General features: G+C 41.5%; 7 protein-coding genes across 16 annotated transcripts; 4 read left to right on the forward strand and 3 right to left on the reverse strand.

Annotated features, from left to right (window-relative positions):
- The first annotated feature begins 74,579 nt into the window (after positions 1-74,579).
- On the forward strand, positions 74,580-101,067 carry nr4a3 (nuclear receptor subfamily 4, group A, member 3). 3 transcript variants are annotated; one of them, XM_054782918.1, is made up of 9 exons: positions 75,818-76,120; positions 76,458-76,619; positions 76,988-77,069; positions 81,208-82,049; positions 85,882-86,011; positions 88,778-88,941; positions 89,032-89,231; positions 94,810-94,988; positions 99,412-101,066. In XM_054782918.1, exons 3-9 carry the CDS (start codon positions 77,006-77,008, stop codon positions 99,678-99,680), a joined length of 1,848 nt encoding a protein of 615 aa, XP_054638893.1. In that variant the 5' UTR covers positions 75,818-76,120; positions 76,458-76,619; positions 76,988-77,005; the 3' UTR covers positions 99,681-101,066. The 3 variants fall into 3 exon arrangements, with proteins under 3 accessions (XP_054638894.1, XP_054638892.1, XP_054638893.1); XM_054782919.1 differs by lacking the exons at positions 75,818-76,120; positions 76,988-77,069 and adding an exon at positions 74,580-74,722 and having other exon boundaries at positions 99,412-101,064; XM_054782917.1 differs by lacking the exon at positions 76,988-77,069 and having other exon boundaries at positions 75,816-76,120; positions 99,412-101,067.
- Positions 101,068-108,832: 7,765 nt separating this feature from the next.
- Positions 108,833-131,888, forward strand: stx17 (syntaxin 17). Its single transcript, XM_054781908.1, has 7 exons — positions 108,833-108,997; positions 110,921-111,089; positions 111,183-111,248; positions 117,187-117,519; positions 122,336-122,386; positions 124,898-124,984; positions 129,094-131,888. Exons 2-7 carry the CDS (start codon positions 110,967-110,969, stop codon positions 129,343-129,345), a joined length of 912 nt encoding a protein of 303 aa, XP_054637883.1. The 5' UTR covers positions 108,833-108,997; positions 110,921-110,966; the 3' UTR covers positions 129,346-131,888.
- A 1,405-nt stretch (positions 131,889-133,293) lies between these two features.
- erp44 (endoplasmic reticulum protein 44) lies at positions 133,294-150,200 on the reverse strand. The gene is made up of 11 exons (XM_054781903.1): positions 150,035-150,200; positions 148,012-148,084; positions 147,895-147,934; positions 144,542-144,657; positions 141,830-142,014; positions 140,390-140,505; positions 140,129-140,303; positions 139,934-140,045; positions 138,852-138,993; positions 135,029-135,131; positions 133,294-133,746 (listed from the first exon to the last, which is right to left on the reverse strand). Exons 1-11 carry the CDS (start codon positions 150,092-150,094, stop codon positions 133,642-133,644), a joined length of 1,227 nt encoding a protein of 408 aa, XP_054637878.1. The 5' UTR covers positions 150,095-150,200; the 3' UTR covers positions 133,294-133,641.
- On the forward strand, positions 134,147-205,801 carry invs (inversin). 4 transcript variants are annotated; one of them, XM_054781896.1, is made up of 19 exons: positions 150,073-150,410; positions 151,204-151,283; positions 167,755-167,854; positions 168,369-168,535; positions 171,096-171,269; positions 179,739-179,906; positions 180,369-180,549; positions 183,216-183,325; positions 183,538-183,709; positions 187,211-187,366; positions 187,491-187,612; positions 187,694-187,801; positions 189,804-189,910; positions 189,990-190,199; positions 193,695-193,903; positions 195,736-196,171; positions 196,363-196,520; positions 199,965-200,045; positions 200,116-205,801. In XM_054781896.1, exons 2-19 carry the CDS (start codon positions 151,281-151,283, stop codon positions 200,232-200,234), a joined length of 2,781 nt encoding a protein of 926 aa, XP_054637871.1. In that variant the 5' UTR covers positions 150,073-150,410; positions 151,204-151,280; the 3' UTR covers positions 200,235-205,801. The 4 variants fall into 4 exon arrangements, with proteins under 4 accessions (XP_054637874.1, XP_054637871.1, XP_054637872.1 ...); XM_054781897.1 differs by having other exon boundaries at positions 150,338-150,410; positions 151,207-151,283; XM_054781898.1 differs by lacking the exon at positions 151,204-151,283 and having other exon boundaries at positions 150,368-150,410.
- On the reverse strand, positions 200,746-223,136 carry tex10 (testis expressed 10). Of its 2 annotated transcripts, none has more exons than XM_054781895.1 (16): positions 223,102-223,136; positions 222,330-222,533; positions 222,066-222,253; positions 216,749-217,075; positions 216,466-216,678; positions 215,631-215,883; positions 215,446-215,558; positions 213,133-213,380; positions 212,855-212,990; positions 212,546-212,715; positions 211,726-211,903; positions 208,285-208,504; positions 205,491-205,571; positions 205,233-205,420; positions 204,939-205,146; positions 200,746-201,104 (listed from the first exon to the last, which is right to left on the reverse strand). In XM_054781895.1, exons 2-16 carry the CDS (start codon positions 222,510-222,512, stop codon positions 200,988-200,990), a joined length of 2,823 nt encoding a protein of 940 aa, XP_054637870.1. In that variant the 5' UTR covers positions 222,513-222,533; positions 223,102-223,136; the 3' UTR covers positions 200,746-200,987. The 2 variants fall into 2 exon arrangements, with proteins under 2 accessions (XP_054637870.1, XP_054637869.1); XM_054781894.1 differs by lacking the exon at positions 223,102-223,136 and adding an exon at positions 222,755-223,072.
- A 228-nt stretch (positions 223,137-223,364) lies between these two features.
- Positions 223,365-234,934, forward strand: si:ch211-197h24.6 (uncharacterized). Of its 4 annotated transcripts, none has more exons than XM_054781904.1 (12): positions 223,365-223,481; positions 223,750-223,857; positions 225,777-225,810; positions 227,537-227,614; positions 227,688-227,827; positions 230,888-231,013; positions 231,135-231,180; positions 231,262-231,327; positions 231,403-231,755; positions 231,840-231,947; positions 234,370-234,469; positions 234,667-234,927. In XM_054781904.1, exons 2-12 carry the CDS (start codon positions 223,765-223,767, stop codon positions 234,702-234,704), a joined length of 1,182 nt encoding a protein of 393 aa, XP_054637879.1. In that variant the 5' UTR covers positions 223,365-223,481; positions 223,750-223,764; the 3' UTR covers positions 234,705-234,927. The 4 variants fall into 4 exon arrangements, with proteins under 4 accessions (XP_054637879.1, XP_054637881.1, XP_054637880.1 ...); XM_054781905.1 differs by having other exon boundaries at positions 223,378-223,481; positions 223,747-223,857; positions 234,667-234,930; XM_054781906.1 differs by lacking the exon at positions 230,888-231,013 and having other exon boundaries at positions 234,667-234,934.
- rbm12ba (RNA binding motif protein 12Ba) lies at positions 224,357-237,208 on the reverse strand. Its single transcript, XM_054781901.1, has one exon. The coding sequence runs from the start codon at positions 237,076-237,078 to the stop codon at positions 235,342-235,344; it is 1,737 nt and encodes a 578-aa protein (XP_054637876.1). The 5' UTR covers positions 237,079-237,208; the 3' UTR covers positions 224,357-235,341.
- Positions 237,209-243,793: the final 6,585 nt, after the last annotated feature.

Here is a 243,793-nt window from a genome sequence, read left to right on the forward strand (position 1 = left end):
ATGGAATCAGAGCGTTAGTTTTGAACTGGGTAAAAATCTACTTAGCAAGCAGGAAGCCATATGTGAAGCTAGCAGAATCTGCAAGTTTAAATATATCATGCAGCATACCCCAGGGGTCAATACTGGGACCAAAACTGTTCGACCTATATATAAATGACATTCGTAAAGTCACGAAAGACCCAAAGCTAGTATAATTTGCAGGCGATACTACTGCATTTTGTTCTGGAGAAAGCACACAAGAGGAATTAAAAAAATTCACAGATGAACTGACAATACTAAAAAGATGGTTTGATAAAAACAGACTATCCCTCAACCTAAGTAAAACTAAAATAACGCTATTTGGTAATAGAAGAAAGGATACTTATGTGCAAATACAAATTGATGGTGTGGACATCAATTGTGATGGTGTGAAAGAAAAGACATTTCTGGGGGTCGTAATAGATGAAAATATGAGCTGGAAATCTAACATAAAAAATATACAACATAAAGTGGCAAGAAATACCTCAACACCGAATAAAGCAAAATTTGTTCTGAACCAAAGATCACTCAATACTCTTGATTGCTCTCTGATTTTACCATATCTAACGTATTGTGTGGAGATATGAGGAAATAGCTATAAAAGTACAGTTCACTCGCTAACTGTGCTGCAAAAACGGTCAGTTAGGATAATCCATAATGCTGCTTATAGAGAACATACCACCCCTTTATTCCTAAAATCACAACAATTACATTTGTAGACCTGGTAAACCTTCAAACAGCTACAATTATGCATAAAGCAAACAATAACCTGCTACCCAAAAACGGAATACAGTTCTTCTCAACAAGAGAGGAGAAATATGACCTGAGGGAAAAATTTAACTTAAAACCTTCATATGCGAGAACAACGCTAAAGACCTTCAGCATATCAGTATGTGGAATCAAGTTACGGAACGAATTGAGTAAAGAACTCAAACAATGTACTAAAATGAGACATTTCAGGAAAGGGTACAAGCAGGTGATGTTTCCAAAGTAAAAGGAAGAAGAGTCCTGAACGACTGTGTACATGCAATGCTACAGTATGTCTCACCACTCTTGCGCTGACTACTAACACTTCATTTCGTTGTGAGTACGTTGTCTGTACTCACTCACCATCCAACTATGTTTCTGTTTTATTACGGTTTTATTCTGGCCTTCTAGCATTCCCGTTTTCCACCTCCCATGGTGAGTTTTATGTTTGCCTTAGCTGCACCTCCTTATTTTGACTTTTTGTGTGGCATGGCGCTCGGTGTGAGCTTATCTTTTGTTAATTAAAAAGCCACCATGCTCTTGCCCCATAGTGTAATGCTACACAAAATCATAGCGAAGCATGACTGATCATATACAACATGACCATAAGCGATGGCGTAACAGTCATTCTATGACTGTGCACGTGCGTGTGCATGAACTATTGTGCTGGGCCCTTGCCAATCTCGACCAAGTGTGCCAGAGTAGACAAACAAGCCTCTTCTTCAACATAAACTCATGAAGCAGCTGGCAAGCTTCAATATGTTACATGCATTGGCGTGGATGCTGCCATCAAAGCAGTTGAATTGGACTTAATCAGGATTACTCATCATATCTGCAGTAGTAGTAGACCAGTAGTTTTTTTTAATGTATCGTTTTCTCTGTCTTTTGACTTTATTTGCTCTCACACAAAGTCAGTTTTGGAAAATTCTCAGACTTTCCAAGACTGAGTGTTCATTGTTTGTATGTAAACGTAGTGGCCTGCGTTTTGTTATGTGTGCACATGGCTTGAAAATAAAAAGAAGAGAAGAATGGGATGCTTTTACTCTTCATCTGCCTGGCTTTAATAAGAGACACTGGATGCTCTTTTAATTGTTGAGCTCATCAACTTATAGTCATGTGAAAACCCCCATGGGGTGTCCTACTTACTTTCGTGGCATCCCGTATGGGTTGTGTTCAAAATGCTACATGTCATACAGAAATCCTCAAAGTTTTATTATCGTGAGACAAATGGTCAGTGACTTATGGACAACTATGTGATACGTCCCGGCGTTTTGCTTGATGGCAGCCATGTTTTTCAACCAATCTTATTCATTTAGTGGCATGTGATTGTCCGTCCCCTAAAGGTGTGTACCAAATTTCATGATTCCATGCGTGTTTTGTACAGCACATTGAGCTGTGTGAGAAATGTCTAGTCAGGCCAACTTATGGGGGTCAAAGTTTGGGGTTTAATAACAGCACACCCATGTGGTGTATTTGTCAGAAAAATAATAGCACAGGCAACACAGTGGGGGTGCATGTTTTGACACAATTTCACCCTCTTATGTGCAGCAGTCCAGGAGTAGACGAGTTATGATAATACAATACACACTTGTTAACCGCATTTGAAGTGTAAAATGTATAGGTACTCACCACTAATGAATGGAATCAGAGTCATGGCGGACCCTTCAGCCTGGTCGTCAGGCTAGCGCTAGAGGCTTGCAGGCTATAGAAGGTGCTTCTCCAAGCCGCGTCTACATTATCCGTACTTCTTGCCGGTTGTAATTCCAAAAACGATTTACAATAATACAGACATGGAAAATATGATTTGACCACACTTGTATTTCCAGTTTCTTGTTCATTTTAATGCTTTGCTTGCTACAACTAAAGGTACGTTTGTTTGGACAAATATAACGATGACAACAAAAATAGGTCATAAGAGTTAAATTTTTTGGCAATACAATTTTGGTTATTATCAAGAAAACCATAGAAATGGCTAGATATCACCTTTTTTATTAAACTCTTGTGAGCTATTTATGTTGTCATCATTAGATTTGTCCGAATAAATGTACCTTTAGTCATGCGAAAGTGCGAAATCGCCACGTGAAAAAACATTATCAGTGAAGTATAAAAATGAAGGCAGTCAAAAACAGAGCGTTAACAGCTCTATCCCATTTATTTAATTAATAACGTAAATTTTTTTAGCCTAATTAACGCATGCGCATCGTGGCAAGTCACAGCTCGCTGTAATGACGACAGACGGCGGCACAGTGTAGCTCCGCACAGAGTCACACAGAGTCTGACGCTCTTTTATAACTTTGTTGTGACCTGAACACATCAACAGCAATGCAATTTCAACACCATATATGTAACTCACAAACAAAGTCGTCTCAAACAAACGACCCTTCCAAATTGTCACCAGACCAGGGGCGCTCACACTTTTTCAGCCTGCGAGATACTTTTAAAATGACCAAGTCCTCCTACTATAAATATAGAAATTATATATATTTATAAAACAACATATGAGTACATATTTATGTCCGTTATACATGTTTATCAGGGGTGCACACACTTTTTCAGCATGCAAGTTACAAGTCAAAATGATCTACCTCTTTCTATAAAACGTATAACACATATAAAATCTTATAAATATTAATGATTAGCATTTCACATTGACATTTTCAAAGTTTACAGGTAATCAAAGTAGTTGATATCATAATTATATTCAATATGGAAATAAAGATAATTACATATTATTCCACAATAGTCGTGTACATAACCTGAGCATCGCTAATATGTCAGTCAAAATAGCTACGTAGCGTTCGTTAGACACACAGTTCATGTATTACGTCCAGTTAGCATTTGCTATCAAACATTACCCATATACAAGAAATGAAAATGATTATGCAGAAGACAATGCAGCCGAAGTCAAGGCAACATATTGAAAAGGTTTCACCAATGGGTACATTTTCCAATTCACCATGAAATAATAGTTTAAAGAAACAAAGTGTAGAAAACACACATTTCTACAGTAGAGTTCATGACGGAAGCAAAGCCATCAAACAGTACACTTTTTTCCACATAACTAGCCGCTACAAGTGGAAGGATAACTTTTGTTATCGATATAGACATCTTACTGCTGAGTCAGTTTAGCCGTAATCAGAATAATAAAGATGAAAGTTGCATCTCCGTGTGTAGCTTGAAACGCCACGGGGGAGCAAGAGCTAATTAGGAGGGGAGCTTAATGTCAGCTGACTGATGTCATGTGACAACCACAAAGTGATCGACCCAAACTACCTTGGCGATCTAGCTCGCGATCGACGTCACCGGCACCCCTGCACAAGACAGACTGCGAGATGCATTCACGGACACTCCGAACATCACAACAACGTCTTTATTATGAGTGTATGGGTGGTCGAAATAAACAGAAATGCAAAGAAAAACTGTAACTCTTGTAACTCTTAATGCAGAAGTACAATTTTCTGCATTCAAGAGCGCTTGGAAATCCCAGAAAATTCACTCAAAACATGCGAATTCAACTTAAATGACGTGGTGTCTTTGAACGCAACTCCTCATCGCTCATAATAACACAGTTAAAGTCTGAGTCAAATATTCTGCTATTAAAGAAACCAGTGTTAGGTAAATAGATTTTCAGACATGTGTGCCATCTCTTAACTTCATTTAAATTTTCAGTTAATTTGGCGTTGTTAATACATACAAATGTATATAATCCTGCCCTGTCATTGATCTTTCTTTCAATGAAATACAGTAAAAATGGGCATATTTCAGACATAGTGTGACATGGTGATTAATCACGATTAATTTGAAAACCGTGAATAATCTAATTTAAAAACTGTCATCATTTGACAACCCTAATAAAGACATAAAAACATGTAACGGTGTTACATGTATGCTGTACATGTTACAATTTTCCAGATGGATTTTTGAACCCAAAAAGTCGGTAAATCCAAAAGTCAGGTTAATCATATATAATCATATAATGAATCATATCATTAATACTCCTCATGAGCATATGTTGGGTCCGTGCGTGTGTGTCCCCAGGCCACATAACAAGTCAATCCTAGATAGCACAGAACATCCACAGGGGTGTTTGGGGGCACCTGCTGAATCAGGCGCTTCCACCCCACACAGTGTGTGACAGAACCTGATCCACTAATATCAGCCATGTTGCTATTAGTGGTCAGCGCAAACACAGTGCTGTCCAATAATACTGTAGTCTGTCACACACATGCATCGCTCTATAAATGGACGCTCACGCGGTGGCTGTCACACACATCTGATCTGGTTTCAGCCACACAAACCTTCCCAGCAACACATTAAACAAGCCGGTACACTGGACCACACAAACACACAAACACGCACACACACTAGTTGACCATGGCTGCCAGTAGTGTCCTGTTCATCAGACACTTGAAAGGACACCCCCGAGAGGGGTCCTTTTCACAGTAATAGCGCCCGGCAGCACTTTGTGCTGACCTGGTGGCTCTCTCTCGCCGCGGTGAAGGGGATGAGGGTTCTCACTTCCACGGCTGCGCCACTCTTTCCTCGGTGCCAAGTAGAGGAAGAAGAGTCTTTCAGGGACACGCCACTCCACCGGCTGCACACTCACGCGCACTCCAAAGCACTCGCTTAGCCCTTGTCCTCCGTGGAGTGCCAGAGCTCTAATTGGAGTGAACGAGCAAGTGGTAAATGGCGACGAGTGTGAAATATTTCTGATTATGTTCAGGTGGCTTGTTCGAGAGCGGCATGAGCACACTGAATGTGTTCAACATACGTGCACGGACGAATGGCAGCTCCGATCTGTTCATATTTCAAAACAATTTGCCCTGTGCAGCAATGGAAGTATAAATCATTTGTTCCTGGGTCAAACTGTCACCATCATTTAACCTATATTAACTATACAGTCAATGTTTTAAAGTAACAATTTAACATTCTTAAGTGTAAAAAATGCAGTATAATAAAATGACCTGATGACAAATGTGCAGAGGGAGACATTGCATGTCCCTGGGAAGAGAGACTCGTTCCATTACTGATTAAATATTGCTGATATCAACTTATTGATCTACATTATGTTTGAGATACAACAGCAAGAAGGAACTTTCCCACTGTTAACATGTGAGTTATTGCTTTTCATGTCTACTATATCAGGTAATGCAAGAGTAAAGGTGACTATAGGGGTGTTATCTCATGTCCAGAGGGCTCTAATAATGGTAAAAAAATATATATATTTAGGAGGTCATAGACAGGTTTTCTGTGCTCTGACTATGAAAATCCATCAATCCATTTTCTGTGCCGCTTATCCTAATTAGGATCACAGGGGTATGCTATCCCAGCTGACTTTGGGCCAGTACACCCTGGACTGGTCGCCAGCCAATGGCAGGGCACATATAGACAAACAATCATTCACACTCACGTTCATACCTATGGACAATTTAGAGTCACCACATGCATGTTTTTGGAATGGAGGAAACCTGAGAAAAAACACACACGCACGGGGAGAACATGCAAACTCCACACAACGGAGATTCGAACCCAGGTCTTCCCGATCTCCTGACTGTGTGGCCAGCATCCTAACCGATCAGCCACCGTGCGGCCGACTATGAAAATATTCAATTTATTAATGTTGAGTTCTACTTCACAGAAATTCACTTATCACAGTCGGGTCTGGAATGAACCACCTTAACCGAGGGATGATTGTACAAGCAAACACACAAAGTCCTTTCCAAAATCCATCTTGCGTGTCTTTTTCTGCAACATTTGATGCCGATTTTTTCCCAAAAGGTTTACTGGTTTACAAATCGATCTTTGTGCAACCCTAAAAAAAAATACAAAAAACTTGTAAGGACATTGAAAAGTGACTTTCAAGTGTAATCAGAGATTACAGAGATTCCCTTAGGATGGAAAATATTTTCCTCATTACTGGAAAAATGAAAATGCCCCAGATTTAGTAAAGTGGAAGTCATTACTGAAGTGCGATATGAGTATTGAGAAATCTATCTCATCTTTGATGCCTTACAGTCAATTTAACAAACAAAACTATTTGATGCCTTAAAAGTCAATCTGCCCAGTCAAAAAGCAATCCCTCGCTATCTGGAGTTAAAGTTAGCTGACGAGTTACAGTGGAACCTCAGTGAGTGTGTTTTTTGGTCGAAACGTTGAAAATTGACACAATTGACACACAACACAATTTTGCCTCAGTTTGCGAGCATTCTCCAGTGAGTGTATAATATGGCGCGCATCTTGTTGTGTTATTAATACACTGTGTCAGACCATCTGTATTCTTAATATATTTTATTATCAGAAAAAGTCCTTTGTTAGCATCCTATTAGCTAGCGAACAAAATGGCAACCGGAATCGGTCGGAATCGGTCGCCCGTCTATGATGTCATCAGTGGTTGACTCTCAAAAATGTTGTTTTATAATTATAGTTTTACATGTATAAAACAATTCTAAATGCATTTACATTACAAATTAAAGGGATAAATGAACATTTAAGGTTACATTTCTTTTCAGTGAAGACGACTGTTCCTAAAGACACGATGTGGCAGCAAGACACCACACAGACACCATCTTCCTGTTTTGTCATGAGTTATATCTTGAACTCAATAGTGTTTCTCACCTTCTTTATCAAAGTGCTGGCACTTGCAGCTTTCTTTGGCTCCATTTGGGGTTACAGTATTGAATTGAGAAACAACTCATGTCAAAACAGGAAGGTGGTGGTGGTTGATCTGAGTGCCACATCGTGTCTTTGAGAGAGTCACATCAAGAATCACATCTTCAATGAAGGTACAAGAAACCTCAAATGTTCATTTATCCCTTTCATTCATCATTTACAGTATACTGTATGCACTTATATGCATTTCCATTTTTTTTCTGCATGTGAAACTATAATTGCTAACTATAAAAACATGTTTTGTGTTTACATTTTTGGCTTTCTCTAATTGATTAATTGGATTTACATAGTTTCTTATGGGAACATTTGGTTAGCGTCCATTTCAGTGAAAGCCAGACCCTCTGGAATGGATACATTTCACTAACCAAGGTTCCATTGTCTGTGCTCTGTGATTGACTGGTGAGCAGTCCAGGATGTACCCTTTTCTCACCTATAAAGTCAGGGAGGATAGGCTCTGTAACCCTAATGACAACAAGCGGTATCAAAAGCAAATCAATTAATGAACCAGTGTTTGGTGCAGACTCTGCCAGTGGTGTCCATTGAGCTGCGGTATTTAAACACTCAGCAAACATTATTTTCATACTCATAAGTAGATATTGCCCTCACTGGCTCCGCTGATAAAGCCAAACCACATGGAAGCCCTCTCGACAGCATCCAATAATTAGACAGCTGACCTTTCTTAATGAAGCAATATTATGATTGATAATAATCTATGCCATAATGCCTGCGTAGTGCTGTTTGCATGCTACAGAGCCCAGTCTACAGGGACATGCCCCCTGTTTGCCTCCTAAAACAACAATAATGTATTTTGGTATTAAAGATACCACATGATGTCTGACTAAGCCAACACTCTAGTCAAGGTAAGACAGAAAAGGCTGTTTCAATGCTGAGCCTTGTTTTTAAACATTATTAGGTATCATAGTATGGTCCATAGTAAATAGCCAGCTCAAATGTCCATTCTGTTGCAATCATACGCTGGAACTCGTTTAAATCAATAATAAAAACAATAAAGACAGCAGCAGACAGAAAAACAGGCTGGATAGGTGTCCGGCATGTGAACGTAACCCATTAACAGCTACACATTAGCATAAAAAACATACCTGGAATCCTGAATAGGCTAAATTAACATAGCAAGCCAGCGAGTCCAACAAGCAAGTAATGGTACTGGTAATCAAGTTCATCAAACTCCCAATCTCATTCCTATAATCGCTGTTGAATTCTTCATCCTCAGTCGCTAGCCTGGACTGAAAAGGACCAGCCAAACAATGAGAAAAGTGTGACTTACATTCCAGAAAATGCAGTAATAACAACACGGTGGAAGTCTTGATGAATTTGTCAACTTAAGCGGGTTGTTGGGATACACAGGATTGACTTGAACAGGTTCTTCCAGATAATACAGTGGTGCGAATAAGTGTTTGCCCGGTTCATGTTTTTTATTTTTTGCACTTTTTTCACACCACTGTATGTTTACGTCCACTTACTTTTTGACCAAGTACCGCACACGAACCCAACACTTTATTAAATACTCCTGCATATAAAAAAAAAATACAGTAAGACTTACTGTATTTAAGGCCTAGCCTGCCAGCACTTGTTAGTTCGCTGACAAAGCTCTTCGGATGAGGAGCGAAACGTCCGACACCTTCTTCACAGAAGTACAGATGACGTCTCAAGAAGCCTTTCCCTTTTTCTTATTCTAAACAAAAATTCTGCCAATAGTGTTCTGCCATATTTTCTGAGCTAGACTTCTTACAACGAGAATATTTTTCTTGTGACGTTTTGGAATACAGTCATCCCTCGTCACTTTGCGGTTCAAATATCACGCCCTCGCCCTATCTTTTTTTTTTTTCAAAATTAATTACTTAAAGGGATAGTTTGGATTTTTTGACATGAAGTTGTATGACAGTACTACATCGACAGTTCCGCTTAGTTGCTGGGGCCATTTAAGTAAAGAGTTTGGCTTCTCAAAGCAATATGCGTTCAAAAGAGTAATACATTTGCATCACAAATATGCTTCCTCAAAAAAATTTGACCTCACAAATCGCTCTGCATTATATTTGTCTCTCGCCGTATCCCTGCGCACCGTCGCCTGTCCATTCTTGTGTATGTGACGAAGTCACTCGCATCTTCTTCCCTGACGGAGCGCCGCGGCCATCTTGTTCACGTGGGTGTTCCATCCATAGAATTTGCTTTATACTTGTTGAAGAGAAGTAACCAACATATCTAACATGAAGACAAGAAAAGATGTCAGCTGCATGGTGGCCGAGTGGTTAGTATGTTAACCCCACAATCAGGCAATTTGCGTTCAAGTTCCTGTCGGAACACATCTGTGGGGAAGTCACATGCTCCCCTCCTGTGTCCTGGTTTCCTTCCATTGGCATGAAAGATTAATTGGAGACTCCAGAAATTGTAAGAAAATAGAATAATTCTCCTACATCGAGAATATGTAAAAACGTTTTGCTTAAATAAAAAGAAAATTTGAAATCAATTTAAGAATCTTATAAGAGCCTTTGGCTTACTTCTTACCTTGTAATTTTACATTAAGTTTGATTCATTTTACTTAAGTCTAGCTATGTGATTAAGAACAACTTATTTTAGGACTCATTATATTCTTAAAAGTCACAAGAAAAATATTCTAGTTATAAGAATTCTAGCAAGCAAGCTTTGCTTACGCCGTTGGCAGAATTTTTTGCTTGAAATAAGAAAAGTTGTCTCATTTTAATTTTATTTGGGCTTCTTTCAAGTGTGGCTGCTTTTGCAGTGTCGTGTCAACTGAAAGCAAACGTGGGCATATATTGTTTCTTTACCATCTCGTTGCTTGTTGTCTAAACACAGTCGAGTGAGGACCCGCCCTGAGAATGGAAAATGAAGCCGTGAGCATATGGGTCTGCTAAGAACGATCAAGCAAGGGTGCTGAAAGCCCAACGTGTCATGTACAAAGCAGTTATTCAAATTTAGCAAGACACCAGCTATCAGCAGCTTATCCATCTTCCCTGCTCACGACTTGTCTTATTTATCCCCCCTCGGAACATATTGTGCATATTCTGTTGCCTCTGTGGTATTTCTGAGTGTGTGGTCGCCAGCTCAGCATCACCACTGGACTTTATCACTCGTGATTCGGTGTGGTCAGGATTACAGCAGCATTCCGCCGCCGCAATGTCATGATGTAAAATCAGCCCAGGCCAAGTGTCTCTCTCTCGCACTCTCTCTGGGTTGGTTGGTTTGTGAGACGTGTTTCTTGGCGGAAGATCCAGACTGGATGAGCATATTACTAAAACCTTTAGGAATCAGGAAGATATCGTCAGGGATACTTAGAATTCCTTGTGGAGTTGTTTCAGTCTGACAGAGAAGGTGAAGTGCAGTCCAGCCAAGCGAGCGTTTGAAGCGGTGAGAGAGGGAGAAGGTGCAGCGGTTGTCTACCCCGCTCTGCCTTCCTTTTGAGGCCAGAGCCAGCTGGATCTCCTCACAGCTTTAGAATTATGGGACAGTTAGTCGGGGAAGCCTATTATGGTATGAGGACACAACACGTTGCACTCCTCACACACATGCATAAACACACACATCAACAAGGGGGGACGATTACACCACCCCCGTTGATAGGAATCAGGCTTTTCCAACGTTATCGGGCCAGGAAGTGATGATGCAGCGCATTCCTCAAATAGCTAAGTGGTCAGGTTTGCTCCTCACTTTGGACACGTGCTGCAAATATTTACCTAAACGCAGACTGGGCGGCAATAAAACTAAATCTTAGGCTTGCCATTACACTTATGAAGTCATGCCGGGGGAATAAGAAACTTGTGGAGAGATGAAAGGAATGCAGAGGAAAATTATGCAAGAGAGTGACGGAGGCACAATTTGTCAGAGCGGTGACACACACGGCAGCTATTAGTTAAAAGTCATTTGCAGGCCACGCAGCACATTAGCACTTTTGCATGTGAGGTCATTTTTACATCACTTCTTCCCAACAGTTATTCCTGAATTTCTGGGTCACTTAAAAAAAAAAAGCCTAAAGACGGTCACTAATGCAATACAGTGGAACCTTGGTTAGCCTCTTTCATTTGTTCCAGAAGCTCTGACTCTAACTGAAAGGGACACTAATCTGAATACACTTTTTCCATAAGAAATAATGTAAATCCAATTAGTCCGTTTCAGAAAGCCAAAAAGGTTAACAGAAAAAATGTTTTTATAGCTGTACAATTATAGTTAAGTATAGTATAAAATTCCACATGCATATACAGCGTATACATCGCAATTCGAACATCGCTCCCTCACTCTATCGCCTTTTTTTTTTCAAAAATGAATTCATGAATACATTATTTTCGTGGTTGACTCTGGCCCATTATTTGTGAAAAAATATTAAAAGACAAGTTATATGCGGTATTCTGTTCACTAGGCATCATGAATGACATAAAATATCGATGAGACATTTCCTTACATTACATTACTTTATCACTGCATGTAGTCAGCCATGGCATGTCTGACATGATAGAGTGAAAAAAAGTTCTCCTCCCAATCCGTGTGAAAGTGGTACGTTTTTGGCTCCTTACTCTGTCCTTCTTCCATACTCTGTTTGAAACCCTTTCTTAAGTTTAGAATAAATAAAATGGAGGCTAACTAGTTAGCTCACTAGCATCCAATGCTTAAAGCCGTGGCTATCTCTTGGGTAGCTGCAGTGATCCCATAGCTGTAAACAAAGAATAATAGGAGCGTAATGGTGCTTATAGGGGTGTTTTTTCATGTCTACATGGCTCTTATAATGGTAAAAAAAAAATGTATTTAGAAAGTAATAAACAGGTTTTCCATGGTCTAACTACAAAAATAGTTTTATTTATTAAATATTTAATTTGTTAATATTGAATCGTACTTAGCGGAAATTCACTTATCGTGGTCAGGTCTGGCACCAATTAACCGCGATAAAAAGTGGCGACTGTAAATACATATAATGATGAATGAAAGGGATAAATGAACATTTAAGGTTAGTTTTACCTTCAATGAACACGTGCTTGTTGACATGACTGTTCCCAAAGACATGATGTGGCAGCGAGATCAACCACCACCACTTTCCTGTTTTGACATGAGTTGTTTCTTGAATTCAATAGTGCTTCTCAACTCATACTATAACCCAAAATGGAGCCAAGGAAAAGTTGCAAGGGCCAGCATTTTGATAAAGAAGATGAGAAACACTTGAATTCAAGAAATAACTCATGGCAAAATAGGAAGATGATGTCCGTGTGGGGTCTGACTGCCGCATCGTGTCTTTGGGAACAGTAGTCTTCAATGAAGGTAAAAATAACCTTAAATGTTAATTTAACCCTTTCATTCATCATTAATATGCATGTACAATTGTTTTATGCATGTAAAACTATTAGGGCTGTCAAAGTTACCATGTTAATAATGTGTTAATGTAAATTTCCTTTAACTGCACTATTTTTTTTCTACACGCAATTGATGCGCGCACATCCTGTTTGACCCTTGGCCCACACTGTAGTAATGCAGGAAATGCAGCAGCGAGGCAGTTGATGTGGAGCCACAAGCGGGAACAAATATTGAGCAGAAATGGACAAAGAAAAAGGTATTTTGATTGGTAAATTTAGCTTCAAAGCCCTGGCAGATGGCTCTCTCGACAAAACCAAAGTTACTTGTACCTACTGTCGCTGTGAGATGAGTTGTCACGGAGTACATCGCCTCTCAAATGCCAGGGAGACGAAAGAAGTTACTGGTGCACTGCAGGTATTTGTGCATTAGCAGCGTGCTGGCTGGTCACCAGGAAAGATTTTCAACATGTCAGTAAAATGCACATACATTATAGCCATGTAATTGCTCTTATTTGTTATGTATTGTGTTAAAACATGACAGCAACAACATCAAATTAAAAGCACTAACTGAATACAGACCCATCATCCACCAGTACAAGCCTGGAGTTTGTTTTTCAGAATATGCACATTAGGAATCAAACCCTACCTTTAAGCATTCCCACATAGTATCAGCATTTGGGACCAAATAGGAAGAAAATAAGAAAAAGGGGAAAAATATAGTATAGTAGTCTATCTGTGCAGCGTGGGAGAATGTTAGATGGTGCATTCAAGGACCGTCGAACAAAGTGGGACAAGTCGCCACTCGCATTAAACATGCAAAAACTGTGGGATTTGTAACTGTATATTATTTTTTGAATAAAATAATGGTCCATATTTCAAAAATTCTTGTGCATTTACATAACATTTGATTTACTTATTTCCAAATTATTTTATTTTATTTTATTTATATTTTTAAGTGTTTTTGTTTTTTATCATCATGCCTGAACATTTCCCGCGGGCGCTAGTTGGGGACCCCTGCCTTACAGCATGCTTGGGGATATGATGTGCTCTTTTACACATACTGTAAAAATGACTGTAATTGCTTTCTTTATAATGTAAGATTAATGTCTACAAAAACAAATGTTACTGTTGAATCGTATCAAACACACACTCTATCAAATCGTTTTGGTTTAAAATATATCCTTTTTGAATCGTATCTTAACCCGCGTATCTAGATGCCTATTGTATTAATTACATTAATCGCGGTTAAACATTTTCATCGATTGACAGCCCTAAAAACTAGAATTATAAAACTACAGTATAAAAACATGTATTGTGTTAACATTTTTGAGAGTCAACCTCTGATGACATCATACATGAGCGACAAAACTTCCGGTTATGGTTGCCATTTTGTTCGCTAGCTAATAGGATGCTAACAAGGAAAGCCATTTTGCGATTAAAAAAAATATATTAAGACTACAGATGGACTCACTCAGTGTTTTAATAACACGACAAGACATATTTGACGCTAACTGGAGAATGCATGCAATCAGAGGCAAAATTGTGGCACACATTTTCAACGTTAAAAAACACGCTAGCCGGGATGGACACTAAGCAAGGTTCCACTGTATTTGAATAGTTTGGCCATTTTATTAAGTACACCCGCTCAAGCTACTGTAATGAGATCCAACACAAGATGTCTTTACAAACACTTCATTCATATCATAATATAATATCAGCAGAACCTGCTTAAGTCAGTCCCGTTTACGTCGACAACCTGTCTATTTGGACCAACTCACTGGTACTGGTCAACTGTGTTCTTTAGGGACCAACCGATTAATCGGCATGCCAATCCAATCGGCCGATTACGGCCATTAGAGAATAATCGGTAATCGGCCGAAGGTTGGCAGATTGACGCCAGTGTTAACTCTTATTTTTTACTCATAAAATGCAGGTAATTTGATGGGTTTATTTAAAAATGTATGATAGGGCTCGACCAATTAATTAGCCGCCCGATTTAATTGGCCAGTTACAGCCGATTATTAGAGAATAGCTGTTTACTAAAAAAGTTGTACTTTTTGCACTATTGCGTTTGTCTGTTAGCTTGGCAATAATGAGAACTGCATGTGAAAGTAAATTAATTACTTAATTCATATCAACTTTGCATGATTATTTTATTTCCAAGCAGTTTAGTGCCCTTTTGCACGTCATATCTTCATATCAAAATCGAGACCCTCTTATTTTCACTGGGAACCTGCTGTATTTCGCCCTTCTTTCCCGGCGCCTTCACATTTTCACATTTCCTGTATTTGAACTTTCACAAAAAATAATAAACATATATAAAAAACACAAAAATCATAAAAAATTCTTGTACAGTTCTGCAGGAGCAGCACAGCTCCTGCTCCACTTGGCAACACTTGAGCAACATAGGCGTAATGCATCCAGTAGCTGATAAAGTCAAGCCTTGAAAATAAAAGAAGCACAATAGTACACTAACAACACAGTAAGTCGGGTCGAGTCTTTAGACCAGCACACAAAATCTGGTGAAAGACTGGTTGAAATTTCTCTTATTTTCCCTCATTTCCCAGAAAATGTCCCTCATTTTTAAATGCAAATTTTAACCTACGTGTTATGTCCATGTGTTGTCGTATTGTTAACTTCATCCTTACCACCAAGCAGTGTGAAACAACAACAGCAGCGCAACTACTGTCTAGTATCAAAACTTTTTCCGCCAAGGTCCGCATACTGACAAATCAATGGATGTGGGGGTGCAGTTTGATATTTTTCAAAAACGATAGCCTCCTCTTTTCTGATTTTGGTCATTAACATCACGCATTATTCCCTGAGAAATTAAAAATGCTGCCAAAAATTGCCCTAATAAGTACCTGCCTGAGGAGAAACAGGATTTTCTCTCACAGACATACGCACGTACAGAGGATGATATGCATCGGTGAGCATTTTATCATCACTTTGAGGACAACCTTACTTACTGTTAGTAAATAAGCACTGCGTTAGTCCCCTTATGATCTGTTTCAAACCATAACACGTGTTTGTTTCCCACTCATGGAAACCAAGAACAGAAAGACAAGCAAGCACTTAAGCTTCATTGTTTTAATACAGTATATGCAATTTCCTGTAGATTCCGGACTTTTTTTTTTCGCAGGGAACAAATACATTTTCCACATCCAGAAAGCAGCGGAAAGAATCCCTCGGCCGCCACATCACCACATCACCTCACCTACAGTGACCCTTGAGGGACAATAGGCACATTGATGGATGAATAGCTGAACCACTTCCCGGACTTCTACCGAGTGACAGCATACTGGATTATTGCAATAAATGTGGTCACACCTCAAGCTATTTAGCCCATTTTGACATGCATGGCTTCTTACCTACTGTATTTTCACAGTCCGATGCCATCTTCTTTATTGACCCATCTTATGCAGGACTCACTTGAACAAGAAGACACTTTTAACAAGCACATGACACAACTGCACGGTCATTTTTTGCAAACATGGAAGTGGAAACATTCTGCTTCAGGGCTGTTTCTCTGCTCAGGGTACAAACAGACGCATTGAGTGGCCGATGAAAGGGCGCCATGTACCGCAGAAAGTTGGATGAGAATCTCCTGGCCTCCGCCAGAACACTGAGGATGCCTTGTGAATGGGTTGTCCAGTTTTACAAGGACCCAAAACATGCAGTAAAGACAATAAAGGAGTGGCTCTAGAACAAGCACATTAAGTTGCTGGAGTGGCACCACACTGTCATCTCATCAAAAATCTGTGGCGGGAGCAGGAACTTCGAATTGCCAAGTGACTGACGCAAACTTTGGAGAGTATCTGTAAAGATGTATGGACTAAAACCAAAATTTTGCATGCCAAGAAAGCAGTGGAGAGAATCTGCCTTCCGCCACCAGTTCCACATGTCCTCACCTACAGTTACCCACGTACCCACGCCATTGTGTCCCGTTTTGACATCACTCACCTTCTTACCTACAGCACTTTACACAAGTATTAACACACACATGACACAACTGAGGCCGCACGGTGGTCTAGTGGCTAGCATGTTGGCCACACAGTCACAGTACGGAGATGGGGAAGACCTGGGTTCGAATCTCTGTTGGGCATTTCTGTGTGGACTTTGCATGTTCTCCCCGTGCGTGCGTGGGTTTTCTCCAGGTACTCCAGTTTCCTCCCACATTCCAAAAACATGCATGTTAGGTCAATTGGCGACTCTAAATTGTCCATAGGGTGTACCCCGCCTGTTGCCCGAAGTCAGCTGGGATAGGCTCCATACCCCCGCAATCCTAATGAGGAGAAGCGGCATAGAAAATGGTTGGATGACACAACTGCACGTTTTTTTGCAAACATGGAAATGGAAACATTCAGTTTCCCTGCTCAAGGCACAAACAGATGCATTGAGGAGCCGATGAAAAGGGCGCCAAGTACCATAGAATCTTGAATGAGAACTTTCTGGTCTCCGCCAGAACACTGAAGATGGCTTGTGGGTGGGTTTTCCAGTTGTACAAAGACCCAAAACATACAGCCAAGACAACAAAGGAGTGGCTCGCTGGTGTGGCACCACACCGTAACCCTACAGAAAATCTGTGGAGAAACTTGCAATTGCCAAGTGACTGCCTCAAAACTTACAGTATTTGGAGAGCATCTGTAAAGAGGCATGGATTAAAATAAAAATTTTGCGTGACCAAAAAGCAGTGGACTTCTTACCTACTTTACACAAGTCTGCAAGACTCGACACAAGTCTGCATCAATTGCAATACATATTAACAAGCACGTGACACAACTGCACAGTCATTTCTGCTTTCTCTGCTCAGGGTACAAACAGATGCATTGAGGGGTTGATGAAAGGGCGCTATGTACCATAGAATCTTGGATGAGAACCTCCTGGCCTCTGCCAGAACACTGAGAGTTGCCAAGTGACTGCCTCAAAACGTACAGTATTTGGAGAGTATCTGTACAGAGGAGTGGACTAAAATTAACATTTTTCATGACCAGAAAGCAGTGGACAGAATCCGCCTTCCGCACATGTGCTCACCTAAATTTGCCCACCTGCCCGAGCTATTTACTGTAGGGTGACCAAACATCCTGTTCTTCCTGGACACTTCCTGGGCCATTAAATTGACCAGCATTAGGGCACTCTGCTGCATGTGACACATCATTACAATTTGAGAACTATTTTTGTTCAAGCTGCATTTGCTAATAAAATGAGTATTATTTCACATTTTGTAGGTATTTATTTGTCCAGTATGACTGGAAAATTAAAATCAAGTCACCCTAATTTAGTACCTTTTTGACATCCCTCACCTTCGTAGCTACTTTAGAGAAGTCTGCATCAATGGGAGCACACATTAACAGGCACATGACGCAACTGCACAGCCATTTTCTGCTTCTAATAAGCAAGCATTCAATTGTGATTAATGGTTTGATCTCAGCATGACCCACTGCTAATTCATTGTGTTTGCCTGTGTGTGATATCTGTCACTTTGACGCTCCCAGCTCTATTATAACGAGCATACGGTTGACGTCACACACTGCTCATATTAACCCGATGGCACTTTTGTGTGCCCCGATGCATCTCTGCACCCTGCTGCGACCGTGCAGGCAAATGTGTATTCGCTTTGTGCGTGTCCGCAGCAACACAATCGAACGATGGCTAAAGTTAAGTGTTTCGCCTGCATTTTTAATGTCCGATTACGAGCAGTTAGTCAGGGAGGGAATGAGGCAAAGTCTTGACTCGGGGGCAACAAACTCAAGGGCTTTGGCCTCATCATCCATCTTTATTGTGTCCACACCCTCAAGTGGCTGTGCTAAACTTCTGCCGCCCTGAGAGGAGGCAGCCGTGCACCCAGAAAGCTCGCTCCCACGGCTGCTCAATAAGCGTCATTCATGACTCACATTCACTACACTATAGGCAACAACACAACTGGACATTGTGCTTTCATACATTTATGCCACTGTCACACTGGAAAATGATGTGAGAAAGCAACCCGGCTACATCCCATTTCTTTTTCATAGAAAAAAAAATCACTGAGGGAAAAAGACACAATCAGAGGTTTCAATGCGGCTCTGCTCTCTGAAGAATTGAAGTCAAACATTGAAATGATGTGATGCTTCTCTTCAAATCCCTTCTGGAACAAGATCCACAAGTAGGCAGATATCTAACCTGGCAAGCACGTGCTTGTGTGTGTGTGTGTGTGCGTGTGTGTGGGTATGTGTGTGTTTGTGTGCGTGCCCTGGGCTGTCCCCTAAGGGATACTTGTGTCTCGTCTGTGAGTCACAGGCAGAGTCTGTGTCTCTGTTTGAATCCATCAGAACAAATCAGCTTCAACATCCACTGCTTTACCTCAGGCGTGCATACACACACACACACACGCACACGCAGAACACACTTGCATTGTCCATGGTTAGACATCCCAAGAGCTATGTGCTATCCCCCACTGTCCCCTTCAGCTGAAATCTCTTCTCTCTTCCCTTCGCTTTTCTTGTCAGTCCTTCCACACTGGACCACTGCAAGCATATGCTGTTCACCCACACAGCCGAGACATTTTACACATACACTCTCAATACACTGGACACACAATACTTGTATGCATCATAATACTCGCTATTGTTATTTATTATTATGTTATTATGTTGTGGATCAAAGAGGGCTCACTGAATTTGCTGCCAAGAGCAAAGATTGCTACACTTAACAGTCAACAATGTTGTAAAGGCAAATAAGCATCTGAGGTTATCTGTGACGTGCGGTCGGGGGCGGGAGGTGAGGCAGAGCCAATTAATCCATTCCAGAAAGCCAAAAATGTGAACACAAAACGCTTTTTTATAGTTTTACAACTCTAGTTTTAGATCCAGAAAGTAATTCAAAATGCATATAACTGAACAATGAAAGGGATACATGAACACTTAAAGTCACTTTTACCTTGACTGAAGACTTGATTGTTAACAAAGACGGCTATGAGGCAGAAGGAATGAGCAGAGATGCACTCGTATACACCACCTTCGTGTTTTTTCTATGAGTTATTTCTTGAATTTAATAGTGTTTCTCACCGTCTTTATCAAAGTGCTGGCACTTGCAACTTTATTTAGCTCCATTGCGGGTTATTTTGCAGCTGTGATCAATAAGAAAAGCGGAGACCAGTGGCGTAACTGGGTTAGTAGTTAGCAAAGAAATAAAAAGTCAACCGCTGATTATGTTATAGACGGGTAACGGAACTGGGGGAAAATTACTTTACATGCTAACACGGTGCTAACAGGGACATTTTGTGAACTCACGCAGTGTACAGTATTAATAACATCAAGATCAAGATCAAGATCAAGAGAGTTTCATTGTCATGTGCATAGTAAAACAGCAGTTATACCATGCAATGAAAATCTTATTCTGTTCATTCTCCCAAGAAAAGAAAGAAAACAAATGAAAGAATAAGAACATAAGAAACATATATACCAATAAATTAAGCAACAACAACAGAAGAGACATTAATACAACATGACGTACACTACCGGGGAAATGTATGCAAAGTCAAGCAAAATTTTTGCTGAAATTTCTGACGGTAAAAAGACGCTAACCGAGACGTACGCTAACTGAGGGTTCACTGTGTTCCAGAAGGTCCAACTCTAACCACATCAATTTTTCCCATAAGAAATAATGTAAATCCAATTAAACACACAAAACACAATTTTAGTTTTACATACAGAAAAAAATTCATATAAACACATATAAATGATGACTGAAAGGGATAAATGAACATTTAAGGTTACTTTTATCTTCATTGAAGGTATGATTCTTAACATGACTGAAAACAGGAAGGTAGTGGTGTTTGAGTTTTTCCTGATAATATTATGTATAATATTATATACATTAACCCTCATTTATCGCGGTAATTGGTTCCAGACCCAACCGCTATAAGTCAATTTACACAAAGTATGATTCAATATTAATGAATTGCATATTTTCAAGCAGTTATAGCATAGAAAACCTGTTTATGACCTTCTAAATACTGTTTTTTTTACCATGACCAGAGCCCTGTAGACATGAAATAACATCCTATAGTCACTTTTATACTATTATTCTTTATTTACATCACATTGTGCAGGCTACGGGATCACTGCAGGAACAAAAGGCGGCCGCCGCTAGCATAGCAAGCTAACGAGATAACTAGTTAGCCTCTCCAATTTACTTATTCTAAACTTAAGAAAGTGTTTCAAATGGGGTGGGGAAGAAGGACAAAGAAGCCAAAAACTTACCACTTCCACACGGAATGGGAGGAGAACCTTTTTTCACTCAATCTCAGCCATGGCATGTTGGCTCGGCTCTGCTGGCTCAGTAGCTAGTCTCCATGCAGTGTGAAAGGTGATGTAATCTAACGTCATGTCTCATAACATTACTGATTCCTGGTGATCACAATACTACATACTGTATAACTTGTCTTTCAATATTTTTGACTAATAATAGGCCATAGCCAAACACAAAACAGTGAGTGTTTATTAGTTAATTATTTTTGGAAAAAACGTGATATAGTCCAGGAGCAAAATTCAACGAGGGATTTTATTCTTATAAAAAATTACAACTTTTTCTTGAGGGATTTCATCTTTTTTCTCTTAATGTTATTTATTGTTTATTTAATGTTCTTTATTGTTGTAAAATTACTGCTGATTTTTACTTTTTTTTATTAGATTTTTTGAATTTGCTGCGGGCCAATAAAAAAACAGCCATGGGACGGAAATGGCCCTCGGGCCGCACTTTGTACACCCTGGCTGATACATTTGTCACCTGTAAAATCAGTGAGTGAATGGCTTTGGCCTAGTAAAGGGGTGTCCAAACGTTTTCCACCGAGGGCTGTATGCAGAAAGGATGCTGGGGGCCACTTAGATATTTAGATTTTATTCTATTTTATTCATGAAAATTACAAATATTTAAAGCCAAAGCCTACTTACTATTAGCATCAACATTTCAACGTTTGTCTTTACATTGTGCCTTTGTGCTGTATTTTGCCCATTTTTGCAGTTTTTTAGAGATTACAACATGATGCGGCCAATAATTAACGAGTCCCGGGCTACACTTTGGACACCTCTGGTATAATATCTTAATAACTTAAGGAGGTGAAATTATTCATCTTCTGTATCCAAGAGAACAAAATGTACTTACGGTACATCTTACATAAAAAAATGATCATTTCAGAGATATAATAGTAATACTGTAATAATAATTGATTGGCTTCATTTTCTGCCTTCCTAGACACCCATCGCGCTTTACACCAAGAACCCACAATTAATTCACTCCACAGTCACACACTGTAATGGTAATCTATATTTGTAGTCACAGCAACTGCAAGTGTCTGAGCATGTCAAATGGTGATTTCAGTGTAGAATTTAGGTTTATGCAAAATGAATGAATGAATTAAATCAGAGATTAGCTCTGGAACAAATATGATTTGAAATTTCAGCGTGTGACCTTGCAAACAGTACATACAGTACATTTGATTTCATTCAGATTACATTTGAGACAGACGTGTTCTTTGTCCTTATAGAAGTTTTCTCATCACACCATTGTTGTCTCGTCATTTCTGCACCTCAGTTGACACTACGGTTAATTCAGTCCATTTTCTGTACCACTTATCCAGGGTCACAGGGTCACAGGAGGCTGGAACGTTCCCCAGCTGACTTGAATGACGGACAACACCTTGGACTGGTTGCCAGTCCATCACAGGGCAATGAGGTTTTTGCCCTAAAAATCTTAGGTTAAACTGGCGTCATGCAGTCAAACTCTGATAAGTGGCATAGAAAATTGATGGATGGATGGATGATCATATGCACTATGCTGGCTACGTTCACGAGATCAGTGGTGGTTTTGTTGATTTTGACCTAAAATGCGTGACAGCCTATGGAAAAATAGTGGCACTATACAAAATAACCACTAAATACCCGTTCTCTTCTTGGCAATTTTGAGCTGAAACGGTGGCGTTGTTGCGACCCTAGTGAGGACAAGCAGCATAGAAAATTGATGGATGGATGGCCAGTGGCGTTGCTGGGCTTATTTTAGTAGGGCTTCCGGAACAATTTTTTTTCAGTGCTACGGTTTGCATTGCAATATACTTTAGCGGTGTGTTATGCTATGACGCAAGCCCCCTGAAAATATTCTTCAACCCCCCTAAATAATTTGGTGATATACAATCCAACTTCTGCCAGATGAATATAATAAACTGTTGTGAAGGCTCTTTGGGTTACTGATATCAATCTTGGACAACTGTCATAATTACTTTGCAGGGTGAGCCCAATGAAAAAAACTACCTGAAAATGATGTTCCACATTATTAAGCATGCCACAGATTTCAAGCATTATGGGAAAGAAAAAGGATCTTCCTGCTGACAAAAAACGTCAAATATTGCAATGCCTTGGACAAGGCATAAAAACATTCAATAATTCACAAAACCTTTTGTAAGGTGAAGAAATTTGTGCCTGATTCAGATGACAACTGGGATTGTGCTGATAAAGGCATAATGACAAAGCTTTGCGGCAGTAAAATTTATCGACTCAAGAAAGCACCTGCTAAAAAGTAATTACAAAGCAGCAAACAGGTATTTGAAGCTGCTGGTGCCTCTGAAGTCCCATGAACCTCAAGGTGTAGGATCCTCCAGAGGCTTGCAGTTATGCATAAACCTACTATTTGGCACCCTTAACCAATACTCACAAGCAGAAACGGTTGCAGTGGGCCAACAAATACATAAAGATTCATTTTCAAACAATCCTGTTTACTGATGAGGAACGTCCAACCTTGTGTGGTCCGGATGGATGAAGTAGAGTCTGGCCAGCATATCTCAACAAGGCTGTGATGTCAGCAAGGATTTGGCTGAGTCATGTTTTGGATCAGAATCATTGGGAGAGAGCTGGTAGGCCCTTTTTGGTCATTGAAGGTGTGAAAATGACCTCAGCAAAGTATGTAGAGTTTCTGACTGAACACTTTCTTCCATGGTACAAGAACCGAACATGATGAAGAACTGTACCTTCTGTAGCAAAATGACCTTCATGTATGACAATGCACCATCTCATGATGCAAAGAATACCTACCTGTCTGTCATTGGCTCTAATGGGCATTAAAGGAGAGAAACACAGGGTTTGGCCCCTTTTTTTCCCCTGACCTCAACCCAATTGGGAACCTATGGAGCATTGTCAAGCAAAAAATCTATGAGGGTGGGGGGCAGCTCACAACAAATCAGCAGCTGTGGGAGGCTATTCTGACATCTTGCTAAGAAATTCAAGCAGAAACGCTCCAAAAACTCACAGGTTCACTGTAAGAATTGAGAAGGTTATATCAAAGGGATCTTATGTTAACATGTAACTTGGCCTGTTTAAAATGTTAGTGATTGAAGTAGCTTTTGCTTTTAGTAAATATGACCTCCTTACGATGCAAATTCAACAAATGGCCATTTTTGGTTCTTAACAACCAGTGAAATGCTTTGAACTTTTTTTGTGCAAAATAATGTGGAACAGTGCATTTTAAGTTAAAATTGTTTTTAATTTAAAAATACTGTTACCATTGGGGGGTTTGTTCAATAACATTCAAATTGTACTCTAAAGGTTGATGACTTGAAAATTATAATGACTTTAATTTATATTGACTATTTAGCAAAATTAGAGAAAAATATCATTTTCATAATAACTTGGAACACAGTGTAATCAACTAATATAACATGTTCTAAATTCACAATTAAGAATCCAATAAATAATGCTGGCAGCTATATAGCAATTTGGAAAACCTGCACATTTCCATGTGGCACAAATATCCCTACAAGAACAAAGTAAAGTACAATGTATGAAACTCTGGACTAATACAATCAGCGAAATTATAAACTCAGCTAATTCAACACGTCTCCTGTCGGTCATTATTTTGCTGCTGGTACGCTAGCTACGTGTGACTCCAAGGGATTCTTCCTGAGGTAGTGATGTGCGGATCGATACTGAAATATCGATCCCTCTGATAGAAGATGTTTATGCTCTGAAATCTATTCTCAATTCAAAATACCAAAACTTTGATTCTTCAGTCGTTTGAAGTAATGTATTCAGTGGAACGTAAATAAATGATTGATATCTTGTCTAAATGATACACGACTGGTGGGAACTACTTTTTCTTACGCCTGGGTAAGTGCATTATACGTAAGCGCAGCGGCACACTGCTCAGTCTGTCAGTTTCAGTCTGTTGAAATGATGGCTGATCGTAAACTCAACCATGTGTGAATTGTGAGTTAATTTTCATACTTATAGTAGTTTTTAATAATTAATAATTTGTTTTGATGGAATTATTATTTTACTTCCATCCATTTTCTATGCTGCTTGTTCTCATTAGCATCGCGGAGGCATGCTGGAGCCTATCCCAGCTGACTTCGGGCGAGAGACGGGGTACACCCTGGACTGGTCACCAGCCAATGGCAGGGCACATATAGACAAACAACCATTCACACTCACATTCATACCTATGGACAATTTAGAGTCGCCAATTCACCGAATATGCATATTTCTGGAATGTGAGAGGAAACTGGAGTACCCGGAGAAAACCCATGCACACACGGGGAGAACAAGCAAACTCCACAGAGAGATGCCCAAACAGAGAATAGAACCCAGTTATTCTCGATCTGCTGACTGTGTGGCCAACATGCTAAACATTAGGGCACCGTGCAGCCCATGTATTTCACTTTTCTTTTTTTTATTGTTTAAACCACTATTTTCACATATTTTATATGATTTCGTTCTCATTTTTGTTTTTTTCTATTAGCTTGGCTATATTGTAAATCACAGCACTACTCGAATTTAAAATAAATAAATAAATTTCTCTGATGTCTTGTATTCTTTACACCAGTGGTCCCCAACCTTTTTTGACCCACGGACCGGCTTGTGTTCCCACAAATCTCCCGCGGACCGGGGGGGTGGCGGGTTCGTACATTATAGTGATCTACTTTATCTTATTTATTATGTATTGTGTAAAACTAAGACATGAATAACATCAAATTAAAAGCACAAAATGAATGCCGACCCACCATCCATCAGTTCAAGTTCCAGCCAAGTTTTTCCAGAGACATTATTACATCGCTGTTTGATGTGTGTGGTAAAAGGCAGTGCACTAGCATGAATTCACTTGAGACAAATGTGCATAATAGCACTCAATAAGTCATCAAAACTTACCTTTATGCATTCCCACATACTTGTAGTATCAACTTTTGACACCAAATATGAGGTGAAAGAAAAATGCTAAAAATACAGTAGTAGTCTATCTGTACGGCATGAGATAAAGTTAGCACACGCACAATGGACATGCGTCAAGTGAGACGGATGTAACAGAGAGAATCCGGCCACTTGTCAAAATAAAACATATAAAAAAATAAAATAATAGAAATTATTTTTTCTTTTTGTCCGGTACCAAATGACCAGGGGGTTGGGGACCACTGCGTTACACTACCAGCTCTGCTATGATTTGAAATACACTGCTTTTTAAAATTTACCAGAAATACTCGGTGTATTTTCACAAAGTATCAGTATCAGATCAGTTTTGCCAATACCAGACTGAATTTTACTCACTGTGGAACTCCAAAAAAAAAATCAGTGGTATCGCACATCACTATCCTGGGGTGTGATATTAGAGTAGAAGTATTAAAGAAAGACGCTTTACTCAACCCTCACAGCGCTTTACAATTATTACTTACTTACTATAGCATAGTCTTTGCAAACTGCATGTTTACAATCCGAAGGCGAAACTTGGATATAATTCCAGACCACAAAGATACTGAGCTAGCAAACTTGTTCCTAAGTGGAGCATGACATCATCATTTGCGCCAATACAATTATCGTCAGAAAACCAGATACCGATATGAACGGATATCTCATTTTTATGCCAATATCAGCCGATATTATCGGTCAAACCTGACAACGAGGGGTGTCACGGGACACTCAGTTCACGAGACGAGACGCTACACAAGATTGGGTCGACGAGAACGAGACTAGAGAAGATTTTAACTTTACTTTTATCAAATGTAAAATAAAAAAATTTTTGTGTATGCTAGCGGCCCCGCCTCCACCCACCGAGACAAAGAGACTGTATGACTGACTAAAGGCCTCACTCCGTTCATGCCGTTGTTCTGTGGAACAAATGCGGCAAAGTACTGAAACCAACGCACAGAGTGAACTCTCTTCCTGGCTGTTTGGAGGCGAGAGACGAGGAAAACAGCCACGCATGCACATGGCAATGTATTGAGGCCGGCAAAATTACTGAGTTCATTTTCATTTATTGTGTGATTAATTTAATGAATTGTATTAATTAAATTTAATTAATTGTATTAATTAAATTACTTAATTAATAGATTTATTTATTATCTTATAACGTCTTAATCGTGGGAAATCTTGTGAAACCCCTACTGTCAACCCTACCATACTTTGGCCTTCTTTCCCACCGCCCTCCGTTGAAATAGTTACCTGTAAATAACCCGTATTTTAATTTTAACTTCCCAAAAAACAAAATCTTCTCCGGTACTGCAGGAGATATCCACGCTTGAGACACAGCAGTGTGCGAGGACAATGGTTATTTTCAAATGCAAATGTTGACAGGTATGGTTAATGTGAAAAAAAGACTCTGACATCACACCTGACAACAGACTCATTTGCATTGGATGTCTTTCCTGTCTCGTGTGCTCATGTGTGCATAATGTTAACAAGCACAGCACATCTCATCAAGAGCGAAAAGGCCAAGGCACTCGATCTCACTTCCCGAGACGACCATCGACACAATGTGTATGTTTGTGAAGAGAATAAAAGAGAATAGAACAGCCCTACAGATCCTCACTACACAGTGAGTGAGTTAGATAAGGGCCTCTGTATGGACTTCTGTCCTTGTTTGGAGAGGGCCTGGTTGAAGTGAATTGTGCAATAAAGAGCCTCTCCATGCGCACATACACACGCTCTACAAATTGGTGTCAATGTTTTGTTAGTGGAAGGAAAATGAGCGCACGTTTGGTGGGTGGAAGTGCCCCGCCCCCCAAGATATTTCCGTTTGTTGATTGTTTGGCACGGCTGATGATAATGTCTAGTGTGTACAAATCTGTGACTATTCCTGGCACATGCCTAGGAGTTTTATATGCATTGAGTTCTACGTAGGGGAAAATCTCCTACCCCGGCGTAAGCTCAGAGTTTCCGGTTTTCCTCTCTGCGACTTTGCTGACTGTGTGAAAGTCACTCTTGGCTTCTTCCACGCCTCGGTTGACTCACCGGGCAGACAGGGTGTTTGTCCACAAAAATAGCAGAGGGGGTGGGATCCTTTGTGCGTATGAGGTGTCCTGCTGGTGTGGTGGCACAGTGCCGCTTAAGCACATTAGAGCGGGGAAACACTGGGATTGCCTGGCCTACCCATCCACTAATAATTGGATTAGCATGTGTCCAATGAGGCCCAGTACACAAACTAATGTCCTAATTGGATTACAGAGTGTGACTGTGCTTGTGTGTGTGTGTGTGTGTGAGGGTTTCCCTGGCTTACCGTGTGTCAAGTAAAGTTGCTGGAGTAAGACTGACGTCACTCTCTAAGACTCGTGTCTAGTGGCCCTTGTGACCCCGTGACAGGTATTTTCCTGCTGCCAACTGCAACACCAAGCAGGAGATTCCGTCAGCAATACGAGTGGCGTCACTCAAGGAGAGCTGAAAGACAGCAGGAAACAATCAACCAGACACAAACAAGTTGTTGGTGAGTTTGTAAGACAAAAAAGCCTGCTCATTGTCAGGATTACATAACTCACAAAGAGGCAAACAACCTACCCCATTGCCACCAGTCTCATCAACATAGGATGGTGTTGTGTTATTTTTTATTGTTATTTGTTATTGTCTAAAGGTGGTCATGGGTGTGGTAGCTTCCTGGTCAGTGTCTGCATGAGTGCTCCTGGCACAGGGGAGCTGTTGTTCATTGAGGGAAAAAGGAAGGCCAACATATACTGTGACATAGTTAAGCAGAGCTTGATCCTCTTCCATGGGAAACTGGGCCACAAGGCAGTTTTCCAACATGATAAAGAGCCCAGACACACCCCCGAGATAACAAATGTATTGCTGAGGAAGGTGAAGGAGTCAAAGTATGTCTCCTCCTGACTTGACCCCAACTGAGCACCTGTGGGGCATCCTCAAGCAGAAGGAAGGAAGGCGTACGAGCACAAGGTGTCTAACATCCACTAGTTCCACTAGTGACGTCATCATGGAGGAGTGGAAGAGTATTCTGGTGAATTGCATGCCCAAGAGGATTAAGGCTAGATAGCCATATACTGTAACAATGGGAAATATTCACACCAAAGACACTGTTTTGACTTATTTTAGGTTGGTAAATCTACACCGTACTACGTCTGCTATACAAGCTGTACACTGACACTGAAGTTATATCCAAGTTTAATTTCTATTGGGAGGTGATTGAATAAAATGGTTGCTGATACTGTATGTATGAAGTGTACTCATGCTGAACATGAATTATGGACTCCACTCCCATGAGCAACAGACTTTGGCTGGCAGTTATATACAGTATTATATATTATATCACTATACGTACTTTAAAATTTGTTATTTCATAGCACACTATAACTGACGTTTGTTAATGCCTTTAAAACGTCTGAAACAAGTCATTATTATGACTCCCACATGATATGAATGCAGCAGTAGTAACTAGCCATTGCCTCTCACCGGGCAGGGGGCAAGTCCCTGCGCACTAAAGAAGATAAATCACACTTATGTATCTTTTTTGCACAGACGCTGTTGCTACTCGGACAGTGGTGAGAGGAGAAAATGGTGCGCCAATGCACAACTTGCCATACACACTGGAAACCTCTGAGGTCATACAATTCGGAATTTGACCTAATTACACCTCTAAAGTCAAACAAAACCTTGAAGATTAAACTGCCGTCATGTATGATGTCAGGTAATCCTCAGAATACCCCATTTTTATGCTTATTGACTGCTAATCGTGTGAAACAGTTTTTACCGTTTTTGTAAAATTGGTTTGATGATGGCTAATGGAGTTGCAGCAGTACAAGTAATCCACGGTACGGTCTGTACCTCGGTATTTCGGCTGCAGTTTCGTTTTTATGCGTAGAGAGAACAACTTTTTTTTCTGTCTTTATTACTATTAAAATATTTTTTTAAATAAAGCATGAAAATGCAACCTACCGGTAATTCTCCAAAAATAAAATTCTCAAATAAAAAATAAAAATATTCATATAGCATACAGAAAAATTGAAGGATGTGGGGCCCACTTTGATTTGTATAAAACCAATCCATAAGCTTTGTGTTACAAGTGTCAAAGCAAATGCAAATGCAAGTGCATTATCTAATAATATATGTAATTAATAACAACTTTTATTTTCAAGCCGCGAGCCAATAAAGAACAAGCTGCCGTCCGTAAATGGCCCCTGGGCCACACTTTGGACACCCCTGTTTTTTCCAGTGTTTCGTTTTACAAAGGTGCAAGTGCGACAGTAAGAGTTTGAACAGGGTGATGATTATTTTATTTTTAGTAAAGTTCCTTACCTGAAACGGTAACTGTAGCTGAGGAGATCCGACGGGTTCTCTGCAGGCTGCATTAGTACGAGGCACACGTGATCAGTTTATGTGATCGGGATTGAAAGGCATTGATCGGCACATGCAGATCACATGCTTTTTCACTGAAATCGGCCGAGACTTAGCAGTGGCCGATGGATCGCAGCATCCCTATTAAATATACTGTATATATTCTGTATATATTCTCTGTGTTTATAGTGGGGGGTAGATCTTTGGGACTTGGTCATTTTTAAAGTAGCTCGCAGGCTGAAAAAGTGTGGGCAACCCTGCTCTAACCGAATCAATTTTGCTCATAAGAAATAATGCAAATCTGATTAATCTGTTCCAGACATACAAAAATGTTAAAACAAAACACTTTTTTTAATAGTTACAAATATAGTTTCACAAGCAGAAAACAATTCAAAATATATGCACTCCTGATCAACATCTTAAGACCAGTTGAAAAATTGCTAGAATTTGCATTTTGCACATTTGGATCTTAATGAGGTTTTAAGTAGAGCTACAATATGCAAAAGCAAGAAGGGGGAGTGAGACAAAAAGCATTTTGAAAAAGTAATTTATTGAAAACAACAATTAAACTGAAATAGGATGTTTAACAGCTGATCAAAAGTTTAAGACCATCACTCAAAAAAACAACAAAAAAACTAGAAAAAAAAATGTTCTCAGTAGGACTCAGTAATGAGTAGCTCCACCGTTCTTGTTAATCACTTCAAAAATTGCTTTGGGCATGCTTGATGCGAGTGTTCCCAGGAGGCTAGTGGGAACATTGCTCCAAGTGTTGAAGATGGCTTCACCAAGGGCATCAACTGTCTGGAGCTGATGGCCATTTTTATAAACTTCCCTTGCCATCCTTCCCCAAATGTTCTCTATGTTCTCTACTTTTTTCCACCTTTCAATGTCCCATGTTTGATGCTCCCTGGCAAAGTCTAAACGGGCAGTTTTGTGGCGTTGAAGTAGACGAGGTCTTTGAATTTGTTTTTTGTTTTTTAAACCATTTTCCCGCAGATGCCGTCTGATGGTTATTGCGCTGCAGTCGGCACCACTAAGAGCCTTAATGTGGGTGGAAGACGGCCCTGTGTTTTGATGGACAGCCATTTGGATCCTCCGGCTCAGCGCAGGTGTGATTTTTTTGGGGCTACCACTTGACTTTTTTTGTTCCATAATGCTCAGGATCTTTCAAAAAATGTAGACTGACTGTCTTACTGTGCCCAACCACAGCAGCAATGGCACGCTGCCAGAGGCCTTGCTTACGCAGCTCGACAATCCGACCATGTTCAAAAAGAGAAAGCTTCTTAGCTTTAGCCATCAGGAGGGCATGACAGTGTGAATGCCTGACAGAAAATGAACATTTTGAGCAGATTTTGGCTTTTATAGCCTGTGGTCTTAAACTTTTGATCAGCTGATAAACAGCCTGTTTCAGTTTAATTGTTTTCAATAAATTACTTTTTCAAAATGCTTTTTGTCTCACTCCCCCTTCTTGCTTTTGCATAATGTAGCTCTACTTAAAACCTCATTAAGATCCAAATGTGCAAAATGCAAATTCTAGCAATTTTTCAACAGGTCTTAAGATTTTGATCAGGAGTGTATAAATGCTTATACAGTAAATATGAATGTAAGGGACAAATGAACATTTAACATCACTTTTACCTTGACTGATTATGCGACTGTTGACAAAGACGGCTATGAGGCACTGATATCTACACGGACACCACCTTAGTGTTATGCTATGAGTTATTTCTGGAATTCAACAGTGTTTCTCACCTTTTTTTCTTTATCAAACCCATAGGGTAGGGGATGCTCATGCTCAAAAAATGTGGAGACGATCCGTGTCGGACCCACAACTCCTAAAGCCAAATACTGTACCCTTTGCAGACAAGCTGCTATCCCCAACATTCAAGATCCTGGTTTCATGAGCTTTGGCATTGTGGCTTCCTGTCAATAATTACATTTCTTTGTCCAAAGTGAGCAGTCATTACACTGATAAATGACTGTATGGATTGTATGCATCGTTTGCAAAGGGATTTGACAGTTTAAATGCATGGGTGCACATTTTCGGCGACCCCAAACGTAGTGGTCAAGGTATGAATAAGCAACAAAGTAAAAAGGTGTACTGTAGTTCAAGGCTTAACTGCATTCTGAAAGTACAATGACACGGTGACTCCACTTATGTCTTATCCCCTTAGCTACGGCTCTTATGGACGTTCCTCTCACCTATAACTACCGTACATTTCTCTGAAAGAACCCTGAGGCAAAGAAAGCTTCTGTCAGGTCTTAACAGTCGTATCATTAAAAAAACCCTCAAAACCCAAGCAAAATCTGACATTGACTAGCATTTTGTGAAAGGCCCTATTTATGTCTATCCTGTTAAGTTCTCTCAAATGGTAACCCACAATCAACAACTAACTAACTACTGTACGTTATGATACCACTAAGCATGAAGAAGGAAAAACACAATCTTCATTACCTTTCACTAGACTAATACAAAACAAGTGGGAATCTAGCCCGGTCCAGTGTTTGCATGTGTGGGTGTGTGACTGGGGGCCGGGATGCTGAATGTGCCAATCCATAAGCCCCATCGACAGAAAAACTACTGTTCCTCAACCGGAAAGAGCACTGGAGGAGAAACACTCAAACTTGATGTCCTCAGAGCAGTTCACACACACAAATACGCTCACACACACGCTCACAGTGGGAAGGCACAGATCTCAATATGGAATTTGGGCGAAAGAAAAGCTACTAGTGAGTGGGAGTCGGGGCGAACATTAATAAATAAACAAAAAAAATTCAAAAACTTCAATTGTGCTGCTTTTTAACAAGTTTTACAACTATATATTTTTCACAATAATAATCGTGTCAAGAGTTTGCACTGCTACTGTAGTGGTACACACTTGTGCTGGCTGAATTCCTGGCCAGTGTGCCAACCACTGGCCGTCTCCAGTGCCGGTCACTAGCCAGAAGAAATGGGAGGGTTACGCCAGAAAGGGCATCCGGTGCAAAACTAAGCAGAACATCTCATGCAAGTGATGATGCAAATGGGAAATACCCAAACAACTAAAAAATGTTGTTGTTGAAGTGGACAAAAAGGTCCAATAAAATGAAATGCATGAAGACCGAAGCAATGTTTTCCCATAAAAAGTGATCTTGGCTCCAAACACCCCAAAAAATGTACACAAAACACATTTCATACAAAAAAGAAGACAAAATACATCTGAATGATGAATAAAATGGATAAATAAACATTTAACATTAATGAACATTCAAGCTAAAAAACTCCATTTCCAATGCGATTCTTAAGGCGTTAGGGAGTGACGTTAACCAACATACTCTCACACAACTGCACCAACTGGCATCCGTTGGAATATATTGGCCACAAAAGAATTAATGTTTTTTTAACTTGATTGTCTATCACAATGACATTTCTAGGAAGTATATACCCAATCTTAGATGCATATTATATACAGTATGTTTGAATAAACCACGGAACAGTTTCATATTAAAGCATACCATTTGCAAATATTGACAGCATCACCGTGCAGGCGTGCATGTGAGCAAATGTACGCAGATTGTGGGTGCAACTATTGCATGTGGCTGATTACCTCAAAAATCTGTCATGGCATGCTGAAACATGCACTCCAAGCAATGTGACACAGCCCACTGTGGAGGATTTAAAGTCAAGGTGTGGACTTAAGATCACAGTTAAGGCTCCAGGTTCAGGTCCTGGTTGCCCAGACTAGTAACACATACTACACACACAAACACACTACATGCATTTGTGTTTCAATTCTATTCAATTGTGTAATTAGTATTGAAATATTTTTATTTCAGGATTTGAGGCGTGCCCTGCGATTGGCTGGTGACCAGACCAGTCCAGGGTGTACCTCGCTTCTCGCCCGAAGTCAGCTGGGATAGGCTCCAGCATACCCCCCGCATCCCTAATTAGGATAAGTGATATAAAAAATGGATGGATGGATGGATTTGAGGCGGCCCTCCACCTGGTAGACGCCTTCAGGGGAAGCACAGCAGCTTGAGAAAAATAAAGAAAACATATTTTTCAATGAATGGCAATCTGAATTGATTTTTAGTTCTTACAGTGACTAAACACAGTCTGGGGTAAGGAGAAAACCCCTCAACATACTGTATGCTCCAGAAAATCATTTGGGTGGTAGCGTATTCTCAGAGGGGAGACTTACGATATCATACTTTAAACTGCACTTTTTGTTTGGCTATTTGCCCATCATCCACAATCCTTATGTGAGACATGAACACACGTCTCTCCCTTTTCTGTGCGTTCGAAATATTGAAAAACTGCTAGAACAAGGCAGCTAATAATGCAATGTAATGGGATCCACCTATTCCATTTATGAAGCCCTCTATTAAACTCTCCAACAACATTTTTATCATTTTATACACATGCTGTGACCATGTAGTAAAAGGCACATTCATGATAACATATTATATTTACAGTATTTTGCCGTATTTTGGTCATTTTAAGCATTTCCGGAACTTCCTTCCTGAGCACATTGATTTGAGTCCACAGCAACAAACTCTGCTTTCGTAAACAGCAGCAAAGTGAGACCGTGGGCAGATCCAGCTGTAGTTAAAAACTAAGGCAGTCTCGTAGGGTTATAATGTAGCACTAGTGCTAAATGTTTCATTGACAAAGAGCGTAATAAAACAGTCACTTTCAATGTCCGCTCTCAATGGGATGCCCACTGATGGGATCGCTGGATCTTTCAGCACAAGACTTGTGCCCCCCGTTGAGCTGATGAATTCAACATCGTGCTGGGCGCTAACGAGCATCTAGGCGAGTCTTCTTAGTGATGTCGTCGGGTCAAGTTGATACCCAGTATCCACTGCTTGTCTGACAGGTCTAATTGTATGCTTGCACGATGTTTGTACCAGCAACTCATACACTGGTTTGTACAGATAAAATAAAATTATAAATAATATAAATATTATAAGGTTCTCAATAGTATTTCAAATCGGGCAGGTGTGAAAAAAACTCTGTCTTTGTCTTTGCAACGATCACACATAAAAATGTTTTTATTTAGCAGTATGCTAACACCCACACCAATATATATATTATATACGCACTCACACATTTACAAGTTACACACAGCCAATGCTGTCAAGCGGCGACTCTCAACCGATCAGAAGAAGAAGTGCGATAAAAGAGGAAGTTGGTGTGGTAACACGGTGTGTGCTCATCATCATCAGTGACAGAAATAGCTCTCACAGTAAGTAAACAACACGTCCCATTCATAAAAAAAAAAAAAAAAAAACAGTGTCCGCCTCATCCCTTACAGGGCAGCACGAGGGGGAGAGATAAAGACAGAGCATGACGATAGATGCAAAAAGAAGTGGAAATAAAGACTCAGACTAAACTACCAAGGAGTGGTGAGGGAGGTGAGGTTTGTGCACGAGAAAGAAAGCCTGATGACGCGGATGACATCTCATCCTCATCACTCTTGCTTCCAGTTTGGTTTGGAAAACACCCTGAAATTGACGTTGCGTGGTGAGAACCGCTTTCCGTCGCACGCACGCGGCAAACGCACACTTCTGTGTTTGTGTGTGCACTGCCGCAGATGTACATACATAGTAACAACAAAGTAACACAGCACGGCGCACATCCACGCGCGCTGACGGGAGTCACCAGCTGTTTCCCTGCCCACACACTGTGCCATTACACAAAACCGCTTTCCACACGCGCACAATAAAACAAACACACACAACACGGCAACCACGCAGAGCCAGATAAGGAAATTGTAAGTCAGGTTATAACAAACGCATGTGTAAGAGGAAGTGATGCAAGCTGCAGTGGAAGGTCTAATTTTAGTAAAAGAGCAGAAGTGTCCATCTCACTTCTCTTTCCAGGATTAACATACACAATATACAGATATGCACGCATATATGTCAGAGCAGCCAGTGAAAGTGCACACTTCCTTGCCACAGACACCTACACAGTCTTCCACTGGTGGGCCTAAGTGTGGTATGTGTACACCGTTTGAATAACCAAACGTTCCCAACACTTGTTATCATTATACAAAGTACAGGCGTGTAGGCAACAAACTTCCTCTTTTTTGAAATTTCAAATAAGGTTCTTGACTGCATACCCAAAAAACAAGTAGTCCCAACTTTTGTTACCCTGTCCACTTGGTGATGATAAAGCTGTGTCATTGCAGTACTTGTCATATGATTGTCACAGCAATGAGGACAGAGTGGGCGTTCTCTCACTTCCATTTACATCATGAGACGACAGCAAGTGAGACGAGTGTGGGTGGTGTTTATCGCTACCTTGATCGAACCGGACCACCACTTGACTGCAGTGTGACCAAAGGATTTGTGGATCAGAAATGGTAGATAGTCCAAATGAACAGTCTTGCAGTTCAGAGTTAAAGTCGCCATGGTACTGACCCTGTTCTGATGCGGCGTGACTATGGAAGTCTAGGCTTTTGCTCACTAAAAGGCAAGACTAGGTGTAACCCAGGGTGCACCATGGTTACCATAGAGCAGGGGTCACCAACGTTTTTCCTTGTGAGAGCTACTTTTACAAAATGAAAATGGCCAAGAGCTACTCATTTTTGTAACATTTATTTTCAGAGCTTATTCTAAACCCAAACAAAGCAAATATGCTTGTTTTACCAGAACATTAACAAAATGCTGGTGTCCACAACTCACATATTGTATTTCAGAATGCATTTCTTTCTACTGTTCTTTCATTATTAACTGAAAACCTGAATGAAGAGCAGGCTTGCGGGCACCTCATGTGGTCGTGGGGGGCCCGCGGGCACAACGTTGGTGACCCCTGCCATAGACCATAACAGTAGGAAATCTGTAGATGTTTAAAGGGATAGTTTGGATTTTTTGGCATGAAGTTGTATCACATATCCATCAGCATTGTAGTCCAATAACAGCGACTTATCCCTCACTTGTTCTTCTAAGTCCAGTTCTGGTCAGATTTCGGTGATGAAGAATGTAGTTCTGCTTAGTTGCTGGGGACAATTAAGTTAAGAGTTTGGCTTCTAAAAACAATATGTGTTCAAAAGATGAAAACATTTGTATTACAAAAAAATGCCTCCTCAAAAACTCAAACCTCACAAAACACTCGGCATTATATTTGTCAGACAAATATATAACGCCAAGCGTTTTGCGAGGTCTGATTTTTTTGAGAAGGCATTTTTGTGACGCAAATGTATTCATCTTTTGAACACATATTGTTTTGAGAAGCCAAAGTCTTTACTTAATTGTCCCCAGCAACTAAGTGGAACTACGTTCTTCATCACGGAAATCTGACCAGAACTGCACTTAGGAGACCAAGTGAGGGGGGTAAGTCGCTGTTATTGGACTACAATGCTGATGGTGATGTCATACAACTTCATGTCAAAAAATCCAAACTATCCCTTTAAGGTAGCCACTTTGAAAAAAAACAAAAAACATTTTATGATAATATGCTGTGTTTTCGTTTCGGCAAATCAGAGCGCTGTATATTGCCAAGGCACTAGCCAATCAGAGGTCACCTTTTGGCAGTACCTGCATGTGCTGGCAAATTTGTTGATTTTTTTTTTTCAAAGCGGCTACCTTAAACATCTACACATTTCCTATTTTAATGAACTATGGTAACCATGGGTGTAGCCTTGGTTACATAAGCGAAATCTAATATGCTTTTGTTTGTACAGTAGAGGAAGCATCTTCAATACTCTATTTCCTCATCAGCAGCGAGATTCAGACGAAACACACAAAGAGTCATATTGTAACAGAAAAGTGAATGTGGTTGGGTGTTATCCAGAAATTAAGGGTAAAGGGTACTCTTGGAGCTTGAACACAAAAAGGTATTTTGGCCTTTGTATTGCTTGGATTTTGAACTAATGTCCCACATGAGAAATAGAGTCGAACCTCGGTTTTCGTCATTAATCTGTTCCAAAAGGTCAGACAAGAACCGAAACGTAAGAAAACCGAAGCAATTTTCCCAGAAGAAATAATGCTAATCAGGTCTAAACCTGAACAAAAATCTAGAACAAAAACAAAAATAATGTTAAATGTTTATTTATCCATTTTATTCATCATTTATATGTATTTTGATTTGCTTCTTGTACTAACAAATTATTCTTTATAAAATGTGTTTTGTGTTAATAGCCAAAAGTTTTAGAACACTCCCTTTTTTCTTGCCATTTTTGTAGCAACAAATTACCTTCTCCAGTACAATGCTGTTCAACTGATGTTCATGAGGGTTTAGTACCACAGTGTGTTGCAAACACTGTTTTTAAGCAGACAGAGGAGGTATTAAGCACTCCAGAACTTGGAACACCTGTAGGAATTAGTTGCACCAACTGCCAAGGCTTGATCAACCTTTTCTCTAACAAGCGTAAAAGGAACGGCTCTGTGATCAAAGTTTCAGACAACTCCAAACTGCTACAGTACACGTGGGCCTAACTTGGCTTGTCAAACAGTTTTGCTCTCATCAACCCGAGGACAGAGACCTACTGTACTGAGGTTGTTGTAGGCCAGCTGGCCTTGTGAGGCGAATCTAAAATCTGACTATGGTTAAAGAAACAACCGCATAGATAGACATGACAACACGCAGAAGCTGAAGTCTGGTTGGACAAAAACAATCCAAACATACAGTACACATACACTACTGGAAGCAGTGCAGCCAAGAGAAATGAAGGTAATGTTGGGAATAAATTAATACAATTTCAACAAATACTAGAACTTAAGTTGTAAATTTAGGTCAATGCTGATAGGCTAAAAGAAAAGGCCACGCTGGTCCTGACTGCACGTCACTGTGTGAAGCAAACACTTGTTCTTACCACTACAGCGTCATTACTATAACCATGACCACAAGGGATGCCTGACATTAAGGAAGTTACACCCTTACAACCCAACAATGACGTTCTTCTAGATGCTCCTTAGGCCTGACAACAGGATGCCTAAGAACATTTTCAAAGGATTGTACTTGGGCAAAGACCATTCCTTGTGTTCTCTTCACCAAGATGTGTTTTCTGTGTTCTTTTTGTCTTGCAATGAGAGATCAAACTCAAAAGCCTTGTTCAGTGCAGTGCAGGCACAGGGACAGAGTAGAAGGGAGGGAATGTTATTCCATTTCTAGAACACCTTCATCCTTCCAATAACTCTCTTACACACACTTAACACAAGGGCCAATCCCTCAGCACCCCCTGAGGTGCACCCCTGGGGGGCTTAATGGACAGACTCACTCATCCTGATTCTTTCTTGCCGCCTTTCAGCTCATCTTCCACAGAGACCCCCACATTTTTTCCCACTCTACTAGTGTTTTCCACCCCAGTGGAAACGTAGAGGGGTGGGCGGCTGCAGTGCACGCAGGAAAATGGGTCAGATATAGGAACAGATCACGTAGGGGGTGACCATCGAGGAGTAAAATGTGCTCAGGGCTGGTGTGTGTTTGTGTGTGTATAGATGTGAGTGAGTGGGGTGGGCCAGTGGTGAGAGCCCCTGAGGGTGGCATCACCTTAAGGCACATGCCACTAGCGCCTCTCGCTTAAACACGTTTCCCCCCCCCCACACACAAGCCTGTCAAAACTCAACAACTCATGAGGACTGTGTGAAATAAAAATAAGCTAACGGGGACTCTCATTTCGGTCATCCTTCTCAGCAATGTATCAATTTGACAGTCGTAAACACTTTTTTTGATATTACGCATCTATTTTGACACCAGTTCTTAAACCCGCCACAGACGTCGATGCACGTGCTGTTGTCTTTGTTGTGCGCGATAGTGACTCCATGAGCGCTTGTGTGAACAGTGGTGATGCATAGGAGACAGTTGTGTGTTTTGGCTCGCAACATGGTTGTGGATGGAGTTGTCATGGCGACTCCACCATGGTGACTATGAATGGGGACACACACAGACATGCACATGCACAACTGTGTAAAAAAAAATCTCATTTGGAGTCCTTCTGTCAAAGTACAACAAAGACAGTTTGGTAGTCCTATGACCCAGTTTTGTTGAAACATGAATACATTTATTTCAAAAAGCACGCTACATCTAAGTAGCTACTGATAAACCACATAAAAAGGATGTTGGGCAAGAGGTAACCTGACCTAAATTATTTAGCGCAGGACTTTCCAAAGTGTGGCTTAGGGGGCAAATAATACGGTCTAATGAAAAATTGTTCCACGGACAAACTGCGGCCATCACGAAACCATTATTAACAGTACAGTACAGGCAATGTTGTAAGTAACATTTTAATATTCTCAACTGTTGAAATAAATATTTCTGTCTGTCATTATCACTGTTATGTCAGTGTTTCCCATACATTCATTTATTTGTGGCACTAATAAAACTCCACAGTGCGGACCGGGAGCCATTTGCAGACCACGGCTAGCTTTGTCATGGCGCATTGGAGAAGAACAAAAAACAGCAAAAAGGCATAACATAAACATAAAAACACTGAATATTACTTCATATTACAGTCATAGATTACAGTTACCGTGCTTTTCGGTGTATAAGCCGCTACTTTTTTCTCACACTTAGCTTATACAGCGATGCCGCTAATTTATGGTTACGTTCTAATCTTGCAACATTTTGTATGCTTCAGAACAGTCATTTTGCACTTCATGCACACACCCTCAAGTCTGCCAGTGGATCTTAACAGTATGGAGCAGTGTCGAAAAATCCACTATCACCAACGGGTTTCGAAAGGCTGGAATCATAATGGCTGGAATAATGCGTGATGAGAGCGACAACGAAAGAGAGGGAGACTGACAAAGTGAGTGACAAACGAATTATGAGGCTGTTCAATTCCGACACTGAAGAAGACGCAGAAGGAAGATGAAGACAGCAATTAATGACTTTTCTGGTAGGTTACTGTTTTAACTAGCCGTATTACACGCACTGCTCGGCACTGTTTGGAGAAAAGCATTTATTTTGTAAGATCTTCCTGTGTACTAAATATTCAATGTTACGACATGGACACCTGCGCCTTATAGACAGGTGCAGCCTGTATATGTACAAATCTTTTTTCTCTCTTTAAATTTAGTGGGTATGGAAATTACGGTAATAATACACAGAAATCTAAACATTCAGTATATGTTCATCCCTATAATGTTACACTAACATGAAGTTGTACTTAAAGGAAACTGCACTTTTTTTTTTTTATTTTGCCCATCATCCACAATCCTTATGTGAGACATGAACACATACAGGTATGTCTTTCCCTTTTCTGCGCTTTCTGAAGATATAAAAACAGCTCAAAAGAGGCAGGCAATTAATGCATGTAATGGGACATACCTATTCCAGCTAGAAAGCCCACTATTAAAACACCTGCAAAAACCTCCAACAAGGTTTTATGGTTTTATATCCATGCTGTAACCATGTAGTAACAGGTACATTCATGATAACATGTAATATGTAAAATACTTACAGTATTTCGCTGTATGTTGGTCATTTTAAGCATTACCTGAACTTCCTTCCAGGGGCGCATTGATTTCACATAGCAACATAGAAACAAATGCTACACCTAGCGTTAACTTTTCCAAACTCAAAAACAAAAACACAGCAGCAGTGACCACAGCTCCAATATGTAGCGTTACCTTTCGGTAGTGGCCTGAGGCATTGTGAGTGCAGCCCTAACGCGCTGCGGGCGAGTATGTGGTGAAGCTAGTCAGTAGCTGGCTAGCAGCTAGCCGGTGTGGTGTGGTGAGGTGCCACTACGTCATTAACGTAGTTCTTCGGGTAACAATGGTAATAATACAGTAATAACAATGTCGCTGTAGCTTGGTTAATATGAAGGTGACATTATGTAAAGGGAGTGTTGTTGGCATTTTTTTAATGGGCGGAATAAGTGCATTAATTACTTGCATTCTTAGTTGCCTCTTTTAGCTGTTATTAAATCTTTACAATGCACAGAAAGAGAAACACAAACACAAAATTATTCAACCCCCGTTGTACATTATATTTATTTTCAAAATGTCCCATCCATCCATTTTTTATGCCGCTTATCCTCATTAGGGTCGGGGGTATGCTGGAGCCAACCCAAGCTGACTTTGGGCGAGAGGCAGGGTACACCCTGGACTGGTCGCCAGCCAATGGCAGGGCACATATAGACAAACAAGCATTCACACGCACATTCATACCTATGGACAATTTAGAGTCACCAATTAACCTAACATGCATGTTTTCGGAATGTGGGAGGAAACCGGAGTACCCGAAGAAACGCACGGGGAGAACTTGCAAACTCCCCACAGAGATGTCCAACGGAGATTCGAACCCATGTCATCCCTATCTCCTGACTGTGTGGCCAACATGCTAACCACTAGGCCACCGCAAGGCCAAAATGTACAAATTTTCCATAAATGGCCAATTAAAATAGTGACTGTTTGCAATATTGGATGTGTTAAGCAAGTCATACTTTTTGTTGTTGTTGGTTTACTGCAAACTACAAAATAGATTTACACTGACGGTTGAATCAAAATAAAAATGTAATAATACAAACTAAATATTCAATAGTACAGTAAATTTAAATTCTGAACAATGATCAATTACCGTTTATCATTATGTCAAAATAACTTATTTGTTTGACTGCAAAACTACTTTTCTCAGTGGTCAACAACAAGATTGAGGAACTTTTGACCGCTTCATCCTTGTTGTCACATCAAGCATGACACACTCTCACTCCCACACACACACAAAAAAGCTGTGACATCACAGCCGAGAGGACAGTTGAGCAAGAACAGCTGCTGGTTACCACAAAGAGTGTGTGACGCAATCACGGTGGGTCAGCGCGAGTGTGTGTCCGTCTCTGTGTGAGTTGCATTCGAGACTTGGTCCGCACAACGGCGTTGTGGTCAGTGTGGGAGAGATGAATCACAAGGTCGACCTGAAGTTGCATTCCAGTGTTGGCGGCAGAAGAGGAAGACAGATACACACGAGAAAATGTAAACCAATAAGAAGTCAGTGAGGCTTAAAAAGAAAATGACCTAACAGGCAGACAGATGCACATTTTCTTCCTACCATCCTTAAAATAACAGCTTCCAAATCCATGTGATGGTACAGTAGCTTGGAATATGAAGGATAGTGTCTCTGTTGTTACCATGGTGACCCCAGATCCCGTACTTTAGTCATCTATAACAGTGTTGTCTAAATGTTTTCAACTCAAGAGCCAAAATAAAAATTGTGTTCCTCCCAGGGACCCAAACTTACTAAATAGGCCTACATTATGTATAGACATAACACTAACATACACCGTACATAAACTAATAATAAAGAACACAGCAGACGTGGATTTATTACAACAAACACGCATAAAAAAGCCATTTGTCAAGAAAATATGTGCCTACTTGATGATCAGTAAAACAGCTTCCATCGTTTCACTTGTCTCACCCAATAAAAACTGATAACCCAATTTGGAAAACTCTGGTTTATTATATTGGTGGACCAAGAGAAGTTTTTCATTTCAAGACATGCTGTAAGAACACAAATGTTTCTTTAACATTGGCTGAAGAGCACTTCACAATTGTAGACTTTTTTTTTTCCATTCCATTTTCCTCCGCTTATCCGGGTCCGGGTCGCGGGGGCAGCAGTCTTAGTAGGGAAGCCCAGACTTCCCGGTCCCCAACTACCTCCTCCAGCTCCACCGGGAGGACACCAAGGCGTTCCCAGGCCAGCTGTGAGACATAATCCCTCCAGCGTGTCCTAGGTCTTCCCCGGGGCCTTCTCCCGGTTGGGCATGCCCGAAACACCTCACCAGGGAGGCGTCCGGGAGGCATCCGGACTAGATGCCCGAGCCACCTCAGCTGGCAATTGTAGACTTACATTTTATACCAGGGGTCACCAACGTTTTTCCTTGTGAGAGCTACTTTTACAAAATGAAAATGGCCAAGAGCTACTCATTTTTGTAACATTTCTTTTCAGAGCTTATTTTAAACCCAAACAAAGCGAATATGCTTGTTTTACCAGAACATTAACAAAATGCTGGTGTCCACAACTCACATTTTGTATTTCAGAATGCATTTCTTTCTACAGTTCTTTCATTATTAACTGAAAACCTGAATGAAAAGCAGGCTTGCGGGCACCTCATGTGGTCGTGGGGGGCTACCTGGTGCCCGCGGGCACCACGTTCGTGACCCCTGCTTTATACTGTTGTGTTAAGCGTAGTCTTCTGTGCTTCATTTTCATGTTGCACACTGATAGTCCTATGTGAAGAGTCAGCTCCACTGGGGAAAAGTGGGACTCTTGCCCAGACATTCCATGGAACCCATTCCCAAGGAATTTCCACTATTGCGCTGCCTTCATCGAATGCAAAACAGACGACAAACACATTTTAAGTGTGATGCTAAGATGACTGTGACACTCGGTATGTTTACATTAGGGGTGTGACGAAATATCGTGATATTTAACCTTACGATGGATTATCAATACACGCTCGCCGTGTTTTGTTTTTCTCATTATTATTAAAATACAGCGGTTACTAACGTCTTCCACTTCAGCGAGTCATCATTTTACATGTCAGCCTCACGAGAGCTGCAAAAAATTGGGTGAACGTCACAGAAGAAGAAGAAAAAAACACACGCCGGCGGACTCAGGCGGTGAAGTTAAACGGAAAGATGCGCCAGCATGGTTGAAATCAAAAGTGTGGACTCACTTTTGCATCTCTAGCATGGATGAGACAACGCTGGACTTTGCACGATGTAACAAGTGTTCCATGAATATACGACACACGGGTGGCACGACAAAGCCACCTTGTTCGTCACCACGCTTACAGAGAAAACTGTGCTTAGAAAGAGAGATGTGGGTTTTTCTATGACATCGCTCAATGTTGTGTTATTCAATCAAGAGACATGTGTTTAGTTGAAGTCATTTATTGTCAGCATAGTCGTGCTGCTCAACCTTATCCAGGTCATTGTCTGTCTCTTTCCAGTGATTAAATTAATACCACCATACTACACTAAATATTTATTGTTGTTATGCTTCTACTTTATCGATTTGATCTACTTGTACTTGCACAACATGAGATGTTGTGTTGTCTGAATGAGCGGGCGATTGTGGTATATTTCAGCTTGTTTAGTTTTGTGGGAAAAGGAAGATTAAACTACGTGCCTGTTGCTGGGCTGCATGTGACGCCACATCCGGTTGCAGTCGTCACTGGCTTGAACAACTGGGTGTCAAACAAGCGTATCCGTAGCCAGACGTCAAGTGAAGTCACAGCAAAAATGCTGCATACACCTGCTATTCTCGCATGTAGAAGTCGTTCAAATGGGGATTTTGGGAAAAGTTACTTGTAAAATAGTCCATCATAAGGGGAAACAAGCTCAAGAAACAACCAAAAAACACAGAGAAAGGTGAATCTGACTCTCTTGCCAAGTGCAGCCGAGTGTGAACACGCTCCGGTTTGCAGTGACCAGCGACAAGAAAAATTTACACTAAAACCAAAGTTAAAATACGGCTGTAACTCGAAAATGTTTGTGAAAATGGGAAATGCAGAAAAAAATGCCTCCTAACAGAAAACGACACATCTGTCATTTCCCCCTACGGCTTCATCTAAATGCTCCAACTGTATGGGTTCCCAATTATTCAATGAGCACCATAAATATACCGCCAAGATTAAAAAAGCCATCTGTTACAAGAAAATAAGATGGAAAAGTAACATATAGAAGAGGAGAAAGCCATAGATCAAACCTGTGATGCAAAGTAATAAAGTTACACTCACAATGCTCTAGTCATTAACACTCAACAACAAGAAAACACCCTTTGCCTTTCTACAAATATTTGTAGAAATAAATAAGTGTTCTGGCAGAGCAATACAATCTACAGTGGTAGCAAATATGGACCAACTGCAAGCTGCTGGGATGAAATGTAACAGGTTTATGATTGCATTGTTTACATGAAATCAATGTTCATGCAACACCCCCCTGGGATAACAGCACAGCAAAACAATGAAGGACACACACAAGAATGTATCAATGCACACTGTCTTGGTGTAAGAGCGCAGTTAGACGTGTTCGAAGCACTACTTTCATCTGCTACATTCATTATGGCTGATGCAGAGGATAAGCTTTCACTGCTGTTTGATCGCCTTGTTTTCAACTACATTAATGTCTTTATGCTACACACCGTGCACATTCACACAATTGGAGCAAATCATTTCAACCATTATTAGCACTAACCTGCCAACCACTGTACAAAGATACTGTGCGTGTATGTGGCCATACTGAAATGTTTGCCCACCAACCGATCACAAGAAATGACGCAAACTGCCTCTAGGTCAGCGAATACCAAATGGTGGACATAGGTACGAAGCTAGACCGAGAGATGGCCCTTTACGGACCTGTGACCAATTAAAGTGAATGGGAAATATAATAACATAATCATGCTTGGGTAATTACTTCTGTTATTATGGTTACATGACAGCAAATGTGGTGACGTCACTCAAAATCAGCCAATGAAATCGTTTCTTTACTTGTCAAGCGAATGAGAACCACGGCTTGCTCAAAAGTAAGAACATTTGATTGAGAAAAGCAAACATTTAAAAGTGAATGGACGGACCAACATATGTTCATTCTTCCAGAATCCAAAATCAAAACGGTGTGTCTCATTTGCTCTGAAACTGTTGAGCCCAGTATGAAAAATCCATGAGAGTCATAGCATAGCACATAAATTTATAGCACAGCAACGTACAAATGAGTGTTTAGGATTATATGGATATTGGAGCAAAACAAAACATCTTTCACTGACGGGAGAGTTGTGGAGTCCTGCTGCAGAGATCTTACTCAAAGGTAAACAAGAGGAATTGTGTGACAAATTCAGGCAAATTCCAATGTCAGCTACAACAATAATAAGAAAATGTGAATCTTGAAACTGAACAGAATGTACTGTTGCAGCTTTTCTGTTCAAAAGACACTCATTAAATTGTCATTCTTTAATATTACTTTTTCAGAGAAACCGTTGCAGTTTTATTTAACTTAAAATACGCCTCTTGTGTTCATTCATAGTTTGAAATATTTGCCCTTTCCCCATTTGAAATACTATTGAGAAACTAATCTGTAGTGTGCAGACTTAACTGGAAACTGAAATGCAGGGTTTCTTTACATTTGATTTTCATATTAGTTAGTCTGTTGGACACAATTTAAGGCAAAATAAGGTTTGGACCTTCGCTGTGAAAAAAATTGCATAAACTTTGCCCGGCCACAGCAGCAGCTTCTCCCGCGGCGGGTGACTCCTCCAGCTGTACACTCTGGTTCTCCCGACCTCTATGGACGCACGGTGGCTGCTCACACATAGCGTGTCCGACATTAATGCACCTTATCCAGCCACGGCGGATGGCTCTTCCGAGACTTGCCGTACTGTAGGTGCCATAGGAAGCTAGTACCCCCATCTTGCAATCAAAGTGAGTGGGCTTCATGAGCCTTGTACGATGCCCATACACGGTAAGTCCCCAGTGGGTGAAACATACGACAGCCTTACATAAAGCACACGTAACACACACAAGTCGCACGCCGCACTCACAATCTAAAAGCTACAAATGGAGGGCGAGCGGCAAGCACGTGGGTGTCAGGAATCACTTGCTCCATAATTACCAAACACTTGCAACCCCTCTAATACCGTTCCTCCTCTACGTGCTGGCCACAGCCAACAAATTTCCCCAAAATCGCGGAGCCTGTGCGTGTCCCGCTTTAATTCCCTCTGGATTCCTTGTGAATTTATTGTTGGTAACAGCAGCACCATGATCCTCCACGGAGAGTCATTCAATGACACGTGGAAGAGGGATCGGGGCTCCAAGCACATGGTTCACATGTGTTAGTCCGATCCTTAAACAGTCAAACACAATGTAATTAAGGTGTTTACATGCGCTTACATACAAGTTGGTTTCAACCGAATTCATGCAATAATTCTGATTTTAAACATAGTGACTTACTCACCTTGTTCATAGTAAACCAATATATAAATATTAGCATCAACAATGATGGCAATTAGTGATCAAACAATGTCACAAAAAGCTTCTAAAAGTATACTGAAGAGCGTTAGTGCCGCCCGCAAGTGATTTCTGCATGCTTTTTGCTGTGAGCCCTGCCTTGGGTCCATGTAGCCTTCATATTTGAGCTCAATAGACCCGAACCACACGTGAGCTCATTTTGAAACGGACAAAAAGAGAGAGATGTGTGGTGCAGATAATTGTGTTCACCAGAAGAGCCACACCAGCAGAGCAAATGAAACTTTGCTCATTTTAAAGTCTGAACACACCCTTTATGTCGTCTTTCTGAGAATAGAGGTTACATTTTAAGAATTAAAAACTTCCAGCTTTTCCTTGTCAGTGACAGCTTTTACAGCAAGTGCCCTTCCTAGAAATCAAACCCATCCCTCTGCCATGAAAGGCAGAAGCTTGTACCGTTACACAACCAGGGCTACAGTGTATTACTCAATTACATTTCGTACTTTCCTTTACTAAGTACTTCACTTTGATGCTACAAGTCTTGAGACCAACTGTATGAAACATGAAAAATGATCTGCGGTCGTGATAGCGCATCATCACATTAATTTCAAGCCTGTGGCCAACCACATACAAAGGCAGCTCACTTCACATTAAAAGTTAATATGCCAGCTTTTCCTATAAATCATTTCTTTAGAACACACTGATTGTACTATCATCGAGAACCTGAAAGGAAAACTGCACTTTTAGGGGGATTTCCCATCCTCCACAATCCCTAACAAATGATAAATGATATCAAATCGAATCATATCATTTGTCCACTGTATCGAATTGTTCTGTTTTTAAAATATATAGTTTTTTCATCATATCTTAACTTATCTAGATGCGTATGAAAGCGTTTACCACAAAGAGATTTACATCCCTACTTATTATAGATAAAAACTTCTTTCTAGCTGTGATGAATTATGAGTTAACTATGGCCAAAATGAAATTATTCACGATTGAATATTTTAATCGATTGACAGCCTTATTTTATTTCTTCTGGGTTACATACGAGCGTAGGTAACGACTTTTTTCGATGGTGGACTTTTTATCAGCTGAGATGTAACAAATAGCATATAAACTAAAGACGTCAGTTCCTTTATTTTACACATCCACAGAGATGAGCAGCAAGGAGACTTACAGTAGCTTAAATGTTGGACTGTGCAAAACATCGCCTGGTTTCGCTCCTACTTGGTGACATCATATCCGGTGTTTTGGTGCGTTGGTGTGGTCGGCATTCACACTTGCCTCATCCACAGGCGGACCATGAAAGATCTCTCGGGCCATCTCCACCCACCAAGTTGGTTCACTCCTGGGTTGGGTGGACTGCGTTCACACTTGACCAACTGAATGCTAGCAGAGCAAAAGGACTAGAGTTCCTTTTCACTGGACCAAAAATGTGTGTAAACACACTCTTAATGTAATTCTTCATCTTACCAAGGTATTTTAGACCATTCTATGTGTCCAACTTTTTTGTGTGGAGGCATATTTGTGCGTATTGTGTCTTTGTATGAGCGTGCTCCACAAAAAGCACCTATTAACTCTATGTGTGTTTATTGTGCATCAATACATTGTATTTTTTTGTTGTTTTTTTTATAACAGCATCAAAAATAGCCCTGCCCAATGACCACTGCTCTGCACACTACAGTCTGTGTGGGTGCACACTGGGAAAGGGACGTTTGAAAATCAAAGAGGGCCTATTTTTTTCTCCCTAAAATTGTATAGATAATCACAAAACTGGAAAAATGATGGCAGGAGTGCGTATGGGTGTTTTCCCCCTCCCATGCTTGGAAAAAACACTTGAGCGGTATTATGTGGCTGTTTCCACAGTGGAAGCCTGTTCCTGGATGTGGGGCTGCAGTGGAAGTTCCCCCTCATGGAGGGAAGGAACAGTAGGAGGGAAATAAAAGACAGGGAAAGAGGAAAGAGAGCACAGAGGAAGAAGTGAGTGGAAGGTTTAAAGAGAGGTCAACAGTGCGTATCCAGCGATAACAGGAAAGGGGTAAAGAGCCAGAAAGTGAAGCAGTGATGTGGTGGTGAGTTTGGAGTAGGAGGGGGCTGCTGAGAGGGTCAGTGTGAGCGTAGTGGAACTGGTCTGCAAGACTGGAAGAGCAGATGCACAGAAATGGAAAGTGAAGTACTGGTACCTTGCAGGTTGTTTGAGGACAATTGAAAACATTTTGTTGACCGAATAAATGTCTCTGTTGAACTACTAAGAACATGACTGGGCCGTGACCACTAGAACAAGTTTTGAAGTAAGTTGGATCTCTACCTAAATTATCTTAAATTAACTCCTAAGTCACTCAAACTCTACACAGAACTCATGAAGGACATAAAATTTACATCCTCCCCATGGCTGAGATAAAGTTCCCATGCCACTCTCAACAGCTAAGCCTCATGATTACCATCTATTGGCACAAAGGACATTTCCATCAAGTCCTGTGTATTTACAAACAGTAGTAACACTAAACACAGCAGAAGAATGAAACAAAACAGTAATAAAAAGACAACAACTTACTCTTGCCCCTGTGGTTTATTGGGAGGAGGAAGTATAAGAGGCAGGATAAGCTGCAGAAGAAGGTAAGGAGTAGAAGGTACAGGATCACTTCCTGAATCAATAGGCTCAGTGGTAAACAGTGTTGAGTGGTGAAGGATACAATCGCTATCCTTCATGACAGATATTATTGGTGGGCATTTCTCCACTCTCAGAATTTCTGATTATATCTATTTTCACTTCCATGCTGATGGCTTTTCTTTTTCTCAGCGCGCTTCCACTGGACAAGCCTGCCTTACACTTGGAAGCCATAACAAAGTGCAAAAAGTTTAATCAATAAGCGATGTCATTCATTCCTTGTAGCTGTGAATGATGAATAATATCCATCCCGCGGCGGGCAAAAGGCCTCGCCTCAACATCTCGGCGCCGCTGCGAGCCGCTGCATGCTGCAGTCCAATCAGATCAACGTAACCTAAGGAACACCTGTAATTTGTGCTATTTGACAGTAGTAAGAGTTTTAACTCTTCCTCATATTTGTTTTATCTTTTTTATACTAATGTGGCTCTAAAAATGTTTTGTTTTGCTTTGGCTGTCTTGCTGGAGACTTTGAGGGATCTAATGAATATTAGATATTGTTTCCTTACAGTGGTGTGAAAAAGTGTTCACCCCCTTCCTGATTTCTTTTTTTTTTTTTTTTTTGGCATGTTTGTCACACTTGTTTCATGTTTCAATGTGTCAGATCATCAGACAAATTTACATATTAGTCAATGACAACACAACTGAACACAAAATGTCGTTTCCAAATGAAAATTTGTATTATTAAGGGAGAAGAAAATCCAAATCTACATGTCCCTGTGTGAAAAACTGATTGGCCCCAAACCTAATAACTGGTTGGGCCACTCTTAGCAGCAACAACTGCAAACAAGTCTTTGAGACAATTTGCAACGGGTCTTTTAAAAAGGCTGTGGGAAATTTTTACCCACTCATCTTTGCAGTATTGTTGTCATTTAGCCACAATGGAGGGTTTTCCAGCATGGGCCGCCTTTTTAAGGTCATGCCACAGCATCTCAATAGGATTCAGGTCTTCAAAGTCTTAATTTTGTTTTTCTTCAGCTATTCCGAGGTGGAATTGCTTGTGTGTTTTGGATCATTGTCCTGCTGCATAAACCAAGTTCATTTCAGCTTGAGATCACCAACCGATGGCTGGACATTCTCCTTCAGAATTTTTTGGTAGACATGATTCCATTTATCACAGCTAGTATTCCAGGTACTGAAGCAGCAAAACAGCCCCAGACCATCACACTACCACCACCATATTTTACTGTTGATATAATGTTCTTTTTCTGAAATGCGGCGTTACTTTTACACCAGATGTAATGGGACGCAAACTTTCCCAGAAGTTCAACTTTTGTCTCGTCTTGGGGGTCATCAAGATGTTTTCTGGCAAAATTGAGACAAGCCTTACTGTTCTCTTTGTTCAGCAGTGGTTTTCGCCTTGGAACTCTGCCATGCAGGCCGTTTTTGCCCAGTGTCTTTCTTATGGTCATGGAGTCATGACCTACCTTAATAATAAAAAGTTTCATTTAAAAACTGCATTTTGTGTTCAGTTGTGTTGTCATTGAGTAATATTTAAATTTGTTTGATGATCTACAACATTTAAGTGTGACAGGAAAAAGTGTAATATCCTCTTCCACTGTTATATAGATTTTATTTGACTTTATTTGTTTATTGTTATGCAAATTAGGGGCGGCCAGATTGGAGCAGGTGGGGATAGAAAAGAAGAGAAAAGAAAACAGAGGGGGGAGTGTAGAGGGGGACAATACAGAGAGAGAAAAGAACAACAACAATTGCAACAACAATAACAAAACAACAGAAACAAACAGGACTACATCAGCAAATGCCTATAATGGCTATAAAGACCATAATGGAAAATAATAACAAAATATCAACAGCCACAGTGATAATACTGGATTAAAACGGCCATAGTTATTAGTGGTAATAGTAGTAATCAAATTATTAACCATAATAGTGAACAGAATGACAATGACTGTAATGCACACAATTGTAATTGTAAGCAAATCAAATGATATTTCTCTACTACTAAAAATCTATGACGAAAACTAAAATGCTAAAACTAAAATCTACTTTTATAAAGACTATAAAGCAATGTTCCGTTTTTAAGGCGGTATTGACTTTAGCATCACAGAATCACTACAGCCGCATATCTCGAGGTTAAACCAGGCTAACTGCGGGACTTGAGGCTGAACAAGTTGGCACTGGTCTGTCATATTTCGTAATACCGCAACTGTGAGTCACCATGGCATCAATAAGCCCAGGCAGTGAGATCAAGTATGTAATTGATTCTCAAACAATGGTGAAAATGGACAGATACAAACACATGGAACACCCAATGGTCCACAGAGGAACAAAGTGTTGACTAGTAAGTCGAGGTTTCCATTTGCTGAAGTTAAACTCTTGATTTGAAGAAGGACTGGCCACAGATTGCACGTTTTAATAGTTAAAAGGATATCTGGCAGCTCTATTTAACATCATGTGAACATGTTTGAAGGCAACAAGTGATGTTCCACTTGAAAATGATCACCCCCCGCTAGGTTGCTGTCTCACCGATGCTGGAAAAAAACAATAAGACTCCATTTAAATTTTACTGTATCCATTGATGCAGATTACAGATGACACTGGTTGCAAACATCGTACGTCAGCAACAAATTACGACTGCTTTTATGGTCACTGCATTCCCCCGAAACGAGTGAGCTGTTATAGATGTAGGGAGTGGCAAGCTAAGTACTTGATCTGCAGGTATGCAGCTGGCTAAGCATCAGTAGAAAAGCCTGGCACTCCTTCCCCCTGGAATATCTCTCTGGTGGAAAAATATTTTGACTTTCTAACTTGTGTTGAGGATTTCCAAAAAGATCACAATGACAATGACAGGCCAGCTGAGATTATTGGTCACAGATTAGTGTCAGTTCTGTTTAGGTTTCCGAATCCAATTCGTAGATGCCTAAAGGTTTCTATCAAGACAGAATGATGACAGGAACCATAAGTTTACCAACCTTATTGACATTTTATTTTATATTATTTTATTGTATATACAGTGGAACCTTGGTTTTTGTATATACCAGTTTTCGTCGCATTCGGTTTTTGACAAAAACGTAAATGTAAAACTATAATCATTCTCTGTCTTAAAATGTGATTTGTGGTAATATATTTGGGCGTCCAGAACGAATTCTTGGATTTACATTGTTTCTTATGACAAAAACTGATTCGTTTTTTTATACCTCTCACCTCACCTCTTGTTACCTCTCACCCACTACATGACACTGTGGGTTCCCTTAGCAGCTCCTTCAGCAGCAGACTGTTACACCCACGGTGTAAGAAGGTGAGGTTCCGCAGGTCCTTCATACCGACCGCTGTCAGGCTCTACAACACCTGCACCACCTGAACCATGTTGTAGTCACTATGTATTCTTTACACTGTATTCTTTACTTGCGTATCTTGCTTGCTGCTGTAACAAGTGAATTTCCCCGCTGTGGGATAAATAAAGTGCAAATACAAATACAAATACAGATTAATACCGAAAGCCGAGGTTCCACTATACCTGCTTTGTCCCTGTTCACAGTAATCTACGAATCGTAAAAGTGGCATTTAATGCACATGCCAGCAAACTTAGCGAATACATGAATGTGAAGGGACCTTCCGTATAGATAGAACCTCCAACTACAGTGCCACCAAAGTCATACAATTCAACCAAAATCTTTAGGAAAATGAGGCATATAAAGTTCTAACTGCCACCATCAAGACGTCAAGGCTACATCGGGAGGCCTCAATTCAGCAAGAATCAAATGTTTTGCTTTGTTTTCGTTTTTTGGGAACACTTGTCTAAAAAGATAAGATGCCTATTGTATATAAAGTCACATGAGCCATCACCTTAGCTACAGCACAAGGGCTGATTTCAAATACCATTGAAGGATTTACTCTGCTATTTCTATGGCTTTTTGTGGATTGTTTGTGGGTTGTGGAGAAAAGAGATCAGTTTCAATAAGGAGTGAAAAGAATGAGACCAACTACAAAGCCCATAATTAGGTGAAGCAGACTCAGATTCAAAGCAGCCAGACTTCAATGTCAACACTGTTGTTGTCACGTGTTATTTAATTGCTTTGATTATATTCATCTTTAATGATCTGAGACATTTAAGAGTAACAAACATGCAAAAAAAAAAAGAACTCAGGAAGGAGGCGAACACTTTTTCACACCACTGTTGGCCAAATAGCAGTACTTCACTGAGAAATGCTGGCAATCCTAGGATAAAGGGCAGTAATCCTGATATAAAGCCTGAGTAACCCTCATCTGCATGATGCATGTGTATACAAGCACAAAGGCACACATACTGTATACAGCCCTCAAGGAATTTTGAGTTCCTCCCATTCTTGAAGCCAAGCTGCACATACCTGTATTCAAGCATGCATGAAGGTATTGTCTCATTACATCCACGGAAGCATTTCATTCATTCACTTTGAAGATTAAATGGAAGGCTGTGTTATCAATGGTGAACAAATTACAAACTACTACAACGCATTCTGTCTCTAGTCAACAAAAGAAGCATGCTCTACCTATTAATATGTTCATTCTTATTTTCATATACTAGTTTTAGTAAGATAGAGAATCACTCTCTGAAAGTTCTGAACTCCTGTTAAAAGCCAGTGTTGTATTTAGCAGAATAATTCTACCCAGGGGAGTGAAAAAAATATATAAAAATGTATTCCACACAATCTGCCAAATTCTTAATGATCAATGCATCAACTAATTGATTTTTATGCCCATGGTGAAAGAAGAGAATAATTCACATTTGCTAAAAACTTTGTTTTCAAATACTTCTTTAGTGCCATTTAGTTATTTTTTTCATAAAATGAAAAACATTTGTGGTCTTACATATGAAGTACATGCGCCCTATTCTTCTCCAGCAAAAGCTCTGTTACTTTGTTGTAAAAATATGATCACCTTCTGGTGATCTACCTGTAGTATATACTGTATAATCCTCAATCTTGACAGTCAAATTCATTTATTCATCAGAGCAAAAGTAAAAGTATTCGTCTTCCATATCTTATTTCAGCCAGGTGTTAGGATCCTTCCGTTTTAATGGGTTGAACTTCAGCTTCACTTTTGTCCACTCACAATTGCTATGATTTAAGTCTGCATATTAATTTGATACCAAACTGAAAGTTAACATGGTAAAGCAGTATCCCAAGTACAAAAATACGTAAAAACAAAGGTTAAAGCCTAATTTTCAGGGGAATCCCCACTCTCTCATCCTGACAAGCGCATACAGTCCTTTGATACATTTTCATACTGTAGTGCGGGAATTGGAACACCAATAAAATAAAATCTTCAAGGTCAAACACTTTCAGTACACAACAAAATGATCAAACTTACTTATTTGTTCCTATAACGCACACAAAGCAATGAACATCTTCATGCTATGTCTCCTTCCTTCTTTCTGCTGTGTGCTCTACCCTGTGAGGCGTTTTGGCGCACTCGTAATTGTGAGAGTTAGCCGCTAATTGTTTTGAATTTTTATTACCGCACCCCCATGACAATTGGCGTACCCCTGGGGGTATGCATACCCCACTTTGGGAACCTGGGCTTTAGATGGTGCTGCTGTCAAAAAAGGGCCTTGCCCCTAGTGAGGTGGACAACTGCTGCACATCAGTATGACATTTCTCTGCATTTTATTGTGTGATTAGCAAGAATAATGACGTGACACTTACATGAAAGACATTACACAGGCTCTAGCAAGTCATGGCGTATTATAAATGTTTTTGCAAACATATTTGTGACATTAGTGATTGGAATTCTACTTAATATCCATTCATAACAAAGTTCAATGGACAAATATGAATACCGTAAATCACGGTGTATAAACCGCACCCGTGTATTAACCGCACCCCCATTTTCAGGCTCACGGCGGGGGAAAAAAAAATTTTAGTTCATTAAATGCTTGCCAACTCTTTCATCTCAAATCAACATGCGTAAAGGTACTAAGCAATTTCAAAAAGAAGAAGAAAGGAGAAATCTGCCGTCCATCAATTCATCTGCAATGGAATTTATGTAAGAAAAGTTTGCCGTCAACTTGCTGATGATGTCCGCTCTCCAACGCCGGATGACTCGTCCACACCGTGCTGCTGTCCTGCTGCCCGGTTACCAAAACTCTTCTGCATACCGGCAGATGGAGAGTTTGAACACTGCGGTGAAAGATCGTCATGGCATTTTGAGAGGATACAGGCCCGGTCACACCGCCCAAACTTTGCTGTAGCGTCCCTTGAACGGTAGGAAGAGGGGGCTGAATTTCGACAACGCTCGTCACCGCGCACAAAATGTGGAAAAAAATAGAAAACACGGGCGTTGTCCTAGCGGTGCACCGCTGAAGCTGGCGTTGCTTTAGCCCTGATTTAACGGTAGCGAATGTTGGTTTAGCGGTGACGAGAGCGGTGATAGAGCGGCGTTCTGCGCATGCAGATCAGTTATCCATGTATTGTACACACATAATGCTGCATTGCTTCAGTGTGAATTTGAATAAACTCCAACGTTGTATTGTATTTTACATCATCTGCAATGTTTTAATGGAAGCTTAGGTTAGCTTCAGTGTATATAGAGATCGTTTCACTGTGTGAAAATAAAGACACACAGCAGTCAGATAAGTTAGCAAGAAATACACTAGCATTTTCAGCAACTGTACAGCAGAGGGCGCTAAAGTCAAAGCAACTGTCTGACCTACAGACGGCTATTCTAAAATGGGCTTCTGGTCAATTTCTCCCGTACCAAGTCTGGTCACAGACCTGTCATCGTGTATAAACCGCACTCCGATTTTTTGCTTCTTACTAGTGGAAAAAAAGTGTGGTTTATACACGGTGCTTTACGCTAGTCATCCCTCACTACATTGTGGTTCGAAAATCGCTCACTCGCTCTATCCCGGTTTTTCAACAATTAACCAATTGATAAATGATTGCCGTTTCGTGGTTGACTATGGCCTATTATTAGTCAAAAATATTGAAAGACAAGTCATATGTAGTATTCTGGTCACTAGGCGTCAGTAATGTTACATGGATGAGACATCACTTTAGATTACGTTAGCTTAACACTGCATGTAGTCAGCCATGGCATGTCTGACATGATAAAGTGAAAAAAGAAGTTGAAGTTATCCTCAATTTCTGTGTGGAAGTGGTACATTTTTGCCTTCTTACTTTGTCCTTCTTCCCCACACCATTTGAAAAACTTTCTTAAGTTTAGAACAAATAAATTTGAGGCTAACTACTTAGCGCAGAAGCTTGCTATATGCTATGAGCGGCATCTGTCTGGTATGTCCTGCGGTGATCTTATAGCCGCCACATTAATGTTGTGCAATGTGGTGTAAACGAAGTATAATGAGTGTAAAGGTAACTACACGGGTGTTATTTCATGTCTGTAGGGCTCTAATGGTAAACACCATATTAAGAAAGTCATAAACAGGTTTTCTATGCTTTAACTAAGCAAATATTCCATTTATTAATATTGAATCCTACTTTGCGGGAATTCACTTAACATGGTCAGGTCTCGAACCAATTGACCACAATGAACGTGGGACGACTGTATTTATTTTATGTTATTATTCCTTTTTTTTTCATTATTACCGGTGAGTGCTCCCCTGACAACACGTCCCTGAAACTAAATATGTACAATATGTTCGGAGACAACCTCACTTCTGGATTTTCTCATGCATTCCAATAACCAAGTGGATGAAAACAAAATCTGAATCTGAAAATCTGAGTTACTCATACCGTTGGGAAGTTACAATTTTATCAACCCTTCGCCTATTTGACAAATAATATCCTCTGATGAATAGCTACAAGGAGGAAAGCCCCTGCCCTGTACAAATTGAAATAGGCTCACAACCGATCCACCGCATTACAAGTACCAACTGACAGATATCATGTTAGGTCACCACCATTCTGTTCAATGAGAAATTAAGTTAAATGTTTCAACAGGGACAAAACAATGTCACACACACACATAAACTCTGATATGTATGTTCCCCTTTCTTCCATCTCCCTGAAAATGGCCTTTAAACAACTGCCTACACTGTGTTGAATCACACACCCTTAGTTCACACATTACTACACTCGATGCTGAGCCCCTTAGAATTCAGGATTTGTTGTAAACATTATTGATGGAAATGGTTTTTTCCAACCAGAACTGAAAGGCCCTCGTCGTCATCTAACCATGTGATTCTATTCCGCAAAAGCGAGACTGCTTCATGTGGCTTCTTTGGGTGGCCTGCCAAACTATTTGATGTTTTCTAAGTAATTATTTATTTATATAGCACTTTTTGTAGCTTGAGGTCGTCCCCTGATCAAATAGAATAGCTACTGTACTCATGATCAGCAAAACCCAGCAGTGTGCAGTCAGGGCCAGCAAGGCCTTCTCTGCTGGCCTAAACACTACATACTAGAAGCGCTGACCAACATTTACAATTTAAATTCTAGTATTTGTCCATGAAATTGTTCATTTATTCCAACAGTCAATTATTATTATTAATTATTTTGTGGCATGTGTCTTGGCTCCAGTAGTGTGTGTATGTTAGATTTTTTTTTGTCCAATCAGATTTCAACTTCTATGTGTTGCCATGTTAATTGAATCTGACCAGGGCCTTCAGAATCAAAAGTGCCAGCCCATGTAACAAACACACTATTTGCCACTCAGTCTGGTCCACAGTGACGTCAGTACTTTTCTGTTCTCTGATTGGTTGATCAGAGCAAAACTGTTCTACAAGCCAAGTTAAGCCCACAATGGCTGACTGAGGAGGAGGAAATTCAAGACTTCTCTGGTGATTAGATGGATTTTATTTACAAGGTTTTATATTTTTGCCATGTTATTAGATGAATATTGATTGTTAACTGCTCCAGATGATGATATAGTGTAGATGTTTGGAGTTGTCTGAACCTTTAATCATCAAGCCCTTTATGCGCGTTACATTTGGCTGAGCGCCAACTTTGCAAGAATTGGTGTACCGCCAATCACCGGTGGATATTAGTCACTAATTCGAAGTTACAAGCAGTAATGTAGGTCAGGCGTATCGGGGACAATGTATTTAAAGATAAGGCGACTTCTATTATTACCGATCTGGCAATCACTTATTGTCTTGGAGTTCCCCTGCATTGTATACGGCTGCATGGCACAATGGCAATATTGCCATCAGCACTTTTTATTTACTTATTTTATTCTTTTTTTTTTTTAATCAGTGTCTGCCGAAAAAATTCTGGCCAGGTACGTCCCCACTGACAACCCAGGTACCAGATGCGCTGCCCGCCTCTGGTAAAACCATCAGTCTGTTCAAACACTTGTCTGTAACTGTCCTTTGACAATGTGCACAAAGGGTAGAGGGCTCATATCCATAAGTAAGGCATTCCAAGGCTTTGGGCCACAATGACCGGCTTGTTTAAGGAGTTCACAAATGTAAGTGGAGGGCTCTGTATGTCAACACACAGACTTTATATTGGAATCTAACAGCTACAGGGAATCAGTGCAGGGAAGCCAGGATTGGATTGATGTGGTGTGACTTATGTGCCCTCGTGAGCAACCGAACAGCATTTTGAACAAGTTGTCCAAAGATGTTCGAGCATATAACCACAAATCTTGTGGTGAGAACGTGAGAATGAGTGTGTATCCTTGAATAGCATCTACAGTACGAGACATAATACATTAGTTACACCTGAACAATTTAGTTACACCAGCCATAAAGATGAGATGAAGATGACATTGCTGCCTCTGTGTACATTTTTACATAACGACACGCATTTTTAGTACAATAGTCCCTTCTTTATCACGATTAACTGGTTGCAGACCTGACTGTCATACGTCAGTTTTCACAAAGTAGGACAAAGTAGGAAATATTTTCATAATTAGAGCATAGAAAACCTGTTTGCGAACTTCTAAATACGTTTTAAACATTATTAGAGCCCATCCCTATTCTCACCATTACACTCGTATTACCCAATAAAGCAGACATAATCAGAGAAACTAAGCCATTTAAGACATAAATAAGACTCATGCTCGTTTGTGTTGCAATAAATGTGTTCCGGACATGTGGAGGACAGGAAGTGACGTCAGGAGTTCAGAGTTGAGTTTTAGCTTGGAGTGGATTACAGCCGCAACAGCAGCCTGTGTTATTATGATGATTATTATGTTATTATTATTGTGCCTGTTGTGAGATACCTGCAATAAAAAACCTGTCAAGTCTAATTCTTGTGTGCCTCACCAAACATTACAGTAACAACACCACTGACACCGAGTGACCAGTGTAGAATACTACATTGCCTCACGTCTTTGAATGCATCTTCAGAATGCCTTATATTTATATTTTATTTCATTTAGCCATTTTTATGCTTGAAAATGTAAAATCTGCTTAAATGTGCATATTTTTGGACTAATAACAGGCCGTACTCAACCAAGAAACAGCATAATTTCTTAATTGATATTTTTTGAAAAACAATGATAGAGTGAAGCCACGAAATTGTAATCGCAATGTGGCAAGGGACGACTGTAACGGCATTACTAACGCCGTTATTGTTTTCCACAAACGGGTAATCAAATGAATTACAATTTCAAATGTTACAACGCTGTTACTGACGATGAAATGCAGCGCATTATTGTTGTAGGTCCGACAGAGTCATAAATTCTGACACCCTTTTTTAACTTTATTCTGACTTTGACACGTCAACAGGAGTACTCCGTTCTAATCCTGTATACTGTATCTCCAACATGCACACTGTCTGCATCCTCTCCACCCCCGACACAACACTTCCTCATTCTTCACCAATCACACTCACGCGAGGTGCATTCACAGACATCGAAACTCCGAGCGTCAAGACAAAACACAAGCAGGTTGTTCCATTATGCACTGATACAGCTCTCAACGGCACATGCCAGATATATGGAGGTTTTTCAAAAAATGAAAGCAATAATCACTTTCCTTGCTAAGTAATTATATTTATGAAAGAGTAATTCAGTTCTAATTCAGTTACTTTTTGTGGCAAAGTAACAAATTATATTTTGTAAGTAATTTGCCCAACGCTGGCAACACAGCATCCAATAAGCGGCCATTGTCATGTGTGACGTAGTAATGGGCTATAGAAAAGATATGCGAAAGAAACAAAATAAATTTGGCCGATAATAGCGATTCGAGCGACAAGCTGCAATAGGCTGCAACGCATCATCAATGTAATAAGTAAAAAGGATGAAAGTGAACAGGAGGAACTGATGCAAAAACCATTATTTGGACTTAGTTCGGATTTAACCCGTCTGACCATCAGTAGAAAACTATACAGCACTCTGCACCAGTGAATGTGAGAAATTTTGTGTCATTTAAGGAAAAATAACAAACTAAATTTAACTGTTATGCACTTTCTACTGTCGAAATATTGTCGTTTCGTGTATGTGCCTTATACTGGAAGTATTTTCTTTATTCAAGGAACTCATTAGTTTTATTGGAAAGAGTTGTACAGCACCAAATATTAGAGGCTATTTTGTGTAATAAGTTTTTATTTTAAGTATCTTTGCGCTATACTTCCTATCCTGTATCACTGGTGTCATTTTAGAATCAAAGACTAAAACTCGTTGGTTGTAGTGCCTTTTAGAATAGTTTGCACAAAAGGAAATAAACCCAGTACTTGAAGTCTCTGCAGCAAGTGCTTGAATTTTCTTGTATTTTCTTGTATTCAAATTGATCTGCAACATTACATTATACAATTTGTTTTGCACAATAAATGTTCTCAAAACTACATATGCTTTTCTTTTTTAAAAATATATTTTAACAGTTTGGCTTTCCTTAGGGCCTATGTAACCTGTATCGAAATGGTTCTATTATAATGTATAGGCCAAAGAATATATATTTTTATTGCATTTGTATTGCAAGAGGATGCAATGTAGTATATTGTGATACGGATTTTAGGTCATATCGCCCTTCCCTAGTGTGACGCATAAAAATCTTGTCGGACAACACAACAGGGCCGGAGAATGTCAGTGTTAAACTGCAGATCCCTGTCCCAGTATTATGTAATACACTTACACACAGGCAGTGTACTGCCTCTGTTTTAAGCTCTGATGGGCAGGGGCAGGTTCTGCGGCCTCACTAGTCTCCCATCAGTGTGGCGAATGGGGGGTTTGCGACGGTGCTCTGTCTCCTCGTGGATCCCTCGGTTGGGGGTGGGGTGTGGCTGCCGGGGGGCGGGTTTTCCACAGGTCTCATGCACCCTTGGGGACTGGGGGGACCCGGGTGATCTGGGCTGGGCCCTCGGTGTCCTCCAGAGCGTCGGGGTGGCATGGCGTCCTCTGTGGAAACTAGCATTGGCTCCAAGCGAGGAATTTTAACACAATCACACACACTAGCATGCATGCTTGGTCTGTTTTCAGAATCTTCTAATTTAGTACCTTTAATACTTTAATAATAATAATATTATATAATAATATTATATAATTATATAAATATAATTATAATATTATGGTTGTCACCGTTATTTCTGTCCTTGCGATTATATTATTATTATAGACAGTACAGGGTCAGGCAAAATGATCTGACACATTTGTAGGTTAAATAAAAGGCAAATAAAGTAAAGAAACAAAAAAGTGTTTTTATTTTCAAAAAGTACATATAATGACATTTTTTTCATATAATGCCATTTTGCTTTGTTTCTTTATAATGCCATTGTTTTTCATTTCTTTTTCAGTTGCTGCCATGAATTGGACTGGTGAGCATCGTGCTTTCATTGTGGAAACGTTTATCAAAACAAAAGAATCTGTAACCGCAACACGAGCGTTCCGTTTGCACTTCAGTCTTGGTAGACATGATCCCATACCACGAAACACCATCTTGTTATGGGTTACCAACTTCAGAGCTACTGGATCTGCATTGAGTGTGTGGACAGTAATGGATCCCATTTGACTGATTTAATTTTTAAAGCATAATGAAACAGAATGGCATTATATGTACTTTTGGAAAATAAAAACACTTTGTTGTTTCTTTACTTTATTTGCCTTTTATTTAACCTACAAATGTGTCAAATCATTTTGCCTGACCCTGTATATGACAATAGCAACCATACAGAAAGATGCTTTTACTATAGTTATTGCTATGTCTGCCTCTATGTCTCGCCCTCTCTTCTGTCTCCCTGTCCATCCCCAGGTTCTCCAACTAGGCTCAATATCCAGTATCAAGGTTCTTCAATCAGTTCTCACAACTACGCCCCTGATATTCCTGCACCCGCTGACTATCCGGCCCCTCCAGCACTACAGAAACAGGCGATGAAGTGGATGCTCTCACCATCTGTGGCTACATCTTGGTCTCCTCTCTTCCCATAACCCTTCCCGAATATCCGCTACTCAGACTCCAATCACTGTCAATGTTGTGACCTAACGCTGTCTGTTTTCACTCTTACTTCTTTGTCTGTCATCTCCCTAACCATGTTCTGTTCGGTGGTTTTAACAATAAATCTGCTACAGAATTGGAACAAGAGTATACCAGACTTGCCTGTTGTAAAGCAAAACAATCCTATTGTTTACTCATGCTGCATGACGAAGCTGCTGGACAGGACAGGTTAAAAAAAAACTGACAAATGGTCGACGGTTAATGGAAAATTAGTTCCTTAGTTCTGCCTGTGCCGCTGCAAAGACGTTTTGTTTGATGGCAGCTGTGTTTTTCAACCAATCTTGCTCAAATTTCACAGGCATGTGCTTATCAGTCTACTGAATGTGTATACCACATTCTGTGGTGATTCAGCTAAACACCCGAATGTTAAGGTTTGTAGGGCGCACTGAGCTGTGTGAGAAATTTCAAGCCAATCTGACCTATGGGGTCAAACTTTGGGGTTTAATAACAGCGTCACCATGTGGTGTATTTGTCAGAAATAAAATAGCACAGGTAACAGGAGCGCAGGTTTTCTTTTAAAAGTTAGCTATGGCCTTACATGTGATAATGATACCAATCTGTCACCCAATGTTTTCAACTACTGCACAATATGTCACAGCCAAAACTGTCCCATTTCTAACCATCTGCACAAAGGTAAATTCCATCCAAACATCAAATTGATAGGGAAAAGTTTTACGACCTTTAACAGACATCTCTCTTTGCAACAATGCAAATTAATCTACATCATGGAAGAAAATGTGTGCGTGGAGGTACTAAAATTCAACACACCCATAAACGTGTGGACATGCACATGTATGCAAAACCAGTGTAGCGAAATGCACACAAATGGGAAAGAAGGGCGGGTCGTTCTCACACTGTTGCACAACCTTCAAATAAGTGAATCACGCGGTTAAATTTTACTGCAGCGTAATCATAAACAAAGGTGATAAATCTGCCATCAAGCAAGCATTGGTGGTGGGGGAACTATGGAACATTGGGCGCACACCGCTGTGCTGTGTGGAAATGCACACTGGCGAGGAAAGCGTAAAAACACGTGATAACATCTACTAATAGCCCAGAGTGGTATACTGTGCGTCCGTCTGTGTCATGGCTCATGGAAACACTTCTGGACACTTTCTCCTGTCTTTGGGCACTGGGGTGATAAGGCAGAGATGGCTTTCCTTACTCCACTTGGGCACTCCCGGGTGGGGGAATCCCCCTGGGGTGTGTGCGTTCACGGAAAAGGAATAATGCCACAATTGAGCGCTGTGCCACCGTGCCAGCGATACCCTCCCCCGCACGTCCTCCCCTTCCTTGTACTCTGACGTACAGTCGGAGCAGATTTGGTGACAGTGAGATAAAAGCCTTCCTCTGTTTCTCTCTCCTCTCCGGTGTCACCAGAGCGCTGAGTGCTGCTGCTTTGGCCCGTCCGCATAGAGGCCTCATTCAAAGTGACACAATCACTTTTCACTTCTGCTCTGCGATAAACCAGAGTTCACTGCATCGTGGTGCAATGTGTCCGTCGTTAAGCTGCCAAGACGCTGAACGGCTACACCGCTCACAAACTGACTCTTGGTCCCAAGGAAGGAACTGCATTGGCCATAAATCAGACAAGACTGGAAGTATGTTGCCGCAAAACGCTTCCAAAAAACTACAATGGCACTCTGTACACAGCAAGACCATAGCCAAGACCACACAACCCTAATTTGGATCAGCACCAAACTGTACACCCTCATAAATGTTAAAGATAACTCATTCATTGACTAAGTGATTGTTGAGCATTCTAGTGATTGTGTGGAATTAATTGCCCGTCACACTTGTCTGTCCATGTCGCTGTTCAGTAAAAACAGCACCGACATGGACTGGGGGCGACAAAATCAACTAGGCACATTTCACAGTATCAAAGATGTATGCTACCTGTGTGTAAGGATATTCCGTAATGCCGTGAAGTTACCTGACACTCACTCCTCCTGCCCTGTTGTGTTGAAAGGAATTGTCCGACAAATATACACCAAATACTGGCATTGTCCTTGTCATTGTCACACAATAAATGTGTTGGATATTGCAGGGATCTCCCGCATCATATTTTGTGTAAAAAGCACAAAATAAATGTTGGAAGTGTTGTGTGTGTCTCTGTGTGTGTCTAAAAGCAGGCTGTCAGTACATATCTGCATTCCTTCAACTGTGTCTACATACGCTGGGCTGACTCTCGCTAGATCTTTTTGTATGTACACTTAATGTGAAGTTTATTTGGGCTTCAGACTTGACTTTATTTTTGTCTGTCGCTTTTTTTTTCATATTTATGCTGCCATTGTCTATTCTTGACATAAAAGATACGTTTCTAAACCATCTGAAAAACAAATTCAACATTATTCACATATAACAAGGCCATTATGCACTACAAAGCATTTGTGTTTTAATTGCACAAAATAGACTGATCTGTGACAGAAGAACCTGAACTCACCATTCAGCTCTCTGATAGGTGGATCCCAGTCCAGGTGACCACTGACGCGTGGCAAAAACAGTGGAACTGAATTGTTGAATTGTGTCAGTGCATGCTGTGAAAATGCAAGTACAGATGAACCTGGTTAGCATCATTAATCCGTTCAGAATGCCCAACTAAAACCAAAGCCTACTCTATCTATCAAAAAAAATAATGCTAGTCAACTGAATCCGTTTCGGACACCCAAAAAAGTTGACACAAAACACTTTTTTTAATAGTTTTACAATCACAGCTTTAACAGCTTCCTCTTCAACACCACCTTCCTGTTTTGCCATGAGTTGGTTCTTGAATTCGACAGTGTTGAACTCCATTGTTACCAAAGTGCTGGCACTAGACATTTCTTTGCCTCCATTGAGGGTTCTTTTGCAGCCGTAATCAAAAAGAAAAGCAGAAACTTGTAGCGTAACTGCCTTAGTTTGCAAAGAACGACGTCAACCGCTGATGACTTCAAAGGCAGGCGACGTAGCTGGGGGACAATGACTTCCGGTTCCGGATTCCAGTTAAGAGCATGTTATCAGTCTACTAACAGGGACATTTTGTGGTCAAAATACGTTAAGAACACAGTTGGACTCACGCAGTGTATGAATACCATGACAAGACGCTCGCTATATTGTATGCTAACCGGGCAATGTCCATGAACCGGCCCAAAATTTTCGACGCTAGCCGGAGCGTACGCAAACCAAAGTTCGCTGTAGAAAAGCAACACTTGGGCGCACATCATTACCTCCACCACCACACTCGCAAGATTACGCAAAAACTACCCCACGGATTTGCATGAAACATTGGGGCTAGGTGAACAACATGCATGGCAAGGGCCCGTAAATACCTGGTGCACATCGGACTGAAAATGTGGACAAAGGCATTCCATTCCTTACAGCAGTTATTAATAACAGCCACATGTCACAATGTGAAGCAACAGAACAGCTCGAAATAAGCCACAAAGTTTCAGTAATGTCATTTATTGCATTGTGACGTGTATAAAATGCGTCTAGGTCTGCCCTTTACTGAGTGTCTTTCTAGTTGTGTCTGCGTAGGTTTTCAGTCATCCAGGACATGGTAATCTGTCAAGGTTGAGTGACTAACTACCAGTGGCAGTGAACCCCCTGACTTTCAACGTTGATCAGCCGCACATTCAATTCTATTTTAAGGACATAGTCATAATCTCTCTTTACTCACAGGTCTGGCGGAATAAAGAAGCGGGCTAATCTGGATTATACGTCACCGTGATGAGGTCACCGACGGGACAACAGGACTCCAGGTGAAAGGCGCAAACAATTAGCACAAAGCTAAGGAGGCAAACCTGCTCAATGGACACGTTCTGTATGACCGACACGTGCCTCTGAGAAAGAAAACGAACTGTTGCAAGGTCAAGTTTGTAACCCTCGACACAGTGTCCCTTTGACAAAATAAAGCCTTCCTTTTATGAGGACTTGCCTTGGATGACCCAGAAAATTCTTTACACTCTTCAGGGAAGCAGAACAGCACAGGACCAACCGAAGAAGAACATGTGATTTATGCCTATAGGACATGTTTTGGGCCTACAAAACACAAAAGGGGTATCAAAATATCAAAATTGAGAACATTACATAGTTGGACAGCATTATGGGCATAATAGGTGTACAAATTGTAATACATTGGATTTTATAAATGTATGCACAAAGTGTGCCCCAGTGGCACGTGATGTTGTAGCTAACCCCACTAAGTGTAGGTTAATCACACAGTCATACATCGCGTCTCACACACAAGCCTTAAGCCTTGTCGAATGCCTGGAATGCGGATTTCCGGAGCTTTTGATGCACATTTAAATGGCAGCTATTCAATGTGGGGTAAATCTGAGTTCCCTGGCCAGTGAACGAGCAGTACTTTCAGTACTTTCCTAGCATTTGTTCAGGCAAATATCAGCACGTGCAGCATGGTGATGACACACTGGCTTTAATTTGCATTTTTCCCTAACGTGCAGGTTTGTATTAATCATTTACTTCGGTTGTAATGTTTTTGTGCTCATCCATCTTGTTGTATGTCATTTAGGGATGCACTGATCAGGGTTTTATGCTGCCGATTCCGATACCAATCATCAATGAGTGAAATTGGCAGATATTGATACCAATCACATGGATTAATTATACATTTTTCAATTTATTTATGATGACTGCTATTGGCCAGGGGTGTTATATAAAGGGGAAAAGTCAGGATAATTCCAAGGGGCCCAGAATTCCTGGCTGCACCGCTGCTATTGGCTTTATCATATGAAAAAATGTACCATAAAATCACCTTCATTTAGACAAAACAATTAACTTGGAATCTCACACTGCCTGTAAACCCGGCCTTTTCCTGCTTTTTTTTTCCATGACCCTGTTCCGCATTTATGGCACTAACCCAGCACTAACACGTGGATCTTGCAATTTTCCACCTTCAGAGGTTATATGTCCCCTTCGCTTTGTCAAAAGGCAAAAATAATGTTACACTATGTTAAAGCACCAGGGCCAAGCGGCAAACGGCCGCTCAAGCTGCAGCCTGTTTCCCTTTGGACCGCATGCAAGCTCATCAGTTGGCTCAGTTTTTATTTTTTTCTACATGTGATTGGTCATCCCCGTTATCACTCCGTGAGCGACTGGACTTCCCCACCGGTGTTTTGTTAGCTGGTCAGAGTCCATGTTTGTCTGCCACTAGTAAAAACGGAATCGAGTGCTAAACATGGAATCTCGCGTAAATTTACAAATTGTGAATCAAACGCTGTCATTGTGAGGAGAAGGAACGTTTGTGTGGGGAAGTATTTCCCCGGCGGACCGCTCAATCGTGGCGGAATCTCATCACAAACACTAGCCCGCCCCCTTCTGAACTAAACATGTTGAAACGTCGACCTGAAACCCTGGACAAAATTGCAGCAAAAACTTTCAGTGCGTGAATGAAAGCTAGCTGGGTTAGCTTAGCTCAGCAGAGCATGCGGCTTAGGCTGTATGAGTGTGTTTGCACCGTGTTGTGTTTCACCTCTTGTTAATGTAACCCAGCGTTTTACAATGCCCGCTGATGTCATGCAAGTTTTGAGTGAAATAAGGAAAAGAGGCACATTTATTTCTGCATCCAGCTCGTCTTAATCGTTATCGGACATTATCCACATGCACAACACACTTCCGGCCTTCAAAATAAGTTTTTTTGTAGCAATGTGTGCAGAGGATGACGTCCCATAAAAAAAGTTAACCAAGCTACACCCCTTTCTGAAATACTGGGCAAAATCAGTCAATGAAGTATTGAATCAATAAATGTATGGATTTTGTCTATGATGACAGTCTATGATGGTAAAATAAGTGTAAAAGGTAAAAAAAAATAACATGGAACTTGGGAAAAAATAAAATGGATTTCGTAGGGACCTGTGAGTGTTTGGTCATTGTATTTATTGTTTTGAATAAATAAAATGAATGTTAACTATTAATTTAGCCCCAAATTAAGGTACCAAAATGTGTAGTTTTTCAGTCTGGTTACTACTGATGTTTCAGTGCCCATCACTTGTCACAACTCACGTCCCGCATTGAATTATCTGATTTCAGACTGCTGTGATGCTTTGTGAAAGCGCGCAGGTGCTGCAATATTCAGTTTTGCGCGTTCTGCGTACAACAGGTAAATAAATCGAAGATTAGACTATTATGTGGGTTCTCTAGAACCCTGGTTAGCATTGTTTATTTTGCACAAAAAGCAGAGATCCATTGCACTGCATTTTATATGTATGTCCTTCTTATGTTCTGTGTACAGTGTGAGTGAGTTATGGGCACACACGGGAGGCGACGTTTCATTTTCAATGGAACCTGCGCGACAGGGCGGTTATCGCGAGTCACCGGCCAGCCCAGCAACAAGCAAAATTTGGGTGTGTTAAATTTTGTTGCATGTCATCATGCACATACCGGCCTGTGACGCAATCCCAGAAAGTTGAAAAATGTTCAACTTTTCAAGATGAGGACCATTCAGCAGGAGTTTCATTGATCGACCAATGAGCAGACAGGATGCTGTTCAGTAATCCCTCACAGGTAAACATGGAGGAAAAAATAACACTTGCAGCGTCACATTTCCCAGAGCTGTTTGACATTTCTAAAAAAGAATATTGAGATATATAGAAAAAAGCAGCAGTATGGGAACTGCCAGAGTAAACACATCAGATGAGTTTACATTCGTTTACAAAGACATGTACAGTATGTAAGTTTATCTTCGATAGTAGCGATATCCGGTACTAGCAAGAGTACACGATCAACTCCGGCCGCTTTTCCTCTTCTGAACTACTTTTAAACCGCCAAGTGGCTATGCATTGTCGCCGCCAATTGCAGTCGTTTGTCGCTTCCCGTGTGTGGAGCCCATACGGTGTTAATTTTGGTATAAAGCAGTAAAAGCAGTAAAAATCAACTTACAGCACTTCATAGGAACGGAACTCGTTCGTAAATCGAGGACTTATTGTACATGTATGTTTCTTTTCCAAAGCTACCCCACCATCAATATGGAGTCTTCTCATGTTTTAAATGTCATAGGTAACTTCTGCTTACACTTGTATGCAAGTTTGTTTGTTTTTTTAAGTTAGTTAAAACATTGCCCATATCGTTATCAAAGGTTTGGCAACGGCTATGGGGGTTTCCACTGGACCGTACAGCAATGGTATGCAATTATTTGGGATAAATGCAGAGAATAAAGCTAGTGTGGAGTACTGTTTTAACGTTGAATGCAGTTTTGCGGTTTTATATTGGCGTTTTACTGGCGTTGCACTTATGCCTCCATCTTGACTATACCGCTTCTCTTCCTGAGCCCTGACTACTTTTAGCGGCTACGGCTAACAGCAGCCTCAAGCAGCAGCCTCAAACAACAGCGTTTGAGGCTGCTGCTCGTCCACAAACCTGACGTGTGAGTCTGCCTGGCGAAGCAGCGTTCCCAACACGTATCACCGGAGATAGTGAAGCGTCCGTACTCCCCTGGCCAGCTGCTCTACACTTTATTTTAGATATTAGTTGTTGTTTACTGTGTGTGATGGCGGCAGCGTCACATCAGCTGACTGTGTAAAAGCCGAGCGCGTGCTCACTTTGGTGCCACTTGAAGCGGTATCCCGTATCAGCTTTGGGTCGAATGAAAAACGGGGACACGCTGTATGGCTAAAAATACCTGTCTACGACTATATTTGGCTTGGCTGGATCACAATTGCTGCCGCTGAAATAGTAGGGCCCGCCCCGGTACAATGAATGGACTCCCTTTCAACCTCCAGCCTCCGTCTGCCAGTTGCTAAAATTAGCAACAAAGCTTGCGTCAATCACGAGCCTCAGTGCGTCAAGGCTTTCCCCTCCCACCAGTGCTCGTCATTGGCCAGAATTAGGACGTTGTCAAAAAATTACGCGCCTCGTGATTGGCTGCTGGGCTTTTTTCTTTTCTTTTTTTTTTTGCTACAGGGGAAACATTTAATTTTGTGGTTGTCGTGAACGCTCAAAGGGGTGTCTCATTCTCTAAATGTTTGGTTACAGCAGGGCTATATTGTCAGTCACATTGTCAGGACTTCTGCCCTCACTAATGCTCTTACTTTATCATATCATCAGTGCAAGGTTCTGCCATACCTTCACATTTTTGATATTGTCATAAATAAATTCATAAAGTCAGAAATTAAAACAGTAACAATAAGTTTAAGCTGGTCAAAGATCCTCTAAATGACAGGGGTACCTTGATTTTTTTAAGGACCAACTGCATAACAAAATGAACAAGCTTTGTCACAGGGGGATGCTTCAAAGCATAATGGAGAGACAAAGATAACTTGGAGATGAATAAAGTAGCCATCTATCATGATGACGGCATCTCCTTGAAATATGTTTTTTGTTGCTTCCATGCTATTATAACAGTGGTCCTCCGCACCGTCCTGCCCTGCACACACCGAGTCTCGAACCCGCAACCACATATCCCCACCAAATCTGAGCCAAAAGCCTCAGGCTGTCAACCCACCATCCGGCACAGCTCTTACGGCTTTGGGGAGTGAGGTTTCCGCAACATACTATTGCACAGCCACGCTAGCTGGCATCTGTTACACAAATGTGCAAAACCACTTGTGTGTTCATTGGGTTTTGTCATTTCGGACAACAGGAGGTCTTTAGAACTGTTTCAAAAACACCGGACTTAGAGCGCTCTGCTGTTTCGAAGGACATACTGCAAAAGCGCTTGTCAAAGATCCTCTATGTGACGGAAGGATCCTTTGTATGACAAGAGTGCTCTAGTGGTTTTAAGTTGTTGTTAGTCGTTCCCAAGTTTGGAACTGAATCTGATGACTGGGAGAAAAAGAAAGTTTTGGACTGGCCGAGCCACAGTCTAGACCTAAATGATCATGTCAAAGTTTTAGAGACAAATGCTCAATGACTTCTGGACAATTAGTTGTCCCGCTGTACCCAGCCAAATTATCCCCCACTAACAAAAGTATTTTAACATTATTTATAGAGAATAAATGTTATAGGTCCCTCAAAAAGTTTTACATTGATTCATCGTAGTGTTAATCCTGTGTATCACAAAAACTGGCACAGTGGAACCTTGGTTTGCATCTGCCCCCGGTGAGCGTGTTTTTTGGTTAACGTAGAAAATTTATGCCACAATTTTGCCTCGTTTTGCGTGCATTCTCCGCTTAGCGTACAATATGCTGCTCGTCTTGTCGTGTTGTTAATCCACTGCGTGAGTCCAACTGTGTTCTTAATGTATTTTTGTAATCACAAAACGTCCTTCCTTGTTTAGTGTCCTATTAGCTAGCTAAGCTAAACGTTATGTCGCCTGTCTATGATGTCATCAGAAGTTGACACTCAAAAATATGATCACAAAACGCGTTTTTATAGTTTTACAATTATAGTTTGACATGCATAAAACAACTCTAAGTATATATAAATGATGAATGAAATGGGATAAATGAACATTTAAGGTTACTTTTACCTTCAGTGAAGATGTGGCTGTTACCAAAGACATGATGTAGTACGAGATCAACCACACCAGCTTTCTGTTTTCAGTCATGTCAAAACGTACGTCTTCAGTGACGGTAAATGTAACCTTACATGTTCATTGATCTCTTTCATTTTTTTGCATTTCGAATTGTCTTCTGCATGTGAAACTATAATTGTAAAACTATAAAAACGCGTTTTGTGTTAACATTTTGGGTTTTTGGAATGGATGAATTGTCTTTACATGATTTCTTATGGGGAAAATTGATTGTTAACGTCCCTTTCAGTTGGAGTTGGACTTTCTGGGACGAATTAATGACGCTAACCAACGTTCCACTGTATTTTTGTTTACATTTTATACACTGTGTATACATTCTATATACTACTATTTTCTCTATGAAATTTGGCATTTTTCTATGATCTAACATTTTAATTGGCAATTTTAGGACGTTTTAAAAAGTAAAAAAAAAAAATCCAATTCCTAATATGTTAATTGTGGATTCGCACAAATGCAGGAAGTGACAGACAAGCCCTACCGCCTATTGGATCCCCTTTACAGCCAAACAAAGTGTTCCCCCTGTAACCGCAAACATCAAACCAACCAGCTTGGCTCCCTCTCTCGCTGTGGTCCTGTGTGTGTGTGTGTGTGTGTGTGTGTGTGTGTGTGTGTGTGTGTGTGAGTGAGTGAGCGAGAGAGTTTTACTTGGTGACGTCACCTATCCCATGGCGTCACATTGACGTAGCGCATACCAGGCGCTCTAGTGGAGGCTGAGCCCACATAAATGCACTATTTCACTTTCTCCCTTCAGACGGCGCGCATAAACAAACTGCACACTTTGCAAAGTGGCGCGATCGGCTTCACAAGGACGGCACTCCAACGCTCATGTACCGCTCGGGTGTTTTTGTTTTTCATTTTTAAACCACTCCACTTTTTATGTCTTTTCAAAGAAACAACTAGAAAGGAAACTTTTTTCTGTCTCGCTTTTACAGTATTTCTTTTTTATTATTATTTCAACATTTCTTGGTGATTATTGCGGATGGGAAACGGATACTTGATGCGGGCTTCTCATCGCAAGTAAAGACGGAACCGCCACAGCAAAGCAGTAAGTCAATTGTCAATGAATGATGCGTATCACACTTTCAAACACTCAACTTCTCATCCACGCGCTCTTTTTTCCTGAAAGCTCGCCTCCGTGACAAGCTCAGTATAATCTTGCACTGTGGTTGTCATGGAAATGATATGCCGCATTTATATTTTGATATCATCCGTTAAGAATGGTGTAGATTTATACCAGAGAAATTTAATGTTGCTTTAAAATACACCAGTATCACTCACAGGTCCCATTCACTGACTTTTTAAATCTAAATGACACGTGTCCTTTTAAATTCTCTACTTGTACTTTCTTTGGCTGTAAAGCACACCTGTGGGTGGGTTTACGCCACTTTTCTCCACCTTTTTCGTGTGTCTGTTTGCTGGAAAGACGCTGCTGTCCGGCTTTATTGGTGCTGGAAGGGCGGGGAGGACTTTACCGGTTGCTCCCGGGTGCGTGTTTTGCACTTTCTTTGCAGCTCTCCTGGTTACCGGTACGCGCAGACCCCCCGTACTTGAGGAGTGTACTTGTTTATTACAACATGTAATGAGTAAAGTGCAATTATGTGACAAAAAGTTTTGTTTTGTAGTTAGGAGCTAGGAGTTTTGTAGTTAGGAGGCGTTCAAGAATCCCTTTTTTCTGCAAATGAAACCAACAAAAAAACTAATGGCTGATACATTACAGTATGCCTGGTGCAATGCCACTTTGATATTATTCACTGTTATTTACTTTATTTTCCCTGAAACACCCTAAAACCAATCCAGTACAGATCACGATCGTGTCAGCATTGCAACTTTTTCTCTCTTATTCGGGATGTTTCATGTGTAACCTTATTAATAAATTACTCCCTGGGGACCAATAAAAATGGAGCATGGAACACCCTTGATCTAAGGGCTGGGTCCCAAACTCGGATTATTAGGCTACAAATGACTCCCAAGGTGTTTGGAAGCTCAAAGTGTGCACTAATCTCCCCAAAAGTGTTCTCACTGTAGTTCTAATGTTTAAATTAAGGTCATAAAATCATTGGGCACACGTTGTAGGTGTCCAAAATCTTGTTATCTCAGAATGTTTGGCGAGAGGGCGTCTAAATGTGTGCGTGTGACAGAAAGGGGGCGCTCTAAAACCTTAAAATCCACCGCGCATTGCGCGTCCGGCTGCAGTGAGAGGCAGCTGGAGGCGCACGGCGTACCGGAGTTTCTTCTGCTGGCTGCTCTGCCGCGTGCATACATGCATGCATACATGCATACGTGAGTGCATGAAAAAAAAAATCCGACAACTTAAAAAAAAAAGACTGCATGCTGTCAGTCTGGATGAAGCCACAGCAGAAGAAGACCACGGTGGTGATCAGAAGCGATGACCTGCAGGCTTTGACACACTCTGCTGCGTTTATAAAAGTGCTCACTTGTCTGGGTTTGTATTGCTTTGCGTTTTAGGTTAAAGTGGGTGTCTATTGTGCAAATACAAGATCCAATATGACTGTAAAACAAAGTGAGATGGAACTTTTTTTAAAAACTGGAATCACACATATTGATAGTCAGATTTTTGTGTTAAATGTGAGTCTTTATGCTTCCTTGAGTGTTTGCAAGTGTTTGTGGTTTTAAAGTTGTACCCATGCAGGCCTGTCATTCGAAAACCTTTTAAAGTGCGTGTTAATGAAGTGTCAGTTGTAAAGTTAGGGAACATAATTATGAGAAACGCGTGTTAACAACTGGTTCTGACGCTCTCTCATGTTTAAAATCTCCTCCAGACACAGGTTCGGAAAAGTGCGCCCCGCCGAGCTCCGAGTCCCGGCGATTGGACCCTTCCTCCGCCGAGCCCTGCCCGCTTCAGGAGCCCCGTCCCGGCAGGAGCCACGCCACCTCTCAAGCCCGGACACCCAGCACCATTCAGCGCGAAGCTCTCACACCAGGTAACCCAACTTTTTGATTTATTCTCGCCTCCCACCTTATCTGTATTTCTTTTAGAGCAAAAGATTAGTTGCACTTGTCTCCTTTGTGTTTGCATAAGTGTGGCAAGTGAGGACAGCTATATTTGACTTACATGCACGCATAATAATTTTATTTCTTCCACCCATTATGCATGCTTTATAATTTATGTCATGTCAAATGTTTTACTATCAGTGTCTGCTTTGCACGTGTGTGTGTTTTCATTTTTGTTTATTTTGTTAAATCTCGCAATTCAATGCAAACAGCCCTCCTCCCCCTATACCAAAAAAATATCGTGTTTAATTGTGTTGTATTGATGTATGCAACCTCCATGTTTTTATTTATTTGTTAGATCTATGGCATTGTGACAATGAACAAGCGCGCTCAGTTATTGGAACAGCTGCAGTTTGTCCAGTTGAAATGCACACCTCGAGGTTAGAGACTGTCTCCATTCACCTCGCTATTGCTATCACACTGCTGCACAACTTGTGTGTCTGCTTGGGTTGTCTGTCCTCTTGCTTGCACACACACGCACACACACACACACACACACACACACAGACACGTTTGCATGCAAGTTCAAAACAACCAAAAATCTGAGGGTGGTGTTGGAGTGTCAAAGGTTTTTCTTCACATTTGCTTCGGTGACATAAGAACACTTATAGCGGTGTTGAGTGCATGGGTGTAAGCGTGTGTTACTGCGTGAAGCCACCAAATTGAAGCCCAAACCAGAATGAAGTGGATTTACTGGTTCTCCCCGTGATGCTGGTGTATGTTTTTGGCAGAATGAGCATACGCGGGTTGATGTTTACAACCTTAACACCACACAGACCAGCAGTAATGTGTGTATTTGCATACACACAGACACACACATGTACATACTTAAGCACCTGACGGGCAGACAAAGCATCACGATCAGTTAAAAAGTAAGCTGTCGTGTCTTTTTTTTTTTTTCAACCACAAGAGCATAAAGCGATGTGACAGGTGCAACACTTGTACGCACAATCCACCTGAGGCTCTCGCCGCTGGCACAATCCTTCGCTACTGTGGCATCTCTCTTTTTCCTCGTACTTGTGTTTACCATAGAAAACAACACCCTGCGCACCAAAAAGGCTGCAATGTTGCATGCATGTCGCTTCGTATTTTGCCATTAAGATGTCTCTTATATGTGAATTGTTGTGGTAAACATTTAAAATACTTTCTATGAAGAGAACATTTTCCCCATAATAAATAACGGTAATGGTCAGGGTAAACTAAAGTTAGGTGAATACATCACACTTTTCCAAATGCGCAGTTCAACATGTCCGAAAAGGAGTAGGAAGAACCAAAGCTTTTTAACCCTACCACTTCTCCATATCGCAGTAACTACTGATCATTTATTCACTTTCTTTTTCATGTGGGGAGAGTTTTTAACATTGTTAAGCTGTCAAACAAGTGTAAAAAGAAGTCAACCCCCTTTCATTTCAAACCCTGTTAACAGTAAATATTTTTAATGGTCACGCACGGCTCTGATGATGTCGTCCTGCCCTGGGCGTGATTGTCGACGTCGCCATATTGTACTGAGCAGCCAGGACAGAGACGAGCGTACCCCTTTGCCGTTTGTTGGTATAAGCAGTCCCATCTCAGTATGTTCTCGCCTTTTCCCCTCTTTTATCCTCGACTTAGTGGCTGCATTTAAATAAAAGTATTTTTAAAAAGCTCAGGAAAAAGCACACTTGCCGAGTTACATCAGGTATTGTGGAAATATTAACCTAAAAATCCAAAGACTCTTTGTCAATAAAATATGTTTGAAACACAGCCGACCGCATTTTTACTTTGACAATAAGCGAGTCGGTTAAGACTGACCCCGTGACCCATTTTGGCTCCCGAGCCTCAGTTTGGGAAACTTTAGTATGGATACCGAGTGAGGTTTGCAAAAGTCATGCATGATTTCTTATGTTTTACGTGACTTAGGTGTTAACTAAGGTGTTAATCGTAAGCAGGCGACAACTGGAAATAATAATAATAATGATGATAATGATTTGTAGTGCATGAGAAAGTGCAAGGCAAAATGTAGCTCTCTTTGACCACATGGTCATTTATGAACAAGTTTAGCGCGCAACAGCAACAGAACCAATGTTGTATGACAAGCGTAACACTGAGTTGACCGACCAACATTTTAAAGCACTGCTGATACTTCAAATGCAGCTACTGTCATCATGTGGAGTTAATAAAATAAAACATCTGGGGGTTGCCTACAGCCACAGTTTTAAATTCGACTAGATGCGTTGACTTTAGAGGTTGTACCGTGTCTTCCTGAAAAGGCCTTGCAGGACAGCTTTTACTTGACCTTTGCCCTCTAGACTCTAGGTTCCCAAATAGTCATGGGGGTTATGTGAATAAAAATGAAGAAAACATTGTGACTACATTGGTTACGCCCAGAGTTAAGCAGTGCGCTTGAACGCCTCATGGTGTGTCCGGCATGAGTAGGGGGTACATGGCTTCAGGTGAGATGTCTGAAGGGTTACGGGACTGAAGCACTGCTCCAGGCAAACATAGTATTCAACATTGTAAATATCAATATAAAGTTAGTGAATTTATGTGGATACAGTTCCCTGTTGTGTTGTGCTTTATTCACAGTGCGTGTGAGTCATGCTTGTGTTTTACAAGGCCCCCACAGGCCAAAAAAAACACTTGCTGCCTTCCAGGAATAATATCTAATTGGGACACAAATGAACGTGCCACTCCGCTCACTTCCGCTGATGTCGGGCATCACTGCTTTCTGAGTCTGATGCTTTTGTGTCTTTTAATAAACGACCTTTAAATGGCCTTTAAAACCTTAGGTCCGTGGCGTTTAAGTGGATGGTGGTGCTCGTGAGTGCTTTACCCACAGCACGGCTGATACGTCCCCTATTTGACTGGGCAAACATGACGCGCCGGCAAGCGGGGGCGATTACGTGCGTGCATGCAGGCGTCTGTGGTGGTGTGTTGACTGTTCACGCTCATACACACGCACACACATACACACGAGCGTATGACGTAAAAGAAATTTGATAAGAGAATGACAGCGTCCGGATTAAATCAAGACAAAGATTGGTGTCTGCTGCAGAACTATGCTTTCTTGCATGTGTGTGTGTGTGTGTGTGTGTGTGTGTGTGTGTGTGTGTGCACATCCAGCAGCACCATGGGGTTCCATTATTATTTAATGTAATCTGCTTTGCCATCTGACTAACCCACGCACACAGAGGACACAAAGTTGCAGGGTTTCTTTAACTTGACTAACTTTAGGTGAAGAATCAGCAGTGTGTGCTTGAGGGCGGTGCACCACCACCACCACCACCGCCCACCCCAACCCCACCCCCTAGAATGCAAAGATTTGTTCTATCAAACAATTGTCTGTTCCAACTGAGTTGTGCATTCTTAGGGTGCGTTCACACTTGTCATGTTTGGTTCGGTTGAAACCAACTATGGTGCGGTGCGATTGGTCAAGCGCGAAAGCGATCATCCGAAGTGGTCCGAGACCATGGCGTGCAAGTAAACGCTGGTGTTGCACGAACTAAAAGACACGGACTGGTATTAAAATGACAGCAAGAAGCATGCAGAAATGACAAAATGTGTTAAAAGTGGTGTCTGTCTCTGCTCTCTCCATTTGTGCGCGTGTGTGTGTGTGTGTGTGTGTGTGTGTGTGTGTGTGTGGCAACTGTGCCCTTAAAAAGTATATTTTATAAGCTTTTTGTCAAATGAAGACGGGAAATATAAGGCACGACACACACAAAAAAAACTGATGGAATAAAATCCTCAACAGCAACACTTCAGTACAAAGAATTGCTTATCAAACAATCTTTACATGACAACACTCAACAATAAATGATTACTCATTTCAACAGAAATATATCAAACAATATATTTCATTATTTATTCATGAATATATTGAAATGATCATGAATAGGTTGTTGCTTAATCTATATTCTGCATTCATACAATACAATACAATGTATGCTCTATACAAAGTGTCTACTATTAATTCACTCATTTATTTTATTTTGTTTTTTCTTCTTTTGCCTTTTCTTTTAGCACTGCACAAGCAGTGCGTCTATTCTTACACATTTCCTATTCTTTTCTTTCCCTGTCGAGAATAATTATCCATCGTTCAGCTATGGAGAACATATGCATGTTAGGTTAATTGGCGACTCAAAATTGTATAGGCTAATAGGCTCCAGTGCAATGAAAACCAAATCATACAAAAAGCGAGGTTTGACTGTATATGTTCTTAACTAGGCAGCCTTTGGTCCCATGACAAAAATACCAATGTGAATACTCAGCAAACCTTCCTGGACCCTACCTGAGTACTGAACCACAAGTGTGAACGCATCCTTATAAGAGTAGCGTATATCTGCTGTGCATGTGCGTCCACAGCTCATAGTCACATTAGCGTTGCTCCTGTGCTGCAGTGTAAATAACTGATGAACTAGCGTGTCATCCATTCTCCTCAGCCACTAATGACTGTTGCTGTACTAACGTCGTACAATCCCATTAATGATTTGGGGCTACACGCCGCTCTAACCACCCACGTGTGCTCTGCTTCCTCGCCAGACATGCCCTGCGTGCAGGCTCAGTATGGGCCCGCCCCCCCAGGCTCCGCCTATTCCGGCCAGTCTTTTGGTTACCAGGGGGACAGCTACAGCTCTGACCTCATGACCTCCGACTACACCAAGCTGGACCTGGGTGGGGGCGAGATCTCTGCCGCGGCTGCCACCACCTCCCTGCCCAGCTTCAACGTCTTTGTGGAGGGAGGATACGAGCCCAAGTCATCCTGCCTCTACCAGATGCCCTCGCACAGGCCCGCCATCAAAAAGGAGGAGGACAGCTACCCTACTGCGCCCCAACTGGAGGCGCTATCCTCCTCCGCCATGTACTTTAAGCAGTCTCCCCCTTCTACTCCTACCACTCCCTCCTTGCCACCACAGCCTGGCACCTCCTTCCTGTGGGAGGAGCACTCCCTTGCCCCTCCATCGCATCCCCACTCCATGGGCTCCAACCTGGACACAAGCTCCCTCAAATCCCCCCGCTTTCCACACTTCTACCAACACTCGCCACCCCACAGCGGGGGCAGCACAGGAGGCTACGAGGGTCTCTCAGGGGGCCTGGTGCGCACTTCTTCCTCCTCTTCCTCCTCGTCATCTTCAGTCTCCCATGCTCATGGCCCGCCCCTGGATCAGCAGCCCATGTACCAACTGCACCGCGGGGCCGGTGGCACCAGCCTCGCATTCCGCTCCCTTGCTCTCGGCCCCTGTGGGCCCTTACTTGGGGACAGCCTGCCCTCGCCTCCACCCCGTGGGCCTCAAGGAGAGGGCACCTGTGCGGTGTGTGGGGACAACGCCGCCTGCCAGCACTACGGTGTACGCACATGTGAAGGCTGCAAAGGCTTCTTCAAGGTAAAACACAAGCAGATCCACAGTCCACCTCAAAATAGCAACACTTTTTGACAAACAAGCTACAACCTGTACTTCATTTAAAGCAATTTGGACGTCACCCACCCTCGCCGAAACCTTGCACCCCACTCTAAATTATCTGAGGAGTCATTATGAAAGCACACAACACCCACAGGGGTCGTCTCTCCCGGCAACCAAATGTCCAAAGTGCGTGCATGGTTTTTGTGTGTGTGTGATTTATGTGAGAACACATGCTCTCTCTAAGACAACCGAGACAAAAATCCCTCCAAACTTTCACGCTCAGCCTCTCCAAATAAAATATACTACGAGCATTTAAGAAAAAGTATCCTCTTTTGCCTTTCAGTGTTTTGAATCAGTGAAATTTACACTTATGCACGATATGAGTCATTTTCTAGATTCAGTATAACACATATCCCACATACCATGTGACCACACACACACACACACACACGGCTCCTCTCAACAGAAGACAGCTTTTAGTCAGACTTACTTTTACTCTTTAACTGCAGGAAGCACTCAACAGCAAAATATTAACAAGTCTTAGTAAGATGCAGATGCAGACACAACAATGCCGTATTGCTGTATGATTAATACATTTACTATAATGCTAATTAATTTAAATATAATATAGTTTTATTTTGATATATTTATTTAATTTATTCTTTTATTCTTTTTTGGGGGGGGGGGGTCGAAATTAAGCGTCGCAGCAAACACAGATGTAACTGAATAATGCCTCTGGTTGGTAGGAATGAATTATCCTTCTTTTCAATTAGATAAACAATGTTTTCATTTAGCCATTAATGGAAGCATCGTCTGGTTGCTGGTCAGGCCGCGGGCTCTCTTTTCTCCTGCTTCCTTTCCACTCTTATTGCAGAGGCCACATAAGACAATTTGTGCATGTACACTTGTTAGAAACAACATCATTTAGCACGCACATCATTTCAGTTCCAGGAATCACATCATCAGCTAGAACATTTTTAAGCACCGCCCTGCTCTTTTTCATATCATCAGGCACACCCCATTATCATAATGCTTTTATTATCCCAACCCCCCCAAAAAACATTGTTTCCTGATTATATTCAATTATGCCAGAAGAGGTATTAGCATGTTAAATTGTTGTTAGTTCATTAGTGCGATTAAAAAAAAACATTTTCAGTGTGAATTAATTGCAGGTCTTAAATATGTGGATTTTGGGTGGAATTCTGTTGCGCATTTAGAGGTTTTCATTCATTTTTACATACAAATACATTAAAAAGGCGAATATTCACGTGATTTTTTTTTTACTTAAAATCCCTAAACATTCATGTGTTGTCAATCAAATGGTAAAACATAAACATTACATCTGCATGCATATACTGTATCTCCCATCTTGTACTTGACAGAGAGCTCAGATTGCCCCTGATTAAGAAGCAGAGGATGAGAAGGGGGGTGGGAGAAAAGTCCCTAAAGGCTTTTAATTTAAACCGTGTCTATTAGCACATGTTACATGTCAAGAATCTGCCTCTGCGTGCTGCTCCCACGGTACCCCCAGCATGTGTGCTAATAACTGTATTTACCTAATCTGTAACATTTGCTGTCGCTTTTCTTGTTTTTCTGAAAGGAAGTCTCCTCCACACACAGGCACCGCTGCTTGTTTCACTTTCTGGCGCTTGCTTTGTGATGCTATAATATAGAGTACGAGTTTGTAGCACTGACATAGATCTCTACATTCTTGTCCATGAGAGGACAAGAACCAGATAAAGTCCAAACTACCCCTTTTTGTCACCTGTACGCAGACACTTTGTTGTCTGGCTAAGGCTAAGGTAACTTGCACTGAACTACATAGGCTTACATTAACATCATTTGAGCTGTGTGTCCAACTGCACATTTCATATATTGGAGGTCACCCAGGTCACCTTTGCGAAGACGGCAGACGCTCTGCATGCTGTTTCAGAAAGCAAAGTCGTCCAAACAAACACACATACACAGGTGGACGGCACAAATCCCTTCAAAACTATAGGATAGATTGTCACTCTTTGTTTTGCATCTCAAGTGAAAGACCAGATTTTGGCTTTCAGTGACTCACAACAATCGAACAGTGATACCAGTGAAAAGCTGGTATCTCCAGATTTTGGGGTTTTATTCCATTTTTGCCATAAAATAACAAAGCAGTACTTCTCTGTGACTCTCTCAGCAACTAGCCTGTGGTTTGTTTATTTTGTGTTATCCAATGACAAACACGTACCTCCACATTTTGCGATTGTTGCCGTTTTAGCGGAAAAAAACAACAAAGCCATAATTCTCAGTGATTCCCACAGCAACTGGCCTGTGATGTGTTCATTTTTGTCATTCAGTGACACGTATGTCCAGATTTGATCCTTTTGTTGTTTGTTTGTTTGATCCAAAAAAACAGCAAGTGACTTCCTCTCACTTTAGCGACTCTCATAACACTTGGTTTGTTGATTTTATATAAGGAAATGAAAAACCCATACCTACATATTGCGTGCAGTTTTACTTTTTATCCAACAAAAAAACAGACTTTCAGGGAAGGCCGTCGTCCATTGAAAAACATGTATGTTCACATTTGGGGATTTTTTTTTTTTTAATTGAAAACAACAAAACAAGTGACTCCTACAATAATCAGCTTGTGATCTTGTCATTTTAAATCGTTTTGCTACACAATGAAAAGCACGTATCTCCACATTTTGCAAAATCGGCCTGCGATTTGTTCAGTTTACGTTGTCCATTTGCAAAACAAGTATCTCCAAATTTTCCGAAAAGCAACAAAAGAACACTTATCAGTGACACAACTGCTCTGTGATTTGCTCATTTTTAATCATTTTGCCACCAATGACAAGCACGTATCTCCACAACTTGTGATGTTTTTCTTATCTTCTTAAAAGGCTTTTGGTAACTTTTGGAAAATTTGATGTGTGACTTGTTTATTCTCCAACAAAAAACAGTTTTTCTTACTTGTTTTTTTGCATTAAAAGGAAAACACTCACAAAATGTGGAGATACTTGTTTTTATTGGACAGTGTCCTTCGACACCCCCTATTTAGTTTCCTTTTTTCCTTGGGTAGCTTTCAGTGACTCTGACAAAAATCATCCTGTAATTTGCTAATTCTATGTCGTTCTGTACAGAAGAGAATCTCCAAAATTGCCAAAAGTTTTTTCTCGTGGATTTCAAAAGGGAGAGGAGATACCGGTGTTCATTAGGCAGCGACTTCTGACCCCTTCTACTAGTATTGTTTATATGAAACCTTTTTATTTCTAAAGCACAACTTAAAATGCCCATGAAAAGACAATGATTACCATTTTTGTTGTTGTTGTGGTCTATATACGTGAGGAGCGCACACATTCACCACGCAGCCCGTTTCTGATTTCATTTTAATAAGGTCAGTAATAATCGCGCGAGCCAGCCAAGGAGAAAACAGCTCCCGCGGGGCCCATTGAGAGCGGCACGACCCGCGAGGCCCCCGAGGTGCCACGAGCTGACCCGCGAGCTTCACAAACAATCTGATCAGGCAGCTCCTTCCTTCCTTTCTGCCTGTCTCGCGGGAGCCTCCTCAGCACGCCACGTGCACGGCGACCATTGTCGAGCCCCCGCGCTAATAAAATCGTCCCCCCTGCAGGCGACGCTTGTTGGGAAATTAATTTTATCTAATTATACTGATGTCAGTGCCGCCTTTCAGCGCGTAATTAAAAAGTGACCTGCGAGGTTCTGCTTTCATTCTTTGCCAGGGAAAGCTGAAATTGAATGAAATAAATGCTTGATTGTGTTTGGAGGCTGATTATTGGAATGTCTGTTTGCTCTTTTTTTTATTTCTCTCCAGCGCACCGTGCAGAAGAACGCCAAGTATGTGTGCCTGGCCAGTAAGAACTGTCCTGTGGACAAGAGGAGACGCAACCGCTGCCAGTACTGCCGCTTCCAGAAGTGTCTGAGTGTGGGCATGGTCAAGGAAGGTAGGATCCCCATAATCCAACTGTCTTAACCAATGCCTCATTACTGGAATCCAATGTACCTTTCCCAACATGTATGCTGCAAAGTCAAGAGTACAACAGTAGAATCTTTGAGGGTAATGGTAATGCTTCAGTTTATTTCTATATAATATCACACTTTTATACTTGCACAATCGAACATGTCCGAAAATGAATGGGAAGAAGCAGAGATTATTTGATGGGTAAAACCCCAATGGCAAGTCTTTACTCCCCACTGGGACTCCAGGATAAGTGTTTGCCATCTTGACAGGAGCAAAAAAGACACAAAGTCAACTGTCTAGGGTGCAACTGAGTGACAAGCCACTGTAGCCTTAAAGGGATCATTTTTTGACTTCTTGACATGAAGTTGTATGACATCCCCATCAGCAGTGTAGTGTATCAACAGTGACTTACCCCCGCACTTCGTCTCGTGAGTCCAGTTCTGGTCGACTTTCCGTGACGAGGAACATAGTTCCATAGTAAATCAGACCTCACAGATCACTCTGCGTTGTATTTGTCTCCATTCTTGTGTATGTGATGAAGACGCTTGCATCTTCTTCAGAGATGGAGCGCCCTGGCCATCTTGTTTACATGTGTGTTCCACAGCGGAAGAAGATGTGAGGGTCTTCATCACATACACAAGAATGGAGAGGTGACAGTGCGCAGGGACATGACGGGAGACAAATATAACGCAGAGTGATTTGTGAGGTCAGATTTTTTCAAGGAGGCATTTTTATGACACAAATGTATTACTCTTTTGAACGCATATTGTTTTGAGAAGCCAAACTCTTTACTTAAGTGACCCCGGCAACTAAGAGGAACTATGTTCCTCGTCACGGAAAGCCGACCAGAACTGGACTCGCGGGACCAAGTCACTGTTGATGTACTACACTGCTGATGGGGATATCATACAACTTCATGTCAAAAATTCCGAACTATCCCTTTAAAGGTGCAATGATGTACTTATTTTCGGTGAGGGAAATATTACGTAATAATAAAGCAGGGGTGATAGCCTATAAGAGCGCACTCTGTCTTGGTGAAGCAACCCAAGTTCATTCAAAAGTCTGAGGCGGGCAGCTTGAGAAATGTAAAGAAAAACATTGTTTTCAAATCTACTTAGCTGACTTCAGTTATGTTTTGCAAAAATAACTCATTTTTTAGCTCATATGAGGAGAGATTAAACAGAGTCTGGGTTGAGCAGACAACCCCACAAAATGTGCTCCAGAAAATCTGCTTTTCGGCGAGTAGACGAGGTCCCAATCTCAAAATATTCCTTGACAAAAGGCTCACTGTCCCACGCTTATAAAAACCTGGTTTAAGTTCGTGCGGTACATCAAGTAAGCAAATTAACACCACAACCACACAAACTGTGTCAACTTTCAATTACTATACAATGGCAGCCCATTTAGGCAGCAAGGCATACGCTTTTTACCACATATTGAAACTTTATAAATAAATATGAATTAATGACTTACAAAATGTCATTTTAGTAGTTATTAGTAATTTAAAAATAATTACTAACACACACACTGTGTCAACTTTTGATTGCTGCACGATGGCAGCCCGTTGAGGCAGCAAGGCATATGCAGTTGGTTGTTGCCACATAGTGAAACATTAGAAATAATTTAGAAAAGAATGCTCATTAGTAATAAAAAGAAAATACATCAAGTAAACAGATTCAGCCCACTGACAGACATAATGTGTCAACTTTTAACTATTGTGCAATGGCAGCCCGTTTAGGCAGCAAGGCATATTCGGCTGTTTTTTGTCACTTCGTGAAACTTTATAAAGAATGCAAAACAATGATTATTAATAATAATTTTAAAATAACATGTAACATACATATAAACCTATCATGTAAACCGATTCACACCACTGACAAACATACGGTGTCAACTTTTGATTACTCTACTATGGCAGCCCGTTCAGGCAGCTTGGCATATGCGGTTGGTTGTTGCCACATAGTGAAACTTTCAAAAGAATTATAAATTAATAATCATTAGTAATAAAAAAAAAGTACATCAAGTTAACAGATTCACACCACTGACACATGTACTGTGTCAACTTGGTTATTGCACAATGGCAGCCCATTTAGGGAGCAATGCATATTCGGCTGCTTGTTGCCACATCGTGAAACTTTTTTTAATAGCTATGAATTAAGAGTAATTCATGACAAAAAAAAAACCCTCACATTAACAATTTAACACTACTGACCCACATACTATGTCAACTTTGGATGACTGTACTATAGCAGCCCGTTTAGGCAGCAAGGCATATTCGGCTGATTATTTCCACATAGTGAAACTTTGCAAATAAGTATGAATTCTAATTAATGATAAAGAATACGACTGTGTTGCTTTGAGACAAGGCTAACCTCTCTGAAGAATAAATAGTTACTTCAAAAGACCATGTAGAACCCCACAAGGAATTTTAACAAGAAGAAACCAAGATGGCATCTAGACATATGGTCCTCACTCCTTTGATAGCACACATAATTCCCCCTAGGACACAGTACAAACACACACACACACACACACACACCTGTCTTTCCCATTAGCAAGTCACAACTCCAGTGCCACCTGGTGGCTGCCCACCACATCATCGTGTGGGAATGATGTACACAATGCTTCACTCTCATTTGCACCACTGGAAAATACTGATAACTAATTTATCTTAATTTAACGATACAGCTTTTTTATGCACGTTGTATGGACACACTTCATTATTCACGCCCACATTATCTCTCCACAGTGGTGCGCACCGATAGCTTGAAGGGGCGTCGTGGCCGTTTGCCCTCCAAACCAAAGAGCCCCCTGCAGACAGAGGCGGCGCCTCCCTCACCGCCCCTCAGCCTGGTCTCCGCTCTGCTCAGGGCTTATTCCCACTGCACGCCCCATGACCTTGACTACAGCCAGGTAGCCCTCCGTGGTTACAAATATGTCTTCAATCAGAAGCTCCATGCAAATTCTGACTTCTCCGTCCCGTCTTCTCTCTTTGTCCCACAGTTCAGTGCTGCTGACCCCCCCTCTTCCTCCTCGGATGCAGAGCACATCCACCTTTTCTACCGGCTCCTAACCATTTCGATGGAGACCACGCGGTGCTGGGCCGACCGGCTGCCGGGGTTTTCCGAGCTCCTGCGGGATGATCAGAACCTGCTCATAGATTCCGCCTTCCTGGAGCTGTTTGTCTTGCGATTGGCTCATAGGTGAGGAAGATGCTGATTGACATATAAAGTTACACTTTAATTAGACTTTCATTCCTGAAGAAACTCCCCCCCCCCCAACTAGTGTATTGAGTGTAAATCGATCCCATGCTAGCTGTATGAACCACTACACTAACAATGGCTCTACTCAATGATGTAGTGGTGCAAGTGTCATGGGATGTAATAAAATGGTAATGTTCATAACTTGATTATTGCAACAAGCGCCTGGACAGTATCTCTTGCGTCACTCCGCTACTCTTTTAAGAGTCAAATTTCAAAGGCTCATGTGTGCATGATATGAGTACTTTTGTGTCATGCACAGGACAATACATAGTCATGTCCAAAGTATGGCCCGGGGCCCGCAGCTCGTTATATTTTGGCCCTCGGCAAATTCATTATTAATAAGATACGGTATATTATTAGAAATGACTCATTTGTTTTTTCACCTACAACACAAAGCTACATTTAGATGTTCATTTGGGAAAGCTTTGCATCTATTGGCACTGCATTAGATTGGTTTTAGCATCTTTAATGTAGGCAATGTATCAAAGTCGCCCCCGCATCCTTCAGTTTTTCTATTTGTGGCCCTTGCTGGCAAATGTTTGGACTCCCCTTTCCAAAAAGGTCAAAAAGGCTGAATGGAAGTCAGCGCTGTAGACATTGTTTTAACCTATATTTGTATATGTGGTATCATTATATTTCAACATAACTGGAGTTTTGCTGCAACAGTGCTGTCATCAAAGAGCCCTTTTCATTCTCTTGATCTCTGAAGAGCTGCCTTTGAGCAAGGCAGGTATTGATTAATGGAAAATGCTAACAGTGCTGTGGCTATTTGGGGTGTTTTGATACCTTGCTAAAGAGAACCTCAACAGAATCAGACTGGCACCTCCCAAGCAACCATACCAAGTTTTCCAAATGGGAACCTCTTGACTCAATCCCAAAAACACTGTCAATGTTTTCCCATACCGGAAGTTGAACCTGGGCCGCCTGGGTGAAAACCAAGAATCCTAACCACTAGACCACATAGCTGAGTGCCTTTTGACACAATTCTGTTATTTTTCTGGACACATTTAATTTGATATTTGACAAAGTCATGAACACATGGCCACTGCTTCCCTGAAAAATCATATTCCCATACCGGGAACTGAACGCAAGCTGCCTGCGTGAAACCAGGAATCCTAATCGCTAGACCTTATGGTCTACACAAAAGGTGTCCAAACAGCGGCCCGGAGCCATTTGTGGTCTTATTTTTACATTCTAAAAATAGAATTTAACAACAACAAAAAAATGTAATGGAAAAATCAGCAGTAATTATACAAGAATAAAGTACTGGGGGAAAAATATTTTGGGAAAAGGTTGTAGTCTAATGAGAAAAGGTCGTAATTTGACGAGAATAACGTTGTAATATTATGAGGAAAAAATAACGTCATTTTAGTAGTATAAAGTTGGGAAAAGAAAAAAAATAAGTTGTAATATTATGAGAAACAAATAAACTAAATGAAAAAGTAATTTTGGGAAAATTAGGAGCCGGGAAGTTAGAATAGTATGGGAATAAAGACAAAATATTACGAGATGAAAATTTACAAGAACGTTGAAATACGTTAAAAAAGAAAGGATTAAAGGAGAAAAAAAAAAAAAGAAAAACATCAACATCAGAAATGGACAAAAACAGCTGTAATTTTACGAGATCGCTACATCATACTGTAGTGAATCTTTAAAATAAATATGAATAAATGATAAATAAGCATTTTTTTAAAATCCATCAAGTAAACAGATTCACACCACGGACACACGTACTGTGTACTACGGCAGCCCGTTTAGGCAGCAAGGCATATTGGGCTGATTGTTGCCACATAGTGAAACTTTATAATAAATATGAATCAATAATAAAAAAATCCATCAAGTAAACAGATTGACACCACTGACACACATACTGTGTCAACTTCTGATTACGATACTGTGGCAGCCTGTTTAGGCAGCATTGCATATTCAGCTGGTTGCCACATAGTGAAACTTTTCAGCAAATATGAATTAATGATAATGAATACAAAAAAAAATGTGTCAAACAGATTAACAATATTGGCCTTTGATTAATATATACTGTGTAATATGGCAGCCCGTTTAGGCAGCAAGGCATCGGGGAGTATTATGTTCTATAAGGAGTGCCATACTTTGAAAACCCCTGGCACAGAACTTGAAAGCAAAGTGTCTTTTTCTTGCATTTGCTGCATTTTTCATGTCATTTTCCTCTCTGGTTGGCAATGACAAGTCATACAACTCTGCTGCAGTTGGTGCCCTTAACCTTCTTTTATGTGTCGGAGGGCAGCAGGGACACTTAAATGCTCTACTGTAATGTACAGTACTGCGTGTAAGTGTGCCGCCGTGTTGGTGTATCTCCTCGGTAGGAGCTGAGTAATTGGCCATATGAAGAGAATTATGAATGGAGTCGGTGGCTATGACAGCAACTACACCCACAGAGTTCCGCTTGTCTGATGTGTGACGCACAAGAGGGCTCAATTTATGTGAGTGTGTGTGTGTGTGTGTGTGTGTGTGAGAATGGACAAGATCAATTCCCTCTAAAAAAAACAAAAAACAAGTCAGCTGAGACGTTATGGCAGGAAATTCATGCTCAATCCAAGATAAAATCATCACGCAGCGCATGTGTCCAGCACAGTGTGTGTGTGTGTGTCTTGTGGTGCCAGTCGAACTCCCCCCGAGCCGTCTTCGCCTCAGCATTGCCCTGGGTTACCGCGCACCTCCAGCAAGGCATGCGGCTGCTTAAATTTATGGAGAGGAGCGGGCCTCGGCCTACAAGCTCATCCTTTTGTCCCCGGCTGTCGTCTAGGGCCAAAAAAAACAACACAGTCAGACACACTTACTCACCCAAACACGCTGATGATGTACAACTTTGTTCTCCTCCGCCCCGGCTAATAGGGCCAGGTGCAGGGTGGGTAGAAGACGGGTGGTGGCATCACAGCTCCAGCATGAGAAGCTCAGGCTGGGCCTGTGAGTCACCCCGAAACACAGGACTCACACAACACACTGAACACGCCACGCAGACCCATTTCATCGCTGATGCGACCCTGCAGGCGTTGACCCCGTGTTGAACTCAGATGCCTCGCAGACTGCCCCCCGCCCCTTCTTATGCGAGCGTATGCTTGTATGTTCGTCAGAATGTGTGTGCACACTGTGTGTAAGAGTAAATTTACTCCGCTCTCCTGGGCCCACCGTTGCTGTAAGCACCCCCTTCACCAAACACTTTCAGTGGTTATGGGTGGGTTACCGTGACGACGCCGTCGTCAGGGGGGAGCGGAATGCGTGGCAGAAATCCAGCTGTATATATAATGTGATTGTGGACGGCTGCTTGGGTGCCTGTGCGTCACATCTGCGCATTGTTTGGAATGTGCTTTAATATGCAGCATTACACATTGCAGGTTTTTATTGCCGTTTCCTTACATTAATGCATTTCATTTAAAGCTCCAATAGCATACTACTTTTCAACAACAGTCATTACTGTTTTGGACGAAATCTAGCCTTGATGCCGGAATTTAGCCAGTTTTTTAAAAGTGCTTTTACACACACTGTTTTGTGTGTCTGTAGCTTTAATGCTAATGACCTGTTTGGCCACGCCTGTCTCTGGCACAGTGTGTGGCTCCAAAAAGCACTACTGTGCATCTAATCCACTTTTTACATATGCAGTTATCCAGTTATCAACACTTTGCACTTTGAATTTCAAAAAATATATTAAATAATAAATCATTGTTGTTTCATGGTTGAATGTGACCTGTTATTTGTCCAAAAAATATGCATCCATCCATCCATTTTCGGGGGTATGCTGGAGCCTATCCCAGCTGACTTCACCCTAGACTGGTCACCAGCCAATCGCAGGGCACATATAAACAACCAACCATTCACACTCACATTCCTACCGATGGCCAATTTAGAGTCGCTGACAAAAATATGCATGTTTAAGCAAATGTTACATACTTTTTTTCCCCTAAATTTTCAAGCATAAAAATGGCTAAATGATCTCAAATACAAATATAAGGCATTCAGAAGATGCATTTAAAGACCTAGTCAGATGTAGGATTCCACACTGGTCACTAGGTGTCAGTAATGTTACATTGATGAGAACATGGCCACGGCAGGAAGTAATGTCCAGAACAGGAAGTTAAAGAAGTATTTTCGTCGACTTTTGTCAGCATACTTTGCTAGACCCAATGGGGTCATTTCTATGAAAAATCAATCCGTTTATGTCAACATCTATTTTCATTTTTGCCAGCATCTAGTTTCACGTGTGTCGTCCAAACACTTATGTTGACAACCGCTTATGACGACGTCAGTCAGCCAGTCCGAGGGAGTTGACATAAAACAGGTTTCACTATATATCAGACACAGCAAGGCAACATGAAGGAGTGGAGACAAACGTTAGCAACCCTAGCATAGCTACGTGAGCTAGCATTGTACTCACATTTTCACAGCAACATCATGCTAGGTTAGCCTATTTGCTGAAGTAAAAACTGAAATAAAACTGAAGGAAAGCTGATCAAAATTGCAGATCCCACGTCTGTAACTGACCGGTTAGCAGAGGCTTTTTTTTTATAGATGTGATGCAAAGCCTGTTGTTTTTTGTTGTTATTTTTTTTTTTAGACAGCAGTGCTCCGTGAAGTAGTGGGCGTACATGAGGACCGGGTATCACGTCCATAAGTTCAATCACAACAGAAAGTCAACAGCAAAATTGTCCCATTTAGAGGCGTACATGCTATAAAGCAGGGGTCACCAAGGTTTTTCCTTGTGAGAGCTACTTTTACAAAATGAAAATGGCCAAGAGCTACTCATTTTTGTAACATTTATTTTCAGAGCTTATTCTAAACCCAAACAAAGCGAATATGCTTGTTTTACCAGAACATAAACAAAATGCTGGTGTCCACAACTCACATTTTGTATTTCAGAATGCATTTCTTTCTACTGTTCTTTCATTATTAACTGAAAACCTGAATGAAAAGCAGGCTTGCGGGCACCTCATGTGGTCGTGGGGGGCTACCTGGTGCCCGCGGGCACCACGTTGGTGACCCCTGCTATAAAGCACGAATTAAGGGAGATATTATGCGAGATAGAGTCTTCCTCTTCACCCTTGTTTGTCTCTGATCTACAGTAACCTGCGTCCTCCATCTGTCTTCCCTTTATTTAAGCATCTATTTATTTCAGGCTCTTAATAAGAAGGAGGCATGCTGTTTAGCCAGGCACTCATAAAGAACACTTTATAGTCCTCGCTCTCTCTCCCTCTCTACTGCTCGGTTCTGTGTCGTGAGTAACTGATGGGAGCCTTTTCATTTTCTCATTAAGACATATTTCCATCGCACGCAGCGGCCCAAGCCAAAGCACTTGAAAGTCATACCCGTTTAGGCTATCTGCCTCTTTTTCCCAGTCGTTCATCACTTACAGTATGTTTCCCAGAAGATGTTTTAAAATGCAATTATTTGGTGTTTGATGTGTGTCCAAATTGTGTGTGAATGCATATGCTGCCAAGTGTTTATGAAAAGGGAGCCCTGAACTCAGCGTTTTTCTCTCTGTTTGCAGGTCGATGCTGTCGGAGGATAAACTCGTGTTCTGTAACGGTTTGGTGCTGCACAGGTTCCAGTGCCTTCGTGGGTTTGGAGAGTGGCTGGACTCCATTCGAGACTTTTCCAACCATCTCCAGAGCCTAAACCTGGACGCCTCTGCCTTCGCCTGCCTGGCCGCGCTAGTCCTGCTTACAGGTAAACATGATCATTTGGACTATAGTAGCCTCACGTGTGTGTGTGTGTGTGTGTGTGTGTGCATGTGTGTGTGTGTGCGTGTGTGGCTGATTGAATGCGACAGTGATCAGGTGCATGCGTCCTCTCAAAGACATACATACATACGCGTGTTCTAGCACATTTCTGCTACCGCTAACAAGAACCCGATACCCAGCAGCACCTGCTGCACCTGCTTCACACCTGCCCCTTTAATCATTGGGGATGTGTGGAACATGCAGCAGAGAACGCACGGCCAGAATGGACCATGAGGAAACAGGAAGTCACCTGCAAAATCAATGAGTGAAAATAGATAATGAAAGCGCTTAAACAGAAGAACAAGTGTAAGATTTCACACAGCGTCATGTTCAGGGAGATGGACGCCGTTAAATGCACAGCGGTCGTGTTGACAGTAGCACAGTAAATATCAGAACAGATACGAAAAGAAGTCATCCATTTTGTTTGGTGATGAAAATGGTGAATGAAAATGGCACCAACCATCATCTATGAACCAGAAGTACCTATTTTGTTAACAGTTCTTCCTTAGTGGAGGTCTGTGCTGTACTGAGTGACTAGCGGGACGTTGATACTTTTGATGTTGATTTGGTTCAAATTAGGTGAGATTTTATAGTTTTGCTTATTACAAACATAATATTATTAGAAAGATCATCATAAAAAATCATAATAAAATCCATCTATTCAAAAGTGTAGTGGAAGTTGCCCACAAACAAAACCACCTTCCCCAACCTGCACCCCTAAAAAAACTAAAACGCCAAAAACGCTCAAATACTCAAAGGGCAAAAAAATTAATATACCCTGTTAATAAAGTTGATAAGTAAATTTAAAGAAATATATACATTATATATATATATTTTTTACATTTGTCAAGAAAGAAGTCATACATTTTCAAGAAAGAAAACCTTACTTTTTCAAGAAAAAAAATCGTACCATTTACGTTTTCAAGAAGAAAATCTTTTTTCACTTTTTTAAAAATATTACTTTTTCAAGAAAAAATTACTTTGTCAAGAATTTTTTTTTTATATTTTTCAAGAAAAAAAATGTACTTTTTGAAAAAAATCTTACTCTTTCATCAAAAAAATGTACGTCGTCAAGAAAAAATAGAACATGAATCATTATTTTTCAACAATTATTCAAAAAAACATTGCATTTTATTCGCGAAAAAGGTTTGTTTTTTTAAAGAAAAAAGTTACGTTTTTTTCATAGAAAGTTTTTTTTAGATCACATTTTTTTAAGAGGATAGCTGTATTTTATTTATTTTTTTTTCAGAAAAAAAACGATTATTTTTTTAAATAAACATTTTTTTCTAGAGGAAAAAAAAAGTTTTTACAGAACAAGGTTGTATTTGTTGAGAGAAAAGTCTACACCCCCTGAAATTTTACCTCGCGCCCTTGGTCAGAAAACAATACTTTGTTAGGTAATTTAGTTTTTTATTGGACCTTATGTGGTCATTGAAGTAAAAAAGAACTATATTTCAGTATTCCTCTCAGCCAATCAGTAATGGTTTAGTTTATGGATTATGCATAATATGACCATGTCATTAGTATAACTGTACTGATAATGAAACATTCTAAAAAGTAATGCACCCTAGTAATTTTCAGGGTAAAACATGACATCCGTACGAATATCATATCAAAGTCTGTACATAAACGTGAAAGCTTCCCCCCGTCGTTGCCGAATTTCTTTACCGCCGCTACCGCCTTCGTTTCCTCTCTCTAAAGCCCCCAACACAAGCCCCTCTCTCTGGGGGAGCACTTAACTCTGCGCCTCATCGACCAGCCCACCACGGCGCTGCGCTGGTGTCTCAGTGCCACCTCGCTAGCACACACAAGCGCACCGCCGGAGCAACCGGGCCATCGACCACTTCAGAGTGGCCCACGTAGAAAGGCGGCCATCGATTCCCCCTCGCTACCGGGGTGAGTTTGTAAGTAAGAGGTCTGAAAGGCGCGTTGAAAAGAGGGCTGGTGCGAGCGGACAAACAAAAGAGCCACATAAACAAACAATAAATGCACTTCACATAATAGATATCTCAAAGTGGTCCCAGCCACGGTCTCCCTGCAGGGCCAGTGTGTCTGTGTGTGTGTGTGTGTCTGTGTGTGTGTGAGTGTGTTGTTGGTCTACACCCTGTGCTCTGCAGAATGACTTAGTGTCACATTAAGTCCCGTTCGGGTGCCGCTGGAGTTGCTATGGGCAGCAGTGTGTTTGTGTGTATGTGGCGTGTGCTTCTAATCTCATTTGGCGGTTCACAGGGCCGAATAATCAGCTAATTGTTGAGCACTTTTGTCTTTGTCTATGCCTTCAATTGCAATACGCATTTGTGTGTCCGTGTGTGTGTGTTTCTATGTATCTATTGTGTGCAGGGGGCTTATTAGGTTAGGCTGTGTATTGATCAGTAGTGAGTGAGACAGGTTAAAGCCTGTTAAGAACTTAAGCCATACAGGCTAATGAGGTGCAATTCAATAGGAGAAGGTGTAGCAAATTTAACCAGTTGCCTTGATGACTACTGCCAAAGGGGCGGAAAATGTGCCCTAAATTTACAGAATCTTTTGGCATTAGGGATTGTATATATACTCAGCTGGACAAGTTGGGGCCATCCATCCATCCATCCATCCATCCATCTTCTACCGCTTTTCTGAGGTCGGGTTGCTGGGGCAGCACCCTAAGCAGGGAAGCCCAGGCTTCCCTATCCCCGGCCACTTCGTTCAGCTCCTCCCGGCGGATCCCAAGGTGTTCCCAGGCCAGTTGAGAGACATAGTCTCTCCAACGTGTCCTGGGTCTTCCCAGAGGCCTCCTACCGGTCAGACGTGATTTGAACACCTGAACACCAGATGACAGTGCTTCTCACCTTATCTGTAAGGGAGAGCCAAGCCACCCTACGGATAAAACTAATTTTGGCTGCTTGTACCCGCAACCTTGTCCTTTCGGTCATTACCCAAAGGTCATGACCACAGGTGAGGGTAGGAACGTAGATCGGCCGGTAAATTGAGAGCTCGATTGCGAACCGATCCAGTGGGAGTTGAAAGTCACAAATGGCTTATAAAGCCAGCACGACCACATCATCTTGAAAAAGCAGAGACTCAATCCTGCAGCCACCAAACCGGAACCCGTCAACGCCCTGGCTGTGTCTAGAAATTCGGTCCATAAAAGTAATGAACAGAATCGGTGACAAAGGGCAGCCCTAGTGGAGTTCAACCCGCACTGGGAATGGGTCTGACTTACTGTCGGCGATTAATCAACTGACCATTTTTTGGTCTTTTATACATCCAATATAATGTACATTTATATTAAAATAGATTCTGTTTTGTCATAATAAAAAAAAGGCAACTTAACAGCAATTTCTATCATTTTTCCATGGGCTGTTTAGTTGAAAAATATGAAGTTGGACATGAATGACAGAAACTAGAAACTAGAAATTTGTTGTAGTTTATACAATGTATATTGTATAAAAACTTATTATTTTTCTTTTTAAACATTTTGTTTTATCATTAACAGGAAAAATGTCTATGGGAAGTACAGATGAGGAATAGGTGAAATACTGACTTGGACACTTTCCATTGGAATTCATGAGAAATGACTTGAAATTTGGGGTATTTTTCCCAAACTGCATTATTACATAATATTTAGTTTTGTCATTAAAAAAAAATTTAAAAAGAGAAAAACGGTGTGAAATTCCAACATTTTCCATGAAAAGTTTAGCTGAGGGATTTTGGAAAATATAAAGTTAACCAGTTTCCTTGGGAATTGACTGGAAATGTGGGCCATATGTGTAAATATATTAATGTGCATTAATTTCCTTAGGAGAAAAACAGCCAAAGCAATGAATATGTCCATAGGAAGTTAAGATAAGGAATTGACTTGGGCAATTTGCATGGGAATTAATGAGAACTGTAATGTATACCTTATTCACCTGATTATAAGACACACGGCATCTATGTTTCCCGAGGAGAAAGTTTGAAAAGTCTACTTATATTGAGGTATAGAAATAACAAGTGAGTCTGAGCTTTTCTTCCTGTCACACACACACACACACACACACCGGTGACCTGGTGACACAGTCAGCCAGAGGAAAAAAGTGTCTTAAAGACAGAGGTGGAGATCTGATGCTAATTTGAAGACAATGGGAATTAAATCAACATTGTACAAACATTCACAGACTTTCCATTATTATCACCATCATTATTATAAGTCGTGGGGCACCAGTCGTGTGCATGATTTTGCAAACAATGTGATGAGGTTTGTTTTTGCTGCAAGATGGCTATTTTTCCAACTATACTTCTGCGTATGTGCAAAAAAAAATCATGTTAATTCCCATAAATTGCTGTTAATTCGGATGAATGTGTGTGTTTCTCGCTGAATTTACTGATGGATTATTCTTACTCCTCCTGCACAGAGCAAGTCCCTGGCCTGAAGGATTCCAAGCGGGTGGAGGAGCTTCAGAATAAAGTGATTTGTTGTCTCAGAGACCACCTGGGCTGCGGCCCCTCCCCATCGTCATCGTCGTCCAAGTCGGTGCCCGCTCTGAGTCGTATTCTGGGTTTAAGGGCAGAGCTGCGCTCCCAGAGGACTCAGGGCCTTCAGCGGATCTTCTACCTGAAGCTGGAGGACCTGGTGCCACCTCCGCCTTTGATTGACAGGTTCCTGGACACTCTGCCTTACTGATGGCTGAAGGATGGAGAGGAACGTTAAAAAAAACACACACACACAATGATAAACTCACTTTGCTATGTGATGCCAACAGGACAACCACCTGAAAAGACACAAAAAAATGCTTTGCCACTTCTGATTTCCACATGTGGGGGAGGATGGAAGGACTTTTTGCTGTCTGGGGGTCCTGTTTCCATGTATACTGGCCTGCTTATCCAGTGGCATGATAGGAGCTCCGCATTGCACACATGTGAGCGTCCACGTGTGAAAACAATATTTCAATAACACAGAAAGCGCGTTGTTTGATTCCAAGTGCAATTTTTGACTGCTTTCTCATCCCGTAAAGGACGTGACGCGTAAGGAATGGCTTCATTTCAAACTCTAAATTATTTGAAGACGTGTCCCATATTGTCAGTCTCGCGAAAAAGAAAGATGGCGTCAGAGGAGAAACTCGTGCACTAACGATTGATGACTGCTCACTCAGACTTGAATGGCTTGTTTTCTTTTGGTGTTTTTTATGACGCATATTGAAATGATAGGAGACAGAAATGGGCTTGTGAAGCACTTACACCCTGCAAAGGGCTACAGGCACCGACACACACCCGGAGAGCAGGGTGCTCGACAAGATAGACCCACGGGCCAAACATTCCGCAGTCTTTTTCTATTTGTGGCGGCGTGAGTGTGTGCAGGACGGTGTTTGGATGCTGTCTTTGCCTGTGTGTGTGTGTGTGCGTGTGTGTGTGTGTGTGTGCGTGCGTGTGTGTGCGTGTGTGCGTATGAACGCTTAGAGAAGCCAGCATCTTCTGCATGGTGTGTTTTAAAGCTGTCGAAAACCGGCTTGCCTCATGTGTCAACCACCCCCGCTCCCTCAAAAAAAAAATTTAAAAAACCCTCACACACTCACGGCAGCGGTGATATTTTAAAAAAAAAAGAAAAAGAAGGAAAAAAAGCAAATTCTATAGATATATAAATATATAAATATACAAAAACTAATATTTTGAAGTGTTTTTAGCTTTTTTCAAATATTGTGGTACGACTTGTGCATTGTTTTCAAAAAGAAGCTAAACAAAAAAAAGAGAGAAAAAGTTGCTGGTTTTTTTTTAAATGTCCCTCTTTGGTTTGAGTTTCCTGTTCAATTTTTTTCTTTCTCTTTGGTTCACTGGATTTTCTGTTCAGCACTTTGAAATCATAAACTAGTTCTGATTATTCTGGCTCCTGTGTTGTTTTTATGTTCTTACTTGGCATTTTATGCACTTACAAACAATGACATATGTATCGCCTAAGCCTTCTTTTCACACAGGGATCCTGCAAAATTGCAGCACCAGCGGTTGAGGCAAAGTAAGCTGTTGACGAGACTGTGTAGAAGTGGCTGTTAAAAGTCCCCTATTATACAAAATTCACTTTTTAATGATATTCTAACAAATATGTGCCCCTAGAGCCTGTTTATGGGCTCCTAACATAAGAAAAACATCATCTTGACCCAACTTGTTTGCTCCGGATTTCATGAAGGAACCCCCCCCCTTCACAGAGAACAAAAAAGGAGGCTTTGCTACACATCTTAAAATACAGCCTGGTGTGTTGGCATCTATCCATCAGCTACAGACGTGGGAGCTGTAAGTTTTATCATTGTGTTTTTCTTCGCCGAATACTAGGGATGCTCTGATCGAGCGGCCACCGATGAAAATTGGCCAATTTCCGTGAAAAAGCATCCATCCATCCATCCATCTTCTATGCCGCTTCTCCTCAATAGGGTCGCGGGGCCTTGCTGGAGCCTATCCCAGCTGACTTCGGGCGACAGGCGGGGTACACCCTGGAATGGTCGCCAGCCAATCGCAGGGCCGTGAAAAAGCATAATGCCGACAAATGCCTTTCCAAGCCGATCACCTGTGGCTCGTACTATTGCAGCATGCAGCCTGTAGCGAGTGTGTCCCGCCCACTTTCCTTCACACTGCGCAGCCGTGCCAAACCCACAACAATCACGTCTGCCGTGCGGAACTTACCTGTCGTTTGTGAGAGTGATGGAAATTTTGCATCCTGCAGAACATACCACGAAAAATATCTCGCCGGGGTAGCACGTTAAAAAGCTTTCATTTAATACGGCATTTGAAGAACAAACTCAACGGAGTATGGTGAGTTACTTACAATATGATCGTCAGTCAAGCGGCAGCTAATGTAGCCAACGCTGGACAGCCAGTCAGACAGTCAGAAGTCTAAAGCAAATAACCCGAAAAATAATTGAATTCATCGTACTAGATGACCAGCCTCTCTCAGCGGGGGAAGACACCGGGTTTGCCAACTGCTCTCCCACTTGGAGCCCCGCTGCATGATTCCTGGAAGTCCTGCTAGAACGCCATCAAAGTATGAACTCTCACATCCAAAGTGTCCTTAAAGAAGGCGTCTCATCCTGTGGAAGTTTCACCAGTGATATACAGTATGTTCTCTTGAAAAAGGAAGTCAAATATGTTTTTGTCCAAATGAAGGTGATTTTATGGTTCCCTTTTTCATATCATATAGCCAATAGCAGGGGGTGCAACCAGGAATTCTGTGCCACATGAAAAAAAAAAATCACACTGGGCGCCCCACCTTTTTGTTTTTTAATAATTACCAATTTCTGGGTCCCCTGGCAGTCAGGGGACCTTGGAATTGTCCGAACGTTTCCCCCTAGCCAATAGCACTCATCATAAAGAAATTGACACTTCATCTATGTGATCGGTATTGGTCAATTTCACCTATGGATGATCAATATGGAAGTTTATGGAAGCATAAAACCCTGATTGGAGCATCCCTACCAAATACGTGTGAGTGGAATGTTAGCACTGTAGCTCACATAGCTCACTCTTTAATGTTATGTTGTTGGATGTGATATATGGCATCTATTACGTTGGACAAGTGCAGAGTTAAAATGTAAGTGTAAATAGTGGACAGAGTGCACAATAGCGTTACTTGGAGCCACACACTCTGTTGGGGACATGCATGGACAAACACAACTCATTAGCATTAAAGCTACAGGCACACAAACCGACGTGTTCCCAGTATGAAGGCTAGATTTTGGCGAAAACGTTCAATACACTATTGTGGGACCTCTCAGCCTCATTTAAAATAGTTGAGAAATACTATAATATGACACCCCAGTTAAAATACCCTCACACAGGCATCATCCCACCTCTGTTACTACTTCCAAAGGCAGAAAATTGCCCCTCTGTTATGTGTCAGTGCTGTTTATACAGAACAGCTACTAAAAGGTGAAAATCAGCCAGCTTTGACAGGATGTGTGAAAGAGGAGCCAGGCTAGAAGAGGATTAAGCAGAGGAAGAAGGCAAGAATGGTAGCATGAGGTCCGGATCAGCCTGCAGCCTCGTTAAACAGCATTGATCGCCTCTGTGACATTTCCCTGTACATGTCCTCTCTGCTGTCATTGCCATCACTCTCCCGTCCCGTCTGTGCAACAGTGCAACGCAAAACCGCACACAGCCAGGACAGTGAGACAAGCGGGTGATTGATTGCAGCTGGGATGGGACACACAATGTGTGAGGGACAGAAGTGGATAACGCGTAATTCCTAATTCCAAACGCACACGCTTCAATATGTTGCTGTTGTAACGTACAGCGTAACCACGTGTCCCTGAGGTTGTACAATTCAAAATGCAACCAACATGACCTCTACGGGCGCGCAAAACTTGCAAAATTGCACATGAACTTCCGCTCAGTTCGCATTTAAGGCAAGGGTGTCCAAACGTTTTCCACTAAGGGCCACATACTGAAAAATCAAAGGATGCAGGGGTCACTTTTACATTTTTAAATCAAGATGGACATATGCAGAAACTTTTCTTTAAAATATTTAAATTAAAAAAGCGGCCTGAATCTCAGCTTTGTGAGTAACAAGCAAAGTGAATTATTATTATTATTATTAATATTATTATTATTATCTGAAGTTTTTCTCCCTGGGTTACTTTTTTTTTTATTTGTGATTTTTACAAATATTTTAACTTTCATCTTGTACATTTTTTCTTGTAATATTTTGACTTTATTATCATAATATTTCGGCATTATTAGCATTTTATTATAACTTTTTCCCAACCTAATTTTCCAAAAATTGCAACTTTATTTGTTGTTTTGTTTGTTTCTCATATTACAGCTTTTTTCCTTTAATTTTTCAGCTTTATGGTATAATTTGCTCTTAATATTTTGATTTTACTCTCCTAATATTTTTTTCTTTATTCTTGCACAATTACTGGCATTTTTTCCTTTTTTTTGTTGTTGTTTAGTTTTGTTTTGTTTGACTGTATTTTTAAAAAGTGCCAAGGGTCAATTATAAAACAGCGGCCATAAATGGCCCCCAGGCTGCACTTTGGCCACCCTTGATCTAAGGAGTAGTTGTTTTTTACTTTTTTCATGAAGCTACCACAGAAAGATACCAGTGATGACAAAAAGGACAATATGATGATAACCCTAGAAGCAGAAATTGAAATTACTGCAGTACAGGTGTCTCCGTCCTGGTTGCTCAGTACAATATGGCAATATCGACAATAAGTCCACAGAGATAATAAAATAAAAATCTAGACTGCAAAGTCAGCTGCATTTAGTCTTAATGTAATGAGAATCACCTCCCAGGCACAAGCCAATCCTTACACATCATCAAAGTTGGTAGTGAGTATGCTTTATTCCTTACACATCTGGCCTCATAAGGTGAGCAGTTTCATCACATTAGTTTGGTTTAGTCGATACGGTGAACAACTAACTTCTTTTTACACTTGAATGATAGTTAGGCATGTGAAAATGTTACTTAAAACATTGCCCGTACCATTAACAAAGAAGATGGTGACAGCTTGTACTCTTGAACCAGTTAATTCACTTTGTATTATTTCCAAACGGTAAACTTATTTTGAAATTAGAACAACTTGGAAGTCAGCCAGGGTCATGAAATGAAATTTGGTCCAGTTAAATGTTAAAATGCTACTTAAAACACTTCGGCCATGTCCACACGAACACAGATATTTTCCAAAACGCACATTTGCCCCTCTCCATCCACACAGTGGCATTTCAAACCATCGTAACCTTATTAGTTTCAGACAGCAAAACAGCAGCAGCACTGTCCTCCGAAGCCCATAATGGGGCCTTTGTTATTCAATGTAAAGCCAAAGTAGGCATATGTTTACTCTTAAACACACAAAAAGTTATTTCAGTATGCTTAAAACCAGCAATGTAATGTTTGCCTTTGCACAAATTTACTACTACTACTTACTTACTAGTTACTTACTACTAGACTTACTAGTGCGGAAATGACAGCGCATAATTGTTACGTCGTCAACAACAAGGCGAAAGCTCCGTCTTCGTCGTCGACACACAGATGTTGAAGCTGGTGTTTTCCAAAATCTTCACCCTCGCCGTTGTTTTCCAAAAGCTTCTTTTTTAAGGACAAAAACTTACGTTTGCGTTTGGATCGAAGCCCAAAACACAAAAATATGCGCTTTTAAAAAAGTCTGTATTTGTGTGAACATAGGCTTACACGTCTTGTACAATTAACTTCTTTTTACACTTAAATGACAGTAAACGATGTTAGCATGTTACTGTATTTAGCCAATACAATTAACAAGTCACTTATTTTTACACTTTAGTTAAGGTTTTAGGACTAAATAGGAGAGTTTGACCCTGGAAAGGATGAATTCACTTGACATTCTTGCCTATGGCAAGCAAGCAAAATCCTTCTGTCCATGAGACTTCCAAGGAAGCAGGGAGGGGGACTGACCAGACTCCGGACTCTTCGACGTGGGACCCGAGACGAAGACGTGGCTGAACGCTACTGAGTTGGATATTTGATGATGGCACACAAAAGAAGAAGCCTTGAAGGGCCCGTGACCTCAAATGTGAGTGTTAAACTGATACCACACCCTTCCATGGGTCCAATGCAAGTTGCTCACTTATTTGTTCTTGAAGCTGATGAAGAATTAATCTTGCATTGTTCTTCTTTTTGGCAAAAAAACTACACCTCTAGTTGTGTTTAGAGTCCTGATGAAAAAGTGCCAACGTGTAGATGAAGATGTTATCACTTTACTGCAGATAAATAACACAACTGGGTAGCAGGTAGCCAAGACTAAAACACATTTACACACATATTCAGAGAAGTGTCAGTCTCCTGGACAATCGATCACAGCTGACAGATAGCAGATACCCCCAGAGTCTTAATTAGAGCTTCTGGTGTGCGCGCGTGTGTTGTGTGTGTGTGTGTGTGTGTGTGTGTGTGTGTGTGCTTGTGCACACATTTTAATTTCTCGCTGTGGTTTCATAATTTCTTCTGATCCAATCCGAATTGGGAAACGACCCCTTTAATTCTCAAATATATTAGTCGCGGTATTTCAGGTTCTATGGTTGTCATCACACTCTGTGCCATCACTGGTCCAAAAAAAGCCAAAGAACAAGCAAAACATGGAGTACATCTTTTAGCGCACGGGTATACAAAGGTTTGCCTTTGAGGGCTGCATACAGAAAAACTGAAAGACGCAGGAACCAGGAGGTGGTGAGTTGCTCGACATAAACGAGTTCTCGTAAAGCAAACGAGACCCTACAGGCCACAAATTGTCCATGGACTGGACTTTGACACCACTGCTTTAGATGATTTGCTGATATTGCTTGTGATGTCACCAATGATGCTTGTAATATATTGAGGGAAAGGCTTCTTGAGACGTCATCTGTACTTCTGTGAAGAAGGTGTCGGACGTTTCGCTCCTCATCCAAAGAGCTTCGTCAACGAACTAACAAGTGCTGGTACGCTAGGCCTTAAATACAGTAAGAGTGGGCGGAAATTGTGTGCCAACACCCTCCTCCTATTGGTTCCTTACACTAAGACTGGGCGAAGTTGTGGTCTAATCCTCTCCTGCTATTAGCACCTCCGATAAAAGGGAAGTGTCGCTCCCTGAGTTGGGTATGAACGACTCTGATACTGGCTCGTTAGCATCTATTGTTCTGGCTCGGCCCTGGCTTCACCTCATTTGCATGACTAAGAGCTGTGGGTTTTGGTCTCAGTAACCTGCTGAACACAGGGTCCAAATTAAACCTCAAACCACCATTCCGATTCAATGATGGGTTCTGCTGTTTGACAAAAATAGCTTCCTTTACTCCTCTTTCAAACCATCTGTTTTCTTTGGCCAAAATCTTTACCTCGCTGTCCTCAAAAGAGTGATTGGTTGCTTTAAGGTGTAGATGTACTGCTGATTGAGGACCACTAGCATTGTCCCTGCGATGTTGATAAAGCCTTTTTTGGAGCATTTGCTTAGTTTCCCCAATGTAGTGCTCTTTGCATTCCTCCTAATTTTTGTCTCAGGGTATTTACTGGTTTGAAATAGGTAGGAATTTTGTGTTGCCATAAGATCCTCTGGAGTTTTTCGGAGACGCCCGCTACATAAGGGACTACCACTCCTCTCCTTTTTGCTTCTGTGGGTTTTTGGGTTTCTTTCCCAACTCTCTTCTTTTGACATTTGTTAAAAGCCCACCGCGGGTACCCACAGGTTGAGAGCGCTCTTTGACCATGTTGTGTCTCCTTTTTCCTTCCCTCAGCACTAGTTGGTATTTGTTCCGCTCTATGTTGGAGGGTCCTAATAACCCCTAGTTTATGGTGTAGTGGATGGTTTGATTCAAAGAGCAGGTATTGGTCAGTGTGTGTGGCCTTTCTAAAGACCTCTGTAAGTAGCTGTCTGTCCTCTCCTATAATTACCTTGCAGTCTAAGAAGGTCCTTAAAGAGAACCAACTAGCCTTCTAAGAGAAGGCTAGTTGGTGCACCTTTAAGAGTGCAAGGCTTAAAGGATGCACTCAAAAATTAGTGCATCCTAAAGACAAGGCTCCAAACCAAAAACAGAGCAATGTGGTCTATTCCATCCACTGTAAAGATGAAGAATGCAAAGAGCACTACATTGGGGAAACTAAGCAAATGCTCCAAAAAAGGCTGTATCAACATCGAAGCTGACGAAGCTCTTCGGATGAGGAGCGAAACGTCCGACACCTTCTTCACAGAAGTACAGATGACGTCTCAAGAAGCCTTTCCCTCGATGGACAACTCCTGTACGACTGAGAGCCTACACAGACATTATTCCAGAAAATGTGGATTGGACTCGAAATTGTGCTACTTTTGAGTCATTTGAATTTGGGGGTTCCACTTTATCTGAATAGGAATATTTCCCAATGATGCAATACAATACCCAAAGTTACGTCTTACAATGAAAAGGCAAATGGAGGAAAATAACCTGCAAGGGATATTCTTTCCTTTATTATATATTATTAATGTAAAATGTGTGCTTTTGCCATACTATGACATAAATGCATGTCATAGTCTTTCTTCATAGTCTTTTTTTCATCTTTCTATGACATAAATGCATAGAAAATGAGCAATGTCCTAATCCAACAGCATGGCTGATGATTATGCTTTAAGAAGCGGGTGGTAAGAAGTGATCGGAACTGCCTGCTGTCTTCCTCTCCCGCTGACAAACTTCCTGGATTAAACCCAAATGGATGACACCTGAGTCCTGTGACTGAAACACACGCACACACACACACACGCACATGCACTGAGTCACACACACTAATAAATAAACATTTCTGATGATTTGCACACCATCTCTGAGTTTTTTCTTCCCCCTCACGCTGCAACTCTGGGAGTCCCCTGGAAGTGAATGAAGATTGCATGTGCAATGACAACCTAAATACGGTTAGGTCTTTTTTTTTTGCAGAAGCAGGCAGGGAAATCCCCTTGTGGTTGGGGATTGTGTGCTTCACTGTTGTCCTTTTCTAGAAGGAAACTGTGTGGGGGTTGGCCTGAATGTCAAAGGTAAAAGATGGTGAAGAGGAAGTGGAAACATACAGTGAACCCACTCAAGATGCCTCATCTAAGGGGACGGGGAATCCCACTTATCTTCTGTCATATTACAACACAGCTAAGTTTTATTGATTTTACTTTGTTATTTTTGTCAAGATACTGTATTTTATACAGCCTTTGTATTTGACCTTATCGGATAATGCATGTGTGCCTACTATTGTGGCACACATGCTTCATCACCTTGCCTGTCAACCCCATAAAAAACACCTAAAATCGAAAAGATGGGGTTTAATTTTTGTGTGTTAATCATTCCGAGAGTATCTTTACTTAGTTTACATTTCGAATATAATGCGGAACCAAAGTTGCCGTCACCGCTGTTTGAAGTCGGACAGGTTCGCAGACGCTTTCGTCAATTGTTTACAAATAACAACTGTCAGAAACTCGCCATACAGTTACGAATGTTTTTTTCCCTCCACAAAATGGAACGGTGAAACATAAGTATTGGGGTTTAAGAGATATTCTCTCTCTGGTAAGTGTCACTTTATTTTCGAAACGAGTACATTATTTTAGGTTTAGGCGAGGTTTTTGTTGTGGGAGTTGCCAAAGCCACAGCTCGCTACCTTAGCTAGCACTGTAGAGTAGCTTCTTGAACGTTAGCATCTATTACTTGAAGTGGGCTAATTATTACATTTCATTATTCACTATTATTCTTCAGATTGTTTGTCCTCATTTCCTACTACTGTTTATAGTGTCTGCTGCGTGTTCCCCGGTTTGGTGAACAGCCCGAGCTTGCCATTTAGATAAGAACACATGATTTTGAAAAAACATTATCCTGTACTGTGCATATTTAATGTGTTGTGCAGTCCAGTTGTGTAACATTGTACATGTTTTATAGTGTATTTTACGGCTTTAAACATCAATTAAATTTGTGAGAGGGATTTTTGGTCCCACCAGTCTGTACCCAGCCTCTCGCCCAAAAAGTCAGATGGAATAGGCTCCAGCACACCCCCGCGAATCGCGACTTCATCATGTATACTATGTACTCTGTGGACTTAGTTGCTGGGGGCGTGGATTTTGTCAGCGTGGTCCCGGGACATTATTCTTCTTCTTCGCTCCTGTGTGAAATGCAGAGGAGGAACTACTTGAGTTAGTCCCTCCTTTTCCACTACGTAGCTAAGATGATGATGATTGAGGGTGGTCAGTTGGGGTGTCACGAGATCTCGCGAGATTAAATTGTGACGATATTTCTCGACAAAAACTGTCTCGTGGGAAGTCAGAAGCCAGAAGTCTATCAGACTGTAAACTATGGCATCTCTACTGTGAATGATAATACACGTAATATGGAAGTGGATGTGCATGAGGCAGGATTGAAACTGCACATTAAGTCCTTTATGCACACTATAAACCAAAGATGCTAGATAGTAAGACAATTACTTTACTTCCACTTCCGTAATACGCCATGCGTGGGTTTGGCCGCCATGATAGCAGAATCCAGAAACAGTGAAACACTGTGAAGATGTCCTCGGCACACTTCTCAGTGAATAATTGCTCAAATAGAAGGTCCAAAAGACCAGATATGTCATTTTTGAAGTTTCCCAAAAAGAAAGACAGATATGTGTCATAAAAACATTGGAGGTGGGATTAGAATTAGAACACTGGTAGTTGGTATTTTTAGTAGAACACGTTTCTTCATTCTTCATTTAGTCCAGAGGTATCCAAAGTGCGGTTTGGGGGCCATTGGCGGCCTCCTACTTTATTGGGGCACGGCACATGGCAGAAATATAATTAAACAAAAAAACTGTAAAAATGGGGAAAATAGATCTCAGGGCACTACGTAAATAGAAAAAGTAACACAAAGCTTTGTCTTTAATTATTCTGTACGTTGAAGCTTTTTACATCCATTCATCCATCCATCTGTCTTCTAGGGTCACGGGTATGCTGGAGCCTATCCCAGCTGACTTCGGCCTAGAGGCGGGGTACACCCTGGACTGGTCGCCAGCCAATTGCAGGACACATATAGACAAACAACCATTCACACTCACATTCATACCTATGGACAATTTAGAGTCTCCAATTAACCTAACATGCATGTTTTTGGAATGTGGGAGGAAACGAGGAATGTGGGAGTACCCGAGGAAAACCCACGCATGCACGGGGAGAACATGCAAACTCCACACAGAGATGCCCAACGGAGATTCGAACTACCTTTTTACAAAATATTTTCTAAGAAAACATAAAAGCGGCACCTGCAGCCTTTGACTTTTCCGACACTCCTGATGCATAGCCGTCATAAAAAATCTTACTTGAGATTTCAAAAATTATTGACAGGAAGTTGCACACAAACAAACCCATTCCCTTAAAAGGTTTGAGGCAGCAAGGGGAATTGTGTCATTTTCTAATGCAGTCACACTTGTGTCACAAACGTAATGAGGGCATATTCTAATCTCTGCAGAGATCAAGCCCAGCAGGCGCGTGGTATCACGTCAGCACAGGTCCCCATGGCAGAGGAAGCCACTAAGCTGACACTGAGGCGCCTGGAGGCCCCCATACACAAGTTCATTAAAGTGGCTCTACCCACCGACCTGGAGAGGCTGCAGAAACACCACAACAACATACTGAAGGTGACACCTCAGTGCCACACACGACTGCAGTGTCACATCCAAAAATCCTATCGTTCAGCCCATGGATGTCTGATTTTTGTTTTATCTTTGCAGTATCAACAAAGCCAGCAATGGGACCGCCTTCATCAAGAGCACATAAATGCCAGCCGTACTGTTCAGGTATATTACAATGTACTTCAACCTGTAGGGGTGGGAATCATACACTTCTTTTACCAGAATAGGGTGTGTACTTTTATGACCGTAAATAAAATGTCCGTTAATTAAATGCAAAAATCCTTACATTTATTGATGCAATACATCATTGGCCAATTTTGCCCAGTATTTCAGACTTTTCTAATGAGATGTCGTCATCTGTACACATTGCTACAAAATCCTTAATAAAGTGTAATGCCTGTGCTTGTGGTTAAGGAAGACATAGTTACCAATGCAATTTCAATTGCTTTATTAATGTGAGATCATTTCTTTGTCACCTGTATTTCGTTTAGACAATTAGACAGAATGTGGGGAACAGCGCTCTTACTTTGAAGGCCGGAAGTGTGTTGTGTGTGTTGAGAATGTCCCTTGACGGTTAAGACGAGCTGGGTGCAAGAATAAACCTCTCGCCCTAATTTCACTCAGAACTTGCAAGATGTCAGTGGACATCGCGTAAAACGCTCGCTTACATGAACAAGCGGTAAAACGCAACACGGTGTAAACACACTCATACATGCAGACTGAGCCGCGCACACACAGCCAAACTAGCATGCTCTGCTAAACTAAGCTAACCCAGCAAGCTTCCATTCCATTCACCATTTTGACGTGTTAAGTTCGGGAGGGGGGCGGGCTTGTGTCCACACAATTGAGCAGAGGGGAAATACTTCCCCACACACACTGACAGCATTTCATCCAATATTTGTACATTTCCTCAAAATCCCGCATTTAAAGGTAGATTTTGTTTTGATTGGCGATTCCGTCCGCGATAACACAGAAATCTCTTTTTGCTGCGTTTGATAATATTCTTCTAGCTACGTTTGCTGACAACACTAAAGCATAAATATGGCTCATACGCTGGTTTTGAAACCTGATACCCATACTGGATCGGATTGGCCCCATCCTGAATGTCGACGTGAGTCAGCCAGTTTGGGGTGCGTCAACATAAAATTCCAAAAACGTACATTTTCCTTTAACGGATAACATTCAACATTTCTTACAACATCTCTCAACCTTTTATTTTTTCTCTTCATCTTGGCCATAAGGTTCTGTGATCTACAAGTTGATGTTCTACAGGAAATGCTTCATAGCACTCGACTTTGGTTGAAGGTTGAGTCTCAATGAGCTGTTGTTTTTAAAGATGAAATTCCTGACCAAGTATGGCTGCAGATGCATAGTACAGCACGGCCGGTATGGGATTTCTGGGGCCGATGCCGATACTGGGGACTGAAAAAAGCAGATATCCAATATGTCAGCCAATAACCGATATATTGAAATAAGAGCACTGATGTACACAGTACTGTACATGAACATAAATTCATGAACACAATTCAACACAACGAAGCAGAAGTCTACTAACTGAAAAAAAAGGAAATTTAATTCGTAAGACTGTCAACATAAGGACATGCCTCTTTGAGATTTATTTTAGGTATTGCCACAAATTTGTAGTGTTATTTGCTTTGCTGGTGCTGGTGCCCTGGCTATCTTGCACACTGCAGATGTTGCATCTAACCTAACGCCTCCACACCTTACTTACTCTTTCCCTCTGGCTGTCCAATTAAAATATATACATTTAGTGCTTTTTGGTAATTAGCCTATAATTTGATAATATGGTTGAGCATTTAAAAATAAGAACAAGTGGCTGCATTGGGCTGAAAGTGATAATTCATAGGCTAATGTGAGGTGTTTTTGAACTAATACATTATGTGTTTATAAAAGGATTATTCACAAAAACATCTGACCAATATCAATTAGTAGCTATTGAAAACTTCCATCTGCAGCCAGAGTATTTGCAAACATCTCAAAAACAAATGCCGAAGCAAATATTAAAAAGTGAGGAAAAAAAGTTGACTACAAACGAAATAAGAAATAATCAAAACATGCTTCACATTACTAGATTTAATACAAGGGACCAAACTACATATTATGTCTAGCTGCTTTGAAAACACACACTATATCAAATGACAACTAAATTACATTACTTGGAACATTTTCAAAATGATTTGAATGAAAACATTAACTTGTGAATGTATGAATTCAATTCAGTTCAATCAAAATCATTTATATAGCGCCAAATCACAGCAGCAGTTATCTCATGGCACTTTACCCATGAAGGTCACATTCATAAATGAAAACAGAGAACCAACTGAAAGAGAGCAAGCCCTTGGCGATGGAGGCAAGGAAATAACTCCCTCAGGGGAAGAAACCTTGAACAGAACGCAGGCTCTGTGGGGCAGTGGTCTGTTGCGACCGGTTGGGTTAAGATATAAAAACAGAGTAGAGGGATAGATGGTAGATCAAGCCAGAAGTCTTAGTCTTAGTCCAAGGAACAAAGAGGAGTGTCTCTGATACATATCAGCTTATCAGGGGTCAGTTCTATCTATATGCTTTAGCAAAGAGTTGACTTTTGACTCAAAATAGATAGATAGTATGAGCCCCTGTAAAGTCACAGCTTACCATGGTGTAAAAAAAATGTAGTGTGGGGGAGGTGCCGGGTACTCGAGCAGGGAGCAGCACAGAGAGACACACGGGAACGCAGCGACAGAATCTCCGCGCAGCAAAAATAGTTAATTTAGTGGTTACATATTCAGCGATATTGATTGATCGGTGATACGTCATAAGAAGAAATCTAAATCGGTCGGGTGCTAATGCATAGCATTCATTACATGCTTGAAATGAAACCCACATTGTCTGGTGCTCGGTTTAGTTAATGCCAGAAGCCACTTACAAGTCTTGAGGCGTGAATTCAGAATCACTCATTGCGTGCGTGATGTCAGCCCTGTTCAGCCCCAAGCCAGAGAAAATCGAATGCAGGGTCAAAGTGTCGCCATCATAACAGCTTTTTATCTATATACTTGTAGATATATATGTATATATCTTAACCCCTGTCATGTTATTACCTATACACTGCTCAAAAAAATTAAAGGAACACTTCGAAAACACATCAGATCTAAACTGGGGGAAAAATTATCTTGAATATCTTTCCTGATAATAAGTAGGTGATGTATTAGTAAGAAAATGATGCCACATCATTTGATAGAAATGAAAATCATCACGCCCTGCGATTGGCTGGCGACCAGTCCAGGGTGTACCCCGCCTGTCGCCCGAAGTCAGCTGGGATAGGCTCCAGCATGCCCCCGCGACCCTAATGAGGATGAAGCGGTATAGAAAATGGATGGATGGATGGATGGAAAATGATCACCCTATAGAGGGGGAAATCAAAGACACCCCAAAAATGAAAGTGGAAAAAATGATGCAGCACACTGGTCCATTTAGCTAAAATGTCATTGTAGCAACTCAAAATGATTCTCAGTAGTTTGTGTGGCCCCCACGTGCTTGTACGCATGCCTGACAACATCGAGGCATGCTCCTAATGAGACTACGGATGGTGTCCTGGGGGATCTCCTCCCAGATCTGGACCAGGGCATCACTGCGGTACCTGGACATATGGAGGAGATTCAAGGAGACAGGTAGTCACTCCAGGAGAGCTGGACAGGGCCGTAGAAGGTCCTTCAACCCTCAGCAGGATCGGTATCGGCTCCTTTGTGCAAGGAGGAACAGGATGAGCACTGCCAGAGCCTTACAAAATGATCTCCAGCAGGCCACTGGTGTGAATGTTTCTGACCAAACAATCAGAAACAGGCTCCATGAGGGTGGCCTGAGGGCCCGACGTCCTGTAGTGGGCCCTGTGCTCACTGCCCAGCACCGTAGAGCTCGATTGGCATTTGCCATAGACCACCAGAATTGGCAACTACACCACTCGTGCCCTGTGCTCTTCCCTGATGAGAGCAAGTTCAACTTGAGCACATGCGACAGACATGAAAGGGTCTGGAGATGCCGTGGAGAACGTTATGCTGCCTGCAACATCATTCAGCATGACCGGTTTGGTGGTGGGTCAGTGATGGTCTGGGGAGGCATATCCCTGGAAGGACGCACAGACCTCTACAGGTTAGATAATTGGAATTGATACCATTGACTGGCCCTCATGTTCACCTGACCTAAACCCAATAGAACACCTCTGGGACATTATGTTTAGGTCCATCCGGCGCCGCCAGGTTGCGCCGCCAGGTTGCTCCTCAGACTGTCTAGGAGCTCATGGATGCCCTGGTCCAGATCTGGGAGGAGATCCCCCAGGACACCATCCGTGGTCTCATTAGGAGCATGCCCCGACGTCGTCAGGCATGTGTACAAGCACGTGGGGGCCACACAAACTACTGAGAATCATTTTGAGTTGCTACAATGACATTTTGGCAAAATGGACCAGTGTGCTGCATCATTTTTTCACTTTCATTTTTGGGGTGTCTTTGATTTCCCCCCTCTATAGGGTGATCATTTTCATTTCTATCAAATTATGTGGCCTCATTTTGTTACTAATACATCACCCACTTATTATCAGGAAAGATATTCAAGATCATTTTTCCCCCAGTTTAGATCTGATGTGTTTTCCAAGTGTTCCTTTAATTTTTTTGAGCAGTATATTATATAATGCTCTCTCTTGCTTGCCCTTGAACATGCATACACACGTGTTGATGAAATATCAATAAAAACCCTGTTTCTTTGATAACAAGCAACGAGCAAGCGATCGGCAGCTACTGTAGCTCGTCGGTAGCTTACGTTTTGCAGTTCTTTTGCTTCACTTACGGTCTTCTTGTGAGACTGGTCTATCTTTTGGCATAAGTGTCCTGAAAAAAGCAAAATGTGCACTTAACTGAGGTTTCACCAGATTTGCTGACATGACTTTTACAGAATTTGTATTTATTTTCCTTTTGTAACGTAAATTTTAATCAAATTCCAAACTGTACAACCTTTTGAGCGTTGAAATTCACAGTTACCACTGTAATAACATCTGTGACCTGTGTCAGAATTCACCTCTTATTAAAACTAAAAAAACAGATCTGGCACCCATGGACGAACTGTGTGTGTGTGTGCGTGTGTGTGTGAACTTGTTGACGTGATGGGTATGAAATTCCTTGAGGGATGGTGTTGACTAGAAACCAATAGGCACCCACGAATCCTCTCACCATGACTCTGCAAGCCCTTGGGGATGTACACAGAGTGCTTTCCCATGTCTTCACGGTGTTAATCTAGGCTTGGGTTAGTGCACTCTGCTTTAAGTGTGGGAGGGAGGGAGACGGACGGACGGACGGACGGACGCGTACACTCGCAGTTCATCAGCAGACTTGACAGGTACCTGACCTGACTGCCTCGGTGTTAATCGCTCTGTTTTTCAGTTTAATGCACGTGAGCGCACGTTCTTACATGCATGTTTATTCATGCTGCGTAATTAGCAAAACGTGTTATCTGCAGAACGTTGACCCCCTTCGGTCCAGGTCGTGTTGCAGCCTGGAGGGTGGATGGCTGAGGTGTAATCCTCCTGTCACCCTCAGGGCATGGAGGGATGAAGGGGCTCCTGTTTTTCCTGCCTTACGTCTCTCATGGTTATTAAGTAACCCCCAACCCCTTCTTCCCATTTCAACATTTCCATCATCGGAGCAGATCACTTGGAGGGTGGGTCTGTCAGATGGAGGGCAACTTTAGGGGAATTAACCAAAAGCTTTTCATTTTGACAGTAGTTTATGGCCTGGTGTCTTTTGTCTTAGGGTGAAAGGCGTGGTACACCCTGGACTGATCACCTGTCAATCATAGGGCTAACACGGGCAGATAAACAAGTATTCACACTCACAGTCACAGCTCACAAAAGTGAGTACACCCCTAAGGGGAGAACATGCAAACTTCACACGGAGATTTTAACTCAAATCTCCTGACTATGGGGCAGACGTGCCAACCACTCGCCCACCGTGCTCCCCCATTTTAAGTTATATAAAATGTGTCACTTCCCTTCTTTTGTCTGTCCTGCCACCACAAATCAAATGTTCACACTCAATCATTTTGTCATGTGACACTGCAGCAGCTGCGGGCAAACATCCGAGAGATGGAGAAGCTGTGCAGCCGCGTCCGCACGGAAGACGCCACAGCTCTAGAGAGGCTCGTTACGCCGGTCAAGGACAGGGCGTCGGCCGCCACACGAGACTTCCTGCAGCTGCACTCCAATCCCGCACCTCAGCCTGCACCGCCTTCGCCGTCACCCGATGCCCGGCCGTCGTCCGGCAGTTGCGAGTCGAGCAGTTTATGTGCTGATGATGAGGCAGAGGAGCCCGTTTGTGGATGGCAAGTTCAGTCTCAACTACCAGAGATCCCTGCAGAAGAAAATGCTGCTGAGTCCTGGGAGAACCTGGAGGAGGTACTTCCATGAATTCACTTGATGCTGTGCACCCAACAAATATGCTCATTAGTACTCAATAAGATCATCAAATCATATACAAAAAATACAGTATAGAAGTCTATATGTGCAATGTGGGGGAAAGTTAGATGGTGCGTTTAAGGACCGTCAAAAAAAGTGGGACATGTCGCCGCTGGCAACAAACAACATAAGCATGCAAAAACTGTCGGTTTTCTAACTGTATGTTATTTTGAGAATAAAATAATGGTCCATATTTCCAAAATTCCTAATTATCCGTTTATATAGAATTTGATGTAGTTATTTACAATTTTTTAAGTGCATTTTGCGCCTGAAAGTTTCCTGCAGCCCAGTGGTTGGGGACCCCTGTTCTATAGTATTGTCCCTGGAAAAGATAGAATAAAAAACAGCTGAGATGTGTGGGACTGAATGTATAAACTAATGATAAAGAAAAAAATACACACATTTATGACAAAAAATGTGAATGAAAAAGCTTGCTTGATGATCAATAAAATAGCTTACAGCTTCTCGGTCAGCAACACTGACCTGGGTCCTATTTTCTTACACTTTTCTATTATTAGCAACAAGCTTAACCATCCTAAACGTATCCAATACTGTTTTGCTACAGTCCGGCAGGTGGCAGCAATGCCCATCAGGGTTTCCACTAGGAATTTCTGAAGCTGTGGTGGTGGGCTGCATGGGACTGCCGCCGCTATGTCGTGCCGCTGCTGGGTCTGCAATTTTTTCAAATTCTGACAAATAAAAAAAATTGTATGACTATTTATTTATTAACATTTATTTAACATTTTTCAACAACCAGCAAAACCGACAACCGACAACTTTGCAAAACTGTTGATTTAATGGCAAAGTTGCTGAGAGCACCTCAGTGAGAGTTGAAAATGTTGAGCCTCTTTTTGTTACCTGACCTACAGTATTGAGTCCAATAGTACTATGTGACTATTAGTACAAACGTACAACATTATGTACTATTTGACATAAACCTAAATTTGATGCCTGTTTTAGAGTAAAACTAATACATGGGGAATGAATTGTTCGATCATATATTTTTTTGTTCAAAATAACACAATTAACAAAATAAAATCATTGAAGTATTTTTGGTGTAGGAAAAGTGTGCTGTATAAATTGAGAGTTCAGGGTTATGAGCTATTTTATGTGACTGGCAACATTTAATTGTAGTTTATTTACAAAGTACGTCTCCACTCAGTTTGTCATTAAATACATTAAATACAGACGTCGTGTTTGAATTGGGCCGCACGGGGGTCTAGTGGTTACCATGTTGGACACACAGTCAGGAGATCGGGAAGACCTGGGTTTGAATCTCTGTTGGGCATTTTCTGTGTGGAGCTTGCATGTTCTCCCCGTGCGTGCATGGGTTTTCTCCGGGTACTCCGATTTCCTCCCATATTCCAAAAACATGCATGTTAGGTTAATTGGCGACTCTAAATTGTCCATAGGTATGAATGTGAGTGTGAATGGTTGTTTGTCTATACAGTATGTGCACTGCCATTGGCGACGACCAGTCCAGAGTGTACCCCGCCTGCTGCCCGAAGTCAGCTGGGATTGGCTTCAGCATACCCCCGTGACCCTAATGAGGAGAAGCGGAATAGAAAATGGATGGATTGGATTACGTACCCACATATATAAAAACTTAGCACTATCGTGTTAAGCGTTAGGATGCTAACGTTAGCATACCCAATTTTCATGGGTAGACACATATACAAATAGTGTCAGGTGTTGGCATGCTAATGTTATCTAATGTTAGCATGCTAACATTAGCATTGTAGCATTTGTAGCCATTTTTATAGGTAGACACATATATAAACACTTAGCACTATCACGGGAGTTGTTAGCATGCTAACGATAGCATGTTTGCATTGTTGGCATGCTAATGGTAGTATACTAGTATTTTTTGCTATTTTTATGGTTCGACACATATATAAACACTTAGTACTGTCATGTTAGGTGTCATCATGCTAGCATAGTAGTATTTTTGCCATTTTCATAGGTAGACACATATATAAACACGTTGCACTGCCATGCCAGGTGTTAGCATGCTAGCACTTTTGCAATTGTTATGGGCAGACACGTATATAAACATTTATCTCTACCATACTAGGTGTTAGCATGTTAACATTAGCATAATAGCAGTTTTTGCTATTTTCATGGGTAGATACATCTATCAACACGTAGCAGTATTATGCTACATGTTACCATTTTAACATTAGCATGTCATGCAATTCAGGCATTCAGGCGCAATTTCGACGGAGTTGAAATTGCATTGTCTAGTTTAAATTGTTTTCAAACTAATTGTGGTCAGTATTTGCATAAATAATAAGCTATATATGTATCTATAGAGCATATGCAGTATATACGGTCCTGGTCATCATTATCGGCACCCATGACATTTAAGTACATAATGTAGAATGTCTCCTGAAAAAAATGAATGTAGTGAAACAGCTTTGGGCTATAGACATCTCATGTTTGATACACAACAGCAAATGATAAAGCAACAATTGAAAACAAAACAATTGGAGCAAAAAATGGAAAGAGTGAAAGATTGCCGTGACACCGGTATTGGCACCCTTTAAATCAGTGTGGGGGGGAAAAAACCCTATTTTGACTCACTTGTGACAAATCAGAAATAGACTCACCTGTGTTAAACTGTCAGCGCCCACATGATGTGAATTAGCCAATGAATTATGACCTGAGTGTTTTAAAAGCCACATGTCACTCTCTGTTCCTTTGTCACAATGACAAAGCAGTAAACAAAGACAAAGGAGCTGTCTTTCTTCAAGACCTCTGAAGTGCTATTATTAGCAAACACAGGACCTCTAAAGGATATAAGGCCATCTCCTAGGACCTTGGTATCGCTCTTTCAACAGTGCGGAATGTTATTAAGAGGTTTCAAAGCATGGAAGTGTCAAGGACCTCCCTGGACATGGGGAGAAGAGGAACATCGATGAGAGAAGTCTTCAAAATTTGGGGAACTGGGGAAAATAAACACCACGTAAGACATCCAAGACCTCCAAACTGACCTGGAACAATCTGGGCTAATGGTTTCAACTGGTAGGATACGCCGCACACTAAACCAAGCAGGACTTTATGGGCAAAAGCCAAGGAAGACCCCACTGCTGAAAAGAAGACATAAAGACAACCACGGATCTTTGCCAGAGAGTACCTGAACAATCAACAATCCTTGTGGGAAAATGTTAGAAAATGGACTGGTTTAAACTGGCCAGCGATGAGTCCTGATCTTAATCCCAGTGAAAATCTATGCTGTGAGCTGAAATTTGCTGTTGGGAAAAAGAATCCTGTAAACATTCAAGAGCTTTAAGAAATTGCAAAGAGAGTGGGAGAAAATACCAGCTGAGAAGTGCAAGAAGGTTCTAGATGGCTCCAAGCAACGGTTGGACGCCGTCATTGCCAAGGGGTGTGCAACCAAATATTAAGGAGGGGTGCTAGTGTTACTGGCCATGTCATTTTTTATGTTTCCTTTTTGAAATCGGAACATGTAAATTGAAAAATTATTTTTTTGTTGTTAACCTACTTTGGAAATCCATGAGTAAAACTTTGATGATATTAATTTGGTACGTTTTCATTTATTTCTGAAGATATTATACAGGTTGTGCAAAAAACAAAAGGGTGCCAATAATGGTGACCAGGGCTGTACATTCATACAATGTATTACTTAACATTGTTTTCAAATACATTTGTAAGGTGTGGCAGAAAGTGTGGGCTTTTTTCACAACAGCGCCATCTGCTGCGAGTAGGCAGTTCACTTCCCCGTTAGTGGACTGTAACGGCAACAAGTGGGAAAAAAATCCTTGATTCTTTGAACGTATGCACTAGGGATGTCCGATATTGGCTTTTTTGCCGATAAGCGATATGTCGACCAACTCTCAAATTCCGATCTTGATATCAACCGATACCGATATGTATAACATCTCCTATCCCTTGTGGAAGGACTGGACTGGACAGGACAGGACTGGACTTATTACCTTATTATGCATTACTATTATTATTATGTATTATTATTTATGTATATTGCGCTACAAATTTGATGTGTTCTGTTCAATATTTATTACTATTCTGTTTTCTTATTTTTCTTAACTGTCATCCATCCGTCTATGTATGTATCGATCTATCTATATATGAATGTCGTGGAATTCACACCGCCGCCACAAGTGGCTGCCTGTCAAGCAGCTCTGTTTGTTTATTCAAGCACATTTTTACGTTCCATGAGAGCGACATCCGGCATCGTTGTGATTGCCTGTCTACCCATTGATATCGAGGCGGCCATGCCGGGGCTGAGATGAAAGTTGAGCGGCTAGCAAGGAAGTGGAGATTCAAGCCTTCGGTAACTTCTGTTATCATGGGAAAAGTGAATTCACTACCGAGCAAGATCGACGAGCTGGCAAGAACGTCCAGACTTTCAAATTTGTGCTTCACTGAATGGCTAAGAGCTTGCGTCCCAGAGGCTAACGTGAGGAGCTAGCCCTCTTCAGTACAGTCAGAGTGGCCAAGAACGAGAAGAGCCTGTGGAAAAAGCAAAAGAGGTTGGCTTGCACTGTATGTGAGCAAACTGTGGTGTCCTCCTGGCCATGTGAACATTAAAATGTCCATCTATACAGCATTTTTAAAATACCAGTTTTCATTATCGGGAAAAATTGACCGATATTATCGTACATCCCTAGTATTCATCTATATCATCTGTGTACAAAGCTTTGTGGTTTTTGTGTGGCGTTACAAGTTGACATGTGTACCGCAGTGTCACAAACCATCTTTTTATTCTGTACAGGATTTGAAGGAGCTGAGTGGTCTGGTGACAACCTTCTCAGTGCTCGTCCACGTAAGTATGAACAACGATTGGCTTTTATCTTTCCCTCCTCCCCACCCTGCTCTGTTTGTGTTCCTGATGGGGCTCCTCTGAGAGAGCAGATCAGTTTAAGGAGCACTGCAGGGCCCCAGGAGGGCCTCTCACCACAGCAGAGGGAAACACTGAGCAGTCGACTATAGGGAGAGATGGAGGATTTGGAGGTGGGGGAACGTTGGGAGGCATCGGAGCAGGTGGAGAACAGACGGCTCAGATTATCACCCGACCCTCAGAGATGGAGGGAGGACGAGTGGAGGAAGAGATTAACAGTGGTGGAGAAAGAGAGTAAAGGTGCAGTTATGGTTGAAAACAGGCAAGAGGAGAAGAAAGAGCATAAACATGTTCTGACATCTTTAGTACACAGCCACAGTGTGTCACATGATTATGAGGGGTCTAATGATTCGTTTTGCTAACAATTCGATTCGTATCGTGATTCTTGGTTGCCGATACGATTCAAGGACAATATTGGTTAATTTAGAACGATACGATCCGAAACAAGTCAGTAACTTTAAATTGATTCAGTAACTTTTTAGCCAAAAATTCAACCGGTTTGACTGTGAAATAAATACCTGGATACTAGACAGTGCAGGTGAAGTTTCCTAGATTCACGTTTTTTTGTAAAGGAATTAGGTATAAATTAATTATAAATTTAAACACACAATTAACAACAAACATTGAATAAAGTTCAACCACTTCAGGTTGAATTAACAGGAGGTTAGCCTTTTCTGCTCTCGTTTTCAATATTCAATACATTTTCAATAATACAGGAAGTGCAGTCAGAGCTGACGTTACTTGCTGCTGTAGCGGGAACGAGAGGTGCCTGGACGGTCAGCGTTGTGTGAAATCCCATGACGCCTGAATAGGTGGTTGGAGAGATTTGTTGTGCTGCCGTTGTATCTTACTTGACCTTTACATATCCTGCAAACAGCGAGCTACTTATTTAGAACATCTCCCTCTTTGCAAAAGCCAAAGTGTTTGCACGCACTGGACTGTATGTCCAGAATGGCAACTTGCTGAACACATCGGTGTAGTTGGATCATAGGAATATAAATCGATACATGGATGTAGTAAATGAATCGTCTTCTAATGATGATGCTCTTCATGTTGTGTCCTTTATGATCCTTCTTTAGAGTTACTTTGTTTGCAAAGTGGGGTACGCGTACCCCCAGGGGTACGCCAATTGTCATTGGCGGTGCATGTCAGGATGGGAGAGAGTGGAGATTCCCCTGAAAATGAGGCTTTATCGCTGCTTGTATGTATTTTTCTACTTTGGATACTGTTTTATCATGTTTGTTCGACTTTCCTTTTCAATTTGGTATCAAATTAGTATGCAGATTTAAATCCTAGCGATTGCAAGTGGACAAAAGTGAAGCTCAAGTTCATCCCATTCGAAGGGAAGGATCCCAACATCCTGATGAAATAAAAGATATGTAGGACCAACACTTAGATATTTTTATTCATCTCCAAGAGCCATTCGCTTATCCATTTATCAGTGCTCATGTAAAACGTTGATCAAAATTTGACCATGCACATTTCACATTTAACCAGAATTACCCACTATAAAATGTTTTAATCACCGCTTAATCATGTTCAACATTTCAATTTAATGAGTGGAGTGGGCGGTACATGGCTTCAAGTCAAACTTCTGAAGGGGTATGCGACTGTAAAAAGTTTGGGAGCCACCGATACAAAGCTCAAGTTCCCAAAGTGGTGGTATGCGCGAATAAAAATTTCAAACAATTAGCGGCTTATACTCGCAGTTCCAAGTGCGCCTGAACGCCTCACAGCGCAAAGAGCATGGAGCAGAAAGCAGGAACGGCAGAGCAAACAGCAGAGGGGTAAATGATGGTCAGTTGAAGATAATGGTGATCAATGAAGCAGAGTCATCAAACTGTCCAGCAGATGAGAAATATCATCCTTTTTACCACTTGCTACTTTTCTCATCCCGAAAACATGATTATTCGTTATTGTCTTAAAAATGTAAATTTTTTTTGGAAACGGGCTTGTGACGGTAGGTCAGCGCACAGGAAAGTGCCATCGTTGTTTGGTCACTGTGTCCATACTGTTCTCATAGGGAGAGAGACAGCTGCCACTCTGAATATTTCATGAGAGCTACACAATCACGATCTCACACACACACACACACACACACACACACACACACACACACACACACATACACACACACAGACCGTCTAATGGGGTGAAAGGAGCATCTTTTCTTGTATGGACCAGCCAAAATAGCCACAAATAGACATAGGTCCCCACAATAACGGTGGGATGTCAAAAGCCGCACAAAGACAAAAACCAGCACACACCCACACACACACACACATACCATATGACCTCACTCCAAATGTAATCTTTGTATATAATGCTTACCTGCACACACAATTTAGCACTGTATATGACAGCAAGTAGATCTGTGTGTGTGTTTCAAACATAATTTGTGTGTGTGTGTGTGTGTATCGAATCCCTGTGTTTCAGTCCCAGCAGGAGAAGATTGACAGCATCGAGGACAACGTCAACACAGCCGCTGCCAACGTGGAGGAGGGGACCAAGAGCCTGGGGAAGGTGTGTATGCTTTGTATGTGTGCGCGCGCGTGTGTGTGGGTGTGTTTGGGAAACAAGGTGATCGATGGCACTTTGCCTCGCAGCCATTCCAACAGCGTTTGTCCCTATTGATCCGCTTCAATAGGGAGGAAAGCCACAATTAAGGAAATTGAGAGAGGGGAGGGATGTAGAGCAGTGACAGCGCGTGTGTGTGTGTGTGTGTGTGTGTGTGTGTGTGTGTGTGTAGTATCAAGAAGAGCTCTGAATGACTATAATATTTTCATTGCCATTTGAGCACATACTCCGCTGTGAGTGTACATCAGTGGCCTTCACACGTATGACACACTCAAATGTTGAACTTTTGGCGTGAAGCACATGTTCGAGGCACTCTACACTCGACTACGACGTGCTCACCCACACCGTCGCAGCTACGGCAGTTTCACGGCAGGAAAATACGTTTTTTTTAAATTCAGTACCGCATTACACATTACACCTAAATCCCTAAACCTCCCGTGTACTGTATAACTTTTATTGTTATTGTTTTTGTTAAATTATTGTAAGATTACAACTTTTTTCTAAAAATAAAATTATTATAATAAATAATAAAATAAATAATAATAAAATAAAATCATTATTTTCAAAAATACTAACTAAAAAAAGTTTTTCTTGAAAAGTTGTAATTTTACTCTCAAAAAATAGAATAAAATGTATCCATCTTTTTCTTTAAAATATATGACTTTGTTATACATTTGACACTTTTTAAATGAAAGAGTATTTAATTGTCATAAGATTACAACTTTTTTTATTTGTGTAAAATAACAGTTCAGTTAATTAATTCACTTAATTCGCTTTAGATTTTATTTCTTCCTGAAAATTTGAAATTTTTGTCATGACAAAAGACTAGTTTCTTCAAATTAAATTAAATGTGGCTTTTTTTCTTGAAAATATGACTTCTTTTTTTTATAGATTTGCCATTTTTTTCTTGAAAAAATAGTTCATTCTTATTAAATTACGACTTAAAAAAAAAATTATTGTCAAATAAATACAGCTTTGTTCTTCTAAGTTTTTTTTTATCAAGAATGCAAAAAAATTCAAAAATAGGGATTGCATTGTTTTTGAATACTTAGAATGATGCTCTTATCTTTACTCTCGTGATATTCAATTAAATATTGATTTTGTCTTGAAAGTATATGACAAAATAAGTATCTATGTATGTATTATTGATTATTCAATATGGAGTATACCACTTTATTATGGGTTTACAACTTTTTTCTTGAAAAATGTATTTAATCGTCACAGATTTAAAAAAAATAATAAAAAAATTAAATTGTATTAACATAGGGGTGTCCAAAGGGCCAGTGAGGGCCACAAGATGAAAAATGAAGGATGCAAGGGCTACTTTGATATTTTGTAAAACAGCACATGGAAATATGATGAAAAGTTATATATGTTTCAAGACAAAACTGCAACTCAGCTTATAGTAGCTATAGCTATAGGTGAAAAAGCGTTTTATTAAAATGAATTTTTTCTCTTTTTTCTGTTTTTTTTTTTCCAAATATATTAACTTTCTTCTTAAATAAGCGTTGTGCATTTTCTTGTGGTATTATGACTTTATTTTCATAATATTATAACTTTTTTCCCAAAGTAATTTTCCAAAAATTCCAACTTTATTAGTTTTGTGTGTTTTTAGGTCTTTAAAAAATAACATGTCCTTAATATTCCAACTCAATGTTACTAAAATTACATTATTTTTCCTCATAATATTACGAGTTTATTCTGTAAAATTGTGACTTTTTTCTTGCTAGAATACAGCATTTTTCTTTTAATATTGTGACTTTATTCTTGTCAAATACAGCTGTTTTGTCAATTTCTGCTGTTGTTGTTTTTTTGTTTTTTTTTTTTCCAACAATTTCTTTTGTCAAATTTTGTATTCTCCTAACATAACTTTTAGGACTTAAAGTGCACTTTTTTTTTTTTTTTGCCCATCATCCACAATCCTTATCTGAAACATGAACACACGTCTTTCTCTTTTCTGTGTGTTCTAAACCTATAAAAACAGACAAAAAGAGACACCTCATTACTGCACGTAATGGGACCCACCAATTCTGCCTACATAGCCGGCTATTAAAACACCTCCGAAAACAAGGTTTTATGGTTTTATATCCATACTGTAACCATGTAGTAACAATGTAGTACATTCATGATAACATGTAATACCCTAGTTTGGTCCTTTGAAGCATTGCCGGAACGTCCTTCCTGGGTGCATTGATTTCACATAGCAACATAGAAACCAACGCCTACACCCAGCGTTAACTTTTCCAAACTCAAAAATAAAAACACACGACAGCTCCGATATTCAGCGTTAGCTTTCAGTAGTGGCCTGATGCATTGTGAGCGCTCGTTGCTAGCCGGCTAGTAGCTGGTGTGGTGTGGCAAGGTGTCACCGTGCCATTAACGTAGATCTTTAGGGTAACAATGAACGTATGTGTGTATGTATGTATATGTGTTTGTAACAATAATAATAACAATGTCGCCGTAGCTTGATTAAAATGCACATCGCATTATATGTAAATGGAGCGTTGTTGGCTCTTTTTGGAGGTTTTCATTCGGGTATCTTTAGAAAGTACAGAAAAGACAAAAACATGTGTTCATGTCTCACATAAGGATTGTGGATGATGGGCAAAATTTAAAAAAAAAAGTGCAAAAAAGCTTTTTTTTTTTTTTAATATATTTCAACTTGATGCTACTAAAATAGTGTTATTTATCCTAATATTACAATGTTATTCTCCTAAGAGTTTTCTTGTTAGATTATAACTTTTCTCTTCATGTTATGACTTAAATCTTGTGAAATTTCAGCTCATTTTTCCATTTTTGCTGCTGTTTTTTCTTTTTTTTTAAAATTTGGTTTGGTTTAGTTTTATTTGAACATGAAGGTTACAATGGAATACATCTCATAAATCATTCTTTCATAGTTCCACATGTCCAAAAGGAGTAGGAAGAAGCAAAGCTTATTTAATCCCACCCCCCATCCATTCCACATCTTGTGCAGGACGTATTATTCACTTCCTGCATTCCATGTCATATTTTTGTATAATAATCAGTGTAATAATAAATAATAAATAGTAAAAATAAAAAACAAGCATGACAGAACAAGTCTATTAATCAAGATTGTTCTGCCTTGTATTTAGCAAACATCACCTGCTTGTGTTGTTTTTTGCTTCAATTCCTTACTTTGCTTAAGAAAAAATCATTTTTCCTAAAAATAGGACATAAGGTGACGACTTTATTGTATTTCTTTTCAGTGTGGCCCTAATACTCCTTGATACTGACAGCTTATGATGTGTCTCCACTTCCATTTGACACATTGGGAAGGAGAGTAAAAACACACACACACACACACACACACACACAAGCAAGCGTGTGTCGTCAGTGTGAAACGGACTCTTCCACGGCGGCTTCAAATCGATTCTATTATCTTTTCTTTTGGACTCCAGCCTGGCTGCATTTTGCCGCTGCTATCATCAGAGTGGAAGGTGCTTTTTGCTGATGGCAATTAATGAGCACCCGCACGCACACACACACACACACACACACACACACACTCACTCACACACAAACACACACTTGATTAACACTTCACTATTAAATTAATGTAGTTCAAACGCTAACATCCTCAGACTCCACCCCTGTGGCAGCCAATTCTAATTTCATCTGAGTTAAAAGGATTCAGTTCAGGTAGGAGAGGGCGGGGGGGGGGGTATATGTGTGTGTGTGTGTAATATCGTTTGACCCGATGACAGATTAGGAGGCGTTTGAACATGGTAAAACATCTGACGCCCCTCTCATCTGCGTTGTCTCCCTCCACCCCTTTGGCCTAATGTGCGTTGCGCTACGTCTCGGCGAGGTGGACCTTATGGTCACTGGTGGCGTTCAACCAACACTGCGCTGGTGTCACCATGAAATCAGTCCATGAGATTCATGCTGGTCGGTCGTTTGGACGACAGGGCCTACATTTGAACCGGGTGGTGGTTATATGGAGTTTTATGATATTGTTTTTCTATGAATTATGCAAAGCGGTGGTTATGTCAAATGTTTTAATAAAGCATGATCTCTTGTGTGTGTCTCACCAGGCAGTGGGCTACAAATTGGCGGTGCTGCCGTTGGCCGGGGCTTTACTGGGCGGGGTTTTAGGGGGTCCGCTGGGCCTGCTGGCCGGGTTCAAAGCCGCAGGTGTGGCCGCCGCCGTTGGAGGTGGCGCCCTGGGCTTTGCGGGAGGCAACCTGGTCCAGAAGCACCGCAAAGGCCTACTGGAACTGCAGATGAAACAGCTGACAGCACCGCCACCGCTGGAGGCGGGGTCGGGCGAGGACGAGGACAAGTGATGCGGCGCGGACAACACCGCCCTCTTTATGCCTGACGCCTGACTCGTAAGCAGAGCTGTAAAGCTGTTATGTAAAAGCAGCCTGAAAACACAAAACACTGTGAAAAGAGTTTCCGTCAGGATGGGAATCCATTTATTTAGGACGCGTGTAACCCAACTTTTTAATGAGGTTGCGTCACACTGACATACAGTATTTGTGTGCTCATATTCAGCATAAAACAGAGGCGCCATCATCTTCCACGCTGTCTGCCGACTGTACGTTCTTTGGAATGAGTGACTGGCCACAACATTTACACAGCATAATGAAATTCCATACAAGAGCCGATTATTTTAATGACCGCAATGCACAAACCTCAGCCCAGTGCAGCAATTCGCTCTACGTGTGCCATCACTTTGTTATACAACGCTGTGTTGCCTCATTCGTTCTGTCCGTTCGTTTCAGTTGTGTTAATTAATTAATAACTGGCAGGAGGAGCAATCACATTCCACGTAATGTGGCCACGCTTGACACCATTTCTTCAGACTTGGATTAGTTCAAGTCTTTATATTTATTAAAGAAAACAATATATATAATAATATTAAAGAAACAATATTTACCTCCTATTTTCTGACCAAAGAAGGTAACGAAAACAGCTCTTTGTAGATTATATTGAGTGTTTTTGTGTACTGCTGTTATGCAAGGTAGAGCTTATCGTTAATAACTGGTGGGAGGAGCGATCACATTCATCATGACGTGTCTTTGTTGCACTCGCATGTGCCCTTGCTTCTGCGAGATTATTTCACGTCAGGAGGATTATTATTTCATGCCTTAATATTTATTTTTGTGACGCACGGTGGAAGTTTTTATTAGTAACTGGCAGGAGGAGTGCTCACACTAATTATAATGTGGCTGCACATGACAGAGCGTACCATGCAAGGTAGAGCTTGTCGTTAATAACTGGTGGGAGGAGCGATTGCACACATCTTGGTTACACTCGCATGCGCCCGTGTGTCAGCGAGCATACTTTAGGACTACAAATGATTTCAAGTTTCTATTTATTTTTGTAAAGCAAGGTGGCGGATATCATGAATACCTGGCGGGAGGAGTGATGACACTGATTGTGTGACTTAACCAGATTGTGCATTTGCCCGAGCATGATCAAAGTTACGGTTGACTTTGACTTTATGGATTATTTACCTTTAGGTTCATTTGCGTTGTGCAAAATGGTGCTTATGATTAATAACTGGCGGGAGGAGGGACAACATTAATTTCATGACTCGACTATCCCCCTGTGTGAGTTAGTATACGGTTGGCTTTGACTTTGTGGATTGTTTCTATTTCTGTCCAGAAATACCAGAGCTCTGTTGGCTTTACAATACAAGTCAAAAGAATATCAGCAAATGTAGCTCGAAGAATATTAGCAAACGTCGCTGACTCCACAGCTTGTGCTGTCTGGTATTTCTGTCAGTATCACCAATGACTGGCGGGAGGCTTGATGACATTCATTTTATGACTCGACCAGATTGCGTATGTGCCCGTGCATGAGCAAGTTTAAAGTTGGTTTTGACTTTATGGATTATTCCAGTCTGTGTATTTGCGTTATGTAAAATGGTGGTTATCATCAACTACTGGGGGGAGGAGCGAGAACATTAATTTTATGACTCGACTACGTGCTCCTGTGGTTGGCTTTTTACTTTATGGATTATTGCAGTCTTTCTGTTCATTTGTGTTATGTAAAATAGTGGTTATCATCAATAACTGGCAGGTGGAGCGACATTAATTTTATTAGTCGACTATGCGTCCCTGTGTGAGTAAGCTTACAGTTGGCTTTTGACTTTATGGATTATTCCAGTCTTTCTGTGTATTTGTGTTATGTAAAATGGTGGTTGGTTATCATGAATAACTGGCAGCAGGAGCGACATTTGTTTTATGACTCCACTACATGCTCCTGTGTTTGGCTACGACTTCATGGACGATTCCAGTCCTTCTATTCATTCGCGTTATGTAAAAAAAGTGGTTGTCAGTAACTGGCGGGAGGAGCGACTTTCATTTTCCACCTCGACTATGTGCTCCTGTGGTTGGCTTTGACTTTATGGATTTGTGTATTTGCGTTATGTAAAATGGTGGTTATCATCAATAACTGGCGGGAGGAGCGACAACAATTTAATGACTGAATAACTGCCCCCATGTGAGTAAGCATACGGTTGCTTGGACTTAGTTAACTATGTTTTTATTTCTCTATAGCAAGGTAATAACTAGCGGGACAGCAGTTTATCAAAACATTCATTGCAAAATAAGGTAATGAAAACAGCTGTCTGTAGATTGTATTGAATGTTTCTATGCTTTATCGATACAGCTCTTATTGGATCATTAGTGTGTGCGGGTGTACCCGATGTGCAGTGAGTACAAATAGTGTTTTGTTGTCCCACGATGAGAAACCACTCTGACTATATTGTATTAAAATACACTGTGCTATAATATTGCTGTATTGTATATTTACGTGAAACACACCAAAGTGCCAATTTGTTGGTCACTGATGTGTTAAATAAACTCTATAGTTCCAATGCGTTCTTATTTAAAGATACAAAAAGACATCAGGCAATACAACAACATTCTGTAAAATGACTTTTAATTGTCATCCGTGTTCCCCTTTGAGATGACTCATTTGGAAATGGCATCCCCCTTGTCTGTCACGTCTAGGGGCTGATATGTCCCAATGTCTCTTGGCCTCTAAAGGACAGGATATCAGCTTGGCAACCAGTCCCCTACATCTTCCCAAGTCCACTTTTGGATCCATGTGAGGGATTGTACAAGGACTTACTGAAAAGACACAAATCAAATAGCGGGGTGGGGGCTTCTCGCTCTCTGTGTGGACCACATAACGTACAAAATGTACACTTGAACAAAACACCCCAGGAACACATTGTGCCTTGAAGAGCATCCTTTTACTTTGCATCACAGTGGAGGTAATTTGAGTTTTCCGACTTTTCAAGGCCAATTTCTGCAATGGGGTTCCAACTTTAGGGTCACGAGCCAAGAAAGCGGTCCCATGTTAAGAGTAAAAGGATTTCGGCACACATTTTTTGGCTTTTTAATGCATGTCTGTTGTTACTTATGTATACATGTGGCACTATAAGGGAGTCAAAGCAAGGGTGTCCAAACACCCGGCTAGAAACCATTTGTGGCCCTGCCATTGGCTGGCGACCAGTCAAGGGTGTACCCCGCCTCTTGCCTGAAAGTCAACTGGGATAGGCTCCAGCATACCCACACGACCCTAAGCGGCATAGAAAATGGATGGATGGATTTTTTGTTGTTCTTCAAATATATTTAACAGACACCTCCCTGGTGTGGTGTTTCTGGCATGCCCAGCCGGGAGAAGGCCCCGGGGCAGACCTAGGACACGCTGGAGGGATTATGTCTCACAGCTGGCCTGGGAACGCCTTGGTGTCCTCCCGGTGGAGCTGGAGGAGGTGGCCTGGGACCGGGACGTCTGGGCTTCCCTATTGAGACTGCTGAGCCCGCGACCCGGACCCGGATAAGTGGAGGAAGATGGATGGATATATTTAACACACCTTGACCTACATTAGAATGCGTTTAGAGTGTTTAATAAACAAGGGGTGAAAAACAACTGGAAAAACATCCAAAAGGTGCTTTTTTTATGAACCATTGTGACTTTAAATAGCATCTCTTGCCATTTAATTAAAGGAAAACTAAATTACACCCACCGTTTTGCAACAACAACAAAAACAAAATGACAGGAGCCATTTCTACTTCTAGGCACTGTAAATAAAAAGTGTAGTAGTACCAAGTAGCCGTCTCGCTTAGCTACAAAATGTTTTGTAATCCTTCAGAAATCTATCGTGAGCGACAAGGCGAAGCTACTTGAACATGGAGTTGGTGTTACACTTAATGTCGAGCTTTGAAAAGACGCAGCCACGGATGAGAACAACTGGAGTGGAAGGGGTGGAATAATAATAAAGAAAAAATGCATTTAATTTAGATCAACAAATGCCATGGAACATATGTACAAGCTCAAGAAAAAAAAAGTAAAACGACTATTTGAACCTCTTCCCCTCCCTCAAAATCCCAAATAAAAATGTTTAAGAAAATATAGGTTCTTCCAACATGGACTCTTTTCTTCTCCAGTTCTTCTTCATCTCTGTCTCTTCAGTAAGGGTGTTGGGTGTTGCTGATCCGTCCCGCTTGGCCTGTCCCGACCCGAGTCCCACCCACCCCACCCCGGCGTCCCACCCTACCCACCCCCCACCGAGGTGCGGCGTCGAGTCAAAGGGGTGACTTGGAAAGACGACGCTGGGGTCACAGCTCGTCGCGGTCCCGTCTGAGGATGGTGTAGCGGGTCTCGCTGGGCGCCAGTTTCTGGAAGGAGCTCCCGGGGGGGCTGCTGGCCACGTCCGACTCCTCCTGATGGGAACAGTCGTTTTAAGTGAAATGGTGGATTTTCGACGCGACGGTCTGTTTAGAAAACAAGCTGACCTGGTTTGTCGTTACGGCTTAACGAGTTGCATTCAAAGAAGAAGTAAAGATGAACGATAAAACGTTGAATATCAAGAGTATGTGACCGTCCCTCCTTTTTAAAGTGACAATCATTCAAGGAAATGGGTAAAAAAAAAACAAAAAAAACCCACCCAAATATCCAATAAAAATCATACTTTTCTGCAATACATGCCCATAGAAAGCTTGCTTCTGTCCCTCTCCGTCACATCCGTTGGATGGGTTTCATTTCGGCATGTGTTTTTACTTCGATGTCCCCGTGGTGCGGTGGGTAGGTTAGGTTGTGTGTTTCTGTTTGGCACCGTGGGAGAGGTGGTGTCTATTTGTGGTGGTGTGCGACTCTCACTCATCACGGCAACACAGCCGAGTCACGTTGTCAGCTTAAATAATGTGTTCATAACGGGTTAAGGAAATTCCCTTTTGGCTTGTATAGTGAAGCCAACAGAGCTCTGGTATCAGCAGTTTTTCCAAATTCAGGTATCAGGATCGGATCGAACGTGGAAAAATGTGGATTGGTGAATCCCTAGTTGCCGACATGAGCGGGTTTCCACTGGATAGTCGCCTCGCTACATCGCGGTTCGAATTTCATGGCTTCATTCTATCATGCTTTTCCAAAATATATGAATTAATAATTGATGTTTTGTGGTTGAATACGGCCCATTTTTAGTCCAAAAATATGCATATTTAAGCACATTTTACGTATATTTTTTTGCCTAAATCAAGCATTTTCAAGCATAAACGTGGCTAAATAAAGTAAAATACAAATATAAGGCATTCAGAAGACACAGTGAATGATATGTAGTATTCCACATTGGTCACTAAATGTCAGTAATGTTCGGTGAGACACACAAGCATCATTATTTCATGTCTAGAGGGCACTAATAATGTTAACAACCGTATTAAGAAGGTCGTAAACAGGTTTTCTGGGGTCTAACGAAGAAAATAGTTGATTTATAAATAAGGAATCTTACTTTGCGGAACTTCACTTATCACAGCTGGGCCTAGAAGCAGTTAACCGTGATAAACGAGGGATTACCGTACTGTGCAGTGCATTGTGTTGCCTTAGCGAAGAAGAGTCATGCAGTGGAATTGTTCAAGTAATACGTCTTAACGGTGTCAAACAATCTTTGCAAAGGCATAATTGCGGACTCCGGAAACAAGTGCGAGCCATCTAGCGAGTATTCTATCAGACCTGTCCGGGCGTGCTGTCCGTGGGGTCAGGGCCATGGTGGAACTCTCTGTGCAGCTTGCCGGAGTGAAGGTCCAACACAAACTGTCTCAGCTTGCCAGGAACACTGCAAGCAGAACATGTGATGAGTCCGCAGGGAGGACATTCCTGCACACGACAGACAGATCGAGACAGACAAAAGACCATGGCGGCGGATAAAGTCTCCTGCATGAATCCATAAAGCGGCGAGAGCTGCCCGTCCGGCTTATTAATGACAGGTCATGAGCGGCTGTCATGTCACACACGGCGGCACTCGGGCCGCGGCCCCGGTGGACGCTCGTGTGTGCGAGAGGGGTGCATTAGTGCATACATATAACATACGCTGTGCTAATGCAATTTCAAGCTGTGTGCCACACGCGGCGGTGATGTGATGCAATTAGGCCGTGCGCGGCTGGTCAGTCCTCGGGGCTTCTGTCTATGTGATCAGGCTCTGATTGGGCCAGAATAAATAAGAGCAAATTTCATTAGAATGGATTAGTTTAGCACTTATTGCCCGCGCCAAATCATGTCACATTAGCGCCGCTGTCCTGGCCCATTCATAAAGGACGCATTTTCACAGGGGAGGGGGGTGAGACAGTTTTTTTGGCTGGTGCCCAGTAGCGTATTGTGGTGCACGCGTGCACAATAAAAGCTGCTTTATTTGGGAAGACGAGACATCATTAAGCATGTCGGTGTGGGCCAATAACGAGCCCAAAACGCACCAAAAGAGGTCAAATCAATCATAGGGCTGTGACACGGCCAGGGAGGGGTGCCACTTCTGGTCACTTTTCATTACATTTTCTTCATTGCTTTTACATAATGTAATTAGTGGACACTCATTTCAACAAAACCTATTTTCAAGTTGTGTACACTCATTAGGCGCATGCAAATTTGCAGATTTTTTATTTTAAAAAGTAATAATTTATACATGAATGTATAAATATGTGATAATACAGGTAAAATATACACCATACATTACCACTGTTTAAAAAAAAAAAATCCACAATTTTTACATGTTTTTTTGTCAAAGCGTCACGATCTCGCACTTTGTTCAGCGCTCCTTGAACTCAACTCAACCCGTGACGCCGATTCATCTGTTCATTAGTGGTTGGTACCTATAACTTTTATACTTTCACATGTGTGAGGCGTCGGGCATCTCGTCAGGATGCATCCCGGAGGTGTTCAGGGCACGTCAGACATTAGGTGGCCCTGGGAAAGACCCAAGACGCATTGGAGAGACTATGTCTCTCAACTGGTCTGGGAACGCCTCGGGATCCGAACAACAATCCCAACACTGGCAATTGAAGAGAGAAGGGGAGAGTTCTGGAGATGAATCTACTGTAATAATAAGGGGCGCAGCTTGCCGGCAGGCAACTACTTGGGGCTCCTGAGACTACAACAGTCGCTTCTATTGCAAATGTGGATCCAAAATCAAAGGAGAACATCAATGGCAAGCTATCGATAGGGTTTGGAGGGGCAGAAACAAGCTAAAGCTGTTAAAAATACATGATTCTTGTCATTTGCTGGTGGGCATGGTATGTAACTCCCGCAAAAAGATGGATCTACTGTACGCTAATGAGAGCCCAAACAAGCCCTGTATCAAATATTCTGCCTTTACAAAGATGATGATGCACTGTGAGATAGATTTTACAGTGAAACAGGGTTTACGTCGACATAAGCGGTTGTCGACATAACCCTTCCTGCTGGTTGTTTTGATAGATTTTGAAATAACCACTAATGTGCTTTTGCAAAAACACGCCAACGATACAAAATCCTCATGGCGGTTTTTGTGATGCTGCTTCAAATGCGCGATTAAACTTCCCCGGTTCTGTGCCACCACGGGAGGTTTGGGATTCAGCTGCAACGTCTTTTTCGGGACTTGGGAAAAAAAAAAATATTGCCACCTGGCCAACATCACTACCACTCCATCCTGAACACTAGTGAGATGAGACGACGAGTCCACGAGAACGGGATGAGATGAGATTTTAAAATTAATTTTAAGAAAAGTACAATGAAAAAAATAAGACCGGGCAAACCTATTTAGCCGAGTCACTAAACAATGCAGGTGTGTTTTGAAATGTGTGTTGTCCCACGAATTGATCATTTTTTGAGACCACATAAACCACTGTTATAATATTTTGTAATAATTCCCTTTTATATGTCATCTTTCACTGTTGTAAAGCTGTGGGATGGGCATTAGTGGCATGTATTTTCTCACATGCAATTTATACTGTGTCAAACATTTGCAGCATTTCTTGAAATGCCAGCTTTTCAACTGTATTAGCATTTCTTGAAATGCCAGCTTTTCAACTCTATTAAAGAGCAGCTTTTCTTTTGCCATGACTTTCTGTGAACGCACAACATTTAGCGCTGTTCCGCTTGTATTTACTTTGCCGACCAAACGTCTCAGTGAGTGTTTACTGTCGGGACGAAGGCTCTGCATCTGAATGTGCGACCTGCATGGGTGGATGTGTTTGAGGTGGGCAAGTTTGTTTTGTTGCCTTTTATGTTGCTACCACTTTCAAATAAATTCGCCATACTGGCTCATTGATGGGCTCACTTTGCTCATTAATATTCCCAAACGGAGGTGGCTGCTGAGGTATTTGGCTTTGTAAAAGTCTTTTTTTCTTCCTAATTTCTACTACGTTACCTTGCATTGCTCCTCATGAGCCTCCACTCTTTTGCTGTGTGTGTGCTATCAGCCCCGCCTCTTCCAGAGACAAAGCGACTTCACGTCTGACAAGATGACTCACTTTGTTTGCCGTTAAGGTGCTGAACCACTGCACAGAGTGAACCCTCTTCCTGCCTGTTTTGAGGCGAGAGACAAGGAAAACAGGACGCGCATGCACATGGCAATATATGGAGGCCGGCAAAATTATTCAGTTCATTTTCATTTATCGTGTGATTCATTGATAGATTTATTACCGCTTTTTCGGAACGACAACTCTCGTGAGATTTTAATCCTGCAAGACCTCATGACAGCCCTACTAAACACTTTTGTACTGATCACATGGGCTCTGCACAGAAGTGCTGGCATGGAATCTGGAACGAACTGCGTGCATCGCCGATCTTGCAATCCGATACTATCCGATATCCGATTAATTTGGGACCGTGCGTGGGTTCTCTCCAGGCACGGTCTCCTCGTTTCTCCATGTTTCTCCTCGTATGCGCTGAAACCATGCATGTTAGGTTAACTGCCGCTCTAAATTGTCCATAGGTATGAATGTGAGTGTGAATGTTTGTCTATATGTGCCCTGTGATTGGCTGGCGACCAGTCCAGGGTATATCCCGCCTCTGGCCCGAAGTCAGCTGGGTCAACATACCCCCGTGACCCTAGTGAGGATAGGCGGCATAGAAAATGGATGGCTGGATGGAATTTTGCATGGGGACACCCCTAATCATTGTTATTTTATTGTTTTGTTCTGTCAAAATTGAGCATTATCATCTTTGTAAAGGCAGATGTTGTAGCTAGAACTACACTGGAATATATTAGGTGTACCTAACGGTGTGGCAAGACAGTGTTAATACCTCATCCGGGGGTGTTACGTTCTCATCGCCGTATATTTGCATGTTTGTTGTGCAACAAAAGCTACTTGTTTGCCGATTGCCACAAAACTTCAGAGATACAGGGTGTGGGGCAAGGAAGGACCGATTCCGTCTTGGTGAAGATCGTGGATCGTTATGTTCACTTTGGTGTATACTACCAACAACCTTTTCACCATTTCTCAGTGACTAACGTGTGAATGGGAAGCTTTGACAGATTGTCATTCTGGTTTGAAGAGCGTTTCCTGAGAAAGGAGGTACTTACTTGATGTCCCTGAAGTCAGGAAACACATACATGTGCCTGAATGAGTCGATGGCGATAACGGGACAGTCGGCCGGAGTCTTCTGGATGTGGAGGAGAGGATGGCGGAACTTGTCGCAGTCCGCGTGCAGGAAGTTGATCGACCCTGAGCAACACAGAGACAAGGTGGACGTGACGGAACTCACGCGACGCTTGAACGCATCAGTCGGAAAGCGACACGGCAACGGACGATGGAGGACGATGAGTGTCTCCTCCCTTGTTAGCCACGGTAATAAACAATTACATTTGTTAAAGTGGAGACTGAGGAGTTTTCATGGTATCTTCAGTTTTCATGATGTTTGATACTCTTATCTAACAGAGATGCTGCGTTGTATGTCTTGCCTATGATGACAAAAGTCAACAACAAGACACATGTCGACTTAAAACGGGCCCATTTTTTCCAGAAATTGCCTTTTTGGCTCTCACATTTTACGTCGACAGCGGACACTTTTTAGTAATAATATGAACACGGTGGACTGGGACTTGATGATCCTGTAATATTCTGACATTATTATAACTGTTTCCCCAACCTACTTTTCCAGAAACTACAACTTTATTTTGTCTTGTTTGTTTCTCAGAATATTCAGACTTCTAAATATAAAATAAAATATTTTTTTTCTATAATATTTCAACACTATGCAGGGTTTCCCTTAGAATTTTTGACGCTGTGGTAGTGGGCTGTATGGGATGGCGGACTGCCGCCGCTGTGTCATGCTGCTGCTACGTCTGCATTTTTTTAATGACAAACAGCTATTTATGACTTAGTTATTAACTTACAGGCGCGGATTTAGTTTTTTTCCATATCACGACGTTATTCTCATATTTTGAATTGTACGTGTATTTATATGTGTGTATTTTATTCTTGTACAATTACAGCTGTTTTTTCCCATTTCTGCTGCTATTTTTTTGTTTTCTTGTTAAATTATATTTTCATAAAGTGCTGCGGGCCAATAAAAAAACAGCTGCGGGCCGCAAATGGCCCCCAGGCTGCACTGTGGACACCCCTGCTCTACAGCAATGTGAAAATTGATACCAATAATCCTCACCTTTCTCGCTGATGAGCTGACGAGCCACTTCATGCTGAAACTTTTCTAAGCTCTCGTTGTCTTCCTTGAGATGGAACAAGATGAGGAACGGGATGCCCTCCTCAGTGAGCTCCTGTGAAATACACACACGCAATCGACGTTAAAAGATGACAGCCTTCATTAAAAGATCTTGCTGCTGATGATGATGGGACAAACCTCTCCGTTTTCAAAAGTGATCTCCCTGACCAGAGGCACACACTTGTCCTGGGCCCAAGCGTAGGTCAGGTCAAAGTTGGTGAGGGAGCCGAGGTAGACCATGTCGGGGACGCTTTCACCCATCGGCTTGTAGATGACGTTGTCGCCGCTGAAGCGCTCCGACTCGGACGCCGAACTGGAGGGCAGGACCATTCACATCAAGCTCACGCCGTGTGCACGGAGCCACCGTGGGGAGGGGGGCAGGGAAAGAAAAACACTCACCCAAATGCAGCCATGAAGACGCAGTCATCTCGAAGGATGTTGGCAACTTTTTCGTAAGAGTGGTAGTTGTCCGAGTCCTTTTTTTCAAAGTAACCTATGATGTTCCTTTTGCTTCTCTGTGAAATGACAGCAAGTATTGCTTTGCAGTGTCGCATTCTCAAAGGACAATGCAGTCGTCCCTCGCAATAGTGCGGTTCAATTATCGCATTTTCAGAAAGAAAGAAATGATCGCTGTTTTGTGGTAGACTGTGGTCTATTATTAGTACAAAACATATTGAAATACAAGTGATATGTAGTATTCTGGTCACTAGGCAGCAGTAACGACACAAACCATTGAGACATTAGATTACGCCGTATGAAGTCATCAAGTCAGTCATGTCATGTCATGTCGGGGGGGGGGGGTGAGTCCCCTCCCATTCTGTGTGAAAGTGGTAAATTTTTGGCTTCTTAAGTTTAGAAGAAATAAATTAGAGGCTAACTGGTTAGCTCGCTAGCTAGTGGCTGTTTCGAGGCCCTGCAGCGTAAGAGTTGCGCAATGTGTCGTAAACAATGAATAACAGGAGTGTAAAGGCGACGATAGGCGTGTTTATTTCATGTCTACAGGGCTCTTATAATGTTAAAAACCATATTTACAAAGTCATAAAGAGGTTTTCTATGCTCTTTATTGCAAAAACATTCCATCTATTCACACTGAATCCTATATTGCGGAAATTCATTTATCGAAATCGGGTGGGGAACCAATTAACTGCCATAAACGAGGGACGACTGTACTATAGAAACTCAACTACCGGTAATATGATTTAGAGCAGTCAGTGTACAGCTTGTAAAGCAGTATGGATTTACTGTCACCACACAGCAGTTATTGTTGAAACAGCTGGCAACACAAGTGCGTACAGCTCACAGTCAACATGTCCACACCATTGTTATCGAGCACTGCCTTGATCCTCTTGGACATGGACTTGACCAGAGCTGCACAGATTGCTACTGGAATCCTCTCCCACTCCTCCACGATGACAACAACGGTGGACGTTAGACACTCTGCACTCCTCCATCTTCATTCCTCTTGATGCCCCCACAGGCGCTCGGTTCACCTTCACTTTCTCAACAAGGCGGTTGTCAGCTTGGAGGTGTGTTTAGGGTCTTTATCATGCGGCCCAATTTCCCAAGGGAGGGGCTTCGCAATGCCACGGCACGTGCTGGAATTCATGTTTCCCCCTCAATGAACCGCAGCTCCCCAGTGGCGGCAACACTCGTGCAGCCCCAGACAATGACACCACCACCACCACCACCACTAATGTGCTTGACAATTACCTTGCGACTCACTTCTATTATACTCTTTAGTAGAAAATAATCATTTTCAGTGGACGTCTGTACAAGCTGTACACTGACTACTCTTATGTGCCAATCTACAGTACACAAACGTGTGTTGTTGCCGCTCACATCCACAGCTTTCAGCTCCTCCAGCGAGTGAATCTCTTTCACGGGGTCCACCTGCTGCTGGCGTATGAAGTCAGCGATCGCCGCCACCGACCTCTGACCTCTGTACTCCCTCTTCATCATCATGCCGTTGCGGAACAGCTTCAGCGTGGGGTACTTGGTGATGCGGTAGCGCTGGGCTATGGCCGCTACGTGGAGGCAGAAGGAGAAGTTGGAGAGGAAGAAATCGATTGATGAAGAGGTGTAAAGCGTAAAACGGAGTCGCGGCGGCGGAGTTAAACCACAAGGCTGAAGACACAACCTTCAGACAGCTCTGAGCTCTGATCTCCCACATGAAAGCCGCCCCCCCACCAGGGGTAAATATTCGCTGTGTACACACTCACTGCCTGCGTGTTTGTTGGTGCGTGTGTGCGCATGTGTGTGTCGGTGAGGCAGGTGTCAATCTCTCTGCGGGGTGTCTCTAAGCCTCCAGGCTTCACAGGAAGAAGCAGTTTTGTCATTAGTCTTCAAACAGTTAGCGGGTCATCAATAATTCTCTTTAATTTGCTTTATCTCAAAAGGCTGCGGCCAGCGGTTTCTGTCTGCGCCACGCTTTGGTGTGGCGGCCATCTTTGCGTATGTAGGTCTATTAAATATGGTGTGTGTGTGTGTATGTGTGTGTATCTACATGAAAGATATTGGAATTGCTTCAAGAAGGGATGGAAAACAACGATAGGCATCAATGTCATAATTGTCTACGATGCGATGGCCAGATTCAAAACATGGATGGCAGATATAAAATTCCAGACAGAATTGCTTCAAATATCATTATTAAAAAAAAAAAATCTTGTAGAATTGACATAAAAGACCCACGGTCTTATTACTTAAAGTGAATTTGCAGCAAAATGTCTATTTACATCTGCACTTGTGGTAAGGCTGGAAAACCATACAGATGTGTATTGTGTTTGATCACCTCTGACGGGGCACGACGCTTTTCTGTTGTAGCTCATGACTTTTTGCCGTCTCGTGGGAGTTTCTCACGCTTTGTAAAAGTTCCAAACAGCAGTGGGATGTTTCAGGAAGCCGTGGTGTTGCAAAAACCTTCAAATGCATGATGAGGCTGGTCATATTAAAACTTCCCTGGTTCTGTGCCACCACGGGAAGTGTGTGCATGACAAGTTTTGCACACAGCTGCGACGTCTTTTTCGGACTTTAACCCCAAAAAATACTGCCACATGGCTGACATCACTTCCACTCCTTGCACGCCAGCACACACTGTTGTGATCATGTGGGCGCAACACACTGAATAGAAGTGCTGGCACTTTGGGGAAACGGGGGTGCCGATATGATCCAATAGTGGTTTTCTTTGCTGATATCGGACCCAATGTGTCCTCTAAGCCGCGCGCCAGCATAATCGCGCACTTCTCCAGCGTTCTCAGCGTACTGCAAATTTATGCAGCGCAGGAAATAAAATCTAACATGGACTGTAAATAAAATCAACACATAATTTTTTGTGTCCCATTTTGCAATGCAACTTTGTGACAGGCGACAACAAGCGGTAACAACATATAACACAATGGCAAACACCAATGAGAAGATTTATTTTTTCTTACGCAGCCAATCAATTCATTAACAGCGCGTTACGTAGTACATGTCGCAGTTATCCAGGTTAGCGTATAGCTAATGGGGCAGCGGAGTTAAGAGAGCTGCAAGCTACTTGCTAACCCGTGGTACGGCAAAACAAACGGCCAGTACCACATCCACACACCAAGCCAAAGTGTTCCTTTTAACTGGAAGTGGACTGGAAGAAGTGAATCTGAGTGAGTTTTTCTTTTTCCGAATGAGAAAAGGTAGGAAAAGTAGCAAGTGTGGACTGAATGTCATGCGTAGCTTCACCGTGCATGTAGTATTAGCGTGCTTTTATTTTGATGGCCGGATTTACCGTAAACAGGAAGCTTTACGCCGACTTTTCCCAGTGTTGCCGAAGAGACCGGAAAATGGTTGGTTTTTTTTTTTCCATTTCCATTCGTTTATCGGTCCATGAGTTTCAAAGGCTTAAAGTTGTACTTAATTTTCCAAGCACTCATTTGACTTGATGTGGTCCAACACTCGATATAAACCCCATACCAAACTGAAGATGGAGAAGAAATCTATCTAAAACATGTATCCAAATGAAAATACACCTGATATCATATGAAAAAATTGCATTTTTAATGACGCCCGCACGGACTCACTCTCCTTACAGAGCGCGCCCGCTCAATGTCAGAGATTTTTTTCATCACTAAAATACAGGTTTTGTAACACTGCTACAAGAAAAAAAAGGAAAAGAAAATGACAAAAATTGGGGTTTCCTACAAGATTCAGATCATTGATTGGATGAGACAGTTCTACGGTTGTGACATACGCCTTCCCGTTCTTTTGAACCCACTCATATGCAAAATATCACAGAATGGATGTTGTCAGGTTTTGGACAGGTGTGATACGACAAGTGTGCATGTCTGATGGTGCTCACAGAGATCCAAGGAATGCTCTTGTCGTTTGACAATTAGAAAATGAGTGGGAACATTGATCGGACCGATATCCAATATCAATATCGGATCGGGCCAGCCCTAGTTTTACCATTAAGTGACTTCTCTGGATATGAACGGTCTCCTGTGTAACTGAAGTGGGATCTCTTATTTTCACAAGGGGGGGGGTGAGAGAAAACAAGAAAAAGGTGGAGCTGTCAATACTCACAATGTTGATCACAGTCCACGCGTGCAAACACCACCTGCTTGGTGTCGGGAAACTCCTCCCTCACGATGTTAGACGCCTCCTCAAATATGGGATGGAGCATCTGACTAAATCTGCACCTAAACGGTGATCAGAGACGGAAGGGGGTCACATCCTTTCTTTGATGGACATCAACTTTTGTTCGATAATCAAGCTGTATCTTTCAATGGCAAACTGTTTTTCTATAAAAATCGCTCTTTCCTGTGGAAGACAATTTGGAAATCGTCCAACTTTTTTTTTTTTTTTATTCAAAAGTCCCACAAAACAGTGGACATCAAACAGTGAGGTTAATGTGGACTTAAAATCATGCCAAAAACGCACAAAAACGCCAAACATGTTTTACTCACTCCCAACGATTCACAAAGTCTGCAAGTGTGGTTTTGCAAGTACAAAACATCATTCGCAAACGAATGCATTTTGTTTTGCAAATAAGAAACGGACGTATCAAACAAAACACATACCGTCCTGCTTCATGACATATCCTTCAAGTACAAACTAAAATCTTTCAGGTGCAGAAAATATCCTTCAAATACAAAAACAGAACATCCTTCAAGTACAAGAACAACAATTTTACGACGACAAAAAACTGTCACATGACTTTTGGCACAATCTTACCACTGTCACGAGACATTTGGACGCTAGCTTTCCGCCTTGCAGATCCACACACAGATGCCAGTAAATTTGCTGAGAAATAGCCTGTAATTTGCACCACGACAGGTGGAGCTGTTCATTCAATTTAACGGGGCCAGGAAGATTTTTTTCCCCCCCTCAAACTTTATTGAAGTCCGCCAACAGACTGCAGTGAAGTTAGAAATAAATACAAAGATTCCAACTTCCGGAATCAAGAACTCACAAGCGAACGTTTGTTCGGTGCTTGTTTTCCTGCTGTTTCTGCCACCTGCTGTTGTGGAGTGCAAGCTACAGGCCATTTCTCAGAAAGTTCACTAGCATTTGTGTGTGAACCTGAAGGCATTTGGGTGTAGATCAGAGGGCATTTATGTGGAGCTCTGCAAGGCGGAACTTTAGTGCCAAAAGTCACGTGACAATGGTATGGTTGTGCCAAAAGTCACAATTTTTTTGTTAGTTTCTGTTGTCTTGTTATTGTTGTCACAATTGCTGTTGCTGCTGTTGTCCTTGTCTCTCTCTTTTTTGTCCCCCTCTTATTCCCGCACCCCTTCTCTGTTTTCTTCTCTCTTCTTCTCTATCCCCTCCTGCTCCGATCCAGGTCCGCTCCAAATTTTGCAACAATACATCAAAGTCAAATAAATTCTGTATAATATAAAAACATCCCTTTTGTACTTGAAAGATTTGTTTGTACTTGAAAGTTATTTATTGTGGAATTAAAGAAATATGTTCATTTGTATGTGTAAAGCATGGCATTTGTTTCTGAACCACGGATAGGTATGTTTCTTATTTGCAAAACAAAATACATTAGTTTGTGTAAGGCCCTATGAAATCCATTTTATTTTTTCCCAAATTCCGTTTTTTCCATTTTAAATTTTGCTGAATTCAGTTTTTTACCTTTTATACGTATTTTACCAGCATAGAGTGTGTGCTCTTTGAATTACTGAATAAAATGTCCATGAATGAATTGCAAAAATCCTTACATTTATTGATGTAATACATCATTGGCCCCTTTTGTCCAGTAATTGAGAAATGGATACAGCTTGGCTAACTTTTCTAATGGGACGTCAGCCTCAGCACATTAAAATCTTCAACAAACTGTAATGCCCGTGCTTGTGATTAAGGAAGATGTAGTCACAGAGGTCATTCCAATCGCGTTATTAATGTGAGATATTTTTATGACACCGTTGTTTTGTTTACACAATTAGACAAATGTGACAAAGAGCGCTCTTATTTTGAAGGCCGGAAGTGTGTTGTATGTGTTGAGAATGGCAATTGAGGGTTGATACGAGCTGGGTGCAAGAATAAAGTTGCCTCTTGTCTTTTTTCACTAATATGGTCCTAACATTAAAGCAGTAAAACAACATGGTGAAAATATACTCATCCAGCACACACACACACACAAGCAAGCTCTTCTAAACTAAGCTAATCCCACTAGCTTCCATTCACGCTCCATAACAGAGGAGTTTCCAAGGTTTTTCGCCGCCGTTTTGACATGTTTAGTAGTGTTTGTGATGAGATTCCTCCACGATTGAGCCGCCCACCGGCGAAATACTTCCCGACACAAACTTTCCCTCTTCTCATTATGACATCATTTAATTCACATCACTTTCCACAAGATTGCCTGTTTAACAGTAACAGATTCCGTTTTTATTGACCAATTGCGTCCGTTATTCCGTTAACGCGGAAATCATAGGGCCCCATTTGTGAAAGATGTTTTGTATTTGCATACCACACTGAGTTTGTTTGTGAATCGTTTGTGAGGTTTTGGCATGATTTTAACGCCATAGGCTAACTTCTTTTTGCACTTGTAGAACAGTTAACGTGAAAAAGCTACCTACATTTAGTCCTCGATTTATGGCGTCCGTGTTACAAACGCGCTCGCATAAATTCATTAAAAACTTAAGACTCACTCGAGAACAGAAGAATACACAAAGCGCGGCTCACCCTGCACTACTCAACACTGGGCGGGTGTGACCATTATTAAAGATAACAGATCGTACTGTAAGGTCTACCCGCATGTTGTGAGGATGACGAGGAGGTGGTCGATCAAGGAATGTCTTTATTGAAAAACAAAAACAAGCTCAACAATGCCAAAACAACATCAGCAAACAGACAGACAGACAGACAGACAGACAGACAGACAGACAGACAGACAGACACACACACACACACACACACACACACACACACACACACACACACACACACAGTTAGGACTGAGCCATGGTCACAGAACTATTAACACTACACTTAACTGCCAGGTCGCTCCAGTATCCTTGAGAATGTTAAAGGCTCTACACCTATGAAAGTGACTATGAAAGTAGTAACTATACAGCGCAGTGTTTTTTTTTTTTGTACTACTGCTTCATTTAACTCTTGTATTCAATGTTTTTATTACTGCACTTTATGTCTTTCATGTGTTCTGTGAGTGAAGTGTTCACTTAGGTTCTTAACACAAGGACACCTGTATAACATTGTCTGATGGCTGACACAAGAATGGCTTATTTCCATTTCCAGTATTTCCAATGGAAACGTTTGTTTCAAAATTCAATCAAACTGGATGTCACCCAGTGTCCCAGAACGGATTGTGTTTGACCTTCGAGGTTCCACAGCACTCGATGTGTACCGTGCGCCACTGGTAGTAAACATATCCTTCACAACAGATTGCAGGAGACAAGCAAGTCACTCACCAGTCTGCATAAAAGTTTACTAAGGACACCCCGGCATTGTCTGTAGAGAAAGATAAGCACATGAACAAACACACCCAAGAGATATGATATTTCGAGTTATGTTCTGCGATGTCTTACTTAGGACGTCATCAATGTTGCCCGAGTCCAGACTGGTGATTTCTGCTTGTCCAGGAGTGGAAAGGCCCATCACCTGCAAACACAAACACTAGATCAGCAATGGAGACCAAAAACACTGCAACGCCAACATCTAAAGCTCACTTTATCAGTTGAGGGGTTTGTAAACGTGGTCTGTTGCCCCTCTCTTCTCAAACCATCAAGACCGCTCTATTTCCTTATTGTTCGCAATCATGTTCACAGAAATGTTTGGTGCACAGACTAGCGAGTGAAGCAGAGTTCATAAAAACATTTGCCTATGTAGGTATCTTTAATAATTATATGGACAATTTACCATGCTAGAATACATACTAAATTCAAGACATGCCTGGTCAATTAGCAATTTTATCTCTTTGCTGCCTGTCGTTATCATGATCGTCACCACTATGACATTTGTGGTCCAACCTGATTGGTTCATTGACCCTTGCAATGTTTCTCACAACGGAAACCACGGCAGAGTTTGTTATGAACAGCGCAGCATTTACGCTCTGGCGCCCTGGTCATGTGCTGATTACGTCATTATGTTACCAAGGCCACAAAGAGATTGCAGTCCTGTAGGAAACAATTATAAAAGGTGCTCTTTTAACTGTTCTTTCATATTACTATGATTTCTGATGTCACTTTAACACTGGTGATGCAGCATTTCAGCGAAAATGACTCAAACCGCACCAGTTCATTTGCAGGCACACCAGGTTGCTTGATAAGACAAGTTCATTTTAATCGAACCAGGCAAGTGTGAACACACCCAAAAACAAATAACTCCGAGGGAACAATCTTTCAAGTGTATTTACCAATCTGTGGATGTGTCATCACAACAACACTTCAATACTTTTGTGTGCCTTGTACAAATGACTCAGCCCAGATAGTTTATATGGGCTGATGTGCCCTGTCATTGTTTGGTGATCAGTGCAGGGTGTACCCCGCCTCTCACCCATAAAAGACAATCGGGATAGACTCCAACTCAGAATAAGCATTAAAAATGACTGATTGTTAATGGTGCTCTTTATAATATCTACAGGGGGAGAACAAAAGAGTCAACACGGCTGCCAGTGGCTAGTGGCAATAGCGTATTAAATTTAAACATTAAGAGCTTTCAGGGTATGTGGGAATCTGACCAAACCAGTTAAGAAACGAGTTGCAGGAGCTTTGCTAGTCGTTTGGAATATTGTTTAAATGTTTGAGCTACTGTTGTGATATAATACTCTAAATTACAAATACTACATTTATTATGTATTATTATATATAAACTTCACATCACAAAGCTTTCAACTGCGGTGTATGAATCATTGCGGTTGGTAAAAGTTGGATAACAAATGAAAAACTCTCGTCCTGGTCAGGCCGCTTACTTCCGGGTTGTTAGCCAATGAGATTGAGCCACAACAGAGGAATTCACCAACCGGCGAGCATCAGTCACAGGCATCTAGGAGCGTGACTCGAACTTATTATCGTTACCATTAACATTCGCATTACAACAAGTTTAGCTCGGGCAAACATAGAAGACAACACTGTAAACGTATTACTTCGACGAAACATAGTTGATTTAAAATGTGCGTAGCAGCAGTGCTTTCTTGTCACTTCACCTCGATCCACAATGTAACTAAATGCTCAACCATATGATATAACCAAAGTAAATCTTATACTGGACACGCAGTGTGCTATATAAAACATATGATTAGAATCATCAGCACTACACAAAGTAATCACAGCTACTCGCAAAGCAGCCTCACTAACAGTCCGGTTGCTCACAGTTCGTTCAAAACGAAACCGTTGCAGACAAAACTATCCCCCTCGAGTCATCCTGCAAAATAACTAAATAATCTGTAGTGAATTAGCTGTTTTTCACAACAAGTCACTCCAAAAGTCGCGTCTAATGACAGTACAACTGCTCCGTTAGCTAACAACTGAATAGCACCACTTCGCTAACGTTAGCTTGCATGTTAGCTCTCATTAACTGTGTCAGCTGCAGGGCTAGGACGAAGGTGCTTACCAGCAGTGTAATGCAGATGATGCGGTCACAGAGAAAGGGTAATATTGCTGATAGTTTCATTGTATAGTGGAATTTGTGGAGGTGTTAAGTCGTCCCTGTCTGCCTCGACGCCGCCGCTCTCCTTGCTGCAACAGGAAACAAGCGGCGAACCGATCTTCTGGTGACCACGGAAACGAGGGTGACATATCCGGGAGAACATATGCCTTTATGGGAAATGTAGTTTTTAAATGAAACCAACCAAAGCTTCTAAGTGGTGAGAAAACTACCAACATGGCAGCTAATGTAAAAGCTCGATAAGTGGGAGTTGTAGTATTTTGGTATGAGGACAGCCAACGGGACGCCCTGAAAGAAAACTTTAGAAGAGTTTTCTGCAAAGGTAACCATATTAAGACGAGCACTACTTGTTCGATGTAGTTAACGATCATGGACATGTATGCGTGATATACAAATGGACAACTTTTGAATTGGGCGAGATCCATAATTTTTACGTCACTTTTTGTTGTATTCTTAAATTCGTCCCGTTTCGGCTATGAGGCATTTAAAGTCGTTTTGTGATGTTGAGCATAAACATGTTCACTACTTAACGTTACTTTAACATAGCAGCGCCTAATGGTCAACTTCTTCGTACATGTACTTGCTTTTTTATTGAGTACCCCTAGATAGAACGAATTCAGATGAGAAAATACCACAGTGAGTCATTGTCTGTTAATTTATTCCAATATGTAGTGGTGAACCTAAAAGAACAAATTTTGGTTCCCCAATATGGAAAATCGAGCAGTTTATCAGTACTAACTTGCAGTGACGACAATAATGAAGACTATTAATTACAATAGAATACTTGTCCTTCCATTTATCTATATATTTTCAAGACCTATTGTCCTCATTAGGGTTGTGGTTGAGCTGGAGCCTATCCCAGTACATCTTAGACTGGTCACCAGCCAGTCACAGGATACATATACAAACCATTCACACCTCACATGGACAATTTTTTGTCTCCAGTTAGTCGAATATGCATGTTTTTGGACTGTGAGAGGCAGCCTGTGTACAAAGAAAACCCACAATACTTGTAAACTACAAAATAACAGCAGTAACACTGTCCTTCTGGCAGTTCATTGTGTGAGCAGGTGGGTTTGTCTCAGTATGTGATTGATCCTCTTTCTCCTCCCCAGCAGGAGGGAGGGATCAGGGCAGGTAGGGGACATGGACTTGCACCCGTCAAGAATGCACTGAAGTGGGAGAAACGGCTATGGTATGAATACACACACAAAAAGAGCAAGAGTGCAGCTGTGGTTAAAATTCAGAGGTTAGTTTTGGGATTACTTCCTCAGCTACCAAATTGCGTTTCTCTCCCAAGAGTTTCGGTCATTTGAGACTATAACAAAGCTAATTATGTGACCCGCCACAGCCTAATTGTTAGGAAGATTAACTAGAATGTTGAATTGAATCCCTGCATTAATATTTTATGGGCTCAAGCTGTCCATAGGGGCTTAACAGCGTGGGAGCAATTCACAGATGGAGAAAGTGCAAGATTGATCTCACTCGTGCCATCTGACTGATGGGTGGCAGGAAAGTGTAAAGATACACTTTATGTTACTCTATATAGACTCTATATTATTATTAACTTTCCCCTTGTAGTTGTGTTTATCGCAATCGCCCGTATGGTGATTTCATTGTGCACTTATCTTTATTTCAGAAATAGATATCTAAGTATAAAATATCTAGAATTGTACAAAAAAATGTAAACATTAGTGCTGGGAATATTGTTAATAAATGTGAGAAAATATTGAGGAGTATAGCATACTAAAAAGTTACGTTTAGGTATTCAGTCAAATAAGAAAATACATCAAAGCAACTTAGTAGAGCACAGAAGTCAATAGCAAACTTTAGACTTTAGTTTTTTAACTCAGTAACAAATTTGGTTAAATTGAAAGTGAAACGGAGCAAAGTAAAGATTTTAAACGAAACCAACTTAAGCAAAAGTGGAAATACATTTTAAAACAACTTTAAAAAGTACTAGCACACAGAAAATACTCAGTTACTGTAACGCAAATAAATGTAGATGGTTATTTTTCACCTGTTAAAAAGATTCATTCATTCAAACTCCAATCAGTAGGACGCAGGATATATCATTCATTTCAATTGTCACAAGGAGAAGATTGTAACTTCCTTGGCATGTCCAGGAGGACAAAATTTGATTTATTACTTGGTTTATCTTAAGGGCCCTGTCACACCTTGACCATTTAGGCAGCGCATGCCTGACGTGATCATTTTGATGGCATATGTTGAACTGCCGTAGTTTTTTTTTTTTCAATTTTGGGCGTATACATAGCGTATTCATAACGAGGTCGACGTAAACATGACATATTAGTAACTTATATAGAACGTTTCTATAACTTGACACACCTTGACGATTTAGCCAGCTTATGCCAACGTATGAAAAAATTGGCCTCACCGTGATTGGTTCGTTTGGCTCCGCACACGACAAGTGTCATTCATATCAAAGTTGCGGGCCACACGAATATAAATTTTTCATATTAAGATGGGACGCAAACTATCGTCCCGGGGCCGCGAGTCTGAGACCCCTGGTGTATGGTGTACTCATGGATTTGTGACTCGCTTATGCATTAATAAAGTTGATAAAAAAATCAAAACAAGTTGGTTCCATTCCCAGTGTCACAGTGCCCTCTACTGGTCAAGCTGCAAACTTACCTGCAATTGCAAACACGACAGCCTCCATCACCATCTCCCCTCGCCAAGAAGACAGTTCTGTCTCAAGGTATGTTGACGTATTTTGACTTGTACGTAACTTACAAGTAACGTGTGTGAACGGGCGTCAACGATCGCATAACTATTGCCCGCGGATGCGGGAAGTATGAATCATACGTTGACATACGTCGAAATGTTTTGTGCATGCACAAAATTTTTGGACAACTTGGACGTACTACGACGTATGCCGGCGTGCTTCAGCGTGCTCTTAACTTATACAAAATTTACCCATAACTTATTGGACGTACGCCAGCGTATTGGCCAATTTTTTCATATGTTGGCGTAGGCTGGCTGAATTGTCAAGGTGTGACAGGGTCTTAACTTACATGCATTTGGTGGTGAAATACAAATTAATTATGTGTATTAGCTTTTGTGAGCAAAGGTTAGCTTTCTGTTACCACTGAGACTCTCTAGCACCTCTGGAGGGGTGAAGTGGTAGTATGAGACAAAATTAGGATATTTTTATTGAAATGAATCTTTTTTTCATTATTATTGATTTGAAGAATTGCATTCTGATGTAGTCATCCCCGTGCATTGAAGTCCGACTTATACAGTACATGAAGGTACATAGCTTGTGCAGTGTTAAGGAAAAGGGAAAAAATTTAATATTAAAAGTAGGACTCAAAAGTAAAAATTTCATAAGAGCAGTAAAATGGGAACAAATTGTTAATAATAAATAGAAAATAAAGACCGTAAATTCCGGATTAGTGAGCGCATCTGAATATAAATCGCACCCACCAAATTTAAAGAGAAAAAGTGTTTGTACATATATAGGCTGCACTTGTGTATAAGCTGCAGGTGTCCATGTTGTAACATGGGATATTTACACAGAAAAACACACTATAAACATTGCAATCCTACGTACCTTCAGTGTTCCCAGCGTCGCTCATTAGCTCAGATAATGACACTTGAGACATTTTTTTTTTCATCTGAGTTCAACAGCTGCCGCAGTCCAAGCAGAAGCTATAGTAATGCTACACTAGATCAAACCTACTTAAAATTTGTCAGATCAAAACACGATCGCTGCAGAAGACTTCGAAACGTGATATTAGCGTCCACTTCACTAACTCTTGAATCTGCACTCAAAGCATCATGGGAACTGTTGTTCTTTTTTCTTGGTGATGTCAGCGTTGCGTTTTGACAGATGTTCATGGGAAACAGAAGAATCAAAATAAAAATATACACAAATGGAGCAAAACCATGCCAACAAAGTGCCGTAGGTTTATTAACCATTCTTATTATGTTTGTAAGTCTATGTTTGTAGTCTAGTCACAAGTAAATAAATGTGCAAGCAATGGCTTGCTTCGGTTTCGATTTCTGTCATGTTGACAACTGCTTATGTCAACGTCAGCCAGCCAGTGTGAGGGGCGTGGAGATAAATGGTTCCACTGTAAGTGATTCTTACAATGATACATAAGCTTGTGTACAGATACAAAAAAGTGCCTTGTCCCAATACATGACACTTTTTAAGGCGTCCTCGCCACTCCTCTCTGTGCTCCCATTTCTGCTTTAACGTCTTTCCCCGTTTCGCATTGATTTTTTTGTTTGTTTTTCCAGCTGATTATGTCCCTCTACTGTGATACGCCGGTGGGCACGTTGCTCTCTGCACTTTAATTGGACATTTAATTAGATCACAGTTTTAGTCCAATTAGACTCCGAGGTGTGGGGAAGAGGAGATGGGAGGGCGAAGAGGAAAACGTCCCCAAGCTGATCTCGGTCTCTCCTTCCTCGTTTTCTTTTTTCATCTGTCTTTTTCTGTCTGCCCTGCCGTCTTTCTCCCCCATCCCTCCGGAGGGCTCCTCATTAGTGATATAATGGGAGGCCACATAGCACACAGACTCGCTCGAAGAGTGACTCAAACAGCATCGAGACCACATAGACAAGGCGACGGCGATGTTTGCAACTTTCGTACACCTTGTAGTCTTTTTTTTTTCCCTTATTAAAGTTTATTTGGACCATAACACCATGATGTGCTTATGTAAATAGTTAAGAGTCAGAGTCTCTGATTAACACTGCTGGACAAGCTGTCACTCACGGCAATATCGACCAGTGAACACAACACAAACATCATCTCAAGATGCCGTGCAGAACTGCACCTAACGAGACCAAGATCAGCTTGATTAGCAATAGCACTAATGCGCATGCCACTCAAATGCAAGGCTACTTTACATTCAGTTCCGCCCTCTACCCTCTCTTCGGCATAAAAGGGTGGAGGCAAGAGGTATTGATTCTTGGTTATTGCTTGGCTTGTTAGCAGAACACCGTGGATTTCGGCACAACTTTGCAGAGGGGTGGTATATGTACCAAGGAACTGCCCATTATATTCCTGCTGTGCTGGACTTGGGTGCGATTCCCCTTCCATCTCTTGGCCCCCGCTGGCTTGAGCACTCATGCCACGACCCTTTACTTGTTTCATCACTTTTATTCTGCTTTATAACTGCATATATCTCTGACTTTGTTGAATATTTCCAGTCTTCTTTGGAGGTGTTCTGTTTATTTGGTTTGTGCATAGTTGCCGCCATCAGTTCTAACTTGTGAGAAGAAGGCTCACATTCATTAAATGACGTGCAATTTTTCTGACTTTGTGGAATATTTCCAGTCTTATTTGGAGTCCTTCTGACCATATACTGTATTTTGTGCAAGGTTGCCACTGTCATTACTTGGGAGAGGAGTGGTCGCATGAATTAAAAGACACATCTTAATTATGCACACAAATGTATTCGTGGCTGAGCAAGAGCGTCATGGGTTTGACTTTTGGATCCTTTTGAGTCTTCGTATTTTATTTATGTCATGAATTGTGTCGGTTATCATTGAGAATATGTAAAGAGTGATTGTATTACAGACATTGTATGACAAGGCTACGTTGCATGTGCATGTGCATGGAATCGTGCCGGGCCCTGGCCGACCTCTTTTAGTTGTACGGAACCCAGTTCTGTGTTTAAGGTGACTGTGCACTTTCACACAGCAACATTACATCCCACAGTCAGGTAATCAGTCACAGCGTTAGTGCCATCGTCTGGTGTGACATATAAAATACTTGTTGGACAACAGACACATGCCGACAAAAGCGGTCGAGCATGTATGTCAATGTCGGCTTAAGCGGGCACTTTTTAGTAATACGAAGAACACAGTGGACCAGGACTTGATGAGTTGGTCGACATAAACAGGACTGACTTAAACAGGTTTCACTGCAGTAGAGACTGAATCAACAGTGCTTCTGATGGTTGAAATCAAGTAGTGAACTCCATTTTGCCATTTTTGCCAATTGTCATTAAGTAACAATCAATTCCACAAAATTAATCAAATTCTTAATGATCAATTAATTGATAATTGTGCCCATCAGGGATGTCCGATAATATCGACAGATCAGTACCTGTATTATTGGCATATTAAAATGTTTTTTTCTGCCGATAATGATGTCGGCACGTGAGTGATGACATGCTCCACACAGCAACCCGCTTGCTAGCTCAGTCTGTTCACGGTTTGGAATCGTTTCGAAGTTTTTCCTCTGGATTGTAAATGTGCAATTTGCAATGAAAACGCTGGTTATGCAAGGGGGGAGTCAGGCGTCTTCCTTTTAAACCTTCTAATCGTTCATGCTGCATTCATGCATCCCAGTTTATAATTCATATTTTGCACTTTACTTTGTTCTAATATGGATGTTTGTGCCACACAGAAATGAGCAACTTTCCAAATTGTAGTGTTGCCAGCATTATTTAATTGGATTCGTATTAGTAGTAGTATATATAATAGCAGGAGGACGTGTTATTTTAGTTGATTATTGGTCATGATTTTAATGACTTTTGTTGACACAAAATGTCATAAATATGACAGTTTGTTGTATTGCATATTGCAACATTTGTCTTATTTTGTACAATCACTGTTTATTTGTGAAATGCATCCAGTGGGATCGCAGTAGAAGAAGCATAATGTGTTCACAAGATGTGACCTGAAATTAGTTTGCGGGAAGAGCTGCTGCCTATATCGGTACCGGTTGATATGGGAATCGTAAAAAAAAAAGGAGCTGGCAATGATAGTAATCTTCCACTGAAACTGCTCTTCTGTTGGGAGATGATGCTGTGCATTAGGTGATGCTGGTTGTCCATGATGGAAAGAAGCTTCCTCAGTGTCCTTTGACCTGCCACACATGTCAGGCTGTCCAGCTCAGTGCCAATGACAGAGCCTGCCTTCCTCACCAGTTTGTCCAGGCGTGTGGCGTCCTTCTTCTTGAGACTGCTCCCCCAGCACACTACTGCATACAGGAGGGCATGAGCTACCAGAGTCTGAAGATCTGTAGCAGCTTCTTGCATACATTGAAGGACGCCAGATGTAAACACGCACATCTAGATGCATGCAGATATGCACACAGGCTTGTACCCACAGGCCACAAATCAATTTCTGTGTCCATCAAGGACACCCTTGAGGACCCAGGCCTCTCCAGTGTCCCTTTAGTGAGCACACACATCCCTAAAATCCTGTTCCTCATATCTGCACCACCTTCGGGAATTCTCACTCTCCATCTGCATGTGTGTGTGAACGACACGGCAGTAGGCAGGGGTGTTTTGGCCACAGGCACCACTACCTGACCCCCTCCCTGTGGCTGTTTGAGTGACAGCTGTGGTTCCGCCTAATTGCATTACCCTCCCAGGTGATTGGCTCAAACCCGGGGGGCTCATTTGTCAGGATGCATTGTGGTAATGATGTAAATTAGCAGATGGATATGTCACTCAGCCTCCTACCACCTCACTGATTGGCCCCGCTGTGCTCCCGGGCCCGGCCCCCAGCCGAGGGAGCCAGCTCATTGGTCTTTGGGGGATCAAGTATATCCCCCAGAAATAGGGCTTTGCGGATCGGGCATCCCTGTGGGCTGATATTATCCATCCTCCCACCTCTTTACCTGTCAGTCAAAGCGCAGGGATGGCTCCCTACAGCTTCTGTCCCCTATCAGACCTATGCAGTCTCAAGAGAAAAAAACGTGTAGGTGGTGTAGCGTCTTTAAGAGCCTTGTGTTGGGCCTAAACGGTTCTGACTGTTTAAAGTGTCAGAAAATAGACTTACAGTCTAATCTGAAAATTATTAGACCGCCCTTGTTGATTGAGTTTCTTGTTAATTTTAATGCCTGATAAAAGTAAAGGTACCTTTGTTTGGACAAATATAACAATGACAACATAAATAAAAAAATGTTGGCGGTACAATGCTATAGCTATTCATGTAAGAACTTCAGTGATTTTGGTTATTGTCAAGAAAATTGCTAGAATTAGAATTTTGCACATTTGGATCTTAATGAGGTTTTAAGTGGAGCTACAATATATAAAAGCAAGAAGGGGGAGTGAGACAAAAAGCATTTGGAACTTGAAATGAAAATTTTAACCAAAAAAATGAAATAGGTTATCACCTGATCAAAAGTTTAAGACCACAGGCTATAAAAGCCAAAATCTAATCAAAATGTTCATTTTCTGTCAGGCATTCACACTGTCATGCCCTCCTGATGGCTAAAGCTAAGAAGCTTTCTCATTTTGAACGTGGTCGGATTGTCGAGCTGCGTAAGCAAGGCCTCTCGCAGCGTGCCATTGCTGCTGAGGTTGGGTGCAGTATGACAGTCATTCTAAGTTTTTTGAAAGATCCTGAGCATTATGGAACAAAAAAGTCAAGTGGTAGACCCAAAAAAATCACACCTGCGATGAGCCGGAGGATCCGATTGGCTGTCCATCAAGACACAGGGCGGTCTTCCACTCACATTAAGGCTCTTACTGGTGCAGACTGCAGTGCAATAACCATCAGACGGCATCTGTGGGAAAAGGTTTCAAAAACAAAAAACAAATTCAAAGACCTCATGTCCTTCAACGCCACAAAACTGCCCGTTTAGACTTTGCCAGGGAGCATCAAACACGGGACATTGAAAGGTGGCAAAAAGTTTGATTCTCTGATGAGAAAAAATGTAACCTTGATGGTCCAGATGGTTTCCAACGTTACTGACATGTCAAGGAGATCCCACCTGAGATGTTTTCTACCCGGCACAGTGGAGGGAGTCCATCATGATCTGGGCTGCTTTTTCATTCAGTGGAACACTGGAGCTTCAGGTGGTGCAGGGTCGTCAAACGGCAGCCGCTTAAGTGCAGATGTTGCAGCGGGCATCCCTCATGACTAACGGCCCTCGTCTGTGTGGTAACAGCTGGGTTTTTCAACAGGACAACGCTGCAGTTCACAATGCTCGCTTGACCAAGGGAGAATAACATCACTCTTTTGGACCATCCTACATGTTCCCCTCATTTAAATCCCATAGAGAACATTTGGGGATGGATGGCAAGGGACGTTTTTTAAAAATGGCCATCAGTTCCAGACAGTTGATGCCCTTTGTGAAGCCATCTTCACCACTTGGAGCAATGTTCCCACTAGCCTCCTGGAAACACTTGAATCAAGCATGCCCAAAGCAATTTTTGAAGTGATTAACAAGAACGGTGGAGCGACTCATTACTGAGTCCTACAGAGAACATTTTTTGTTCTGGTTTGGAGAGTTTTTTTTATTTTTTGAGCGATGGTCTTAAACTTTTGATCAGCTGATAAACAGCCTATTTCAGTTTAATTGCTGTTTTCAATAAATTTGTTTTTGTTTACGTGTTGTTTTTGCATATTGTAGCTCTACTCAAAACCTCATGAAGATCCAAATGTGCAAAATGCAAAATTTGAGCAATTCTTCAACTGGTCTTAAGATCTTGATCAGGATTGTATTTGTCCAAACAAATGTACTTTTATTTGTACCAGGCATTAAAATGGATCAATAAACTGAAGAAACAAGGGTGGTGTAATAATGTTTTCCATGACGGCATATAAATGTGTAAAATAGCGAGAAAGGCCACAAGCTTCTGCGCGGTTTCCTACTGTTTTCCCAGCTTGCTTTAGTCCTTGCCCTCTATCAAAACCACACATCCTCACAAAACTCAAACAACAGTGAGAGGAACATATATACACACACACACACACTTTGAGTCTACTTTTTGAGTCCTGTGTGTGCAGCACCCCTGTCGTGTTTCTAAAAGGCTGGAACAAAGTGTAGATTCTTTGTTAAACTTACTGTATTTATACAAGAGAGACTATGAATAAAGAATAAATAATGTCAGCATCAGCATGAATCAATCCCGGTACAGATAAACAATTGCTCGGCCCGGACCTCAGCCCATGATCAATGCTTTACTCTGAGTTATTGTCTTCATATTAACAAGTGGAGTGCTCCCCGAGGAACGCGTGTGAATGGCCAAATGAGACCACTGCAAACCTCTCAACAGGACCCAGCCGTTGTTTTTACAACCTCTTTTGTTTGATTCCAGACGCAGCATCTCAAAAGCCTTTTTCGACAAATTTGGATTCACTGTAGGTGTTTCCAAAACACACGGGCCCTCATGAAACTCTAATTGCTTCCTTTCGCTGACCTGAATGTCCCTCACATCAATCGGCTTTATCGACTCGTGTCCCGCCCCCCATGTCAGTGTCGGCTCAAATTCTGATTTCTTTTTTCTTGCCCCCTTGCATTTAAGATTATTCATAGATCAATTAATATGCTTATAGTAGCATCTGGGGATGTTTGTATTGACTCCAAGACAGGAGGAAAGGATCAGAATAAGCCAGGAAAAGTCAAAGCAAAGTTTTGACACCTTATCATGATGGAAAAGAACATGTGATTACTTCATGTAATCTAAGAATTACGTAGTTAAAAGTGCAGCCATTCGGTGTTTTTGCACCAACCAATTGCATCACCAACAACATAAATCTCACACACTTCAAAAATAATTTGAAATGTGTTATAAAACCTGTAATAAAATAACACTTAACTTGATGAATACAAAATACTAATATTTTACTGGTCATGTCACATATTAATTCAGGGCTCAATCATAACAACACAATACTCTAGGTGTGTCCAAAGTGCGGCTTCGGGCCATTTGCAGCCCGCAGTTCAGGCAGTGGCCTATTCTACACAATAACAGATATTCAGAACAAAATACAAACTATACTCCTGATCAAAATTTTAAAACCAGTTGAAAAATTTCAGGAATTTACATTTTGCACTGTTGGAGCTTAAGTAGGTTCTATGTAGAGCTTCAAAATGCAAAAAGAAGATGTGGGAATGACACCAAAAATGTTTAGAGTAAAAAAGCATTAAAGTGAAAAAGGCTGTTAATCAGCTGATCAAAAGTTTAATACCATAGCGCAAACCCTCCCCCAAAATAGAAATACAATTAAAAAAAAATAAAATAAAGACTCAGTGAGTAGCTGCACCATTCTTGTTAATCACCTCAAAAATTGCTTTGGGCATGCCTGATGCCAGTGTTTCTAGGAGGCTTGTGGGAATGTTGCTCCAGGTGGTGAAGATGGCTTCATTAGGATTTAGATCAGGGGAACACACAGGATGGTCCAAAAGAGTGAGCCTCGGTGGAAAAGGTTTGGACACCCCTGCCATGGGCCAGTAAAAATACCATACGCTAGTCATGCCCACATGGCTGTTAGACTCACAAACGCCATTGGGCGTCATTCCCCTTGACAGAAAACTAGCAGATACCACAAACAGTACCCCCATTACACTTTTTTCTTCACTTTTTACGGCTTTTTCATTTAAAGCCGGAATGCATCCTCCTTTTTTATGGGTTTGCTGTTCTGTATAAACCACCTGACATGGTACAGGGCACAAAGTCATCCTACCAATATATCGCCTTAAAACGTTTTACAACATACTGTAGGTTGGGCACCCCATGAATGTAATAGAATATTGGGATAGCGGTGTTATATTTCAAACTCAACTACTCAGTAATTGTCGTGGCCTGACAAGTATCCATCACAGCAGACACTGGTCCTCACACTGCTCTACAGCATTCAAGCTTCAGCCAATACTTCATAATACAGTAGAACCTCGGTTAGTTTTCCCTCTAGTTGCCGTGTTTTTCAGTTAACGTCCAAAATTTTTGCCAAAGATTGCGTACATTTTCCGGTCAGCAGTTATTAATACACTGCGTGAATCCAACTGTGTTCTTCATGTATTTTTTATCACAAAACATCCTGCCTTGTTAGCATCCTTAGCTTGCTAACAAAATAGCAACCAAACCCGCAAGTCAGTCGCCCACCTACGATGTCATCAGCGGTTGACTCTCAAAAATGTTAACACAAAACATGTCTCAATCCATATAATGATGAATGAAAGGAATAAATGGTTACTTTTACCTTCACTGAAGACCGTGATTGTTCCCAAAGACACAATGTGGCAGCGAGATCAACCCCTTTACTCTTCATCATCACCTTTCTGTTTTGTCATGAGTTATTTCTTGAATTCAATAGTGTTTCTTACCTTCCGAAATGCTAAAATACCTGAAAATACCTAAAAATGCTGGCACTTTCTTTGGCTCCATTTTGGGTTATTGAGGTGAGAAACACTATTCAAATACCTCAGGTAAAAACAGGAAGATGGTGGTGGTTGATCTCACTGTCGCATCTTGTCTTTGGGAACAGTCACGTCAAGAATCACATCTTCAGTGAACGTAAAAGTATCCTTAAATGTTGATTTATCCCTTTCATTCATAATTTAGTCACAAGTTAAAATTTAGCCAGAGTCACAAGTAAATGTGCAAGCAATGGTTCATCATGTCGGTTATGTTGACAACCGCTTATGTCAATGTCAGTAAGCCAGTCCGAGGGGCGTCGACATGAACTGTACTATTTTCTCCCTATAGTGACAGATTTTTGTGGTACGTATACAATTGGAGGATACACCGTGGTCATCTAATTAGATACATTTTTTATCGACTCTGCATTAAATATATAATTGGCTAGCTAGGAAAAACAGTGCTGACTGCTTTTTCTGTTGCGATGCAGAGTTGCCAGCTTTGCTTCAGCACGTGTTAGACATTAGAATGCGCATTGCTGACTAATAAGTCTAAATTAGCGATGGGTTTAGATGCTTGTGGTTCATTTTGGTAATATCAAGGAAACCAACTCCCCATGGAAGAGCACATGTGCCAAACATGCACAGTAATTTACTTAGCATTAAAGGTAGAAAGCAACCGTAAGTCCCTAATACGCTACTTGGACTGAGCGTGAGAAAGCAGGAGGTATGATGGGTAATTGCCGCGCCGCACGCACCGTCTGCAGGAGCTCTTTTTTACGAGGTGGAAGCAAGGAAGGGGCGTGAGATGAGGAGGAAGGTTGAGGGACATCGGATTCTTCTTCTGCTGCTGCTTTCGTCAGACCTCTTGTCAGTGAGGTTTGCGAAATCTCACATTGTGACAAGCCTGGGGTTAGTGCCGCTGGCGTCTATGTGTTTAGGGGCAATGGTTGATTTCTGCGTTGTACCCCGCAGGCTTTGTCCCACATCTCTCAACACACACACACACACACACAGAGTGGCGCATCTTGCAGTATTAATGAGACATTAATAAGACATGAGGAGAGACCCCCCTCTTACACGCTCACACAGGGTCTCCCCACACACACCCTCTCTCCCCAGCTGCTTCCTGTCTACAGATTACCAAGCTTTCACTGGGCTCTTGTTAAGTGGGGCCAGGAAGAGATTTAACCCGCTCAGTGGGAGCACACAGACACACACACACACACACACACACACACACATGCGCACTCACACAGACACACACATCATCCACATTGACTCTGTCAGAAGACATCAGCTCACTAATACATTACCACTATGTCTTCATTTTGGAGGGAGCTTCGGGTGTTTATCTGAATCAAATGATCATTTTTAAAGACTTTATTGGTAATTATTAAAGATTGCATAGGAAAGATACTGCAGTTAAGTTGAGGAAATGCCTTGCTCAAGGGTAGGAGTGGGTACTTGGCTTAAATTTTGTCAACTGTAGTTGGTGTGTCCACAGTGATGGCCAGGGCCCGTTCAATTTTTGTCAACCCGAGGCACATTATAAAAATACTAGGGCTGTCAAATGATGAAAAATGTTTATCAGATTAATCACAGTTTTCAAATGAATTAATCATGGTTAATCACCATTTGCAACTGTACAGTATATGAAATACGCCCATTTTTACTGTATTTTATTAAAAGAAAGATAAATGACAGGGCAGGATAACAGTGGTACCTCGGTTAACATCCGCCCCGGTGAGCGTGTTTTTCAGTTAACATACGGAATTTTTGCAAAGATTTAGCCTTGGTTTGCGTTCTCCCACTTGGTTGCCATTCAAAATGGGTGCGATTTGTTTACTCCGCCATCTTGGATCCCGCGCACAAGACGAAATGTCGCGATACTTGCATGTGATCGTGGAATGCATTGTGGGCCGCGGGCACCATTTTTCAAGCAACAGCCTTTGTTTATATCAGCGTTTTTTGAGGTAAAAAACACATGGACTAGTTTCTTTAATAGCGGAGAACATTTGCATCTTAACTGTGTTATCATGAGCAATGAGGGATTGCGATCAAAGGCACCATGTCGTTTAAGTTGAATTCACATGTTTTGAGTGAGTGCGAAGAATATCTACTTATTGTTTTTCTTTATCTTTCTGTTGATTTAGGCCACACATACACCCATAATAAAGACGTTGTGATGTTCGGAGTGTCCGTGAATGCATCTCACGGCCGTCTCATGTCAATGAGGAAATGTGGTTCCGATGACAAAGGGACTAGAAATGTGTTTGTGAGTTGGAGATACATATATGGTGTTGGAATGGCACTGCTTTTGATGTGTAATAAAGTTCTAAAGGAGCGTCAGACTCTGTCTGACTCTGTTGGGATGCTCCAACGTGCCTCCATTTGGCGTCATAGCACAGAGGTGTGGCTTGTCATGATGCGTATGTGTTCATTACGCTAAAAAAATGTACATTATTAATTAAATACATTCTTTACAGCCGTTAACACGCTATTTTTGACAGCCTTAAACAGTAGAATTACTAAAGAAATAGCAAAATAATGCAAATAGAAATAAAATAATAAACAACAGCAAAAGTGAGGGGGAAAAAAAGCAAAAAGGCATAACGTAATGAGAAAAAGTTGAAATGTGGACGCTAATAACAACACAAGGCCAACATGCAGGCTGCGTTTTACATTTTTATAAGTTGGACTTCTTAGCATATTGCAGTGCTTTTCAAATAGTGGAACAAGTACGGTGTGTACAGTGGGGGGAATTTCCGTCCTCTGGGGGGGCATGACGGAACATAATTGAGAACCACGGGCATATTGTATTGGTTTCAGCCTTTTTTACGAAATGAAACATGTTGACCATAAATTAATCAATTTATTCTTGGTTTTTTTTAATATTATTTTGAATGGGATCGCTCTCTCGGAATGTTCTGAACTCCTGTTTCAATGCCAGCGTTGTATTGAGCAGACAAAGCATTCTCAGTGGTGTTCTTTTTGCTTAAGATTGAATCAGCACTGGTGTCTGTCCTGTTTGCACTTGATTTTGCCACACAATTAGTACGATTTGTAACGATGAATTAACAGATTAATCAATTATTGTAGCAATTCCTAGCATGCTTTGGTGGCGCTTAGGAAACAACCTGGCATCTCTCCAGCAACCGCTTACCACATACTGTAGGTCTCGACCTCGACTTTCTTCACCCCCCAGGCTCAGACTCCACAGGCCATGCCCACGTGGATATTTTTAAAACACCAAAACATATTTTTGTCTGCGTTTTGGCTTTCTGTTTTAGAGAGCTGGAAACTTCAGACAGGGTGGAGTTGTTCTAAAACTAAGATTCGAGTGACATAAAAACATAGATTCACTTGTGTTTAACAACGGCATAATTGTGCCTTATCATATTTTTATATGAAACATGTTTTGTATATTCACGTTCACATTACAAATGATTGATCTATGTAATTACGTCTGCCAAGCGCAAGCGGTGTTTATCTGTTTGTGTGTTTGTTTGTCTGTTTGTGTTCAAAATAACTTGAAAAAAAAAATTCGGAAATGGGACATGGAAGAGCTGATTATGTTTTGGGGGTGAGCCGGATCACCATTTGGACCCAGGAATATTTTAAAGGATTCTTTAACATTGCGAGATAGGACCATTTTCGGCATTTTTTGCATATAACTCCACAAAAAGTGGTCAGAGCACTTGGAAAAAAAAAACAACAAAAATACAGGAGAAGTTTCCAACAGGTTTACGAATTATCAAAGACCGATCCAAAAAATGTAGGATTATTATTATTCTATTATTGCTTCGGTTTCATTTGGCTTATTTGGTCCCAATTTGAAAGGATTCTTAAAGTGGTTTAGCATACATACTGTACTGTGTGTGTAAATATTCATCTTATCTCTCACGATGCTGAGGAAGGATAGATAGATAAACTTAAGGGGGTTGATGTTGCTTTTTCAGGATTCCCGATTGGCTGAATAGCACTTGACCGCCAGCAACTGCGGTTTGACGCATTCATTTCTAATTCTAAACAAATGATTCCTCTTCTGGTGTACGTAATAACAAACAGTGCAAAAGTCTGTTATCTGGCGTTTTATCAACAGAAAATATGACTAAATAATAATCACCTTCCTGTGTATTTGAAAATACAGTTAATTACATGTGTCCCTCCCAACATCGCTGTTCGAGATTCGCGGCGTCACTCTATCACGGGTTTTCAAAAATATATTCATTAATGAATCATGCTGTTTCTTGGTTGAATACAGCCTTTTATTCATCCAAAAAAGCATTTTTGAGCAAATTGTATCTATATTTGGCCTAAATGAATTATTTTCAAGCATAAAAATGTCAAAAATGAACTGAAACTTTCAGAACATGCATTCAAAGATGCGGTGATATGTAGTATTCTACACTGGTCACTAGGTGTCAGTAATGTTACTGTAATGTTTGATGAGGTACACAAGCAGCAGACTTGATCACTGGAGCAACAGGCTTTTACTGCAGGTCTAAATGATCTCACAACAGGAACAATAGTAATAACATATCATAATAATAATAATAATAATAATGATAATAATAACACAGCCTACTGTTGCAGTTGGAATCCACTCCAAACTAAAAATTGGGACACATTAATTGCAACACACACAAGCACAAGTCTTATCTGTCTTAAATATCGTATTTTCTTTGATTATGTATATTATACGGGGTAATATGAGTGTGTAAAGGTGACTATAGGCGTCTTATTTCAAGTCTAGAGGGCTGTAATAATGTTAAAACTCGTATTTAGAAGCTCGTAAACAGGTTTCCTTTGCCATAACTACTAAATATTCCATTTACAAAAAAGGAATCCTACTTTGCAGAAATTCACTTATTACGGTCGAGTCTGGAAACAATTAACCGTGATAAACAAGGGATTACTGTAATACATTCTGTTGGCTTAAAGGAAAACTGCCCTTTTTAAAAAAAAAAATTGCCCATCTTCTACAATGTTAATAATGATAATAACAATGCCACTGTAGCTTGGTTAATATGCACGTCACATTATATGGAAATGGAGCTTTGTTGGCGCTTTTTGCAGTTTTTTTCAGAAGGCTTTATAGGCGGAATAAGTGTTCCCCATTACACGCATTCTTAGCTGCGTCTTTTTAGCTGTTTTTGTATCTTTAGAATGCACAGTAAAGAGAGACATGCTGTATGTTTTGATGTCTCACATAATGATTGTGGATGATGGGCAAAATTTCAAAAAAAGTGCATTTTTCCTTTAAGTCCTAAATATTCAGTGTGGGTTCCCCTTACACTCGAGCCTAAATTCCTCTAAACCTACATGCAATGGAGTCCTAATTAATATAATCACTAACCTGTATCAGTGCCATTATTGATTGTGTAAGTCTGATTGCTGTGAAAAAGATCATTCAAGACAGGAAGCATAATGAATAGTAATTGTGGGATTTAAGGGGCTGCCGTGGTTAGGTAAATGGCCTGTAGTTTAATGTTATAGTATTGAATAGTACTAGTAAGAATGCTGATGTACAGTAAATGGCTGCAGGTTGAGTTGTGACCTTTAGTGCGTTTATGTTGCACAGGCCTCCGCGCCATCTAGCCCGGGCGGCACCTCTCCGGGCTCGCAGGTCCACGCTGCGGCTGTCAATGGCGATAAGAACGCACTTCTCAAACTCATCACAGGTAAAATAAGGCACAAGTGCACAACTCTTTGTCCCCCACAGCCTGTATTCTTTGCACCAAACTTTACACATTAGCATTGCCTCATATCCACCTTGTGTATTGACTGAGAAACCGCACATTGTTAAAGTGAAGTTTTTTTGTGTGTGTGATATTCTTCAAAATGAGTTCTCTGCTACCGCTGCCATATCACCTACAGTAAGCACAGCGTGCAAACAAAGAGTCCGCTCACATTAGTATGGAGTACTGGAATGCTTCATTGATTTCTGCAAGGAAAATGTGTGCAGAAAGGTCAGAGGGCAAAATCAGCCCTAGCGGAAAACCCATGTGGCCGGTAATAGAATGAGGCCAAAAAAAAAGAGTAGATGCCTTCTCCATAAAGTGATATTTAATTGCGCTAAAATATGAATACATGAATGTGAGGCTGGTAGGAGCGTAGTATTTAAGATAATAACTTCCCCCAGGTACCATCATTCATGCTCACGCTTCTGTTTTGTTTGTGCGTGTGTGTGTGTAGCCGAGCCTGCTGTGAGGGACCGTGAGGACCAGTTTGGGCGGACCCCCCTCATGTATTGCGTGCTGGCTGATCGCCTGGACTGTGCAGAGATTCTGCTGAAGGCCGGCGCCTCAGTCAACAAGACCGACCACAGCCAGCGCACGGCTCTGCACCTAGCTGCGCAGAAGGCATGGCCTCCAATCGCTCACATACACACACAAATACACGCATATATGCACACACACACATTGCAAGGAAGCATTCAGGCAGCAGGTTAAAGATGTTGCACATCTTAGCCAGGGGGTCAGTTCGGTCAAACGCTGGCTGTTTGCACATGAGGCAGATTTGGAGGGGTGGGCTTTTTTAGCTAGTCTGCAAGGTTTATCCACCAGAATTCTTAAGAATAAAAGCTTTACAAGTTGAGCCATGACAGTGTAGCTTAGGGTTGGATGGAAAGCTGTGGGAAGCTAGTGCCCTCTAGTGCCTGCATTTATAGCCTCAGGGCTGCTGCGCCTCAAACGAACAAAGAAGGAGAATATAACTTAATACACATAATAGCTGTGAATAACAGCAATAATAATAAAAAAATTCTCTATTTCAATTTCATTTTCAATGTATTATTTTATATTTAGTTTGTAATTTGAATTAACAATTAAATATAACTGAATACAATTCTATCATAGTTAGAAATATCTTATAACTTATAATTTAGAATAAATTGCTTATACCGCTGCATTTATTCTTTAAGTATAAGTCCAGCAGAAACATCCATCCATCCATCCATCCATTTTCTATGCCGCTTTAATCCTTTTACGAGGGTATGCTGAAGCCTATCTCAGCTGACCATGGGCGGGATGCGGGGTACACCCTGGACTGGTCGCCAGCCAATCGCAGGGCCCAGCAGAAACAATTTAGTTACATTTACAAGATCAATAATTATATATACTGTATATATTATATATGGTTTATTTTTATTTGGACATACATACTGTACATTTTACTTCATTTACTACATTCATTCATTTTACTACATTTTACTAGATACATCCCAGATTACAATTCATGTCCAAAAGGAGGACAAATCACATCATTTGCTGATACATTTGTTCACTTCCTATTCAACATGTGCACTTTGCCAGTTCTGAAATGACATAAGAAAGTGATAAAGCAATATAACAATGCCATACAATGAAGTTGAGGTTTGTAAATCAATATAAATCAATTGTATAGCACTTAAAACATAATAATAAACGATGAAGAGGTTAATAGTTGACGCATACATTGTTGGATGATGAGTGAGTGCAGACAATGTAATACTTCAGATAGTGCTATAAGAAATGCAGAATAAGGAGTAAGTGCAGTTGTCACATGATATACAAGTATATGTCATATATGCCGTACATATATACAGGTGCATCTCCATAAATTAGAATAGGGTGCAAAGGTTATTTGATTTCAGTTCAGCCGAAGAGAGCAAAAAAGGCTCAGGAGGTTTTTGCCGTTCTTTTGCTGATTAGAGCGCAAACCAGCGGTTTACAAAACCACATTTTTAAAATATATAATCATCAAAATTATGAAGACAGTAAGAAATACATTCTTGAACTATTTCACGCTGTGTGTAGTCAATCTATAGAATTCATTTGAACTACTGAAATAAATTAACTTTGCAAAGATATTAAAATGTATGCACCTGTATATATGCATATCTACATTATAGATGGAATATAATTATTATTTTTATATTTATTATAAGCTATTTGTAATAACATATTGTAAACCCTAGGTTAAAATACACAATTGACATATTTTTTATATCAGTAAAACATATTTTTTTACCATCACGATAATTACAAATTTTGAAAAAGTTAAAAGTTATCAAATCTTGTCGTGGCTTTCCGGGGGGGGTTGCATTATATTGTATAGTTATTTCAGTGAGTTCTCTGTTCGGGGCTAATGGTAAAAGATAGCTAGACCACAGCTTGACAGAACTAACATTTACAGAACTTCCCAATGAAGTCCAGAACTCTCTTTGGATATTCCAAAGTTCTTTACTACTCAGTTGTTTCTTCATTTGGTCACATTTTCTCTAATGTGCCATCACTATATAGTTGAGGAAAAGGGGTTCTAATAGGCTATTTGTGTGTGTGTGTGTGTGTGTGTGTGTGTGTGTGTGTGTGTGTGTGTGTGTGTGTTTGGGGAGGATAGTGACGGGGGGCGGGGGACATGTCTTTGACACAGAATCAATAATTGGCTGAGACAGGCGGAGAGGCCAGGGATTACTGATCTAATTGGACTGAGAATAGGGAGGACAGGAGCGCATATACACACACACACCGGGTGGAGATGCATGCTCACACACAAGATAGATCCGTCAGACTGTGGCTTTGAGGCCGCAGCATAGTAAATATACAAAACACACCGGTGCATGCACACAGACTGCTGTCCCGCGAGAGCTGTTGGCCAGGAGATCACTCTGGAGGCCCCTGTGGTTTATCATCCAAACTGAGGATGATGATGGGGATGATGAGGGGGGTGTTAACTGTTTAACACCTCATCACACACCCGAAAATAGATGTAAGGGGGGGGCGGTGAACAAAGATGGATGACCCCTGGATTGAACAAGACATTGCTAAAAGCCAAGAAGCATGTGTGCGTGTGCGTGTGCTTGAGAGTGTGTGTCATCAGAGTTGGTTTTAAGAAAAGCACAGTGATCTCATTTTGCAACTTTGGTTCATATCTGCGTCACAGGGAAACGTTCGTTTCCTCAAGCTGCTGCTGTCCCGACACGCTAACTGGCTGCAGAAAGACTTGGAAGAGATGACCCCGCTCCACCTCGCCACACGACACCCTTCGCCGAAAGCACTAGCGCTGCTGCTCAAACACATCGGGCCCGGAGAGGTTGACACGCAGGACAAGAACAAGGTACATTCTAAACCTCTAAAGTCAAACACACACAACAAGTTTTCCCATAGGAATGAATGGAAATAGAAATAATCGGATCCAGTGTCCAACCGTTAAAGTATCATGATACATTCTTACCTGTCATTAAAGCGTAAAAATGATTTTTTTAAACTACTCCCTGTGATTGACTGGCAACCAGTTCTCGGGTGTACCCCGCCTTTTACCCAAACTTAGCTGGGATAGGCTCCAGCTCAACTATGACCTTGAACAGAATAAGCAGAAGAGAAATGAATGACAATCGTCCACACTTTTTCCAGAAAGGGCCGCTTAGAGACAATTTGAAGGATGTGGACCACTTTGATACTTTGTTATTTTGTTCATTAAGATGCTAAAATAAATACAATGTAGGTCAACCAATATATGCTAAGATGAGTGAAACATCCACATCTTAGCTTTGTGTTATAGGTGACTTGGTGTAAAATCTAATAACATATTTCATTAATAATGAATTCATTTTATTTTTACAATATGCCGAGGGCCCATAAAAAATGAACTGCGGGCCAAAAATGGCCCCGAGGCCGCACTTTGGACACCCCTAGTGTTGCGGTTAACCTTGTTGACCTGGCAGGTGTGTTTCTTCACATGAAAAGTAAACACAGCTGACTTCTTTTTTTATTACAGTCATGGACATTGATGTGCCCGTTTTGTACTAAACGACATATAGTCGTCCATCGTTTGTCGCGGTTAATTGGTACCAGACCCGACTGCGATAAGCGAATTTCCACAAAGCAAGATTCAATATTAAGAAATGGAATGTTTTTGTAGTTATGGCACAGAAAAGATGTTTCCAATCTTCTAAATGCGTTTTTTATCATTATCAGAGCCCACAAGACTTGGAAAACACTCATACAGTCACTTTTACATTTGTATTGCCCAAATATAGCAGATATAATCAGAGAACATAAGACATATTAGATATAAATAAGATAGCAGACTCACATGTGAGCAGTTCCTTGTTGTTGTTTTCTGAACAGTGTACTTTCGGAGGTGGCTATTGTCTCAACAATGTATTGTAATGGCTTTACCCTCGTATTACCCAATAATATAATAGCGTAAATAAGAATAAATAAACCATTTAAGACGTAAATAAAACTCCTGCTCATGTGTGTCACAGTAAATGTGTTCCCTCGGGGACCTCAGTGGCGGGCGCAGAGATGTGTGCAGGATAGGAAGTGATGTTGGACGTTCAGAGTTGAGTTTTAGCTTGTCATGGGTTATGGTCATGTTATTTTTATGATTATTATGTTATTATCATTGTGCCTGTTGTGAGATAATTTAAACCTACAATAAATGCCTGCTCTGGCCATCATGCCTGATGCTTTTCTCACCAAACAATTACTGGCACCTAGTGGCCAATGTAGAATACTACATTCACAATTAGAATGCTTCTTCTGCCTTGAATTTGTGTTTTAGTTCATTTAGTTAGTTCATTTTGCCATATTTGTGCTTGAAAATGCTTAATTTAGGCCAAGAATAAGTACAATATGCTTAAATGGTAAATGGTCTTTCACTTGTGTAGTGCTTTTCCACCTCCAAGGCACTCAAAACGCTTTGACACTGTTAGCACATTTACCTACTGATGACACAGCATCAGGAGCAACAGGGGGTTCAGTATCTTGTGCAAGGATACTTTGACATGATCAGAGGAGGATAGAGGATCGAACCCGCAACCTTCAGGTTGGGAGACGACCACGCTACCACCTGAGCCATGTCGCCGAAACAGCGAAACAGCGATCATTTATTAATTACTTAATTTTTGAAAAGCCGCGATGAAGCGAGGGACGACTGTATATTAGAGATGCTCCTATCAGGGTTTTATGCCGCTGATTCCGATACCCATCATCCATGAGTGAGATCGTCCGATACCGATAGCGATACTGATCACATGGATTAACTGTACATTTTTCAATTTATTTATGATGAGTGCTGTTGGCCATTAGACAATTCCAAGGGCCCCTGGCCAATAGGTAGTGTTTATTAAACAGCAACACACAAATAGTGTTTGGAGCACAAGACACATAGTATAATGACACTTTCAAGAGGTACTTGAAAAAGTTAGTGTGTACCCAATGGACGTAACATCATAAAAATGTCAATGTGGTAAAAGGTCACATTTGGAATCCGAAGACAAAAAGCTAGGCGGAGCTGGTTGCGGTCAGCTAGGCAAAGCATGCATAGAAAGATGCAAGAGCAGTCGAACACCAATAGGTTTGACAAGGGAGTGATCAAACACACTGGCATCGATTGGCCACACTGTGTCAAGCTGTCACACCGAAACCATGTGAGGTTTTACAGACGAGTGTTGAGTCTCGCGGCAATACGGGACAAAGTGCGCTCCTTGTCGGCTCAATTCGAGTGTTATCTAGCACACGTGACGCAGTACATATGTACATTCATGTCATGTCTGTGTTGTCATGACATGAATTGTCATGTCGCCGCTGCTTTTGAAAGGCATTTATCGGCATACGCCGATCATGTGTTTTTTTACGGAAATCAGCCAAGCTATCGGAGCATCCCTACTGTGTATATAAGTAAAATTTCTGGTTCTGTGGTCATCATCACATTTTTCACTTGTACACTTCTGTGATGACCCCACACAACAAAGCAAAAATGGTAAGGGTATAATTTTATTGTGAACATGCATGCAGTTTACATTGAAATAGATCACATATCCCAATTCACAATGTACAAAAAATGTGAAAGAAATAAGCAAAATTATTTTATAATTAAAAATTATTTAATACTACCGCCTTTCTGTTTCACATCAATTGCTAATAGATTTGTTCGCTTCTTGTATTCAATATGTACCGTTTACTAATTATGGAACAAAAACAAAATTGAATATAAGAAAATGAGGCAGTGTAACAATATGTTTTTTGTTTTTTGTTTTTTTAAATCAAATATTTTTATTGAACTTTCACAAAATCAGAACCAATCAAGTGAACACAGTGTTTACAAGAAGTTTGGAAAGAGAACAAGAGAAAAGCAAAAACAGAAACAAGAAACAAAGAAAAGAAGCAGTCCAAAAAGACCAACCAGCAGTCGGAAGCCTATTTTAGACAATTAAAAGTAAGACAGCCAAAGCAAGTGAATAAACAAGCAAAATATTAGGTGACAATAAATGGGCAAGAGAGCGGAAATATGATTGAGGGGCTCAGTTAAATTTCAAGTTCTGGAATTATGCTAAGAAGGGTCCCCATACATTTTGGAAGCTTTTTTACAAATTACAAATTGAGTAGTGTATTTTCTCTAAATTTAAACAGGGCATGACATCTTCCAGCCATTGAGCGTGAGTCGGCACGGCAGCATCCTTCCACATTAACGGAATTGTCTGTCTGGCCAAGAGACAAGCAAAGGACAAACTATGTCGCCTTGTGGGGGTCAAGCACATGTCAGGTTCGCCTGTGGTGCCAAAAAGCGCTATTAAATCGTTAGGTTGCAAATTTAGATTGACAATCAGGGAAAGAGTTTGAAAGACTTTCCACCAATACTTCTCCAAACTAGGACACAACCAAAACTCCCTGAATAAATGTAGCATCATCCCGCTTACATTTGTCACAGCTGGGATCCACCTCTGGGTATATGCAGGCTTATTTTAGTTCTGGTTTTAGACATGTGAGTCTCCAGACGAAAATGCAGTGGTATTGTCTGCAGATTAATACCAGGTTTAAGTCTTTCGGAACATTACAGATGTCATCTGTATATAGGGTGAACAGTTTTGGTCCCTGTATTGACCCCTGGGGTGCATCACTCGATATATTTAAAGGAAAAATGCACTTTTTTGCAATTTTGCCCATCACCCACAATCCTTATGTGAGACATGAACGCACGTCTTTGTCGTTTCTGTGTGTTCTAAAGATATAAAAACAGCTAAAAACAGTCATCAGAAAAGATCAAAGATGGCGCCCTCCGTGGCAGACGTCTCTGTGACACTCTCCCGTGTTTTTCTATTTTTTGCTATTTTATTGTTCATTTTGGACATTCAACACACTCACGCAGTACATTACAACAGAGAGACACTTTTGAACATCGGCAGGGTTCACCATGAACCTTCATTTAGCCTCTCAGACTTTGCCTTTCTTCTGCGCCGGGAGAACGCAGCAGCCTGCGGACCTGGTGAGCTGAATACCCGGCGAGCAAAGCATCCGAGGCGTAAACGAGGCAAGCGAGCCGGCCTGCATGCTAGGCTAAAAGCTAGAGCGACGAGGCCACCGCTACCAAGCCTGCTGCTAGCCAACGTCCGCTCTCTTGAAAACAAGATGGACGAACTACGAGCAAGGATTACAGCTCAACGTGAGATCAGGGAATGCTGTGTCCTCACCTTCACAGAAACCTGGCTGACGGAGGATATACCGGACTCGGCGATCCAGTTGGAATCATTTGCTGCTTACCGGGGAGATCGGACTTTAGCGTCTGGTAAACACAGAGGTGGCGGCGTCTGTGTTTACGTAAACAAACGGTGGTGCACAGACGTACAGACGATGGAAAAGCACTGCTCGCAGGACATTGAGCTGCTGATGGTGAAATGCAGACCTTTTTATTTGCCTCGTGAGTTTAGCGCTGTGTATTTAACTGCTGTTTACATCCCACCACGAGCTAACACTGCTAATGCACTAGGCCTCCTGCATGACATCATTGATAAACACGAGACCAAACACCCAGACGCTGTATTTATTATATCTGGCGATTTCAACCACTGTAACCTCAGGACTGTCCTCCCCAAATATTACCAGCATGTGAGCTTTCCCACAAGGGAAAATAACATCCTGGACCAAGTCTACTGCAACATGAAAGGTGCTTTGAAGGCTGTTCCAAGACCCCACTTTGGAAAGGCTGACCACATCTCTATATTCCTTTATCCAACATACAGACAACTTCTTAAAAAAGCTCCCCCTGTACGTACAGCAGTTAAAGTATGGAATGAAGAAACTGATCAAGTACTTCAGGACTGCTTTGGCTGCACAAACTGGGATGTGTTTAAAACTGCAGCGGGGAGGGAAGATTGTACTGTTGATTTGGATGAATATGCTTCTGCTGTTACTGGCTACATTAGCACATGCATAGAGACTGTTACCACCACCAAGTATTACAGAAAATACCCTAACCAAAAACAGTGGATGAACTGTGATGTAAGGGCTAAGCTACGTGCTCGTTCGACTGCATTTGTCATGGGCACCGCTGATGACTACAAAAAGGCCAGATATGACCTGAGGAGGTCCATACGGGAGGCCAAGAGGCAGTACAGACAGAAGCTGGAGGGCTACTATTCCACCTCAGACCCTCGGCGCATGTGGGCGGGGCTCCAGCACATCACAGACTATCGACAGCAGAGTAGCGTAGCCACGTCCAGCCAAACCACACTTCCTGATGAGTTGAATGAGTTCTATGCCCGCTTTGATACCCAAACTCCTGATGAGCAGAGAGGGTGGCTGAACCTGGGGAGCACACAGGACTCACCTCTCATGGTGACATCAGCTGATGTGCGCAGGGTTCTAAACAAAACAAACCCACGAAAAGCAGCAGGGCCAGACAACATCTCAGGACGTGCACTTCGGGTTTGCTCATCAGAGCTAGCTGATGTGCTTGCTGACATATTTAACCTGTCGCTTGCACAAGCATCTGTACCGACCTGCTTTAAGTCCACCACCATAGTGCCCGTACCCAAGAAGAGCAACGTGACCTGCTTGAATGACTATCGCCCTATAGCACTCACTCCTATTGTTATGAAGTGCTTTGAAAGATTAGTCATGACCCACATCAAAAAGAGCATCCCGGCGGCAACCGTGGACCCTCTACAGTTTGCATATCGCCAGAACCGGTCCACGGATGATGCAGTCAACACTGCCATCCACACAGCCCTTTCTCACCTACAGGGCCAGGACACATACGTCAGAATGCTATTTATAGACTATAGCTCTGCATTCAATACAGTCAGCCCCCACAAACTCACAGATAAGCTCCTCACACTTGGCCTGTCTCCCTCCCTCTGTAACTGGGTGTTTAACTTTCTCACAGGCAGGCCCCAGTCAGTCAGAGTCCACAACCGCACATCCAGCTCAAGAATTGTGAGCACTGGGACCCCACAGGGGTGTGTGCTGAGTCCACTCCTCTACACGCTCTTCACCTACGATTGCGTGGCCTCCCAGAACAACACCAGCATCATTAAATTTGCAGATGACACTACAGTCATCGGACTGATCACTGGTGGTGTTGAAACATCATACAGAAGAGAGGTGGCGGACCTCATAGCTTGGTGTCGTGATAACAATCTCCTTCTCAATACAGATAAGACTAAAGAGATGATCATCGACCCAAGAACAAGGGAAAAGGAGCCGCATAGACCCCTGTTTATTGATGAGACTGAGGTGGAGAGGGTGAAAACCTTCAAGTTCCTTGGCACACACATCAGCGAGGACCTCACCTGGTCTCACAACACCCAACAAATTCTGAAGAAGTCCCAAAGGAGACTGTACTTCCTGAGAAGACTGAGGAAATTTGGCATGTCCACCACAATCCTGAGTTGCTTCTACAGATGCACTATCGAAAGTGTCCTTACCGCCTCCATCACTGTTTGGTACGGTAACTGTACAACACGTGATAGGAAGGCACTCCAGCGGGTGATCAAGACCTCACAGAACATTGTTGGGGCAGCCCTCCCCACACTGCAAGACATTTATAAATCTAGAGTCCTACGAAGAACACACAACCTCATCAAGGACAGCACACATCCACAACACTCACTATTCACACTCCTACCGTCAGGCAGACGCTACAGGAGTTTGAAGTCCAGGACCACAAGGCTGGCAAACAGTTTTTACCCACAGGCCATCAGGCTCCTCAACGAAGCACTCGCACACGCCGCACGCAACACACGCACACACTCATAGCACTTTATTTATTTATTTATTTGTATTATTTACTTGTATTAATGTCTCGTCTGTTGTTGTTGCTTAATTTATTGGTATATATGTTTATGTGTTTATGTTTCTTATGTTCTTATTCTTTCATTTGTTTTCTTTCTTTTCTTGGGAGAATGAACAGAATAAGATTTTCATTGCATGGTATAACTGCTGTTTTACCATGCACATGACAATAAAACTCTCTTGAATCTTGAATCTTGAATCTCATTAATGCACACATCCAACCTCCAACAAGGTTTTATGCTGTGACCATGCAATAACAGGTCCATTCATTATAACATGTAATACTTACAGTATTTTGTCATACTTTGGTCATTTTAAGAATTAACGGAACTTCCTTCCTGAGCGCTTTGATTTCACATCGCAACATAGAAACAAACGCTACACCTAGTGTTAATTTTTCCTAACTCAAAAACAAAAACACAGCTCCAATATGTAGCGTTAGCTTTTGTTCGTGAGCTAATGCATTGTGAGAGCGGCGCTGCCGCGCTGTGAGCAAGTATGTGGTGAAGCTAGTCGCTAGCCAGCTGGTAGCTAGTTTTTGTGGTGCCAGTAACGTAGTTCTTAAGCATAACAATATTAATAGCAATAAGAATAACACTGTAGCATGGTTAATATGCACGTCACATTATATGTAAAGGGAGCGTTGGTGGCGCTTTTTGGAGGGTTTTTTTTTTCAGAAGGCTTTAAAGGCAGAATAAGTGTGCCCCATTACATGCATTCTTAGCTGCGTCTTTTTTATCTGTTTTTATAACTTTAGAACACACAAAAAAAGAGTTAGCTCTGCATTTGTATTGGCGGTCATATTCATTCTTATTTATAAATTTGTCTAACCTCTTATTGAATAGCTTTTCAATGATTTTGGAACATTGTGGCAATAAGCCAAAGAAAACAAAGAACACGCTTGTGAAATGTTTTTAATCATGCACTGAGGTCTGACGTATGATGTGATGCGTGACAGTGGTTGGAGTAGAGACGCATATTATCCTAGAAAATCACAATTCTTTGACCTCAGGGGCATTTTTGTGAGTATGCACTTTCTACAAAATACGGTCACTCAGACCATGTACGATGGTTTTTCCGCTGTTTTCCCACACAGCATAAGGAAATGGAACTAGTTGAAGAATTTGAGGTCATACGCACAGAGACGCTCGTGTCACAGTGAATGGTTGAAGTATCCGTGATCACACAGATAGAGCCTGCCTTGTGTGTTGCTGCTGAGGTGCGTCTGACATCAGTCGATAGTTTTGTAATAATCCAAAATGCATCATCGTGTCAGATGACAGCACATTCAATAAGCCAGTAGCTTCATCTGGGTTACGTCTAGGCTCAGCCTTTCAATGTGAGCTTTGTGCTGCCACTTGCCCTCAGATTTCTCAGCGGGTATTTCTCTTTGCGTAACAGAACAGCTCAAAGCCGAGGCCACAACGACCCTCTCTGTTCTCGACCCCGTTTGTCATTCCTGTCTCTTCCTTTTTCATCTGTCCTGCTCGTGTTTGTCTCTTTGCAGCAAACTGCCCTGCATTGGTCGGCATTTTATAACAGACCGGAGCATGTCCGCCTCCTCATCAAGCACGACTCCAACATTGGGATCCCCGACAGCGAGGGCAAGATCCCCCTGCACTGGGCCGCGCACAGTCAGGAGGCCAGCGCGACACAAACTGTTCGCTGTATACTGGTACACATCACACACACACTCACAGTGAACATCATCCATTCATTGATATCATTCATTCACTGATACAAAAGGATGAACATTTGCCAAAGCATTCCCCCCTACTGTGCTGTCACCTGTGCTGTTATTTTTCTGATGAATACACCATATAGTGACACTGTTATAAAACCCCGTAAGCTTAAATCCCTCTGCAAAAAAAAAACACTGTAACTTCCTCAGACGACCCACTGCAAAATTTGGGAAACACCTTAAGTCAGTGGTCCCCAACCTTTTCGGACCCACAAATCTCCACAGATGGACGGTGGGGGGCGTCGTACCACAACCCATAGGGGATGCCACTAATGTCACTTACATCAAGTGAAAAAATGAGGACACACCATAGTGTCTATTGACTGTATTGTGTGTGTGTGTGTGTGTGTGTGTGTGTGTGTGTGTGCGTGTGCGTGTGCGTGTGTGTGTGTGCAGGAGGCAGCCCCAACCGAGTCCCTGCTGAACTGGCAGGACTACGAAGGTCGGACACCACTGCACTTTGCCGTCGCAGACGGCAATGAGGCAGTAGTGGAGGTACTGACGTCCTACGAGGGTTGTAACGTGACAGCTTACGACAACCTCTTCAGAACTCCACTGCACTGGGCCGCCCTGCTCGGTAAGCAACCGTACGTCCTCCACGCGACTCAACAGGATCAACCTGCCCGATAATAAAGACACACTGCTTAGTCATCGTTGTCATTGTGGCTTGCCAGTTTATCTTTCATCGCACAGCCAATTGAGAAAGCAAAATGTCAGTGATCAGCCATATTTTTATGTTAGTTAGTGCCGCTCATTAATTTTAGCATACAAAGATACTATGGTCTCTGATGAAATTATAAGAAAGCAATTGTAGTCGACATGCTGTTGAAACATTCCTGTTTTGTTAGATGAGATAAGGCTAAAAAAACACAGCGGACCTATTATATCCGCACACAACAATTATATAAACACAACACTTTTGTTTTTATTCCCATCTTTCATGAACTGACCTCAAAGGTCTAGGACTTTTTCTACGTACACAAAAAGCCTATCTCTCTCAAATATCGTTCACAAATCTGTCTAAGTGTGTGTTAGTGAGCATTCATCATTCATGATTCATAATCTATCCACCTCACAGGTGTGGCACATCAAGATGCTGATGAGACAGCATGATTATTGCACAGGTGTGCCTTCGGTTGGCCACAATAAAAGGCCACTCCAAAATGTGGAGTTTAACTGTACTGGGGGTGATCCTGAGGGGTCCGAAAACTAGTCAGTATCTGCTGTGACCAGCATTTGCCTCACGCAGCACAACGCATCTCCTTTGAGTTTGATAAGGTTACTAATTGTTGCCTGTGTAATGTTGATCCACTCCTCTTCAATGGTTCTGCGAAGTTGCTGGATATTGGCAGGAACTAGAACATGCCGTCGCACACGCTGATCCAGACCATCTCAAGCATGCTCGATGGGTGACATGTCCGGTGAGTATGCTGTGTGTGCAGGCATTCCAGGAATTGTGTACAGATCCTCGCAGCATGGGGCCGTGCATTATCATGCTGCAACATGAGATGATGGTCGTGGATGAATGACATGACAATTGGCCTCAGGATCTTGTCACGGTACCTCGGTGCATTCAAAATGCCATCAATAAAATGCACTTGTGTTCGTTGTCCGAAAAGTACACCTGCCCATACCCTAACCCCGCAACCGCCATGGGCCCCTCCATCCACAACGTTGATATCAGCAAACCGCTCACCCACATTTGAGCATCTGCCTACTCATGTTGGTTGTCAAGACAAACAGTCATGGGAGACCCCGATGAGGAGGACGAGCATGCAGATGAGCTTCCCTGAGACTAGAATTAGAAATTCTTTGATTATAGAAACCGACACAGCAGGAGCTGTCCGGGTGGCTGGTCTCAGACTATCTTGGAGGTGAAGATGCTGGATGTGGAGGTCCTGGGCTGTGGTGGTTACACATGGTCTGCGGTTGGATGTACAGTTTCTCTGAAATGCCTTTGGAAATGCCTAATGATAGAGAAAAGAACATTGAATTTATGGGCAACTGCTCTGGTGGACATTCCTGCAGTCAGCATGCCTATTGCACGCCCCCGCCACACTTTTTTGTGGCTTTGTGCTGTGTGATAAAACTATGTTTTGGAGTGACCTTTTATTGTGGCCAGCCTAAGGCACACCTGTTATGCTTGGTGGCCTAGTGCATGTTGGCCACACAGGAGATCTTTGATGATCTGGGTTTGTATCTCCGTTTGGGCATCTCTGTGTGGAGTTTGTGTGCGTGGGTTCTCCGATTTCCTCCCGTATTCAAAAATATGCATGTTGGGTTAATTGGAGGCTCTAAATCAGGTATCACCAACCCATCGATCTCAAGCTACCAGTCAATCTTTGGGACTCTCGATCGTGAGAATATTAGAAAACAAATGTATTATTACATCAGTGCCCTCCCCTCCCGGAGAGTGACCAGCAGGCACGCATTTTGACCACTGACACGTCTGTACACCATTGCCACTCTCCAGGCACACAACCCGCAAGCTCCAGCCAGGAGCCCAGTCCCCAAAACCCGACTGGAGGTACCATGAATGCACACACGTACACCGGCTCGCCTCACGCTCACAGGTGGAGCAACAAGGAAAGAGTGTCAGCGTGCAGCGATGTGCCTGCTAACGCAACAGTAATTATTGAACGTTGTGGCTCAAATTCAGCCTTTTCTACCACAAAATGAAGGCACAAATATAACTCCATAGATGTGCACCTCCAAAAAAACGCTTCTCAACTGACTGTTGTAACCAGCCCCTCTCCTCGCAACCACAATTGTTTTGCTCGCCCACGACACTGAGCCAACAAACCAAATAGATTTGTAGTTTGCTCACAGAGCCCACAAGCCCGACTCAGACGAAGAACCACAGAAGTCGGGGTGCCCAGAGTGCGGCCAAGGGGCCGTCTGCGGCCCGTGGCTAATTTGTTAAACAAAATAAAATTTAAAATAAAGACAGCAAAAGGCACAATGAGAAAAAGCTGAAATGTTGACAACAACAACCAATAATAACACAAAGCTTTGTATTTAGTTTATTAAAAGTTTTAAACATCTTTCTGTGTCTAAGTATCCCATGTTAGGATGTAACAGATAGATAAATCGTTGTGGCATATACTGTATAATGTATATGTACAAATCTTTTTTCTCTTTAAATTTAGTGGGTGCAGCTTACATACCGGGGCGCTTTCTAGTCCAGAAATTATAGTAGTGGTTTGATTTCCTAATTTAATTTCTCGTCCTGTTTGATTTCAGGCCACGCCAAAATTGTCCACCTGCTTCTAGAGAGGAACACGTCAGGCACCATTCCCTCAGACAGCCAAGGAGCGACACCCTTGCACTATGGAGCTCAGAGCAACAATGCTGTGAGTCATGCTGGAACCCCAAAACCACTCAATAAATAAGCGTCAATTTATGAAACTTTTTTATGGGTTAGCACAGTTTGGGAAACCGTTCTTCTCCACTAGGTAGAGTGTTTGTACAGCACTCTAATTAATAAATGGGAGGGTGAAAGGTATTTATTGTATTGATGTGAATGTAAGATGTTATTTCCCCCCATGCTTGTGTTTGCTAACAGGAGACAGTAGGTGTGTTTCTATCCCACCCATCAGTGAAGGATGAGCCTGATCTGGAGGGTAGGACGGCCTTCATGTGGGCCGCCGGCAAGGGCAGTGATGATGTCATCCGCACCATGCTGGACCTCACACCTCACATTGACATCAACATGGCCGACAAGTATGGCGGCACAGGTGAGGGCACTTGTGTTTGTACGCTACTTGTTCCACATGCTCTGTTTGTCAAGAGTGCATGGCGATGGGAAAGGGAATCCCCTGAGAGAGGGAAGCTGGTTGTGTCAGCAAAATTAGCGTGGACTCGCAATATAGAGTCCCGCCACTGCCAGCATGGTCTTTCTGCACACTGCTAGTCACTCATGAATACACTTGTGACAAAGTCCTGACCCCTAGGGGCTGTTTGGATGTATAATGACCATAGCGATGGCTTCCATGCTCAATCAAACACAGTCATTGTGTATGTATGCATATGGAAATGAGACAGTGTGAAGGACAGCCAGGGTGACTGGTACTCCTATTACAGTACTTCCTGTCGTGGAGATTGGATGAGGGAGGCTTTCGTACGGTTGGTGTGTGTGTAGGACCTCATTGTTTTTCTTATATTGTACTGTATAATTCCTCAATTGCCCAGACTTTTACAAAAGTTTGAAATCATCATCATACTCAAGTCTGTTCTACTGTACAGTGGGACCTTGGTTCCACCCTCATTAATTCCTTCCAGAAGGTCTGACTCTAACCGAAACGGACGCTAACTGAATCAGTTTTTCCCATAAGAATAAGGTAAATCCAATTAATCTATTCCAGAAAACCAAAAACGTGAACACAAAAATTAGAGTTTTACAATGATAGTTTTACATGCAGAAAACAATTCCAAATGCATGTAAATGATGAACGAAAGGGACAAATGAACATTTAAGGTTGCTTTTACCTTTGAAGATGTGATTCTTGAGACTGTTCTCGAAGACACGACATGGCAGCGAGATCAACCACTGCTACCTTCCTGTTTTGACAGGAGTTATTTATTGAATTCAATAGTGTTTCTCACCTCAGTACTGTGACCCAAAATGGAGCCATATAAAGTTGAAAGTGCCAGAATGTTGATAAAGAAGGTGAGAAACACTATTGAATTCAAGAAATAACGCCACAAAACAGGAAGGTAGTGTTGAAAAGGAAGGCGTTTATGTTGCTGACAAAACGTGTCTTTGGGAACAGTCAATTCTTCAATGAAGGTAAAAGTAGCCTTAAATGTTAATTTATCCCTTTCATTCATCATTGATATGCATTTAGAATTGTTTTATGCATGTAAAACAATAATTGTAGAACTATAAAAACGAGTTTTGTGTTAACATTTAACAGAGTCAACCGCGGATGACATCATAGACGGGTGACATAACTGACTTCTGGTTCCAGTTGCCATTTTGTTAGCAAGCTAAGAATGCTAACAGGTTGTTTTGTGATAAGAATACATTAAGAACACAGTTGAACTCAGTCAGTGTATTAATAACCCACCATATTGTATGCTAATCGGAAAATGTGTGCAAACCAAGGAAAAATTGCCGTACATTTTTGACGTTAGCCGAAAAACACTAACTGGGGCGGACGCTAACCGAGTTTCCACTTTATTCTATTCTGTTGTGTTCTATTCTATTCTATTTCATTCCATTTTATTTATAGAGCAAAAGTCATATTTAGGATTAGATACCATTAAAAACCATCCATTGAAATACTTGATTCAGGTTCAACACCAAAAACACAAAACGATTGCAGTACTGTATGATATGTTAGGGAATTTATTATTATATTTATAATAAATTAATATAAAATTAATGTGATTAAAAAAAATACAGTTCTTATTGTTTTATAGTAATTGTATTATTGGAAATTTTGAATTCACCATTACAGTCAGTCCCAAATATTTGGAGTGACCTAAATTTTGTATCTAAGAACTTTGCTGATTCACTTTTCATTTTTGTGATTCTTACCAAGTTAGGTTGTTTTTTGGAATAAATAACACCTCAGAATCAGGTTTGTTGCCCGGTATAGTTCACACAATAAGAGGAATTTCTATAATTATAGAAAGGGAAAAAAAACAGAAGATATAAATAAAAATATAAAAACACAAAAATGACAGTGTAGCAGTGCAAAACAGCAGCAGATGAACTATTGATGAGTTAAATAAGAGTCATAGAATTATATAATTATTTACAGGAATATAGAGTGTGTGTGACTATATTGACAATTATATTTTTATTGTATATTTACAATTATATAGAGCAGCATTTAGAGCAGAGTATTATTTAAGGGTGCAACATGATCAGTAGCAGTGATGATGTGTATTGAAGAACATGTTAATGTAACATAATGTGAAAAAGTGTTTGCCCCCTTCCTGATTTCTTATTCTTTTGTATGTTTGTCACACTTAAATGTTACAGATCCTCACACAAGTTTAAATATTAGTCAATGACAACACAGCTGAAGACAAAATGCAGTTTTTAAATGAAACTTTTTATTATTAAGGGAGAAAAAAAAGGCCCTCATAACTTAACTGAGATTGAGATCTAGCAGTCTATCATGCCCCCCTCACCCCCCAAAAACCCCCATAACACATGTCAAGTAGAAAAGAAGAAAGAAGAAAAGGTTATAAATCAATTTCGAAAGCTATGGGACTCCGGCAAACCACAGCGAGAGCCATTATCCACAAACGGCCAAAACATGGAACAGTGGTGAACCTTCCCAGAAGTGGCCGGCCAACCAAAATTACCCCAAGAGCGCAACAACGACTCATCCAAGAGGTCACAAAAGACCCCACAACAACATCCAAAGAACTGCAGGCCCCCCTGCCTTAGTTAAGGTCAGTGTTCATGACTCCACGATAAGAAAGATGCTGGGCAAAAACGGCCTGCATGGCAGAGTTCCAAGGCAAAATCCACTGCTGAACAAAAACAACATTAAGGCTCCTCTCAATTTTGCCAGAAAACATGTTGATGATCCCCAAGACCTTTGGGAACAACACAAGTTCAACACAAGTTTAACTTTTTGGAAGGTGTGTGTCCCATTACATTTGTTGTAAAAGTAACGCCGCATTTAAAAAAAAAAGAACAACATACTAACAGTAAAATATGGTGGTGGTAGTGTGATGGTCTGGGGCTGTTTTGCTGCTCCAGGACCTGGAAGACTTGCTGTGGTAAATGGAACCAGGAATTCTGCTGTTTACCAAAAAATCCTGAAGGAGAATAATGTTTTGGATGTGTTATGGCATGAGACGCTTGAATGTCTTCGAGCCACAGACGTCAAGGCGATGGATAAATTGTTTTCATAAGAAAATACCGAGGCAACAAGTTATTGAAACACAGACTGTCATGATATTATATTATGTTGTATATGATATTGTATGATATAAAATAGAATATGATATGATATGATATGACTTGGTGTTGTATATTACATTATATGCGATTTTATTTATTGTTGTTGTGTTTTGTTTTATTGTATTTTATTTTCATTACTTTTTAATTACTTGTATGTATTTTATTTGTTAGAGTTTATTAGTATGTAATTTTTTATTGTATTTTATGGTATTGTATTTTATTTTTTAGATTTGTATCTTTTCATTTATTGAGTTTTTAATTTTATTATGTATCTACCTGTATATAATGTATCTCGCAACTGTGCCAACAGCACTGCATGCAGCCTCCCTTTCAGGCCACGTGAGCACCGTGAAGCTGCTGTTGGAGAAAGGAGCCATGGTGGACTCTCTGGATGTGATGAAACACACGCCGCTGTTTCGTGCTTGCGAGATGGGACACAGGGATGTCATCCTCACACTCATTAAAGGTGGGTGTCTGAGGTGTCTCTTTGGTGTCCGTGAGTCGTTCTCAACGGCCATTATGCCATGTTTCAGCGCTATTGTGTTCTCTGTAGTTTTATGTCAGATAGCTGCTTACTGTGTTGAATAAAGGCTCTGCCCGTGTGGACCTGGTGGATGTGGACGGCCACACTGCTCTGCACTGGGCCGCTCTGGGAGGGAATGCTGAAGTCTGCCAGATTCTGATGGAGAACGGGATCAGTCCTAATGTACAGGTAAGAGCATAGATGCTGTAGATAGATAGATTTGTGAGATTGCCAGTATTGTTTGATTTTATCATGTGTTCTATTGGGCAGGACCAAGCGGGGCGGACTCCTTTGCAGTGTGCAGCTTATGGCGGCTACATCACCTGCATGGCTGTTCTCATGGAGAACGACGCTGATCCAAACATACAGGACAAAGAGGTTGGGAATCTGCATTCATGCATCCATGTCCCCTTACAGTGCACTCAAAAAATCTAAAGTTGACATGGTGTTTGTTCAAATAAAAAAGTTGGTCCAACATGAAAGAAATTTTATATTTTGAAATGATAAAATACAAAAAGGGGGCAAAATATGAAGTAATCTTCTGACCACAAGTGAGTAGGGAATGGTGCAAAAAGTTTAGCACTTTTACTTTCATTAGTGGACTACTGCTATTAAAGGACACAGTTCTTAAACTTGGTGAACATTCAGAGCGGAAAACACTTTATTTTGTCAAAACAACGCTATATTTTGAATATCAAAAGTGGTAATATTAGGGAGTAAAAGTCAGATAAAGGAATTCAATTTCACACAATTAATAAATTGTATACAAGGCTTTTTCATGCAACTTAAGTAAATCCAATAAATATGATATTAAAGGGATAGTTTGGATTTTTTGACATGAAGTTGTATGACATCCCCATCAGCAGTGTAGTCCATCAACATTGACGTACCCTGCGCTTGGTCCCGTTAGTCCAGTTCCGGTAGGATTTGGGTGATGAGAAACGTAGCTTTGGGTAGTTATTGGGGTTAGTTAAGTAAAGAGTTTGGCTTCTCAATCATTCTCTTCTTTCCATTACAAAAATCAGACCACCCAAATTGCACTGTTTTACTTCCTCTGACGTCGTACTAAAACGCACTATTGGCTGTCCATTGTTGTGTATGTGATGAAAATGGTTGCGACCCTCGCATCTTCATCCGCTGTGGAACACAGACGTAAACAAGATGGCTGCAACGTCGCGGCGGATGCATCTTCCGCGCACACACACAACAATGGACAGCCGATAGCGCACATTAATACTAATTAAACTATCCCTTTAACTCATTCAATACCAAAGACGTATTTATACATTTTTATAAACCCGAACGCCCGATCCCAAAGACGTACAGTATTTGTACATCATTTTTTTGCGCAAGAGGCAAAAAGAGGAGATGACGCAACTGCACACTAAAATATGTCACTTTTAGAGCAGTTTTAAGCCATAAAAACGGCGACAAGGTGGCAGATGTGCATTTGATAAGAGCTCGGCATGAATCTTTTGCATGTAAAAACACACTCGACAGCAAAGAGGAAGTGGAAAAGGATGGAGGAGTGTAGCGTCCAGAAGGTTACCAATTGTAGAGAAATTGAGTTTAGTTCCAAATGTAAACATTGTAAATAGTTCATGGTATTATATTTGTAAATAAATTGTTATTTTGATGTAAAACAAACCTTTTTTGTATTGTTTATGTTGTAGTATAGTTGTTTAGATATTTGAGCTGTCGTAAAAGTAAAAAAAAATATTTGTGTGAAAGTGAAAGTGAAAGTTATTCTTGAAATGTATCTTTTCACAAAAAGCTGTTTTTTTCTCCCTTTTCTGATATTGTCCTGAAACTTACCTTACCATTGATCCATTGATGCCTTCTCGTGAGTTAAAAATGCAAAAATTATTTGTTAGTGCTGTACTATTCTTATTTATATTAATAATAAAAGACAACAAGACTATAATAACAAATGGTCATTGTAGCCGCAATTAAACAATAATATCGTCATTATTTATATTCATAATAATTATGTAATATTATTCATAATAACTATTTTATCATTAATATTAATAAAATATCGCTTGATTATAGTTTTATGTATTACATCTTCAATTATCACAATAATGATATTGTATTTATTCTAGTTGTATTTATATTTATTATTTATTGATTTATCATATTTTTATTTAGATTTATTTTATATATACACATACATACATACATATATATGTGTATATACATATATGTACAGTATATACATATATACATATATGTATATATATATATATATATATATATATATATATATATATATATATATATATATATATATATATATATATATATATATATATATATATATATATATATATATTAGACAGACTAATAAAAAATGCCTCTATTCTAACTATTTGCACAGGGCCGGACCGCTCTCCACTGGTCCTGCAACAATGGCTACCTGGATGCCGTGAAGCTGCTGCTGGGCTACAAGGCATTTCCTAATCAGATGGAACACACAGAGGAGAGGTGGCGCTTTGATGATAGTGGTGATACTCATGGTGACATCACAAAGGGCGGTGCCTGACAAAGGTGACTTCATGTGCAGGTACACTCCACTGGACTACGCTCTACTGGGGGGTCACAGCGAGGTGACTCAGTTCATGTTGGAGCACAGCGCTCTGTCCATCGCCGCTATCCAGGACATCGCCGCCTCCTCCATCCAAGCCGTCTACAAGGGCTACACAGTCCGCAAGGCCTTTAGGGAGAGGAAGCAGCTCCTCATGAGGCACGAGCAGCTACGCAAAGACGCAGCCAAGTGAGAGGCGACACTCTTGTCTTTGTCTTAGTGATCCCGGCTGATTATCGGCACCGATATTCGGTATTTTGACACATATCGACATCAGCCTTTTTGTTTCAATTTAAATCTGGGTTATTTTGGCTTTTATGCAGCCGAGCCTCTCTGTCTGTAGTTCTGTCTCCAGCATTGTCTCACCCACAGCACCATCCAATTGGTTACACGCAGAACCATGTCACGGGTAATAGCCAATCAGCAGTGAAAGCTGAATGCACGGTGCTCACAGACATGCTAGGGAGGGAGGAGAATAACTTTTACGGGGGAAGAAGCTCAGTAGAGTAAATACTGTATATCTTTGTATATCAGGCAAGCGGGAGTGCAGAAGTATTAAAGCTGCACTTCTGAAATCTGCATAAAGCCCACCACAATGCAACCCAACACCCTGACCGGAACCAAAAAAGCAGAGCTTGGACACACTCCTCCGTCGTCTAGAAACACCTCGGCTTGCTGGAGAAACACGCATGGATGTCCAAAGTGTGGCCCAGTGGCCATCTGTGGAACATGGCTCATTGCAGAAATAAACAAAAAGCCAGCAAAAGTGGAAAAATAGAGCAAAAAGGCATACTGTAACAAAAAAAAGCCAATATGTTGATACTGCTAATAAAAATGCAAAGATTTGTCTTTAAATATATGGTTTACATTGTTGTTTTATTAAAGATTTTGTTGTTATTATAAATATCAAAGGACAGCTAGACAGCCCTGACTTAAATAAGCAAAGACAAGTAGATAAGACAAAAGCTGTGCGCTGGCATTGTTCAACTACAAGCTGGAACTATTAATGCTGACACCCCTATTGAAAATCCAGCATACAAATTGCCTGTGAGAAAATACAAGTCACAAACGCCAATTCTGCATCTTTACAGAGTGAAAGATGACATATTAAAGGAAAAATTGCATTATTATGATTTTACTTATTATTATTATTATATATTATCATAACAGTGGTTTATTTGGTCTCAAAAAATGTTGACAGTAATATCATTTAGCGTCGGTTTGCGGGACAATAACCATTTCAAAACGCACCTGCATTGTTTTGTGACTAGGTTAAATAAAAAAATGTGTTTGTCCAGCCATTTTTTCATTGTACTTTTCTTAAAATTAATGTTAAAATCTCATCTCATCTTGTTCTTGTGGACCCAATCTTGTTCATCATCTCATCTCGTGAGTTGGGTGTCTCGTGACACCCCAATTTATTATATCATACAGTGTTTGCCCCCTTCCTGATTTCTTTTTTTGCATGTTTGTCACAGTTAAATGTTTCAGATCATCAAACTAATTTAAATATTAGTCAACACAAACACAACTGAACACAAAATGCAACTTTTAAATGAAGCTTTTTATTATTAAGGGAGGAAAAAAAATCCAAACCTACATGGCCCTGTGTGAAAAAGTGATTGCCCCCTAAACCTAATAAGTGGTTGGGCCACCCTTAGCAGCAACAACTGCAATCAAGCGTTTGTGATAACTTGCAATGAGTCTCTTACAGCGCTGTGGAGGAATTTTGGCCCACTCATCTTTGCAGAATTGTTGTAATTCAGCCACATTGGAGGGTTTTCCTGCATAAGGCACCTTTTTAAGGTCATGCCACAGCATCTCAATAGGATTCAGGTCAGGACTTTGACTAGGCCACTCCAAAGTCTTCATTTTGTTGTTCTTCAGCCATTCAGAGGTGGACTTGCTGGTGTGTTTTGGATCATTGTCCTGCTGCAGAACCCAAGTTGGTTTCAGCTTGAGGTCACCAACAGATGGCCGGACATTCTCATTCAGGATTTTGTGGTAGACAGCAAAATTCCTGGTTCCATTTATCACAGCAAGTCTTCCAGGTCCTGAAGCAGCAAAACAGCCCCAGACCATCACACTACCACCACCATATTTTACTGTTGGTATGATATTCTTTTTCTGAAATGTGGCATTACTTTTACGCCAGATGTAATGGGACACACACCTTCCAAAAAGTTCAACTTTTGTCTCGTCAGACCACAGAGTATTTTCCCAAAGGTCTTGGGAATCAGCAAGATGTTTTCTGTCAAAATCGAGACAAACCTTTAATGTTGTTTTTGTTCAGCAGTGGTTTTCGTCTTGGAACTCTGCCATGCAGGCTGTTTTTGCACAGTGTCTTTCTTATGCAGTTTCCATGGATGTTGTTGTGGGGTCTTTTGTGACCTCTTGAATGAGTTGTTGCTGCGCTCTTGGGGTAATTTTGGTTGGCTGGCCACTCCTGGGAAGGTTCACCATTGTTCCATGTTTTCGCCATTTGTGGATAATGGCTCTCGCTGTGGTTCGCTGGAGTCCCAAAGCTTTAGAAATGGCTTTATAACCTTTTCCAGACTGATAGATCTCAATTCATCTTCGTTAAGTTCTGTTCTAATGGGGTGAAATCACTTTTTCACACAGGTTTGGATTTTTTTCTCCTTTAATAATAAAACATTTCATTTTAAAAACTGCATTTTATGTTCAGTTGTGTTGTCATTGACTACTATTTAAATTTGTTTGATGATCTGAAACATTTAAGTGTGTCAAACGTGCAAAAAAATCAGAAATCAGAAAGGGGGCAAACACTTTTTCACACCACTGTATATTAATATAAATGAAAATTTTGTCGCCAGTATTTTAACTTATTGAAACTTAAGATTGTCTCCAAATATCAGTTATCGGCCTCCTTGACCGCCAAAAATCAGCATCACTATCGGCCTGAAAAAAACATTTGGATCTCTACTTTGTCTTGTTTGTTTTGTCGTCTCTTTCTTGGCCACGCAATATGCTCATGACATTGACATCCTTTGCTGTCCTCTCGCTCACACGGGAGCAGTCACACGTTGCTCGTATCTGTCTTTTGTTCTGTCGTCTCTGCACGCATATACATCTTCCTCCTGTCTCCATCCTCTTGCCACTTGTTATTTACTTACCTTGATTCTTCATCCACTTGGCTTTTTGATGCGCATTTATTTAAAAAAAGGTACATTGATTCGGGCCCCCCTAAATCTAAATGACATTTGTGGCAGTCCAAAGTGCAGCCTGTGGGCCATTTTCGACCTGCAGCTCATTTTTTTATTAGCCCTTGGCATATTCTCAAAATAAAATGAATTGAGATACAAAATATCAATGGAATATTTTTGTAGTTTCTGGCATAGAAAACCTGTTTATGAACTTCTAAATATGTTTAGCATTATTAGAGCCCTCTAGAAATAACCTGAAATAGTCACCTTTACACTCGTATCACCCAATATAGGAGATATAATCAAAGAAAATAAGCCATTTAAGACATACAGTAAATGACACTCGTGCTTGTGCGTGCCGCAATAAACGTGTGTGGTGGGAGAGAGGGAGAGAGTGAGTGGCGTACAGGAAATGACGTCGGGAGTTCGGAGTTGAGATTTAGCTCGTGGTAGGTTACGGTCGTAAGATTATATGTGCAAGCGGACACGTTTAAGCGATGCTGCTTTTGCTTTTGTCCAGAAAGCGAGAGGAGGAAGTGCGGAGGAGAGAAGCCGTGCTGCAAATCTCTATGGCCACGGCGGAGAAACGACAATTGTCTTTGGAGATGGCCAAACAGGAGAAGCTCTCCTTCGAGAACCTGATGGCAGATTTATCCGTGAACGACTCACTGGTGGAGACAAAGAAACTGGCTAAACCTGAACGGAAGAGCAGAGAGGAGAGACACAAAGGTAGGATCATATGGCAAACAAATGACATTACACTTGAAGTTTTTTGAATGATCTTTATATACAGTAGTTACCTTTGTTTCATATATTCAACAGTTTGCTTGTTTGTTTATATGCCATGAGGCTCCTGTAGCCTTCGTATAGTAGGACCTGCTGCATTAGGATGGAATAGGAATTAAAAAATCTGGAATCATTGTCGGAATTAATTTTGTACCCAAAACATGCAGCAAAGATGTGGAACGTGACAGAAGATGAAACACTCTCTGCCATAAGGCAAGGCAAGCTTATGGGGCACAATTCATACACAAGGTGATTCAAAATGCTTGGATGGAATAGTCACAAAAGTGCATGGTATGCTTGTTGCTCGGAAGAAAAAAAAAATTGGAATAGCTGTCTGGATTGATTCTGACCTAAATTGTGCAAACAAAGACAAGCAAAGTGTAAAAAGATGAAAGGCTGTTTGCTGTGTTAGGATGGAATAGTCACAACAGTGCATGATATGCTCGATGCTCGGAATCATTTTAAGGATTGATTTTGACCTAAAATGTTCTGACGAAGACAAGGAAAGTGCAAAAAGACGCAAGGCCTTTTGATGTATTAGGATGGAATAGTTAACAACAGTGCATGGTATACTTGTTTGCCATTTTAGGATGCAATAGACACACCCAAGCATGGTATGCTTGTTGCCAGGGATTAAAAAAAAACAAATCTAGAATAATTGTTAAGATTTATTTTGACCTAAATTGTGTCAACAAAGACTTGGAAATTGCAAGAATATGAAAGGCTGTTTGACATATTAGGATGGAATAGTTACAACAGTGCATGGTATGCTGCTAGGAATTTTAAGTTTGGGGTTTGACCACATAACTCACAGATTTAAACAGTGTGTTGTTATGTTGTTGGTTTTATTACAGCGAAGGTGATGTCAGCAATATGATTATAGTTTTTACAATGATGTGCATTACAGTTATTGTCCTTTTGTTCACTATCATAGTTCATCATTTCATGACTACAATTATGTGTGACTGTTTCAATGCAGTATTGTCATTGTGATCACTATCATAGTTCATCATTTCATTACTACTATTATGTGTGACTGTTTCAATGCAGTATTGTCATTGTGATCACTATCATAGTTCATCATTTCATTACTACAATTATGTGTGACTGTTTCAATGCAGTATTGTCATTGTGATCACTATCATAGTTCATCATTTCATGACTACTATTATGTGTGACTGTTTCAATGCAGTATTGTCATTGTGGTTGTTGATATTATTTTGTCCTTTCGTCAGGGTCTTCATAGTCATAACAGACATTTATTTGCTGATGTAGTTCTGTATGTTTCTGTTGTTCTGTTCTTGTTGTCACAATTGTTGTTGCTGCTGTTGTCCTTGTCTCTCTCTTTTTTGTCCCCCTCTTATCCCCGCACCCCCACCCTCTTTTTTATTTTCTCTTCTTCTCTATCCCCTCCTGCTCAGGCCCGGCAGCTCCAAATTTGCATAACAACAAAACATCAAAGTCAAATAAATTCTGTATAACAGGGGAAGTGTATCTCACCCTTCTCCCTGGCAGAGTAAATCTATAAATCTCTTGACGGCATTTAGATCTACACTTCTATCTGCTTTAAAGGCTGGACAGGACAGGGGTAAAAAAAAGTGGGGGTTTGAGCCTTAATGGTTACGCACAAAAGTTATCTACAAAAAAAGGTGAAGAACATAAAACGTGGCCTCCCCATCCATCATTTTTTAATTATTTGTGGAAAAAGTTTGGACACCCGTGTACGGTGTCCAGCTTTCTTTCTAATGTGAAAATCTCCCTAAAATGAATCTTAGGCCACCGAAGCAGATCCACGAGGAGGAAAGCAGCTGATCCGCCGGACTCTGTGAGCCCTCAAAGTCACGTGACCTGCGATACGACAACGCCAGGTGTACCTGTCGCCAGCAGACGGAAGGACATGCTCTCTCCAAGCAGCCGAGCAGCGTGCAGACCCTCCTCCACGGCCAAAGTCAGGGAACTAAGACCTTCTTCTAGCACCCCTTCCATGAGCGCCGTTTCCAGGGAGAGCATCGCTCCGAAAAAGACTGATCCCCTGAAGCACAGGCACCGCAAGCACGCTCTAGAAAACACCAAAGATCTCACATCGCCTTCGAACAGGAGAAGCCCTTCAGGAAAAGCACAGAACGCCACGCACGCGGCGAGGGGACACGACAGGGAGCAGCGCAGGAGGAGACACGAGGCAGCGAGGGTCATCCAGCGAGCGTGGCGAAGGCGAGTTGAAGCTCTGGATTGTGTTAGCTGTGCTTTTAGAGCTTTCGTGGCGGTTACAGGTTTAGCCATGTTGCTCTCATAGCTACGACGCTAGCCGCAGACCTTCTGTTTCCATTTATGACTCACTACATAGGCGGCCAATTAACAGCCTGTTTGCTTTGTTGTTTCATCCAACACATGCGCTTCTCCAGGCTCCTCGCACGCAGACACACACAACAAGGCCAGGCCTGCAAAGGGGCGGAGTTAAGCGACCTGAGCCACGCCCTCACCAGGAAGAGGAAGACTGAGGTGCGAGCTTCGTCTGCTAAACCTGCGGCCAGTAAGACCTCGGTGCTGCAAACCATTTATGGTAAGATTTTTCCATCAATTAAAAACTATATTCATATATGTATGGCATTTTTTCAAATTATATTGTATAGAAAATGTTATGCAGTTAAAATAGTATATTTTACTCACCCCAAAAGACTTAAATCACATGACAAGACATTTTGACACAAATAAAATAGCATATTTCCCCCCTCCTAAATCTTAATACAACATTTTGAAAAAGTGCATTTATAAATATACAAATGAAATAATTAAAGAAATTAAAATGACTATATTTTCTAATACTTTTTTCATGATAACAAATATTTAAAATATACAAAATATAACTAAAACACTGCTTAAATAATTAACTTAAATGAAAAAAAAATAATGCTAATAAATCTTTGAGTCAAGTAACTTTTTAAAAAAGAATTCTATACAATAAAGTTTATTTAACCCGCCGAAAACTTAAAATAATACTCAATAAAACTTACTGACGAACTTTTAAATCAAATAAATTAAAACTATAAAAAAAAGTATATTTTACTCCCCAAGAAATGAAAATAAGGTTAACTCAAATAATACTTAAATACAACTTTAGAAATATACTTGCAGACTCATTAATAAAATAACTTAAAAAAAAATCTGAATAAAATTAAAGAAATAATAATAATAATGCTAAATAAAAATGAAAAAGGCTGATTGATAGTCATTTAAATACATTAAATAGTATACTTTAAAATAAAATAATGTATTTTACCCCCAAAAGGTGTAAATAAAATCAAAGTAATAAAATAATAATATATTTTTTTAATTATAGCATGGAATCAGAAAACTATAAAAATATAGAGAAAAAAATTTAAAAAATAGAATTGAATATTAACCAATAAACGTGAGGAAGATCTGAGATCAGTTCAATTCTCAAGTATTTATTGAATTATTGATTGAAAAAAGTTGATCACGCGCTCATTTTTTCACCTGGGCTGTGAGGTCAGTTCAATTATGACGTTTGGCACGTGTGGCCGTGCCTAAATGTGATGACAACCGTGTTACATCCCATAATACGGGCCATTTTTTGAATCCGTATACTGAGAAGCAGCGTTGTCACACATTGTTCATAAAACTGGCAACAAGAACCTGTGTTCATGTGTGCACACAGACCAGGTTTCTGTGTGGAACCTTCAGGGCAGCGGTGTTCAAAGTGCGGCCTGGTCAGCTGACCGTCCCGTTTTTGATTGGCCCATGCACTGCAAAAAAAACAGATAATCTGTGTGCGGCCCATACCAAAATGGCTGACGACCTGTGATCATTTTCGTGCATCCTGTCATGATGAACAATTTTCGCGGGGATACACAAGCTCACAAGATTTGCTACATTTTCCAGTAACATCATTTAGCTGCCGGAATAATAATAATTATGATCACAAAGTGGCCTCAACACCCACCCCGACAGGCCTGACCTTCACCACACATCAGCAGGTGATGATTGGAGAACGGGCAGGAGGAACCTTGCTAAACAGGCAGAAAGACAGAGAGAACCACCTCAGTGTTCTGACCCCACCTGGTGACGCAACGGTACCCCTCCCACTCCCCGCCTCTCCTCCCTCCCTCGTTTGTCCCTCTGACAGTCGTGGCATCGTGAAAAGTTCAGAGCTGTCAGGGGGAATGTCAACAGTGTAGAGCGATCCACTGAACACACACACACACACACACACACAGTCATGAGACGTCCACTCTCTCTCTTTCAGACAGACGTTTGACATACAGCGCTAGACTGGGTCGCACTGCCCATCATAATGGTGGTACACCTTTATCTAATTGCTCGGGAATCATTTCATCTCCGATATCATTTTCTTCCAGCGGGGGAGAGAGGAATGATAACACAACAGATAACACGACAGTTACACACGTACATACATAACGCAACTAGCAACTGGAGCGGCCATTTTTGCCCTCAAGCCTTCAGACGTGTGGTAAGAAGCTGAAGTGTGTCACTGCGTAGCATGACAACGAGCTCAACAAAAGCTAGCTGAAGTTGGCGTGTGCACGCTGATGCAACGAGACATTTTTTTATTTCTTATATTTTCACCATAAGACATTTGGTTTTTTGGTTGAAGTACACTAAAAAGTCCTCATGTTCACGTTTTGACGTACGTCATGCTCTCCGTTTTTTTTACCCACAATTTTAAGAATGCAACTAGCTTATTGGACATTGTTTTTTATATTTTGTTCTTCACTTATTCATTTATTTTGTGTATTGAATTGCACAGGTAACAGGTGACATTATTTGCTGAAACCAGTACTGATTGGTTTTTATCATGCTCTCATTTATTTTTTTTTACATGAGAGAAAAATTGCAAATTTAACAGTGCGACCATCTTATTGTACATTTAAAATTGTGAGATTTATTTGTCCTATTTGTTGAATTTCACAGGTTGTAGCTCACGATATTTTTTGAAAAAGGCTTTGATTTTTTTTAATCATGCTCTCATTTTTGTACATGAGGAAAAACATGCAAATTTAGCAGTACAACCAGCTTTTTGTACATTTAAAATGTTGATATTTTCAGATTTGTTAGTCCTGTTTGTTGAATTTCACAGGTTGTAGGTAACGTTATGATTTTTTTTAGCATGTTCTCATTTTTTTACATGAGGAAAAAAGTGCTAATTTAACAGAGCAATCGTCTTAATGTACATTTAAAATTGTTATGTTTTCAGATTTATTTTTTCCTGTTTAAATTACAGAGGTGGTAGGTCACATTATTTTTTTGAAAAAAAGATTTTTTTAATTTTTTTTATCATGCTCTCATTTTTATGAGAAAACCCTGCAAATTTAACAGTACAACCAGCTTATTGTACATTTAAAATTGTTATATTTTCAGATTTATTTGTCCTATTTGTTGAATTTCACAGGTTGTAGGTCATGATATTTTTTGAAAAAGGTTTTCATTTTTTTTACATGAGAAAAACATGCAAGTTTAGCAGTACAACCAGTTTATTGTGCATTTAAAATTTAGATATTTTCAGATTTATTTGTCCTGTTTGTTGAATTACACAAGTTGTAGGTCACATTATTCGATTCTCCCTTGGGTATTTCTGTGTGGAGTTTGCATGTTCTCCCCGTGTGTGCGTGGATTTTCTCCGACATTCTCCCATTTGCCCACATTCCAAAAACATGCATGTTAGGTTAATTGGCGACTCTAAATTGTCCATAGGTATGAATGTGAGTGTGAATGGTTGTTTGTTTATACGTGCCCTGTGATTGGCTGGCGACCAGTCCAGGGTGTACCCCGCCTGTCGCCCGAAGTCAGCTGGGATAGGCTCCAGCATGCCCCCACGACCCTAAAGAGGAGAAGTGGTATAGAAAATGCATGGATGGATGGATGGGTCACATTATTTTTTTAAAAAGGTTTGGGTTTTCTTACATGACAAAAAAAAAACCCTGCTGTGTTGATTTGATGTGTCCCCCTTATTCTATTTCCCTTTTAGGAAACTCCATGGCCATACGGCGACCTTCACTTCGAGGGTCTCAGCTGCTCTTGGACCTTCCTCTACGTACTCAAAGCCAGCGTAAGTCCACTCACATACACTCTGACTGGGTGTTTTAAAGGAAGACTAAACATATGTGTGGCTTCTCCAGTGAGCGGTTTGGACCACGTGCACCTGACTGAAGCCGTCACTCAAGCCAGGCAGTTCTCTTACAACCTGAGGCCACATAGCGCTGGGCAGGGGGGCCGGGGCCAACCAGGAAAAAAATGACACACACACTCACACACAGATGTTTTCATGTTTTCTCAGCTGGCTGTAAACCCTTAGAATTACTGTACGCATTGTTCGCTGGAGCGCGCCGCTTTCTAAAATTAAGCCGCGTGACATCAGAGGCATGACCTCACAGGGCGGGGGTTAAGTCTACAGAAAGGACGCGTGTAAAAAGAGCGTGTAAAAAGATAACCTTTCTTCCATTGTGAGACAAACACGTACACAACTCCGCCCCCACTCCTTGGTTGGCGCTCTGGCTCACACACTGAGATAACCTTTCCTCCTGTTGTGGAGAATGAGGCGGTCTATCAACAGCCGCTCATACAGATAGCCCACCTGCAGACACACACACACACACACACACACACACACACAAATGCTAACACGTATCAAAATGCATTCCTTCTCATGTTTTTTGTGTTAAAACACATTTGTACACACCTGAGTTACACCTCAGTGTCATTATTGCTTTTTATGACAATATTAATTGGAAAAAAAAATGGACACAAAATGCGTGTCATTGCTTTTATTTTTTTTCATTTTTGTACCCAACAATCAACATTTCTACATTTCAAAGCATGGCTCTTAAAACAAGCGTTTATTTATTGCCACAATAAAAAAGACAAACATGGTTCCACTGTCTCTTGTCCAAAGCACAGTTGCCGTTGAGGTCTGTAGAAGTGTTTTTGTGTGTGTGTGTGTGTGTGTGTGTGTGTGTCGCATGTTTGTTGATTGTGTTTGTCTTGCGTGCGATCAGTAGATGTCTCGAAGGTTGCCCCGGTGCGCCGACGTGCCGTGGGCCACGGTGACGCTGTAACAGTAGAGCAGGTCGGTCAGCCATTGCTCCCTGGTCGTGCCGCGGGAGTACCTCTGTAACACACACACACACACACACACACACACACACACACACACATTTTGAGACACTTTTTTTTTTTTTTCCGCGCAGGTCTGTGTCAGCAGGTCACTGGTATGTGTAAGCGACCGGAGGAAAAGCTCTGACTCGCTTGAGAAGTTTGCTGGTTTGTGTGTATAATTGTCTAAATCCTGAATATAAAACAACCATTGTTCTGACTTTTTTCGAGGGAGGAAATCACATCTTACATGTGATGTGGGGGAATATGGGAATAAATATGGGAATAAAAGTACAGTGTTGTGATGTTTGCCCCCCTTCCTGATTTCAAATTTGGCATATCACACTTAAATGTTTCAGATCAAACAAATGTAAATATTAGTCAATGACAACACAACTGAACACAAAATGCAGTTTTTAAATGAAACTTTTTATTATTAAGGGAGAAAAAAAAACTCCAAACCTACATGGTCCTGTGTGAAAAAGTGATTGCTCCCTAAACCTAACAACTGGTTGGGCCACCCTTAGCAGCAACAACTGCAATCAAGAGTTTGTGATAACTTGCAATGAGTCTCTTACAGCGCTGTGGAGGAATTTTAGCCCACTCATCTTTGCAGAATTGTTGTAATTCAGCCACAATGGAGGGTTTTCCAGCATGAAGCGCCTTTTTAAGGTCATGCCACAGCATCTCAATAGGATTCAGGTCAGGACTTTGACTAGGCCACTCCAAAGTCTTCATTTTGTTTTTCTTCAGCCATTCAGAGGTGGACTTGCTGGTGTGTTTTGGATCATTGTCCTGCTGCAGAACACAAGTTGGTTTCAGCTTGAGGTCACCAACAGATGGCCGGACATTCTCATTCAGGATTTTTTGGTAGACCGCAGAATTCATGGTTCCGTTTATCACAGCAAGTCTCCCAGGTCCTGAAGCAGCAAAACAGCCCCAGACCATCACACTACCACCACCATATTTACTGTTGGTATGATGCTCTTTTTCTGAAATGCAGCGTTACTTTTACGGCAGATGTAATGGGACACACACCTTCCAAAAAGTTCAAGTTTTGTGTCGTCAGACCACAGACTATTTTCCCTGAGGTCTTGGGGATCATCAAGATGATCAAGTGAAGCCTGCAGTAATGCTTTAATGGGGGGAAATCACATCCACACAGGGCCATGTAAGTTTGGATTTGTTTTCCCCCAAAAAGTTTCATTTAAAAACAACTGCATTGCATGTTCAGTTGTGTTGTCATTGACTAATGTTTGAATTAGTTTGATGATCTGAAACATTAAAGTGTGACAGAAAAAACACGTTTTCACACCACCATAGATAGTTCATTTGCTTTGTAGCATGAAGGTAGGAAAACAGGTTGGATTCCAGACTGCTGGGAAAAATATCCCAGGTGAAAACGTCCAACCGCAATGTTCCAGTCGAAAGTAAACTTCAAATATGGCCGACAAACTCGATAACCGTGATGTTGCGCATTAAAGATACATTACAGTTGAATGGTGTAAAATGTTTGCAACAGACATTCCCTTTTTGGGGCTTCGTTCATCCTAGCAAATTACTTCATGCAAAGAGGATACGGCGACATATCTTGGCACCACTTTCCATTGTGAATAGGTTCATGTCTCGCAGAAAGGAACGCATGCAAGTTGACATAACCGGAAATATGAGACAGTATTTGGCCCTCCTGAAAAAGACAGGAGATTTATTTATCCACCCAAACCAGAAGGTCGCACCAAAACTTCTCCCCAAGCGAGTCAGAGCTTTTCTTCCTGTCACTCACACACATACCAGCAGTGGCGGGTCTAGCTTCAATGGCGTCCTGTGCAAGACCCCCTTTTGCCAGACCCCCCCGCAAATAATGCACATGCAGAAAACCACCGCCGCACACTGGCCAATCATCGTCATTTTCAGCAATCAAAATTTGTCCCTGAGCAGCGCTCAAATGTGCATGTCAACTGCCCAACTAATCAGATGTGTCCCTGCATCGTGTGTCCTCATGTCCTCACTCCCTAGTTTACATCGACAGGGATGTCGACTTGTGACGGTCATCTCTCATTGATTTGGTTTTGAGACCATTTTTTCATTATCGTCATGAGAGGTGTAATTCACATTTGAACCACTAGGTGGTACTCAAGTATAGTGTACCAGTGTGAGCCACATTAGCTTGACACAGACGTTGCCCGTACGTATGTTGTTTAAAATGTACGCCATATAACCGTATTGAATGGTTGCATTTCTTTTGCAATGTAGCGAGCGACACTGTCTGTGAGCGCGCACCATTTTGCACTGTTTTGTTTCTATTTGCCCCAGTAAACATTGACTGTCGGGACGAAGGCTCCGCTGCCCGAGGGCACCTCCATCGGTAGGTTTTTTTTCCCCCAGTTGAGAAAACTGTCTGTGTCGGTCGTCGGTGTTCATGCGCTCACCGTGTTCATTCTGTTTAAAACCGAAATATTCCCACACTGGGGCTGTCGGCTGGGGCACTCACCTCAGAAATTAGTCAAATGAAACTGTATTTTTTTTTTTTTTTTACCAAATTAAGCATTTTAAAGCATAAAAATGGCTAAATGAACTAAAATACAAATATAAGCCATTAAGACGATGATTGAAATTGTGAATGTAGTATTCTACATTGGTCACTAGGCGTCAGTAATTGTTCGGTTAGACAAGCACCAGGCTTGATTGCCGGAACAACAGGCTTTTATTGCATGTTAAAATGATCTCAAATCAGGCCCAGTAATAATAATAATAACAACAACAACATAATAGTAACACAGGCTACTGTTGCGGCCATAAACCACAAGAAGCTAAAACTCAATTCTGAACCCCCGATGCCACACTCTCCTCTCCTCGGGAACACGTCTTAAATGGCTTATTTACTCTCATATACAATAGCTACTATACTGGGTAATACGAGTGTAAAGGCGACTATATGGCTGTTGTTTCATGTCAAGAGGGCTGTAATGTTACAAACTGTACTTTGAAGAGAATAAACAGGTTTGTTATGCCATAATTATGGAAATATTCAATTTATAAAGAAGGCTTTGTGGAAATTCATTTATCACGGTTGGGTCCTGAACCAATTAACAGCGATAAACAAGGATTACTTTGTAACAGGGGTCGCTAACCTGTTGATCGTGAGCTACTAGTCGATCTTTGAAACTTTGCCAGTCGATCACGAGAACATTTGGGGGAAAAAAAAAAAAAGGATCACAGCAATGCCCTCACCTTCCGGCAAGCAAACAACAGGCACGCATTTTGTGCACTGAACACGCCCGTACGCCTTGTCGCTATCCAGGCAGCAACCCGCAAGCCCCAGCAAGGAGACCAGTACAACCCTCGACCGGAGGTACACTCGTACACCGGCTCACTTCATACACCGCCTCGCCCGCCCGCGCTAGCAAAAAGGTTGAGCGAGAGAGGGAGGGAGTGACAGAGCGCATGCAGCGATGTGCCTGCGCATCCATCCATCCATCCATCCATCCATTTTCCTCCGCTTATCCGGATCCGGGTCGCGGGTGCAACAGTCTCAATAGTGAACCCCAGACTTCCCGGTGCCCTGCCACCTCCTCCAGCTCCACCGGGAGGACACCAAGGTGTTCCCAGGCCAGCTGTGAGCCACAACCCTTCCAGCATACAACAGTAATTACTGCACGTTAATAGGGCTCAAATCTGCCTTTGCTACCTCAAAGTTAGGACACAAATATTACTCCATAGACGTGCACCTCCATAAAAATCTTTGAAGCCGCTCGTTAAGGGCTGACAGTTGTAGCACACATACACCCCTTGTTGGGGGGGAGATTCTTGGTCTCAAACAGGCTGGTGACCACTGCTTTATAATATGTACCGTGAGGTGTTGTATCATTTCTTGCAGTAGAGTGGTGTTGGCCATCAGCTGGTTGGTCAGCGGCGTGTGCTGCAGAAGCATGGTCAATATCTGTCCCAGCTGCGGCAGCTCGCCTTCACTCAAATCCCCCACACGCAGCTGCAAAACCATCCTCAGCAGGCGGGGCACGGTGCTCAGTGCCGTCACGCACGCCACCCAAATGGCCTCCCTGCAATAAGAACCCAAAGGTGTTAAAAGCGCCCTTCCTTCTAGGCGTTTCATCACCGATGAGGCCAGCAAGGAGATGATAGGGACCTTTTGTGGTGGCTGTTGTCAGGCGCCTCCTCCTGCCGCTCGGTGACCAGCAGAGTCAGCAGGCTGAGGCAGCACCGCGACAGGAAGCGCAGCACCGGTTCAATGGGAAGCAGCGACAGGTCCATTAGTTTGGAAACAGCTCTGAGCAGGCTGGCTGCCATGCTGTCAGGCACCACCCTCAGCTTTGTCTAAGACACACATACAGCACATTGTTAGCTAACAGCCTCGAGATGTGCAAACGTGTTGTTTGGTTCTCACCAGGTACTCGTAGATGCCATTTTGTAGGATCTCAAAGCACTGAGACTTCGAACCCAGAGTTTCCAGACGGTGACACACCTCCTGTACATGGCGATAAAGTTGATATTAATAGAAAAGCACGCACAAACCCAGACGAACACGGTGGCTACATTTGAAATCATTATTTGCAGCACACTCAATTGATTATTTGAAGTACATGCTGGAATTCTTGTTTCGCCTCAATCAACCGCAGCTCCTCAGTGCCAGCAGCACTCTTGCAGTCCCAGACCATGACACTACCACCGCGACACAATTATCTTGCTACTCACTTGTGTGGCCAACTCTTTAGACCACTGATTCTTAACGTGTGGGTCGCTGAGCCGTTTTCAGTGGCTCTTGAACAATAACGTAATGACGCTTTCTTGTCCGTGCTATGCTCTATCTACGCCGCCACGAGCGTGCCATGCTTGTCGAGCTTGAATGAAAGAGGAAGGGCAACGAGTGGGGACATGCCGTTCGTCCGACATACAGCTGCAGATATCTGCCGGAGAAGACCGCACCATCAAGAGAGAGCTTATGCTGTGTTGCAAACAGTCCCTTTAAATATAAGATATTTCAGACCTTTGAGTTGAAAGATTTCCGCAATTTGGGTCACCGCTTGTCATTGAGGGGTGTTGGTGGGTCCCGCAGCCAATCCAGTTGAGAACCTCTAATTTAGACAATTAGACAAACTGCGTGTTGACTCATTTTCAGTGGATAGTAAATACTATACTGCTATACAAGATCTTGCGAGATTAAAACCTGACAAGATTTCTCGTTGAGAAAAAAAATGTCTCGTGGGTACTAGGCCTGGGGGGGGGGGGCGATAATAATTCATGAATTAATCACACATTAAATGAAAAAGAACTTGATCATTTTGTCAGCCTCAATTTATTGCCATGTGCATGCACGGCTGCTTTTCTTGTCTACCGCCTCCAAACAGGCAGGAAGAGAGTTCACTCTGTGCACTGCTTTCAGCACCTTGGCACGTTTGTTCCACAGAACAACAATTTTGTCAGCTATATACAGTCTCTTTGTCTCGGTGGGTAGAGGCGGGGCCGCTAGCATACACACAGTGCAGAAGAGTATAACGTAGTAGAAATTCAATTATTAGATTGTAATATATTGTTTAGATTTTTGTCATTGTTCTTGTTAAAATCTCGTGTCGTAGACCCAGTGTCCCATGACACCATTAATACAAGCTGTACACTGTCTACTTTACAGAATATTCTTGTTTCATTTCGTGCTTTGAAAAGATTGTACAGACCTCCCGAACATCGCTCCCTCACTCTAATGTGTGTTTTTTTAAAAGTAATTATTTAATTATCGCAGTTTCGTGGTTGACTATGGCCCATTTTTTTGTCAAAAGATATTGAAAGGCAAGTCATATGTAGTATTCTGGTCACTAGGCGTCAGTAATGACAAAACATTGATGAGACATGACATGACATTACCTTCACACTGCATTTAGTCAGCCATGGCATGCCAGACATGATAAGAGTGAAAACAAGTTCTCCTCCCATTCTGTGTGGAAGTGGTACGTTTTTTTTGGCCTTCTTCCTTACTTCCCTTGAAACCCTTTCTTAAGTTTATAGTAAATAAATTGGAGGCTAACTAGTTAACTCACCTTGAAAAGTGCTATATAAACTCTAATTCATTATTATTAATTAAAAAAAACACATATTTAGAAAGTTATAAACCGTTTTTCTATAATCTAACTATGAAAATATTCAATTTATTAGTATTGAATCCTAATTCACTTATGGCAGTCAGGTCTGGAACCAATTAAACATGATAAACGAAGGACGACTGTACTGAACTTTATGATGTGTGCAAACACGCTTCTGTTCTTTTATTTTCCCCAAGTGTATTCAATCCAGTGTACATTGTGAGATAAAATATGAACGTTAAAATGTAAAACTGATAATGCATCATATATTTTCTTTACCACATATGTCCTTTAGTTTCATTTTTATTATTATTTATGTTTGAGTATTTCTCATTTATTTCCATTTAGTATAAAATGATCAGCACCTTCTTCAGGTTTCACTTGTACTGGAACAAGTTTATGCAAAAGGCTTAAGATACTTCTTTAGCAGCTTTTTGACTGAAATCGCTTCCAAATTCTCCCCCGCCGTCCATTTTCATCAACACCTAATTACATTTCTACATTTCAACACGTGTGAGCGCACGCCAGCATTTGTCATAGCGACGCACCTGTTGACATTCTACCCGTCATTAGAAACAATCCCGCCTCATTAGTCCAACCGCCGTTGACACGGTCCGTCTCTTAATGCCGCCCCCCTCGTGCCCCGTCCCTCCTCTTTACCGCCACTCGGCTGTGATTGACTCAGACAGGCAAATGAGAGAGGCAGGATCTGAGGCCATAATTGAGGAGCTGAATTAGTGATTATAAGTCCCCCTCCCCCACCCCCATGCATGCACACACACGCGCCCTAAGGCTTGGCTACGTTAAGTGTAATTTCAGTGCGGAAATGTCACACTCCCATCACGCCACTGGCTCTCATTAGTGCTTTTACATATCCAACGTGGACGATAACCACGCATCTCCAACCTGCGCCACGCGATAAAAGTTCCCCTCTCAGCAGGGACGCCGTGATAAAGCTTTCAGCGCTCTGAGCTCCATGTGAGAAAACCACCGAAATATAAACTTTTGAGATTTACCCGTGTCTTCTCTCACCTCACTCCTAAGTGTCATGTTCCTGACAAAGAGGAACATACGCGAGACAGTTCATCAAGTTTGCCGTGAACACACCTCGGCCACGTCCCAGTGGTGCGTGAACTGCTCCAGTGGGATGCGGTGAAGCTTTAGGGGCGACAGAGGGGAGGCAGGAGCTCTGGCGTCACGGGCCCCCTCCAGGCGGGACAGCTGGTCGCACGAGAAGCCCGTCAGGGTGGAGAACAGGAAGCTGATGTAGTCTACGTCCTGTAGAGCCACTTCCTGGCTCCCCATTGACCAGCCACTCAGAGACGACCTGGAAAACAAACATAAGTGTATTACTGTGTGGAACAGGGATATCCAAAGTGCAGGCCAAGGGCCATTTGCGGACCACAGCTTGATTTTTCTTGGCCCTCGGTATATTCTAAAAGTAATATTAAACGAGCAAACTACAAAAAATAGGAAAAAAAAGGCAGGGAAAAAGTTGAAATGTTTGCTACATGTAGCATGTAGGGGTTTTTTTCCGTAATAATAAAAACTTTCTTTGAAAAGCTGCATTTTGTGTTCAGTTGTGTTGTCAATGACTAATATTTAAATTTGTTTGATAATCTGAAACAGTTAAGTGTGACAAACATGCAAAAAAATAAGAAACCAGGAAGTCAAAACAAGAAGGTGGTGGTTGATCTCGATGTCATATTGTGTCTTTGGCGACAGTCGTGAAGAATCAGGTCTTCAGTGAAGGTAAAAGTAACCTTAAACATTCATTCATCTCTTTCATTCATCATTTATATGCGTTAATATGCGTTACAAATTGCTTTTCTATATGTCAAACAAAAAGTGTTTTGTGTTAACATATTTGGCTCTCTGGAACAGATGAATTGGATTTACATTACTTCTTATGGTATAAATTGATTTGATTTGCATCCGTTTCAGTTAGAGTCAGGCAAGGTTCTACTCTACTTAAAACACTGCCTATATAGTTTTGTGCCTTTGTATTATTTGCCAAGATCAAATTGTTTTGAAATTAGAATAACTTGGAAGCAAACCACTGTGTTCAACTTTGGAGGTACCACCATACTCCTTAATTGACAGATTTATGAGGAAACATTGAGTTACTTATACAGTACGGTTATAAAATCGCCCCGTGCCCTGAAGCACGGATGAGGGGCTACGAGCAACAGCAGCAAAGCAGCCCACACAACGCAGCATTTGTGATGGCGGATGAGCAGAAAACTACTATCCCCGCTGTGACGACACCACATTCCAGCTTCCCCAATGAGCTCTTTGTGTCTCCACACACTCATCCCATTGGACAGAAGCGACCCCTTCCCTTGAAAATGTGTTAATGTCGACCTGCTGACACAAGGAACAAGTCAGACGCATAAAGGCAGGCGGCCACAAGACCATCAGAAAGTAGTGGACAAGGATGGAACAAGTGGCTTTGCTTGTAGTTAGTGGGACAGGGCACTACTGCCATCTCATGGTGGCAGTGTAGAACTTCATGTGCCAGCTGCCTTCATATACTTTTTCTGGTGCATGCAGTCGACCCACTAAGATGATTCCTGTAACACCTGCAACATACATGTCAACTACAAGTGTATCTAAATACAGCGGAACCTCTAAAGTGGAACATAATCATAGAACCGGAAATTGGACTTGACAATACACACATCTCTGTCCTGGCTGGTCAGTACAATATGGCTAACGTGACATCAATAATAAAAGAAAAACAAACGTGAATTGCAATGTCAGCTGCATACAGTCGCTATGTGAAGAGACTCACCTCCCAGTCATACGTTAGCCCCCTTTACATTAACAGCTGCCTTTTCTCTGGCTATCAGGCTTTCTCTGGTATAAATGGCACCAACACAGAAAGGGAGCACAAAGTCGACAATTTCCAGCCTCGATTGCCGTAACACAGGGTCTATTGGAAATCATACAACCTGGATGTGAAATTTAGCACCCGAGAGACACTTCTTCCGCTCTGTTGCGTTGAAGGCAACTCCTGCTGTCCAACGCATACGTATTTTATACATCACACCAGATGCTAGCGCGGACATCAACACGCACCTTATTACTGGGGTGCGGGATGCCGTGAAGGCGCACCCAGTTCCGGCAATATCCCACTACGCACAGGAGCCCAAATGCCAAATCTACAGTACAGTTACGGCTCCGATTTCTGTTGACTTCAGCCATAATTTCTATCAAAACAATGTTATGCACCAGTCACATCATCAAAAGGTGAGTACTTAACTTCTTTTTACGCTTATATGGCTGTCAAGTACAGTATCTTAAACGCATGAAGTCAACATGCTGTCATCAAGCCTCTTTCTCTACAAGTTTGATGGATAGTCCAAGGGTGAGTAGTGTTATTTCTGATGGTGGTTAACTTATTTTTAAACTTGAATGACAGTTAAAAACATCGCCTGTGGAGGTTGTTCACGGGTTACGAACAAGTTCCGTTCAGAGTTTGTGATGTAAGTGGAGTTTTAGAGTAAGTTGCAACTTGCACATACCTAAATCAAGATTCAAGAGTTTTATTGTCATATGCACAGTAAAACAGGTAGTTATACTATGCAATGAAATTCTTGTTCTGGTCATTCTCCCAAAAAGAGAAAGAAAACAAGAAAATTAATAAGAACAAAAGAAACAAATGAACTCCTAAGTCACGCATAGTGCACACAAAACACATGCAGCACTAATAAAATATAGTCATAAAAATATATTTTTAAAATATATATTAAATACAACAAATAACTAATACTTTCATACCTGTGGTTGTCTTGCAGGCCTTTCTACCTTCTTAAAATATTGTCCCATGCTAGTTTAGAAGGATAATCTCATCTTCTCCTCCCAGATCTCCTTGTAACAGCACACAGAATCCATGACCCATCTACCCATCATTCAATCATCTTTATATTTAAAGATGGTCGCGACAGTCGAGCGGTTAGGACCAAAGGAGCGGCCAAAATTGGTGGGCGTGTCTCCTCTCGGAGCTTTTTATGATGGTCATTTTCGCTTCCATGATGATGGCTTTCTTTTTCTTTGGCGCACTGGGAGACATAGTGAATTCCAAAAGGTTAACGAATAAGCGTTTTTACACTACTCACCCACCCAGCACGAGGTAAACACTGCACTCTTGTGCTGCGCATTGCGCATGTTCCTCCGCTGGCATGCGCTGTAAGTTGTTCTTGTGAGAGTCTTGTGTTTACGGTCCAACATTAACTTTTTAATTCATTTATGGAAGTGCGTTTCCAACCACGAAACATTGTAGCATGGAACTGAGGACTACCTGTATGTATAATAAAAGGTTTCCATTGTTTTCTGTGGGGAAAGAAAATGTACATCTAACTAACTAAATACAATACAACATGGAGGTTGACCTCAGATCCAGGAACCGGGGTTCTCCTGTTAGTTCTAGGTATTGAAAGCAGTAAAGATTTCATTTCCCTGCTTTCCCAGCGTGCTTTGCACTCACAGACTGATTGTGTACTTTGTGCTGTGTGAAACTGTGCAAAGGCGATACAAATAGCTCACCTCATGTGTATAATACGAATCAGAGAGCCTGCAAGACCAGCGGAGATTCGTCCAGCGGTGCAGCAGCTGCTCAGATTGGCCAGAAGAGGGCAGGACATCTTGGGCAGGAAGTAGAGCAGCTGCACCAGTCGTTGCTGGGACTCTGCTGGCAGAAGAACCACAGCGCCTTCCTGTGGATCTTCAGGGAGATAAAAGACAGACATTTGTATGTCACGCTTACTCTCTCACAGACAAGGGACATCATGTGCAGCAAAAAAAAATAAAAAATAAAAAATTCTGAGATACCAGGAAACACTTTGATATCGTGTGTGTGTGTGTGTGTGTGTGTGTGTGTGTGGGTCTGTCTTTCTCTGACGCACATGCTGATGTCAGAAGCCCACAGACAAAAGGACTCTTGTGATGGTAAATTGCCACAAGTTTCCCCTCCTGCTGCTGCTTTCTCGTCTCACAACAATCTGATGATGCCAAATCCGTCCAATGAATGAAATCAGACATGTCAGACACGAGCCTTGCATTGACCTTATATAGGAAATAAAAATACTAACAATGATGGGAGGAGTCTGAAAATATGGCCCCCGGAATAATTTTGTTGAGTAGGACTGAATTGGAGGTTGGGCAAGACCCCAAAGGCCACTGAGTTGCATACGGTATAAGACAAAACATTCTGAGCACAGTTTGGAGAAGATAAGGAAGTTTCATGCAGGCATGTCGCCTGTAAGTGTCTCAATACTTTTTTCTAAATCATGTGTCACAGCATGAGCATATTAGAAATCACAATTTTCATCTGATTAAGACATTTTGAGCATCAAGAATGGCGTACCGTAGAGCGTGCAGGCATGTGTCTGCAGACTGTTGAGCAAATCTTTGTTTCCCCTGGAGGCCGCAGCCTGGATGGACTGGATAAGCAAAGCGGAAAGACCAGGATTCCGGTGGCCCAGCTGGGACAACTGAACAGGAAGTGACGCCAGCCACTGACCCAGCACCTTACTCCTTCAAACCAGGTGAGTGTATTTATCACATTACAAGTTTTCAGCGTTAAGCTCCTCCGGCATTCAATTGTTAACATGAACCAGTAGATGTCATCCTCACGCAGTTCAAGAATTGGATTTATTTCTACACCCCAACTTACCTGGCAACATGTGAATGTCCTTGCTCATGTAGGTAGATCTTGCTGTAGAAAGACAGCAGAAGAGATCTGGTCTGTAGTGTTAAGTGCCTCTGTTGGTAGTATGAATACGCTGCTGCAAACAGGTCCTCTGTCACTGCTGCAATCAAATAAGCACACACAAAATGAGTTAGTACATGCCCGTCATCTAAATCGGCTTGACAACTGATTTGTGAAACGATAATAATTTGCAAATATCACTGACGTATAATAAATACACTCTTATTCATGCTTGAGCTCACTTTTGCTCTTTTGTGTGAGCACCATTTTCCACACGGTCCCGAGCAGCATGTGCAGCTGCCTGTAGCTGAGCTTCACGTCGCCGCCGAGAGTGTCTCGGACGAACGTCCTCAGAGGTGTCAGCCAGCCACCGTCCGCCTCTCGGCCGACTCCCTGCCTCTGACCGAGAGACACCATCACCTGGCAAAGTGTGATGTTCAACGCCAGAGAATCCACAGTCACATCAGGGGCCGCCGCAGTCTGGTTACCCCTGCACGAAAGACAGTCAAGGTGAAAGGAGGTTTTTACGATATTTCCTGTTTCCTAAAACTATTAAAATGCGATTGAAGTGTAGACTTTCAGCTTGTGCCATCTAACATTTAGCCCACCACTTAACACAGAACGAAAAAAATTATTAAAGTAAAATAAGCCTTTGCTACACATCTTAAAAAAATAAAACAAAAAAAGCCTGAAGCTGTGAGTTTAATTATTTTGATCCCCACATATTCACAATTCAGCAGTCATGACGCTGCAAGTGTTGGGATTTTTTTTTTTTTTTTTTTTTTTAAATCAAAGCTAAAAACAAAATGTTTTTGCAGAAGAACCCATCATTTTGTGCTTATAATCTCCATAATTAGACCATTTATTGGGAAAAAGCCAAATCATTTGCCCTACATTGATCAAGTTGGAGTTGCACAGAAAGTGGTCAGAGGCAAAATCTGACTTGCTTGAGGAGGTGTTCTTTATATGCAGTCAATCAACTTGATATTTGCATCCCTACTCACACATCACAAACCAACAGGAGCTTACTAACCCAAATGCCTGCCTCGCTCACGGTGCAACCAAAAACAAGTTACATGTGGAACACACCATGTAACTCTACCACACTCACTATACAGGTATCAAACTAAACGCTTACATACCAATACAGTTGAACCTTGGTTAGCTTCATTAATCTGTTCCAGAATGTCAGACTCTAACCATGAGGTACTCTGACTCAATCAATTTTTTTTAATATATTGTACTTTATAACTTTTCACATATGTAGTATGCACTCTATATGTCCATCACAGCTGTAAATACACACTCAGTGTTTTCAAAAACACTAGTTTGTGTGTTGTGCGTCTTGTGTTGTGTTGTGTGTGTCAAGCTACGGTAATCCACTGCAAATACACGGCACTTCCTCAAGCAAATTGGTAATATCTACACTAGCGCCATAGACATAACCCAAGTTTGATTCCAGTGTCAAAAATACACATTTTTATGGGTGTCTCAATTAGGGGTGTCCCAATACAACTTTTTTTTTTTACTTCTGATCCGATTCCGATATTGCGGCCTTAAATTTAAGCGGACATCAACCATACATACCTTTATTACTTGTTTAGTAGTGTGGAACGTTATAAAAGGCTTGATGAAGTGATAATACTCAAACAGAGAAAAATATCAAGCAACAGTAGGGTTGAGAAAAACGGACCAATTTACTTTTTAGTACATCTCGTGTAAAGTTGTACCCAAAATAGACATAATGTAGCAAGGCTTGACGTGCTCAATTAAACCCGACATTACTCACCACCACCACCACAACCAGGGTCTGGCTCTTTTCTGTTATAGCCAATGACTTGTTGCTCTCCCTTGGGAGTTTCTCAGCCTTTACAAATGTGTCAAACAACCGTGGTGTTGGGAAAATCTTTCTTCAAATGCAATGAAGTTGATCGTATTATCTGTGTCATCACGGGAAACTTGTGCAGGACAACTTTTGCAATGAGCTGCAATGTTTTTTCGGCCTTGAACGAGAAACACAGCCACACCTGCTCCTTGCGAAACACGCTGTCACACGCTGTTGTTGTGATCATGTGGGTTCTGCATGCTGAAGAGAAGTGCTGCTGCTGCATACAAGCACTACTAAGGAGTCTGGAATAGACTGCTTGTATCGGAGTGTAATATCTGAGTTTTTTTTGGCTGATATCAAACCGATATTCGGCATCAATATTGGACCAGGACACCCCAGTCTCAATTACTTGCCATTTTTTGCCATTCGTGGGTGGTCTGTTAACCAACCTCCGCAAATATCGGTATTATGTTGGACAACTGCAGAGTTACAGTGTATATGTAAAAAGTGGATAGCGTTTTTTTGGAGACAGGCGTGGACAAACTCAGCTCATTAGCATTAAAGCTACAGACATACAAAACAGCGTGTTCCCAGTAGGGCTTAATAAAAGCACTTTTAAAATGTCTAATTTCCAGCATCAAGGCTAGAGTTCGGCCGTATTAGATGCTCATTTAAGCTACAACATTTGGGAAATGGGGATACTTGTTAAGAAAAGAAAACCTCTTACCTTTTGAGATTAACCTTCTTTTTGTGTTTGGGCGTGTCCTGAAGGCTGTAGGGAAAGTTTTTCATGAAGTACTGCTTGAAATCTCCCAAGTATTCTTTACGGAACCATGCATCCTAGACATACACAAAAAGAATCAGTCTTAGTTCTGCTTATCAACGCATGATTCATGGCTCCCCTTATCTCACCAGTGCATCTTGATGCTCCTGCTGTGGTGCCAGTTTGCGGAGCAGTTGCAAAATAGACAAGACCTGGAACATTACGGACATGGCGTCTGGCCTTAGCAGGTGACCCCCCTCAGAGTTGTTGCACGGAGAATCGCTGGCGTTGGCCTCCACCCATACTTCCAGCAGGAGAGGGACCAATGTGGCTGCGAAGCTCTGGACAGCATCAGCCGAGTTCAAACCTTCACCTGCATCTCCTCCATGTTCGGACTCTGGTCTACATGTACAATAAAATACACTCCTCAGCAAGCATTTTTATTACAGTATATCTTCTCAAGGGATAATACTATAGAAATGAAAATTATATATTTTAGGGTAGTAAATGTACAGTTTGTATAGCAGAATAGATTTACTATCCAATGATATGGCTCAACACACAGTCATTATTGTCTGAATACCTGGCAACATAGGTGAGCACCAAGATAACTGTGCTGGTAGTGTCATGGTCTGGGGCTGCCTGAGTGCTGGGGAGCTGTGGTTCGTAAAACCACACATTGAATTCCAACATGCACTGTGACATTGTGAACCAGTCCATGATCCCCTCCCTTGGAAAACTGGGCCCCGGGGCAGTTTGCCAGCATCATAAGTAGCCCAACACCTCCAACACCTCCAAGATGACAAGTGCCTTGAAGCTGAAGGTGATGGGAGGACCTGAATCATATTGAGGGCTATTGTGCACACAATTGGAGCTACTCGCTTGTGTTGCCAGCTATTTGGACAATAATGTCACTTTTTTTAAGTACCATATGTTTTGAATAAGAATAAGTGTATCAAATCAACATTCCGATAGGTATCATACCTGAGTTTGAAAGTTGAATGTGGCGTTGGTTTACTCCCAGAATGCTCATACACCTTAATTTCAATCTTGTTATTCCCGAGCTCTCCCCAAATAAGATTCAGAGGTGTAATCCTGCTCTCACCACTCAAACCAAAAAGTCCCTCAGCTGGGACAGACATGTCACAATCCTCCACTGGTCTTTCCTCAACGACTGCTTGAAGAAAACGTCCCAGCCTGAAACGCAAACAAGATTATCAGCAAAGGTAAGTATTGAAGGAGTGCTTTTCAGACGCCATCCACGTACCTGAGCAGTACAGAGAGGCGCCACTGCTGACTCGTCACAGTTCTGCTGGGGTTGACAGAGAGGGCCCATGTGCGTCCCTTGGGATCCTGGTCCTTTTTAGCTCCTCCGCTGTTCTGTCTGTGAGAGATTAACTCCAGGAAGTTGGTGAGGAGGACGGCTGGCCGTGCCGCAAGCAGGGATGGGTAGTGCTCCAGCAGCACGTCCAAGACTTTCATGGCGTCTTCTTGGATGCCCAACTCAATGTGAGTCATCGCACAACACAGGTGGGCACTGAGGAGGGGGAAAAACGGAGCCACTCGTTCCGCAGGCACAGACTGGGCAATATACCTGCAATTAAAGTTGGTGTTATTTGAAAGAGAAAAAGCCACTATGATTGCCGTAGATCCTTGTTTACTCGCGAGTCAGCGTTTTTACTTTTTAAAAACACCGACTCAATGTTTGTGTAAGGATGGGTGGTAAAAGTGAGCTTTTTGGTTTGTGTCACAAGAAATGTGTGACATTATCTCATATTTGTAAACTTTAACAACAGAACATGAAGTTATTGACTTACGGGTGTTGGTTTTATTTTGTGTGACATGCACAGGAAAAAAAACATTCATGGTGTTTACTGGGCTCCGTGTAGGTGTGCACGGATTTTACAAGATAATGTACACATCATTGTACATCTAATACCGCACCATAATTATGATCAGATGCGTTATAATGTGCAAACAAGTCAGCTGTGGCATGTGTGTATGAGTTGTGTTAGTTACGAAGCCATCTACTATAGCAGCGGTCACCAACACGTCAATTAACCAGTAGATCTTAGGGACTTTGCCTGTCGATCATGAGAATATTAGAAAAAAATTACACCAGTGCAACCAACAGGCACGCATTTTGACCACTGAACACACTCATACGCCTCGCCCCTCTCCAGGCATGCAACCCGCAAGCTCCAGCCAGGAGCCCTGTGCCCAAAACCTGGCCGGAGGTACCAGCGCACGCACACCGGCTCGCCTTGCCCACAAGCAACAAGCATTGAGCAACAAGCGTGAAGAGGTTGAGAGAGAGGGAGGGAGTGAGAAACCGCAGTGATGTTCCTGCACACACAACAGTAGTTATTGCACATTAATATGGCGCAAAATCTGCCTTTGCTACCTCAAAATTAACGCACAAATATAACTCCATAATAATATAAAATAATATAAATATAACTCCATATAACGCCATAGACGTGCACTTCCAAAAACAATCTTTAAGCTGCGGTGACGCGGCTTGTTGGAGATGATTGTTGTAATGCATTGACCAGCCCCTTGCTCCTCAACAACTGTCACTCGCCCACGGCACTAAGCCAACAAGCCAAATATAGTTGTAGTTTGCTCATAGAGCAGACGCCACAAGCCAGACGAAGATCCACAAAAGTGCCCAAAGTGCGGCCCAGGTGCCATCACTGCAGGAACAAAACAAAATTAAAAAAAAAAAAAAAAAAAATTGGTAAAAATACAACAAAAGGCACTGAGAAAAGGCTGAAATGTTGACACCAACAACCAGTAATAACACAAAGCTTTGTATTTAAATACAAAGCTTTAAATATCTATCACTTCTTCACTTTACTTTAAAAACCTTTCTACAAAATAAATATAAATACAGTGGTGTGAAAAAGTCTCCCTCATCAATCAAATTTAAATATTAGTCAATGTTAACACAAAATGCAGTTTTTAAATGAACTTTTTAGTATGAAGGGAGAAAAAAAAAAAAACTACATGGCCCTGTGTGAAAAAGTGATTGCCCATCCCCAAAAAGAAAGTAATTGAGATCTAATAGTCTGGAAAAGGTGATAAAGCCATTTCTAAAGTTTTGGGACTCCAGTGAACCACAGTGAGAGCCATTATCAACAAATGGCAAAAACATAGAACAATGTTGAGCCTTGCTAGGAGTGGCCAGTCAACCAAAATTACCCCAAGAGCGCAGCGACAACACATCCAAGAGGTCACAAAAGACCCCACAACAACATCTAAAGAACTGCAGGTCTCACTTGCCTCAGTTAAGTTCAGTGTTAATGACTCCACCATAAGAAAGACACTGGGCAAAAAACGCCTGCATGGCAGAGTTCCAAGACCAAAACCACGACTGAACAAAAACATTAAGGCATTAAGGCTCGTCTCAATTTTGCCAGAAAACATCTTGATGATCCCCAACACCTTTGGGAAAATACTCTGTGGTCTGACGAGACAAAAGTTGAACTTTTTGGAAGGTGTGTGTCCCACTACATCTCGCATAAAAGTAATGCCGCATTTCAGAAAAAGAACATCATACCAACAGTAAAATATGGTGGTGGCAGCGTGATGATCTGGGCTGTTTTGCTGCTTCAGGATCTGCTTCAGGAAAAAATCTTGAAGGACAATGTCCGGCCATCTGTTGGTGACCTCAAGCTGAAACCAACTTGGGTCCTGCAGTAGGGCAATGATCCAAAACACACCAGCAAGTCCACCTCTGAACGACTTAAGAAAAACAAAATGAAGACTTTGGAGTGGCCTAGTCAAAGTCTTGACCTGAATCCTATTGAGATGCTGTGGCATGACCTTAAAAAAGGCGCTCAAGATGGAAAACCCTCCAATGTGGCTGAATGACAACAATTCTGCAAAGATGAGTGGGCCAAAATTCCTCCACAGCGCTGTAAGAGACTCATTGCAAGTTATCGCAAACACTTGATTGCAGTTGTTGCTGCTAAGGGTGGCCCAACCAGTTATTAGGTTTAGGGGGCAATCACTTTTTCACACAGGGCCATGTAGGTTTGGATTTTATTTCTTCCTTAGGGTCCTGTCACACCTTGACGATTTAGCCAGCGCATGCCTGACGTGATCATTTTGATGGCATACGTTGAACTGCCGACGTTTTTTTCCATTTTGGGCGTATACATAGCGTATTCATAACAAGTTCGACGTATACATGACGTATTAGTAACTTATATAGAACGTTTCTATAACTTATAGGCAACTTATACCAACGAATGCGTAGCGTGTTGCCGGCGTTCAAAACTTATGCCCAACGCCAGTCTAACTTCTGCAAACCGCACGGCAGCGTATGGCTGACGATGACGTGCCGTAGCCTATAAAAAGGCTGCCACTTGATGACTCACCTAACTAGACATCGCAGTGTCAACATCAGCATCATGCCGAAGAAAATTTCCAAGACCGCTGCTGTCAGGGCAGTGACAGAGGGATCCATCACCACCCACAGCCTCCCCCTCCCACTCTCACTCTGATGGAGGTGAAGCAGGTTCATTCCCAGTGTCACAGTGCCCTCTACTGGTCAACATGTCGCAGTATAAACAAGGCATAGCATAATGTAATCTGCAAATACAACATGCACATCTGCTCACCATGGATTCTTGAGGAGTTCTGATGGGTTACTCCTGCGAACCCCATTTTTATACCCCAATTCCTCTAAATGCTCCCAACTTGCCATCATACGGTAGGTCAACGTTACCAGCACGTTCAGTTAAGTTATGGGGTCGTTCGGAACGCGTCAAATACGTCTAAATATGTCAAGTACGTTAGAGGTACGTTCGATATAAGGTACGTTAATCATAGGTTGAACAAACGTCTTTGGTACGCTTGATATTATCTTGACGTATTACGACTTGCGTGTAACTTACAAATAACGTGTGTGAACGGGCGTCAACGATCGTATAACTTATTGCCCGCGTATGCGGGACGTATGAATCAAACGTTGACATACGGCGAAAAATTTTGGGACGACTTGGACGTACTACGATGTATGCCGGGTGCTTCAGCGTGCTCTTTACTTATGCAAAAGTTACCAACAACTTATTCGACGTACGCCAGCGTATTGGCCAAATTTTTCATACGTTGGCGTGCGCTGGCTAAATCGTCAAGGTGTGACAGGGCCTTTAATAATAAAAGGCTTCATTTAAAAACTGCATTTTGTGTTCCGTTGTGTTCTCATTGACTAAGATTTAAATTTGTTTGATGATCTGAAAAATAGGATAAGCGGCATAGAAGATGCATAGATGGATGGATCTGAAACATTTAAGTGTCACAAACACGCAAAAAAGAAATCAGGAAGGGAGCACACACTTTTTCAGTCCACTGTGTGCGTTTTATATACGCACACCTACAATTTAAATATATATTGTATTTTTTTTTGTAGGCATATACTGTAGATCTTGCTCAGGTTCACGGCTGAGACCAGGGATCTTGGCCTCAAAAAGGGTGGTGATCAATGTACTATTCGGCGATGCAACAACAAGCCACACAGACAATCTCATTATAATATGCTTGTGAGTGAGTGTGCTTGTGAGAAGCTCTAGCAACAACAAATGAGTTCACCTATCTTGGGAGTACTGTAAGATATGATGGGGGTACACACAATGACATAAAAAACAGAATCAACAAAGCCAGAAATGCATTCAGAATGATGAACGACATGGATGTCTCAGCAAAATTCTAGAACCAAGACAAAATTCAAGTTAAATCACACCTGCATACTATCCACGCTCCTTAATGGCGCAGAAAGCTGGATGGAGAGTGACAGCGAGTAACGTATGTCAACTGTCAGTATTCCACACATTGGCAAGATGTCGATGTCAGCAGTACAGCATGGATAGCATTATAACAAAGCAATGCTGGAACTGGATTGGGCATGTTTTGAGAAGACACAAAGACAGCATCCCAAGAGCAGCTTTTCCCCAAACACCTGAAGGTAAAAGAAAGGGAGGACAACCCAAAAACGCCTGGCATCACACAGGAAGAAATGGGAAGGTCTCCTGAAAACATCCCAGAATCGACCAGAGTGGAGCTCCTTAGTTGCTGCCCTACTTGCCAGGAGGCACAATGGGCAGTAATTAAATAAGTAAGAGTGAGCGCAAACAAAAAAAATAAGGAGTGCCAAATCTATCTGTGGCAACTTCAACTTTTTTTGTAGTGGGCGCCACAAATAAATTAATGTATCGGAAACCCTGCAACTTTGTTACAATCTAGAACTTGCAGCGAGGTGAACACAAGTTGATATATGATCGGAAGCTGTTATGGAATTACAAGAGGCAAGCAGGTATTGGAAGAACGCCCGCATTATCTCAGACTGCTAGCCAGGAGGACCCAATGCACACGTATCACTGCTGGTCATTTGAGAGGAAGATGGAGGCGGCACCATTGACAACCAGGCAAGACTGTGACTCAGATTCCATATCTTCCCCTACCAATCATCTGTTATTCATTAGTGGTGTATTTAATATGTGTGTGAGGAATATTATAGAACTTGGAGTGTCAAAAATAGGCATTTTATGGGTGTTTATTGTGTTAGTTGACTCGCTAACCTGAGCACGCGTGTGGCTGCCACACGAACATTTCCATCCTTGTCTGTGAACACAGCAGCCACCTCTGAGAGCAAACGTGAGAGATACTGCTCTAACAGAGAAGGATTCACCAACAGCAGCTCTCTCAAACCCAACAAGGCACTGTGTTTCACATTGGCATTGTAATGGTGAAGCTGGGACAACAGGTCCTGGTAAAGAAAGCACACAAAGCAATGTTCAATAACAATTACAGACCGTTGGTTTGCATCTTAAAGTCAGACTTACATTGATGCCAAGCTGTCTGTGAGTGGTGGGACCACTGGTGTCTGTCTTCAGCTGCTCAGGTAGTTTTATACCCTTTGTGCGGAAGTTTGTATTGGTGGCGTTGTCAGCTCGAGGCTTCTTCTTTCCCACCTTTAACTTGACCTTTTGGAAGTCATCCTGTCTCTTCTTCTTCTTGGATTTCATTTCAGCAATCTGATGCCAAACCTATTCAACATTATGGTAAATGTGGCATTTATACGCTAGTAGTGTATATCTGCAAAGCAATTCTGAATTTAATTAATCAATATACACTACATATTGTCAATTATCAAAATCGGTTCATGTAAATAGTTACATCCATATATTTACTGTACAAGGCATCTGTGCGTCTACTAGCATTAGCAAACTAACAGAGCATCATAACCATAGCGTTTTGGGGAACTTACGTCAGTCTAAGGTCTTGGCTGCACGATTTAAACTGCAGCACACTTTCGTCGATATATGGATTTGAAGAAAACGGCACAATGTTACCTATTATTCCAATACAAGTTGTTAATTTTTTTGTTCAGTCTCATGTGCCCAGATGGGTTCCGATGAACGTGCGCATGTTTTCATAACCACCGCCTCTTTTTTCAAAACGGCGGCGGGGCTTACAAAATAAAACCTTAATGGCCGAAATTAGAATTTTTACACATCAAGGCAATACGTGCAGTAATGTTTTAATGCACAAACAACGTGTCATGTGTACAATATTGCGGATATATTTGAAAAAAAGTATCAGCGTATTCAATACCTTTCACAGTTCTCCTTGCGAAGTCTAAAACGGTGTACCCCGGTGTACAACAGCAACACACTACATAGTAGTCCTCGTAAATGCCTCGGACAAATTATTTTTGTGTTTTAGCTTTACTTTTAAATTAAAACTTTCCGGGGGGAAAACATTTGTGTTTCATTCATACTATCTTTATTACTTTGTTTTTAGAATATCTTTGTCTCATTTCAAAAATTAAAAAATAACTTATTTTCATTTTAAACAGGCATATCAACGGGTTCTCCTTATCTTTCTCGGGTTTACCTCCGATTAACACAGTTTGGTCACCTCTCACAGTTCGCATTCTTTGGGTCGCCTGCAAGAAATACAAGGCTCTTTTTATGCGTATTAACTAATCTCAGGTAAAGTTTGAACATTAATATAGGTTGATGTATAACATTTGATTTGCAATCTATATTACATAAAGCTAATTGACGTAGTGTTAAAAGAAACATAAAACGGCCTTTCAAAATGGCGTGACTCGGCCACAAACGAAACTAAACACCACTAGTACAGTAATCGCAAATTGAAGATTTTCTTTATAACTTGTTATCATGTAATCTAACGAGTATGCAGTTCTTTATTTGTAAAGTCACTGACTTTGTCTGAATGAATTGTTTAAACCAGCAGCAAAGAAACAGGAAAATGGAGGCTGGGGCATCGGTCAGTCATTTTACGAACGACCACCCATACAAAACGGCTCAAATGAAGCAGAAGAAGAAGGGCAAAAACCCCAAGGTAAGTATAGAACAAATTACAATTTGTGTGTCACTAAAGAGAAAAATGGAGTTTACGCCACCCCCACTCTCCAACTGTGTGTGCCCTTTGGTCTGTGATGCAGTTTCTCAAACGGTGGCCGATAGGGGCAAACGCGCAGCAACGTCCAAACGCTGTAAACAAAAAAATGATCCAAAGCAAGAACACACGAATACAATAAGCAATTAAAATTAGAAAGTGCTGCAAATATAACACGCAGTGGTGCCTTGGTTAACATCGTTAATCCGTTTCAGAAAGCCAGACTCAAGCCAAAACGGACTAACCAAAGCAAATTTTCCCATAGAAAATAATGTAAAGCCAATTAATCCGCTCCAGACACCTACAAATGTTAACACAAAACACATTTTATAGACAAGAATTATAGTTTTACATACAGTTAGAAAAAAACACAACCATCAATTAACAAAGTAAAGACATTATTCTGCTGCAACCACAATTTGCAAAAATGTAAAAAAAAAAAAAAAAAACTGCTGGCACTAACGGCATGGTGGTGACGTGTGCTATGTTTAGACTCAGGATGCCGCAAAAATGCCACAGTAAGTTTTAATGCTTATGATGTGGTTTGTTTTTGGAACCAGAAACCATGTCACACTCGATGCGCTGCCGGGTTGATAGACTCTCATCACAATTACATCATTTACGTACCTCTGAAATGATGGCTGTCTTCACTTTAAGGCATAAAATTCGGAGGTCTTACTTGCGGTACGGTCCATGGCCTTTCTCTTTTGTGCAGTCCATGTGTTTGTTACGTCGTGTACTGTATCTCTCTTCAACTGATATAAAACAACCTAAAAGTATTGTGAGATTTCATCATGGCCGCGTGACTCAAGATGGCGGCGTAAACAAACCGGACAGTATTTGGATGCTAAAGAAGTGGGCGAATGCAAGCCAAGGCAAAATTTTGGTCGTTAACCGAAAAACGCGTTAACTGAGGTACCACTATGCTGCCATCACATAAACGCTGCAAGGTCAAAAACATGTTGCAAATGCCAAAGATATACACAACCCCCAAAAACAGCTGCATGAGAGAAATCAATCATTGTCAGCACCATATTGCGTTATAGGTGACTATTCTTGCACACAGGCAGCATGCCGACATCTACTCAATCAGATGAAAGACACTTCAGCACCGATGTGTCAATTCCAAATGTTTACAGTCGTCTTAACTCTATATACTAATAGGGTGTGTTCACACTTTTGGTCACTTTTGGTCCGGTTAAAACGGGCTCTAGCCCGTTTGCCCCGCTACACCGTTCATTTGGTCAAGAGTGAACGCTGTTCAGGACCGCACCACGTGGGACCGAGACCGCCTGAGAGATGGGTCTTGGTCTGCCTGCCAGCGGACTGTAGTCCCGAGTGAGGCAAGTGTGAACGCCAACTGCGATATGATGTCAGCAAATGCGACCATAACCAGGCGTTGGTGAGTGAGCATTATTTGGTCTGCTGACAAAATACAAGTGTGAACGCTAAAGTCACCAAGTATCTTTTTAAATGTTTTGGTCTGGACCATAGGACCAGGCTACAAGTGTGAACGCATCCTCAATGGACTGTAAAATTGTGGTAAAAGGTTAAATAGTTTTTTTTTCTCAACATGTCTCTATGATATGATTGAGATTGAGGTCTTGACCTCAATGTTTTGTTGTGACTGGCCTACCTATGTAACTCATTCACTGAATGTCTGTGTAGCCTTTGAACCCAATGCACATTCTCACATGATGAGAATTTGTACACCCGTATCCATGACAGGCCATTGCTGATGCAGGGCAGTCATGAGGTGTAGTGTACATCAATGAGGAGTTTGGTCCACAGCTAGGTGTCATGGTGTCACTAATGCCTGTATGTCTCTCTCCTTTATGTGGACTTATTCCCTCCTCTGACAGGGAAAGCAGTATCTGCAGCAGGCTGCTGACATAGGTAAGTCTTCCATACATGGTACCGCTGCCTGCGCTGAGAGGATTGAAGCTTGGGACCTTGATGTCCCCCTGCTTCATATGATGGAGGTGGTGGCAGGTCCACCACTCTGATACTCTCAGAGATCGGGCTTGTTGTGTGCCATCCGATGCTCTTGTTCAAGGGAGACCAGTACTTTTTGTTGCAGAAATAAATGTAAAACATAATTTGCCAATATGTGGCAGACTTGTCAACCTGTTTGCATTGTGCAGAGCAGGTATGCATTTTTAACCTTGAAATTGCAAAAAAAAAAGAAAAAAAATCTTAGCATGGACAGTGTCATATGCTGAAACCAAAGGCAGAATTTTGACATCGAATTATTTGTCTAAAAATTAAAACAATTTGCAGTCCCATGCTCCATATTGACACCAGCCATCTGGCTAAGATGACTCTTTCAACTGCTTTACAAGGCTTAATGGACCATCTGAATGTGAAAAGTTCAAATTGTGCAATGGGTTTAATTTTAGGCCTGCCAGACTTAAATGAAAAGCGGATTAACAGGCATACCATTGCCTATAAAGTTACTGAGATCACAATCGTTCTGGTCAGGGGTCTGCACCCAAAGGCATGTGTGCACAGTGGCCTAATCAATGGCACACGGCCTAGATCCCAGTCAGACTTAAATCCCTAATCGGACCCATTGTGAGCCCGATTCCCTCCTTCCGACCAAAGTCGGGGGTCAACAGTCGTAAATATTAAACCTGCTCAATATTTACGATCGCAAATGAAAATACTGAGGATAGCCGAGCCTCGAACTCCATGATTGTCACATGGAACAAAACTGAAACCAGTCAGGAATCACGCTGACTAAAGCCAATGGAAGCAAAACAAATAAATAGCAAGCGGCTAGCTGGTCTTCACAAATGAGGACCAACTGGGTTTTATGTAATATACAAGCCTTACCATGATTGAGTTGGTAATAACTGCCACAACAGTGGCGTTAGCAGATAAACTAAGGCTGAGTGCAGCTTCATCCATCCATCTTCTACCGCTTATCCGAGGTCGGGTCCCGGGGTCGGCAGCCTAAGCAGGGAAGCCCAGTCTTCCCTCTCCCCGGCCACTTCGTCCAGCACCTCCCGGTGGATATAATATAATTTTAAGTTTTTAGTTTTGGTTGTATTGCGATACAAAAGACATTTTAAAGTGGCAGTCCACAGCAAAAGGTTGTCTACAACTGAATTAAATTGTGTCCCCAATTTCCTTGCAAGTAGCTGCCATAAGCAGGTTACGCCACTAGGGGGCAATATATCCATGCATCTTGCATGAAAGCTGAGAAGCCCTTCATACACTTTTTGCTACTGGAACTGAGGAGCACTTTTACAACAGTACTACTGATGGTGTTCCCTATGCGCTGCACATCATGCGAAGTGACTGATTTGTAACACACTGAGATGTGCTTGCACACAGTGGGGAGCATTGCACCATAGTGTCCTGTGCTGCATTGCTCTGGTCTTAGCCATGACGAGCAGAGGGCTACCAAGCTGTTACTACCTCTGAGCCTCACAGCAGACCAGCAGGCTGCATTCTGAATGGTTGTCGAGTTAATACAGATGGAAGAAAATTAAAACTGGCATCACATTTCCCAGGAAGGAGTAGGACAAGAACCACATTTTCTTCATTCTTTCCTTACTTTTGATATTTTGTACATCCCTATTCTATTTTCGCACTAACCATTGTTGTGTTGTGCCAGTATATGCCAAAGGATCATCTTTCCAGACCGTGCCCTCTCTCGGCAAAGTGTTGAACAGGATCATAGAGCCTATGCTTGGTAAGCAAAAGGTTTTGCTCATCAATAGACTTGGACTGGTCTTTGACAAAATGCACATATGATATGTTTGCAGGTCTTCAGTATGTGTGGGAGTACCGCAGCCCCAGTAAGACAGTGCCGCCGCATTATCTGTGCAAAATTTGCTCGGTGACCCGCTTACTGCAAGATATGGTTGCTCACGTGAAAAGCTGGAAACACAACTTGCGATACTTGGTGAGTAGTTGAGTTCAGTTGAGGGAAATGTCTGTTCTTGGAGTTGAATGGCCATAAATCAACACCTCAACCCAAATGCCTCTTTTTTTTTTTTTTTAAGGAGGTTGTAAATGCGTTTTACTTTGACTTCATATTACCCTTTAGTGTGTTACTGACTCTTGCTAACTAAAACAGCAGTACCTACTGAGGCAGAAATTTCAGAAGACCAATAAGCTCTCTGTTGACAGAGCGTGTTTTCTGACAATTTGTGTACAGCCACAATAAAATACATATTGTAGTTACCAAGCTTTTTTCATGGAATGGAACTCAAGACTTTATCAGCGTTTTGTCCAGGTACATCCTCACAGAAGTGAAACTGTAGTTTAAAAATAATTTCTTTTGGCACTAACTAAGGTGCAGTGGAACCTTGGTTAGCGTTAATTTGTTCCAGAAATAAATGTAACACAAAACATTTTTGAATTTATTTTCTTGTAATTTATATGCATTTAGAAATGTTTTTACTTGTAAAGCTATAATTGTAAACTATAAAAAACGTGACATAGAAGGGCAAGTACTGTATTTTCACGACCATAAGGCGCAACGTATTAAAAGGTGCAGTCTCGGTTACAGGTGCCATTTTTGTATTTAACACATACACAAGGCGCACCATATTATTGGGCGCAGGTATGGTCAAACATACGTAGCATGCATGCAGGCTAAAACATACCGTGTCGCTCAAAAGTCAGTGAGGAAGCGACATTTCGTTAGACAGATTAAGAGCAGAACTGTCATTCAGCTTATCAAACCCATTTAAAGTCAGGACAGTCATCACTCAACACAACAGTCTGTCATGGTGCACAACTAAAAACATCACACAGCAACTCAAAAACAGAATAGACACTACCGCTATTTTTGCAGAACAATAACTAACAACTATGTAGCTCAAACATGTAACTTTAAGAGCATTTGCACCAAAACAGTACTGCAAAGCACGCTGGCGAACAGGAAGTGCTCCCAGCGACGCTACAATACGCTAGCATGCATGCTATTGTATGTTTTTAAAAAGCCAGCGGGAGCAAAACTGAGTTCGGTTGTACTTTTTATTGAAGCATTCAACAATGTACTCACGTTATTTTATCAGTCCTCATCCACAAATCCATCAAAGTCCTCATCTTTTGTATCCCAAATGAACAGCAGGGCAAGTTCTCCATCAAACACGCCAGGTTCCCTCTCGTCATTTTCAGTCAGTCTTGCTGCCGTGTGGGGCCTCAGAAATGATGCTGGCTTTTGCGAAAGCTCGAACAGTGCCATCAGACACGTTAGCCCAAGCATCCACAATCCGTTCGCAAATTGTGGCGTAACTCGCACGGGGCTGCCTCCCAGTCTTAGTGAAGCTGTGTTTGCTAGCTGTCATCTATTGCTCCCAACTTCACTTTAAACGCTGTGTTTACACCGATGTCCAGTAGTTGGAGTTCCTTCGTCAAGCCTCCCGGAATGATGTCAAGCTCCGAGTTCCTTTTGCAGCACTTGGTTTTTCACAGCGGCTGTGAGATGGGCGATTGAGTCAGATACACAGGGACGGGGACGCGTGGGGAAAAAAACATCCGGTCTCTTTCCGTACACGTCACTCAGCCATTTTCTCCTCATCCTTCCAACGCTTTTGATTGGTCCGGCTGGAAACTTACCTTTAAGCAGCGTCTTCCTCTTAAAAATCACCACGGGTGGCAGTTTCTGTTCATTATCATGGCAACAAAGCACAACAGTAAAAACCGACTTCTCGTGCCCTGTTGTGTGTATTGCTACCATGCTGGTCCCCTTCTCTACAGTGTGGTTCACCGTGATGTCGAAAGTGAGCGGCACGTCGTCCATGTTGGTGATGTAGTTGGGCTGGATGTGTTTGTCTGCAATGTTTTTACTGCAGTAGGAGCAGAAGATGGCCAGCTTTCCTTGTAATCCGCTGGATGTTGCTGCCCCACGGTAGTCCTTACCCAGATGGATAGATGGTGCCGTTTCATAAAATATACCTATATAATACTGGGGGTGTGCCTTTAGCGTCCTCTTTCACGTCGGCATGCTGTCCTCAGTCATGTCCACTTTCCCTCTACTGTATGTAAGCAGCATGTCGTCAGGAGAGGCCCCCAGTCAGTCGAGCGGAGCGTTCATCAAAGTCACACAGCAACACTTAAAGATTTTGGAACTCGGTACACACATAAGGCGCGCCACATTAAAAGGCGCCCCGTCCATTTTGGACAAAATTTCAGACTTTTAAGTGCGGCTTATGGTCGTGAAAATACAGTAGCTTTCAGATCTAGTAGGATGCTAACAAGGAAGGACGTTTTGTGATAAATACATTTAAAAATACAGTTGGACTCACACTGTGTATTAACACGAAAAGACGCATCATATTGTACGCTAACCGGAGAAGCGAAAAACATGCAAACCGGGGCGGACACTAACCAAAGTTCCACTGCAATTATTGTACCCTAGCAATCACAGTTGAGTGCAATGTTTCTCGTCAGTTTACATCTTTGGACACAGTTGCGCACATTCTCAGGTGCCGCTTAGAGAAGTCAGAATGATTGCAAAAGACACAATAATGACGTGCCTGCAGTGGTGTAAAGAAGATAAGGTTATTTTGGTGGAAATGTTTCTTTAATAAAGCTCTAAGTTAATTTGTTATGTGTTTTATTCTTGCAAATAAATAATTCAACGTGACAGGAAGCAAACTGGCAGGCTGTAGAAGAGGAACGCTGAACTGCTGTACAACCTTGCACAACTTCCTGTGTAAATGTGCACATTGCAGGAGGATATGTGGTTATATTTACAGCTAAGCGAAGGCACCTGCTTCCTGTCTCAGGACAGAGCAGTTTTCAGTTCTGCAATGAAGAACAGAAATTTTTAGTTTCTTTAATAAAGGGACAAGGTAGTTGTCCCTCCCCACTTCGCAGTTTTACGTATGTTTTGCCTAAATTAAGCATTTTCAAGCATAAAAATGGCTAAATGAACTTAAGTACAAATATAAGGCATTCAGAAGATTCAAACAAAGGATTAAACAATAAAATGCCGTTCCCTGGTACGCAGAAAAGGGAACACGCTGATAAGGTCACGTGTGAGGAAGAGGAGTGCGTCAAAGATGCCACCCTAAGGAAGAAGATTAAAGATGTTACAGCGGAAGTGGAGAAGATGGAGGGGAGAGGACAACTCAAGGCGAGGCACTGTTCTTATTTGTGAGGGTGGATTAATTGTCTGTAGATGCCTTGTTGTAAGTGTGTCCAGTATATTACGGACCCGGATCCCATTTTTCATGTTTGGACTGATGATCTTTTAGGTCGCCATAAAGGAGCCCTGTACCATACCTGCTTTCAAAGGATTGCGTAAGTTATACGACAGTCGCTCTACATAAAATATTCCTTATTGGGTTCACTGGTTCGGCTACATCTTCTTTCTGTTCTCAGCTACTGCCGTTCCGAAGGCCTTGCCCCCACCAGGACCAGGAATGGGGCCAAATGGGCCACCCTTTAGTGAGTCGTTTGGCCATCCCATTGTGTGTATTCCTTGTTTGATGTAACTGATTTTACAGAACACTTGTTTCCCAGGTCCAATGTTCAATGAGCAGTCGTTTCACGACGACTTTCCTCCAAATGAAGGTCCTTACGAAGAATATCCTGGGGAATTTGAGCCATCAGACTATGAAGGATTTCCATCTGATCATGGGTTCCCAGACTCTGGTATGGGTCCAGGATCATATCCAGATGGGCCGGGAGATAACTTTAGAGCCAATCGCGAACAAGGTCGCTTTAACCCTGATGAAATGTTTGACGAGTACCAAAGCCCCACAATGGGGGGCAGGTTAATGGACATAGATGTGAAGAAGCCGTTTGGCAGACAAAGCCCCATGCAGCCAACACCAGACAGTGGCTTCGATTCAAATGTACTGCTTGATTACCTGGTAGGTGCTTTGATGCATCCACAACATTCCTGCAACACCGTGTAACTGGCATGCCATATCGTTACAGTACATTTGTGTTTTCAGGATACCTTCCGTATAGAGAATGAGAAAGACGCACAGTTGGTGCTGAAGGTGACACAGAAACTAACAGATCTGCTGATGGAGTTCAGACTGAGGAGTATATCATCTGCAGTAAGCAGCTACAACCCTTGTTTTGCCGTGTGTCACACTTACATAATCTGAACCAAGTCATGGTACACGCTAGGTATGGGCATTTCTGAATTAATTGGGAAAATGTATCAGCACTTTATTTTGCCAGAGTTACTTCAAGATGCAATTAATCAGTTTCACACAATACAGACCTGCCAACGTACGCATTTTACGTGCACTGCACAAGTATATAAGCCGCACCCACTAAATTTAAAGAGGGGGAAAAGATTTGTACACAGTCATCCATCGTTTAGTGCAGTTAATTGGGTCCAACTGCGAAAAGTGAATTTCTGCAAAGTAGAATTCAATATTAATCAATGGAATATTTTCATAGTTATAGAATAGAAAACCTGTCAATATGAACTAACACACTTATAGTCACTTTTATACTCTTATTACCTAATGTAGTAGACATAAGCATATAAGACACAACTCACTGTTAGCATTGGCAAAGTTTCTTGTAGCTCAAACAAAGTGGGCCTATTGCGTCACTATGACGTTTATCACTCGATTGATATATTCATGCTATTCTGCCATGCGTCTGCCATACATAAATGTACACTGCGACAAGACTGCTAGCTTTGTTTACATCACATTGCACAGGCTACAGCATCTCTGAAGTGACACAAGGGACGGCCACCGCTTTAAATATAGCAATACTGTAGCCTGAGCTAACTAGTTAGCCTCCAATTTATTTATCCTAAATGTAAGAATGGGTTTGAAACTGAGGAAGGACAAAATAATAGGGCATAGTCAACCACGAAACCGGGATTATCTACCAATATTTGAAAAGCCACTTATGAGTGATATTTGAACCGCGATGTAGCGAGGGGCGACTGTATATAGGCCACAAGTGTCTACATCGTAACATGGGATAAAAGTACACATATGTTACACAAATATTTTTTCCCCCAAACAGCACAACAGCGTGTGTAATTTGGCGACCATAAGGCGGCAGTCTCAGTTATCGGTGCTATTTCTGTATTAAACACATACTTAAAGGCACACAGTATATTGGGCGCGGGCATGGTAAAACATACGCTAGCTTAAAATATACGGTAGCATGTATGCATGCTTAAAACATATGCCAGTATAACAGGCAAGCGGGAGCAAAACTGAGTTTGGTTGGTTGTTCTTTATTGAGTCTTTAACAATGTAAAACAGTAAGTTCGGTTGTACTTCATTGAAGTATTTAACAATGTACTCGCGTTATTTTTTTCATGAATCCTCATCTACAAATCCATCAAAGTCCTCATTCTCTGTATCCGAAATGAGCAGCTGGGGAAGTTCTCCATCCAACACGGCAGGTTCCCTCTCGTCATTGTCAGTCAGTCTCGTTGCCGTGCAGCTCCTCAGAAATGATGCAGGCTTTTGCGAAAGCTCGAGCAACAGTGCATCAGACACGTTAGCCCAAGCATCCACAATCTATTCACAAATTATGGCGTAACTTGCCCTTTTCGGGGTACTTAATCAAACCGATGTTTTGCACCATGCACATACCGGCACCATATACCTACTGAGTGTGTGCCTTTAGCGTCCGCATGCTGTCCTCAGTCACGTCCGCCTTTCCTCTATATGAGCAGCGTGTCGGCAGGAAATGCTCCCAGTCAGTCAAGCGGCGCTCTCATCAAAGTCACACATTTGTTACGGTCTCGGTGCACACTTAGGCAATAAGGCCATTTTGGAAAAAATTTAAGACTTAAATGCGCCTTTATGGTCGTGAAAATACGGTAGTTAAAACAGTAGCCTACCACAAGTTGTTCGTCCCCGCGTTTATCCTCCTCCCTGGAACTAATACCACTTAAGTCGTCTTCTTCATAGCTGGACAGCCTCGTATTCCTTCATTACACACTTTTTCCATCTCTTTTGTCTTGAGGCAAATTAGCCCTTTAGCTTGAGCTGTCGTCTTTATCACACAGTAGTCCAGCCTTTCGAAACCCATTGGTGATATTGTATTTTTTGACACACACTAAACCTTGCAATCCTGCCTCCACTCAAACGTACCCAGCGTCACGCATTCCGTCACGCTCCGATTACATGCTTTTTTTTCCATCAGAGTTCAACATCTGCTGCGGTCCACTTGATCGGTCAGTGTAAGACTTCAGAACATGATATTAGCATCCACTTCACTCGTGCAATTCACTTCTTCTTGAAGCTGCACTCTGAGCATCATGGGAACTGTAGTTTTTAGCCACATCACCGTATAAGCCACAGGGTTCAAAGCGTGAGAAAATAGCGGCTTATACTCCGGAAATTTCGGTACTCTTAAGAGAATCAGTAGTTGCAACCCTAGTTTGTCTCCTTGCATGCTGAGGCTTTTTAAAGGACACAGTTGGAATATGATTCTAGTATGAATAAATGACTTTGTATGAATGAATGACTTTATGATCTCCATTCCCCACAGGGTCCTAGTATGAGCAGCTTGTCAATGAACTCCAGTTTCTCCTCAATGTCCTCTAGCTTGCCAAGAAGCAGTGACAGATATTCTCGGCCCTTACCTAAAGGTACACTTGACACAGTTCACCTCCAGTCATGACACCGATTCAAATGCAGATGGAGTAAGAACTTAAGCCATTTCATCGTATCATTTACGTTGAAATTTTTAACCAACTTGAACTGTAGACCAACTGCTTTTGGATTTCTTCCTGCAACTTTTCTTGCTGCCGTTTTAACAGTCTTTCCCGATGCTGTTTGTCTGCAGGTCCATCTTGTTACTCTGATGGTCCCCTCAGATTCTAGACATGAGGATTCCTGCGGTCCTTTTCTTCACTTGGTGTCCATTAGCAGTGAACATTCAGGAGTCACTTTTGTTGTACATATTAACGCTTTTTATTTTTTTATTTTAGTTTATTAAAAAAAAAACTTCTGAATCTTTCACTTTTAAGAGTTTTCAGACACTTCTTCTGATGGAAGCAACATGTCTCAAATAATTGTTCATTTGAAGTAAACAATTACATTCAAGCTGTTGTCAAGTTCACTCTGCTTGCTTATAGAAAATAAGTGTCCTTGTGAGGGGGCGGAACAGTACTGGAAAAATCCCACGATTGTCATTGGTGGTACTGAAGTGGCACTTGGTCCAAAAAGAGCCTGTTGCTGGCCAACTCTAGGAGACTAACTTAGCATGTAACTTATTAACTCAAGTTTCAACACAAGATTAGATTTGTACATGACCACACACCAAGACTAGCAGTGTTGTACTAATGCACATCTTTTTAACACTTGACAAGATGGCCCTTTGTTTTGCAGATATGCAATTTACAGTTTTCCCCAAACAAGTCCTGACTGAGCTTGTGGGCCATCACAGAAAGTTTCTGGGATTTAAAGCACCATGCCCGTGCAGGAGGAAACTTGCTGTTGCTTAAAAGGGTTTTGTCTCCTATCTTTTATATTTGTTGAAAAGGTCAATTATAAGGCTTTCATTTGTATCTACAGGCAGGTTTTCAACCAGCAGGCAAGATTTAGCTTCTGGATCCAGGTTCTTCAGTTTCTTCCCTCTTGCTTTCTCTGCTGATTTAGGGGCCTTCACGCCATACTTGGGCTCTGGGTGGTCTTTTTGTGCCAGCATCTGATTCATCTCCTCTCTGGAAACAGCTGACACTTTAATAGGTTTTGAGAAGATGCAGCAGCCGTCGTGTGTCAGTGCGTGTTCAAAGTCTTCCTTTCGGTTAAAAATTAGAAATGCGGTGTCTGTCCTGCAGCGGTTCTTGTCAAGCAAGTGTTGTATATTGGAACTTGCCATCTCGGGATATCCAAGCAGTTTTCTTAATTCTGTCTTGGTTGTCTTTACAGATATATTGCAGACCATGACAATGTACTCCTTAATCGCCATGGGACTGTTCAGTCTGGCCTTCCGTTTGTGTTTCTGCGTGTATGTGAGAGAGCTTTGCTTGGGTTTGGCACGCCTCACTGCTGCATTTTCACATTCTTCTAACGCTTTGGTCCACATTAGCTCGGTTGCGCTGTGTATCTCCACACAAACATTCCCCATGGACCGACGGTTAAACTGCAAAGCGTCAAGAGCATCGTCCACATCCCCAAATTTGACAAGGCACTCGCGACGGTGTTGTAACTTCACATTGACCACCACTTCCTGGACACTCAGCCCTTCAAAGAAAGAGCAGATATCCTCCTTAGTGGTGGAGCCTGGCACTCCAAACAGCCTCAAGTAGCCTGGTGGTGGTGTGGTCACTGTTGCTGTCTGCGTGTGTTCTGGTGGGTTCTCCTTGTTAGGATCCTGCCAGTCAAGTCCTGGCAAAATCTCCTGGTGCTCATTTCGATTCCAAGACTGGAGCTGTTCCAGCGCGGTGAAAACACCGAGAAAAAACGCATCGTGTAAAGACTCTGAAGATGGCTGCTGTGGACACTTACTGAGACCAACAGGTGGACTGGTTCTGGGATGGTGTGGCTTATCAGGAGTCTTTGCACACCTGGGATCTTGTCGCTCATCACACACCTGTGGCGGAGACCCACCAGCAACAAAATGTGGAATGGTTCTGGGAGTGCGTGGATTGTCAAGAGTCTTTGGACATCCACCCAGGACACAAAATGGAACAGATTTGGGATTGTCTGGTTTGGGCAATAAAGGCGGAGATATCCTGGGGCTGTGTGGCTGTGGACAATCACCCGTGACAAAAGGTGGGGACGTTAAGGGATTTTGAGGCTTGTCGGAAGTCTGTAGAAATCCACTAGTATCAGAAGATGAATTCATGGGGGAAAGGGTTAAAACAGTTCTTGGATCACTGAGTCCATTACGTGAGCTCTGTGGGTGAACACTAGAGGGCGTCAGAGTCCCTTCAAGTGTCTTTGTAGGCTTTGAAACTGACTTACTGGATGAACGATTCCTCCTCTTCAAAAAGTACTTAAGCTTGTGTTCCAGTTCTGAAATATTACTCCGCCGTATTTCCACCTTGGAGCCTTTAAGGGGACGCCCAGTGTAGCGGGCGGCTCGCCGAGCTTCGTCCTCGGAGGTGAAGGCAACAAACGCCTCTCGCTGCGGTCCTCCCAGGATGTAGACGCCACCGCCCGGAATGTGGAAGCGTTTAAAAAAGTCTCGGATGTCCTCGGCGCTCGCTTTTTTATCCAGTCCCTTTAATCTGACGATGTTGCTTGCCATTTCGACAACGGCAGACACTTTACAAAAGTCAGGCAGATAATGGTTTTTGTACTACGAGCCGTTATCCAATGAGGGAGCAGAGCACGAACACTCGCCTCTGCCTGGACTGGGAAGTGCATCAACAAGTACGTACCAACCTATTTATACCTTAGGTTGCACGCGCTTTTCCTCAGGCAATGAAAGTGTTCCACGCAGCACAGTAACGCCACACACTGGACGGGAGGACGAACTGCTACAGCACTATCGTTATCGAAAGGTAACGAAAAGACGTTCTTTAAGTAAAAAAAAAAATTGAAATCGAAACATTGTCATGGGGGAAAACTACACGTTCTTTAAGTAAAAAAAAAAAAAAGAAATCGAAACATTGTCATGGGGGAAAACTACATTCTTCTGCACTTTTGCTTCTGCAAAAGTGGTCTGCTACGATTCCTGCAACGTGTATGTATACATACAACAGTTCAGAGTTAAAAAAAAAAGACACAGCTTGACGATTCTATTAAATATAACTATATATATTTACATGTAACTAGATATTTTTTAATTATAGAAACTAGCAAGTTGATACATGCAAATTAATTTCATCCACCAGGAAATATTTTTGAATGTGTTGATGAGATGAGGTTTTAAACGAAACGCCGATTGCTGTATTCTGTCCCCCACAGATCCACACACATTTCCCAGGAAATCCATTGTCATGGAAACCGTTAAAAGGGTCATCAATGAGATCGCAGACCCGTTAACATATATTAGTAACTTATCATTTCAGACAGGAATATTTCCAAGCAAAATGAAAACAGCCAAGGTGGTTCCAATTTTCAAAAAAGGAGACAAACACCAATTTACAAATTATCGGCCAGTTTCCTTGTTACCACAATTCTCTAAAATTGTGGAGAAGCTATTTAATAATAGGTTGGACAAATTTATTAATCAGAATGAATTATTTGCTAGCAGTCAATATGGTTACAGAGCCAACATTTCAACTTCTATGGCACTGATCAAAATCACGGAGGAAATCACTACTGCTATGGACAATAGAAGATGCGCAGCTGCAGTATTCATGGATCTGACAAAAGCCTTCGATTAATCACAATATCTTAATTTCAAAATTAGAAAGGTACGGAATTAGAGGATTAGTTTTGAATTGGGTTAAAAGCTACCTAGCAAAGAGGAAATTTGTAAAGCTAGGATAATACACATCTGGGAGTTTATACACCACGTGTGGAGTACCCCAGGGGTCCATATTGCGACCAAAACTGTTTAATTAATTTGTATATCAACGACATAGGACTTAAAATTGGTCTTATTTGCGGATGATACTACCGCTTTTTGTTCTGGGGAAAGCACACAAGAACTCATTAAAAAGGTCAAGGATGAAATGGTCATATTAAAATCATGGTTTGACAGGAACAGATTATCCTTGAATTTAAGTAAAACTAAAATAATGCTATTCGGTAATAGCAGAAGGGATACGTAGGACCAAATACAAATTAATGGAGTGAATATTGAAAAAGTGGAAGAATATAAATTCCTTGGGGTTGTAATAGATGAAAAAATGAGTTGGAAATCTCATATTAAATATAAACAACAAAAGGTGGCGAGAAATATCTCTATATTGAATAAAGCAAAATATCTTCTTGATCAAAAATCACTCCACACTCTGTACTGTTCCTTAGTATTTCCATATCTAACATATTGTGTGGAGATATGGGGAAATAATTACAAAAGCAATCTTCACACACTCACTGTACTGCAAAAAAGATCAGTGAGGATAATTCATAATGCCAAGTATAGAGAACATACAAACACTCTATTTTTAAAATCACAGATATTAAAATTCGCAGATTTAGTAAACTTACAAACCGCTAGAATAATGTATAAAGTTAATAACAACTCGTTACCCAAAAACCTAATAAAGTATTTCTCAATCAGAGAGGAGAAATATGATCTTAGAGGAAAATTAAACTTTATATGCGAGAACTACGCTGAAAACCCACAGCATTTCCGTGTGTGGAATTAAATTATGGAACGGATTGAGTAAAGAACTCAAACAATGTACAGAGATGAGCAAATTCAAAAAACAATACAAGCAGTTGATGTTTGCTAAATACAAGGTAGAAGTCTTGATTATCACAATGATGTTCTGTCAGGTTTGTTATTTTGGGTTTTTTTTTTGTTTATAAAAAAAAAGTTCTGTTCTTTATTCATATTTATTTTAAACTTGTATTTATTTATTTATTTTGTATTATTATTATTATTATTATTATTATTATTATTATTATTATTAATGTGTGTGTGTATATATATATATATATATATATATATATATATATATATATATATACACACATTTGGGGGGGGCGGCGTGTCTTACCGTTATCTATTATGTGTTATCCTGGCTATCACTGAAAACATGACATGGAATCCAGGAAGTGAACTACATGTACTGTACTAGATGTAGAATGGATGGGGGGTAGGATTAAATAAATAAGCTTTGCTTCTTCCTACTCCTTTTGGACATGTGGAACTGTGAAAGGATGATTCATGAGATGTATTCCATTGTAACCTTCATGTTCAAATAAACTAAACTAAACTAAACCAAACCAAGCCAAACCAAACCAAAAAGAGAAAGCGACATCATGAGACGATGCTCCTCAAAACAGTAATTTTTCCACATCAGATGCAATTCGGGGTAAGATTCATGGGACTTTCCCGTACATTCTGAGAAACGAGTCAAGCTGCTGCTTTTGCCTTTGACTTATTAACCAAGGAACTTTTTGTTATGTATGTTGAAAGTAGAAATGAGTTGTTAGCATGCTAACTATACATACCCCTGATGGCACGCACATACACTTGATCAAATGAATATATGGATTTTTTTTACCACCATATTTCTGCATGCTCACTATTACATTGGATCATAGGATGCAAGTGCAAATGGTCGTGCACACATACAGTCAACGTCGTGCTAGGGTGGCTAGGTGGTGTTTACGAGCAAGCCAAATGGAGAGACATCAATAACACCCCCACCACCACCACGTCCTTGACCCATGAAATGGGGCCCTATAATTTGTGCATTAAAAGAATCACGGACGGAATCGGCCAATACAAACAGAATCTACTGTTAAACACGGAATCTGGCGGATATTGACGTGTTGTGAATGAAATGCTCTAATCGTGTGGAGAAGACTAACCTATGTGACAATTACCTCTCATCACATTGATATTAATATTGTATTATTTTTATGTTGAAAAACAAATGCAGAAGTAGCACTTAACCTACTGTTGAAATGTTGGTTTCACTTTGTGGCCTTTTATTGAAAATGTATTGAACTTTGAAAATGAGCGTTGAATCATTATTGAAAGGAATCGTCACACCCCTAAAAACCATCCATATGTGGATGTCAGCACGTATCCCAATTTGGCAGGAATAACAACACTCCACCTGTCATCATAAAGGGACAGGAAAAACATGTGACAAAACGCAGTGCTGCCACAGCCAAGAAGTCATGCGACTGAAGGAAGCACAGGGAAATTTAAGGCACTTGAAGCGCCAAAACTGCAAAATCTTCCATGAAGTTAAAAGGGGGACCGGAGGAAGCCAAAGTACTTTTTGTCAAAGACATCAAAAAACTGTACGATGTGAAGATTACATAACGTAGACTACAGGGAAATTAAAGACATAAACCACAAAGACCCGATGCTGCTTTGAAGCCAACATCCTCAGTATTTCATGTTTTACTAATTCAAATGTTTTCCTGTTTACTAACAATTTATTCCCAATTTATCATTTTTCAAATTGTATTTATTCCCTTAATACTGCACAAGGTTTATAGTGTCATTATTTGAACTGGCTTTTACATATTGGTCATATGTAAACATTATATATGTATTTTACTGAGAGACAGTGTATGTATTTGCATCCACTTTAGGGAGAGGAATTACTGAATGTCAGCTGTATGCATCGGGACAATCCGGTCTGCGAATGACTAACATTCACTTCTCAATCCACACAAATTCCTTTGTAGGGAAGGTTATCAAGAGGACACATCTCTAGTTTTATCGAGGCTTCACTCAATTCAGTCACTCAACACCAGAGTCCTAATTAAAAGATAAGACATCATAGTGATCACATGACCGTCACAGCAAGCGAGCCAGTAGGAGAAGATCAAAAAGGACCCCTGTTGTTGTGCTCAAAGCTTCCCAAGGACTAAATAAGGAGGAGTTTACGCTGAGAGGAGCAGACATCTTGGGGTGGAGCCATGAGGAGATGAGACGTCTCCCTTTTCGGATGGCCGCCTGAAATTGTATATTTTTGCTTCAATCAGTCACACTAAAATAAATCGGTGAATCTGAAACTGACAGGCTTGGTGAGTTTTGTTTAGACAGTGAAAATGTTCCACGCTAGGAAAAGCGTGGAAAATCTAGTCGGAATGTCTCAACCTCTCTCACAAGTTCGGGCTCCTTCCCAACCAGAGAAGTGACCCCATGGCCGCCGAAGACCAGGTCGCCCTGGCGCCCGCCCTCGACTGCCACCCAAAGCACAATGCACCGGACCCTTACGCTTGCCCCCGCAGGTGGTGGGTCTACGGGGAGGAGATTCCGTGTGGCTTGTTTGGGCCCGACCACCAGGCGCTCGACTGCGAGCCCTTCCCCCAGGCCTGGCTCCAGGGTGAGGCCCCAGTATCCCCCCACGTCCGGGCGACGTGCAGTCCCTCCACTCATGTTTATTCATAAGGTCTTCTGAATCACTTTTGGTCTGGCTCGTCACCTTGGACCTGTTTCCCTTGGGAGACATATAGCCCCGGACAACATAGCTCCTACGATCACTCGGGCACACAAACGCCTCCACCACGATAAGGTGGTGGTTCACGGGGAAGCTAGCTGTTAGCCATTTAGTGAAATACAAATGTGAAGTTCTTAACGTTCTTGCCAGCTCGGCAATCTTGCTCGGTAGTGAATTGCTGGACGTCGCTCTCACGGCACGTAAAAATGTGCTTGAATAAACAGAGATGCTTGAACGCACTCGTGGCGGCGATGTTAATTCCACGACATACATCCATAGATAGATATATAAATTCCCATTTCCAGCAGCTCTGCAAAAATGGGCTCCCGTATTTGCCGGCGCGCAAAAGATGACCTCATCAAAGTGCCTCTGAAGCACGTAAACAAGCGTGGGTGACCAGCAGCAAACTAGCTTACTCCTTCCATCCTTCCATTCTCTAGATATGCTGCCTATCCTCAGCAGGAATGTAACGATTCCCGGAAGTAAGCGACGGTAAAATCTGATGTTGTGTGTGCGCACTCGATTAGGAGATTCCGTGGGGACGTCCGTGAAAATGTTGCTTTTTCATATGATATCGGGTGTATTTTCATTCGTATACATGTTTGTTAGGTAGATTACTTTTCCTCTTCAGTTTCGCATCTGATTTACACTGAGCGAGAGAAAGACCAACTCTATGATGGCTTTGAATGGTAAATCTGACTTTAAGTCTTTCAAACTCATGGATCGGAGCTTCAGGACAAGATAAAAGGTATCTACGATATTAAATTAACTTCAGTATCTATCTACAGATAGAATTTCATGAAAATCTGATGGTGCAAAATACAAAATAGGTGGTCCTCGGTTTAGGGCGTCCCATGTTACAACGAATATGTTCCCATGAATTTATTGAAAACGTCATTTTGGTCTGTTAATGAAAGACTAGTTACAGCGAGCTGAGCAGAATACACATCACACGCAGCACAAGAATGCCATGTCTGTCTCATGCTGGGCAGAAGGAATCGGTGTCTCAGCCACACTGAGAAGGAATAACATTGCTTATTAGTTAAATCTCACATTAAAAATGTTCCACAGTCTCTCAAGCTGGCAGAAATCACCACTACACTCAAAAAACCTGGTCTTGATTCTGACAACCACGCAAATTTCCGCCGCATATCTAACCTCCCCTTCCTGCCTAAAATTCTTGAACGTGCCATAGCTGCTCAACTCCAACCTCGTCTTAACTCCAACAGCCTGTTTGAACCGTTCCAGTCCCGCTTCCGTCCCAAGCATAGAACTCAAACAGCTCTTCTTAAAATCACAAATGATCTTCTTGTCTCTTCCGACGCCAGCCGTCTCACCATCTTCATTCCTCCTGGACCTCAACACAGCCTTTGACACCATCAGCTGTTCTGTCCTCCTCAATATCACTGACTCTGCTCTGTCCTGGCTTCAATCATACCTCACAAATCGACAACAGTTTGTGCATATCAACCGCTGCTCCTCCTCCATAGTCCCTTTATCACAAGGTGTCGGTGCATGGTCCTCTCCTCTTCATCCTCTCCATCCTCCCACTTGGTAACATCATCTGTCGTCATGGCCTCAGTTTTCACAGTTATGCTGACGACATGCAACTATACATCTCTACCACCTCCATCAACGCCAATATCCACTCCACCCTCACCAGCTGCCTAACTGATATTAGAACCTGGATGAAACACAGTTTTCTCCAACATAACAGTGACAAAACAGACATAATTATCATTGGTCCTAACAACATCACAAAATCCGCTCAAGACTTCTGCCTCAATCTGGATAACGCCACCCTCACTCCACCTCCACTCACCCGCAACCTTGGCATCCTCCTCGACTCCACCCTCTCATTTGAACCACATGTGAAACAAATAACCCGGACTGCATTTTTCCATCTTTAGGACATAGCCCGACTTCGTCCAT

This window comes from Dunckerocampus dactyliophorus, chromosome 7, assembly GCF_027744805.1.
Source record: "Dunckerocampus dactyliophorus isolate RoL2022-P2 chromosome 7, RoL_Ddac_1.1, whole genome shotgun sequence".
NCBI lineage: Eukaryota > Metazoa > Chordata > Actinopteri > Syngnathiformes > Syngnathidae > Dunckerocampus > Dunckerocampus dactyliophorus.

Coding starts and splice junctions, on each gene's coding strand:
- si:ch211-197h24.6 (XM_054781904.1), top strand. CDS start 223,765: ATGGAGGCTGGGGCATCGGTCAGTCATTTTACGAACGACCACCCATAC. Junction 231,181..231,261: donor ACCTGCTTTCAAAGGATTGC/GTAAGTTATACG, acceptor TTCTGTTCTCAG/CTACTGCCGTTCCGAAGGCC. Junction 234,470..234,666: donor TTCTCGGCCCTTACCTAAAG/GTACACTTGACA, acceptor GTTTGTCTGCAG/GTCCATCTTGTTACTCTGAT.
- rbm12ba (XM_054781901.1), bottom strand. CDS start 237,078: ATGGCAAGCAACATCGTCAGATTAAAGGGACTGGATAAAAAAGCGAGC.
- invs (XM_054781896.1), top strand. Junction 168,536..171,095: donor TGCACCTAGCTGCGCAGAAG/GCATGGCCTCCA, acceptor TCTGCGTCACAG/GGAAACGTTCGTTTCCTCAA. Junction 190,200..193,694: donor CTACGCAAAGACGCAGCCAA/GTGAGAGGCGAC, acceptor GCTTTTGTCCAG/AAAGCGAGAGGAGGAAGTGC.
- tex10 (XM_054781895.1), bottom strand. CDS start 222,512: ATGAAATCCAAGAAGAAGAAGAGACAGGATGACTTCCAAAAGGTCAAG. Junction 215,559..215,630: donor AGGAGCATCAAGATGCACTG/GTGAGATAAGGG, acceptor GTGTATGTCTAG/GATGCATGGTTCCGTAAAGA. Junction 211,904..212,545: donor ACATGCCTGCACGCTCTACG/GTACGCCATTCT, acceptor ATCTCCCTGAAG/ATCCACAGGAAGGCGCTGTG.
- nr4a3 (XM_054782917.1), top strand. CDS start 76,006: ATGCTGTCAGTCTGGATGAAGCCACAGCAGAAGAAGACCACGGTGGTG. Junction 82,050..85,881: donor GCTGCAAAGGCTTCTTCAAG/GTAAAACACAAG, acceptor ATTTCTCTCCAG/CGCACCGTGCAGAAGAACGC. Junction 88,942..89,031: donor ATGACCTTGACTACAGCCAG/GTAGCCCTCCGT, acceptor TTTGTCCCACAG/TTCAGTGCTGCTGACCCCCC.
- stx17 (XM_054781908.1), top strand. CDS start 110,967: ATGGCAGAGGAAGCCACTAAGCTGACACTGAGGCGCCTGGAGGCCCCC. Junction 111,249..117,186: donor ATGCCAGCCGTACTGTTCAG/GTATATTACAAT, acceptor GTGACACTGCAG/CAGCTGCGGGCAAACATCCG. Junction 124,985..129,093: donor GGACCAAGAGCCTGGGGAAG/GTGTGTATGCTT, acceptor GTGTCTCACCAG/GCAGTGGGCTACAAATTGGC.
- erp44 (XM_054781903.1), bottom strand. CDS start 150,094: ATGAAACTATCAGCAATATTACCCTTTCTCTGTGACCGCATCATCTGC. Junction 140,304..140,389: donor GTCTTCATGGCTGCATTTGG/GTGAGTGTTTTT, acceptor CCTGCCCTCCAG/TTCGGCGTCCGAGTCGGAGC. Junction 140,046..140,128: donor TCACTTTTGAAAACGGAGAG/GTTTGTCCCATC, acceptor TGTATTTCACAG/GAGCTCACTGAGGAGGGCAT.